The sequence below is a fragment of the Caloenas nicobarica genome, chromosome Z (genome assembly GCF_036013445.1).
Source record: "Caloenas nicobarica isolate bCalNic1 chromosome Z, bCalNic1.hap1, whole genome shotgun sequence".
Lineage (NCBI taxonomy): Eukaryota > Metazoa > Chordata > Aves > Columbiformes > Columbidae > Caloenas > Caloenas nicobarica.
Genome location: NC_088284.1, coordinates 2,604,050 through 2,891,220, shown reverse-complemented (window position 1 = coordinate 2,891,220; position 287,171 = coordinate 2,604,050). Strand labels below are relative to the sequence as shown.

At 48.8% G+C, this 287,171-nt stretch overlaps 2 protein-coding genes across 6 annotated transcripts; one reads left to right on the top strand and one right to left on the bottom strand.

The window, feature by feature from the left end:
- The first annotated feature begins 85,667 nt into the window (after positions 1–85,667).
- CTIF (cap binding complex dependent translation initiation factor) lies at positions 85,668–238,780 on the top strand. Of its 4 annotated transcripts, none has more exons than XM_065656595.1 (13): positions 85,668–85,816; positions 111,058–111,270; positions 116,395–116,478; positions 128,415–128,537; positions 132,708–132,781; positions 134,099–134,203; positions 137,675–137,750; positions 168,099–168,175; positions 192,394–192,835; positions 194,543–194,842; positions 216,289–216,444; positions 231,440–231,493; positions 233,777–238,780. In XM_065656595.1, exons 2-13 carry the CDS (start codon positions 111,091–111,093, stop codon positions 233,990–233,992), a joined length of 1,887 nt encoding a protein of 628 aa, XP_065512667.1. In that variant the 5' UTR covers positions 85,668–85,816; positions 111,058–111,090; the 3' UTR covers positions 233,993–238,780. The 4 variants fall into 4 exon arrangements, with proteins under 4 accessions (XP_065512667.1, XP_065512666.1, XP_065512668.1 ...); XM_065656594.1 differs by having other exon boundaries at positions 194,513–194,842; XM_065656596.1 differs by lacking the exon at positions 128,415–128,537 and having other exon boundaries at positions 194,513–194,842.
- Positions 238,781–258,842: 20,062 nt separating this feature from the next.
- Positions 258,843–286,797, bottom strand: SMAD7 (SMAD family member 7). Of its 2 annotated transcripts, none has more exons than XM_065655917.1 (4): positions 286,048–286,797; positions 284,878–284,931; positions 279,558–279,632; positions 258,843–260,689 (listed from the first exon to the last, which is right to left on the bottom strand). In XM_065655917.1, the coding sequence occupies exons 1-4, from the start codon at positions 286,559–286,561 to the stop codon at positions 260,151–260,153; spliced, it is 1,182 nt and encodes a 393-aa protein (XP_065511989.1). In that variant the 5' UTR covers positions 286,562–286,797; the 3' UTR covers positions 258,843–260,150. The 2 variants fall into 2 exon arrangements, with proteins under 2 accessions (XP_065511989.1, XP_065511990.1); XM_065655918.1 differs by having other exon boundaries at positions 279,558–279,629.
- Positions 286,798–287,171: the final 374 nt, after the last annotated feature.

Here is a 287,171-nt window from a genome sequence, read left to right as displayed (position 1 = left end):
TTTCCAGACACGATTGTTTCCAGTATGAGTAACAGAAAATGTGTTTCCCCACATATGGGCAACCATCTGAAAGCCCCGCTACACCAACACGTAGGCAGAACCAAGCAAATGTTTGGTGACATTTCCCTTTCGCCATTACGCTGTTAAATGACTTCAAAAAAAATATACATATTCCCTCTGTGTTAAGTCTGTTTTGAAAGCACAAAAATCTTCTGGAGCTCAGCAGCAAGTTGGGTCAAAGTAATGGGAGGGAAAAAAAAACCAAACAAATGAGTTTTGCCCCTCTCTTGCAGCAAAACAGCAACGCCTTGCTGTTAGCAATTAAAGAAACAAAAGCCACGGGGATGCTGCCATCACCCTGCGCATGGTTATTCCCAAACCTCAGCTTTGGATGACAGCTGCCAGACCCACGCTGTGCAAAATGTTCCTCCAGAGGTTTGCAAGCTCCATCCACACGTCGCGGCGTTGACAGCTCCCAGTCGGTGCTGGGATCCTCCGGCGGTTCCAGCGGGGTCGCTCGCCCCTTCCTGCGTCCCAGCCTCCTCTGACCGGCTTTGGGGATGCGTTTTGGAAGCTTTGACAGTTAATTAATTAAAGGAAGTCGACGTGTCCACTCTCCTCAGCTCCCCTGTTCGGGGATGCTGTCCTTGCAAAAACACTCCAGGATCTCGGCAAGCGCAGGCTTGGCTGGAGCAACTGATAACGCGACGGAGAATTGCAGCACAGACTGCCAAAGGATGGCTTAAAGAGGGGGAAAAAAGGGCGCAAAGAATTTAATGCTCCGGTTTGGAAATTCAAGCAGCATTTTCAGAGCCATTTCTGGCTAACCCTGCAATTTTTTTTTTTTTTTAAATTTCATCTGTTTCCTTCCCATTGAATATCACACAGTTTCCTCCAGAACCCAGAATAAAACTAGCAGCAGCTCACTCGGATGCAAAACTAGTGTTTTTTTCTTACCATTTCCTCTAACTGAGGGTGAAGACTATGGTAGAAAGGAGGTGAAAACAGGAACGAGCTGGGGGCTGATCCTGGAAGATCAAATAAGCCTCTTGCATCCCTCAATTTGCTGATGCTCCTCCCTGAGCTCCAGCAGGCAGCATGACGCATCTCCTGCCCAAACACTAAGGAAAGAGCAGTCGTTACTGCCTGCAAAGAGAGTGCGCCAAGACTGATGGCTTGTTGCAGTCAGCAGAGTGAGCAGGGCCACATTCCACAACTGGATGGGTGGTAACGAGGAGGTTACCAACAGGTAATCTCCATAGAATGAACCATAGAACCATAGAATAATTTTGGTTGGGAGATACTCTCAAGATCATCGAGTCCAGCCATTAACCCACCCCTGGCACTGACCCGTGTCCCTGAGAACCTCATCTCTGTGTATTTTCAACCCCTCCAGGGATGGTGACTCCAGCACTGCCCTGGGCAGCCTGTTCCAATGCCCCACAGCCCTTTGGGGAAGAAATTGTTCCCCAGATCCAACCTCAACCTCCCCTGGCGCAACCTGAGGCCGTTTCTTTGTGTCCCTGTCTCCCCTCAGCTCCTGTTCTCCAGCTGAACCCCCAGCTCCCTCAGCCGCTCCCATCACACTTGTGCTCCGGCCCCTTCCCAGAATCACAGAATGTCCTGAGTTAGAAGGGACCCAGCAGGATCCTCGAGTCCAACTCCTGTCCCTGCAATGACAACCCCACAGTTCACCCCGTGTGTCTGAGGACGTTGTCCAGTCTCTTCTTGAACACTGTCAGGTTGGGGCCGTGACACCTCCCTGGGGAGCCTGTGCCAGTGTCCAGCACCTCTGGGTGAAGAACCTTTTCCTCATGTCCGACTGTCCCTCCCCGGCACATCTTCTGCCATTCCCTGGGTTCTGTCACTGTCACAGAGAGAAGAGCTCAGCCCGGCCCCTCCTGCTCCCCTGGCGGGGAAGCTGCAGCCCCATGAGCTCTGCCCTCAGCCTCCCCTCAGTTTCCTCTTCTCCAGGCTGAACAAACCAAGTGACTTCAGCTGCTCCTCACATGGCTTCCCCTCCAAACCCTTCACCAACTTCGTAGCCTCTTCTGGACACTCTCTAGTAGCTTTATATCCTTTTTATCCTGTGGTTCCCAGAACTGCACGCAGTGCTCCAGGTGAGGTCTTCCCCAGCTCCGTTCCCTTCTCTCAACTCGCTCCAGCACCTCAAGGCCTTTCTTGGCGTGAGGGGCCCAAAACTGCCCCCAGGATTCGCGGTTTGGCCTCCCCAGTGCCCAGCACAGGCCGGTCACTGCCCTGGGCCTGCTGGCCACACCAGTGCTGGTACCGGCCGGGATGCTGGTGGCCTCTTGGCCACCTGGGCACACGCTGGCTCATCCTCACAGCCCTCCATGAAATCCTGTATTCAGGATCATCAGATGTTAAGGAGCTCTTCTACATATTTCTGTCTGGGTTTTCCATCAGTGTTTTTCATCATCTCCAAACCAGGGCTCTCCAGGAGCTGGAAGGGGATGAATAATGAATTTTTCAAATGCGGTGACATTTCCTATTTGTGCTAAAAGCAGGATGAAAATGGCTTGGGTCAACGAGAAACAGATTTGAGGGGAAGGGAAAGGGGTTCAGCGACATGAAAAAAAAAAAGTTTGCCAGCCCTCCACATTTTGTTTGAATCGAAACAAAATGTCTTCGTTCACTTCCAAGTTTAACCTTTCCTCCTTCTAACTGCAAACTGTCATTTCCAAACAAAAAGTTGAAAAGCTTCATTGAGAAGACGTCAAAAAAGAAATGTTTTGGCATTTCCAAAATGACACATTTCATTTTGACATTTCAAATAAAATGCCTGGACATTAAAAGTAAATTAACTCCCCCGGGGGATCTTGAACGTATCCAGCCGCCAAACTCAGCTTAAGCTTATGAAAGTCCAGGCTTTCCCAAATTCAACTTTTGAATTAATTTACACTGGAACAGTTCAGTTTTGATCTAGACAGTGATGTTGAGACCCTGAGATGCCCTTGTACATGATCCTCCTCTGTACATTCCCAAAAGTTGATCTCCGGCCAACATCTCCAGTCTAGAAATATTTACACCTTATGAAAATATTGTATATGAAGAGAATGTGCTAGCCTACGACCCGACAACAGTCTCTCAAATTATTTTAACAGGTGCTTCACTCCTAATATACTGGTGTCATTCACGGGGATTAATGTTTGTCATTAATCACCCCATTTGAAGGCACGGCAGAAAACCATCTCCTCATGCACAAGGCAAGAAGGAACATTATTTATTTGCTAGCGCTAACATATAATAAAAACAATTTCTCAGTAGATTTCTCCTCACATGCACAGACAACCATGTCGGGCCATGAGTGATGTGCAAGGCTTTGGAGGCTTGACAAAACCAGCTGGCAATGACAACCAAGGGTATTGTCTCACGACTCCTCTTCGGATGAGTAATACTCGTGCGGATAAGCACATCCATCAACCAAAAGCCTTGGTGAAGGGTTTTGGGGACACGAGGGTGGTCACATCCATGCTTGTTTTCGATTAGGTTGGTGGTGGGACTCAGTAGAGCCCCCAGGCCAGCTGCAATTCTCATCACGAACTTGGGTTGTCTGATGCGGTGGAGCTGCCCACAACCGTGTTTTCTAGAAGATGTCACGCTCAACAGTTCCAAGCTTGGACAGACAGTGGCTAAAGGGAAATTTGCACCATTAACCTTTAATCGGTCGCCGTTCTGGTGTGACCTCCCTGGGGTGACCGACGGAGAGAAGTACTGTTGTAGAATTATAGAATCATTTTGGTTGGAAGAGACCCTCAAGATCATTGAGTCAGTCAAGGCCAGGAGAACATGTCCCCAGGCATTACCAGCAAGGTACCAACTTTTTCCATTGGCAAAAAATTCCAATATAGAGTCTCCTGCCATTAGCAATATATTATCCCCATTTTGTGGCGGTAGCTCAGGGGGGTGTTTTTCCTGTTTTTCCTTTTCAATGCTGTAATTTGCTCAGACCGAAACCACTTAGCACCAAACACAAAGCTGAGAACAGGACAGACAACCAATCTGCCTAGGACAGACCACAAACCTCCACTCTCCTGGATTTCTAAAGGGTCTAAACCTCCATCAAGACCCCGAACAAAGCTACGGGAGGTCTGAAATATCGACTTCTCCTCCAGTTTTGCATCGAACCGCACGCGAAAGAATAACTCACATGTTTATACGCCTCGCTCGCGCAGCACGGTGCTTGTAGGAGGAAGGCTCAAGTTCCTCCTTTTGATTCACTCCTTGAGTGAGTCAAACTATTTATTTGAACTCAAAGCCACATGAGGTGCAGAACGGCTCAGGCTCCGGCTCAACGCCAGCTGCACTCCCATTGTCCACCAGATAAAAGCAGGTGTCACGGTCATAGAAGGTATGAAATACAGAAGACAAAACACTGCTTTTAGGAGACAGCTGCAGAAAAAGAATTAATGCAAGAGGAAAAAATGTAGATATATACTTCGCTTTTCTCTCCTGTTGTCCTTTCTCTGGAACCTTTTACCTCTTCTCTTTTTGTGGTGAGGGAGAGGAGAAAAACAAGCCTCTTCACATTCAGCCTTTTCTCCACTCTCCGCATATTTCTGTGTTTTATCCATTATTTTTAACTTCCCATTCCTGAAGCTCTGCCAGCATCCCTTATTAAATGAAGCTGGCTCTTCACCTGCTGAACCAGGAATGATAACAACGAAAAAAAATTAAAAAGCAACCTTATGGGAAATACAGAGCTCCTGGGAATACTCCTAAGGAGGCAGCTCCTTTTTCTCTGGGCTCCTAAACTGAAAACATCTTGGTATCAAGTTAGATCTGGGCTTTCCTTCGACATGAACCCCAAAATTGAAAACGGAGGCAGTGAAGGAAATACTCTTGAGTGCACCAGCATGTGTTAGTACCAGACAAACACACTAAGGTGGCATCTCAAAGACTTGCATTCAAAGGTTCCTTGACTCCCTTCCGCAAGAACAAGTCCCTGACCTTGTTGATTGGCACGATTAGTAATTTTGGTAACTATTTTGCTCACGTAGAAGTTCCCTGTCATTCCAGGTGAGTGAAGCGTCCTCTGCATCGTACCGCACGCGGTACTTTTTTCCCCACCGATACCACACTCAAAAACAACCTGTGCCCAGAGGAATAACACCAAGGAAGAGCTCCAGGCATTGGGAAAGGGGTTCCTGGACACACATTTTGGGATTTAAGGTATTATATAAATTATAAACAGTATGCGACGAGCTGTGTTCAAGATTACATCCAAAGAGCAGCAGTCCCCGGAGTATAATAGAGTATAAATGGGCTCTAATAGGGTATTTGGATGTTACATTAGTATTAATCTGCTCAGCAGCTAAATTGTAGGAAGCTCATGAAAACGCTCTCTTTTCCCCACTGTATCAGTGAAAGGTCTTCAGTAATTTGCATCCAAACAAATGCGCTTTGTGAATAACAGGAACTTGCATAGGAGTCTAATTTTATTACCTCATTCGAGTAATTTTAGCCAAATTGTGCTTCCTCTTTGAAGGGCTGCTACTGTCAAGGAGAGATTGTTCGGAATTGCACAAGCAACAAAAATTGAAGTTTTCGACTCCCACGAGACTTTTTTTTTTTGTCATTTATTTCCAAAATACCTGTTGTCTGTCAGAACGATGCTTCTCCTTTGTCAGAGCCTATAACCATCACTCAAAGCCCATGGGATCTCACAAGGGTTCAGCCGAAAATGAGAGGAAAAATCTCCCAGGGTAGATGCGTGAGGCTTTCCTTTCAGGAGAGGGAGTGGATTAAGTGAAAGAAAAATAAATAAGCCCTAAGGTCGCAGCTCACCACTGGTACGAGTGGGTGCAAATCCCAACACAGAGCCAAGGCCACATCCATGTCACATCTCCAAAGGCAGCAGGATTATTGTTGCAGGAAAATACTGAGCACATATTAGGATGCAGGGAAGAGTAATTTCACCACTAGAGTGACAAGGGGCAAAACAGCCACTAAAATTAAAGTGGGACAGCCCTGGAGCAGTTTGGTGAAGAAGAAAACCAAGAAACAGTTATCCTGGATCTACGTCCCGTGGCTTCCCCGGTTTTGTTCTATGTCTGCATCCATGTGCCTGTCTCATCTCATAAGGTGAGCTCTTCGGGATGCAAATTGCATTTTGCTCCTTCCACAGCATGTAATTCGCCAAGCCTGGAGTCTCAGCTACTACCAAGACGTATCTCCAAGCAAAGAGGTTGGCCTCCCATCTTCTGTCTCCTTCCCACCTCAAAATTTATCACCAGGTTTCCTCTGCTTCTGTGTCTCGAGTCATTCAACGCAATCGCGTTCTGCTGCTATCACAAACATCAGCATGACCCAAGCATAAAAAAGGAGAGAGACATGGAGACATGAAAAGAGAGATTCCCCTCCAGCATGTATCTGAGACAAGCACTATTTGTACACCTCCACACCAGCAGTATGATATAGAATCATGGAATCATTTCGGTTGGAAGAGACCCTCAAGGTCATCGAGTCCAACCACTAACCCAACCCTGGCACTAACCCAAGTCCCTGAGATATCTGCTAGTTGAAGAAGGGACACGCAAAATTACAGCACAACAGGCTTTTACAGGAAAAAAAAAGAGAGGAAAAACCATGGCCATGATACAAGCATCTACTTTGCAAGCTACTTAAGACCAATTAAAACATCAAGGCGGCTTCTTGGCTTCCCTCTGCCTGCAGTAAACCAGGACTAGACTTAAACAAGACCCTGGTTGCATTTGAGGTCTGATGCATTTAAGAAACATGCATGCTGTCCCTGAAAGACCTGGCCACCAGCACACACTGGCATGGAGACCCTTTGGCTCTCCTAGTTCCTGAATTTCCTAGAAAAATTAAGGAAAACTGCACCTCCCGGCAATAAAACCCTCCTAGGATGGCATCACTGGAGACCACACCCCTGCATTAATACAGAGGCTATCCATTACCTGTTAATTAGAGGACACTATTATGGAAATAAGGAAAATTAATTAAGTCCTCACTTATTAATCTAAACCAGTCTCTTCCTTGCTGTTCTCAAATACACCCCAGGCAAGTGGATATCATTTTTTTAATCATAAAAGTGACAAGCTATGAGCTGACACTTCTTTAAAGGATGTCGTTAATATCAAAATTAAAAAAAAAAAAAATAAAGTAAAGCAGACTTGTCTCCCAAGCAAGCCAGCAATAATGAGACATTAACCCAATCTCCCCCAGTCTGCTGAGTTCAGAGATGGGAGGTTTCTTTCCCAGAAACCCCATCCCTGGAGACATCCCAGGCCAGGCTGGACGGGGCTCTGAGCAACCTGAGCTGGTGCAGATGTCCCTGCTCGTGGCAGGGGGGCACTGGGGGAGCTGGGGAGGTCCCTTCCAACCCAACCATCCTATGATTCTATGATCCTTCTCCCAGGAGGCTCCTTCTCCCTGTCGGGCGTTTCTGGGCACCAACAGTCCTAGCCAGATGTTTCTCTGAGCAACCCATCACCATTGAGCCTAAGACTGCAGCACTTGCCTTGACCACAGTCCAGTGGGACAGCGGGACATGCCACAGGCTATTGGGAGGCTCCGACGTGACCTGGCTCTGCAGGCAGAACGCGGGAGGGTTCCTGGCTGGTGGTCTTCTTTTCTAAAGTCAAATATGACCCTGACCTGCCCACCATCCCAGATCTTAGTCACAGGGACATGCTCTGAACTTGGAGCCTCTCTCACACCAACTGAACGATTTAAATCTAATCCCCTTTACTCTCCTCACTGCACAATTCCAGCCAAAAGCAAGCAAAACCCTGATTTTAATGTGTCGCTGCAAAGTCATTGGGTTTTCACTGCCCAGTCTGTACCCTTACTCCTCTCCTCCTGGTTCCACCATCTCATTTCCCACTTGCGCAGCTAAAACTTCAAGCAACCACAGCTTAAAGGGTACAACATCCTCACAAGGCGATAGCACTCGTGAGGACCTGAGGGAATGGCAGGAAGATCCACCAAGGGAGGGTCAGGTTGGACATGAGGAAAAGGTTCTTCACCCAGGAAGACACTGGAACAGGCTCCCCAGGGAGGTGTCACGGCCCCAAGACCAACAGTGTTCAAGAAGAGACCGGACAACGTCCTCAGACACACGGTGTGAACTGTGGGGTTGTCATTGCAGGGACAGGAGTTGGACTCGAGGATCCTGCTGGGTCCCTTCCAACTCAGGACATTCTGTGATTCCATGAGCCATTCCATCTCCACGCACAGACCAGCTTCTGAGGGTGCACAGCTGCACAGAGGAGAGAGAATAATCGCATCCCTCTGCTTCCTCCTCTGACTGCCATATATCTGCCCCCCCTACCAGCAACACATCTTTGCGGGGAGCAGATGGCGCCTTCAAGGCAACCTCCTGAGATGTAGCATCTCCTCAGACTGCCAGGTGGCTTCTCTTGCTCGCCCACTTTTCACATTACGCCGCAGACCTGCAACATGACTCCGAGAGGATTTTTAAGAGCTGTACTTACTATCATTGCTGCAAATCGCCCTTTATCTCCTGTTTTTCCCAGTATTTCTCTCCCTTAGCAGCCAGGGTGCTGCGCACCTTGTTTTTCCCAGCCAGGGCATAGCACTCAGAGCTGGGTGGTCTCTACCCGGTTTCCCTGAATATAAGTCCTACCCCAAAAATAAGCCCTAGCATGATTTTTCAGGATTTTTGAGGATGCTCGAAATACAAGCCCTGCTCCAAAAATAAGCCCTAGTTACAGTTCATTAAAAACGTCAATTCAAATAGTGTCCAGGCAGCTACACATGTAAAAAAGTAAGATTAATTGGCAATAGAATGCAGCAGGACAGACAGGGTTTGTAGAGTTATGATGATGTTCCAGAAGATGATGACATGACTTTATTTGAGTAAATGCTGACTTTTGTACCTGAATATCGGTAAATGTAGATTGTTGTACATGGAAAAACAAAATAGAGTCACAAGAAATTCATGATGGAATTCAGGGTTTGGAGAGTTATGATGATGCTCCAGAACGTGATGACATGACTATATTTGAATAAATGTTGATTTTTTTGTTCAAGAATAAACGTAGATTGTTGTTCATGGAAAAATAAGGCATCCCCCCAAAATAAGCCCTAACGCATCTTTTGGAGCAAAAATTAATGTAAGACCCTGTCTTATTTTTGGGGAAACAGGGTACATCGCCGTTTGCCCTGACGATGACATCGGCCGCCAAAGTGAAGGACACACTTCAGACGCCTTGTTTTGCCGTTCTTGACATGACTCAGAACGGCCTGGGGATTACACTTGGAATAAGTGATTAAAAACACAGATTCCTCCACTACCACGCATGGGTGACACTCCCAGCTATACCCATGTAAATGAGAGCAAAATCAGAGCTGCTGCCTGCAGAGGATGACGGACACCAGAGCTGGGACCCCTCCGGACTGTCCTGTCTCAACCTGGGATAAACCCCGAGGGGGAGGAGATGGGAACAAGGGCTGGGAAAATCCATCGATTGGAGGAGGACCACTCCAGTTGCATTCAATCATAGAGTCATTTTGGTTGGAAGAGACCCTCAAGATCATCAAGTCCAACCATTACCCCACCCTGGCTCTAACCCCATGTCCCTGAGAACCTCATCTCTGTCTGTTCAACCCCTCCAAGGATGGTGACTCCACCACTGCCCTGGGCAGCCTGTTCCAATGCCCCACAGCCCTTTGGGGAAGAAATTGTTCCCAAGATCCAATCTCAGTCTCCCCTAATGATGTTCAGAACCCCACCACACAGTCACCTCCTACAAAAAACTCTTCTCTGAGATGTCAGCCTCCTCCAGGCCAATATTTGCAGGCAGTAGCTATTTAGAGAAACCTTCACAGGCACTGCAGGAATTTTGAAAAAGAGATGCCTGGACTCTTGATCATATTTTATATCTATCTCAAGCATTAAAATGTGCAGCTTGGATTTCCTTAGTAGGGAGGGGAATCCTGGTGGGAAGAAGAAAACAGGATTTCTGTGGAGGAAACAGAGAGCAGAGGAAGGATTTGAAGGCGATGGGAGGAGAGCTTTGAACTAAAAGCAGAAGTTATAGCAAAAACAACTTGCTCATACACTCCCCGGGGATTTGAGGCTCTGGAGTGTCAACGCGAAGCTGTCAGTCACTTTGCTGCATCAGAGCCCAGGCAGGAGCTTTGCACATCAACCCTCAGAAGATCCAGGGGGGGAGTCAACGACAGGGCTTTGGTTTCTCCCAGCAAGTGCCAGGCACAGATCTGAGCCCAACAGAGGCTGCTGCAGCCCTTAGGCTGGACATGAGGAATAATTTTTTTACGCTGAGGGTGGTGAGAGCCTGTCCCAGGTTGGGCAGAGAGGTGGTGGATGAACCATCCCTGGAGACATCCCAGGCCAGGCTGGACGGGGCTCTGAGCAACCTGAGCTGGTGCAGATGTCCCTGCTCATGGCAGGGGGGGCACTGGGGGAGCTGGGAAGGGCCCTTCAACCCAAACCATCCTGTGAGTCTGTCTTGGTCTAGAGTGACTTGGCCAAGGTCACACACCAAGCCTGAGCTGAACTCACACCATAGAAGCTACAGTAATTAATAAATTAATTGTGAAGATCTCATGGAGGTTTTAAAAGGGAGTATAACACCTCTCTCCCTCTCACATCTAAACCACTTCGCATTAATTCAAACCTGTTCTGCTCTAAAACATCAACCCACCCATCAAGCAGCTGGATCTCAAGCCTTGCAGAAAGAAGCATCAACACAAAATTCAGCTCGAGCCTCTGAGCAGATGCGGCTGAGCTCGTGGTGCCCAGTCCATACCCACATCCTCTCTTTCTGCCACCAGCTGGATCATGCAGGCTGATCCTACCATATCCTGGTGGGATGGACACTCCTTGGCTATAGTTTGAGTTAACTGGATGACCAGCAGTCTAAGGCTCCCCATCTCTTTCTCACTCCCAAAATTACCTCTTCCACTGACCTCTTTCCTTCCAGCTGATTATCCCACTCTTGCAAATTCATCACTGTCTTGTATAAAGTTTGTGAAGGTCAAAATAACAAACTTTGGGGTTCCTTGTATTTGAGAAAAAAGAGGAAAAACCAAGCCGTTATTTTGAACTTTCTTTGTATTTTGTGCAAGTTTTATGAGGCAATGATCTAAAAGGCTGGCCAGTTAGTTCAAATCAGGGCCATTTCACTGCAGACCTTCTGACTTCTCCCTCCTCAAGGAGGTGGAAGATCTGAAGAATTACAACAACTTGCAGGCTGTGGGCAAGTTGTATCATCACAATTCACTGTCCATATTACAGAGAAGTCCAGAGATCTAGCCAAGAGGGCCTATTGTCATGCTTGGCAAGTTACTCAGGTTTTACTTCCAACATCAAAGACAAGCCCTGCCCTGAAAAAGCAAAATGATGCTCCACAGACAAGGCAGCAGAAACACAAAACCTGCCGTGGTCAGCCAGGCAGGTAGTAGCCAAACCAGGAAGACACCCAGGTGTCCCTTCAGGGGTACCCAACCTCATGGGATGAATTCCCATCTTCAACATCAGCTTTTCGCAACCCAAATCACAGAATCATTTTGATTGGAAGAGACCCTCAAAATCATCGAGTCCAACCATTACCCCACCCCTGGCACTAACCCCATGTCCCTGAGAACCTCATCTACACATCTGTCCAACCCCTCCAGGGATGGTGACTCCACCACTGCCCTGGGCAGCCTGTTCCAATGCCCCACAGCCCTTTGGGGAAGAAATTGTTCCCCAGATCCAACCTCAACCTCCCCTGGTGCAACTTGAGTCCATTTCCTCTCATCCTCACCTTACTTCCTCCCTCAACTTGACCTGTAGGTAGATGGCTGCTCTGCGTCAAGTGTGGAGATGAGCAGAGGTTCCCAGCTGCAGACAAGAGCTGACCACCACAAGGATCCAGGAGGAATCATAGAATGGTTTGGGTCAGAAGGGACCAAGTCATCTCTTCAAAGACGACTTTGCATTCAGGCTTCTATTCTGCTTCTTTCCTTATACCCCTGCCTTCCTCAACTCTCCTTAGCTCCTGTCCTCAAAGGCCACTCTTCTGCCAGAAGAAAACCTTTACGAGGGTCAGTCATCATCGTCCCGTGCCAACCTGCCAATGCAAATATAGAATCATGGAACAGTTTGGCTTGGAAGGGACCTTCAAAGCTTCCCCAGTGCCCCCCCTGCCATGAGCAGGGACATCTGCACCAGCCCAGGTTGTTCAGAGCCCCGTCCAGCCTGGCCTGGGATGTTGCATGTGGAGCAACAGAGATCCCGTGGCCAAGTACCACTGGGCTTCCCATGCCAGGGACAGGGCAGAGCATCCAAGAGGGGCCCAGCCCCAGCTCCAAACCCACCATCAGAGTCCCTCCAGAGATGGAAGGCTCATGCTTGAGTAGAAGGGATGGAGAACACATCAACATCTTGTCTAGAGTCACCTACAAGCCAAGTTGACCTCAGCAAGCTCCAGCACAAGACAGAGGGGTGCAAAAAGGACTTCGCTCTGGGGTAATGGTCCAACATAAGAGTAAGATAACAAATACACGTGTGCTTGTGCATGCACGTGTGCAAGTGTGTGCCAAGTGTGTGCACGCACAGGGAGCTGGAAGGGCAGCCACCTTGCTGCCCATGTCCGCATGCTTTGGGGCAGCCCCGCATCAGATGTTACCACGCGATCCTGCCTACAAAGAGTTGTGATGACATCGTTTTGTCAGCATGTCATGTTAACATCAACATGACTTTATTTTCTCCCCTGCAGACTTGAACTAACACCGTTTGCCTCTCTGTTGTCATGCTGTGCAACCATCTCCTCCCAGACTCGTAGGGGAACCATTCCATCTCCTTCACCACCTCAATATCAAACCAACTCCCATGTCTTAATCGCCCCACTATGTTTTTCTGTCTTTACACTTAGGCACTACAAAATGGGCAATAGCCTTGAAATTACTGCTATAATTACAGTTGGGTGGGTCTTAGATGTAGTGGACAAAGACAGTCCTCTTCTTCATGATATTCCCAGTATGACATAACACAACAAGGGAGGTCTGTGGAGCTCGAGGTCTTTATTTTAAATGTGCCTATGATGCAGTTGCTCTGTGGTTACCACCTCCTGCCAAAAATTGGGCTGCTCACCAAGTTTGCATAGTTACCCAGGCACGAGTCCTCCAAAATCCACCTGCTCTTACGAATATTTCTGGCTTTCCACTAAAAGAGGGCTATGCTCTTTTCCTATTTCAGAAAAATAAAATAAAATAAAAATTAGAGAGTGGACGGGCAGTTAGGAATTTCTGAGGTTTCGCAGTCCGTAATCAGAGACGAACTCAACTGAAATAGAAGTTGTCCTTGCAGGAAACAAACCCCTGAACTGTCCTCCATTCATTTTTAGCAAGCACACCAGGTGAGCACAGCCAACTGCTACTTATCCTCTGAGTCACGGGAAACAGCACCCAAAACACAAGCCTTGGCCAAAGCTTAGGAGGACTAAAAAAAAATATATTTATATATATACATGCAAAGGATTTGAGGCAAGTCGTGAGGCTTGCAAATTCCCTGCGAAATGTGGGCTTTGGATAAGCAGGAGTTCCAGCACTGAGGTCAGGCTGCCGCTGAGCACCTGTGTTTAGTAACGCATTATTGACCGAATTCTGCCTGGGGCATCAAAGCCCTTCAGACATCACTGGTCGCACGGTCTGGCCCAGTAACCTGTAATTTCTCTGTAATCAGAAGCAGCAGGGTGAGAGTTTTACCAGCTATACATAATGCACGTCTTCTGGCATCGCTGGAGAAGTGGGAGATGAGCACCACAACCAGCAGGGCCAGCCACAACGCCAAAAAATTGGCCACCTGGATAACCAAGAAGAGCTCCAAGTGTCCCTGAAGGCAGTTGGGAGCATGTCCTCCCCTCTCTCCTCACTCCCCAACCATATCACAGATCTCTTCCGCATTGTCCGTGCAGCAACACATGGATGGTTTCATCGCCGTTGGTACCTACGTGCTGGTGGACACTCGCTGCTCCTCAGCATGGGCAAAGGGCTGAGCGTCTTGCTCGTGCACGTCCCTCTCTGTCATACAGGATGAAAAAAAGCTTATTAAGCAGTTCATCAGCTGTAAGGACAATTAAGTAGAATTACAGAAAGGTTTGGGTTGAAGGGACCTTCCAGCTCCCCCAGTGCCCCCCCTGCCATGAGCAGGGACATCTGCACCAGCTCAGGTTGCTCAGAGCCCCGTCCAGCCTGGCCTGGGATGTCTCCAGGGATGGTTCAGCCACCACCTCTCTGGCCAACCTGGGCCAGGCTCTCACCACCCTCAGGGCCAACAATTTCTTCCTCATGTCCAGCCTGAGTCTCCCCTCCTTTAGTTTCCTTCCCATTCACACTGCTGGTCCACTATCAATCTCCCCTTCCTCATCTCGGCGAGTTTCCTGCTCTCCAGCCTCCAATACACCCCTCCAGACATCAGATCTACTCCTCACCCCAGCTGTGACCCTCCCTCCTTTTCCCCACATGCAGGGAAATTGCTTTTATCCTTTTTTCCCTCTATTTTCCCTTGCATGTTCTTCCCCGGCCCACTCTGATCCCTTCCTTCCTGCATCCTTGGTCCTTCCCCTAAAAATCCCAATGAGTTTTGCACATTCCTAGAAAACCTTGCAAGCATCTCAGACCAAGTTTTCCACAAACCCATACACTCTTCTTCCTGAAACCCACAATAAACCCATTCCACTGTGGGCAATCACAACCTTTAGCATGGCTTTCAGGAAGAGAACATGCAAGGATGGGACAACCACGGGTGGGTTTCACACCAGGGCCAAGGCTCTGCTTTGTCACCTCCACAATCGCATCTCCACCAAACTCCTCCACCAGCACCGGAGCCAGACAGGGATCATGTGCAGAGGAGTCCCCGCTGCAATTTCTATCAAAAACATGCAGGATTTGGACCAGAAACCATCCTCTTGGCCAGGTCCAGCCTCCTCTCGCCTACCCAGGGCACCAACCACAATGCCATCACATTATGCTTTGCTCTCTTGGCCACATTGTGGTGAAGAAGATGCTGCTCCTTTAAAATGTTCCCTATTGTGTTAAACCAAGGATGGCTTTGGCAGCTCCAACCCAAGTAGCAGCTGGAACCACCTGCTGGAAAATGGCAGAGAAAAAGCCAAAAAAACTTCCCAAAAATGGGAAGTTTGCTGCCAGCAAAATATTGGTTATTTGCCTGGGAGAAAAACTCTGCAAACAGCATCCACCCGGTGTGGACCAGCGCGATCACATAAATATCAGCCCTGATCGAACAGCACAGGGCATGACATCTCCCACCAGGATGTAAATTTTGAATACATCTCTTGCAAGCGATGTAGCCACCACCGCTGAATGACGATCAGAATTAAGTCATGACACAGCTAACGAAAAACCCGGGAACACAAGATGTGGGGAGCACCAGGAGGTGCTTCCCAGCCTGACCACAAGTGAAGATTTATCAAGATTTATCATAGAATAGGTTGGAAGGGACCTTCAAAGCTCATCTAGTCCAACCCTCTGCCATGAGCCGGGACATCTTCACCCAGATCAGGTTGCTCAGAGCCCTGAGTTTGCTCAGCCAGAGCAGAGCAGGTGATTAACACTGAGCAACGTTTGCTATGGCAAATCCTGCAAATAAACTAAGCGAGAGCTCTCCTGACAAACCCCCCAGCTGTGAAGCCCAGCACATCTGGGGGAAGTTTGGCAGACGAGACAAGGAGACAAAAGGAGAGGAGACAAGGGCAGACAAAAGGCAAGCGGCAACCACAACATAAATTGAGACCCAGCAGAAAATGTCTGCAAGAATCAGTTTCCTACCAAAAACTGGATCTCCGACAACTGCCCACTCTACACAGAGAGCTTGCAATGCTGCTCAGGAGATCTGTTTTCAAAAATTTCAACTAAAGAGTGAGGTTTTCTGTTGGAGAGGAAAAATAATACATCTTGACCCTTGCTAAGAATACATCTATTCAGAGGATGAGACACCAGACCCTTCCCAGGTCACCAGCCAAGGACCTCCTCCTACGCTATGGGGCCACCAGAAGCTCTTCCCTTGCATGTTCCTCACCAGTCTCAAGACTGGAAAGGTTTATGGACATGAACATCTCCGGCCCCCCAGAAAATATGCGAGTTTTGGGAAGCGCGCCCCACAGCAAGGTGTCCAGAAGACTCGTGTCCTTCACCCTGCCCCATGTCCTGGGATACCCGCACCCAAGAAACACAAGATACAGCCTCAAGTTCAAAAACCACCCTTTTACCTAAACCCTCCACCCCACAAACACATTCAGGAGATCACACAGATCCCTTGTGCTGGTTTGACTTCAGAGTACATTTGGTGCCGGGTTACAGAGGGTTAAACTTTACAGCCTAAAAAAAATACACCAAAAAAAAAAAAAAAAACAAAAAACCACAAACAAAAAAATTTTAAACCCAAAAAAGGAGGCGGAGAGGAGGGATGATGTGCCATCCCCCAAGCCAAGCGCTCCTGTATTTGGGGATATTTCATCCAAAATTCTTACATAAACCAACCCAAGTCCCCAGGCACACCAAAAAAAATTTAAAACAAAAACTAAGAACATGAAAATCAAACCTAAGAAAATTAAAATCGAACCTAAGAAAACAATAAAATGAAAAACTACCTCCCGCAATCCGACAGCCCCTGGGTCAGTTCCTGTACGTCCTCGAGAGTTTTTGGGGGGGAAGCCTCCGCATGAGCAAATAATCGACCGTATCGAAGCGACTGCGCCCCATCTTCTGCCTGCAAACGCTCCGGCTGGTGGTTTTGTTGTGGGTTTTTTTTTTTCCCTACAGCGGTTTGACTCAGAGGTCTGGCCAGACTCGCAGCTCCCAAATTCGTTTAATAAATCATCTCCTCACCACGCCCAGAAGCGAAAGGCAAATCTGTGTCTCGCAGGCACCTGCTGATTGGACTAACGTGCCTCTCGCTAATTACCCCGCGAGGAAGAGGACGGCTCGAGCGACACGTTGATGAAGATAAATATTTTAACTTCGCAGTTCGCGCTGTAAACTCGTTCCAGCCGGAGAGTCTCTTAACTTGATTCTAGGAGAAAATGCCTCGATTTTTTTTTTTTTTTTTTAAAGGCTATAAAATACTAATTTTGGGGAAATACGTAGCGTGTCTTTCAGGTGCAATTAGCAGCTTATAGTGGAGGAAAAAAGGCAGCTGGTGAGGGCCAGGGAAGGGATGTGAGTGTTTTCTCCCCTCGGCAGAGGGAATGCAGCGCTCTGCCCTATCTAATCTCACTATAGCAACGGGAAGACCTTGGCAACCCTGATCTTTACGGTTATTAAGATGGGAGTGGGAAGAATTGGGAGCGCAGAGCTGAGGGACGCTCGACCGAGGAGCTGACCCGGTTCCTACCGAGGAAATAAAGCTCCTTGTTTTGCTCAGGGGTGCCAAAGGGGCTCTCGGGTGGGTGGTAATCCAAGGCGAGCTCCCCAAAACTTCCTGCTGGTGGCTTTTTTTGGGGGAGAGATATGCCCAAGAGGAGATGCGCATCTCCTCATCGCACCCTGGGGAAGGATCTCCAAGTCCTGGACTTGTTGGAGAGGGGCAGGGGAGCCCCAGAAATGACCCGAGGCTGGAACAGCTCTGCTGGGAGGACGGGCTGAGAGAGTTGGGGGGTTCAGCTGGAGAAGAGAAGCTCCGGGGAGACCTTATTGCACCTTTCCGTGCTTAAAAGGGGCCTGTGAGAAAGATGGGGACAGACTTTGGAGCAGGGCCTGTTGCGGTAGGACAAGGGGTGATGGTTTTACACTAAAGGAGGGAGATTCAGGCTGGACATGAGGAAGAAATTGTTGGCCCTGAGGGTGGTGAGAGCCTGTCCCAGGTTGGGCAGAGAGGTGGTGGCTGAACCATCCCTGGAGACATCCCAGGCCAGGCTGGACGGGGCTCTGAGCAACCTGAGCTGGTGCAGATGTCCCTGCTCGTGGCAGGGGGGGCACTGGGGGACCTGGGAAGGGCCCTTCAACCCAAACCATTCTCTGCTTCCACGATTCCTTAAAGTCCCAAGAAGAAGATGCTGGTCTCGGGCCAAGTCTGCAGGTGGCTACTTGCCCTCAGCCCCCAAGATCTCAGCCCCAGCTTCAGCCACGAGGACGTGCCCAGACGGGACAGGGACAAGGAGGTTCCCCAACAGCTGCCACCCGGCCTGGGGCTGCCAGCAACCCGCACCCCAGCGCCTCCGGAGATCCCCCGCTCGCTCTCGGCTCTCGCCAGGATGATTCACCCACAAATGCAAAGGCACGGAGCGCTCTGATCAGCTCGTTGCAAAACGTTACGTCTCGGTGACTGCTTGGCCCAGAGCCACTTTGGTCCTGGGCTCCTAGACAGTGGGGACAGCCCCAGGGCTAAACTGGCTGCCACCAACTCCTGGCCATAGCTTGGTCCCACCTGGACAAAACAGGATTTGCTGTAATACTTCTCCCCTGTCAAAAAGGGCCAGTTCACTGAGACCTCCTTAGCAGCCCTGCAGCACCCTAAAAAAAGGGAGCTGGAGCTGCTAGGATCTCCAAAACCAGACCCTACAGCTCGCAGACCAGCCCTGAACATCTCCCATCCGTTCTGCTCCACCATCTCACCATGGTGGCGATTCAACAGAACAAGCTACTGACTCAGAGAGGACCAGCAGGAGACCCTGCAAAGCTAAATCACTACTACTGCTCCTGTTCCAACTGCTAGTAGAATAATAATAATCTATACTAAACTTCCAGGGTAGCAAGAGTCCGTCTTTTTCGTGACTTTGTCTTTAGCACCGCTCTTCTTGGCACCTTGAAGTCCCAGGACCACATTCCTCCCACTGCTGACTCCACTGTCGTGATTTCCACCCAAACTCAGCTATCTCCTTCCAGCACCTGGGTTAACCCAAGAAAGTTTCTCCACCAACCTCCGAATCACCATCACACAACCTGGCCCTACCACAGGTGCATGTCCCCAAGTCATAGCGGCTGGGACAGCCCTTGCTGCTCCATGCGACCTTCTGCTCCCCACCAAAGCTTCTAAGAAAGATGGGGACAGCCTTTTGAGCAGGGCCTGTTGCGATAGGACAAGAGTGATGGTTTTAAACTAAAGGAGGGAGATTCAGGCTGGACATGAGGAAGGAATTGTTGGCCCTGAGGGTGGTGAGAGCCTGTCCCAGGTTGGGCAGAGAAGTGGTGGATGAACCATCCCTGGAGACATCCCAGGCCAGGCTGGACGGGGCTCTGAGCAACCTGAGCTGGTGCAGATGTCCCTGCTCATGGCAGGGGGGGCACTGGGGGAGCTGGGAAGGGCCCTTCAACCCAAACCTTCCTGTGATTCTGTACTCAGAGCACTGCTCGCTCTATTCGCAAAGTCCTTGGAGACGATTAAGCGATAGCACTGGAAACACGAATCCTTCAGCAGCTGAGAGTAAAGCTGCCGAGGACGTTTTGAAGGCCTGGTTGATTTGAACCATGGAAAACATAAGAGTAAACGGTGTTTAAATACCACTATGAATGGAGGAGCAGCAGCAAAAGAGGTTAGATCAGATAAAGCAATGGCAATATCACTCAAGAAGGGAGATGATGTAGAAAACCGAAATATATGATTCCCACCCCTCACCCAGCTCTTGGCGTATATTGGCCAAGCTCCAAAGAGTTCTCCTGATAACCACCCATCTGGATGGATCCAAGTCTCTAGGACAATTCTGAGTGTTTGTCAGCAGTTTTGCTTGCTTTTATTTTTATTTTTGACTGGGCTGGAAAGTACCTCAATAAAAAGGCACCGTGCCCTTTAGCGCACATTAAAACCAAGATTTATTGGAGACAAATGTCAAAATTTTAATTAACTGGCTAAAGCCTCATCTGGCCAAAACTGGCAACTTGTCACCCTCCCCATGTCACCTCTGTCCAGACAAGGTGCCAGCCCCAATGCTGCCTGTCCCAGCGGTGGGAATTTGGGGGGTGCCGCTGGGTAAGACATCGGTGATGAGTAAATCAAAATACAGCGAGACGGTGTGTCATTCGAACAGACCGTTTCAGCCCCAGACACCCCCCAGCGCTGGATACCAAGACGCTCTTTATCTTGTCACCGGTGACTAAGAGCATCCACAGCATGATGGTACCGCAAAAATACAGGGGACGGAAAATGGCCCTTTTCCAAGGAGGATGGATCTTTTATTATGTTCTGTTTATCTCCTATATTATTAAAGAGAAAGCCGTGAAGCATGCGATCCTTTTAGGTTCTCTGAATCCACTTAGATTTTATCTCCGGAGCCGGAGCTTTCCAGGAATGAAATAGCTGCAAGACACAACGTGGGTGAAACGAAATCAAATAGTGAGTCTCCAACATGAAAGGCAAACTAAAAGGATGACAGTGTTAGTTATACGGAGGGAGAAAATAAGGAGGAAAGGAAATTAAAAGCAATTAAAGGGAATTAATTAGAAGGTATGATGGAACTATGAAAGAGGAAAAACAGCTATGCAGAGTTCACTAAATACCCCAAACTTTTAATTGTTGCACTTGGAACTGCAAGCCCTGGAGGTTCAAAACCCCTCTGGCAGTTTCCAAAAAAAAGATTCCCATGGCTTAAACAAATTACTTCTTTGCCTCTAAGTCTGCATGGCGAACAAGTTTCTGAGCTTCTCCTCCAAACCATGAAAGCAGATGCATGTCCTGCTCTCCTCTACACTCCACCAGCCAAAGCGGACAACCCACACCAGCATCTGATGCCAAGAGTTGGGGCTTCAAGTAGAGCATTGATGCTGTTGTCCCAAGCATTGGGCTGAATTATTTGCACCTACCCAATGTCCCTGGTAGGTGCCAGGGCCCTGGAGGCGGTGGGGCCACCATCTGCTCTTGGAGTCACTAAGATGAGACCAGTCGCTGGGTTAGTTCCGGGGAAGATGGCCACCAGCTGGAGCATCGCGCCATTCATCACAATGTACCGCCTGCATTTCCCACTAAAATCCAACAGTCCTTTCCACAGGATCACAGAATTTTGGGGGTTGGAAGAGAACTTGAAGGTCATCTAGTCCAACCTCTGCCACGAGCAGGGACATCTGCACCAGCTCAGGTTGCTCAGAGCCCCGTTCAGCCTGGCCTGGGATGTCTCCAGGGATGGTTCAGCCACCACCTCTCTGGCCAACCCAGGCCAGGCTCTCACCACCCTCATGGTAAAGGACTTCTTCCTAATATCTCATCTAAATCCCTCCTTTTTTAGTTTAAAAGCTGCTCATCACAAGGCCCTAAATCAAAACATTGCCATGAAAAGGGGTGCAGAGAGCAGGAGCCCCTGGTCTCTCCAGGTCTTCCCTTTGCCAACCAAGTTGGCTTTAACCATGAGAAGTTGGGAAGTCCCCTACGGAGATCAAAACATTCCTTTATTAAGGGAATGGCATTGATGGCTGGGAGGAAGGACAAAAAGTCATAAAATAAGCAGGGACACACTGTTTGTCTTGGCCTCCTGGCTATGTATTATTTTCCTGGGATACAAGCTCCGGACTCGTGCCAAAAGCAAGGACGGACAAACTGGAGACGGGGCCGCCTTGCCAATGCCAGGTTTGTTTCGGAAGAAACTCTTCACCCAGCATTTCCATGACGGAAGGAGCCGGTGGGGCAGAAAAACCAGAGCTGCCAGATGGTGCTTGGAAAGATCCTTCAAGTTTGGGGTGCGTGCATGGGGTCCCTGCATCGCCCCCAAAAAAATCCATATGGGGAGATGGGCAAGGTCTAAACCTCCTTATGGTCTTTCCATCCATATAGATCATGCTCACCTCTACCAGCTACAAGGCAGGTCATGTATAGATATATAAGGGCTGTGCAAAAGGCTCCATCTCCATCCCCTGCCCATTGCTGGATGCTGCCATCTTCAGAGACCCACAAAGCTTTGATTGTGTTTAATTAAGTGACCACACACTGATTTACACAACAATAACCCTGTTTCCAAACAAGCAGCTCACCCCAGTGACAGAACCACACTGTTCCTATGAAAGGGAGAACTTCATTATCTGTTACCTATTACAATTCAGAATTAAAAAAAAAAAATCTTTTATGTCACATTAACTATGCCTTTAAAAAAAAACACTCATTTTCGACCCAAGCCTAGGGAGGATTTTTTTTTCGTTTTGTTTGAAAGACAGACGGCTTCATACTTTGAAGTTAATTATAACTATTTTGCTTTATACATCACTTGGTTAAGTTACAAGCCTTTTAGATCTCCCTGGTTTATGTGGCATCGAGGCAGACCAAGGTTTGAAAGTCACAGCTGTCACAAGTCCAGCTTCCATTAGGAAGATTAATCTTCCCAGAGATGCATCTATGGGAAGGTCTGAATCACAGAGTTGGATCCTGCTGTTGGTTACACAGAGTAAACAGAATTGCACAAAGGCGAGGAAAAGCAAATCTGGACCAGTGAGCATCAAACCTCCTGCTGTGGGACCAGACAGGAGCAAGACAGTAGGAAAACCAGCTCTTCGGGACATTTCAGCAGAATATTTATGCCCCGTGCAGGAAAGCAGAGCCCTGCTCTTGTGGCTGCCAAGCACTGGGGCAAGTCAATAACTGATTAATAGTAATAATGCGATTGGAAAAGTCACTGGGGCACCTACCAGTGGCCATGGTTATGAGGTAGGATGGGAAAGCTTCAGCTGCTGGTCCCCGGGGATAGAATCATAGAATCATTTTGGTTGGAAGAGACCCTCAAGATCATCGAGTCCAACCATTACCCCACCCCTGGCACTACCCCATGTCCTGAGAACCTCATCTCTGTGTATTTTCAACCCCTCTAGGGATGGTGGCTCCACCACTGCCCTGGGCAGCCTGTTCCAATGCCCCACAGCCCTTTGGGGAAGAAATTGTTCCCCAGATCCAACCTCAACCCGCAGCCTCCATCCCCAAATTAGGGGAAGCTCCCAGTTCCTCAGTGCTAAACAAACCCACACAACAAAGCCATGAAGGACCAGCCTGTCCCACCGCAAACACGTGGCACTGCCTGGACAAGCAGCTTGCGAACAAGTCTCTGCAAACAGCCTGCATCTCCTTTCCCCCCCTCCTCACTTGTCCTCCATCCGCAGGAGCAAAATAATTTCTCTTTGGGCTTCGATTAAAAGAGAAGCGTGTCTAACAAATCGAATCGGGGTCACGCCAGCCTTCCAGGGCGCCGCGTTGAGAACTCAGGCGGCACCTACATGGGAGAAAGACGTCGAAGCTGCCAGATCACAGGACGATTCAAAACAAACCCTGAAGAGCCACCAGGTTGTTCTTCGCTGCTCCTACACACGCAGACACCAAAGGGACAGAAGAAACTGCTCGACAGAGGAGGAGCTGGAACTGCTCTAAACGAAGGGCCGCACTCATGGTGGAGTCGGCACTAAGAGACATGAACATGTTAAACCTCCTGCCTGACTCCACTGCCTGTGACTTTCAGGCAAATATAACCAAGAATGGGTTTTCTGATGGTGCAGCATCGTAGGATCACCACAGAATCATTGAATTCCAGGTTGGAAGGGACCACAAGGATCATCTGGTCCAACCTTTCTTGACAAACCAAAGTCTAGACAAGATGGCACCAGCACCACTATCTGCTGGTGGGTTTTCTAGGTGCACCTCAAAGGCAGAGAGGACTTTGAGTGACGGCCAAGCTGAGAACCGGGGAGAGAGTCGTGCAGGGTGAGGTTCTGCCACAGGTTAGTGCAAGAAGAGCATCACCACTGCAACGTCTGGTCTTGAACCTCGTGTGGAAAGAGCTCGTGGTCTTCAACCAGCTGCAATGAGGCTTTTGGGGGACATAGAAACCTTTTTGGTTGGGATTTTCTGCTTCATAAATTAAGCTGCTTTGTTAATTAATTAGCCCATCTTCTCCAAGGACCCAGGTCAGGAGCCAACGAGTTACAACTCAGCTGCATCCCCAGTGAACACTGCTGAATTCAGAAGGTGCAGGAAGATATTGGCCTTTAATGAGAGGAACCTGCAATGGATTAACATCCCTTTTCCTTCAAAAAATCAGCAGAATCCAGCTTACAAATTAAAAGGCAGCAGCCGATAAGCGATTAGCATGCACTTCCCACACCACGAGGCCACCATCAACAAAATAACTATAAACCTTTTTATTTTATAAAGCGCAGTCTCCACAGAATTATTCTGCCTCCGGGCTCCATGGAGTTTGCAGTGCCCCTGTATTTGTTTCCCAGCCGAGACAATCGTGAGTTAAGTGTTCACTGGTGTTGTTGCTGCTACAGGGATTGTGCAGTTAAATAATTCAGGAGCCAATTACTGTTTAACGATATCACTCCCCGTCATTTGAGCAGCGATCCGGCATCCAAGCCAAGAGACTCCGGCGAGGAGGAGTCTGCAAGAAGCCTTTGTTTGATGCAAAAAACATCACTTTATGCATTTCTTCTGTGTAATATACAACTTATTGACTGAAATACGAGGTATACGGCGCATTTTATCACATGTTAAGTAAGAGCTGTAATTAATTACTACTTGCCTTTAGGTCGCTGGTTTGATTGCCACCTAAGCAAACTGGTGATGGCAAAAGGTCCTGCCCATGGGATGGTTCCTTGGTGATCAACTCAAGAAAGTTAGAAAGCACGACAGCATAATGCCGGTTTCTGTGCCCAGATCAGGAAATCTGGATTTCTCCCTCATCCCCAAAATATAAGAGACACCATCGTATTTGATGCTTTCACCACCAGGGCCAGCTCTCCGGCAAGTACAACCAGTGCTCTCCAGCTCCAATTCAACCCGCTCAGGACCTCTTTGCATGGATTTGGACCTAAAAAAATACTCTCATATTTTGAAGACTCATCAATACAGAGTATGAACGACCAGCTGCCCTCTTGGCTGTGAGACAGGAGTTTATTTAAGGGCTGAGCTTCACCTTCTCCATGTAGAGCATCACCAGAGCTCACCCAACTCCTCCCCATCACCATGGCTTAGCAGAGAGAAATGTCTGTTTTTTAAAGATATCCCTTGGTTCCTCGCTTGTGCGGCTTTAAATCTTTCTTCTGCACAGCTATAAAAGGGTGTGAGAAAACTTGGCAAGGAAGGCCTGGGTGGTACGGAGGACTGGAACAAGGAGGAATCTGTGCCCGGGGCAGGGGAGGGGGCGGCAGAGCCATGCGGTGCCAGGCTGAATTGCTGCCGGGGAGGAAATGACACACGGCACTATCCTGCTTTTGTCCAGGGGCGAGACCAAAATGCTCCAGAAGAAGGAAAAAAAGAATCAAAAAGGGGATTATTCTGGTTTGCATCACTCCCTCCTCTCCGGCTATGGGTGACCGCTCCTGGGGACCACAGGGCGTCACACCCGAGCGGCACCTGGGCTGGTTTAGCACCAGGTTTGTGCTTTTATGTTCCTCAGGTTTCCACCTGCTCGTTGCTTTTTAAAAAGCCAGCAAAATGCCACAGGCAGGGAGGAGCGGGCAGCGTCCTCCAGCCCTGCCCGTGTGCGAGGTGCCACCAAAGACACCAACGCGGTGGCCACGGTGGTGGTTCTCACCAAGCCCCATCACCCAAAAGGGCTGCAATTACAGCTGCGCTCACCCCAAAAATAAAGTCTTAAAAACTTTTCACCCTCATCATTCTGAAGAAAAGCTCAAAAATGTGGTGTCTTCCAATTCTCCACCACTGGCCATGAGGTCCACTCTTACCTCTGCTGTGTCCCATGCTTAGGGTTGTCCTCTCCTGCTCCCCATCTCAGCCACATCTCCAGCACATCAGCTTCATGCTTTGGGACTTCCCATCATCTCCCAAATGCCCAACCACCCTTTCAAGCACCACTCTGCAATATCAAACACTTTTTCTATATCTCTCTTTTTCTTATTGTTTCAGTATCTCACCCATTGTGTCCTCCCTCATAGAAGGACCAGAATTCACACTTTATTCCTCAGCCAAAACTATCTCCTTATCTTGGCCAGCTTTCAGTCCTCTCTTCAGGCATAATTAAAACAAGTAATGCACGAACACCATTTTCTCGTAAATTAAGAAGCCCACCCTGAAAGGAACCCAAAATCTCTCGTGTATACATACATATTGATGGTATATCTTATTAAAAACATAACCCCAGAGGAACTCCAACTCAACAACTGCCCATAGGCACAAGTTCTCCTCCTACATCCCACGATCACTTCGAAAGGGCTCAGGCAAAATTAAAGGAAAAGATGAGTGTGGGAATGAGGGAAGGGTGAATATTGTGGGACAGATTCACTCTGGTAGGACTTAAAAAAAGCTGATAACTTAAAACCAGCAGAAGCAACCGTATTTGATAGGAGGACAACCCCAGCTGATATTCCTCAGTACTACTGGAGGAGTTGGAGGGACAGTGAGGATTCGCCTGAACGGCAGCTGGGGACATCAGAGGGGACAAGACGGTTGCCAAAAGACGAGCAGGTTTCACTGAAATGAGTTGCCCAGAGAAGCGGTGGATGCCCCATCCCTGGAGACACCCCAGGCCAGGCTGGACGGGGCTCTGAGCAACCTGAGCTGGTGCAGATGTCCCTGCTCATGGCAGGGGGGGCACTGGGGGAGCTGGGAAGGGCCCTTCAACCCAAACTATTCCATGGTTCTATGATCGCAGCATCCCTTCAGGCCCATGCAGTGTTCAGCCCAGCTCAGGGGCCACTCTGCCTCTACAGACACTGATGATCCACTGCCCACCCCTGGACTGGCTGGGGCCCTCAGTGCTAAAAAAGAAAAAACGAAAAAATATCAATTGCAGCAGACACATCCAAGTCACATTTTTCTTTTCCTGCACGTCAGAGCTTGCCCCTCTTTAAGGCATTTTTAACTCAGCTCCTTGACACAGGATGGGGCTCTATCTCCATAGAATCACAGATGGTTTGGGCTGGAGGGACCTCCCTGGGTCCCCCAGTGCCCCCCTGCCACGAGCAGGGACATCTGCACCAGCTCAGGTTGCTCAGAGCCCCGTCCAGCCTGGCCTGGGATGTCTCCAGGGATGGTTCAGCCACCACCTCTCTGCCCAACCTGGGACAGGCTCTCACCACCCTCAGGGCCAACAATTCCTTCCTCATGTCCAGCCTGCACCATCTTGCAGACAAGAGAGACGGGGAGACCCCAGCACCTTCTCCATCCCACTGACCCACGTCTCCCCCGCATCCCACCCAGCCCCAGCTCTCAGACCCACCCAGGGGACTGCACAACTACACACAGTGGCAGCTCCCTCTTAACAGGAGTCCAGCTAATTTGGCTCCATCCGTGTGAGCCAGGACAACTGTGGCCGTGCTACATGCCAGCGAGCTGTCCTGGTCACAGCGGGTGCCGCAGGAGAGCAAGACACCCTTGCATGGGCTCCTCCGGACACCTGCTAAAATCCAAACCTCCCCCTTTTACTCCTCTTTCAAACAGGGATTTCTAAATTTTCATGTCAAAATAATAAAAAGCAAAGCCAGCTCTCCACCCCCGTCCTTAGTTTAACATAAACTGGAAGACCAGGGGCTTTGCAAAGCTGGGCAGTGAGCTGGGTGATGGAAATGCTCTGGTTTTTTTCCATTGCATCCATTTTTGGAGGATTAATGTGCAATCCAAACACTGTCCCTGTCTCCACCTGCACAGGACAGGGTGGGCTTGGAGCAAACATGTGGCTCAGGATTTGTTCATGTGCCTTTGTCAGGTCTGACCAAGTCTAAGTGAGCTACAGCCCTTTTGCAAATCCAAACTAGAGGCAGAAGAGGGTCAGAAATGGTGCAGACATCTCAGGTGACATCGCACCAGCCTCCTCCCGCCAGCATCCATCCCTCACCCATGGAGAAAAGCTGCTCCATGTGGATACACTAACTCTTTACACTCCTAATGAATTATTGCACCTCGAATCCTGGGGTCAGTTTTGGGGACCTCACGCCAAGAAAGGCCTTGGGGTGCTGGAGCGAGTTGAGAGAAGGGAACGGAGCTGGGGAAGGGGCTGGAGCACAAGTGTGATGGGAGCGGCTGAGGGAGCTGGGGGTTCAGCTGGAGAACAGGAGCTGAGGGGAGACCTTCTGATCTCTGACCTGCCTGAAAGGAGCTTGGAGCCAGGGGGGGTCGGGCTCTGCTCCCCAGGAACAAGCGCCAGGACCAGAGGAAACGGCCTCAAGTTGCGTCAGGGGAGGTTGAGGCTGGATCTGGGGAACAATTCCTCCATGGGAAGGGCTGTGGGGCATTGGAACAGGCTGCCCAGGGCAGTGCTGGAGTCACCATCCCTGCAGGGGTTGGAAATACACACAGATGAGGTTCTCAGGGACATGGGGCAGTGCCAGGGGTGGATTAATGGCTGGACTCGATGATCTTGAGGGTCTTTTCCAACCAAAGTGACCCTATGATTACTGATAACCTATAGGTGTAGCCGACCTGCCGCACCTGCAGCAGAGCATCCTCTTGCTCAGTTGTTGAAGGATCTGCCCTAAAAGTGGCTGATGATCAGCTCCAGCTGTAGGGAGGAAGGAGAAGAGCCCTTGGGAATATGGGGAGAAGATCACCCTGGTGATGGGCTCTGGGGAAGCCCCACAGCACAAGGCCAATGTGATGGAGATGTGCCTGAGACGGGGGAACAGCAACAGACATCCCCGAGCGTGGGGCACAGCAAAGGGAGAAGATTGAGCCCCCTGGGTCCCCCCAGTCACCTGGGTGTCCCCCCGGGGCCTGAGTCACCAGACGCCCATCAGCCACCCAAGGCACCAGCAGCCCCGGGGCCAGCGCGATGCGGGAGCCCCAGGGAAGCATCGAAAGGCTGCGTGGAGTCGGCTGATTGAGCTGTCTGAACGTTTGCATATTTGGAACCACATTAAACCAGCCCTTAATACTAAGAAAAATAGCTTAAGAGCAAAAGACAAGTGCAGCCGCAAACAATTTGGGGGTGCGCATCCCACAATGAACCCACCGTGGTGGTTGCCAAAACCTACAAAGATGTCCCTGTCCCCAGGAGCTCATGGTGGAGCGTGAGATGAGGCAGAACTTGCAAGGAAAAGCTGTTCAGCAGAAAAATGGTTTGTGTTTTTTCTCTAGAAGCCACACCTGCACATCATCCACCCATTCGTTCCCCTCCAGACTCATCCCAACACTCACGACTTGCAAGGCGCTTCACAAAAAGGATCAACTTTGCTAAGAAAATAACAGAGCCCTGGGTAAAATTAGCTTTTTGCATCCCAAACATATTGCAATTATCTCTTACAAAACTATTTAAGTCCATAATGCAGGAGAGGCAATATTAAGCTTTACTAAAATGGTGCCTTTAAAGTACGAATTGCTGCAACGTGTGAAAATAACACGAGGGATTTGCAGCTGTGGAAAACCGCTTTTTATTTTATAGTTTCCACGTGTATCAGGCCTCAATAGAGATGACCCTAAAAAAATCACAGTGACAGCTGTATTACATACAACACCTCATTTTTGGTTTATTTTAGAGGAGATGCAAGTGAACTGCTGAAGCTCTAAATACAACCTGGATTCCCAAAGTATAGCTGTAATACACATAAAACATAAACCAAACTGCAACATATACCTAATACATGGTGACGTGGTGTGGCTAAAAATGTTCTTGGCGTTTATTTCGGGTTGCCTATAGAAGAAAACCCCAATGCTCTTACCTATGTGGCAACCTGGGCATGATAAATGAACATCAAAACATTTTCCTTGCCCACCATCAATACACGGAGCTATTAAGGAGACAAGATGCAGACGGAGATTAGGAAACATTTTTTGGAGATCACTAAGCCAGCCTTTGGTAAAGGCAAAAGCTTCGGGATGGAATGAACCGAAAGGCAAAACAGAGACTCGAGATTTACATCCCAGATCAGGCTCCGGAGCGTGAAGCAATAACGGTGGTTCTGGACTAGCGCAGGCAGCAAAACTGAGACTAACGCAACTTCTTCAGACAGGCAAAGCAGGCACAGGGCTATGCAGATTCCAGCCCATGACACACTCGGCAGAGATTAAAAAGTCTAAGTGCTTTCTAAAGAACAAAAAGTCCCTTTGGTGATTAATTCATTAATTTTTATATGAAAAAAGAAAATAAGCAGCACCTCCCTGAACAGTTCCAGGGATTCTCCTGCACGTCTGCTCTTCCCTACAACCATCGAAAGATCCAAGCTGAAGGGGAAGCATTTTTCCAGGGACAGGGAAGCAACACAGCTCTGGAAATCCCATGGAAAAATGGATTTATTGTGTGACACCCTCAGCCTCTCCTGCCACCAGCATGTCCCCAGCCAGGACCACGCTGGCACAAAACCACCCCCATGTTTTGCAGGAAACGCTACACATAAACGCCTGCACCAAACGCATGTAAAATTATGCTGCTAATTTGCATGCGTAATTACTATGAATTAGTATGCAATTGGCCAATTAGATTCCCTTCTTGCATGCATGCTGTTTCTAAATTCCAGTCTCATCACAGAGCGATCTTCTGGTCTGATAAGCGGTCCAGCCGATGGGTTGTCTCCAAATCTCTAGATCATCCTCCACCTCCTTCGTGGGCTTCTGTCATAACCAGGGACTGAAAACAGTCACTCAACCCAAACACCTTTCAATAAATCCACAGGATTTTATCTATAAGGGCCCTCTGAGATATCCTAACCCCACCTCAACCCAAAGAGCAGAGCCTCATGAAGCCCACGTGTGATATTTGAGCTGAAGCACGTTTTTCAGGAAGACAACCTGAACTGAAGACGATGGAGAACCCACCCCATCCCTACTCAAGCATGTCAGCAGCCTGCCTGGAAGTTGATACAACAGTTGGAACATCCAGACGAAAGATGCAATGGAAACGCTTTTACTGCTCAACCACAGCACACATGCCCCAAGGACGGAGAGGGTATCGGGGGACCAGCCATCCCCACCAATTCGGAGGCACCAAGTTTCTCCAAACTCCTTTTTTACCACTAGACACAACCTGGCAGAGCCAGGAAGAAATAACGAAGGACAAAGTCTCCCAACAAGCCTGGTTTGAAGGCGTCTCTGTGGGACCAGGTGGGTTGCACAGATTTGGGGTAACAGAGACCAGGAGAAGGGGCTCGTCATTGCTCCTCAGCCTTCCCCAGGTCCTCTCCTGGGGCTGGAGACCCCAATGACAAGCAGCCACTCTCCCAGGCAGAGCTTCTTCATCTCTGGTGACCGCAGAGGTCTGGAGTTCTTCATGGAGAGAGGAGCCCAACAAGCTGCGAGACCATTTTGGGGAGCTCGAGGGGTGGCAGAAGAGGGTGGCCATGCTGGACACCATGGCTGTGCGGCATTTTCCCGTTCCTGGGGAGGAGAAGGAGAAGGAGAAGGAGAAGGAGAAGGAGAAGGAGAAGGAGAAGGAGAAGGAGAAGGAGAAGGAGAAGGAGAGGAGCACCAGGGAATGACTATGTCCCATCAACAGCATTGGGGTTGCCAACCATCGACGGCACCAGGGTTACCAAGCAACTAGGAGGCACCGACAATAGGGACCAGGGCCAAAATTGCAGCAGCTCCAAGACCACTGGGACGAGGTGGGCAAGAGGAGACGCAAAACCAGATGGTGTTCAACCCCCACGCACACACCGGTTGCTTCTCCACCCAAAATCAGGCTCCTGAGGTCCATCTCATGAGGGATGCTCGTGCAGCAGGACCACCTGTGAAGGTGAGGATGCCAAAACAGAGCAAACTCACTCAAAACTAGAAGGTGATTTTGATTTCCTCCTCTGATTTTTTTTTTTGGAGGTGGTCATAATTTCCTACTTCTTTTTAACATCTTCACCTGCCTTTGGGCTACACCTCTCAGAAGAAAAGCATCCCAATGGCTCATCTATGATGCCCAAAGGAGGCTCAGTGCTTGCCACAGCAGCATCTTTCCCAATTACCCAAGTTTCGAAATCAAAAGTGCCTTTCTTTTTCCTCTATTTCCCCCCAAAAAATAATCCAACCGATCCCACATTTCAGCTTGGCCACAGGACAAATAGTTCAAATATTGCGGTTTTTTTTCCCCAGCTCTGCAGCAAGTGCATCCCGGGGAATTTTCTACCTCCTGCTCTCAGCATGCTCAAAACAAGAACAAACAGGGATTTTACAAGGATGGCCGGGTATTTCTTTACAATTCAAAGCCCGATAAAGATAATGGGTTTAGAATAAGCCCACACGCACAGCACCGGAGAAGGTCTGCTCCTGAAATCAATGGACTAGCCAGGCAACCAAAATCACTCACACTTGGAAGTGCTGCGAGCTTGGTCCCTAATAAAAGACATTTTAAAAAAAGGCATCAAAAAATAACAGGAGTACGTATGCACACACGAAGCTGCTGAAGTGAAAGACTCAAGTTGCATCAACCTCACAAAAAATGAGATTAACACCCACTTTTTCATATTTTGAAGGGGAGTTATAAAATGCATTATTTGTAAAGTGGTGCTAAATTAATTTACAAGGTGTTTAATTTGCAAAGCCCATCATTATTATGGGTCGCTTTAAATTTACAACCTGGACCCAGTAAATTCCTGCATCGTCATATTAATTGCACATTATCAAAGGGCTCATTTATAGCCTTATCATTTTAAATGGTGATTGTTAAAGAAACCCTGCTGCTTGTTTCTCTCTTGTAATTTCACATGGCATCTCTGCGCTTCTCAACAGGCTGGCCAAGAAGTGTTTGTCTTCTTGGGAAAAAGAAAAAAAGACACTAAAACAGAATATCAGAGATTAATTTCATCAATCCAAGGCACCGACCAACACCAGATCCACACCAGCGCCTGGCGCTTTGGGTTGAAGAGAAGATCGAGGCCCCTAATACCAAAATCCAGCCTCAAAAAGAAACTCCGAGCTGCAAATATCAAAAAAAGGATGACTTTCAAAGGCAAGGCTGACAAAATGACTGCAAATGCCCGCTGAGCAACTCCAGCAACTATCATCAGTCATGTTGCTCATCTCCTCTATTTAATTGACAATCAGGATGCTTAAAAGCAACAATAAATACCCCAAATGTTTTCTCTCACATTGCCGTGGTTAACTGGTGAAACTTCATTCTCGAGCTGCAAAGAGTCGCCAATTTTGGCGGATCTTCCCAACTTCAACCTCAAGCTCATCGCTGACTGAGCTGAGGTCGCTGTTCTCCTGCCCACCCTTTTTTGGTTTGGCTTTGATGGTGTGTTCATCACAGAGCGAGGCAACCTAAAAATAAATCGCCCCGAGGGATTTCTGTTTCAAAAGTTGCCAACGGCCTCTTGTTCGTGTCCCTGTGCCAAGGTACAACACGCTCTGCAGAAGATCTCGTCTTCGTTACAGTCATGGAGCTCGTCACCTGCCAATTAGCTTGAGGGCCGCACATTCGCTAATTCGCTGATTTGGTTATTCCCATCAGATTTGCTCGGGCATGCAAATCTTCATCTCTTTACGCTAGACAAAGCCCGGAGAAAGGAGAAGGGCTGAGCAATAAATAGATAAAAATGTCGGTTTGGGATTAAACTGAAAGAAGAGGGCAAAATTAAAATTTTCTCCTCCCTCTCAACCTCCTCCTCTGCTGTATATTGTTAAATTTGACGCGATTAGAAGGTTCAGATAGTGTTGGAAAGGCTCCTTCCACCAGGGACAAAGCCAAGAGGTCCTACACAACCAAAGGACATCTTGTAGACTGGTGAATCTTATCTGCAAAAGACCCAAAATCTGCAAGCAGTAGCCTCAAGAGGTTGGGAGACACCACCTTTCCCAGCAAATCAGTCCCCAGAAAGGTTATTTAGGACTTTCTAGACCATCATTCACCCCACAACTCAAAAGGAGCCATGCCCCTCTTGGGGGTGCTTGGCTGACAGAGGTGACAATTTTTGGATAAGCCATAGAGCTGCTGGTTTTGCCCGCTGGAAGACAAAAAAAATTCCAAGTGGAGGCAATAATTCTGTATTTCAGGCCCGGAACCATCATGCAGTTTCGTTATTAAACAGTTGACGCCACCTTGAAGCCTGGGAGCAGCATTTTATGTGCACATGAGAGTTTATAGAACATTTGGGTGTCACTTCTGATGAAGGACCCTGCAGAAATGTTAGATCTCCGACCTGTTGCTCTCGCAAATGCTATTTTTTTATTATTTATTTATTTATTTGTAGTGGAGTGATTCATTCAGGTGCCAACCACGATGGAGACCATGCTACAATATGCACCAGCAAGAGATAGCACCGGTTCTACAGGTCACATAGCAGAAAAGGAAGAGTCACAGCTGGTGATGGTGGGGAATGGAGGTAAAAACAGATCATGTCCCCAAATCCCAAGGAAAAAGCCAGTAAAATGAACAGAAGGAAAAGCCCAGAGCACCCATCTAAGTGTCTAACCAGAAGAGGACCACAGAAGTCCCATGTCAGAAAGAACAAGGAGTCTCAGACAGACCTTTCATGTTGAGATGTGTGTCCCACCAAAACACCTCGGCCATGACATAGAGCCATAGAACTATTTTGGTTGGAAGGGAGTCTCAAGGCCATCAAGTCCAACCATTAACTCAACCCTGGCACTACCCCATGTCCCTGAGAACCTCATCTCTGTGTATTTTCAACCTCTCTAGGGATGGTGACTCCACCACTGCCCTGGGCAGCCTGTTCCAATGCCCCACAGCACTTTCTGGGAAGAAATTGTTCCCAAGATCCAACCTGGTGCAACTTGAGGCTGTTTCCTCTCACCCTAGATCCCTCACCACATCTATACATCATACTTGCGAGTCACCTTCGATGCTTCAAATATGTCCCTCACACAGGTGGCAATAAGAAGCTCTTCAGGAATAAATGGGACACTCCAGATTTTTTCCCGTTTATTGCAGAACAATAAACTCCTGGTCAAAGCATCCATTTGCACATCGGGATGTTGTCCATCTCCCATGGTTTCAGTGAGAGAAAGGGAAAACTGAGGCCACACAAGAACAAAAGTAAAGGTTTGGTGAGAGAAAGCAAAATGCAACATGAGCAACTAAAGCCCATGAGCTCACACCTCTGAAAAGCCAGACCTAGATCAAGCTCTCCTAGCTAGGACAGCCTCCCTGCCTGCCCCAGAGACCTGCTTCTCTCCAGGAACATTAAGCACAGCCAGCGCATGCTCTGGCGCTGGTCTGTATGGACCGGCAGGATGAGATGCTATCAGCCCATACCGCTCATCATCTCTGCATTCAGGTGCCCCGAGGCGGCGTGCGAGCCCTCCTGCTGCTGAGCAATGCAGAAGTGGTGGGTGGATTTGTAATATCCCAGCTCCGGTCTGGCAAGACACATCACGCTTGACCTTGAGGAAGCCAACAGGACAGCTAGAAGCAGGTTGACATGACCCAACAGCGCCTATGGGGATGTGGGCTAACCCCACAGCTGCAGCCAGGCCCCGTGTCACCTCCTCTGCTTGCGCCAGATGTTCGTCCCACTGCATGAATCATAGAATCGTTTGGTTGGAAGAGACCCTCAAGATCATCGAGTCCAACCACAACATAGCTCTAGCACTAACCCATATCCCTAAGAACCTCGTCTAAATGCCTTTTAAACCCCTGCAGGGATGGTGACTCCACCACTGCCCTGGGCAGCCTGTTCCAATGCCCGACAGCCCTTTCCGGGAAGAAATGGTTCCTAATATCCAATCTGAACCTTCTCTGGTGCAACTTGAGGTCGTTTCCTCTTGTCCTATCACTTGCTACTTGGGACAAGAGACCAACACTCTCCATGCCACAACCTCCTTTCAGATGAAGGACCACGCGTGGGGACAACCTCGAGCCACAACAGCCAAGGTGTCACCAGGATGGACTGGACCTCCCAGCCGTGGGTGTTCGCCAAGATCCTAGTCCTGATCCCTGGGAATTAGCACTTAGGGACATGGTTTAGAGGCGGACTTGGCAGTGTTGGCTTAACAGTTGGACTCGATGATCTTAAAGGTGTTTTCCAAGCAAAACAATTATCTGATTCTATGAATTGTACCACCATCTTCAAAAGAGGCACAGTTGGCACCTGGTTCTCCTTGCCACCAGTGTCGTCTCACCCTTTGATGTCCATCTTCTGAGCTTTGCCCTCGCAGTAATTCCCTTTGCTCCTGGAGGTCCACTGGAGAGGAAACCAGCAGCCTGGCCAGCCCCACCGCTCCCCAGCCTTCCTCCTTCTCCAAAAAATAAAAGAAATTCAAACCCTTTCAGACCAACCAGCTTAGGTACATAAGCCAAGACACCTCCTCCCAACAACGACAGCAGAGAACTAAGATCTGAATAAATAAATGAAACAGATTCATAAGAACGACAAGGGTTGTTTCTCCTTTGAGCTGGTCACGGTGAGATTAAAAGCAAAGCGAGACCCGGATTTTCACCAGAACGCCGTGAAAAAGTGGCACAGACCCAGCAGATCCCAAAATACACAGTGGGGCACACCCTTCCCTACAAACACACCTGCCACTTATTTTTCCCCTCCCCTTTTTCTCTCCCACATCCTCTCTGGAAAAGCCAAACTACATTCATTAGAGCACTGAACTATTTCCTTTTTTATTCTAATATTTCCTTTTTTTTTTTAATAGGTGACCATCTGGGAACTTAGAGGGGAAAGGAAGCCCTGGAGCTTTTCAGACACAATTAAAAAAAAAAAAAAAAAAGTATGATTAAAACCAAAAAGCATAAACAAACAAACCACGTTACCCAGAATAATGACTTCGGGGAAAAGCGCCAAAAACATTGTATAAGCTTCTGGAGCGTTGCTGGAGCGGGGAACGGAGAGTCCTTGTGCCGAGGAGAGCGTGTCGCTGCGGTGGGACAACAGGGATGCTCTGGGAAAGGAAGGAATGAAAAGGGTTTCACGGAGATTTAGATGCCTAAATATGTCTTCAGGCACCTGGTTCTGGCATTTGCAAAGCCACGGTTTAGGTAGACTCGGACTTTTTCAATATGGTGTAATTGTCCCTCTGCTCTGGCGAGACCCCCCTGCAGTGCTGGTCCAGCTCTGGGTCCTCAGCACAGGACACACATGGACCTGCTGGAGAGGGGCCAGAGGAGCCCCAGAAATGACCCGGGGCTGGAACAGCTCTGCTGGGAGGACAGGCTGAGAGAGCTGGGGGGTTCAGGTGGAGAAGAGAAGCTCCGGGGAGACCTTATTGCACCTTTCTGGACTTAAAAGGGGCCTGTGAGAAAGATGGGGACAGACTTTGGAGCAGGGCCTGTTGTGATAGGACAAGAGTGATGGTTTGAAAATAAAGGAGGGAGATTCAGGCTGGACATGAGGAAGGAATTGTTGGCCCTGAGGGTGGTGAGAGCCTGTCCCAGGTTGGGCAGAGAGGTGGTGGCTGAACCATCCCTGGAGACATCCCAGGCCAGGCTGGACGGGGCTCTGAGCAACCTGAGCTGGTGCAGATGTCCCTGCTCGTGGCAGGGGGGGCACTGGATCCACCTGTACTGATGCCAGGAGTTGCCCTGACCCAGGTGCAGGTCCTTGCACTTGGCCTTGTTGAACCTCATGAGGCTCACATGGGCCCACACCCCTCTGGATGGATCCCGTCCCTCAGACATGTCAGCTGCATCACTCAGCTTGGTGTCATTCGCAAATATAACCCCCTCTGAGCTAATCTTGTTTTATAGCTTCTCCCAAGGAACAAGCGCCAGGACCAGAGGAAACAGCCTCAAGCTGCGCCAGGGGAGGTTGAGGTTGGATCTGGGGAACAATTTCTTCCCCAAAGGGCTGTTGGGCATTGGAACAGGCTGCCCAGGGCAGTGGTGGAGTCACCATCCCTGGAGGGGTTGGACAGACAGAGATGAGGTTCTCAGGGACACGGGGTAGTGCCCGGGGTGATGATCCAGAGGGTCTCTTCCAAACAAATGATTCTACAATTTTCGGCAGCAGCATGCAATATTGTGTAGGATGGCAAGCGGCGGGGGCACGCAGGTCCGTCCGCATCACCCAGACCCGAGCTGCTGTTCCCCCAAAAGCCAAGGAGCACAACGGATGCACCTAAAGCTCCTCTCCTCAGAAGGAAGCATCTGGGGGGTGATGCTTTGCACCCAAGGGCTTCCACCCTAAAAATAACGGGGTGCAAGAGCCAAACGGATATTACAGGGAGGAGGAGGGTGACACCAGCACGGGCACACAAAGAGGACAAATGACCAGCCCCAGGCCACACAGCTGGGCAGTGTCTCCTCTACGTGACTTTCAGTCCCCGCTCTGGCACAGGACCACTAAGGGACCCCTCAAAAAAATGTTAATATTACCTTCAAAATCATGAGATTTATTTTACGCCCATACACACATACCCTTTTTCCCCAAATAAAGAACCAGACCTGCCCTGAAAATAAGCCCTACCATGATTTTTCATGATTTTTGAGGATGCTTGAAATATAAGCCCTGCTTGAAAAATAAGCCCTAGCTACAGTTCATAAAAATAGTCAATTTAAAAACTGTCCAGGCAGCTATACATGTAAAAAAGTAAAACTAATTGGCAACAGAATGCAGCAGAACAGACAGACCCTTCACCAAGAAAAGCAGACACCCCAAAAGAATCACACTCAAAAGACCCCACGAGACCCAAAATGTAGATTGTTGTACATGGAAAAAGGAAACAGAGTCACAACAAATTCATTATGGAATTCAGCATTTGGAGAGTTATTATGATGTTCCAGAATGTGATGACATGACTGCATTTGAATAGATGTTGATTTTTTTGTTCAGGAATAAACGTAGATTGTTGTTCACAGAAAAATAAGACATTCCCTGAAAATAAACCCTAACACATCTTTTGGAGCAAAAATTAATATAAGGCCCTGTCTTATTTTTGGGGAAACAGGGCACATAAATGTAGTTATTTTTTGCCTCCTTCTTTCTTATCTTTCCAGGGGCCACCTCAAAATCTCTCTGAATAACCAGAAAAAGTAAGAATTCTGTATTTCTCTGCTAAAAGAGAACTAGTAGGGGTTGACCTGACTGCAGGACCTGGGGCTTTGCAGGACACAAGATGCTGCCAGCGGTCCCACCTGCCAAATCAGCGCCTGTATTTACAACCGGGAAACACCACAAATATTTCCTAGAAGCTATAAAACCCACCCTGACGATTGTGACGGGAACGGGGATGAATTAGCTGAAGTTCTGTCACTTGGAGAAGTCACACCGGAGGAGATCCAGCCAGGTAATCCATCTTTCTGCCGCGTTGTACAATGACACGGTAACGGCCAGCCCGGAGGGATTTCCTTCAGTAAAACTCAACGGTTACCAAAATGGTAAGTTAATACCGAGCAAGAATTCAGCTGCCGTTAGACCGAGGGATGAGCGTGACAGGGAATAAAATATCACAGTCCCCATTCACATATTTTTATTTATAAGAGGAGAAATAAATAGACCTATCTGCAGGCTGCAAAGAGAGGAGGCTGGGATTAAAAGAAAAGAAAAAAAAAGCTGAATGTATCGATTCAGGTTTTTTTGCCATTTTTCCTAATAAATAGCCCGGCACGGCTGTGCCAATGGGTAGCCAGGGTGGAGGAGGGCACGCTGCCCAGCTCTCGTGGGGACATGGGACACAAATCTGAGCTCGGGCTCTGCTCTTTTGTGTAGATTAAAAAAAAAAAAAAAAAAAAGAAAGAAAGAAAAAGCAAGCCAGAAAAGTTATGTAGCTAATAAAGGGCTCTATTGTGCCATCAATTTTTTAAGCTTTAATGATTTCGGGAGGAAGTTCAGCTCAGCGATCGATAGCACAATACGGGCAGGAGGGCTCGGAGGAAATTCGGCGGCGAGGGGCGGCGGAAAGCGGGGTTCGGAGGAAGGGGGCTCCCCTTGCTCAGGGTACAGGGGGGCTCACGGGACCCCCACACAGGCTGGGGCTGTCCCCTGTCCTGCACTGCTCCCCGTCCTGTTCGGCCGGCGCTATGCGAGCTCCCCCTCCTGCCACACGGGGTGTGTGGACGGTGGGGACATCTGGGGATGCTGGGACTGCTGCCAGCAGCACGGGAGGGGCCAAAGCACCCACATCGGGCCGGGATGCTCGTCCCATGCTCCTCACACCCGGGCTGAGCACGTCCCAGGGATTCTCACCCCATGCTCAGCACATCCCGGGGATTCTCGCTTCATGCTCCCCGCATCGAGGCTGAGCATGTCCCAGGGATTCTCACCCCACACTGACCCATCCCAGGGATGCTCATCCCACTCTGACACATCCCAGGGATGCTCGCCCCATCCAGAGCCCATCCCAGGGATCGTCACCCTACGCTGGCTGACCCATCCCAGGGATGCTCACCCCACACTGAGCCTGTCCTAGGAATGCTCGCCCCATACTGACCCATCCCAGGGATTCTCATCCATGTTCCAGGGATTCTCACCCCACACTGATCCGTCCCAGGGATGCTCGCCCCATGCTGAGCCTGTCCCAAGGATTCTCACCCTACACTGACCCATCCCAGGGATGTTCACCCCACACTGACCCATGCCAGGGATGCTTGCCCCACACTGACCCATCCCAAGGGTGCTCACCCCACGCTGAGCATGTCCCAGGGATTCTCACCCCACATGTTCCAGGGATGCTCGCCCCACACTGACCCATCCCAGGGATGTTCACCCCACTCTGACACATCCCAGGGATGCTTGCCCCACACTGACCCGTCCCAGGGATGCTCACCCCATGCTGAGCATGTCCCAGGGATTCTCACCGCACGTGTTCCAGGGATGCTCGCCCCACACTGACCCTTCCCAGGGATTTCACCCCACACTGACCCACCCCAAGGATGCTCGTCCCACACTGACCCATCCCAGGGATGTTCGCCCCACACTGACCCATCCCAGGGATGCTCGCCCCACACTGACCCATCCCAGGGATGCTCGCCCCACACTGACCCATCCCAGGGATGCTCGCCCCACACTGACCCACGCCAGGGATGCTCGCCCCACACTGACCCATCCCAGGGATGCTCGCCCCACACTGACCCACGCCAGGGATGCTCGCCCCACACTGACCCATCCCAGGGATGCTCGCCCCACACTGACCCACGCCAGGGATGCTCGCCCCACACTGACCCATCCCAGGGATGCTCGCCCCACACTGACCCACGCCAGGGATGCTCGCCCCACACTGACCCATCCCAGGGATGCTCGCCCCACACTGACCCACGCCAGGGATGCTCGCCCCACACTGAGCACGTCTGAGGGATTCTCACCCCACACTCCGCACTGAGCCTGTCCCCAGGCTGCTCACCACCAAGCCCACCGGTCCCCGGCCACCACAGCCCCCCGTGTCCCCCTCTTCCAGGCAGACCACCCAGAGGGCAGGCAGTTCCGCATCGTTCGGTGCTGCTGCGGGGGAGGCAGGACACGGGGTTATTCACTGGGGGGGGGCCCTGCGCCAGGCAGACCTAAGTGACACGGTGACACAGCACGAAGCCCGTCAGCATCCGCGGGGACAACGCCTCGCCCAAGGTGCCACCTTAAACCCGTGCACAAGCCACGACCGCCTCCGAGTTCACACAGGCTCAGGCAGCAGCTGGATAAATAATCAGAATAAAAACCTACTGAGGACACCCCAGAACCGGGAGGGGACCCTGAGCCACCGGGTGCAAGGTGCGATGGGCTGTGTCAATCCCCCCCAAACACCCCGTCCTTAACAACAAGTCAAAGCTGAGCTTAAGTCGGCGTGAGCTCAGGATCGCGCCGGCTGCAGCGCGAGCAACCGCAGGCAGCCGGAACTCCGGCAAAAGTTTTACCCCAATATTAAAAAATAACATAATTTAATAATAATAATTAAGCAATAATGATAATTAATATTCGACAAAAATAAAATGGGAGTAGGAACAGCAGACCTGGAAGCCGGGGGTGCCGGGGACAGCGGCGCTGGCTCTGCGGTGCTGCCGCAGCTCGGGGACCCGCCGGTGCTGCGACCTCGCCGGGAGAACCGGGCACCTCCCCCGGTACCACCGGCACCTTCCCCCGGTACCACCGGCACCTTCCCCGGCACCTTCCCCCGGTACCACCGGCACCTTCCCCGGCACCACCGGCACCTTCCCCCGGTACCACCGGCACCTTCCCCGGCACCACCGGCACCTCCCCCGGTACCACCGGCACCTTCCCCGGCACCTCCCCCGGTACCACCGGCACCTTCCCCGGCACCACCGGCACCTTCCCCGGCACCGGGGAGGGAGGGACGGGGCGGGGGGGGTGAAGCTGCCGCTGCCTCTCCACGCAGGACGGTCCCCGCGGGGCGGGGGCCGCTGGGGATGGGGGGGACACGTCCCGTCGGTGCAGATGGGAGACCCTGAGTTCCGTGTTCCCCCCCCAACCCCGGCACGGGAATTGTGGTGGGGCCGGGCGGGGGGAATGGAGCATTAAAAGAAAGATGTATATATTAAAAACGACAAGAACTTACCGTCTAACACGCAATTCAAAGGGAGCCCCGGCGGAGCTGGGGGAGCATCGCCCCTGCCGGTGCGACGGGACAGCGGCGGCACCTCCGGGGAGAGCCGTGGGGGAGGCGGCCGTGGCTCCCTCGGTGTGTCGGGGGGGGGGACGCGGGCACGGACCCACCTGCACCGCCCGCCCCGTCCGGCGGCGCTGACCCGCGGCTGGCGGCGGCTCCCGGCGGCGAGCGAAGGGCCCGGATGTCAGTAGCCCCGCTCCCTCCGCCGCCGCAGCCCGGGGCGGCCCCACCCCCGCGGGGGGGGTCACCGGTGTCGGGGGGCCGGGGGGTGTGGAGGCCCCGCCGTCCCGCCCGCCCCGTCGGGGCGCCGGACGCTGCCACGTGGGAGCGGCGGGGGGGGGGTTTGGGGAGCGCGGCCGCCCCTCCCGCCCCCACCCCCGCGGCGGGCTTGACAGGTCCACGCGACCAAACAAACCGCGGCGGACGGGCGGGCGGCTCAGCCAATCAGGGAGGAGGGGCGGGGCTGGCGGCTGCCCGCGGGGAGCGCGGGGGCCGCGGGGTCCGAGCGCCGCCCGCTGCCCTGAGGAGCGGGGAGGCGGGAAGCGCCGCGGGCCGCAGGGTGGCAGGGTCGCGGTGGTGGGGAGAGCCCCTCAATGTCAAAAAGTCCGACCATTAACCCACCCCTGGCATTAGCACATGTCCACAAGAACCTCCAGGGATGGTGACTCCGTCCTGTGTCCCTGTCTCCCCTCAGCTCCTGTTCTCCAGCTGAACCCCCAGCTCCCTCAGCCGCTCCCATCACACTTGTGCTCCAGCCCCTCACCAGCTCCGTTCCCTTCTCTCAGCTCGCTCCAGCTCCTCTGAGGGGGAATTATGGCCCCCAGTACGAGTGGGGGCTGTCATAGAATCGTAGAAACATTTTGGTCAGAAAAGACCCTCAAGATCATCAAGTCCAACTATAACCCACCCCTGGCACTGACCCGTGTCCCTGAGAACCTCATCTCTGTGTCTGTCCAACCCCTCCAGGGATGGTGACTCCAGCACTGCCCTGGGCAGCCTGTTCCAATGCCCCACAGCCCTTTGGGGAAGAAATTGTTCCCCAGATCCAACCTCAACCTCCCCTGGCGCAACTTGAGGCCGTTTCTTTGTGTCCCTGTCTCCCCTCAGCTCCTGTTCTCCAGCTGAACCCCCAGCTCCCTCAGCCGCTCCCATCACACTTGTGCTCCAGCCCCTCACCAGCTCCGTTCCCTTCTCTCAACTCGCTCCAGCTCCTCTGAGGGGGAATTGCGGCCTCCAATACAACTGGGGGCTGTCATGGAGTCATAGAATCATTTTGGTTGGAAGAGACCCTCAAGATCATCGAGTCCAACTGCATCCCCCTCCCAATCGCCCTGTCCGTCTGTGCGCTACAGCGCGCTGGGTAAGGGGATATAAGATAAAAGTTTTTCTTCTGAGGAAATTAAAAAAAAAAAACCACTTCCTGAAAGGATCAGTTTCTGTGGATCACGAGCTTAGGGTGCCACCTGCCCCATGTTTTGTTAAACCAACATCGACCCCTAAAGCCAACCTGAGAAAACTGGGGGATGATCCCGTGTCACCCATCAGCCTCTAAAGGGTTGGGCTGTGGGGGAATAAAAAAACACTTGCGGAGAAAGCAGGCAAAGAACACAACCTGCTCACTCCATGAAATTAGGACAGCCAAAAGCTTCCTTTATATATTCAATCAACTTGGTCCCAAAACTTGTATTCCAGAGGAAGAAATATTGAGGTCCTGACAGCAGGTCTTTTTTTTTTTATGGTTGTTTTCTTTGGCAGGCTGTTGCTTTCAGGATTTGGGATATTCGATTTTTGGGGTTTTTTTAAGTCAGACCTAGCCAAAATCACATTTTGTTTTTATTTCATCTGGCAGCCTACCCCATTGTCAAGCTTCTGTGCTTTCCCACTAACACGATGCTGAGTCATGGGAGAATGCTGTCCGCTTAAACTCTTAGTATTCCAGTCTTCACCCTCAATATCAACTACTGGAGGGGGGGTTGTCCTTCCCATGTGTGTTTAGAGCATTCGCAACATTTTTGCATGCTATTTTCCAGGATTTCTGTGGTGGACGCAGCAAATTGGCATCAAATGTTCGCATTGAAGCACCATTTTAAGCTGTTTCTGTAAGGTGTGTTTTTCTGCAATCCATCTGTTTCAGGCGGAGAACCCCGGCGCAGCCGGAGATCTCTGCGCTAAGACCGAGTCTAACCATTGCTCACTGCTGATCCAGCCTGGGGTCTGACTCTGAATGCCTTCCTCAGCTAAAACTCTCTGATTTCAGTGGAAATCTTCAACTACTAGTGCATTTTTAGATTTAAAGGGAAGATTTAATTGAGAAAGGGTAGGAGCAGCTGCTGTGACTTTGCTGATGGAGGAAAGCAGAGGCAAGATTTGGGGATATCGCCCCAAAAAATGCCGAGAACTTTCGCATGATAAAACTACAAGTCCTCTGCACTGCATCACCTTCTCTTGAAGAGGAAGGATGGAAGGAGTGCGCAGCTGTGAAACACCAACAACCCTTTTCCATCCAGAGGAAGGATGCGGTCCATCTATAGAAGCTCTTCATAGGGGACAGGGGGGATTTTCCCCCAGGAAAATGTCCCAAGGAAGATCTCCCCTGTCACCTGTGGAAAACCTTCAACTTTTATCTTGTTCTCTACATCCAGACAATGTGATGCTACCTCCTGCCTTCAAAAATCCATAGGGATGATACCATCCTCCACTCAGCAGTCCAGAGGCTCCACTTAAGCTCAGATCTGGGCACCTTACCTGAGCTGACTTGTGGTAGCGCTTACTTTTAGTCCTGCCTGGAGTCCTGTCTTAGATCAGTGTCAGACCTACAGTGCAGCTTTGTTTCCAGTCCTATCCAACAAGGACAAGATCTGTGCCGTGGTCACCCTTGGAGCTTGGCGCACCTTCCCTTGGCAGGAAGGATCGCTGAACCTGAATGTCGGAGATTTCTGACATGTCAAGTTTGTCCCCTCCTCAGAGCAGTAACTCGGCTCTGTTAGAGCAGGCTCAACTCTGGGATTTGCTTTTCATGTGATTGAGAGTGTAGGAATTGGCAGGAGAGGAAGGGAGCTACCTCATCTTCATGCACATAATCAATAGCAAATCGTTACTTAAAAAGTAGAGTGGTTGATGGTGGTTTTGAAGGGCAGGACATGCCCTGAATTTTCAGTCTTTGATTCGTACTACTTAATATGCCATGAGTTGGAGCTGAGCAAGTGACTCACATTGTAAAAGCTCTTCGGTAACTCCTGGTGCTACTTCAGCAAGTGTGTCGTGGTTGCTTCAGCATGTCTGTGGCTGTTGTTCTCCATCCCAGCTCTGCAAACCATCGAGGCCCTGTTAGGGAAATCCTGGACCTTGGAGGGATGGCACCAAAGCTGGAAATGAGGAAGAAATTGTTGCCCCTGAGGGTGGTGAGAGCCTGTCCCAGGTTGGGCAGAGAGGTGGTGGCTGAACCATCCCTGGAGACATCCCAGGCCAGGCTGGACGGGGCTCTGAGCAACCTGAGCTGGTGCAGATGTCCCTGCTCATGGCAGGGGTGGCACTGGGGGAGCTGGAAAGTTCTCTTCAACTCAAACTACTCTGTGATTCTATATGTGGGGCTCTTGCCAAGATCCATGGTCTGGATTAGGTCCAGTGCTGCTCAGGGATTAATTACTGCCCCCAGCACCAACACCAGACCTTTTTCTAATCATATCTCCCACCAAGAGCCCCCCTTATCCTTAGGTTTATGCAGCCGTAACTACTGATCGCAACTACAGCTCTGCTCCCCTCACCATACCCTAGAATCATAGAATTATTTTGGTTGGAAGAGACCCTTAAGATCATTGATTCTGACCATAACCTAAATCTAGCACTACCCCATGTCCCTGAGAAGCTCATCTCTGTGTATTTTCAACCCCTCCAGGGATGGTGACTCCACCACTGCCCTGGGCAGCCTGTTCCAATGCCCGACAGCCCTTTCCAGGAAGAAAAGTTTCCTAATACCCAGCCTAGTGCATGGAAGTAAAAGCTGCTCGAGTGCCAGACTGTGTGCTCCATGGGGACAACGTTTTCACCCTGATTTCTAGCACTGGAGTATGTCTCACACAGTGGATGGGAGAACTGGGATAGTGAAACTGGTGGATCTAACACAGCTTAAGTCCATCAGGACACGCAAGTTCAAGGTACACAACCAGGTGATGTGTGCCTGGTGTGATGATTCTCTCAAGCTTATACTTAAAGATTTACTTCATGGCCAGCTGACCAAACATCTCTGCACCCAGCTTTCTCTCTCGAATGAGGTGGTAATCTTCTCTTCATAAAATTATAGAATCACAGAATGTTTTGGGCTGAAGGAACCTTCCAAGCTCACCCAGTGCCCCCCCTGCCACGAGCAGGGACATCTGCACCAGCTCAGGTTGCTCAGAGCCCCGTCCAGCCTGGCCTGGGATGTCTCCAGGGATGGGGCATCCACCACCTCTCTGGGCACGGATCTGCATTTTCCATGTGCTATTTGAAGGCGACGTTAATGTTGATGATAATAAAGTGTCCTTGAAGAAGCAGGAGGGCAGCCATGGGTGTAACACAGGCACCACCAAAGCCAGTGACAAATCTGACTTGAGTTCAATGCACCAACTGCTCTGATACATCATCTCAGCATCATGGGGCAGCGAGGCACCAAGCCTGGTATGTTCAGTGAAGGAACCAAACAGGAGAAACCCCAAAATCCTGCTTGTGAAGCTGCCTGGAAGCAGGAAAACCTTGAATCAGAGTGTGAGGAGCAGAAGGCACCTTCAGTGACAACGTGCCAGTTGAGCTTAAGAGGAATGTGAAGGTTTCCGGACACTCGTGTCGTGACAGACGGTCCCGGGCAAGGTTGAGCACGTCTTTGGGGGCCAGGCTGACCTGATGTAACTGGGAGCTGAAGCTGGAGCTGGATACTTCGCTTGAAATGGCCCCGGGACTGAACAGATGGCTCCTCTTTATTTGCATGCTACTTGGATTTGTGAGTCAAGCAGAAGAATAACTTAATTTTTGACATTTGCTTCTCCTCAGAGCCCGGCACAATTTATGTCACACTGGCATTTGCGTGAAGGATGTTGCTTTAGGCACAAAACCCACTGTGGCTTTAACCCTAAAAGGAGCCAAATAGGCAGGAACCATGTTCCTCCCCAGCTCTGCCAAGGGATATTGCACTTACACAATGACCAAAGAATCAGGAGAAAACAGTCATTTGGGGCTTGTGGAAGGAAGGGGCAGGGTCGGTGCTAAACCAGACTGGAAAATATCTCATTTGTAGGCCTGAAATGAGAGACTGTTTGTGGATGAGGTTTACCTCCTATTAAAAATACCCTCCAAGGCCTGTGCAGTTAGTCTTGAGCACAGGAGATAAATTTAGTCGAATCCTGTTCCTGCTGACACAAACTTAAGTGAAAAGAATATATACGGCCAGGGCGCAACATCTGCAAGCCAATTAAAAACCCGGCTGATTGCGCCCAAGATGACAACTGCCGTGACTAGTGTGTCTGTGTGCCACCCCTTCCAGAGGGAAAAAATCCTCCTGCTTGGCTGTGCAGCATCTTCCTACATCCACGACAGCTCATGGTAGTTATTTGATGGTTTGGGTCTGTCCTCCTCTCCCTACCGGCTGTGCCTGCCATCCCTGTGCGGTCGCATCTGTGATATTCATGGGTTTGACTGCAGGTCAGTCATAAAAGTCACAGGATAAGGGAATAAAAAGCACTTTCTGGCCTGACTCTAAGACGGGAGAGTGAACCTGGGTGAGGACGCGCGCGCTTTGGCCAATATCAGTGTGTGTATTTTTCAAAGGCTTTATTAGAAATACTTAGTACTGAGAGATGCTCGTGGTTTTCCAGCGGACGAAATGCACCAATGATTTTAAGCAAAGTATCGGGTATTATTAAGGAAACTGGTCTGTGAATGGGAGATAAATCAGACAGGGCAGTTTGACCCGCGTGCCATAGGTCTAGGGCTCCCGTGTGTTTCCCAGTTTTCAGCATTTCTCGGATTCACTGTGATCCCCCTCTTGTGGCTACTCCAGCACCTGCAAAATTTCCCTGCCTGTGCTCGTCAAGGCTCAGTGGCATTAATGTTCCTAAACCAAAGCAACCGAAATGTGGTGGATTCACAGGTCAGCTGCTGTGACCAGCCTGGTGTGTGCCAGAAGACAACCCAAAATCCGTCGGCTTGAACCTCTCCTGGTGACACTACCCCAGCAGCCAGAGTGAACAACCTGTCCTGGAGCTGCTGACCCAGCCTGAGCTCTTAATGTGCTCCGGTTGTGAAGTAAGACCTGTGGCTTAAACCGCATTCATGGCAAGTTCAGCTGAGACACTTTCCTCCACAGAACAGGAACGATTTAGCAGCCCAGATCATGGGCCACAACTTGTTATATGACAACAACCTGGTCGTATGTGACAGAGTTTTTCAGATTGGGCCTGAGCCCTGAGTGAATAAAACATGCCTGGAGCACACCGCGATTGTGGTGTCGCATGTGAAGAGGTCCCCTGCACAATCTTCTCTGCATCCTTTGTGGAACAAAAAGTCCTTTGCATCTCTGACCTCACTGAGCAGGTCACTTGGAAAATGAAACTTGAGCCCAATGTTCATCTGGAGGTACTTGGACTGGGAACATTGGCGTGGGGACAGGATTCCTCCGAGTGAGCCTGTCATCTTTCTAGTGTCTTTGGGGAGGCCAGGATCTGCAGATTGAATTATTAATTGGCCATCGAAGATCAGAACCTGCTCTTTTGCTTTGATGCTGCAAGGAGCTGAGACAGATACACGGTGCTCTGTGTCCTCTTGGGATCCATCCGCATGTTCAAATCTTGGGATCGTAGACTCATTTTGGTTGGAAGAGACCCTCAAGATCATTGAGTCAACCATAACCAAACTCTAGCACTAAACCATGTCCCTAAGATCCAGCACTGAGACTTCTTTGACTCTCCTGGTAACTTTTAACCTATTTTTTTCTTTCAGGAACAAAATGCCTGATGTTGGGACAGCCTGGCATGAGGCTGGGTGGTTTGTTTGACATGACACGAACGTACTGTGGTGCTTCATCGTTTTCTTCATAACGCTCACTGTATGAGTCTTGTTGCAGCACAGAGCCGGCTCTAGAACCCATCCACATGGTGAGAATAAGGATTTGCACTCCCTCTCATGGCTCTGCGCTCCCTCACCCTTTCCTAGAGCAGAAGACCCTAAAAACTTCATCATATTTACAGATCGTGTTCATGGCCAGTGCAAGTCCCCTGCATATCCAGAGTTACCAGCACAACACTAAAGGCGCTGGTAATTCGGCTTAAAGTTTCGTCAAACTGTAATTGTCTGGGTGAAGATTTTTCCATGCCAGATGTTTGCCTTAGGCTGCAGTTCTCTGGAAAGTTTCAGCCAAACTATTCTGACCATTTCCAAGAATGAGGGGAAAGCACAGTGTTTTGCCCAGATTTTCAAAATAAATAATTCCATGAAATTGCTGTAAGAGAGAAAAGCCACCATGTACTGAAGAAAGAGCATGAAATTCAGTCCTGCTGTCAAACAGTACCATTTGCCACTTCCAGGAAAGTCTGCTGAATTTTTAATTAGTTATAAGCTCTGCAAATCATGGTTTGCATGTTCTCAACAGATCCGGTCACAGATTAACAAATCTGTTCTCCGAGGACTCTCTGAGGCAGGCACGCTCCAGCCCAGGGCGGCAAAGGCTTTGGGATTAAATGGTGGATCCAGCACTGGAAATAAGAACTGAGGAGAACGGTGGGGTTCAGGGGTGAGTGTGGGAGGTGTTGGGATGGGGTCCAAAATGGGTAGGTGGTTTTGGGGACCTCTTTAGGAGTGGGATAGACTGAGGGTGGCCTACAAAGAATAATGATGAAGCTCCCGTGAGAAGTACAGGACAAGGCACCATCTCCCTGCTCCTGTAGAAACTCATCACTTTGGTGGGGGGGACATGGAGAGCAGGTGCCCTCAACATTGGTCATTGTTGGAGAGGGGCAGAGGAGCCACAGAAATGATCCGAGGTTGGAACAGCTCTGCTGGGAGGACAGGCTGAGAGAGTTGGGCTGTTCAGCTGGAGAAGAGAAGCTCTGGGGAGACCTTATTGCACCTTTCCGGACTTAAAAGGGGCCTGTGAGAAAGATGAGGACAGACTTTTGAGCAGGGCCTGTTGTGATAGGGCAAGGGTGATGGTTTGAACTAAAGGAGGGAGATTCAGGCTGGACATGAGGAAGGAATTGTTGGCCCTGAGGGTGGTGAGAGCCTGTCCCAGGTTGGGCAGAGAGGTGGTGGCTGAACCATCCCTGGAGACATCCCAGGCCAGGCTGGACGGGGCTCTGAGCAACCTGAGCTGGTGCAGATGTCCCTGCTCATGGCAGGGGGGCACTGGGGAAGCTGGGAAGGTCCCTGCCAACCCAAACTATGACTCTATGCCCTCCTGAGCAAAGCAACCTTCCTATGCAGGAAGAGTTTCTTAAGGCTGCCACAGGGGTGGCAGTAAAAGATGCCGAGTTTGGTTGCCGTGCCATCATCCCAGAGGCAATTTCTGGAGGAAAGCAGGGATGCCTGAGGAACACGTCTAGAGGACTTTTGGCTGGCGTGCGATGGAGATGCGCTGCCTGGTCCGGGCTACCCATGGGAGCGAAGCAGAGCAAGCCAGCTGGAGCTCTGGGCTCCCAGCACCTCTGTGTCTGCACCGGGTGTCTGGACACAGCCCCACAGCATGCCCTGTGGACTGGGGCGCAGATAACATCTGCCTCTCCCTTGTCCTGGCAAGGAGTTAATCTCCCTTTAGAACGCTGCGAACCAGATGCCAAAAAGGCGCTTTTGCCATCCAGTGGAGGGAAGGTTGTTACGAGCGGGGGCGTTGACACAAAGTGCCTTTGGGGGAAATGGCAGGGAGCTGCAGCCCTGGTTCAAGAGGCTGTCTGAGTTTAGCAATCGTCTCTTGTTCCCAGGCTCCGTGCCAGGGTAAATTGGCTGCAGTCTACTTTGGGAAGGAGGATTTTTGCCTCTGGGAGAAAAAGAGCTTAGCGGAGCTCTGCCCAGAGTCCCTCTAAAGCTCATCCATGCAAAGGGATGGGTGCCGGTTCCTCAGATGAGCTTGTTACCGGCTCTCCCTGGGTGTAGCAAAAGCTGCCATTAGTAGGTACAATCGACATACAGAAGGGAGTAGAGATGCAGGAGAGGCCCGTGAACTTAATTCTCAGATATGAAGTAGCTTGAGTTGGTTGAGTGGCACCTTCCTGATGGGGAGAAGACAGTAGGACGATGACTCTGTCCGTGCTCCGAGCTCTGCGAATGCGAGCCCGTGTTCCCCACTGTGCCAAGTATTTTAATGCATCACGCAGTATCTGGGAACAATTGGACTACAAAGAGCCTCAGCCCTACACTCTGCCCAGCCCCGACTGCCCTGGGTGCATCCCTGGCCCTGGGTCTGGGCGGTGGATGAGGCAGGAGCCAGGTCTGCTCTGACCTGGGAGGTCCTGGTGGGTTCTTCTGGTGGCTCCTTCCAGCTGCTTTGTCTGGGAGTCCTTCGGGCTTTGGGACTGCTTGCTCTGTGAGGGGAAGAGTGAACTTCTCCCAAGTAGCAAGTGATAGGACAAGAGGAAACAGCCCCAAGTTGGCCAGGGAAGGTTCAGATTGGATATCAGGAAAAAATTCTTCCTGGAAAGGGTTATTGGGCACTGGAACAGGCTGCCCAGGGCAGTAGTGGAGTCACCATTCCTGGAGAGGTTTAAAAGATGCATAGACAAGGTTCTTAGGGACATGGTTTAGTGCTGGAGTTATGTTACGGTTGGACTCGATGGCCTTGAGGGTCTCTTCCAACTGGAATGATTCTATGATTCTAACAGGAACAGGCACAGCAACTGGCGTCTCATGACCCATACGGTTCCCATACTGGAGAGGAGTGTGGCTGTAGCTCAAGCCCACATCCCTCTGGGTTGCCTAAATGAGGGTCTCCTATGTTAGCCGAGATGTTTGAGGTCATCCCTGGCCTCGCCTTCAGCCACCACTCCATGACACAGCTCCTGTGAGCCCTGTGTCATGCCCACCAGGCTCCATCTACAGAATCACAGGATGGCTGGGGCTGGAAGGAACCTCTAGAGATCATCCAGTCCAACCCAAACAGCATCTAGAGCATCTCACATCTCACTGGAAACCTACATTTAGGCAACTGAACATTCACCCTGCACACAGGTTGTCCCGAGACGTGCCATTGCTGCTGCTCGGCTCCACAGTAACTTTCTTGGGTTCTCTGTTCAGCACCATGAGGAGGTGTTGGGTATGTTCAACCATCACCTTCCCAGAGAGCTCCAGAGCTCGGCCAGGGCAGATGATGGCACCAAAACCCAGGTCACGGAGCAGAACAAGTCTCATTTTTCACCCTGGACTTTGACCTGCCCTGCACACAGATCAGACCTCCCTATTTCATGCCTGAGATGCACCAACCCAGCAGGATGGAGACCCAAAAACCCTCTTTTAATGGTTTTTACTTAAGCAGGTTCTTGAATTTAAATTACAGACACCTTCAAAAATCAACTATTACAATTTTTTGAAAGTCCTAAGGTTATTACACTCTATTAAATTTCCTTAATTACAAAATTTGCAGATGCTACCAGATCAGTTGAGCAGTCACAGTCAAGGTGAAGCACATGCAGCCCTGGTTTCTTGAGGAACTAACGAGCCTTTTGACAGAAGCCAACTTTTCCACAGATGCAAGGAGACTCTCTACTTCATTTCCATTTCTTTGCCTAACTCAGCTCAATGACTTCTTCATCCAGGACTCAGAAGAGAATTGGCTGTTGAAATGAGCAACAAAGTACTTTTTAATCCTGCAGGAATAAAAAAATGCGGTGTGAAGATCCACAAGTTCTAAAACCTTGTTTTCTGGTCACTGTGTACATCTGTCAAGTCAGGTCATCGACAACCGGACTTTCTTCGTTTAAGTTGTTCTTAAACAAACTGGCGTGTTTCTATTTATCCAACACATTTAGGCTTCATCCCTGTGTCCCTGCTCTTAGACTCCCTCATCCTTCAAAACAGGGTGGCCCTCCACAAACCACTTGCTGGGGCACAGGTCTCAGAATAAATCTGAGTAATCTCATTAATAATTCATTTTTTCCACTGCATTGTAGTTAAATTCCATTAAATTCTATTATTTGCTACAAATAAATACATATGCAGCATCCATTGTTCTATAATGTAAAACACTGAAGCGTTAAAACTCTGAAAAATTGTGTATTCATATTTATGGTGACCAAAATATTTGTTTCTGTCCTAAAGTCACAGCAAAATAGAGCCGGGAGGGACCTTGGCTGTTCAGCTTATCCATTCCCTACACTCAAGACAAGATTAGCTGTGATTTCTGGCCCAGTTTTCACCTCTTGTGTTATGATCTCCAGCGATGGATGTTCCACGATTTCCGCTTTGATCACATACCCACTTACTAACCAAAATCTAGCAAAATGTTTTATTTAGTTGGAAATCAGCATATTTTAATAGTTACTAGTAAAAATCCTAAGGGGAAAAAAAGAGAAAAAAAATAAAAAATTAAAAGTAATTCTCATTGCAAAACAAGATTAAAAATAATGTTTTCAAACATGACTCCCTTTGAAAATTTAGGTAATTTGATTGAAACTGTTCTCGGCACCAGATCCCACCCCAAAACTCCTCACTCTTTTTTTTTAACCCGGATCAGTTTGCTGATCTGCTTTAGCACCCAGGGTCTCCTCTTGCAAAAATCACAATGCAGCGTTTTGTTTTTCAAGCACTTGTCTAACCCCCCAGGAATAATTTGCGCAGGAATCCTGACTATGCTTGTCATTCCCTTCATTATCTTTATGATCCCATCCCTAACAACACTTAATGGTTAATAAACCTTAAGGAAATACAATCTCACAGGCAAATGTTTTGGCTGAGCATCTGCTTCGATACAGGGGAGGGCTGGTCTCTTGTCTCTTTAATTGCCTTTTTGACCTTTTCAGAAGACAGACTCTTACGTTAACCGCAGGACAGTTGCAGAGATTCGGTGACGTTGAACCCCTGGCTATGCATCCCCTACAGATGCTCTTGCTCTGCAGCTATTTTGACACTAACCTTTCTGCGGGTTCTGTTATTGCTCCCAAAAATGCTTTTCAAAAACCCCAAGGAGGTGTCCTGGCATTTCCAAAATGTCCTTTGGGAGGCCCACTGGCAGTTTGGAAGAAATTCTAGTTTTGCGATGCCAACTCTTCAGTCAAGATATGACTGCAGAGCCTCATTTAGATACATTAAAATGTTTTAGAAGAGAGCTCAGCGTTGCTGAACTGCATTTGTAGAAGACCTCAATCCCAAGTGAGATGGTCCGCATGAGCAAAGCTGGGCTTTACAGTTGGATTCAATGATCTTAAGGGTCTTTTCCAACCTAAATGATTCTGTGACTTCTGTGACTTCTACATCTACACCACAAGGTTCAGAGCTTCAAAGATCAGCCTAACATCAGCTTAGTCTTAGCTTGAGCATTTGCAGCAAAGACAGTGGGCAAATCTAATCCTGAGACTAGGTCTGGATGTGTGCTTAGCTGATCAGGCAGTCATGGAATAAGGGGCTGCTTGAGTGAGGTGTCTTAGCGGGCTAGGAGATGAGGAGACCATGGGGATGAGGAGACCGAGGGCAGGAAGGATGTGCAGTCTTCCTCCAAGGGGATCTGTTCTGGATCATTTCTTGCAGCTTAACCTACAAAATAATCCTTTCTTGCAGATTAGTGTACAAGCTAATCCTTTCTTGCAAAATATCATCACGAGGAAGCCGTGCCTTTTTACTCAATAACCCATGGGTTAGAGCACCCATCTGGAAGTGCTTGAGGAGACCTTGAAGACCCTTTCCCAGCTCTGAGAAGATGAGCCACCTGGCAAGTTATTCTGAAGTGGGGCTTGTTCATCTTCTTTCTCTGTTTTGTATAAAATAATTAAATGTGAGAGAGAGACAGAGACAACATGTGAGTTTACAGCTCATTGCCTAGGCATTTATCTAGAAGGGGAAGGCCTAGTCCATGATGTTAAGGCTGGTTTAAGTTAAACAGCAAACTGCGCATAACTCCACACACTGCCCAAGGACCTCCTTTGTACCCAAAGGAAACCAGAAAGTTAAACCAAGACTAATAAGGAGAGATGAGTGTGGAGTTCCCAGGTCAACAGTGGCCTCCTTAGCGTCACTGCCCAGAGATCTGTGAAGCCTGGAGACCACGTATCTCTATTGTGGACCTCGGGCCCTCAGTCTTTTCATGGGTTGAACATTGTCTACATGGCCATGTGTTCCAAAAGTACCCGCCACCTTGTCATCTAAATACAAGTGATAAAACTATGAAATACCCTCATTTTTGCCCAGTTCCTGTGGTTTTTAGTGTGAAAAGCCCTGGAGGAAAGGTTTATCCTTATTACAAACATGATTTAGCCGGAGCTGCCTCTAGGCCTTCCATCAATGATTTGTCATTGCAAGGGGAGCCCTTAGATAGCGGTGTGTTCAGAGAGCTTTTGTTCTCATGTTCAGTGAATTGATCTCCATCTGAGCGAGCATCACTCACTGACAGAACTCAAAAAAAAAAAAAAAAAAATAAAGAAGCATCCCGTGAAAAAGAAAAGGAGTGGCCTGACTTCAAAGGGCTGTGGTTCTTTTCTTGTGGCCTCTCCTAACCTGCCTGCAGCTGAAAAACTCGTTTGACCCAATTCACTTAAAGCCTCCTTCTTCCCCTCCGACAGACAAAGGTGCACAAACAATGAGCTCATTCAGGTGCAGAAGAGGGAGGGAAACCCCGAGACCCAGGCAAGGCTCCCGCCCCACACACCCTGTTCCCACAGATAAGCACAAAGCCAGAGGAGTGACAGGTTATCTTGGGCAGAACCAGCTACTGGCGAGGTCTCCTTGAAGACAGCGGTGTGTGTTGGAGAGATGATATCTTTTATGAGTCCAGCTGGTAGAGTCTGAAAAACTAGACAAGCTCTCAAACCTTCTTTAGGCCCGGGAAATATCTGGGCTACCTGAAGCCAGGAGGTGCATGAGATGTCCTAGGAGGGACAGAATGGGGTAGAAGGTGGGGAGAGGTAAGTAGTTGGCGAGGAGAACACTGAGGTGGGTTGGTTTGGCATAAAGACTCTAAAGAAGACTTTATAGCCACCTTCCAGTACTTAAAGGGGACCTACAAGAGAGTTGGAGAGGGACTTTCTATCAGAGGGTGTAGTGATAGGACAACGGGTAACGGTTTTAAACTCAAAGAGCGGAGATTTAGATGAGATATTAGGAGGAAATTCTTTACTGTGGGGGTGGTGAGATGCTGGAAGAGGTTGCCCAGAGAAGCTATGGATGCCCCATCCCTGGAAGTGTTCAAGGCCAGGTTGGGGGGGTTGGACTAGATAAGCTTTGAAGGTCCCTTCCAACCCAAACTATTCTACAATTCTATGATTCAACGAGGCTTTGAGCAACCTGGTCTAGTTGAAGATGTCCATGCTCATGGCAGGGGGCTTGGAACTAGGTGATCTTTAAGGTTTCTCCCAGCCCAAACCATTCTATGATCTATGATGTTTCAGTGATTCTTTTTTTTTTTTAGACCTGTTTAGCTCCTGACTCACTAAACGACATCTCGTCTCTGACTGGCGTATGACCAAGGGTGGGACTGCAGCAGCAACCGTTTCCATCAATTTAAGCTGCCGTGAAAAAGTTCTTCAAGGTGTTGACAGGGTACCTGGGCTGGCAGCTGTGACCTTGGAGGTTTCCCATGCTTGATAACATGCTCAGGAGAGTTATCTCTGCAGCAGAGGTACCAAACCACTCCTGCTGCAGTGGGCAGCCCTTTCTTCCTGCAGGAGCACAGCCTCATACAGACAAGATCTCTGAATATTTTTTTTTCCTATTTCTATTTTTAAACGTGCCTTGAGCTAAAATCCTCAGGAGCTTTTATTTTTTTCTTCTTCAGTGATGCGTGTGTCTTCATTTCCTTACTTCCTCATTCTTTCCTCCCTTCTCTTTTCCAAGAGAAGTGTCTTAACATTTGCAAAAAGGAACTATTGTTTTTGCACTTTAGAAATGTGAACATGTCACTATAGCAATTATCTCCCGAACTTAACTAAACAGGCTTAACTCTGTTAGCTTAATAGGAACTTTGTCACCTCTGAGCACTTTTCTCTTTATTAATGACTCATTGTAAAGTACATTATCACCGGTGTCACTTTCTCAGTCCTGCTTCACTGCAGTTGGATGTAAGGATCACTGCAGCACAAACAGCTCTGCAAGTTCTTTGTTGGATGTCAATTATAAGATGCAAGCAGAAGACCAGATAAAACCAGACAGTGGATCGTAGAATCACAGAATGGTTTGGGTTGAAGGGACCTTCCCAGCTCCCCCAGTGCCCCCCCTGCCATGAGCAGGGACATCTGCACCAGCTCAGGTTGCTCAGAGCCCCGTCCAGCCTGGCCTGGGATGTCTCCAGGGATGGTTCAGCCACCACCTCTCTGGCCAACCTCGGACAGGCTCTCACCACCCTCAGGGCCAACAATTCCTTCCTCATGTCCAGCCTGAATCTCCCCTCCTTTATTTTCAAACCATCACTCTTCGTCCTATCACAACAGGCCCTGCTCAAAAGTTTGTCTCCACCTTATAGGCCCTTTTTAAGTTCTGAAAGGCCACAACGAATATGAATAACAGGCTCTTGAGAGGGTTTGGTGGCTGGTTCAGCCGATCCATGAACAGACTAAGACCGCGTTACGTGGTTTAGGTTTAGAGATAATACTGCTGGGATAAGGCCGAGGCACAAAACCAACATGGAAACTGAACGCCTTGAGCTTTGAGGTGGTTCTTCAAAGCAAACACAGCAAATACAACTCCATGTAGCCTGGACAAGGATGGTACTTGTCGTCATCAATAATTTACCATGTACAAAAAGCCCTTTGCAAACCTACTTCATATGGACTAGAAATGAATTTGTCTCAGTCATCTCCAGTCACCCAGCTCTGACAGTGTTGGGTTAACAGTTGGACTGAATCGTCTTGAGGGTCTCTTCCATTCAAAATGATTCTACATGCAAGCTTAAAATCACTCAGGGTTTTGTCTCTGTCTCCTTGGAGAGCTTCACTGATGCCTGCAAAGAGCTCTACCTGTAGGCACTGGTGGTCTGATGACTTATGGACAAGCTTGGAGGCTGAACCCCCCGGGTCCCTCAGCCGCTCCCATCACACTTGTGCTCCAGCCCCTTCCCCAGCTCCGTTCCCTTCTCTCAACTCGCTCCAGCACCTCAAGGGCTTCCTTGTCCTGAGGAGCAGCCTCTCTCCCTGCTGTCTCAAATCATGCATCTCCTTCATTCCTCTCTCTTTTTGCTCCTCCTGGGTCTCCACCTCCCGTCCAGGGCTGCAATTAAAAGTCCGGGTCTCTTCCACTTTCCCATGGAGAGTCACAGAGAGTCACCCCTGCCAGAGGGGGGATTTCAAACCTTCATCTGTGATGTGTCTCACCTCCAGTCCTTGGCCTTGCCTAAACTTTCCCAGCCCTTTCTTGTGGCTAGGAAGAGAGCTCTCCTTAGGATGCATCATCAAGACACTTGGGTAAATCTGGAATGCGGGTGCCGTTTCCACCAGCGTGTGTTTCCCTGGAGCATTTGGCTGCTTCCTAATGGGAAAATTGTCTGCTAGGCTGAATCCAAGGGCCTAAAGCTTTGAGCTCTTTGAAAAACATTATGCCTGAATCTACCATCTGAGGCAGGTAAGTAACACAGTTTGGGTTTGTGGTGTTGGTTTTTTGTTGTGTTTTTTTTTTTTTTTACAGAAAAATAACCAGAGGTGCAAAGATCCTGAGCTACACAACATCCCCACAGGAAAATTTTAGATATGTCCCAAGCTTCTTGTTTCTGTCATCCTTTCGCATTTCTTTCTGTGGTGCTACAGAAACGCTGCATGCGGCTCAAATACGTGAAAAATGCTGCATATAATATCCTTGTGCTGCACACCAGCGCTTGCCAATGTGACCTTGGTTAAAATTGGAAGCCATCCCAGATCTTTCTCCTCCACTAATATATTTAGAAGCCTTTGCTGAGCCTGGCAGAGCAGCACTAACCTGCGCACTCGTAGGGTGTCAGAATAAATGTGCTGTGATATATCGCTTAGGAATCGCAAGGCTACAGGAGAGAAGCAGGCGTGGAATCGGACTGGGCGTGAGGATCCAAGAGTCATCTGGACCCTCAGTAAAGGCTCACTGAGAAAAAAAATGATGTATTTCTCATCCCAGAGGCTGCCCAGGGATGCGTACGCTGGGTTTGGGGGATTCTAATAAATTCTGCTGGTGGGAATGTCTCAAAGATGCCTTTCTGAGTTGTACATGCTGATGCTCTCGTTTTTGAAACCTTGCTGATATGAATGCCAGGATTTGCATCTCCAGTGCACTTCCCGAATCTCTTTGCCACTAGAGTGAAATATCCTGGCAGAAGATTATTTCTCTTTCAGGAGCATGAGAGCTGGCGGAGATCTTCCCACCCTGTCTGTGCTGGAAGTGCCTGGTGATAGGTCTGAGTTCTAACAATTCAGATTATCAGGACAGAAGGGAAACCTTTGGGTGACAGACACAAGGACTGTCACCACCTCCTACCAAGATGAACAAGTCAGTATGTCACCTTCTGAAGCCTTGCTCAGTGTAGACACCATGTCAAAAGAGGATGGCTTCTCTCATCTGGTTCTCCAGCCCCTTCTGGTGCAACCACCATGTAAAGAGGAACATATAGGTGTGGTATACTGATACACGCAGGGTAGCTGTGTTTAAAATAAGGAAGCTGAGAGCATGGGAATAGCTGAGTAGAGAAGCTTAATTTGTCCTACCACTGCAGAGTAGCTGTGACCATCCTCATGGGTGGTGGATCATCCTCATGGGTGGTGGATCATCCTCATGGGTGCTGGACACTGGAACAGGCTCCCCAGGGAGGTGTCACGGCCCCAACCTGACAGTGTTCAAGAAGAGAGTGGACAACATCCTCAGACACACGGTGTGAATTGTGGGGTTGTCCTGTGCAGGGACAGGGGTTGGACTCGAGGATCCTGCTGGGTCCCTTCCAACTCAGGACATTCTATGATTCTGTGGTCTAAGCCCACAAGAAGTGTCAGGTATTTCAACCTACTAATTACTCACTAACCAGAGAGATCTGGGTGTAGAGCATATATGTAGAAACCACAGCTCTGTCGGTCAATGGTAACTTGTGTATCTCAACATTCAACCCTTTTGACTATCAGAGAAAGGCCTTGAGGTGCTGGAGCGAGTTGAGAGAAGGGAACGGAGCTGGGGAAGGGGCTGGAGCACAAGTGTGATGGGAGCGGCTGAGGGAGCTGGGGGTTCAGCTGGAGAACAGGAGCTGAGGGGAGACAGGGACACAAAGAAACGGCCTCAAGTTGCGCCAGGGGAGGTTGAGGTTGGATCTGGGGAGCAATTTCTTCCCCAAAGGGCTGTGGGGCATTGGAACAGGCTGCCCAGGGCAGTGGTGGAGTCACCATCCCTGCAGGGGTTGAAAATACACGGAGATGAGGTTCTCAGGGACACGGGGTAGTGCCAGGGGTGGGTTAGTGGTTGGACTCGGTGGTCTTGAAGGTCTCTCCCAACCAAAATGATTCTATGATTCTGTGCTCTGGCTGAGGACAAGGCTCAGCAGAGACCCATTTATGAGCCTGGCCGAAAAGCAGAAGGAGATTATGTTCTTGGCGGCTTTCAGCGGGGTTTGGGAGCCCCTCAAGGCTGGGACAGCTTCCTCATTTCTGCAGCGTGGCAGTGGAGACCCCTGCGCTCTCCTCGAGAGCTAGAAAAGGGGGAAGAAGGAGCAGGTTGCTCTAAATTACTTATCCATTGTTAGAGGCTCAGTTCACCAAGAGCTGTGCCCTAGTCTCACTAAACCCTGGTAAACATGGGGTTGGAGAGGATGCTGGGAGTGTCCTGGTGCTCTGTAGCAATGTGTTTTCCCGTAATTAGTCATTTATGGTGAGGTGGAAGCTGAGGTAAAGGTTAAACCCTCTTCTACCCCTCTCCGCCTCTAAAGCTAGTAGTTATATTTCACGTTGGAAAAGGGTTGGGAGTCCCAAAGATGCACTTATGCCTTTGGTGGAAAAAAGGCTCTAGGTAGAAAAGAAAGACCTTTTCAGTGCCCCAGCAAGGGAAAAACTGTCAGGAGAGGTCTCTGAAGCATCAATAAGGCAGAAGAGCATCGTTGAAGTCCTTGGCCACAGGACGAACATCAGGCACAGTGAACCCAGCTTTGCCACGCTAATCTGGTTCTGTAAAGCCAGGCTTAGTCACTAATGTGCTTTGTCAGTAGAGCAAGCGATGTTGCGTCTACTTGCCTTTATTTTTAGCTGCCTCGGGTCAGGGAAACAACTCAGTAGTGTTAGACCTGCAGCTCCGGATCTAATCAGCTGGTTCTGAGCCATCCCATACGCAGATAACTCAGTAATTTCTCCTTTCTTCTCCCCAGGTCATCTTGGTCTCACTGGCTGGTGCCCCCATCTTCTCCTGATGGTCCCATGGTGGCTGTGGTACCCTGCCCCAACCTCACAGAGTGGAGATGTCCAAACCTGGCACTCAAAGTCCACTCTTGGCATCATCTTAGGCTTGGTCTAAGGCTTTGCAAGTGAGCTTAGTGCCTGAACATTGGGATGGAGGTGCTGATGGGGTGTGTGCATCTTGCTCCTGCGCTCCTGGAGATCCAGCACTTCTCTTCCTGCCATTGTGAAACCCTCAGGTTTTCCTCCATCACGTAAAAAAGTGAGTTGTTACTAATGCGCCACAAATTGGGCGGGGGACACAGAAACTTTCTGTGGATTTCTCCCCAAGCCAGACTGTGCGTGAAATAACTGCGTGGCCCTTGGAGCTGCTGCTGTGCTGGAAAACTGGTTGCTCATGTTCGGTACCAAAACCATATTCCAGCACACGGCTCTGGGTCCCCACCGCTGGCTGGGCAGGGATGTCAGAACCTTCACTCATCCTTCCACTCCATTCCTCAACAGAGCTTGAGAAATCAATGTCACAAGCCACAGCCAGAGCAGGGCTGGGCGCATTCTCCAAACTGAAGCACCATTTTAGTTTAAAAATTAAAATTTCCAGGATTTCATGGGCTGGATTCGAACAGAAATGCCACAGGCAGCACTGCCAACCCCAAACATTCAAATACCATGAGTCAGCCTCCCCCAACAACTCTTCCAAGTCTCTTTTCCTCCCTGGGCTTTTTTTTTATTGAACACTGAGGTTAAACTTGTTCAAATTTTCCAGGTTCCTCCACTTCTTTTCTCCTCCAGCTTTTAGGAGGGTTAGAAACATAACTGTTTTTTGGGGTGAGGGGGATTATTTCAAAAAGGAAGAGGAGATGCTACTCTCTAAATCCCTGGAGGAGTGCCCTAAGTAATGTCATTATGTGACTTATGATAAATTTGGGCAATTTGGCAGCACTTCAGTCTGGCTCCTGATTTAATTGCCTGCAGATCCTGCCTTGTCATTAACACAAGAGGTCAAGGTTCTGGCAGGAGTTCTGTGATTTGCGGATGCAAACTTCGCTTAGAAAAACACCCCTGTCTTTGCCTCGGAGCGAGCCCTCCATGTTCATCCAGCTGTTACAGCTGTGCTCCCCTCTCCAGAGCTCCTTCAGCCGACTCTGCTCTTCCTTGATTTGCGAGGTGCCTTTTGCGTTTGGCCAACTGCACACTTACTGCAGCAGCAACCGAGCATCCTAAAAGCTCCTGAAAATCGGTATATTTTAATAAATGCCATGCAGGAAATGTTTTCTTCCACAGACACTTTCAGGGGAAAGGAAGCAGAGAGGGAGAGACGCGAGTAGAGCCCAAGGAGCATCCAACACCTTTGAGCAAAGAAGGAGCATCCACCACCTCTCTGGCCAACCTGGGACAGGCTCTCACCACCCTCAGGGGCAACAATTTCTTCCTCATGTCCAGCCCGAATCTCCCTCCTTTAGTTTAAAACCATCACCCCTTGTCCTATCGCAACAGGCCCTGCTCAAAAGTCTGTCCCCATCTTTCTCGCAGGCCCCTTTTAAGTAATGTAGAGTTTGTGTCTTCCAGTTTGGCCCTCCGGGGAGAACTTATTGTGGCCTTTCAGTACTTAAAGGGGCCTGTAAGAAAGATGGGGACAGACTTTTGAGCAGGGCCTGTTGCGATAGGACAAGGGGTGATGGTTTTAAACTAAAGGAGGGAGATTCGGGCTGGACATGAGGAAGGAATTGTTGGCCCTGAGGGTGGTGAGAGCCTGTCCCAGGTTGGGCAGAGAGGTGGTGGCTGAACCATCCCTGGAGACATCCCAGGCCAGGCTGGACGGGGCTCTGAGCAACCTGAGCTGGTGCAGATGTCCCTGCTCATGGCAGGGGGGGCACTGGGGGAGCTGGGAAGGGCCCTTCAACCCAAACCATCCCGTGGTTCGTTGGTTACACAGACTTTAAAACCAGCTTCGTCCCAAGGACCGGTTAATTCTTTCATGGGACTTGAAAGAGATTTATAACAAAAAGGCAATAAATGTTTTGATCATGCTCAGGCCTCCCTGAAGATCAAGGTTTGGGAATGAGGATTTCCTCAGAACTAGAGGTTGCTCCTGATGACTTGGTTTGAGCACTTTATGAGTGTTTTTACCTGAAAACACTTACTACCTTCTGATAATACAACAAGAAAACATTACTCCAAAGTGACAGAACTTAGGTAGACAGCACTGAGCATTATTCTTTCCTTATCCCTGGATTATTGAAGGGATGACTTGCAACTACCATGAGCTGTGGTAGGGAATCCTCATACTCCCCGTCCTGCTCTGTGCTGACAACGGTCAGCAAGACTCACAGAGGACCATAACTGATGTTTTGAGCAGCGTTACGTGCTCTGCAGCCACATCTCGCAGGACACAAAGGCTCTGCAGAGCCCAGGATGCTGGACCGCATTCCTGAAAGGGCAATTTGCTGTGCCACAGTGGGTGCTGCTGTTTGTGATGGGTTTGGTGCCTGGCAGGGGATGGATGGCTGCAGACAGGCAGTCTCTGGCACCCCTGTGTGGCCACCTGCACAATCACAAGCATTTCTGAAGAATCGAGGGTGTCAAACTCGTTTTCACCGGGGGCCACATCAGCCTGGCGGTCGCCTTCAAAGGGCTGAATGTAATTTTAGGACTATTTATACAGTACTAAAATCACATTTATACAGTCCTTTTTTAAGAGCTCTATATAAACTAAATGAAATAGATTTAAGTCTTGCATTTTTCAATGCTAGATTTTGTTTTAATTAACAAAAGCGAATATTTGTAATAATCTACTAGAGGTGAAACTGGTTTTGAGAGCAACAGGGAAGTAAAAGGCTTTCAGAATAGAATCAGAAATGGTGTGCAGCTTCTTTCCACTCCATGGCAACTCGATAGCACCAGTTTCACCAGTTTCACTAGTGGAAACTCAATAGTTTGCACTCAACTGCAATTACATATTAACGTCCCGCCTGGACACCTTCCTGTGTAACCTCACCTGGGTGTTCCTGCTCCGGCGGGGGGTTGCACTGGATGAGTTTTCGAGGTCCCTTCTGATCCCTGACACTCTGTGATTTTGTGATTCTGTGAAAAAGGGGTAAAACATTCAGGTACCCTTATGCAGCCTTTAGCCTTTTCGGTACTTCTCTTTGACCCTCCTCATCCTCCAAACTGTTACAAATGAACACATCTTCTAATCAGAAAAAACCCAGAAATTACAGCATACTGCTCCTCCACACTTTGCTTGAGCACAGAATCACAGGATGTCAGGGGTTGGAAGGGACCTCAGAAGCTCATCCAGTGCAACCCCCCCGCCGGAGCAGGAACACCCAGGTGAGGTTACACAGAAGGTGTCCAGGCGGGCTGGAATGTCTGCAGAGAAGGGGACTCCACAACCTCCCTGGGCAGCCTGGGCCAGGCTCTGGCACCCTCACCGGGAACAAGTTTCTTCTCATATTTAAGTGGAACCTCCTGCGTTCCAGTTTGCACCCATTGCCCCTTGTCCTGTCACTGGTTGTCACCCAGAAGAGCCTGGCTCCATCCTCCTGACACTCCCCCTTTCCATATTGATCCCCATGAATGAGGTCACCCCTCAGTCTCCTCTTCTCCAGCTCCAGAGCCCCAGCTCCTCAGCCTTTCCTCACACGGGAGATGCTCCACTCCCTGCAGCATCTCCGTGGCTGCGCTGGACTCTCTCCAGCAGTTCCCTGTCCTGCTGGAACTGAGGGCCCAGAACTGGACACAATATTCCAGATGCGGCCTCACCAGGGCAGAGCAGAGGGGCAGGAGAACCTCTCTGACCTACTGACCACCCCCTTCTAATCCCCCCCAGGTCCCATTGCCCTTCCTGGCCACAAGGGCCAGTGCTGGCTCATGGTCACCCTGCTGTCCCCAGGACCCCCAGGTCCCTTTCCCCTGCACTGCTCTCCAACAGGTCATTCCCCAACTTATACTGGAACCTGGGGTTGTTCCTGCCCAGGTGCAAGACTCTACACTTGCCCTTGTTCTATTTCATTAATTTTTTCCCCGCCCAGCTCTCCAGCCTGTCCAGGTCTCTGGATGGCAGCACAGCCTCTGGCGTGTCAGCCACCCCTCCCAGCTTGGTGTCACCAGCAAACTTGCTGACAGTGCACTCTAGTCCCTCATCCAAGTCACTGATGAATATATTGAACAGTACTGGTCTCAGTACTGCCCCCTGAGGCACTCCACTAGATACAGGCCTCCAGCTGGACTCTGCCCCACTGACCACGACTCTCTGCCTTCTTTCCTTCAGCCAGTTTGCAGTCCACCTCACCATCTGATCGTCCACTTGAAATATCCCTGTTAGCACAAGCAGAAGAAGGAAACGCTGGCATCACATAATAATGCAACATACAGCTGGTAAAATTATAAACGCCTCAGAGGAAAACAGGCAGAACAAAGTTATTTTAAAAACTACGCTGTGCTCTGTTCCGCAAGGCCCATTTGTTCTGTGCACAGAGAACTCCCAAAAGATGTTTTCTCTCTGTGGTCTAGAGGGAAAATTAATCCTGCCTGTCAAGCCAGCAAGTCCCTAAGAAGGACGGGGCCCTCCTGCCCAGGTGTTTTGCTCCTCTGTGCAGGACCAGGAGTCCTTATGGACCTGGAGCAAAGTGTTAAGGAAGGGATCAGGCTTTGGGGTTTGGGTGCTTGGGCACAGCCAGGGTGCAACCCTCTCAACCACAGAGCAAGAAAATTAGTTATTTTAGTGCTGATTGACTTCGATCAGTGAATATTGAAACTGTATCCACACGGAGAGCTGATGCTGACAGCTGTCATCGGAGTTAAATAGCAGAGAGCTGGTGTTATAAGGCTCTGGATGGTGCAGCAGTGATGCTGTGAGCTGGGTTTAACCCTCTTGTCCATCCCCCCGAATTATTTCCTTGGAAAAACAGCTGGGAAATGAAGAATGACAATAAAGACAGTGCCCAGACCAGTACGGGGGAGCGCAGCTGGGTGCTGCGGGTGGGAAGCTCTGCAGAGCGCTGAGACCCCTGCTCGTATCCAAGGTCAGAGGGTCCCTGAGACCTCCCAGTCCCCTCCCAGTGTCCTCCCAGTCCACCCCATCAGCAGAATCCAGCAGGTGAGCGAGCCTGTTCCCGCAGTGCCTGGCTCGGAGGACATGGTGCCCCAAGTAACAGGGAGCTCCTTCCACCCTTGTTCGTCCGGCCGCCAGATCCTGCTGTTTCACCCCACCCTCTCACCACATTTGCTCCCCAAGCTGCTCCCCTAATTGAATTTCCATTCCCTGGAAACTCAGGAAAGGTGGATTTTGCCCAGTCACATTTCCTACCACTCTTCATGCCTCTTGGGTGCAGTGGGTGAGCACTCAGAGAGGGTAGACCCACCTCACAAAGCTGTTTGGGTTAGATGAAGGACGCAGATTTCTTGGCTCTGGACAAGTGCTGCCCACAGCCAGGGCACGGCCGGCACTTGCAGACTTCGGTCCCTCCTGGGACAGGTGCAGGGACATGGTGGGAACGTGACGTGTCCGGTTGTGTTCAGGTTTGGGCCCCTCACGCCAAGAAAGGGCTTGAGGTGCTGGAGCGAGTTGGGAGAAGGGAACGGAGCTGGGGAAGGGGCTGGAGCACAAGTGTGATGGGAGCGGCTGAGGGAGCTGGGGGTTCAGCTGGAGAACAGGAGCTGAGGGGAGACAGGGACACAGAGAAACGGCCTCAAGTTGCGCCAGGGGAGGTTGAGGTTGGATCTGGGGAACAATTTCTTCCCCAAAGGGCTGTGGGGTATTGGAACAGGCTGCCCAGGGCAGTGGTGGAGTCACCATCCCTGGAGGGGTTGAACAGACAGAGATGAGGTTCTCAGGGACACGGGTCAGTGCCAGGGGTGGGTTAGTGGTTGGACTCGATGACCTTGACGGTCTCTCCCAGCCAAAATTATCTATGATTCTATGATCTCTGCAGTGACCAGAGCACCCTCAGCAGGTGGCACGTCCAGCCCGGGTGACAAACAGTGTTTCTGGTGTCCCCATCCCTACCATCAGCCAGTACTTTTCCACCGCAGAGCATTTTCTTTCCAAAACTTTCTTCCCAAAGCGGAGCTGCCTGGTAAGGCTCTGAGCACAAAATCTTTATTCTTCATACATGAACCCTGCCAGGATGGTCTGGCACCAAGGTGGCTGTGGCAGTTGCACATTCCCGTGAGATCTGAAGCCTTCAGTGGGGCAGTCGATGGCTCTTTTAGCACCTTTTGTGCCCTGCTGTGCCTGTCCCCATGTACACACCAGGGTGGTACCAAGGTGCTGACAGTCACATCCTCCCCTGCCCCGGGCAGGGTGACTTCACCTCCACCAGCTGGTGGGACAGAGGGGTGGGACCCTCGGTCAATTGACAGGGTCTGTAAGGGAATCCTGAGTTAATTGACAGGGTCGTTAGCAGAGGAGGTGCCCAGAGTAGCTGCAAAGCTTCTGGACCATGTTGTAATGCCCACAGCCAGATCTGACCAGGCTATAAAACAGGGTCCCCACCGAAGGCCCCCTTGGAGTGGCCTTCTCGGAGCAGCGGGTCTGTGAACTGGAGCCCCCTCCTTACACTGGAAAGCCATCTAAGGAGACTTCCCGGGACTGAGAGCGCCTCAGCTCCTCGTTTGGGTGAGTGGTAATTTACTGCATGTATCCTTGAATGAGCCCTTGCCCAACCCAGGCAAGTGAGAGTCCTTGCCTAACCAGGCAAGCGTGAGTCCTCGCCTAACCCAGGCGAGTGATTATTTCTTGTGGGTACCCTGGAGTCAGAGGGCTCTGGTTTGTTTATTGTGAGCATGTGCATGCACGCTGTGGATCCTCATTATTCTTATTTTGCTGTACCCAAACAATCTCCTCAACTGATATCCAAACCTGTATTTTACATTGTCAGAGTGCTAACTAATTGTATAAACTCTGTTTCTGGTTGGTTTATTGGCTGCACTTTCCCAGCCAGAATAAAGTCCATTTTGGAACTTGTTGTCCACCTAAAGCTGACTTTGGGGTGCCTCCGTGACAGTGGCAAAGGGACCTGCTTGCTTGTTAACAGCCATGAAGCCCTGCGGTGGGTCCCTGGGGGAAGGGACATCCTCGGGACTGCCGGGAACGTGCTGTCCCTCCTCGCTGGCTGCAAGGTGCAAAGGAAAAACAAAAACTTCGTCCTGTGCAAGAGCGTGGGCAGGGAGGGACGGATGACCTGAAGAAAGAGCAGGTGTCACGCGTCTGGTTTGGGAGCAAGACAGGTGCTGAGCCTGAGGAACGGTGGGGGAATAAAATGCAATGAGACAACCTGGCCCAGATGGTCCCTGGTGGCAGCTCAGAGACAGCTGGGGCTGGAAGCAGAGCACGATGCTCCCGTTCTCCTCCTCCCGGGATGTGGCTGTTGGGGCTTCCTCGGTGCTTTGTGGGGTGCAGGAGATGCGGTGGGTGGGCTACGTGCACCACAGCAGCTGTTGGACGTGGTCCGTCCCCACAGAACCACCTGCTGAGGTCCCGTCCCATCACCCTCAGCATCCTTCCTGCATCCCTGCCCCTGGGATGCTCTAGAACGCTGCCGGGCCCCTCTGTGCCAGCTCCCATCGCGATGTAGGGCAACGTTGGAGATGACCTGTGTGGGTGGAGGTGCAGAGGGCACTCCATGTTGTAGAATCATAGAATATTTTGGGTTGAAGGGACCTTCCCAGGCCCCCCAGTGCCCCCCCTGCCATGAGCAGGGACATCTGCACCAGCTCAGGTTGCTCAGAGCCCCGTCCAGCCTGGCCTGGGATGTCTCCAGGGATGGTTCAGCCACCACCTCTCTGGCCAACCTGGGCCAGGCTCTCACCACCCTCAGGGCCAACAATTCCTTCCTCATGTCCAGCCTGAATCTCCCTCCTTTAGTTTAAAACCATCACCCCTTGTCCTATCGCAACAGGCCCTGCTCAGAAGTCTGTCCCCATCTTTCTTACAGGCCCCTTTTAAGTCCGGAAAGGTGCAGTAAGGTCTCCCCGGAGCTTCTCTTCTCCAGTGTCCTCTCACTGCAGTTGGGAGCTGTGGGGGTGCAGAGCGGGTGACAGGTAAGGACCCCCCCGGGTTCCACATGTCCTGTGTGAGGGGCAGGACGGGGGTGGGAGGAACAGTGGGGCTGGATGGCAGAGGGTGCAGGTAGGGGACTTGGTGGGTGCAGTCAGGGGTGCAGGCAGGGGTTCGGTGGGGGCAGGCAGGGGTTCAAGGGGTTCGGGGTGCAGGCAGGAGTTCAGGGGGCTCAGGGGGTTCAGGGGTGCAGGGGGTTCAGGGGTCCAGAGGTTCAGAGGGTTCAGGGGTTAAGGGGATTCAGGGGTTCAGGGGTGCAGAGGGTTCAGGGGATTCAGGGGTTCAAGGATTCAGGAAGTTCAGGGGGTTCAGAGGGTTCAGGGGCTCAGGGGGTCCAGGGGTTCAGAGGGTTCGGGGGTTCAGGGGTTCAGGGAGTTCAGGGGTTCAGGGGCGCAGGCAGAGGCGCTGCCCGCAGTCTGCACTGGTCGCCACCAGGGGGCGCCGCAGGATCACCGCCCGTCGCTGTTGGGGGGGGCGGTACTGCGATGTGGGGAGTGGGATGCAGGCACTGGGGTGGGAGCAGCAGGATGGGGTGCTGGGATGCAGGCACTGGGGTGGGAGCGCTGGGATGCAGGTACTGGGGTGGGAGCGCTGGGATGCAGGTACTGGGGTGGGAGCAGCAGGATGGGGTGCTGGGATGCAGGTACTGGGGTGGGAGCGCTGGGATGCAGGTACTGGGGTGGGAGCAGCAGGATGGGGTGCTGGGATGCAGGTACTGGGGTGGGAGCGCTGGGATGCAGGTACTGGGATGGGAGCAGCAGGATGGGGTGCTGGGATGCAGGTACTGGGGTGGGAGCGCTGGGATGCAGGTACTGGGGTGGGAGCAGCAGGATGGGGTGCTGGGATGCAGGCACTGGGGTGGGAGCAGCAGGATGGGGTGCTGGGATGCAGGTACTGGGGTGGGAGCAGCAGGATGGGGTGCTGGGATGCAGGTACTGGGGTGGGAGCAGCAGGATGGGGTGCTGGGATGCAGGTACTGGGGTGGGAGCAGCAGGATGGGGTGCTGGGATGCAGGTACTGGGGTGGGAGCAGCAGGATGGGGTGCTGGGATGCAGGTACTGGGGTGGGAGCAGCAGGATGGGGTGCTGGGATGCAGGTACTGGGGTGGGAGCAGCAGGATGGGGTGCTGGGATGCAGGTACTGGGGTGGGAGCAGCAGGATGGGGTGCTGGGATGCAGGTACTGGGGTGGGAGCAGCAGGATGGGGTGCTGGGATGCAGGTACTGGGGTGGAAGCAGCAGGATGGGGTGCTGGGATGCAGGTACTGGGGTGGGAGCAGCAGGATGGGGTGCTGGGATGCAGGTACTGGGGTGGGAGCAGCAGGATGGGGTGCTGGGATGCAGGTACTGGGGTGGGAGCAGCAGGATGGGGTGCTGGGATGCAGGTACTGGGGTGGGAGCAGCAGGATGGGGTGCTGGGACGCAGGTAATGGGGTGGGAGCGCTGGGATGCAGGTACTGGGGTGGGAGCGCTGGGATGCAGGTACTGGGGTGGGAGCAGCAGGATGGGGTGCTGGGATGCAGGTACTGGGGTGGGAGCACTGGGATGCAGGTACTGGAGTGGGAGCAGCAGGATGGGGTGCTGGGATGCAGGTACTGGGGTGGGAGCGCTGGGATGCAGGTACTGGGGTGGGAGCAGCAGGATGGGGTGCTGGGATGCAGGTACTGGGGTGGGAGCAGCAGGATGGGGTGCTGGGATGCAGGTACTGGGGTGGGAGCGCTGGGATGCAGGTACTGGGGTGGGAGCAGCAGGATGGGGTGCTGGGATGCAGGTACTGGGGTGGGAGCACTGGGATGCAGGTACTGGAGTGAGAGCGCTGGGATGCAGGTACTGGGGTGGGAGCAGCAGGATGGGGTGCTGGGATGCAGGTACTGGGGTGGGAGCGCTGGGATGCAGGTACTGGGGTGGGAGCAGCAGGATGGGGTGCTGGGATGCAGGTACTGGGGTGGGAGCAGCAGGATGGGGTGCTGGGATGCAGGTACTGGGGTGGGAGCAGCAGGATGGGGTGCTGGGATGCAGGTACTGGGGTGGGAGCAGCAGGATGGGGTGCTGGGATGCAGGTACTGGGGTGGGAGCAGCAGGATGGGGTGCTGGGATGCAGGTACTGGGGTGGGAGCAGCAGGATGGGGTGCTGGGATGCAGGTACTGGGGTGGGAGCAGCAGGATGGGGTGCTGGGATGCAGGTACTGGGCTGGGAGCAGCAGGATGGCGTGCTGGGATGCAGGCACTGGGGTGGGAGCAGCAGGATGGGGTGCTGGGATACAGGTACTGGGGTGGGAGCAGCAGGATGGGGTGCTGGGATGCAGGTACTGGGGTGGGAGCACTGGGATGCAGGTACTGGGGTGGGAGCGGTGGGATGCAGGTACTGGGGTGGGAGGAGCAGGATGGGGTGCTGGGATGTGGGTACTGGGATGGGGGGACTGAGATGCAGGTACTGGGATGAGGGCACTGGGATGCAGGTACTGGGATGGGAGCAGCAGGATGTGGGTACTGGGATGAGGGCACCAGGAGGGGAGGACTGGGATGGGGGTATCAGGATGGAGGTACTGGGGTGGGGGCACCAAGATGTGGGTCCTGGGATGAGAGCACTAGAATGGAGTTACCAGGATGTGGGTGCTGGGATGGGGGTACTGCAATGGGGATACTGGGATGGAAGCACAGGGATGGGGTTACTGGGATGGAAGCACTGGGATGGGAGCACCAGGATGGGGGCACTGTGATGGTGTAACCAAGATGGGGGGATACTGGGATGCGGGTACTGGGATGGAAGCACCAGGATGTGAGTACTGGGATGGGAGCACGGGGGTGGGGTGCTGGGTACTGGAATGGGGGCACCAGGAGGGGAGGACTGGGATGGGGGTATCAGGATGGAGGTACTGGGATGAGGGCACCAAGATGGGGGTGCTGGGATGGGGGTACTGGGATGGGAGCATCAGGATGGGAGTATAGGGATGGGGGTACTGGGCTGAAGAGCACCAGGATGTGGGCTATTGGGATGCAGGATAGCAGGATGGGGGAGGGAGGTACGGGGATGGGGACCAGCATGAGCTGGGTACCAGGATATGAGGAGATACTGGAGTGCAGCCTCGTTGGGATGCAGGAACGCTGGGACAGGCTGTACCAGGATGGGGAGCAGCAGGACAGGGGAAGGCAGGGGGATGCAAACACCTCTCCTCTTGGGGCTCGTTCAGGACCTGACTCAGGTTCCTCTGGGGCTTGGCTGCTGCTGGCAAAGGCTCGGATGTGGGAAAAGGGCTGGGAAGAGTAGGCTACTGGTATGCTGGTCACAGTGGTGAGAGCCTGTCCTCATCGTGGTCATGAGCATTCCTATAACTATTCCTATCACCTGTAACTGAAGGAGCTGGGTCTCTTTAGCTTGGAGAAGAGGAGACTGAGGGGTGAACTCATTCATGGTTATAAATATATAAAGGGTGAGTGTCAGGAGGATGGAGCCAGGCTCTTCTGGGTGACAACCAGTGACAGGACAAGGGGCAACGGGCACAAACTGGAACGCAGGAGGTTCCACTTAAATTTGAGAAGAAACTTCTTCCCGGTGAGGGTGCCAGAGCCTGGAACAGGCTGCCCAGGGGGGTTGTGGAGTCTCCTTCTCTGCAGACATTCCAACCCGCCTGGACACCTTCTGTGTAACCTCAGCTGGGTGTTCCTGCTCCGGCGGGGGGGTTGCACTGGATGAGCTTCCGAGGTCCCTTCCAGCCCCTGACACCCTGTGATTCTGTGATTCTATGAACTTGTACTCCATGTGAACAACGATCGCATGAAAGCAAACAAAATAACAGCTGCTGCAGCCAAGAGCTCAAAGGGCAGAAACCCAGCTCTGTTTAACTACACTTTATATCAACTTTGCTGCCGCTTTTCACCTGCCATGAACAGCGACAGGAGCCCAGGGCCGCGGTTTCAAAGGCTGACGGCACCTTTGTCTGCACCGGCATCCAGAGCTGGAGCTGCCGGTGGGTGTGGGGTGGGATGTGGTGCTGCTGGGGCTGCGGACGCAGCCAATTCCCGGCTCTTTGGAGCAGGGCCTGTTGCGACAGGACAAGGAGTGATGGTTTTAAACTACAGGAGGGAGATTCAGGCTGGACATGAGGAAGGAATTGTTGGCCCTGAGGGTGGTGAGAGCCTGTCCCAGGTTGGGCAGAGAGGTGGTGGCTGAACCATCCCTGGAGACATCCCAGGCCAGGCTGGACGGGGCTCTGAGCAACCTGAGCTGGTGCAGATGTCCCTGCTCGTGGCAGGGGGGGCACTGGGGGACCTGGGAAGGGCCCTTCAACCCAAACCATCCTGTGATTCTATGATTCTATGACATATTTGACATGGAACTAGTGAAGGAGTCCAGTGGGACCAAGGAGGAGCTCCTCAGTCTGGTCTTTGGTGGAGATATTGTTGCCTTCGTGACAGAAAGGACCTTTGCTGCTCTGAGATGTCCTCCCACAATTCCCATATTTTTGGGGAAAATACATAATCCCATATTATAGGGAATAACATGTTCCCACATATTATGTGGCTGTGGTTTGTCAAGACCTCTGACCTTATAGGAGCCGGGCAGCAGAAAGCAATGGCACGCACAGACAACAATTTAGTGCTGAAGATGGGAAATAGAAACCTCCTTATATATACATCAGAAGTATTTTAGCTACTTGGCACCATCAGATACATGATCTGATCTTCAGGCTCACAGCACTGTGAGGGATGTTGGTACTCCCAGCACCTGAGGTCTGGCTGATGGATAAATCCTTTGCAAAGAGACCATTTAATTAATACAAATCCGAATCTATTAAAAAAATTTGTCTCTCCAGATAGAATTATTTTCATTTGTGCGTTTTCTACCTTGCAGGGTGGTCACAGCCAGGGATGCCACAAGGTTTGACGCTTCCCTCTGCATCCGAGTGCACCCAGATCATTTATCCGGGATTTATGAGGCGATGTCTGTGTGTAGATATTTCCCAAGGTGAGCAGGAACAGACTTGCTGAGCTCAGGGCCAGGAGGGACGTTCTCCTCTGATGCCCAAAGCACCGCACCCAGTAATCCTCATACAATGTCACTCATTTATTTAAGCCCTAGCACGCTCTTTTAGAAGCCTCTATTAAATACATTCCAAAAAAAACCCCAAAAGGACAAAAAACCAAACCATTTTGATTAAAGACTCCAGCTGATGAGGAATCCAACCACAGACCTGGGTTCCACACCCTTAATTACCTTTGCTGTCAAATGCTTGCAAGTAAATTTGTCCGTCTTTCATGTCCTGCCATGAATCCCTGTATTTCTTGTATTGTAATTTCTCGTCCATTATAATCACTGTGTCCTGGAGAGAATGAACAGGAGATTTTAAAACACATGTAGATGAGGTTCCTAGGCATGTGGGTTAGTGACAGAGTTGGGCTAATTGTTGGATTAGATGACCTTGAGGGTCTCTTCCAACCAAAATGGTTCTGTGATTCTGTGATTTATTCAGGGCTGTCTTTGTAGCCGTAGCAGTTGAGCCCTTTCTGAAGCCAAATCCCTCCTAGGAGAACACATCATTTGGGAGAGGTAACCATGTTGGTTCTTTTTTTTCTTTAAAACCAGAGAAAATAACTTCCCATCATCTTGTTCTCCCATGATTTGTAGCATGACTCTGGCAAGATCTGATGCCTTCTCCAACAACTTGCTAGAATCCAGAAATGGATCAGATATACCATTAAGAAATTATTTTATCTGCTACAACTGCTACATGCTCCATCAATGCTCAGAACTGGAGCAAGAGAAAAGTTGTAGATCTCTTCCAACTAGATGTTTCTCTTCTAGATCCCAAAATCTCATGGTTTTCCAGAAGGTGCTGAAGATTTTGAGTTTCTTGGGTTTACGGCATTCTCCAAATGGCTGGAATTGCCTCCCAAACTTCATGAACATTCCGTCAATAAGATGCTAACCAAGGTTTGAGTCTACTGTACCTACAACTGTTGGCACTTCAGCCCCTGTGAATGAAGCCCAGCTGGGGAACATGAGTTTACTATGCAGAAATTAAACATTGTCTGCCTAGAAGTTATATTATCAGGAGTCCAAAAGCAGCTTTTTCATGGTTACTTTCCTTTCAAGAAAGAAGTTTCTCTCTGCGACGTGCACTTAATTGTGTTGCTAGCCCTTTTTAATTAGGATAATTTAGAAATTAAGCTGAATTAAACATTTTCTTCTGGCGGTCGAAGAAGAGGGCACACTGGGATAACTGCTGAGCCTGTTCATCCCTGGTCTACCTTCAAAGACCTGCTAATATTTATTAATTGGAGTGAAACTAAAGAGAGATTAATTCAGCATCTTCCCAGATTTTACCGTCACTTCTCAAACGAAGGGAACTCCTCACTCACTGTAGGGAGGGAACACAAGAAAACATCTCCTTGTGTCCCATCCTTGGAGAAAAAGGTTGTGTCCTGGTACCCAGGAAAGCCAAGGTGCTGAGGGACCATCCTTGCCCAGGTGTCCCCAGCCGGGTTAGAGACCCACAGTGGTGTAGCGACATATTAGAAAAGCATATTTATTTTACAGCCAAAGCTCTGGAAAATCTCACTTCTGCCTCATAGCATTTGGGTGGCTTTTCAGGAGAAAGCATGGTAATTTGGGAGCCTGTACCAACCCGGGTTGTGGCATTCGGTGCTCCCACCCATGAACACGTCTCCCCACAAGGGATGTTGTCAACGTTGATTTGCAGCTCTCTTATGTCCGTGGACCTTCGACTGTCTTTTTCTTGCAAGAAACCCAGAAAATGGGCAACTTGGAGGTGCTGGTTAGGGATGGAGAGGGAAGAAGGGATGAGTGCATTCTTGGACATGAATTTCAAGGATGACAAAGCCTTGGGGTTGAAGGATTTGCTGTTGGGCACCTGTAGCTCATCTGTTGACCTTGGCTGATGGGGAGAGAGATGAAGAAGAAGTAGCAGGAGATGAAGGCTCCTGGTGATCCTCGTGTTCCTGGGAAGTCCCAGTGTTCTGGAGACCATCCTCCAAGCACAGAGCTCCCTCCACCTCCTCCAGTCAGCACGATGGGATGGTTCGAAGAAATTCAGGTAAAACAACCTGATTTACCTAAAGCACGGTATGTTTATGAATTGCTCAGGCTCCAGGGCAAAACCTACCCACCACCCTGGAGAAGGAAGAAGCCCCAGGTACTTCTTGGGGGTTATTTGTGGCTGTTATAAATGCCTCGGTTTCCCTTCTGGGTGTTACTCATGGCGTGGGGTCAAATGAGGCCTTTGGAGGAAGGACCAGGCAAAATAAGAAAAGAAAGTGTTGGTTGGACCCAGGTGAAAAGATCTTTTGGGTTTTTTCTGTCATTTCAGACTTCATGCACTGCGGATTTTGTGGCAAATAAATAGAACTTCTACTCTCAAACGGCCAAATCTTTAACCAGTGCCTATCCCAGAGGGTCTGATGTACCCAAAGCATCGGGAACAGCATGGAGATCTTTGTGGAAAGCATGGCTTGTTCCTGGTGGTGTGGAATTCAGTAAGGACTGAACCAGAGTTCCTGATGTATTTTTTGCAAAGAAATCAGTGGTAGAGAAAAGATACAGCAAAAAGAGTAACTTGTGTTGTGTGGGTCAGCAGGTACCTTCCTGTCGTAGCTACAGCTTCCCATCCCATGTCTATGTGCTATCCCCTGTGTATATACAGAATCATAGAATTGTTTTGGTTGGGAGAGACCTTCAAGATCATCGAGTCCGACTATTTAACCTACACTGTCACTGCTCCATGTCCCTGAGAACCTCATCTCTGTGTATTTTCAACCCCTCCAGGGATGGTGACTCCAGCACTGCCCTGGGCAGCCTGTTCCAATGCCCCACAGCCCTTTGGGGAAGAAATTGCTCCCCAGATCCAACCTCAACCTCCCCTGGCGCAACTTGAGGCCGTTTCTTTGTGTCCCTGTCTCCCCTCAGCTCCTGTTCTCCAGCTGAACCCCCAGCTCCCTCAGCCGCTCCCATCACACTTGTGCTCCAGCCCCTTCCCCAGCTCCGTTCCCTTCTCTCAACTCGCTCCAGCACCTCAAGGCCTTTCTTGGCCTGAGGGGCCCAAAACTGCCCCCAGGATTCGCGGTTTGGCCTCCCCAGTGCCCAGCACAGGGACGGTCACTGCCCTGGGCCTGCTGGCCACACCAGTGCTGGTACCAGCCAGGATGCTGGTGGCCTCTTGGCCACCTGGGCACACGCTGGCTCATGTTCAGCCGCTGGCACCAACACCCCCAGGTCCAGCTTCTCTTCCCCAACCCTGCAGCGTTCGTGGGCTTGTTGTGACCCAAGTGCAGGACCCGGCACTTGTCCTTGTCGAACCTCACACAACTGGCCTCAGCCCATCGATCCAGCCGGTCCAGATCCCTCTGTAGAACCTTCCTACGCTATGAGGATATCTGCAGTGTGCATCTATTTCTGTCCCAGCGTGGTTAATACAAATCTGCCCTGCTGGTTCCTGAAGGCCACAGCACGATAAAATCCCTGCCGCACGCCCGGCATGTTTGTGGTTTGATATCGTTATCTCTTCTTTTCCCCTATCTAAAGCAGGTGCATGTCAAGCCCTTTTCTTCCAAAAGCTTTTGCAGCGTATGGGGAAGAAAAATGTTGCCCTTTCCTCCCCAGTCACCTTCCTGGGAACGCAAAGGGGTCTGAACTGGGGTACCGGGCCATGGCAGCTCCTGGGGAAGGGATGGGGGGTACTTTGGCCAAGCATATTTTTGCCAAAGCCAAGTGATAAAAAGCAAAGTCCACATGACGATAAGCTTGTTTATTTTATTAGCAGGCCAAGGATAAATCCTGGGATCTCGTCATTGCTCAGCCTGACCTGCTGGTATGTGGAAACCACAAGCCACCTTGTCCATAGAAGAGTTTTACTATGTGGTTGAGGACTATCATTTCGCAGCGTGGAGATGCCCAGTGGGAAAAGAAATGAAAGCCTCGGGTGCTCTGAGACATCACATCTCCTTGGTGGAGGTAGGTCTGTAAGTCCTTCCCCTTGTAGGAACCGAGTCTGAGAGACTCTGATGGTTTCTCTTTTGAGAGTAAAATAGAAATTGAACTTTTCTGCCAAAACCATACGTAATTTCCAAGCTCACCCATGCTTGATGGGTGCTGAAGTGACGTTTGCTGCCAAGTCTCCTTCCTGTTTGTGGTGGCTTTGCTGGATTTTGGGGGAAAGGGGGGATCTCCATACTAAGCAGGTGAGACAGGGCCAGGAAAGGCCCCATGAGATGAGTGGGAGACAACAGAGGCTGCAGGAAAGTGTCTGCAGAGGATATGGGCTCCCAGGAGCAGGAGAAGCAAGAAGTTGGGTTGGTGATGTGAGTAGGTGTGTGGTGAAAGCCTCCTTGGTGGGCTCCATGCTCTTCCCCACCAGATCCCACAGTAACCCAGGGTTGAGCAAGGAAGCTTCCACCACCCCGAAGGAGATGAGGCACAAGACTGTAACACCCTGAGATACTTCTCATTTTCCCAAAGAGAAAGATTTTCTCCTAGGACTTTGTCCTGAGGACAAAAGACGTACTGTAACACCCTGAGATACTTCTCATTTTCCCAAAGAGAAAGATTTTCTCCTAGGACTTTGTCCTGAGGACAAAAGACGTATGTTCAAAGTGTCCTTCTCAGTCCTTGCTAACCCAAGGCTGCTGGCAGCTCTACGAACATGGGTGGTGATTTATACCTGGTAGAACCTGAATCACAAAGTACTTCACCAACGTGGTAAGTAGACCTGTACTCATTTCAGGGGAGGGAAACTGAGGCTGAGAACAGAAGGCTTTCACCTATCATAACCAGTGGCAGAGCCAAGGTCATCCAAACCGAAGCCCATTGAGTTATGGGTGCTCTCCACCCATGTCTAGCCAAGGGTTGGGCTACCAGCCCCACAGCCGTACCTGCCCTGGGTCTTATAGAGCAGCCATCACAGCTTGGTGTGGTGCCTGGCCTGCTCTCTTCAGCCTTGTTTCTAAAGAAAAATGTTCCCAGGACTAGAATGCTAGCTCTCCAGCTTGCCGAAAGCATGGTTTTCCTCCAAAACCTCTTAATTTAGTCTCCTTCTTGGTACTACCTCTTCCCACGTAGTCTTTTGGGGCTGCAGTTTGCTTAAAAGTCAATGGTTTCAATAAATTGCCTGTATGGAATGTAATAGCAAGTGATGAAACAGCCAAGTTGTAGAATCACAGAAAGGTTTAGGTTGGAAGGGACCTTCCCAGCTCCCCCAGTGCCCCCCCTGCCATGAGCAGGGACATCTGCACCAGCTCAGGTTGCTCAGAGCCCTGTCCAGCCTGGCCTGGGATGTCTCCAGGGATGGTTCATCCACCACCTCTCTGGCCAACCTGGACCAGGCTCTCATCGCCCTCAGGGCCAACAATTCCTTCCTCATGTCCAGCCTGAATCTCCATCACCCCTTGTCCTATTGCAACAGGCTCTGCTTGAAAGTCTGTCCCCATCTTTTTTTAGGCCCCCTTTAATTATTGAAAGGCCACAATAAGGTCTTCCTAGAGAGTCAAACTGGAAGACTCAAACTTGCTGGTGTCCTCCATCCAGCTCCCTGGCTGGAGGGGATTGTCCAAATCCCTCACCCTAATGCCAGTGAAATTCTCCCACTTTTTCCTTCTTCTCCCACCCCAACGATTAGCAATTCCCTTCCACTCGACCCCTCTAAATGGCATCGCAATCCTCTGATGTAATTAGTATCCACAATAAGGGATATTTCCTGGCTGGCCGCGCCTTTGCATAACATGCTTGTTGATGGTTTATTTGAATTTGTTCTCCAGGAAACCCAGAGTTATCGATGTCCTTGTCAGAGATGATTTCTGTCACCCTGAGGAGGCATCTGACAAGATTCGCTTTGCCTGGTATGGAAGGACATCCTTCATCATCCATCCCAAACTCTTGTGATGCCTCTGCCAGCTCCTGTCTCAGCATCCTCAGCAGCTTGGCCTTTTCCTCGGGGCTGGAATAGTGGCAATCCTTCAAACTGGTGATTTGTTCTTACCTGGGTAATCATACTTTGTGCTTCTAAGGCCTCTTTAATCCAAAGATGTAGCTGTGAATTAAATTAGGGGAAGAAAGTAGTGAATTATGTCCAGGTAGCCTCATTATTCAGCTGATTTATGTGAAATACCGGAAATTAGGGATATTATTTTAAGCGACACGGCAGGTCAAGGAGAAAATCCAAATGTTCCAACTTGCATCTTCTTATCTGCAGTATGGAAAGCTGCGTCAGAGCTGGATTTCAACCTATCTTCAGCAAAGCCGTCTTCATCAGCCTGGCTCTCCAGGACCCGTCCTGTTTCAGAGCTCCATCGAATACCAGTGAATTTAGTCTTGACTTGAAAATAGCCTTGGCACCGCTGGATACAAATGCCCTTCTAAAAATAACTGAGAAATGGGGGAAGGAGCCTGTCCCAGCGCTTGACATTTCAAAACCAGGTTCTCCTCTTGCCACAGGAAAGCATTGCTTCACCCATTGGCACCCTGCTCTGAAATTCCGTTTATATACGTATCTAGGAGAGAGTTTTGACAGCTTTGTGCCATCTCGTTTGCTGTGAACATCCTGGCTGGCCACACTCACATCCCACCACCTCAGTTTCTCTCTGTTTTTGCAGCCAGGATGTCTCATCCTGTAAGATTTGAGTGGAGGAGGAACCTCTGGAGCCCCATGTCCAATGTTGGTCCCTCCAGACACGGACAGACGTCTCCACGCTCGAGAAAGAAGGAAGAGCCACTCGCTCAGGCCCTGTCGGGATGGGAATAAAGACCTTGTTTGTCTCCAGTACTTGCTTCCACAGTAGGTCTATTATTTAGATTTTAAAGGAGGTCTGTTTGCTTTCAACTCAACTGCAGCCCAGCCAGAATAATGATCTCTCCAACTCTGGCAGGAAAATTGTTGACCCAACTATTTCAAGGGTTTGTTTTCCTGCGGGAGTCTGATGGAGCATCTAAGCACTTGATGGTATTTTGATGGTCACTTCTTCAAAACCTACTAAGGGCATCACTGTGTCTCTGTCCCAGGAGACATCCCCACCGTTCCACCTATGCCAGAAGTATTTGGGGAAGAAGAAAGAAATAGTTTTCTTCTTTTATTTTTCAATACCTGTCTGTACGTATAACTGAGATTTCCACATAGGGGATGTATAATTTGAGCAGAACACAGTATACTGAATTTTGCCTTCAGGCTACACTCTCTGCAGCCAAGATTTGCTCCAAGCTAGCGAGGGAGCACCGAGCTGCTGGCACACCACAGCTCCGAGTGAGCTTTGTAAATAATCTATATTTCCCCTTTGTAGCAGCAGGTTCCCATCATTGCTAAGGCTTTTTAAAGGATATTGCCAGACCAAGAGCAGAGTTTGGCACGGCATCTTTTCGGTTGCAGTTTGTGCTCTCAAATATCTTCGCACTCCCCAGCTGCTCTTTCCATCTATCATGACTTTCCTGGGACAAAAATCTTGAGGTGGGAGCATTTCTCTCTGGCAGAGATTTACCAGGTCTCACTGAATGAGGCGAGAGCTTAGGAATCTGCCTCAATTCCCTCTGCTAAGGCGATGGAGGAACACCCCCCGATGCCTCACCACCTCCCCAAATCCACGCTTTTAATAAAGAGACAATTTAATTTCCCAAGTGCTGAGTCATCTCCTGTTATTACCTGGCGTGTGGTACCCAGAACAGCAGCCACAGCATCTTTTCCTTGGGAAAAAAAAAGGGATGTTTCCATCCTCTCCTCCACACCTGGCTTTTCACAACTCCTTTTTTTATTTTATTTTTTTTTCTTTTAATTGGAAAGCCTCTTCTTTCCCAGTTCCCTGCTTTCTAAGCTACGATGGGATTAAGCTGGGAAGGAGGGATAAAAGGAGGAGGTCAAGCAGGGTTGTGCCTCCATGGGGATGGTACCAGCAGCTCCACTTGGCTCTTTGGACCTAAAGCCATGCCGGCTCCTGGAGAAAAGTCCCCAATTAATCTAAAGATGCTCATTTTTCCCGCTGTGACAGGTTAATAACGAATGTCACGCCCAGCATGGCCATGGAGCTTGGTGGCATTTGACAGGACAAAGGGTGATGGTTTTAAACTAAAGGAGGGAGATTCAGGCTGGACATGAGGAAGAAATTGTTGGCCCTGAGGGTGGTGAGAGCCTGTCCCAGGTTGGGCAGAGAGGTGGTGGCTGAACCATCCCTGGAGACATCCCAGGCCAGGCTGGACGGGGCTCTGAGCAACCTGAGCTGGTGCAGATGTCCCTGCTCATGGCAGGGGGACACTGGGGGAGCTGGGAAGGGCCCTTCAACCCAAAATATTCTGTATTCTATATTCTATTATGTGATGTCGCCAGGTCAGGGATGCCTGGAGCAGGTCAGGGCAGGAGTAGGATGCTCAGAGAGGTCCCACCACGAGGGGCCAGGACACGACATGACCCTCCAGGATCAGGACTTTACACATTGACACCATTAATATCACTCCTACAGGCCAGCGTTATCCAAACAAGGGTGATTTGCTGTTAATTAGCAGCTGATATTAATTGTTATCAGGTTAAAGATGATTTCTTTATATCATATATATGATATAATATATAGTATCATATATCACATAATTTTTATGATATAATATCTATTTTTACATATGTATATATAAATTTATATATAATATATATTTTTTTATGTAATACGCATTTTATATATACGTGTTATATATAAAAATATATATAATATATTTAAATACATTTAAATAGATAAAAATATAAATTAATATATACTAATCTAAAAATATATAAAGATATAAAAATAAAGATATATAATAGATATATCATAAAAATGATATGATATATGATAATACATATTATATTATATCGTATATTTGATATCAATCCAAATCACACTAAAATTTTTAAAATGCACGTTAACACAAGAACAGATCATTTTGGTTTTTTGGGCTTTTTTCCCTCAATCCTGCTTTCCTACACCAGGAGCATCCCGGGGAAATCTTGGTCCTGGGGGGATGCAGGAGATGAGCCATCAGCTGGAGCGATGCTACGGGCACTCAGCTTAATAATTAATCTGTAGTATGACCATCGATACAAACACAAAAATCCAGGCAGTCCCCCTTGCTTAAAATATGACGAACTAATTTTTTTTTTTCTTTTTTAAATCTAGAGCTAAATTAACAATGTGCTCTCCCAATTATAGCCACCCTCCAGTGAATACAAGGTTGTCATGGCAACCTGCCCAGCAAATGACACGGCCAAAAATAAAGCACAGCAGGGAGAGAGATCTTTTGAATTCGCTTTTGCCGTCAACGTGGAATGAAGGTTTATCCAGAGGGCGGTTCTCCCGGTTAATTTACGGCTGCGGTTCTGCCGTCGGTGTTAATTAACACGATCCATTTGTCCGGGTGGATGCTCTGGTGGAACCAGAGGGAGACCAACAAAGAATCCATGGCTGGAAATAAAGTTACCTCTTGAATATAACCCAAACAAGAAAAAAGAGGAATTATTTGTGTGGGTTGGTGTTTTTGGGTGCCTGATGGGATCAGGAGAAGGTGGTTTAAGTCGCTCATAGGAACATTTCCAGTGGCTTTGAGCAGATTTGAAGGGGCTGAATGGACCCAGCTGGCTAGGAGGGTGTTTAAAAGGTGTTTAATTTCTGTGTTTTACATTTTTGGACTCGGAGTTTTGTGTATTGAGGTGGAAACGCTGATTTATATGGAAACACTTGCAGTTTTCTATTTTTAAGCTCAACTTAAAGCCCACCTCCGTAAAGCCCGGATGGACCCGGCTTGACCGTGGAGGAGAAGGGATGGGAAAGGACATGGTTTTGGGGCTGAATCCTGAAGGACGCAGCCTGCCTGGCTGGGTAGGGGTGGAAAAATGAGAATTAACAGCGTTCAATCTGGAGGAAAAAAACAACTGGGCAGGAACAAGCCCAGGTTCCAGTATAGGTTGGGGAATGACCTGTTGGAGAGCAGTGTAGGGGAAAGGGACCTGGGGGTCCTGGGGACAGCAGGGTGACCATGGGCCAGCACTGGCCCTTGTGGCCAGGAAGGGCAATGGGACCTGGGGGGGATTAGAAAGGGGGTGGTCAGTAGGTCAGAGAGGTTCTCCTGCCCCTCTGCTCTGCCCTGGGGAGGCCGCATCTGGAATATTGTGTCCAGTTGTGGGCCCCTCAGCTCCAGCAGGACAGGGAACTGCTGGAGAGAGTCCAGCGCAGCCACGGAGATGCTGCAGGGAGTGGAGCATCTCCCGTGTGAGGAAAGGCTGAGGAGCTGGGGCTCTGGAGCTGGAGAAGAGGAGACTGAGGGGGGACCTCATTCATGGGGATCAATATGGAAAGGGGGAGTGTCAGGAGGATGGAGCCAGGCTCTTCTGGGTGACAACCAGTGACAGGACAAGGGGCAATGGGCACAAACTGGAACACAGGAGGTTCCACTTAAATATGAGGAGAAACTTGTTCGCGGTGAGGGTGCCAAAGCCTGGCCCAGGCTGCCCAGGGGGGTTGTGGAGTCTCCTTCTCTGCAGACATTCCAACCCGCCTGGACACCTTCTGTGTAACCTCACCTGGGTGTTCCTGCTCCGGCGGGGGGGTTGCACTGGATGAGCTTCTGAGGCCCCTTCCAACCCCTGACACCCTGTGATTCTCTGATAAAAACACACCACCACAAAAGCTGTTTTGAAACCCGGGCGTTTTAACCGGCGGTGTCACCGGGGTGGCAGGGGGGGTGTTAGGGGGCCGTCCCCGAGTTTTGGGCGCCCTGCGCAGCTGCCCCCGGCCAGGCCGGGCGGCGGGGCGGAGGAACTACATCTCCCGGCAGGGCCGGCGGCGGAGGCGGCAGCGGCGGGGGCCGGTCCGGGCGGGGCAGCGGCGCCGCGTCACTGTGCGGCCGCCCCGGCGCGTCCCTCCGCCGGGTGTCTCCTCACGGGCGGGCAGCGCCGCGGCTGTCCCCGCTGTCCCCCCCGGCCCCTCCCCGCCTCACCCGGAGCCCATGAGCCTCCCCGAGGGGCTGTGACAGCGCCCGGCACCGCCGCACGGTAAGGCCGGGGAGGGGGGGGCGATGACACAGCAGCCGGTGCGGCGGCGGGCGGAGGGGGGGGGGGGGGGAGGCACGTCCCGCCTTTTGTTTCCCTCAGAATTAATTTAAAAAAAACCCAAAACAACCCACGCGTGGGTGCGCGCTGGGCTGCAGAGAGCGGGGCTGACTGGGCCGCCGTGGGGTTTGGGTTTTCGTGTGATTTTTTTTTTTTTTTTTTTCCCCTTGGGATGGGGGGGTTGGTTTGGCGTTGCGGGAGCGGCCTCGTCCCGCGGGGTTTTCCCGCCCGATGTGTCCCTCGGTGACCAGGACAGGCAGGTCTAGGGCTGGATGTGGGTCCGGCTCTCGGCCTCTGGAAGGTTCCCGGGCGCCCTAACGAAGGGCAGCACCGGCCTCTCCCTCCATCTCCTCCAGCGTGTCCCCCCCGCCAGGCAAAAATGACATGGAAACCATGGGGCGCAAGAGCTCCTGTAGCGATCAGCGTGGGTCATCGTTATCCCCGTTACGGGAGGATGAGGGTGGTGGCGGCGAGGACGGACAAAGGTGTCACCTGCTTTAACCCTCAGCGCCTTCACAAGGAGGGGGACACCCCTGATGGCGTGTCCTCTGCTGCGTGGTCCATCTCCCACCTCCCTGAGGTGCTTTCCTCACCCTTCACCCACGGCTGGGTTTGGGCATAGCGAGCGAGGGCTCAACCAGGGACTGGATTTTGTTGTTATTTTCTTATTATTGGTGGTTTTTTTCTTGCAGAGTCACTCTGGTCGCACGTAGTCTCAAGGACCTCGGGTGACAGTAGGGGATGACAGATGTTAGTGGCAGTGGAGCAGCCAGCGCTCGCGGGACATTTTTTTGCCACAGCTGCTCCCAGCAATGCCATAAATCTGGAAGCAACGTTGCTGGGCGTCCCTGGCATCCCAACGCTCCAAAACTCTATCCTTGGAGTAGGTTTTTTTTTCCATAAAATGAGACTAAGATTCATCTCCCTGTGTCAGGCTCCTCAGGAAGGGGTGACACCCCCGCCAGTCAGACCCCACACTGGATGAGGTTGCAGTCTCATTAGGTTGGAAAGAGGTAGATTTTGTTTCTTAGCAAGGCTGGAGTGCCCTGGGCCTTTCTGGAGATGTGGTGGCTCCTCTAAAATAGGCCATTTCCACATGTCCAACTGCGCCACCTGCGCTTCCGCTCCAGTGATCCATGCTACTCTTCCATCAGCATTCAGGTGGGTAGGGGATGAAGCTCAAAATCACAGATTTATTACCAAAAACAAAGGAGATGGGAGGAAGCAGGAGATACATTTAGCTTCCAGGTTGTTTCTCTCAACCCAAAGACACTAAAATAAGACCAGGTGATTTAATAGTCCCTCTTCTCCAAAATCTAGGAAGGCCTTTTGCTGGTGGACCATCCTCTGAGCATCCAGATGCTGGCAAGGGGATGCCCCGTGGTATAGAGAGGGAAACATCCCGCTCCGCTTACAGCTTCTGTGACCCTGACAAGCAAATATTCACACTTTGTCTCCAGCAAATGGAAAAAAACCCCAGCAACCCAACTTTTTATTGCGTCAGTCTATGTTCTTTTTCCCTGTAACGGCTTTGCTCTGCCCTTGCTCATCCTGAGGTCCAAGAGCAAAACCTTGCGCTGGATTTTATTCCCTCGAGCCTCGAGTAAAATTTGTAGGCTGTGGTTTCCCCGTGTTAAGCGTGTTATCTTTGGCAGCGAGACGAGCGTTGTCTGTTTTGGGAAGCTCAGGCTGTGCTTGGATGTGAAGCTCTTTCCCTCTGAGCTCTATCTGAATCCTCCTTGCAACGTGGTTTCTGCACTGGAGGCCTCTTTGAATTTAAGGTGTGGTAGTTAAAGCTCCGTGGGACTTGTCCAGCTCTTAGGAAGCATTTTTTTTTTTTAAATTAATTTATAAGATCTCATGTTACTTTTAAAGGAAAGCAGAGGAGCAGTGGTTGGATGCCGCAAATGAAGGTGATGTGGGGAAGCCCAGCACCCAGGAGCTCCCCAGCTGACAGGAGACTGGAGAAACCATTTGTGGAGATGAACTGGACACCAGTTCTGCCTTTGCGGGGGGTATTTGGGAGAGGATGGAGCTACCTGGAGACCTTTTTTCTCTTAACTGAGTCAGCCTGGTGTACAAATGGGGTGAGAATGGTCTACGGAGGGTTCCTGGGGGTCATGAAAAATAATGTGCAAAGCATGAAAACATACTTGATAGTTGTTAACCCTTGATCCAGACTGTGGAAGGGAAGATGACGAGGTGCTGAGCTTTATCTCCAAATGTCCCTCTTTCAGCAATCTGTCTTGGAAGAGTAAAACCCTCCTTTTTTTTGCTCTCTGAGCATTTTCACTTCAGGGTGAAGTGCTCTGTTGAGTTCACTCTACTGTGGTCTCCTGGTGAGGACAAATTTTGCTACACTAACTCTCTCCCTCCTCATTTTGGGTCTCTCTCTCTTGTTTCTCCTCGCAGCCATCTTTGCTGATGCTTCATATTTTCCCAGCAGGAACGGTGCGAAATTGCAGTAGTTATCGCTGGTTGAGTTTTTGCTCTGCACAGCAGCCAGAAAACCCTCCTGGACCTTATTTAATTTCATGTTCTTGCTGCCAAAGTGAGTCTTCGGGGTCCTGTGTATTTGTGAGGAGCTATTCCTAAAAGTATAGCTGGACCCTATGGCCTCTATGGAAGCTGGGGGCAGCAGAGGAGCTATTTCAGGAGGTGTTTGGGGCACATTTTGCATGTTGCCTATTTCTGCTAAAATACGGAGCAATTAGATGTTGCTAATGGTTTCATTGTTCTTCAGTATTACACATGCCATCGTTAAGTTTCAGAGTAAACAAACTGCTGCGCTGTTTGGGGTAGCTCATGCTCTTAGACTGGGGAAAGGACAATTTTTCTCTCTTGAAAATCAAGAGGTGTTGAGGCTTCTGGATGAGGAATCTCCATAAATGCTTTGGGATGTTCTGGTGAAACTCCTTGGAGAAGGTGCAGTTCTGCTGCCTGAGTGTAATTAGTGCATTAGTGAGTCATCTGAAATAAAGGGCTAGTGTAGCTCATCAATCATTTTCTGTTTGTGTAAGAGACTGACTATTTTATTTTATTTATATATATGTACATGCATTTTTGTATATATAGAGAGTAATTTACAACATAGACGCTGTGCTGGTCATCCAAAGAGAAGTATGTTTCCTGCTCAGTTCAGCCTGAAATGAGCATGACATTGAGTGTTTTCAAAACTTCTTGTGCATTTAGCCATCAACTTTCCCAATGAAAAAAGAGGTTTTGTTTCTTCCACGTCTTCCTTGGGCTGTGTCATGGTGGGTCTTGTCTTGCTGGACTCTGCATCATCACTGTCTGTCTTTTGCAATGTAAAGATCCTCCAAAAGTGGCCAGGAATGGGGGTGGCATCTCTCTAATGGACTTAAGATCTTTCCTTTTCAACCCTTGGCCTCCCATGTCCCTCAGGCACGTAGCAGTCATGGTGCAGGAGAAGAAAAACCTGTTTTCTCACGTGGCAGGAGAACCTGTGGTGACACAACTAAACTGCCTCTGCTATCTCAGCAGGACCAAATCCTGCCATGCCTGTCGGCCGGGAGCATTCTGTGCAAATATTTCATAACACTCAGCGATTTATCGAGGGCGTCTCCTCTTGTGACCACCAGCACCAGCTCTGCTTTGTCTTCTTCTCCAGCGTGGTTGTGTCCACCACGCCATGGAGTGGTGATCGATGTCACCTGCATCTCTGGGGCGACAGGATGGAAGGGGTTGTGGGTGGGATGACATGTCTGTGTCCCTGGAATGGGGAGTGGAGGTGAGCAGCTGTGTGGTGTGCTCCATCCCTTGCTGTCCTGTCATGTCCAGGTGATCTGAGGACGCACGTGGGTGCCTACAAGCTTCTCATTTCTCACCAGTGATTTTAATTTGCTTTAGTACAAAAAAACCCCCCACAACCCAACCAACCTTCCCTGTTCCTTTGGATCTGGGACTGATTTGTACAGCCTGTGCTGCCCTGGGAAGGGTTTGGCCCTGCACCGAAGCAGAAGCTACATGGGGGGGACACAGCTGCCACCAGCTTCCCCAGTTGCCTGTGATGAGGAACAGCTAACAGCGTTCATAATTAATTCTGAAAAACGCTTTTGAACTCATAAAATCCTGGAGGAGCTGTGTTGCTTGGCTTGTGTTCACCAGGACCTCAGGAGAAGTTGGTGTTGACAACCAGGTTGTCACCATTCCTCTGCTGCTGGTTGCATTGGGTGGTGGCTCCACAGGAGGCGAGTGGTTGGGTTTGCGTGGGAAGGGTGGCATGGGAGGCTGTGGCAGGACAGTGTGACATGCCACAGCGGTCAGTGGGGGACAGGCCAGGGGCAGAGATGTCACCTGGTCCGTCCCTAAGCTAGTGTTGACAAAAGACTTCTGCAAATAAGTACGTAGATCCTCAAGTGTTTTGTATCGTTTGATTAAATCTCACAAGTCTGATCTTTGGAAGCACAACGCTTTTGAGCTAGAACAGAAACGCATCGCAGATGTTTCATGGGCCTCGGCCGTCATGAGCATTGAGTGTCTCATTTGTGAAGTCTGAGCTTTGCCAGCCAGCATGGAACTGGTCGTGAGTGACGCAGCCTTGGGTGAGATTGGGGCCAGGCAGCGGCTTTGCAGAGCTGGACTCAGCCGTGGCTGCAAACTGCTCCTTCTACTTCATGGTCCATGGAGACCTTGTTTTGGGGCCACCAGCTTCTGCAGGTGGATTTAAGGGGTGTTCAGGTCTATGAAAACACATCTGAGTGTTTTCTAATAGGAGATCTTGCAGGAATAATTGTACGATAAATGATAAATAATCAAGGCCAGACTGGATGGGGCTTTGAGCAACCTGATCTGGGTGCGGGTGTCCCTGCTCATCCCTCATCATCTCATCCAGCCTGGCCTGGGATGTCTCCAGGGATGGTTCAGCCACCACCTCTCTGGCCAACCTGGGACACACTCTCACCACCCTCAGGGCCAACAATTTCTTCCTCATGTCCTCATCTCCTCTCCTTTAGTTTGAAACCATCACCCCTTGTCCTATCACGACAGGCCCTGCTCAAAAGTCTGTCCCCATCTTTTTTACAGGCCCTGTTTAAGTCTGGAAAGGTGCAATAAGTTCTCCCCATCCTGGGTGTCAGCGGAAAAGCAAGCAGGAAGTGTTGCGGTTGCCAGCTGGGCTTAATAACAGAGAAATGGTTTAAGTTTAAGGTGGCGTTTGCTTTGTGTGGTGAGAAGAGCCGGGGGTGGATGCCTGCACCCCCAGGAGCCATATTCCCTTAGACCGGGGTGTATCAGTTATCCGACAAAAGCCTCTTCCCAGCCAATGATGGGCTTGGAGGCATCTTTGATGACATTTTTTTCTGGCTTGGGAAGGCGGGCCAGCGGTCGTAAAACTCGCAGCAATAATTTCTGCAGCTGTAGGCTTTACAGCAGGAGGTAGAAGCTCAGGGTGCTTTTGGAAATGAGTTCTAGGAGAGGAAGTAAAGGGAGTTTTCAGGAGCTGTGAGGTCTCATTATGGCTACAGATGCCTCTAGAGGAAGAGGGGGCCACAGATGTGGATGAAGAGGCTGAAAAGCTGCAGGGACCAGCTATGATGAGGTGCTGGATGCCTTTCTCTCACGGCTTTTTTTTCCCCTTGTTTTGGGACCAGCAGTTTCTCGCATCCCGCCAGCAGCTCTGAAATAAAACACACACTTCTGGAAAGCTCTTCTGGTGACCAGCGAGGTTTCCATCCCTTCCTGCATCCCTGCTTTGTCCATCCCTGTGCTGGCCTGGCAAAAAGCAGCTTTTTTTTTTTTTCTGCCTGTGAGGATGCTTGGAACTGCAGCATCCTTCCCCCTCCGATGCTTTTAATGCAAAAATTCACCCCATGGTGCTGGTCCCTTTCCCTTCCTCATGGGTTTTGGAGCGCCTGTGGAACATACATCATCTTTCTCAGAATCAGCTCTGAGAAAGGATATTTGCACAGCTTTTCATATATTTTTTTTGCATATTTCCATTACATAAGGTGAAAGATTTATTTATTGACTGCAAATGGCCACTTCAAAGCTGCTTCTCTAGATTTCTGATTTGTTTGTTTGTTTGTTTTTGATTAACAGAAATGAGTCTTATGCACTACTAGCTGTCAATTGCTATTTCTCCAGAAGCTTTTTTAACCAGTCAAACTTGACAGAGGAGTGCAAGTCTCAAAAATAAGAACTTATAAGCTCTTGAAAAGAGGGTGGAAAAGGGAAATTCAGATTTCTTCTTGCCTATAAGGAGAGGCAACAGCAATCATGAGCTTAAATATTATCTGTCTGGGTGCAAGCAGGTCAGTTAGTTCAGAAGTGGCTTTAGTAATTAATCAAATTTTCTTTAAGGAAATAACCCAAATTGCCTTGAACGTGGAGAAGGAGGAGCCGGCTGTAAGGATGCTGCCTGGAAGGTGTGATGGGATGATGCTGCATGATCTTTAAGGTCCCTTCCAAGCCAAATTATTCAATTTTTTTACTGCCCCACTGTTGTCCCAGGACTTTGTGCTTCCACATGACCACTGAGCTTGCAGTGAAAAGCCCGTGGCTGATTTTTGTCCAGGTTCCCTTGTCTATACCAATATTTTGCAGTTTCAAAGGGTTTTCCAGCCTTGAACTTGGCCACTCCATGGACCTGCTGGGATGGATAATCGGGTATTAATTATACTGTTACTGCTCCTAATAGTGGCATTTATGGTTTAGTGCTAGTGTTGGGTTAACGGCTGGACTCCATCTTGAGGGTCTCTTTCAACCAAAATGCTTCTATGATTTCATGTGTTGCCACCTAGAAGCTCACGTAGCATGTTAGGACACTGGGGAGTGGATAAAATCTAAAAATCTTTCCCCGGAATCTTGGCCAGGCTCACTGCGCTTTCCCACTGAACCTGAGGTCACAGCCGAAAGCGTTGCCTGGAGGAGACGAGCCACCAGTGCGGTGGCTTTTCGGCATCATCGATGGTCTGTGAATTCGCCCTGGAGCTGGAGCTGCTGGTAAAAGTGACAAGGGAACCCCTGTTCCCAAAGGAGCCAGGGGTAACGCTTGGCCCCTTTCTGCTCCTGGCAGCTTTTCTTGTTACAACTGCAGCATGAGGCTGCTCTTCTATCCATTCCCCTTCTGTTGTCACTATATATGCTTTCATCCTTCTTTTTTTTTTTTTTTTTTAAACTGGGGATTCTCTTCCTTTTTTTGAATGATTTTCTTTACGCTCTTCTCTATTTTGGGCTCTGGGGGAGGAAGTGACTCAGCCTTTCCCCTGCCCTGGTTTGCACACTCGTCTCTTGCTGCCTTTGCTGAGGTTTTCCGTGAGCACCCCCAGTTACTCTCGCTTCATTCAGCCAGAGCCTGGCTGCCTCCTCACTGCACGTGTCGGTGGGGAAGGATGAACCGTCAACAGGAGCTTTCCCTGTGCCAGGAGGGTTGTAACGCGGTGAGGAGGACACGCTGCCAGCCCTGCAGCAGCTCCAGGTCTCCTACTCTGCTCCCCATCCCTGAGCATGAACATCTGCAGATGGGTCCAGCCCAATGAAATTTTAAGGGCTAGCCTAGTCATACTGTAAAAAAGATTGATTGAATTTGCTGGCACAGACTCACCAGGGAGAGGAGAGCAAGTTGAGAGAAGGGAACGGAGCTGGGGAAGGGGCTGGAGCACGAGTGTGATGGGAGCGGCTGAGGGAGCTGGGGGTTCAGCTGGAGAACAGGAGCTGAGGGGAGACCTTCTGATCTCTGACCTGCCTGAAAGGAGGTTGGAGCCAGGGGGAGTTGGGCTCTGCTCCCAAGGGACAAGTGCCAGGACCAGAGGAAACGGCCTCAAGTTGCACCAGGGAAGGTTGAGGTTGGATCTGGGGAACAATTTCTTCCCGGAAAGGGCTGTCGGGCATTGGAACAGGCTGCCCAGGGCAGTGGTGGAGTCACCATCCCTGGAGGGGTTGGACAGACGTGAAGATGAGGTTCTCAGGGACATGGGGTAGTGCCAGTGTAGGTTAAATAGTTGGACTCGATGATCTTAAAGGTCTTTTCCAAGCAAAATGAAGGATGATGAAGGGCGCCACGCTCACCCAGGCACTGATGGGAGCCGTCTGCGTGGATGACGAATGGATGCTGACGCTCGCTCCGTGCAGGACTGCTGCCAGCTTGCCTTTCACGGCAGAGCTGAACCGTTTGCTAAATGCCGGGGCGGAGGCATTGCTTGCTCTCCCCAGGGCTTTCAGACGCTGCTGCTCAGCGAGGGAGTCACTAAATCGTCTGCCACTCTAAGCGATACCAGGCATTTGGCCGGCTATATACTGTAGTAAAAATAAGTGCCTTACTTTCAGGTTAATTATTCTCTTCTGGAAGCCAGCACAGCAGGCTGCAACCTCTGCTTCTTTTTAAAGGGTGAAAGGGAAAATAAAAAGAAGAAAATCCCAAGCCTTCCCCCCAAACCCCTCCTCTCCTCCTTCAAAACCCAGAGACTCGAACCCTGAAAACAATTTTGATCCACTCAGGAAATTCCAACGTGAGCCACTTACTACGTTGTTTTATACAGTTGTTGGAGGAGGAATGATGTTTGTCTCAAATTATTATTCTCTGAAATTTTATCTTCTCTCAAATTATTACTCTTATGAGTAATAATGAATGAAAAGTGTTGTCCTTGCAGCACCTAGACTCAGGCCATATTATCTCTCTTCTGAGCATCTCTGTCTATTGATTAAAGCATTAGGAGGAACATCAGTTTGGAAGGAGTGCTTTTGATTAGCTAATTATTTTAACAAAAAAGTGGTTAACTTTGATTCAAAGTACATGATAAACTGTGGCTGCTGTTTTCTGATGTGCTGGACGGAGATTAGAGAAGGTAACCAAATGAGAATATTGCTTGGGAAGCTAATGAAGAAGAGTTTGTCGGCTGAACGTGAGCGTCATGCGTGAGGTCTTCTGCATGACCAAGGGACATGTCAAAATATTTGTATTTAAGAGGGGCTGATGGTTTTTGGCTGGTGAACTGTAGTGACTGTGGGAACTTCATGGTTGCATGAAGCATGCCCAGGACAGTTGAGTCTGTAGGATGCTCTTCTTGTGTGAAGATTTGGTTTGATATCAATCAAATGTCCTCAGACAGGCAGTGTGGATTTTGACGTTGTCCTGTGCAGGGACATGAGTTGGACTTGATCCTTGCGGGTCCCTTCCAGCTCGGGACATTCTCTGAATTAGTGAAGAAATCCAGGAGGCTGATGTGAGTTGTAGTGGCAAGTTAGAATATTGGGGAGGTGTTCACAAAGAAGCAGCTTAGAAAAAATTTTGGAGAGACCACAGAATCATGGAGTGGTTGGGGTTGGAAGGGACCTCTGCAGATCATGTAGTCCAACCCCCCTGCTAAAGCAGGTTCACCCAGAGTAGGTGAAGTATCTGCCTCCACTATTAACAAAAACGAGTTGTGTTTGGAAGGTGGGGGTTTGATTCAAGTCACCATCCAAAGGGAGAACCTGAAGACCAAGCAATAGGTGACTGGTTTCTTCTGGATTGGAGGCTGGGCCCCGGTATTGGATGACCAAATTGGAGACAGATGATGGCTCTCATGTGGTGCAGATGGAGAGGAAAAGAGAAGGAGGGGTCATGGTGGTGAGCACGTCCTCCTCTTTGATCTCCCTTTCCTGTTTTTTGATCTGGTGTCAAACATCTGGACATGATCTTGGTCCAGCTCCTGCTCTCGGGGCTCTTTCAAATCAGTCTGGACTTCCAGACCACTTGCAGCTGGGAAAAAATTTTCTTCTAGTTTGGATTAAGCTGAAGCTCAGACTTGGTGGCTTTGTCCTGGAAGTCTGGGCGAAGGGCAAGCCCACCTAGGCAAGATCCTGGAGTTAGTCTGGATTGAAGCGAGCTCTGGAGATCCTCTGGTCCAGCCCTCTGCTCAGCACAGCACCAGCTTCTCCATCAAACCTGGTTGCTCAGGGTGTCGTCCATGTGAGTCTTGATGTTCTTTCCAAGGATGGAGACCACACACCCCTCGATGTCACTCACACCGAAGGAATTTTTTCTTATATCCCATCAGAGTTTCCCGTGCTGCAGCTGCCGATCCTCAGACCTTCAGGTGGCTTGCTGGAGAAGACTTCTGGTCTTGTCCATGCCCCTGACATGTACCCGTTGGGCTTCTGAGCTCCTTAGGGACATCCCCACTTTCAGCCAGGCAGCAGCTGGTGTCTGCCCGTGTTCGCTGAGAAGGCTCAGCGCCAACTGACCTAATTATTGTAATCTCGCTCTTCCATACATAGCGCAGGTTTCCTTGGCTCTCAGGAGGCTTCCTTGGTTTCTCCAAGCTGCTCTTCGATTTCTCGTCTGCCTTTCACTAATGTTGTTCATTTGCTCAGGCTGGATAAGCCCAAGTTTAAGGTTTGTAGCCAGATATAGTGCAATATTTGTGAACTTCTTCTCCCGCTCTGATAGCCCTCCTGCTGGGTTTGATGGCCCCAGTCTTTTTTGTTCCCTATCTTTTTTTTTTTTTTGGCTCCCTATCCCATTTTTTCTGTTGTTCCCTATCCCACTTTTTTTGTTCCCTATCCCGATTTCTGGTGTTTCCTATCCCATTTATTTCTTCCCTCTACCAGACCTCCCTGGCCTCCCTGCCTTCCCTACCTGCTCCCTTTCTTTTCCATAAGGAGTTTATTTGGTTACAGATATAGATAGATCGGTTACCTTTTAAAGGTGCCGAATTATTTTCCTTTTTTTTTCCCAGCAAGACAGGGATTTACAGCACCTTAACAGGATTTAACAGCTACTTCAGCATAAACAAAGCCCAGGAGAGGAAAAAAAAAAAAGCCAAAACCCAACCCAACAACAAAACATTGAATGTTGGGGTGAGTTCCTTTACTTCTTTTTTTTTCCTGAAAATTGAGGTTGGGGAATTATCCCTGTGCTGTCTGAAAACCTTTGTGGTCCCTGTCGGGCAAAAAATAACCTGATATAACTTGGTGCCTCCTTAGCTTTACTGCTAAGCTCCCTAGTTAAACCACCTGATAGGATCAGCAGAGGTTGGCAGCACCACAGGGACGTGGCAACAGAGGCTTTGAAAAACAACAAATCAGCAGCATTATCCTCAAAACCTGTTTGGTTTTTTTTTTTGATTCACTTGTCATGTACAAGATCCAGTTTGACCTGAAAGGGAGCGGGAGAGGATGCATCCTCTGAGCATCAGTGAGGCCTTATCTGTGTTGGGGTTTTTGCAGCCCTGGGTTTTATCTTGTGCAATTCCAGATAATTTCTGGAGAGTAAATATTTTCTCCTGGGGCAGAAAATATTTCCCTCATCTTAAAAAAAAATAAATATATATATATGAGAACTTTACTGAGCTTCCTATGAGTTTCTAATAGATATGTGAATTACATCTGTCATGCTGCATCTTTTGGGTTGGTACCCCATATTATCCTTAGGTGTTCTAAGTACTCCTGAATATCAGCCCACGGAACAAATAGTGGATGGTAACTGTATTTTTTTATTTTTCAGTTAATTAGCCTTTAGCAAAATCGTGGTAGTTGTGGAGTATAGGAGGATTTTTAGCCGGGGTCAATGAGAATAGTTATTTTTCATAGAATCATAGCATCATTTTGGTGGGTAGAGACCCTCAAGGTCATCAAGTCACCTAAATCTAGCACTAAACCATGTCCCTGAAAATCTCATCTCTGCATCTTTTAAATCCCTCCAGGGATCGTGACTCTGCCACTTCCCTGGGCAGCCTGTTTTATTCGTTAGAAAAGGAAACAAAATAATGTCAAATCAAAGAGGCTTCGTTCAATCCAAAATGAAATCTGGTTTTAAGTATTTTACACTGTGATGGAGAGCTGTGGCAATTTAGTGTACGTCACCATGAAATAAAAGAAAAATCCTTTGTTTAAAAATACCAAACCCTAACAAAAAAAAAAAAAAAAAGACAAAAAACTTTTTCCGGCGTTTTCTTCCCAGTGTTTTGGCTGCAGTGACTTGACCAAAACTATTTCAAATTCACCAAGCCAAAGCCAGGCTGCTGGCAAAAAAGTGATTTTTTAAAAATTATTATTCTTATTCTTTGATGGGTTCAGCCTTTTGTTTCTGCAAAGGTGGATTCAGTTCCTCAAGTGCCTGATGTCCCTTGTCAGAGGAGGGGACACGTGGGGCTTGAGTGCCAGGTGTCACCTTTGCTTCCTGCTGCTGGAAGACGTTGAGCTTCTTCTGGATATGGAGGGATGCTCACCAGCAGTGAGGTGGCCCTGTGGACCAGACATCCTCAGCAACCACAAAGGTTCTTCAAGGTCCCTCCAGGAGGGAAAAGCCCTGAAAAAAGCTCTAGCAGGAGCAGGGAAAGCCTGTCCCAAGCCTTGGTTCTTTGTGGTCATGTTGGCATTCGTTGCATCTTCCTCTGAAGTCTCCAAGTGCTTGCAGTAACTCAGGGCTAGGCACATAGTTTATTTTTTTCATCATTCATATTGTGTAATTTATTCCAGAAGTGCCTTTTCCAGTCCCTCGTTCAGCTCAGCTACATAATTGGTGGGTCATAAAGAACCGTCAGATGCCCTCAGCTGACCTGGACAGGCCACCAAAAGCTGGCAACAATGGGCTTCCACCTGCAAGGCCTTTTCTTGTGAGATACTGGTATGGTTACACCATCTCTTGATTAACTAAATTCTCCCTTACCTCTTTTCTTGTCTTCTTTTCCCCCAAAACTAAATAGTTTGGGCTTTTAATTTGCGTCTTTGAGGTCAAAGGTATGTGAGTAGCAGGCATCCTGCTATGATGTTCGTGCTGAAACTGCTCATGCTGCTCCCTTAGAGTTCTCCCCCCGTGTTCTAATTATGATTAACTTTGGGGCTGTTGTTAATCCCCTGGGTCTAAGCAGAGGTTGGCTGGTGCAGGATGGGACATTCTTGGATGCTGATGTGGCTTAGAACGAGCTCCTTTGGTCCCTGCAGCTGCTTTCAGTGGGGTTGTGACACGCTGGAGGTCATCATGGGAAGATCTTCATAATGAACATAAAGGACCCTTCAACAAAAGAACAAAAAAAATAGCATAAAACTCATTCGTGGATGTGTTTCTGGGTTGTCCTCATGCCTGCAGGTCCCCCAGTAGCTGGGGGTTCAGTCCCGGGCATGGCTGGTGGGTTTTCCACTGCAAACGGGGTCTTGGGGTGGACACAGGTGTCCTGAAAGAAGGATCTTTATTTGCAGGTGGTCCTGGGTCCTCCAGTCATCACCCATCCCTGTAGGAACAGTGTTTCCTTTTGGATCAGGAGGCAAACTTAACAAAATAAGTATTTTCTGCCCTATCCCTTCCCAGGCTGTGTTTGTGGAGAAAAAGCTTCTCTTGATGCTTTCTTGTCCTGTTTTTCCTGAGCTGCTAGATATTTACTCAACGCAATCACCGCTTAGGCAGTCTGAAAACTAGGGCCAAACTTCTGATGTTCATCAAAGACCTTCTAGGTCCATGATGCCTTCCCTGCAGTAGCACCTGGAAGCTCCAAGACCTCTTTCCTCCTCCCCATGCCAGGAGAGCCAAGCATTTAAGATAAGTCCTAACAAGACTTGTTGTGTTTTACAAGAGAGGGAAGCAAGGCATGGTGGAGCAGCCAGCGGTACATCCCAACCACACGTGCAGCGCTTGGTCACTTGAGTCCGTGATGGCTGGCATATTTGGGTCCACGATGGGTGGAACACTTGGACACAAGGAGCAGCTCAAGGACATTTTGGGACCAACCCGAGGTTCTTGTTCCCAGTATTCCAGTAGCAATACTGGGGCTCCTCAAGACAGCCGAGACCTGGGTTTTGCAGAAGGGACTGGTGTCAAGGACACTGACAACAGGGCACGTGAGGATATGGAGTTGGTGGATTCCATGGCTGAACATCAGCTGTTTTGATCTGGGCCAGTTCATCTAGACTGTCGTTGCTGCTGGTGGAGGTAAATAAGACACTCCCCAAGCTCTCTTGATCTTGGGTTCATCTCAAAATAGGTCAGGTATCGTGTCGTGGAAGGACCTGTTTCTCAGTTTGCTTTGTATTAATGAAAACCTCCCTGTCATCCTCCTGCTTGCCAGGGCTCAGCTGACTGCAGCTGCTTCATTTACCTCTTACTAATCAAACCCCACGATCCCCTGGGTGACAAATGTAGCTGCGCAAACTCTTGCAGCATCTTTACCCTCCTGGGGTTTGTCAGGCTGGTTTTCTTCCCATCACTGGCTTCTTATCACCCCTCACTTGCTACGATTTAGAGAGGAATAACTGAATAGGGAGTGGGGTTGCCCAAGAAAGATTTCTGGGGAGATGTACAGCTGTGTTTGCTGCTGCAGAGCCTCCAGCAAGCAGAGTGATAGTCTGGGAGTGACTGCGAAAAAAATGCACTTCAAACCTCGAAAAGGAATCTGGTGCCTGGCTGGTAACTCCTGAAAATTCCTGTCTGGGGAGGCGCTTTGCTGGTTATTTGTGCGTCTGGTTCATGAAGGAAGGTTTTATCCTGGTGAATTGGTTCTAGCTGTCTTGTGAGTTGCTGGAAGGAGCTAAAAGCTGGGGATGGATTCGAGAGGAAGATTAAACTCATGGGCTTGGTCCATGGTGCTTGGGCAAAGTGAAGCTTGGGGAGGGTCTGATCCTCACCTGTCCAGAAAGGCCTTGAGGCGCTGGAGCGAGTTGAGAAAAGGGAACAGAGCTGGGGAAGGGGCTGGAGCACAAATGTGATGGGAGCGGCTGAGGGAGCTGGGGGTTCAGCTGGAGAACAGGAGCTGAGGGGAGACAGGGACACAAAGAAACGGCCTCAAGTTGCGCCAGGGGAGGTTGGATCTTGGGAACAATTTCTTCCCCAAAAGGCTGTGGGGCATTGGAACAGGCTGCCCAGGGCAGTGGTGGAGTCACCATCCTTGGAGGGGTTGAACAGACACAGAGATGAGGTTCTCAGGGACATGGGTTAGTGCCAGTGTTGAATTAACAGTTGGACTCGATGATCTTGAGGGTCTTTTCCAACCAAAGTAATTCTGTGATCCTATGTCCCTTCCCAGGGCAGCTACTGGGAGCCCAGTGCAAAACCTGGCTGGATATCGCATTTTCTGTCGTAATTTCTGTGGGAAGCCATGTAGGAGAACACGCAGGAGATCCTTGTAGGCTGAAAAATGGATTTAAAGTCTGCAAAGGCATCTTGCCAAGCTGTGAGAGCTGTCTTAGATGATGCCCTTTGCCCACAGCAGTCTCAGGGAGCCAGGTTTAATTCAAATGGTCCCTCTGTTTGGCGTGAGAATCACTTTTCCATAACACAATCACTTTGCTGGATGGAAACTGGGTCTGGACCACATCCAGTCCTCGGAGCAGGAGCTGAAGAGGACACCGTGTCCAGCCCCAGGTGAAGGGAATCTTTGGTAACCAACTCAGTCCTGGGTCAAAAGCCTGTCCTTAAATGTATGCAGGTTGGGTGCCTTGCTGGAGTGTGTGTTGGGCTCCATCCTTTCCGAAGCAGAAAGTTCAAAAAGTACGTAGGACATGGGGGATGATGCTTTTTCTGTGTCTTTGCAAGTGGCTGCAGCTCTTACATGGGTATATTTAAATCTGGAAGAAGCCAGTTTCCAAAATTCTTGTTCTTTTCCACTAGAATATTAGAAGATCTCATCAGTGGTGGTGCCGTGGCTGCTGCTTGTATGGGAACTGATAAGGTCCATGACTGATGCTCCTGGGGTGTCCGTGATGTATAATAAAAGCCAATCTGCTGCTTATTTTATAACTCAATCATTTGAATGTGGTGGAGGAGCTCAGGTCCAGGATTCAAGGGTAGGTTTCGGAAATTTTGTTTGTTTGTGGTTGTTGCTGAGTGGGGATATTTTAATTTTTGTGGGGGTTTTTTAGCACTGAAGGTAATTAAAGATTCAGCAAATCTCTGAATATGCTTAATCTGTGCATGGAGTCTTTCAGATGAGTTTAACTAGCTTGGAGAGGGGCATGGTAAGTTATTTTCCCTATCTTCTGCAAAGTAGCAAGAGGTTTATGGGATGATTTTTCTTTCCAGTTCAAGTTGAGCAGCTCACGTTAGGCAGAATTCAGAGATCATCTATGAGTGAACCAGCCTTGGGTTGGAGGGAATTATCTCTTCTTGAAATCTTCTTGCTTTGCTCATGTAACCCAAGCCCAAAACCACCAGATTTGTGGCTGGGAAGGATTGTTCTTCTTGGTTGGAGCAGCAGAAACGCAGGGATAATTTGCTTTTATCCACTCCTGATGGTACAGGAGATGGCTGATGCTGCAAAAAACATCTTGCTGCTTCATTCCCATTTCATCTTTCGAAGCCCTTGAACATGGGAGGCACCTGTGGATCTCATATCCCCAGCCTTGTTGCACAGAAGAGTTTCATTTCCAAAAAAGAGAAAAAGCGTGATGAAGGGAAGCGATCGGTGGGGCTGGAGGTGAGATTTCATGATGTGAACCTCGTGAGGTTCAACAAGGCCAAGTGCAAGGTCCTGCATCTGGGTTGGGGTGACCCCTGGTATCAGCACAGACTGGGGATGGAGGGATGGAGAGCAGCCTTGTGGAGAAGGACTTGGGGGTGCTGGGGGATGAGAGATGGGACACGAGCTGGCAATGTGTGCTTGCAGCCCAGAAACCAATTGTATCTTGGGCTGCATCACCAGGAGAATGGGCAGCAGGTTGAGGGAGGGGATTCTGCCCCTCTGCTCCACTCTGGTGAGACCCCCCTGCAGTGCTGGTCCAGCTCTGATTCCTCAGCACAGGACAGACATGGACCTGCTGGAGAGGGGCCAGAGGAGCCCCAGAAATGATCCGAGGCTGGAACAGCTCTGCTGGGAGGACAGGCTGAGAGAGTTGGGGTGTTCAGCTGGAGAAGAGAAGCTCCGGAGAGACCTTATTGCACCTTTCTGGACTTAAAAGGGGCCTGTGAGAAAGATGGGGACAGACTTTTGAGCAGGGCCTGTTGCGGTAGGACAAGGGGTGATGGTTTTAAACTAAAGGAGGGAGATTCAGGCTGAACATGAGGAAGAAATTGTTGGCCCTGAGGGTGGTGAGAGCCTGTCCCAGGTTGGGCAGAGAGGTGGTAGCTGAACCATCCCTGGAGACATCCCAGGCCAGGCTGGACGGGGCTCTGAGCAACCTGAGCTGGTGCAGATGTCCCTGCTCATGGCAGAGGTGGCACTGGGGGAGCTGGGAAGGGCCCTTCAACCCAAACCATTCTATGATTCTATGAAGAGAGGACCAGCTGGCTTGTCCTCACATAAAACCCTCTCCGTCCATCCATCCGGAGCTGCAGCTCCAGTGTTTTGGCCGGCAGCCCAGCTCTGTCCTCTGAACACTGCTAAAAGCCGACATACGGGTGCAAAAATGCTCTTTGCCAGCAAACCACAAGCATTATTTAAAAGGGATTAAGTACCCTGCGTGCCTGCCCTGCTGTTGACTGGGGGATGCTGCTCCCACCCCATCCCTCCTGACCTGCAGGATGAATTACTTCAGCGGGTTGACATCTCAACTCAAAGTTTGTTGTGTCTTTTAGGATTATGGGGCTTTTCACAGCCCAAGTGCCCATTATATTGCCTGGGTGCCCGGAAAGAAAAGATTTCCTTTCTGAGAATGGTTTTTCCCTTCGGTTATTTGCAAAAGGCAGAATGCGGCGGCATGAGCTTGCGGTCAAAACGTGTGTTTGCAAAGCGTGTGGGTCACCTCGTTATTCTAATGCTTTTATTGAGGATGTGAGCTGTTGCTTCCATGGGATCAGGGCTCATCCCCTGGGATTGCGGAGGAGCTGGGCAAAATCCACATGTTTTTTTCCTTAGGATTGCTACCCACTGCGTGCATCGAACCGAGGCACCTGTGTTTGCATGGTGTACATGTGCAAGTTCTTCTGGCAGGAGAACATCCTTAATTGTGGCTTTTAGCATAATTTTTGCAACTATCACATCCGACCTAGCCTACCAGTGCGATGCCATGTGCCCTTGGAGGGGAAACATTGCAGCTCCGAAGAGAAGATCGAGGAGCATGTGTGAAATCTGCATTTTAATTTCTTTTTTGCTATTTCTTCACATATTTTTATTTGGTGACATTTCAGAGAGGTGAAAAATCACGTGGATAAGATGTAATGTGGGCTCTCATGCCGTTAGCTTTTAGTAGAAGCAAGGGAATGTGAAAATGGATTCTGCTGACTGAAGTCACAGTTTGTAGTATCAGCTGCTGTATAAATAGGTTATAAAACCTGTTCTTGATTCAAGGTTTGATAGTTGGAGGATTTTTTATGATCGGTTTCAGGTTTTATTTCTAAAAATGATGATTTATTTCCATACATTGAATTTATATAAAAACCGGGGGTAGGGAGCGTGCCTGCTGTTGTTCTGCAGCCGGAGTGATGCTCCTTTGCCCTGGCATCCTGTGGGACTGATGTCCATCAGATAAGCCATAAACCCACCCCCGTGCACCTCCTGAAGTTGAGACAGTGGTTTTCTTAGTCGTATTCTCATTTTTCCTTTCTTTTTCTTGGCAACATGCATCACACACCAAAGGTAACATCTTCCCCCATGGCAAGGAAGCCCATCTGTTGGGAAACTGCTATGACCCCATGCATGGATTTGGCACACTGAAAGAATTTGTGTTTCTAAAGGTGATGAGGTTTTGGTTTTGTTGAAAAAGAAAAAAACCAAATCCACCTCCCAACTGCAAAAAAATCCTTATAGCAGTGAAGCAAGCTACGTAATAAATTATTGTCTGACTGATAACACGGGATTTCTGGCTTTCTGGTTATTTGTCTGCCTTCCTTGCTGGGTAAATGTGTCAAGGCAGCTGGCTTGGGTCTGATTCTGTGGCCTTTTGCACTGGGTTGTCTCCTGGCTCTTTCCTTTTTTTTTTCTTCCCTGATTTATTTTTGTTTTTATTTTAATGGCCCTGTTTTGATGCAGAGTGGCTTTTGCCTGCTCTGTGGCATGTCAGGCTCGCGGACGGCACCCGACGTGGCAGCTGTTGGCTTCCCGTCCTGTCACTTGGGCTTTTCTGCATCACCAGAAACCAGACCTGAGACTGGAAACGCGATGAAATATATAAAATGTTCAGCCAGCCATGGATGCATCAGTATCTGAAAAGCTTGAGGCTAAATCCAGCAGCGGTCACTTTTCGAAGGTGTTTACATTTTAATCAGAAAAGGATCAGATCCAGGATATAATAATTTACATTTCTGCACTTGGCATTGTTTGGAATCTGGAAAAATACCAGTTATAGAGCAGCAAATCCAAATGTAGACATGATGCTTCGTCTGTGCTCATGGTAATACCTGGATGGGGGGAGTCGTGGTTCATCTGGGTTGCTTTCATTTTTCTGTAGTTACTGTTCATACAGTTTTCTGGGTACAAAAGGCGGCCGCTGGCAATAAACTGCTCCTTTCATTCTCCGCTTTAGAAAGACACACGCTAATTACTTGTTGTTGGAAATGGGCTGGGCTAGGAGAGAGAAAATATTGCTGCTGCAGGAGCTCATTAAAAGGAGATGCACGGAAGCGGCCGCACTGATCAGCAGGAGTTCAAACCCCAAATGTAGACGGTCAAAGGTCCTTCTGCCTGTTCTGCTGCCAAAGTGTCACCTTGCAGACGGTTATTTGCAGAATTAAGACATGCAGAAGGTTTCGCCTGACCTGAAGGCGCTGAGAAACAGATGAGAAATAGGAGAGTTGTCCTACATCTGTGTGGTCAAAGCGTTCCTCACCTTTCAGGTGCAGGGCTGAAGGAACCTCCTTCCCCATGGCTTTGGAAAGGTGATGATGGAGGGTTTGACCAGGCTGCCCAGGGCAGTAGTGGAGTCACCATCCCTGGAGATGTCTAAGAGACATGGAGATGAGGTTCTTAAGGCCACGATTTAGTGCTAGAGTTGGGTTAATGGTTGAACTCGTGGATTCTGAGGGTCCATCCAACCAAAATGATTCTATGATTCTATGATTCTATGACCATGTTCTGTTCCTCTCTGCCCAGCCCCAGAAGGCACCAAGCAGAAGAAGGTGTCATCTCACTGGGACGTGATGTCCAACAGGTCTTCACTGGTGGGAGTGGAAAGCAATGGGGTGGGTTTTGGAGGCTGGGCAAGAGATGTGAAAATTGATGATGGTTCCTCATGGGACCAGGCTGGAGCCTCTCCTTGGGTCTCCTAGAGGTCTTTTCGGTTTGATTGATACTCCAGTAAAGCATTTGACACAGTCTCCCTCAGCATCCTCGCAGCTAAACTGAGGAAGTGTGGTCTGGACGATCAGATAGTGAGGTGGACTGTGAACTGGCTGAAGGAAAGAAGGCAGAGAGTCGTGGTCAGTGGGGCAGAGTCCAGCTGGAGGCCTGTATCTAGTGGAGTGCCTCAGGGGGCAGTACTGAGACCAGTACTGTTCAATATATTCATCAGTGACTTGGATGAGGGACTAGAGTGCACTGTCAGCAAGTTTGCTGGTGACACCAAGCTGGGAGGGGTGGCTGACACGCCAGAGGCTGTGCTGGCATCCAGAGACCTGGACAGGCTGGAGAGCTGGGCGGGGAAAAATTTAATGAAATATAATAAGGGCAAGTGTAGAGTCTTGCACCTGGGCAGGAATAAGCCCAGGTTCCAGTATAGGTTGGGAAATGAGCTGTTGGAGAGCAGTGTAGGGGAAAGGGACCTGGGGGTCCTGGGGACAGCAGGGTGACCACGAGCCAACACTGGCCCTTGTGGCCAAGAAGGCCAGTGGGACCTGGCGGGGATTAGAAAGGGGTGGTCAGTAGGTCAGAGAGGTTCTCCTGCCCCTCTGCTCTGCCCTGGTGAGACCTCATCTGGAATATTGTGTCCCGTTCTGGGCCCCTCAGTTCCAGCAGTACAGGGAACTGCTGGAGAGAGTCCAGCGCAGCCACGGAGATGCTGAAGGAAGTGGAGCATCTCCCGTGTGAGGAAAGGCTGAGGAGCTGGGGCTCTGGAGCTGGAGAAGAGGAGACTGAGGGGTGACCTCATTAATGGGGATCAATATGGAAAGGGGGAGTGTCAGGAGGATGGAGCCAGGCTCTTTTCGGTGACAACCAATGGTAAGACAAGGGGTAATGGGTGCAAACTGGAACACAGGAGATTCCACTTAAATATGAGGAGAAACTTCTTCCTGGTGAGGGTGCCAGAGCCTGGCCCAGGCTGCCCAGGGAGGTTGTGGAGTCTCCTTCTCTGCAGACATTCCAGCCCGCCTGGACACCTTCCTGTGTGACCTCATCTGGGTGTTCCTGCTCTGGCAAGGGGCTTGGACTAGATGAGCTTTCGAGGTCCCTTCCGATCCCTGACATTCTGTGATTCTGTGATTTTGCCATCATGCCATGCAGGCACAAATAAATAAATCTGTGGGCTGCTCAGATGCTTCTCAGTTTGTGTCCTGGGTGTCTCAGATCAGAAGGGACCTGCTGGATCACAGCAGTATTTAAAATTTATTTATTATCAATTCCCTGGGAAGAGTGAATGAGAGAGGGGCACTGGACAACCCACCACAGAAGGAGGTGGCCTCCTCAGTATGTGAAGAATTTGTGCTGTGGCTGCCTTTTATAGGAAGCATCTCTTGTTCTTAGCAAAACATGGGATCGTAAATCCCATATGGTGAGAAAAATGTTTACAAGGATCTGTCAGGGTAGCTCTGGAGCCCATCACAGCCTTTATTTCTGGGGAATAAATCTTCTGCAGAGAGAGGCTGCTCTGCGTTCCTCCTGTCCTACGTTGGAATTACGGGGGAATGCATGGGAGGATTGGCATGGTAACTTTTTCAGCGTTTATCTGGAGGATAAATAAGGAAGACATGCGGGTTTGCCAACCAGGATGCCTTAAGTGAGTCATTTAAACCCATATTTAAACGATGGAGGCCAAGCGGTTGGAAAGATTGGCTTGGGTGCTTGCCATTTATTGGAATTTGATGGGTGTTGGACCTTTCGATCACTGAATTTTTATATAGGTGCCTAAAACTGGAGAAGCCTGATGCTGAGCGCTGCATTTCTGCCTGAACTCTGTATTTTAGAGATCTTTTCCAATCATCTTACCTAGGTGTTATCATTGAGTGTTAGCTCCTGGCAATGTAGTTGTCAGTTAAATCCACTTCCAACTTTTGATATTCGGGTGGTTCTTCTGTCTTTGATGGTGACTTTGCACTTCTATCGGCTTTTTCTGCTGCTGATTCTTTGTTTTATGGTCATAGTAATGAGCATGGCGTGGGCTTCGTAGGAAAGGTTTGGAAGGTGATTTTCAGACCCCAGAGACTTACAGACTTCATGCTTTGGCAAAGCAAGGGGAGAAGGAGGGAACAGCAGAAAAAATATAAATTTGAGGTTGATCTCTATTAATTATCATTAAGGAATGTATCTGGGGTCTGGGAATCCTTGGTGGTAGATTCTGTGCCAACACAGATCCAAGGGTTAACCACTCCCTGAAGAGCTCTCAAGAACATGTATTTGCTCAGTTTAGGAAGACATTCAACCGCTTTGATGCTCAGTTTTGGGTTTTTCTTGGAAAACCTCTAGTTTGTAGATGTTTTGAGGGCGAGGTGAGATGGGAAACCTCCTCCAGGCATGAAGACACCACATGTGACACCAAGAAGAGCAGGAGACCATCCAGCCCATGCTACCTTCCCATCAGAGAGTGTTAATTTTGGAAAAAGAGAGAAGTTTTATCACTAGTGTGGAGAGTAAACCTTTGGTCTGGATCTAGGTGACTGCTTCCCTTTTTAAGATGGCTCCTGCCAAGGATGAAGGGCCACCAGTTGTGCTGCAAAACCTGCTCCTCTTGATGGACCAGCCTGCTTGAACCAGGAACCAGCTTGCGGGACCCAGCAAATGGGCCTCTGTAAACCTATCATGGTTTTGGTTGGTCAAGCACATGCGTCTCACACTTGGTAGAATTAGGTAGAGCCCAGAAATCAATGGGTAACAGCTAAAAATTTTGCCTCAAAAAAGCTTTTAGAGGACGGTGACCAAAACAACCCTCATCTGATCTTTGGGACATCTCTGGGCAGGCTGGTGGAATTGGAGAAGGCACTTGCATGATAATTGGGAGAGACTCATCTAAAATGAGTGAGGCTCCTCAGAAATAAGTACGGAAAGTCAACTGAGAGAGGAGAGGAGGATTTTTTTAAGCGATGAAGTGCTTGAACATCATCTCATGGAACCCTAAAACCATTCAGGTTGGAGAAGTCTTCCAACCACTTGCCCAAAGCAGCATCAACATCAAGTTTGGACATCACCTTGCTGCTGTAGCCATCAGGCACATATGGTCCTAACTGTGAGCCCCGATATCAAAAGGGAGCGTGGTCAGAAAGGGGAATTCAAAGGACAAATTCAGAAAACCTGGAGCTGGTCGCTACCAGGAGGTGCCCCAAAGTCAAGATGTTGCTTGTTGAGCCTCTTTCTTGATGCCCTGGCTTGGGTGACAGTGACATATTGGCAGTGACCCCTGCAAAGATGGGTTGTCCAGTCTCTGTGTCATTACATGATTCACACTGACAAAGCGTATAAAGAAGATTACAGACCATGACTTGTTCATTTTTTATCTTATTACGAGGGTTGGATGTCAACCAACTTGTTGTCCATGCTTGGGACATCTGCTCTAGAGATCATTGTGTCCAATGATGATGCTATCTCAGGTGGATGTGGTAACTCATCACCCTTAAAAATAGAGGTTTGGTTTCCTGTAGAGAGAGGTGAAGGTACTACAAGGTGACTTGGGTTTAGAATTTCCTACTAGAGATTCATAAATATCTCAAATAGATGGTTTGTGGTCATTCGGTGGACCTGTTGACTTCTGACAAACCCATTCCCTCCCAGTCCACCATCTGTCCTGTTGCTAATCATCAGATGCTCCTTGGGTGTAGGGTGAGCACCCCAAAAATTGCCCTGGCCTTGATTTCCTCTTTAAAAAAAAAAGGGGGGGCAAAAAAGACTTTACATTTGTGTCGTTTGGTCCCAAGGGATGGAGGATGCTTGAGATGCTTGATCCACCTGTATCAGTTGTCCCCTTCCTCACGTGGTCCAGGGCTTATTGCAACCACCTATTCTCCCAACTCTTTCTTTAGCACTTTTTGTTTAATAATTAGTGCTTTCCATTTGCTAATTGGCACTAATTAACAAAAAAGGGAAAAGCATGCCCTCCTCCAGGGCTCCATGCTCTCTGGGGCTCCTCTTTTTTATTTCTTCTCTGTGTTTTTTTTTCTCCTTTTTAATATGCCACAAGATTTTTTGTTCAGGAGCTAATGTGTGATATTGATCTAAATAATGAGCCTTTTTGACAGTCCGGGCACATTTGGGAATAAATCCTTGAGCAGATGAAATCCTGAGGCCAGAACTGCTCGTTCTTGGCAGTTTCCAAACGAAGCCACAATTGTTCAGAAGTGACAGATGAGAAATAGTTTGGGAGCTAGAAATTACAGGAGCTGGGAACAGATTTTTTTGTTTCTTTTTTCTCCTTCCCTTCAGAATTCGCTTGGTAATTTTATACTTGTCTCAAAACAGACTGTAAATACAATTTTCCTGGTGAAGGATGAAATCTTGGTGTCCTGCAACGTGGTGGGAGATCTCATGTCTTCTCCCACTGAAGTGCAGGGAAGGAGTAATATGAGTTTTACCACAAAACACTGAATCCAAAGCTTAATTCATGCTCAAACATATCCAGGTACAGGAGCTGATTGTTTATTTTCCTTAAGGTGTGATTGACACTCAACCATGGAGAAATAAGGAGGAGGAGAACATCATGAAGCCTCTAAATCTTCTGTAGAACCATTCTCCTGCAGAGAGAGAGGTTTTAAAAATAGATTTTCTGTTTCACCCCCATGTGCAGACCTTGCTGGGCCATTCACAGCTGCACCGTTGACTCATCATCATTTATTGCTGCCGTCCTAGAGAAGATTTTCAATTCTCGTCCTCTTCCTCACACCCTTGTCCATCATCCCAAGCTTATCACTCTTTACCCAGCCTTGGGATTTTTAAATTTAGCTTTTTAAATGTTTTTTTCTTGCGCATGTGTCTGGAGGTTTTCAGCAGTTTGGGTTTTAAGAAAGAAGATAAGCAAAATGTCTGGTGTTGTTGGAATATTAATGAAATGTGACTTTTTTTTTTTCTCCATGCATGGAAACTCTACATGTGACCACCTAGGTTTATTATAAATGTTACTAGATGTACAGCAAAAACATCCCACCTATGATAACCAATAGGCTTTGGCTACTGGTATTTTACCCTTTTTATAATTTCTGGGAAATAATTTCTTGCCTTTCTTTTAAAATTTTACTTTCTCAGGCCCTCTCTGTTCTCAGCGTCTCTCCTGAAGGGATGGAGAACTCGTCGGTGGCGTCAGCCTCCTCGGAGGCGGGGAGCAGCCGCTCTCAGGAGATCGAGGAGCTGGAGCGTTTCATCGACAGCTACGTCCTGGAGTACCAGGTCCAGGGGCTGCTGACAGATAAAACGGAGGGGGATGGAGAGAGCGAGAAGACGCAGTCCCACATCTCACAGGTGGGCGAAGGGACCAGCGCGGGGTGGGAAAAGGGCTCGATTGGGGATGCGCATCCAGCCGAAACAGCCTTTTGAGTGTTGGGTTGTAAAGCAGGACATACTAAAAGGGTGAATTTGGGGCAGCTTGCTTGTTCAACCAGGCATGAGGTTGGTAGAGGTTTCCTGCCAACTGGTTTTTGTTTTTTCGTGGTCTCCAGGGGCATGCCCTGAAGCTTTTTGAATTCTCCAAGGTTCCCATTTATGGAAGCACAAGTTGTATGAGGAGCAGCTGAGGGAACTGGGGCTCTTTAGCCTGGAGAAAAGGAGGCTGAAGGGAGACCTTATCACTCTCTACAACTACCTGAAAGGAGGTTGTAGCATGGAGGGTTTTGGTCTCTTCTCCCAAGTAGCAGGTGATAGGACAAGAGGAAACGGCCTCAAGTTGCACCAGGGAAGGTTCAGATTGGATATTAGGAAAATTTTCTTCATGGAGAGGGCTGTCAGGCATTGGAACAGGCTGCCCAGGGCAGTGGTGGAGTCACCATCCCTGGAGGGGTTGGACAGACACAGAGATGAGGTTCTCAGGGACATGGTTTAGTGCTAGAGTTAGGTTATGGTTGGATTTGATGACCTTGAGGGTCTCTTCCAAGCAAAATTATTTGTTCTATGGTTCTATACATGAATGACGTTTCATCTGTAAATAAAGTGTACCTCTCTCCATCCCAAGCAGCATGCTGCTTCTCCAGGGTGGAAAAATCCTGGAGGGATTGGGAAGAGCTGCAGTAGGGAGGTGCTGGGTAGTGAAATGTGTTCCCATCCATATGCACAGGCGTGTCCATGAAACAGCCAAGACCAGAAGGTCAATAAAACTCCCAAATTCTCCCCAAAAGTGTTTTTTGTGGGCATTTTAATACATGTGATAAACTGTTTGCCACGAAGGTTGTTCATGGCCTGAAGTTGTGGCAGGGGAGGTTGAGGTTGGATCTTGGGAACAGTTTCTTCCCGGAAAGGGTTGTTGGGCATTGGAACAGGCTGCCCAGGGCAGTGGTGGAATCACCATCCCTGCAGGGGTTGAACAGACATGGAGAAGAGGTTCTCAGGGACATGGGTTAGTGCCAGGGGTGGGTTAACGGTTGGACCCGATGATCTTAAGGTCTTTTCCAACCAAAATGATTCTATGATTTTATTCGTGCTGTATTTCAGAGGATGTGAACAACCAGCAAACAGAGGGATGGTTTATAAGGAGGATGTGGTTTGGTGCTGTCATTAAGAATGATATGGTCCTAGTTAGGTTTGTTCCTAAAAATGGACATTTTAGGTCCAACACAAGGAGAAACGTCATTGTTGCTCGGAGGGAAATGGTTTGTGTTCTGGTGCCGTGGTGTGCTGAAGATGTGAACTGTCAAAGGGATAAGGAGCCCATGGTTCAGGGAACAGGGAGCTCCGATCTGTGCTCTTGGGCTTGTAAGGCTGCTGTGATCTTCCATTTGTGACAGAGGTGCTTTCCTACCCCGCGGGGTTCCTAGTAGGGTAAAATATTTAGGTTACAGCCTTGTTACAAGGATACAATAAGAATAATAAGTGTATTAATTGCTTACAAATGAGGCCTTGCCTCCCTAAGGCTTTGCTTTTGCCTTTAAATTAGGAGGAGTGGTTGAAGTAGGATGACAGGGTACTCTCCTACTAGTTCCAGAGGTCCCCTGCCCTGTGCACCCCAGTGTGCAAAAGCCAACGTCCCTGAGTCCAGCAGAGCAGAGTTTGTTCTCCAACCTGAACCTCATGAAGCCCAACAAGGCCAAGTCCAAGGTCCTGGGGTGCATCAGGAAGAATGACCAGCAGGTTGAGGGAGGTTGTTCTTCCCACTCTGCTCTGCCCTGGTGAGACTGCATCTGATGTTGTGTGTCCAGTTCTGGGCTCCCCAGTTTAAGAAGGACAAGGAATTACTGGAGAAAGTCCAGCAGAAGGACACAAAGATGCTGAGGGGTCTGGAGCATCTTTCTGATGAGGAGAGATGGAGAGAGCTGAGCTGTTGAGTCTGAAGAAGAGAAGCTGAGAGGGATCTTATCAATGCTGATAAATATCTCCAGGGTGGGTGTCGAGAGGATGGACCAGACTCTGTTCAGTGGTGCCCAACAACAGGATGAGGGGCAACGGGCACAGACTGAAACACAGGAGGTTCCTTCTGAATATGAGGAGAAACTTCTTTATTTTGAGGTGCCAGAGCCTGGACCAGGCTGCCCAGAGAGGTTGTGGAGTCTCCTCGTCTGGAGATATTCAAACCCACTTGGACACGACCCTGTGTGATCTGCTCTGATGAACCTGCTTGAGCAGGTGGGTTGGACTGGATGATCTCCAGAGGTCCCTTCAACCCCAACCAGTCTGGGATTCTGTGATTCCTGCACCTGACTTGGGGCAGCCCCCAGTATCATCACAGACTGGGAGATGGATGAGTTCAGAGCAGCCTTGGAAAAAAGGGCTAGGGGACACTGGTGGGTGACAAATTGGATAAACATGGACCTGTTAGTCCAGAGGAGGTCACAAAAATGATCCCAGGCTGGAACAGCTCTGCTGGAAGGACAGGCTGAGAGAGTTGGGGTGTTCAGCCTGGAGAAGAGGAGCTCTGGAGAGACCTTATTGTGGCCTTTCGGGACTTAAAAGGGGCCTGTGAGAAAGACGGGTACAGACTTGAGCAGGGCCTGTTGTGATAGGGCAAGGGGTCATGGTTTTAAACTAAAGGAGGGAGATTCAGGCTGATCATGAGGAAGAAATTGTTGGCCCTGAAGGTGGTGAGAGCCTGTCCCAGGTTGGCCAGAGAGGTGGTGGATGAACCATCCCTGGAGACATCCCAGGCCAGGCTGGACGGGGCTCTGAGTAACCTGAGCTGGTGCAGATGACCCTGCAATAGAAATATTATTGAAATAGAAATAAATTAATAGTTCAGAGTTTCGCAACCGCTTGCAGCCTGTCCACACCTCTGCCCATCTTCAGGACAAAATCTGCTAATTCTCATGGTAGCCCGTGTACAATTTTTGCCTTAAGATCCTTGGTTGCAACAACCAAATTCATCTTCCACTTGTGGAAATGGGATTAACTTTCCTGGCTGGCCTACCCTGAAAAAAAGGAGCTGCTGCGTTTTTTATGTCAATTCTGCGGATGCTGCCTCTAGAGATGGTTAAGTTGTATTTTAAAAGAAAAAGGAATAATAATGAAAGATCTGAACATTGAAACCTCTTAGAGGCATCTCAAGATAAGCAGCTAAATGTGGTTGTACCACAGACCATAGATGTCTAAGTTTAATTAGGTTTTCTATGTGAAACTCCAACAAAATGCGATATTTTAGATTTTTAGGGCTGTATATGGGACAAGAAGTGAGGATGGACTTTTAGATAGGTCACCCACTTTTATCGAGCCGTGTCTTAAAGGATGAGTTAAGAAGAAATTATCTGTTGTCTCTCAAAGATATTACTTGTCCCACCTCGTTCCTCAAATTTGTAGAAGAAATAACGAGGAATTTTTATTTCTGGTTTTCTCTTCCTGATCACTTACCATCAAAGCCATAAACACGCATGTACCCTGCAGCTCACTAGAGTAACCCTGGTGGAAACAAGCCCAATCAGAGGTGGAATGTTCCCTTTTAATGAGAAATGAAAGAAAAAGGATGAGTTTATGGTGAAGGCACTAGGCTGAGACCAAGAAAATTGTTTTTAACTGTGAGGTTCTGCTGGCAACATATACTTTAACTTTGGCCAAGTTGCTTCGTTTCCTCGTGGCTGTAATAATGGGGTTTTTTTACCTGAATCCATCACCAGGCTAGAAAATCCCAAAGTGCAGGTGTCCCCATGGTGGGGGTGTCTCCAGCCTTGCTCCCACCAGAAAAAAAAAAATAGGGAAATTGCAATTTTCTTTGGCTGTGGATGTAAGAACAGGTGAGATTTACCTTGGGAAACCTTTCCAAGCACATGGTCTGCACTCAAAATTGTTAAAGGAGACATGCAAAGTTATAGCAGAAGGTTCTCAAGCATGATAGAGCCATAAGCTTGTCCAGGTAGGTCAGCAGAGGTGGCAGAAGAACAACGGACAGCTCGTTAAAGAGCTAATTAAAGGTGAGGCTGAAATTTCCCATCTGGTTGAGCTACGTAGAGATGGTGGACAGTTCTAGTGGTGACTCTTCCTCTTATTCTGTGGCCTCATCCTGCCAAGACGTTCTCAGGTAGTTGTTGTTTGTATGAAATTGACTTTTCATTCTCTCGAAACTTCAGTCTTGGTGGTGGAATCCAAACAGTGAGTGTCCATGGAGCAACCAAACACTTCCAGAGTGAAACACCTCAGCAATGGGGCTGGTCACCAAGGTTCTGGCTCAACTTTGTTGTGGGGGTGACAAAATGACTTTAGGATTAAGCAGTATCTTTCACATTTGTCTAGCGAAAATGGCTTTTTCTTATTTTTCTTTTTTCCCCCAGTATGATGCAGCCCTTCATTTCTTCGAGGGGGGAAATAAAACCCCAACAAACGACTCCAAATTGAATTTTTTTTCTGGAAGCACCTTGCTGTCAAACATTGGGGGAAGCTGACCGAAGCAGCTTGTGATCCCCCAAGTCTGGGAAGTCCCCCGATGTCCTTCACCGTGGGGTGACAGCAGAGCTGCCATCAGGCTGCACATCACAGCTGCGGCAATGGCCAAACCTGTAGCTTTGAGCTCTTTTTTCTGTTTTATTTAAAATAAAACCAGTTTTTTTGGCAGCTCAGGACTCCTGTGTGTCCCTGAAGTGAACAGAGGTGGGAAAAGAGAAAATTCCCAACTTTTCATGGAAAACTCCATGGAAGAGAGTAATCAATTTGAGCTGCCCTGGTGCCCACCATGTGCCTGAGATACCCAACGCCCTTGGAGTCTGTAAGGAAATACTGGAGATGTTTTTATTGCAAAGCATCATTTCAGCTGCCTTCCCCAAATTATTCCCTCTGCTCACCATTAGTGGCTGGAACATTTCCGAGACAAAGCCTTTGAGATCGTCATTAAAAAGGGGTGACCCGCACGCATACGCCGATGCCGGCGCCCAGCCGGTGTTTTCTGTGCGCTGTGGACTGACGCAGCAGTTTTCCCTGGCTCGGTTGTTATTTTAAACAGTCCTTTTTATCATTTTGCAGTGGACGGCGGATTGTAGCGAGCAGCTTGATGGCAGCTGTTCCCCGTCCCGAGGGAAGGGCTCATCGTCTCACGAACACAATCAGGTAAGGGTTGTTTTTAGCTCTTTCTCACCTAAAACTTTGCCTTTGCTCTTGTGTGGCCTCAGTTTTCCCTTTCCCTCTCCCACGAAAACTATGGGAGATGGACAACATCCCGATGTGCGGGTAGATGCTCTGACCAGGAGTTTGTTGCTCTGTGATAAAGAGGAAATAAATATGGTGCGTCCCGTTTATTCCTGAAGAGCTTCTTATTGCCACCTGCATGAGGGATGTCTTTGGAGCATCAAAACTGACTTGGAAGTATGATGTATAGATGGGGTGAGGGATCTAGGACAAGGGGAAATGGCCTCAAGTTGCACCAGGGGAGGTTGAGGTTGGATCTTGAGAACAATTTCTTCCCGGAAAGGGCTGTTGGGCGTTGGAACAGGCTGCCCAGGGCAATGGTGGAGTCACCATCCCTGGAGGGGTTGAACAGACGTATCAATGAGGTTCTCAGGGACGTGGGTTAGTGCCAGTGTAGAATTAACAGTTGGACTTGATGATCTTGAAGCTCTTTTCCAACCAAAATTATTCTGTGATCTTGTGTAGCCATGCTTCTTGGTTATGTGCTGCAGCACAAGGATGATGTTGGAGGGAAGAGGATTAAATGGGTGAGAGGGTGAACTGGGAGAAGAAGCCAAATTGCATGTACTGAGAGCCCGTGTTGGGTTTGCAATGACAGAAACCAGATGTGAGTTGGTTTTGGTGGTAGTACGTAGTGTGAATATCAGTGAAGAGTAGTTGAAGTCTCTGGAGGTGACTGTCCCTCTTCTGTGTGAGCACTGATATGGGAGAAGGTTGGCAGGGGTGAAAGCATGGGTTGGACTGTTGTCACCTGACCGAGGAGCTGCTGTGCAACCATGAGACCATCCGCCCTGTAACAGAAACATTTGTGCAAGCAGATACGAGACTGAGCCGGCTGCAGGAAAGGATGTAAAGTGACATTTACAGTTGCTGCGGCTGATGGACATCCCACCTGGAGAAGAAGCTTCAGGCTGGTGGTTTTGGTGCTCTTGCCCTGCTTGATGTCCTCCAGGCTTCAGTCCCACATGTGAGATCCATGAGAAGCAGCCTGGGAGCCCCTTGCAGGGTGGGACAAGAGTCCGTGCAAGTCTGAGTGGTGTGTATTGCAGCTCCCACATCCTGTTTTGGGCACGGCTTTGTGCTGGGAGCTGCTGGGCTGTGGGATGGGGACTCACATGTCCCCTCCCACCATGTGCCTGTCCATGCAGGCCCAGGGCAGTGACCGTCCCTGTTCTGGGCACTGCTGAGGCCAAACCTCGAATCCTGGGGGCAGTTTCGGGCCCCTCATGCCAAGGAAGCCCTTGAGGTGCCGGAGCGAGTTGAGAGAAGGGAACGGAGCTGGGGAAGGGGCTGGAGCACAAGTGTGATGGGAGCGGCTGAGGGAGCTGGGGGTTCAGCTGGAGAACAGGAGCTGAGGGGAGACAGGGACACAAAGAAACGGCCTCAAGTTGCGCCAGGGGAGGTTGAGGTTGGATCTGGGGAACAATTTCTTCCCCAAAGGGCTGTCAGGTATTGGAACAGGCTGCCCAGGGCAGTGGTGGAGTCACCATCCCTGCAGGGGTTGAAAATACACACAGATGAGGTTCTCAGGGACATGGGGTAGTGCCAGGGGTGGGTTATGGTTGGACTCAACGATCTTGCGGGTCTTTTCCAACCAAAGTGATACTGTGATTCTGCGCAAAGGTGCTGAGAGCATCTGTGCAAACACCTGCACACAATAAAGACAAGATCTTGTTGTGTAGCAAGGTTCATGCTGTACAGAGACGCTGCTTTAGATGGACTTCTGAAGGTACCAGATGAGTTTGGGGATTTAATTTCATCTAGTGTTGATCTTCTCTGAAATATTCAGCAGCAAAACCCCAACTGAGCTCCTTCCCACCATCCTAGCAGACTGCTTGAAATTCAGCTGGGCGGCTGGTTGTTCCCATCGAGCCTCCTTGGTTGGCTCGGTGTGTTTGCAGGACCTACCCTGGGGAAGAAAGTCCCTGGTTCTTCACCCAGGGGCTCAGCGGACGGGCCCGTCTCTGGTGGGTACCACAGGAGGATGCAGAAGTCACCCATGAGTGATACTTTCCTGGTTCCAGTCAATGCAGCCCTGACAGCTTCCACCTACCCTGTGCCGTGCTCTCCTTTGTTTCAACTTCTGGGGGGTTTATTTTTTATTTTTATTTTTAATTTTTTTTCTTCTTTTTCCCCTTTCCCCTTTCCCTTTTCTTTTTTCTTCTTTTTCCCCTTTCTTTTTTCTTCTTTTTCCCCTTTCCCCTTTCTTTTCTCTTCTTTTTCCCCTCTCCCCTTTTCCCTCCCCCTCTCCCCTTTTCCCTCTCCCTCTCCCCTTTTCCCTCTCCCCTTTTCCCTCTCCCCTTTTCCCTCTCCCCTTTTCCCTCTCCCCTTTTCCCTCTCCCCTTTTCCCTCTCCCCTTTTCCCTCTCCCCTTTTCCCTCTCCCCTTTTCCCTCTCCCCTTTTCCCTCTCCCCTTTTCCCTCTCCCCTTTTCCCTCTCCCCTTTTCCCTCTCCCCTTTTCCCTCTCCCCTTTTCCCTCTCCCCTTTTCCCTCTCCCCTTTTCCCTCTCCCCTTTTCCCTCTCCCCTTTTCCCTCTCCCCTTTTCCCTCTCCCCTTTTCCCTCTCCCCTTCTTCTTCTTCCTCCTCCTTTTTCTTCCTTTTCTTCCTCCTCCTCCTCTTCTTCCTTTTCTTTTTATTTTTATTTTCCCTTTTTTCTTTTTCTTTTCATTTTATTTTTACCTTTTTTAATTTTTATTTTATTTTTACTGTTTTATTTTTCTCTTTAAAAATTTTTATTAATTTTTAAATTTTTATTAATTTTTATTGTTCCTGCACATCAAACCCACTCGATCTCCTCCAGCACAGCACTTGTTTTCTCTACACAAACAACATTCGCCAATGCCCATTCTGTTTTCTCTGCATTTGTGCTCTCTCCCAGCCTGCAGCAGAGCTCAGAATTCTCTCTCTCCATGTTGGGCCTCCTTTAACAGTGAGTAACAATTTTTCCTTGGCACCCATACAGAGCTGCAAGCTATTGTTCTTCTATCTTGGCAAGCATTTCTCTTTCTGTCACTGATGTGCGAGTGAAACGCCGCTGGTGAGAATTAGCCTCAGTTTATTACCATTTCTGGGTATTGATTTTTCACTAGTAGCTTTAAAAATTTTTTAAAAAATCACTTACAAGGTGTTCGTCTTGAACATAAATTATAAGTCATTCTTCAAACCTGCTAAGGAAAAAACTGGCTAATTATTTCCCAAGGGATTTTGACAGGTTTTTCTTGTTGCAATTTTTTATGGATTTTGAGGGGTTTGGTTGGAAAATCGAATTCCTCTTTTTCCCATTTTATTTCTAGCTGAGATTTCCACCTTGCGCGTTGTGCGATACGCACTGGTCTTAGTTGAAAAATACTCAGATGTGAGATTTCTGCTGGAGTCAGCCACTGTGAAAATGTAAGTTACGTATTGATAACCCTGATATGCCTCACGCAGTTCTGACCTGACGATCAGAAAAATGGAAATCCAGGTTAGTCCTGCAAATATATTCAGTGTCTGATTCCCTTTCTGTGAAAGCAGAGTAGTCTAGGGCCACATTTTTAAAAATAATTGGCTTCCTAAAGGTTATAAAGGAGCCCGAGTGAAGCTGAAAATCCCTCTCTACATCCCTAAGTACCCGATGCCTCTGAAATTCTTCTCTTTAGGATCCAGTCACGTTAAAGCAAGTAAAAGAAATATTTTAATTTTTCTCTGTGTATCTCTATAGACATTTATATGTAATATGTGTGTATATAAGCATCCACGAGATGTTGTATAAGCATAGGGATGAGAATAATTCCTGGATAATTTGCAATTTAAGGGTAATAATAAGGTGTCTTGATGCAACCTGCAGTCCAGGATATTCCTAAATTGCTGTTTTTCCAATTTTGTTGGGTTTTTCTGGGAAAGACCCCCCCCATACTTGCCCTGTTCTTACACTCCTTGGTGAGATATCCACTATTAGCAGATGTGGGAGATAAATAGGGATCAGTGCCCATAGGTTGACACTTGTGCATCCCGTACAAAGCAGCGGCTTAAAAATGGAGAAAATTCCCCCTTTTACTCTGCTCTTTCCAGTTCTCCAGGCAGGTGGGTGTGAGAAAACACTTTGGTCATGGAAGATGTCATAACATGTATTTTGTGGACTCTTGGTGTGCTGAGAAAATCCCTGTTTCATGATTATATTTGGCTCATTTATAATTCTCTTTGTTTCCTGCTGTGAACATTTGAGTTTACTCCGTGCTCCACTAAACCCCGCGGCATTTCAGCAACACCCCCCAAAAGATCTTTTAGTACCACATGAACCTCAGGGGTGGAGAACACTCCATCGATATCCATGAGATACTCTCATATTGCCTCTATAAATGAGGAAAGTTAAGATAATAGAATAATTTTAAATCTTCTTCAGTTTGGATTTTTTTTTTCTAAAAACACCCGGTGGGAAGATTTTACATAATAATCTATTTGCATTCCCCTCGTGAGGCTGTTGCAAGTAGGAAGCTCTTTGATATATTTCTGAGAGCGATTCAGTAAGTAAAAGACTTTTGGTATGGTATTTATTTAGGGAGCTGGGGGAGCTCTTGGTACATGAAAAACAACAACAACAACAAAAACCAAAAACAAACAAACAAACAAAACCCAAACAAACAAAACCAAAATCCAGAGCAATTCTATGGGTTCGTCCCATTTCTCCAGGTGGTGGGAGAGAGAGCTGAAAATCCTCCTCCTTCCCAGCCAAGTCCATTCCTTCCTCCGTGGTGGCTGTCACCCATTGTCACCAAGCAGAAGACTGCACTGTTGGTTGGCAGCAGCTGAACATGAGCCAGCGTGTGCCCAGGTGGCCAAGAGGCCACCAGCATCCTGGCTGGTACAAGCACTGGTGTGGCCAGCAGGCTCAGGGCAGTGACCGTCCTGTGCTGGACACTGGGGAGGCCAAACCACGAATCCTGGGGGCAGTTTTGGGACCCTCACGCCAAGAAAGGCCTTGAGGTGCTGGAGCGAGTTGAGAGAAGGGAACGGAGCTGGGGAAGGGGCTGGAGCACAAGTGTGATGGGAGCGGCTGAGGGAGCTGGGGGTTCAGCTGGAGAACAGGAGCTGAGGGGAGACAGGGACACAAAGAAACGGCCTCAAGTTGCGCCAGGGGAAGTTGAGGTTGGATCTGGGGAGCAATTTCTTCCCCAAAGGGCTGTGGGGCATTGGAACAGGCTGCCCAGGGCAATGGTGGAGTCACCATCCCTGCAGGGGTTGAACAGACACAGAGATGAAGTTCTCAGGGACTTGGGTTACTGCCAGGTGTGGGTTAAATAGTTGGACTTGATGATCTTGAGGATCTTTTCCAATCAAAATGAATCTATGGTTCTAAATGGGACTTCAACTTATTTTACTGCTGATTTGCATGTGTACCCATATCCCACCTGGTGCAGAAGGAAATTGTTGCATGGTTGAGGGACATCAGAGGCTTCTCTGGTTGATGGTCCTTGTTGCTGTCATACTGATTAGAGAAGGACCTGGGAGTTCTGTGGACAACAGGGTGACCATGAGCCAGCAATGTGCCCTTGTGGCCCAGAGGCCAATGGTCCCTGGGGTGCATTAGGAAAAGTGCGACCAGCAGGTGGAGGGAGGTTGTTCCTTCCACTCTGCTCTGCCCAGGTGAGGCCACATCTGAGTTCTGTGTCCAGTTCTGGGCTCCCCAGTTTAAGAAGGACAAGAATTACCGGAGGGAGTCCAGTGGGGGGCTATAAAGATGGTAAGGAGTGTGCTTGCCAGCTTAAATCTGCTGCCATCAGCAGGCAGCATATAATAACCTAAATCCTTCACTAACCAGGTCGATGCTGTAGAGTGGGTGGGTGATGCTTGTGAAGAGGGTGGCAGGATCTACCCACCAAAGATGTAAGTAATTTCCCCATATCTGGCTTTAGTTGTCCATCCTTGGGTCCGATCTGAAGCATGGTGGTTTTCATTGAATCATAGAATCATTTTGGTTGCAAAAGACCATTAAGATCATCGAATCCAACCATTAACCCAACGTGGCCAAGTCCACCTCTAGACCATGTCTCTAAGAACTTCATCTGCGTGCCTTTTAAACACCTCCAGGGGTGGTGACTCCACCACTTTTCTTGCTCAGCAAAATGTAAAGGATGATCCTGGGGGCAATTTGGTGTTCTCCATCTCATCAGCCTGCTTGTGCCATAGCCCAGGGCCAGTCTGTACACTGAATTTGGTTGAGGTTGGCCACCACAATGAAGACCTGTTGGGACAAGCGGGTGCCGACGGATGCTGCAGTCGCCTTTGTCTCATTTCCAAAAGAAAAGAAGAAAGTGAAAAACAGACTTACTTTGAGGCCTTGCCAATGAATACAGGTTGGTGTAGTCCTGCCTGATGGAGGATGAAATTAAACCTTTTCAAGTGGGGTGACCTGCCCATGATCAAAGAGCAGCTCTGAGAAAACCAGTCACTTAATGGTTTTCTGCCTGTGACTGCTGGGTGTCATCCCCTCCTTTTCAATTATGGTTGGAGAGGACTGAGAAAGAAATCAAGTCCTTTAGAAAATACAGACGTTTAACTTTCTCTGGGACTTCTGTTTGGGATACATCTCATGAAGAACCACCACCTCTTGTGAAGCAGACACCAGCTTTGATGTCTGAAGATCTGGGAGTGAGATGCTTCACTGCTTTGCTGCCTGATTTAGGAGAACTGTTGCTGCTCACAGAGGATGGAGGAAGGTGTCTTCTAGGCCTGATGTCACTAGTGACTCACGTGGGAGGACATCTCGTCACCCTCAGTTTCTATTTGTGTAGAGTGGACAAGGAGATGCCGGTCTCCCATGCTCTAGTTTTGTGAAACTTGCAGTAGCCAAATTACCTTTTAGGTCTCCGTCCTTCTTTCTTTCAGATTTGGTTGAATAGGTCAACAAGTGCCGAAGCTCTTGGCAGAAAAGGGATGATGTGAACCATTCCAGGGCAGTGGTGGAGTCACCATCACTGGAGGTGTTTAAAATATGTATAGATGAGGCTCTCAGGGACATGGCTTAGTGCTAGATTTAGGTTATGGTTGGACTCGATGATCTTAAGGGTCTCTTCCAATGAAAATGATTATATGATTTCCTCCAAGGCTTGGGCAGGTGATCACTGCTGAGTTTCTATGGCACGTCTGAAGTTCTCGGTGCCGTTCTGGGTGCTCTCGGTGCCCCTTCTCATCTCCATCCATGTGCATAAATGAGGTATCTAACACACCCTTGGCTAACATGTCTCTTCTGAGGTTTTACGAAGGGAACACAACCACAAAGGCTGGACCTTTTTGTGTGGAGTCCAGAAGATCTTGTAGGCTTAATCTTCTGCACTTCCAAACCCATGAGGTCCTTTGGTCCTGTATCATCACACAGGTATGGGTAAGACCTTAATTCTCCTGATGGGAGAAGAGTTCCAATCATAGAATTACAGAATAATTTGGGTTGAAAGGGTTCTTCAAAGCTAATCTAGTCCAACTCCTGCCATGAGCAGGGACATCTTCACCCAGATCAAGTTGCTCAGAGCCCTGTTCGGTGTGTCTTCTGCTGTTCCTTTACCAAAGCAGTGAGGCGATACCGTCCCAGATTGGAGAGTGTTGGGGAAGGTGGACATGGACCTGGGGAGGGAAGGAACACAGCCAAAGTTGGTTTTCTGCATAATGTTTTTATAAGGATAAGTTTTCTGTTTTTCTTATAGCTCTATGCAATACATTGAGAAGAAAAGCTAGAATTACGCCCCTATGAAAATGTTTAGAATTTTTTTGGTAAAAGATACTTTAAAATCATTAAAATAATTGGTTTTATAGAAATCGTTCCATAGAAAATATGGAGTGGTTGTTCTAGAATAGACTGAATAGAGCAGGAAGAGTTTGCATCAAATACTTGGAGTCCAGTGTCAAAATTCTGCATAACTAGAAGATTTAGCTGCTGCATGAAGTGGGCGTGTGAAAACCACCTCTGCTGCAGAAAAACCTCTAAAAGGACTTTTTACATGGTAGCTGTCTTCTCTTCTGACCAGGATTAAGACTCGAATGTTGGGAGTCATTTGAAGGACACTCCAGGGAACTTCTTGTAGATGCTGTGGTGGGACAGTTGTTAATGTTGGGGGATATCTCAGAGGCTTTTGTGTCCTGAGAAATCCTCTAGATTTCTGTTGACTTTCCTTTTCCTCTGCCTATGAACACTGTACATTGAATACTGAGATTTTTTCTTCCATACAATCGAATGTGAATCCCATCAAGAATTCACTGACGTCTTCGTACCACTTAAAACTCGCGGTATAGCCAGGGTTGGTCTACACCTCTACCAACTTTCATCCATACTTATCATCACTGAGAGCAACCGCGTAGGTGGTCACCACGTTTCCATTTGTTGCCTGCGCATCGGGGAAGGCGATTTCCTTTTTCCGCAAATCATGTTTTTCAAACTCGCACTGAAGCAGCAGAACGTATTTTCTCCTGAGCTCGCGAAGGGAGTGGGATTAAGTAGTTCACACCTCAAAGAGCTGGTAGCCACGAAGGTGAAAATTGCAGTGTAAGTGAGACGGATGATTATTGCTAATTAAAATGCAAATGTGTGATTTGACAGTGAGTTTCCTAGTGTTAACGTGCACAAGCCTCGCTCTTCCCAAAAGGGTGAAGAGCTTGGCCAGGAGGATTGGCGTGGATGAGAGGAGCTGCTAGGAATCGATCTTTGGAGGGGGTGACATTTTCATCCCAGCCACAAAGGTCCCGTCTCCTGCTGGTGAGTGTAGACCATGGATGGTTGGTGGATGAACCTAAATAAGAGCTGGGAATAAGAGTTCAAGGGGTTTTTTTGGTGTGTTGGGGGAGACTGAGGGAGTATTGGTCTTTTGAGGACACGACAGAGTGCAGTGGGGCCAGATGGTGGGGCTTTTATGGTTTTTACGATGATCCTGGTGGAGGGTTTTTGTTGCTGGGTTGCAGTTTTTTAAGGAATGATCGTTACCTGTGTACTCTCGCTGACTCTTCCAGCATCATCTGCGGGGTTGGTGTGAGCTTCCCTGCCACAGGAGGTATGCAGAGAGGGGTCATTTTAGCACAAAGAGGGCTTTATTAGATGACACAAAGGTGTCACAACTACCTGGGAGAATTTCTGGTGAAGGTATTTCTATTCTAGAGACTTGGTAGCCATATAAAGTTGGTAATCTTTGGGAATTAGTCAGAAATTTAGGTAAAATATTGAGCTTGGCTGTGCTGGTGAGTCTGAAATGTGTGTATTTAGGTCATACTCAGTTGGACTGTTTTAGCTTCAACGGAAGTTTCAACAGTTCTTAGTTCAGCAATTTTATTTTAAAATAATTTAATTTTAAATACAAATATTAATAGGGTGTGATAAAGATAAGGAACATGATCAGAGAATGACACAAACCAATTTAATGAAAGTGGTAGCCCTGATTTTTATCTAACCGGTTCATGCCATACCCGTTGGCTTATCTCGTTGAGTTTGGATGTTGATGCATGGTGGTACCAATCTCCTTGTTTCTCACAATGGTTTTATTGTGGACAGCCGCGTTTCTGGAATTCGCATGGCCTCAGCTTGTCTGCAGGCAACTGCAACCAAAAGTTGAGTCAACCAAATATAACTGAATGGTGATACTTATTTTTAATTTCTTTTTTAAAGCAAAGGGTGCAGACACTGTCTTGGTCCCATGGTAGCATTTGCACAAAAATTTTGCATGCGTAGAAGAACAAGATGTTTGGTGTGTAGAACAGAGCAAACTGGTGATTATTATAATATTTTAAAACAACTGGGTGGTGAAGGTTCGATTCTCCCAACCACCTTTTCAGTTGAGGTGTGCCTTTTCCCACGTCAAGGATTATTTGCGCTTCTCGGGATGCCTGCAAGACTCGCTCCTCCCCAACGCCTCCTGAAACAACCACCTCCAGCAAGTGGCATCAATCAAGGTTTCTTCCACACCGATTTAAGAACTCCCTTAATCTTGTGCCACTTGGTATTTCTCATCAGAAGATTCAGGTCGCAGTGTGGCAAGGAGGGAAGAAGGTGCTTTCTGCTGTCGCCGTGTGGGAATAACCTCAACCCCTCAAATTTCATCGATATACAACTTGAAAACCAGTTGACCTCCTCTGTTGAAGTCAGTACTAATTTTAGGCTATAGGAGCCACAGAATACTTGACTTTACTTGAGACTTGCTAGGTTTGAGGATGGAAAATGTCAAGCTGGAGCAACGCAGAAAACCAGTACTGATGCATTTTGCTTCCAGTCCCTTGTGTTGGGTGAACACTTCCATGTTTCACATGTAGAATCATAAAATCATAGAACAGTTTGTGTTGAAGGGCCCTTCCCAGCTCCCCCAGTGCCCCCCCTGCCATGAGCAGGGACATCTGCACCAGCTCAGGTTGCTCAGAGCCCCATCCAGCCTGGCCTGGGATGTCTCCAGGGATGGTTCAGCCACCACCTCTCTGCCCAACCTGGGACAGGCTCTCACCACCCTCAGGGCCAACAATTTCTTCCTCACATCTCACCTGAATCTCCCTCCTTTAGTTTAAAACCATCACCCCATGTCCTATCACAACAGGCCCTGCTCAAAAGTCTGTCCCCATCTTTCTTACAGGCCCCTTTTAAGTATTGAAAGGCCACAATAAGGTCTCCCCGAGCCTTCTCTTCTCTAGTCTATGCATGGGGAAAAATAAAACTTACCTCCTCTATCTTCATGGGGATTAATTATGCATATTCAGCAAAGCTGCATCCTCTGAAACTGTTTGTCTATCCTTAATTCCCCTCCCAAGCCCAAACCAACTTCTCAGTCCGTTTTTCCCTCTGCGTAGTCCACTGTTCTCACGTACCTGAAAACAATTGGAGTTGGCCAAAAGACACGCTACACAAATAACTATTTTTGCCTATTACAGACCTGTTCCCAATTTTCTCCTTTATTCTCCTAACACTTGTTCTGCTGTCAAGCAACCTGCAGGTTTCTTGTTCAGCCGGCAGCCCTCAGAGCAAGGTGAGTCATGTGAAAACCAGAATAACTCACCAAACCAGCCCTATCTACCCAAACATCCCACAAAGTGCTCAGGGAGAACAGTGAATATTGTCAGGGTAATTGCTCCAAAAGCTTTGCTCAGATGCTTGGTAAAGACCTTTGAAGTGACCTAAGATGATTAAAAAAAACATGAAATCACAGGGCACAGAATATTCAACTCTTTCAAGTACTTTGAAAATCTGGGAAATACCAAGGGGAGCAAGGTTTCAGGACTGGCGTGAGAGCTGACGCTTCAAGAGGGTTTCTTGTGTCTCAGACATCCTTGTGGGACTACCCAGGTCTCTGTGGACACTGCCATGGGCTAAGACAAGGGCAGAACCACCTTGAACTTCAAGAGCCAAGTAGAACAAGGTGTGAACTCCTCTTTGCACACAACGACCAAGTCCAGGTCACTAATCCTGGGACGCAGACCAAGACCCAGCTCCACCGGTGCCACATGGGTTGGATGGGGCGGGGACACAGCTGCACAGCAGACATGAAGCCACCTAAGGTGGTGCTACCCAGTGGTCCAGCACAGACCTTAGCACATGTGGGAAGATTGAGCCAAGACATGAGGAAGAAATTTTTGACACACTAGATGGGCTTTGAAGGTCCCTTCCAACCCAAACCATTCTATGACTACAGCACTAGGGCCAAATCTTATCATCATTGAAGCCTCCCACAATGTTATCCCTTTGCCACGTGTAACTAGAACATGGCAAAGGACTCCAAGAAAGCCCTGTGGATGGACATGGTTTTGTAGGAACTTGCACATGTGGTTTGGGAGCTGGAGCTCTCCTGGCTCACCAGGTCGGTGGTTTTTGTGGGTGTGGGATGGCGTTACCCTTGACTAAAGCCACCTGTTTGTTGTTTCTAGGAAGAGTGGGATCACAGCAGCAGCGGGAGCGCAGGATCCCGGCCGGGCTCGGGCTCCAGACGTGGGTCTGGATCCAGGTCCGGCAATCGCGGGAGAAGCAGCCAGTTCAGGCAATCGAACAAGGTATATCTGGTAGCGACGTGCTGAAGTCGTGTCCTTTGCTTGCTGTTTATTGGAGGCATCCTCCGAATGATGTGTTCCGTGTGTGTGTCAACACGTAGGGTGTGAGTGCCCATCAGTTATGAAGGACACCTCAAAAACCTGCTTAATTCATGCGTAATTGGTAACGTGGTTGTAGTTGTCATTCAGCCTCAACAAGCCTCTTGAGATGTGCTGAGTGCCTTAATATTGGGAAAGAAGTCCCTAGTCAGCTGGTTTAGTGCAAAGGAAATTAGCTTTTTTTCTTCTTTTGAAGTCTTAGTATTTTAATTTTAGGAAATTAAGAGTTGTCTGTAATTGTTTTTTGGCAAGTCTTCATTAGAAGTCGATAAATGAGTGAGGTGGTGTTAAATGTTCACTTTGAGTCCAAGTGCTTTCTGTGGGAGCCATCAGCAGGGCTAGATGGGGAATTACCTTCACTCCCTGCAGAAGACTATCAGAATTTGGGTTTGATTTGGTTTTAGGTGCATTCCTTAAACTCAGACCAGGGACCTCTTTTTCTGCACACATGAGCGTTGGTTGGGTCACAAGTGGTGGACGCACTCTGAGAGATTTGGATCAAGTGGTCAAATTCCTGGTCCATTGGTCGTGAAGAAATAATTTGTCCTCCTGAGCAATGCTGTGGTGGGAGAGGACCCACAGAACTGTGTCATTGCTGAAAAGTGACCTTTTTTTCTGGTAGGAACGAGACTCAACGTATCTTGCTTTCTTTGAGCAGGGATAACACTGTTTTTCTCAAAACAGCTTTTTTTTTCTTACTAAAACTTGCCGTTTTCAACAAGAAAACCTTTAATCAGAGCCTTTTCAGACAGTTTGGTATCTATCCATCTGTTTTGTTTTCTACCAAAGTGCATCTGGGAGGTATAGGCAGCTGAGAAGGAGGAAAGTTGGCGGAATCTTCTCAAATGTAGAAGCAAAAAATGCTTAACAAGTAACACATGACACAGGATTATCCCTGAATTTATACCAGGGACTCAGCCAGCCTCTTGATGTTGTTCTGCATTAACACAAAGCGCCGTGACGAGCTAACGCTCCTCCGATCGTGCGACGAAGAGCACGATTTTATATTTGTAGCGGTTTGCCGGAGGGTGGTAATGAAGAGCGGCGAGAGGAGCGGGTGAGGCGCTGAGCTGGGCTTTGCAAAGCTGCAAATGCTGCCTTGGTGGGGAATTTGCTGAAGCTGCAGATGCGGGTGAACGGTCGGAGTCCCTGCAACCGGTGGCCTCGTCTGTCCCCCTGTTTGTGGGGGCAGCTCCAGGGGTTGGGTGACTTTCGATGGAGATGACGTGGTTGGAGGACAGAGGTTATGGATGTGAATTTAAACCATATTTGCGTGTAGGATCTGCTTTACCAAATCTCTGGTCTCTCCTACACCCAGACTATATGTTTTATTATACTATTTGTAATCAAGCCCAGAATAAATTCAATGTATTTCCCATCTTTCCTCAATGTAACCTTTTTCTAAGCGTGGTATTCTAAAATACTTTATATTCTCAGTATCTCCATAGTGACATAAAAAGTTGAGAGTGTCCTTTCTGTGCTGAAACATTTGCTATATGTATGGAAGAGTATAAAAAAGTTACACTTTCAGAAATGGAGGAGCGTTAGTATTTATTACCTTAGTTTCAACTGGAACGTACCTTCTGTAAGGCATTTACAAAAATTCATAATGTTATTGAAATTCATATATACCATGAAATTTATATTCCATAATGTTATCATAGCAAACTGATGTGTGACACAGTGCTGTGTTTTAATATTTTCAGTAAGTTCATTTAATGTAAGTAAATGATCCTTCCTAAGACATCTATAAAATAACCATTAATACTTAAACGAAAATGAAATGACCAGCTTAATATTTTAAACTCCTTGCTATAATAGCATAAAACATAAAACTGAACAAAAGCAAAACAAACTAAAACTAGATTTCTCTGAGTATTGCTGTTATTCTTGTCAGTGTGTCTCTTAATCTTCTTTTCTAGTGGCTTAATTAATTTTCAGCAGTACTAACCCCTCCATGGTGAAAATAATTATCTAAAGCTGAGAGTTGGGTCATTGTGAGCTTCACGTTAAAACTGCTGGTGGTTATAATTGTGGTCCTCGGGGAACAGAAACAAGTCAATGATTTTTTTTTTTTTTTTTTATCCCTGAACTTGAGAATTGGCTTTTTTAAAGTCTTATTATTAAGTTTTGGTACTGTGCTGTGAGCATTTTAGCGTACGCCCTGCGGCACAGGTTCGCTTGGGCAGCAAGTGTCCTTCTGCCTCAAGAGTTGAGACCAAAAGTGATTATAAAAACAGGTCATCAAAGACCAAAAAAATCTCAGAATGATCATAGTGACTCGCAACTTAATGACAAGGTGTGTTATCATTTGGTCCTGGTGCCGTCTTGATGGAGAAGTCCTGTAGGCAATGATTTTAGGATGCAACCTGATGCATTAAGAACCTACGTTAGCTTAAATTTTTGCTATTTAATATCTTTATTGCTGATTTGGCTTGTCTTCATTGCAACTGGTTACGTGTTCCCGGTCTTTCCTCCTGAACCCAAATACTTTATTCTTAGGAAATCCTATTTTAGCCAGCTCGTTGACAGGTACTTAAAATATCCCATATCCATAGGAAATAGAAAGAGAGATGGATTTGTCTGCAAGAAGAGGTATCTCTTTGTTGGATTATAGCTATGGAAACCTGCACATGTTATTTTCATTATAATACACGAGGATGCTTCTAAGGAGTTAGAAAACTAATTTCTCTCCTTGCTGGGAGAAAATTTTCCTTCCATTTGCCTCAAAGAAAAATCTCATCTTCCGTGACTGACCATGAGAATGTTAGATATTTCTGGTAGTTTGTTTCTGTGCAGAGACATGTTGACCTCAAAGATTAAGCTTGTAATCTGTAAACCCCTTGAAGGAGACAAAAAAGGATCGATGTGGTTGTGTTTGGAATATCTGGTGTCTAAATTTGTTGTTGTGTTGGGAATGGCTGCAAAGTGTGACCATCTGTAGGGTGCAGTGAGGATGTATGATACATCCTGCTCGTTGGGAAAATATTGCTCATTTTATGGGCAGATTGAGGTTTGGGACTTCAGTAAGAAATGGTCAAATTTCCAAGTTTTTAGTGTCTTGGTTACTATTAATAATATTTGAAAATGGCAGAAATTATAGGATGGGGAATATACAGAAGCCACTTTCTCCACCACGTGTTTCGTAAGAGTGGGACCTTTTGGGTAGAAACACTTAAATAATCTGAATATATGCAAGATTATGAATAATCTGAATATGTGTAAGAAATATTGGGGGAAAATTGGTAGTACAGGATTCCCTATTTGTAACGCATTTACGTGTCCATCCCATATAAGTCAAGTCTCCATGGGAAAATGCGAGGTGCTTTGCAGCTGGCTGAAAGCTTCTCAGAATTCCTACCTGATTATACCACGATGCTTTTGCTTCTCAGGGGAAGGAACCATCAGCTTCTTGTTGGTGGAACATGTATCGGAATAACCATGTGAGCTTATTTGCTAGTGTACATGGGCAAGGTGGCATGGTGTGGGGTTCTGATGTCTTCTGCCTTTTGTTAGAGCAAGAAGAAGTCATGCCACCATGACTCCTTGACGAAGTAGGATGGCTTTCCCCATCCTTTTAGGTGACAGCAGGCTCTGGGAGCTGCTGGTGAAGAGTATCTCCATCCCTGAAGATATTCAAAGCCATTTAGATGTGGTCTTGGGCACCTAGTTGGACCAGCCGAGCTCCAGAGGTCCCTTCCTACCTCAACTGGTGTGTGACTCTGAAGTTGGGTGTCTTTATGGTGGGGATGTCAACTTGCCCACTGGACCTTGGTGGGTTTTGGAGGTTGTGGACCGTGGGGTAGGAGGACGGGGATGGAATCAGAGCTGAGCCTACGTGTTGTCTGCTCTGTGTTGTCCACGGCTTTGTGTCCTCAAGGCTGAAACTGGGTCACCCTTTGCCTTCACGGAGCGTTTTTGCAGAGGGTGAGGGGACTTTGTGTTGCAGTGGGTGTGGATTAACCAGGAGGAGGAGAGCTGGACATCTCTGTGGCTGGCGGTGGGAGAGGCTGTGCCATGGTCTGGATCGTGCCACGTACCTTCCGCAAGTAACCACCTTTCCCTCCCTCCTAGAACGGCAACAAGGAGACCTCCCTCGACATGCTGGGCACGGACATCTGGGCTGCCAACACCTTTGACTCCTTCAGGTAAGCTGGGTTTAAAACGCAATCAATCTACTTCAAGCATCCGAGGTGCTTAGGATGAGTTTTTAATCCAGACGTCTGAAACCAATACCAATATTGATACCTAAAATCAGCAATTAGTAATAAAATAAGTCTATATGAATAAGGGTCATAGATTTTAGGCATTTACTAAGTTAATAAGAATAATGTTCAGAGCTGTTAGGTGTTAGGCACTTGCTAGGAGTTAAGTCACAAGGATGGTATTTGTTTAAGCAGGAGAAGGTTAGAAGACAATGCCCTTGCTCTCAGAAGACAAGGTGCAAGCAGACACCAGCGCGAGCAGGTTGCATGCTGAATAACAAAGGGATGTGATGCAGATGCAAAAGATTTATGGGAAATGTAATGAATATGTGTGATCTGTGTGGATATAACCTGTGTCTTGGAATAGTTAGGGGCCCCGACTAGGCAAAAATGATTCCCATGGAGCCGATGTGCCAATCAAGGATGCTTGCTTCTAAAATCATAAATTGATTTGGTTTTGGAAGGTTGTTTGGTTTTTTTTTTTTTTTTTAGTCAGCCGATTTACGGTATCAGTATGATTACTTGTAGCTGCCCAGGCAAGACTCGAGGCAAGGCTGGGTTGCGTGGGCCTTTGGGCAACCTGGTCTAGTGGAAAGTGTCCCTGACCATGGCAGGGGTGTTAGAACCAGATGATCTTTAAGGTCTCTTTCAACCCAAACCATTCCGTGATTTTACTCTTCCATTAATTGGCTGTGCGACCATGCGATGGCTTCTCAGCTGCTGGGAAGAGCTCTTCACCTGCTGCTCTGATGTGGGGAAAGTGGTGAAATACACTTTCTGTCCAGTTTTACACATCTCTCTGTGCCTGCAAGAGTCTACAGGAGTTGAGTTCCCACCTTGGAATTGCTCCAGGCCATTGGAGTGGGCAGGTTGTGCAGGACCAGAGAGAACATCTCCATGGCACGGACCAGACCTCTACCTGTTGCAATATCTGCTTGATACAGACAGCACGTAGAGCTTGCAAAGTGTGCGCTGCATGAGACATCAGAACTTGGGATTTAGTGCAAGCAGCAGGAGCTCAGCATCTCCAAAAAAAACCCCGGAAGAAACGAAAAGGAGCACCATGCAGCAGCATGAAGGTCGGAGGTCCACATCTGTGTGCTCTGCAGCAGGCAGTGGTGCTTCCAGAAGTACCAGCTTTCCTTGTCTGCAGGCTCCGATGTGCCCTCTGCTTTTCAGCTTGTTGCCATTTAATCACTAGTGGACTTTCTTGCTTTGTTTTTCCCTTTCCTTCTTTGTTTTTTTCCCTGTTTTTTCTAGTGGCGTGACATGGGACTCGCAGCCTGAAAAACTCGATTTCACCCAATTTCACAGGAAGCTGCGGAACACCTCCAAACACCCATTGCCTCACATAGACAGAGAAGGGTGAGTGTCGTGCGTGCGATACTGTGCTCTCCAGCAACATTTCTAACTTCTCCCTTCCTCTAGGAACACCAGCTTGGTCTCACAGCTCATGGAGGACATGGGCAAGAGGCTCTGGACCATTCTGGGGTTTGAGGATGCCACAATCAGTCTGTCTTGCTCTTCTGTCATCTGATTTTGGGCTGGAGCAGAGCTGCTCTCTGTATTTTGCATCGCGTGGTAGGGTTCAGTCTTTAAACCAGGTTTGCTCTAAGACTCCTGTATCTAAGTGTCTTAGATCCAAGTTTCCTGGATCCACATCTCCTAGATACAAGTCTCCTATATCAAAGTCTCTTTGATCTATATCTCCTAGATCCAAGTCTCTTAGATCCAAGTCCTCTAGATTTAAATATCTCTGAATATTGGAGGAAAGATTCTCGCGTTGTGCTGATCCCAGTTACAGTTCCCACAAGTTCTCTCCAGCAAGACTTCAGGGAAGGAGAGAACGTCAATGTGATCCATGTAGATTCAAGTTTTCAGTCCCTATCTGCTACCCTGAAAATTGTGAAAATATTAAACAGCTTCTTTTGGTGGTGACAGCTGGAGATTCCTCTTTGGTTGTTGCTTGGTCAAGCCAAGTAAATGCATATTGGGAGGAAGAGCTTCACCAGTGTGGCTTAGATGGACATCACCATTTCTCTGCAGATTGAGAATCAACCATAATACGCTTTTTTTCTTCTCTTTATTATTCAATCCTGGTGGTTAATGCGCTGGCAGCACCTGTTCAGGGCTGCAGGCAAGTATTACCTGTCCTGTTATCCCAAGTTATGAGGAGGCTTCAATTCGGTCCTGGTGTAACTCACTCCAAATCTCTGCTAAAAAACAGAGTAAGGACTTCATAACCGTATTTTACCCCATCAAATTTTTGTCATTTTTTTTCCTCGTCATTAATCATTTGCTGGCCGTGGAGGAAGGAAGAACAAATCAGAACATCTCTAAAAGATGAGGTTGAGAAGATTGCAGGTAACTTCTCATGCCATGTCGTATGTAGGGATGGAAATCCTCTCCCAGAGAAGTTTTTTCTGTTGGTAAGTTGTTTTTTTCCAAAGTGTCAGCATCTGCAGGAAGCTCCTGGACCACACAGGGACAGGCAGAGCCGCTCGACTGTATTAGGCTTTTTTTTTTCTCCACTATAAGTATTTACTGCAGGTACATAAACAGCAATTTTCAGGCTATTTGGAACAATGTAACGCTAAATTTCCAGGTCTCTTAAGCGCCTTAGTCATGTTGACTCGCATTTCTACTGATGATTTTGAAAAATGAGATGAAAGGCTGCCTGTAAAATAAGATATAATGTGCTCCATGGTTGGTGGCACTTGCCAGGTCATCCTACCAGCAACACCTGCTATGTATAGGGAGGATGCAGCAGGGTCTGCTTTATGTATAGATTGAATATTAGGAACAATTTCTTCCTGGAAAGGGCTGTTGGGCATTGGAACAGCCTGCCCGGGGCAGTGGTGGAGTCACCATCCCTGGAGGGGTTGAAAATACACAGAGATGAGGCTCTCAGGGACATTATAGTGACAGTGACGGTTGGATTCAATGATCTTGAGGGTCTTTTCCAACCAAAATGATTCTGTAATTCTGTGTTCTGCCTCTGGTTCTTGGGTACTATGAATGACCAGGGTGCAAACAGGTAGAAAAAGCAGGACAGAGAAGAGATACTTAATCACTCATAGATACTACATCTGCAAAAATCCAATAATAATTAGTGTATGCGCAGAAAAGTTAAATAGATGCCACAAGAACAAGCAACGCATCTTCCCAAATGCAGGTCATATAAGTAACTTACACTAGAATAGAGGGACCACAACCAAAATTTTTATTTTTTAACTTTTCAAGTTATCTCTGGTGTTTTTTAACATGCTAGCTATGCAAGGAAAAATCTAATAGGAAAAACAAAAAGGGAAGGATGCTGTTCAGAACATGTTTCTACCCTTTGAACACCAGAGACCATTTTGTTCCTGATCGTTTGCCCAAGGTTGGCCAGTAATTGCATCCAGTTGATTGACCTCAAGTGTCTTTTGCTGGGCTGAAGCATTTTCCTCCAGAAAATTGGCGGATTTTATTTACAGATACTGAGTTTGGTGCTATGAAGTGGTTAAGGAAAACAAGACAACTTTACCTCATTTCTGACCTGAATTTATCTGCCTTTCATTTCCAGCATTAGCTCTTGCTGTGGTTTACCTCTTCCAGTTCAAACCAGCTTTTGTAGCAGATATTTTTCTCTTAATTCCAGGTATCTCCCAAGCCCCGTTTATCACTTTAGTTTTTCCCCAAATTCTAAGATTAAATTTCTCAACCACCTCTTTTGAGTTCAGGCTCAGCTGTGCCTCCTCGTCCCTACCATAACATTTTTTTTTCTTTATATATGTACAGACATTTTTGCCTTTGCAAATCAAAGTCACTATTTCATCTGTGAGGGCAAGTCCACCGTTGAACACCTCTGATTTCCAGTAAATCAATTAGAGTACTAATTAAATTAAGCATTTCCATTCAGCTTGGTGGTTTTTCAAGCCTGGTACCTCAGCACATTCCATTTCTCTGCCTTTTTTGTTATTCCATTTGCTGTAATTCCACCAATATCTGTTGTCCTCTGACTTCAAGGCACTAATTACCTGGAAGTGCTGCTATCAAAGTTTCTGTCTAATAGATGTTATTTAATATGTCACTGATTGACTAAAAAATACATTCTCATTCTTGCATTGTAAAAATAGTTTATAAATGTAGAAGGATATTTATTGACTATTTTTTCTTCTGTATCATTACAAGTTCCCTGCATCCAGCTAGTAATTCTCTTTGGATTTTTTTTTTCCTTTCTTGTTACAAGACAGTCCTTCATCTACCAACTATGTGTTTATTCTGTCAGTGCTCAGCTTCTCACCCCTTTTTTTTTCACATTTCAAACTGTATGTATTTATATCGGTCGCTGTTTGCCGTCTGCGATGTACGTTTGTGCTTTTTTGCCGGCACCTTTCTCAGCAGGGGAACAGGAGCTCCCGTGGAGACCAACAAATGAGCAATTCTTCAAAGGAAACAGTTTTTATTACATTTTTGTATCCTCATTTGTTTTGTTGGTTTTTTCCAAACGGGTTGTGCTTTCAGTTTTACTTGGTCTGAGAATCAAATCCCCCAACACTTCTGCTCAGAACTGCCTTTGATTTTCTCACTGCTGCTATGACCCAAAGCATTTGAGTGCTGTGGTGGGTGGCGCAGGTGGAGAGGACTGGGAAAAACATTTAATTTTGTATTAATGGCTTTACACCTGCATGGGAGTGTTTTACAGACACAGCTCACTCGCTTCTCAGAGCTGCTTTGTTTTCATGAGGGTCCTTTGCAGGATGAACTGATCTTCCCCATGTGACATAATAGAAAATGAACTTTGCTTCCAGTGAGGTTTCACTCAGTTTTCTTTTTGTTTTCTTCCTGCCACAGGCTTGGTAAAGGGAAATATGAAGATGGCGACAGCATCAACTTGAACGACATAGAGAAAGTCCTTCCGGTGTGGCAGGTAGGTGACGAGGACATCTCCTTGCGATACGGTGGAGCTTTTCTGCCTTACTTTTCTTTAGGAAACCCTTCCCAGAAGTGGGAAACCATTCCCAGAAGTGGAAAAACCTTCCCCCAAAGTGGGAAACCCACCCAAAAAGTGGGAAAACCCGGGCTGGATGCTCTGAGCTGTGGTTCTTTGGGCTTTGTGATGGATAATTCTGCAGTGATTTCAGCAAGTGTTGCCATTGATTTTAGTGCTGGGCAAGAGGAGTTACTGCAGAGACTTCACTGAGAGGCAAAATGTTGAAGCCAGTATATATATACAGACAGATATACATATATTTATACCCGTACATGGACACAGCACTCATGTATTTTAGGAAAGGAGGTTCTGAAAAACATCAAGGCTCCTGAAAGCTCCAAAATAAATTGCAGCCGGGAAGCCAGCAGTGATGATGTGCTGATCCAGATGTTTCCCCTATGGGGTGTGCGTATGTTTATATGCCATCCTTGTCAACTTGTACATTTTCTCTATCCTGTTTCTTCTTCAAATCTGTCTCTACAACCCGATTTTAGTAATTCTGCTTAAATGACATTTGGTGCTTGAATGTTGGGAAATGACAGGGTGAGGCCTTCAGTTAAAAAGTCCTGTTGAATAGGTCAGTTTGTCAGAATCATACAATTTTTCGCTTTCCAGAACCCTAGTCCTCAAAGTAGCTGATGGGCAAGTTTCTGAGGCTGCTTGGCATGATTTTGCTGAATTCTCCGCTTTGTCTGCAGAGGGAAAGGACAGAGATGTCTCACATGCTGCGGCAGTGTCGCCCTTTTCTGCGCTGAGCAAAGAGCTTGCTGGGCTTCTTGCTCATGCACCATGTGAAGGAAGAGATTTGCTCATCATACAAACCATGTGATGATCCGCTTTACTGTTTCTTTTGGGTGAGGTAGCTGGCACTAAATACACAAACCAGTGGAAGGAGTGGAGAAGAGCTGCTGATTTTGGCAGCATCCTTGGTATGTCTGGACTTTAGGTCACAGGGAGAAAACATCAGTCAGCTGATACAGATCCCAGTAATTCTGCAAAATAAGGTTATTTTCCCTGAGGAATAATTGGAAATAGCCTCAAGTTGCGCCAGGGGAGGTTGAGGTTGGATCTGGGGAACAATTTCTTCCCCAAAGGGCTGTGGGGCATTGGAACAGGCTGCCCAGGGCAGTGGTGGAGTCACCATCCCTGCAGGGGTTGAAAATACACAGAGATGAGGTTCTCAGGGACATGGGTTAGCGCCAGTGTTGGTTTAACGGTTGGGCTCGGTGATCTTGTGGGTCTTTTCCTACCAAAATGATTCTGTGATTCTATAATTCTATGATTCTATGAAGTGAGGAGTCAAACCATCTTTGGTGTGAGAAGCTGACGTTCTCCTCTAGGGTTTATCTTTTATAATTGACAGCTACAAAATACGCCAGGTCCTCTTGGTCTGATTGTTTCCTCGTCCTGTTGTAACACCAGGTTGAGTCCATTGACTCCAGTGAATTAATTCCAAAATACACCTTCATATACAGCTTAATTCTTAGTGTGGCATCTCTAAGCTGGAAGACCTGGTGGGAATGCTGGATTTGGTGGTTCATTTGTGCTTATACTACATTATTTTGCATGTAGGAACGAGGAGCTGGGTAGTTCTGGGTGAGGATTTTTCTCGTTCGGCATTGACAAGTGAAATTCTTGCAGACAGCTGTTTTAATCCCGACGTATCATTGTTAACTGGATTTAAACACGATCGTGCGATGCTGACAGTGATTTTCGTGGTCTTTATCACTCATTTTAAATGTCTCTGCAGAGCACAGTGCGTGGGGGCATAAGGGAAAATATTTGTTTGAGCATACAGAAGAAAAAATCACTTTCCTTTGGGCTTTCCCACATTGCAGTTATGTTTGTGGCGTATCCCGGGGAAGAGGCTTTTTGGGTTCAGACCACCAAATTTGAGAGATTTAGTGAGTCTTACCTGCAGGCTGCTTTGGAAATATGGGTTCCTTTGATGGTGTGATGGACACAGGACCTGAATTTAGCACTGATTTCTGTGTGTGTATCTCTGCAGAGAGATACAGTGACCCCCCCTAATGGGTTAAGCAGAATATTCTGGATATTTGGATATTAATATATATGCTTGAGTTTTGCTGCTAGAATCTATCAATAGTATTTTAACAAAATATTGCAAGGAAAGCCTGTGACTATTTGACAGTGAAAAGGCTAAAAAAAAGAACAGAAACCAAAACGAACTTTCCCCAAATCCCTTTTTCTTTATAAATGACAGAAAAATGGTTGTTAACAGCCTTTTATTTTGAAATTGGAGAATGTGTGCATCACTCCGGAGATCCACGGCACGGCGTGTTCTGCCATCTCCTGGACACAGGCAGGAGAATCCGGCTCCACTTCAGCGCTGGACACAGTTCCTTTGGGACAACTGGTATTTTGAAGGTTCCTCCTGCCCCGTCTTTTCAAATCTCACCTGGGGTGCTTGTTTTTACTGGTAAATAGGCTTTTTTTGTTGAAATCTTCATGCCTTGGAGCTCATGAGGTCATTGCTTTGGCTCAGCTCGTGAGCCGTAACCTCTTCATCTCTTCTTTCTCATAGGAGTCTGTAGTTGGATTTGGACGCTAATTCACCTAAGTGCTGCCAAAAAAAGTGATTTTGGAAAAAAAAATAATCTTTTGAAGATAAGTATTCCCAATTTATAAGATCTGATTTATTGCACGCCAGGGAGGATCAGTGTATGCCATGTTAGAGAGACACAGCTCAGATGCAGAGCCTGTCTTCATCATCCTCACCTCAGCTGGGTTGTTGGAGACCACATAACCATGTTGGCGTCACGAAGACGTCACGGGGAGGGCTGAGCCAGTGCGTTTTGCTTTTGCTCCCTTTGGCAAATGCTTGGAAAGATTTTCAGGCTTGAATGTGTCACAGCCAAATACCCAGTATGGTCTTCAGACTACGAGCGCTTGGCAAACTCTCCTTACCAGAGACGACAACCCAAAGGTTGATGTCCTGCAAGATATCCACCATCCTCCCTGTGAAGCTGCTATAGCTCACAAAGGGCACAGGAGGCTGCATTTCACACTGTGAACGCTGCTCGACACCAGCGGAGAGTTTTGGGACACATCCCAAGTGGTTTCTGGGCTGACATTTTGCAGTTTTTGGCTTTCAGTTTGCTGGATTCGTGCCTTCAGGGTGAGTCCGTCCTCCTCCGAACGGTGTGGCCGTGACTTCGCTGGCCAACTGCTCCTTGTCTTGTGTTTTAGGAGACAGAAATTACATGGCACTTTTAAAAGGCATACTGGGCTTTACTGGTGCTGTGGGATAAACTTGGAAGACTGTATTGATATCATTTGGTTTGGCATCTTATAATTCACTGCTCATCTCCTTCCATTTCTGTACTCATTTTTGACCCTTTTTGTCATATACTCAGAGTTACAATAAAGCGCTTGTTTCTCTTCTGGCTACAGTTGTCATCCAGCTTCCTCGTTGGATGAGAAACAAGGGAGCAGCTCCTTAGGAGAAAGGCAGACTCTGTAAATCGTTTGTGTTCCTCTTAGCACCATTGTCCTTCCGACTTTGTCCAAACAGGCTTAGAAGCACCAGGATTCCTGACCGTGCTGGCATCCCAACCTGAATTTAGGCACCTAACAGGTGTACTTGCCCACTCTTTTTGTGACCTCTCCTCATTGACAAGTGCTTGCAAGCCAGACATTAAAAATCAGGGCAGAGATTGAGTAAAGGTGGGATCTGTATGTGGGCTGTTCACTTGGGGTTCCTGCTATAGGAGAGCTGTGAACACATTGGGTTGTTATTTGTTGCGTCTTGAGGTCTAGAGAAGGTCGAGTGATACCCATCTGAATCATTATTTCTCCTGCGCTGGGCACTGGGGAGGCCAAACCTTGAATCCTGGCGGCAGTTTTGGGCCCCTCATGCCAAGAAAGGCCTTGAGGTGCTGGAGCGAGTTGAGAGAAGGGAACGGAGCTGGGGAAGGGGCTGGAGCACAAGTGTGATGGGAGCGGCTGAGGGAGCTGGGGGTTCAGCTGGAGAACAGGAGCTGAGGGGAGACAGGGACACAAAGAAACGGCCTCAAGTTGCGCCAGGGGAGGTTGAGGTTGGATCTGGGGAACAACTTCTTCCCCAAAGGGCTGTGGGGCATTGGAACAGGCTGCCCAGGGCAGTGGTGGAGTCACCATCCTTGGAGGAGTTGGACAGACACAGAGATGAGGTTCTCAGGGACATGGGTTAGTGCCAGGTTTGGGTTAATGGTTGGACTTGATGATCTTCAGGGTCTTTTCCAACCAAAATGACTCTATGATTCTGTGAGGACACCCATGTCTTTTCCCTGTTGACTCTGCAAGGAGCCCAGAGGGGCCAGCTCACACGTGGGTTGTTCAGACATGGGAGGTGCCTAAAGAGAGATGAAATCAACCCAGGTGACCAGGAGGAGAAAGGTGGATTGCGGGTGAGCATCCCCTCTGCTGTCACTCTGCATGCAGGGAGAGGAGGTTGGTGTCCAGCGCTGATGTGAGGCCTGGATCCTACTGACCCTTCCAGAGTAGTGGTGGCAGGGGGACAGGTCTCTTTGGAGCTCAGAGACAGCTCTTTGGTGGGGTGGTGTTATTTACCATCATCGTACAGAGTCCCAATTGTCTCCACATCGTCTCTTGCCTTCTTCTTCTTCACTACAAGGTTGGATAGTTCTCGTTTTAGCCACCCCAGATCCCTCCTCTCTCACAGTGGCATCACAACCCCGACATCCTTTATGTGTCCACCAAACACTTCTGAACAAGTTGGGATGACTCCCAGGAGTCCCAAACTAGGAGGATTTCTTCTCCCCCCCGGCAGATCCTGCTGGATTCCATCCAGAGTGTGTAAGCATTGCTTTCAGAGAAGGTTTCTCATCTAACAAGCCAACTTCCCATATCCCAAGGGTCTTTCCAATCCTGCAACTGCTAAAACCACTGCGGAAAGTCCCTGTCGAAGAGCCAAGCTTTACTTGAGTATAGGTCACAAAGTATTGCGAGTCAGATCTCCACCGCTGAGTAAAAAGCTTTTGTTTTGCCATGACTTTCAGTAAAATATGGTCTTGCTGTGTACTGGTTTTTGTTGCATTTAACCCAACTGGCAATGACCTTGGGCTGAGAGGATGGGTTGCCGTGGTCACCTGTGAACCCTTTAGCATCGCTCCCATGTTAGAGTTAAGGCCACCATTGACCAAGGCAGATGGGACCATTCCTATCTCCAAAGCACTGGAGAGGAGAGAGAGGTCTGGACTAAGTCTGGCTTATCTTCCACGCAGGTTGCCAGCTCACAGGTTTTTATAAAGTCCAAGCCTGGGCTCTGGCAATAGAGCACAGTAGCTGTGAGCCCCAAACCAGGTTACAAACCCCATGGTTTTTATGAGACATGTAGAAAAGCAGAGATCTTCCAGTGTGTTTTCCAGATTATAATGGTCTTCCAGATCATAAGATAGACATCACTGCACAAAAGAAACACCAGGGAAATGGCAAAATGCTTTGACATTTCCACTATTATTATTATTATTGTTCGGAGCTGCTTTGTGATTGTAACAAATGAGACAGACTCTCCCTTCTCAGAGCTGGTTTTATTTTTCTGGCTGTCACCCAATTCAAGCAGACTTAGTGATGTTGGCTCGTAATTTATGGGGGTGTCTTCTCAACCCGTTGGGCACAGAGATGCCTTTTTAATTGTGGTTCCTGGAACTGGCACTGGTCAGCTGGGCAAGGTTAGGGCCGGGCTGCCCTGTTGTTTGGAGCGTAATGAGCTTCTGGCAGGATGGGAGGTGTCGGGGTTCTCTCACACCGCGGTTGGGTCAGCTGGGTTCAGAGACACAAGTTTGGGATGTCCAAGAAGGGTTGGTGGAAAGGACAAGGATGACTTAACATTGCAGCTCTGAAGGTTGGCTTGACGTTTGGTGACAGAGGGGACAGGGCTGGTGGCAGAGGGGACTCCAACAGCACTAGAGGGCACTGCGGCCTTGCTGCACAGCCCTGAAAACACGGCTCCATGCCGAGTGAAGCTTTTTCCAAAGGCTTTTTTCCAAGCAGAAACCTCGCTCAGCGGTGACTTCGTCTCACACCGCCCTTCACGCCGCTCTCTGTCCCGCTGTGCCCACCTCGGGGTGCACATCGAGTGTGGGAAATGTTTGGGCTTGTGAAGGGGGAAGGTGTTTCTCTGCACCCAGGGCTGAATTTATTTAGCACCGCGCTTTGTCATGAGCCTGAGAGCAGATGGAGACCCTGAGCAGAGCGGGGTTAAAACCGAAGGTGTCTGTGAAGCTCCCGTCGCCATCATCATCGTGTTGTCTGCACAACCCTGTGGGGAGCTGGTTCCTAGAGGTTGGACAAGCCCCACAGCCCAGGTCTTCCTTACATCCTGAAACCTCCCCAACTCCTCTTGGAAATCCCACTTTTGCACAATTAATCCTTAACTCTGCATCCTACGGGGTGCTCCAGCAGGGCTCAGGCTGAAGAGATGCTCCTCACACCAAGGAGTGCTGCCAGATGTACTATGGGGTCCTTCCTTTGTCTAGAAGATGCTGCTGCCCCATTCAAATGTAGGATGTTCCTCTGAACACCCACGTTTCCATTTGTCCATCTGTCCCCCATCTACCCCGTTGTCCCCACCCCATGTTGAAGGACACGCCAACCTCAGCAGGAGGGAGATGAAGACCATGGTGGTGTCCACCACTGGACCATCTCTGTTCCTTAGACCCCAGTTTGCCAGGAGCTGGTTTGTGCTACCAAAAAAAAAAAAAAAAGGATGAATAATGGTATTTTGGCTGCTTTGCAGCTTTTCCTTGAGCCAAGCTGATGGAGCAATGGACACAAAGCAGCTGACTGGCTGGACCAGGCTGGGCTTATCCTTAGGAGGTGGTTGGTTTTGGGTTTATGACCTAGGACCACAAGGAGATGAGACAAGAGGATGGGAGAGTGGGATGTGTAAGACGATTCCTGGAAGGATGATGAAGAGAGATCCTCTGTTTTGCTTTTAGGGAGTTCGCAAGTAGTTTTAGACTGGAGAACAGCAGTTTTCTGGAGAATTAACTGATTTGAGTATGGGTTATAAATAATGACTCTATAGGCATTTGAGTGTCAAAAATGTCACAGCATTGAGCTCTGGCTTAAACACACCGGAGAACACCACGGCCTTTTCTCAGCCTTATAATTGACTTCCCTTTGAAAAAAAAATTGCTTTTGTGTAGCTAAAACAAGTCTTGAAAGGTTTTGTTTTGTTTTGTTTTGTTTTCCTTGTCCTTTCTATAGACCGTAATGCACAGACACTCCGAATTCTGCCTGAATTTTAACTTCTGAATAGTGTTACATCCTTTTCTCCCTTGTTTTCCCAGAGGATTCATTAGAAATCTGAGAGGGCTTTTGCTGCGCTCCCTTGAATTTGTTGAATATTTTCCTGAAGCCGGTTGCGAGGTAATTATTAAGTTAAAAAAAAGTTATTAAAAGTAGCAGAGGAAAAAAAAAAATCCAGATTTCTAAAGATCCTGAATAAAAACTCAATGTCTCTTTGGTCAAGCAGCTATTTCTGCTGGCTTGGCTATTTCCACATCCTAATCCCCATCCCTGCTCTCCGTGAAAGACCTGAATTTTTAATAAAATCAGGGGAAGGAAGGAATTTTCTCTCTAAAAAAAAAATAGACATACCACAGGACCAGAGAAGAGAGACGTGCAAACGTCCTCGTTGGCGGAGGGACCTACACACATTGCTGTAAAAATCCTGTGAGTGGGGGTTGTCCTCATCCCTTGTCTGACAAAATATAAGGTTAATGTTTCCTGTCGCATTTAAAAATTTCTTTTTAAATAGAAGATGCTCCCCCCCTCCCTTTCTCCTGCCTTTCCTCTGATGTTATGGGAATAGAAACCGATACAATAAATGAGACCAGAAGTTCTTAAAATGCGAATTTCCTGCCTGGAGGCAGCAGGTAAGTCAATCCCATCCAGCCTGGGGAGATGTATATATAGCTATGGGTGTAAATATAGGTATTTAGTGGCGGGATAAGTGTTTATTGCAATCCAAGGTGGTTCGGTCAAAGATCGTCCTTTAAGTGGGAAATTTATTGCTGCATGTGACGCCTGGACGTCTCTTCCACAGGGAAAATAAAGGCTGTTTATGAAGGGAATTAAATGATGTTCTCATCTGCGGTAGCTCTGTTACCCAGAGATCCTTTCTAGTCCCACGTTCATATTGTCCCTCATTTTATGTTTTTTTTAAAAATACCTTTGGGGTTTGTTTGGGTTTTTTTGAAGATACTCCATGAACTTCTCCACCAGCTGTAAATATGGCAAGCACTCAGCTGTACACGTGCTGGTCAGTGAAAAAAAAGACCTCTGTGCCATCCACAAAATGCCTTTGCTGGATGGTGGGGTCGAAGGTTTTAATCGGGGTTAATAGAAATAGCGAGAGGAACGTGGTCTCCATGACTTCGGCCACACGATGCTGCCCTAGTGTCCATGTCTCCCAGGGTTATTCTGCCCTTCACCTGCTGCAAATTCCTCATTGTTGGCATGCTTTCTTTTTAATCTATAGGGTTTTTTGTGGTGTTTTTTGTTGGTTTTGTCTTTAATTCCTGTAACGTATGAACAGAGAACCCACTGGAGAATGATAAAGCTTCATTTCTTCCTGCTTTTGTGACCCGCTTGATTATTTTGTTTCTCATTGTATATTCTTTCGAGGCACCTTGTCTGAACGGAAAGAAAATACATATGCTTATAGGAGCCGCTTGTTTCCCTTTGCCTGGGCAAAATAAGATCCCTTGGCTGGCAAAATAAGCAGATATTTCATAAAATATAAATTGCTTGTGCGTGCTGGTCCTGGGAAGGGAATCACCAGCCCTTACATCACGCGCCCGTGAGCAACATTACTCCTTAAAGCTGCATATGCCATACTTTGTCCAGCTTTCCTCTTGGGTCTGTGAATAAATACAGCATAAAAATACGTATTCTTCAACTTCGGGTTGCTGTATGTTTACTAGATAAGAATGAAAAGGTTTGGGGTTGGTAGTTGCGTGGACATGGTTTGAAAAAGCAGCAGGAGAGACACCCTGGCCTGTTGTTTCATGGTTGCTCTGCGACAGTAATCTGGACCGATGCCAGTTTGTAAGACTCATATGTGAAGCACAGAGTTGTATTTGTCATCGTTTCAAAGAAAATGTGAGCCCAGGATGATCTCCAGGTACCAGCCTGATGGTACTAGCAGGTCCCATCGCTGCTGCTGGACCTTCTGGTCACACTGTGGCATGGTGGCGATGGCCGGTCTGCTCCAGCGGTTGGGTCTGTGGTCAATGAAAGCTTGGCTTTCCAAAAGCAGAGGGCTAGGCTGGGCTTTTTTAAAGCTTTCTTCTCGTTTGGGTTGTTTGTGTCCATACCACTGGGCCATGGAGTTTCTTCAGCCCTGCAGCTAAGATCTGTGGCGTAGACAGTGCTGGGAGACGTCAAGGATGGAGGAGTCGTAGAATCGTAGAATGTCCTGAGCTGGAAGGGACCCACAAGCATCCTCGAGTCCAACTCCTGTCCCTGCAATGACAACCCCACAGTTCACACCGTGTGTCTGAGGACGTTGTCCAGTCTCTTCTTGAACACTGTCAGGCTTGGGGCCGTGACACCTCCCTGGGGAGCCTGTGCCAGTGTTCAGCACCCTCTGGGTGAAGAACCTTTTCCTCATGTACAACCTAAACCTCCCCAGGCACAGGTTGGCCTGTGGTTGCACAACCAACTCAGCCCAAAGGCTGTGGAGAACCTGGGGTCAAGGTGGGTCACCATGGATCATGGTTTGACGAGTAGATGCAAGCGATGTGCTAAACAAATCATCTCTTTGCGTGCAGATTTTGATCTGGAAACCCAGTGATGGGTTCTGATACCTGGATTGTTGGGGAAGTGTTTCCACTTGGGCTTTATTTTGCTTTCAGTGCAAATCAGCCCCATGTACATTAAGGTTTCGGGAGCCGGTGTGGTCCCCATGCTCCCCATGGCATCGCTGTCTGGTGACAACAACATGCCCACAAAACAGGTCTCCACCCCAATAGGCAGGAAGGCGAGGGGTCGAACTCACACTAAAATGGTATTTCAGCCAGAAGGAGCGAAGGGGGTAAAAAAAATACCCTGAGCATTAGTGCGTGAGCGGCCACCTTGTCGTGCAATCACAACATCGTTTTTTCCATTTTATTTCTTTTTTTTTTTTTTCATGGTTAGCTTAACAACTAAAAGGCTACACTGCGCTTTGGTTTTTCCAGTCTGCTGCGTCGTGTGACCCCAGTGACTCTAAGTTAAGCCTCATTATATAATGGTGGGGTGTTTTTTTGGAAAACCTCCATTTAATCCTTTCAGAGCAGAATTCGCTGGTTTTGTTTTCTTTCATATCGTTGTTTTGTTCCCCCCCCCGCCTACCCCTTCCCCGGCGGGCGCATGCTGGAGGCGTCAGTCTGGGAGCGGGGTCCTGTCTTCCTTTCTATTTTTCTTTTCCAAATCTGCAGAGAAAGGAAAAAAAAAAAGGTTTATTTTTGTTTGCTTGGGTTACAGCGCCTTTCCCCACCGTCGAGGGGAAGGACTACGTGATGTGCAGCAGGTATTTTGTGAATGGAGCACAACCCTGTGACTCCCCGTTGCTTGACCAAAGGGGGAGGCAGGGGAAGGAGAAAGAAAAAAAATAATTAAGAAAAAAAATAGAAAAACCGCCACCCAGTGACTCCATCTGACTCGTTTTGGCTGGAAAACGTTTTCAGCGCCGTGGTTCTTAAGCCAGGAGGAAGCTTTCTTCTGGCCCAAGAACAATAAAGGGGTCAGCAGCCTGATCCTCCCTCCTACACCCTCTTCCTTCCATTGTGAGGGGTCTGTGCAAATATCCCAAGGCTGCTTCTGCTGGGGCCTGAGGGACCTGAGCCACACATGTGACGTTAAAGAGAGACTCTGCGAACTCAGGAATCCTGAGCTGCTGAAAGAAATGAAAAAAAAAAAGGAAAGAAAAAAGAAAATTAAGTCTCTAGGGTGCTCTGTTTCTGGTGTAGTGTTGCGCTTGGAGAATGTACCGATGGGTGTTTCTCATAGAATCACAGAATCATTTTGGTTGGAAAAGACCCTCAAGATCATAAGAGTCCAACCATTAATCCACCCCTAGCACTGACCCATGTCCCTGAGAACCTCATCTCCATCTGTTCAACCCCTCCAGGGATGGTTATTCAACCACTGCCCTGGGCAGCCTGTTCCAATGCCTGACAGCCCTTTCCATGAAGAAATTTTTCCAAATATTCAATCTAAACCATCATGAGGGGAAATCCGCCCCCTTATCATGCATAGGGGCTCCTCCATGATGCCACCACAGCATCTTCCCCAGCGCCTGCTCAACAAGTGGCCGAATCTCCACAGAGGGTTGGTGAGTCCTTGTCTCACCAGCCCTCGACCTCTTCCATTTCTCCGGTTGTCCAAGATGGGAGATTTCATAGTATCATAGAATAATACAGGTTGGAAGGGTCCTTCAAAGGTTATCTCCTGCTCTTGTAGTGCACATGCAAAGCCTGTGTGCTGGTGGGGTATGGTCTCCAGCAAGGATGGGGTTGAAGGATGCACGGCTGCTTGCCATGTCGTGTGTGCTCCAAGGATTGACCACTATCTGGCAGCACCCAGGTTTTCAAGCTGTCACCTTTAATGATGTCCCTCAGACTCTTTGGATGCATATCACAGACCATGAAGGTCTGAGCCAGCAATTCCTGGAGTAGAATGTCTGGGGAGCAGTTCTGTGGGGTCTGATCTACAGTGATTTGCCCCACCGGTCATGTCCAGGTTGGACATGGATCAGAGGGCTGCTGTGATTTCAGTGATATTTCTCGTGAATCTGATCACTAAACTTGCAGACCAGTCTGGCTTCTACTACCGTGAACGGTCACACTTTTTCCAGGTGTCAACTTGTCAGCCATGGCATTTGGATGTCTCCCAAAGGAGAAGGTAGGACCTGTGGCCTTCTATGAGAACGTGAGTTCAACGCAATAAACTGTATCATGCATTGAAGACCTGATTCATTTGGCAGAGGGAGAGTGGATGATGCTCATCAAATTGTAGGAACGCACCTCTTTTTTTTTTTTTTTTTTTTTGGACAATAACCAGCTAATAACATGTGTGGCCTCCCCTCGCTGTGTTCCAGCTTGTCGGACTTTGGCACCAAGCAGTCGCATGAATCACAATGGTGATTTTTGCCGTAAGGCAGTTCCTGTCGTTATTATCTCCTTGCTGTGTCGATAACGCTTTGGTGGCGATGGTCAGGATTTCCTCGCACTGCAGAGCTTTCCTGAAGATCAGCTCCGCGAGCGGTGGAGGAAGTCGCCGTTACGAGATTACTCCTGGATGCTTAGAACTGGGTGGCCAACTCAAACGTACGTGCGACCTGACATGATCCAAAGAGCGTGGGGGCGGCTCCTCTTTCCCTTGTCTGCTTTGTCGGCACAGGCGGACGTCTACGTGGACATTCACCTACACGCACAAGTATGGGAGCTCCTCTTCTTCTACCAATGCTTTGAGGGCTGAAGTAAAACCAAACCTGGGTATGGAAAACCGTCAAGAGGACCAGGACCCCAGAAAGGGAGGAGAAAGGAAGGGAGATTCAGGCTGGACATGAGGAAGAAATGTTTGCCCCTGAGGGTGGTGAGAGCCTGTCCCAGGTTGGCCAGAGAGGTGGTGGTTGAACCATCCCTGGAGACATCCCAGGCCAGGCTGGACGGGGCTCTGAGCAACCTGAGCTGGTGCAGATGTCCCTGCTCGTGGCGGAGGTGGCACTGGGTGAGCTTGGAAGGTCCCTGCAGCCCAAGCTGTTCTGTGATTCTAAGGGAGATGGAGGAGAACGGTCTCATGTCTTCCTTGAAATCCCAAGGACGTGCTGGGAACACTTGTGGCCAGGGAGAAGTTCAGGGTCTCACACCCACCCTTCTTGCAGTGCCACAGTGTTGTGATTACACACACTACGGGGTCCCTCCAACTAAAGGAAAACTATTCTTAGTTCAATTTATAAATGCTTAGGCAAACAGATCTGTTATTTAAACTTTTTTTTTTTTACAAATAACCTTGTTTGAAGATAAAAGCAAACAAGCTGCGTTCTTTCAGCCTTGGTATTATGCTGCTTTTCTCCTGCTATTGGAAGAGCTTTCAGGTCTTTGCATACAACATCTGGGTCCACGGTTTTGGTGGTGTTCCAAGCATTATAGCGACACAGGTAATAAATGATAATTACATGGGCTATGTTGAAGTTGGTTTAGTGCAAGAGACTTCCAAGATACAGCTCCTTGGCTGCTCTTCCTCATCTAGAAGAGGCCAGCGAGACCACAAAAATATATTACAAGGGCTTCCAAGAGTTGCAATTGTACACAAGGCTGGGAACCTGCTGTGTTCAAGGTAGAGTTCCTTCACTACTCGACCACCCTGCCATTCCTGTCGGAAGTGGAAGCAGATCGCCTTGGTTGGCTTCCTACTTGCCACATCTTTTCATGGTGGGATTTGCATAAAAGCCAGAACTCAAATTTATTCTGCCAGTGTTCATCTTCTGAGAGTCATTGGTTCAGGAGCTGATGGCCATGTCCTTCTTCTGGGAGGCCTAAGGTAGCTTTCCTGACATGAGGTTAGATCAAAATGGAAAACCGGTGACCTAGTGGTCTCCTAGAGTAGTTTGCAGTTTGGATGGAGGAATCCAGGCATCTTTTCCAAGCGGTTTTCCAAAGGTACTTGGTTATTTAGTGCCCTTGCTATGCTGCTCATGACCTGGTGAGAAGGACCAGTGGAGTTCATGGGCAGATAATCCAGCTCAGGATAGTTAGACACGAGTTAGATGCAGACAGGTGAGGGATGGGAGCAGGACTTGGTGACATTCCTTAAGTCCACTGTCAAGTCTGGGCAAGTTGCTGCTCCTTGATGAGAACAATCCTGTTTCGGGAGAAGTCAACAGCAAATCTTCATCTTCTGTGTTCGTGTTTCCCATCTTCTGCTCATCTCTTTTGTCCGTGTCTCCAAGCCTTGCCTGTGCTGCCTGTTTGGAGTGGTTGCCTCCTCATGCCAAGAGGAGTTTTGCTCTGCCAGACCTGCACACATGGCCACAGCCACCGAGGTCCTAGCATGGGTAGATGAAATTGGCATAAAGTGAAGTATGAAAGGGTATGGAAGGCAAAAAAAAAAAGAAGTCACAGAGGTGACCTCCAGCCCTTTAGAAGCTGTGTGGCCTTTTGGGTGATTCCCTGTTGGGTGCTGCGCTTTGCTACGGGGGAGAATGTGGAGGTTTCACAGATTTTGTGTTGCACGTGTCTCTTCTTCCCCTACATGTCCACCAAAAGGCTTTTCAGAGCTTAACACATGCAGAGAGCTGCATCCAGGAGCCACGTTCAAGGAGGCTTCCGCCCCGGGAGATGAGGACTATCACAGAATCAGAGTAGTTTGGGTTGGAAGGGACCTTTAAATCTCACCCAGTCCAACTCCTGCCATGAGCAGGGACATCTTCACCCAGATCAGGTTTCTCCTGGAGCTTTAAGGATTCTCTCCGGGTTGGGAGCCATGTACAGTAGGAGCAGTCATCAGCCTTGTCTTACGTGCGCCTCGTCTCACTGGTTAGGATCGTTTCCCTCCCCGTGGAAACCATCAGGAATTTCCGTTATTTCCTTTCCTGAGGCTTTGTTTGGGTGGGGATTTCTGGAAGGTATTTCACGGGCAGGTATAATTAAAGAAAGACATGCCTCTCCTGGAGGCTAGACAGGCTTCTTTAAAGCCAAGCCTTTCACGTGGTGGGGGCAAAACAGAAACCATTTGTTGCCTGGTCCGATGGAGACTGGGGAAAGGGGGGAGCTAATCAGCTGGGAATCATCCCATTTAAACGCCACACACTGGGGTTAAAGCCCTTATCCAGCAAATCCTTGAAATATGTGCTTAATTTTAAGTCCCCCTGACTTCAATCTGTTTACTCTTGTGCTTAACTTTAAGCATGTGCCTAAGTGCTCGGCTGGCCGGGGGCCAATGCAAATAGTAGACTTAGGAGTAGATTCCGCATAAAATGAATGCTTTAACAGCCTGGAGTCCCGTGGGATAGAGGATGCTCTGGCAGGTCTGGGATGATGGAAGGGGACGATGCTGCAAACCTCTGGCGTATCCCAGCTCCAAGAGGTGATTCAGTGTTGGGTACCACGGACCTTACGGGGAGCATCTTACCAGCATAGTCTCTAGAATTTCAGCATCTGTATAATATTTCACTGTTCTGAAGGTGTCAGACTCACTGGTAGCCTTGCTTATACCACCAGCATAGTATTGGAAAGAAAAAAATAATTTTTTTCCTCTTAATTGGGAGAGAGTGAAGTTTTAGCGGAGGAAAATAGCCTTGATGTTGTCATCAGAAGAGGAAGGGGAGCAGATTATATGAGCTGACTAATAAATCTTCATAGGAATTTGCGTGGCTGCATTAACACTTACAACAAAAAGGACTCCTGTCTTAGCAGAAGCTTTTGTAATGGCTTTATCTTCTTCTTTCCTGTTCCAAGCTAATTCCTGAAAGCTTGGAATTTAATTTAATTTAATCCCCCTTTTGCTCGTCCAGCCTGGACTCCTTAGAATGCCAAAGTTTGCATTTTTTTTTCTTTATTTTTTGCTTATGAATGACAACATTAAAAGCTAATAACCACAGCTGTGGCATGAAAATAAAAAGCCACCACCAGAAAACGAGATTTGTGGGTTGGGTTTTTTTTCGAAAACACCACTACCAGGGGTTAAGGGAAATGTGCAGCTGGAACAAATACAGTGCTCGTCTGACTTCCTCAATAACTCTGCTGGGGGAGCGGGCAGTTGCCAGACGAAGGAAGCGTGGTTAGCCATCGAGTCTTTGAATGCGGCTCCGTTTCCCCCTCAAAGCCATGGAATTTATATTAACCTCCAGCTTTTCTTAGCTGGTGGGAATTTTTTTTTTTTTTCTCTGCATGAGGAAGAGCTTCGCTTTTGTTGCTTCACTTTGTCGGGGGAGCAGAGGAGATGGTTCTGCTCCTCGCGCGGCTTTCTTGCTGGCGAATCGCCACGGGTGTTAGATGATTAATTTTTGACGTCGATAAGGGGAGAAAGGCTGAGGCTGCCAAGCACAGAGACACAGGCATCTGATGACTTGGTTTGGGAAGGGCAGATTTGAGCCATCCTGGCTCACCGGGTTGTCTCCGATCCCCCTGGACTGGGCACTGCTGAGGCCAAACCTCGAATCCTGGGGGCAGTTTTGGGCTCCTCATGCCAAGAAAGGCCTTGAGGTGCTGGAGCGAGTTGAGAGAAGGGAACGGAGCTGGGGAAGGGGCTGGAGCACAAGTGTGATGGGAGCGGCTGAGGGAGCTGGGGGTTCAGCTGGAGAACAGGAGCTGAGGGGAGACAGGGACACAAAGAAACGGCCTCAAGTTGCGCCAGGGGAGGTTGAGGTTGGATCTGGGGAACAATTTCTTCCCCAAAGGGCTGTGGGGCATTGGAACAGGCTGCCCAGGGCAGTGGTGGAGTCACCATCCCTGGAGGGGTTGGACAGACGGAGATGAGGTTCTCAGGGACATGGGGCAGTGCCAGGGGTGGGTTAATGGTTGGACTTGATGATCTTGCGGGTCTCTTCCAACCAAAATGATTCTATGATTCTATAATTCTGTGATTCTACATACAGTGGGCAAACAGCAATATGCCAGTAAGGATATCTCAAACCACTTTTGGTAAGGTACTTGGCCATGTAGTTCAACCTCTAGTTAGATCATTAGGAGGACTACGCGGGTGAGCATTGAGTGTAGCATGGGAGACCTCATTTAGTGTCCCAAGGCTGCTGGTATGATCCCTGTGTGACTTCAGAGCCACTTTGAAGGTGTCATTGTTGGCATTTAGTGTCTGAGTGAGGTTATGATTGGACTTGGTGATCCTGAGGGTGTCTTCCAACCAAAATGGTTCTGTGATTCTATGATCTATAGGATGCTTATGACTGCGGTACTGACAGCGGTGGGCAGGGATCCTGGACGGAGAAGAGAACCAGCTGAACGGACATGGGGATTGTGCTGGTTCACATAATTGCCGTTTCTCTTTGGTCGTGAGCAGTTTGACAGCCACTTCTGAGTTGCTCATAATACATTAATCATTAATCTGCGTTTTTTCCATCATGCCCCTTTCTTCTCATTGGTCATACCATGCTTGGTGACCACTTTCTTAGACCCTTCCCAGCTTCTGGAGCTGAGCCCATCACATGTTCACAACCCTGCCAGCAAGGAGGGCACCAAGGAAAGGAGAAAAGAGCTAAAAAAGCCCAAGCAAGGAGGGACAACGTGATTCGAGACATCCCAGTAAGTAAAGTCTTCGGTGCTGGTCGCTTGGCACATGAAAATATCCAGGAGTTGGGTTGTTTTGTTGAGTTTTGATGCTGGTTCTTCTTTGACCCTACTTGGTTTTGATGAAATACCTGAAGGTTCGTCCTCTTGGCCAATGCGAAATGAAGTTAAGGGGCTTCACCCAGCTCCTGGCAGTCAGCACAGAAGCAGCTTTAACACAAGATGTTTGAGTGATGTCTGGAGAACGTGCAGTTTCCTTCTGTCTTTGACGTTGTCATCGTTGATGTTTAGCATTTCCAAGGCACAGGAGAGCAGATATGGATGTCTTGCTGCCTGTCATGTGGCAAATTTTATATAAAAACCAGTTTCTCGGGATTTTCCTTTTTTTTTTTGGTGGAAATGCCAGATCCATTTCGAAATATCAGATTTGGAAACTGCTGTAAAGCAGCTACAAACTTGCTTTTCTTACTCGTCCTCATTTTACTGTTCAAAGTAGTCCACGGCTCCCCGAGGTCTGCAAAGCGCCCGTGAAAAACCACCAGCATAATGAATATATGGTGTGATATGTTTAATACTCTCTGGCAAGTGCGTAATATTTTCTGTGCTTGGCCCTGCTTTAAAACTCATCACAGCAGGAGGAGTTTTAGTCCTCAATGCATAAAAGGAAAATCCTGAGAGGGCGCAGACGGACACTCAAGAAACAGCTTCTTCCACCCAGGTGCCAGTAGCCTGGCAAGGAGAAAGTTGAGCCCTTGTGTTGCGCAGCCCACACTCCTGCAAAGGAATGGAACTTTTTGAAGGGAAGAATGAGGCTTTTATGGGATTTAATTGACATTTACACATCGGGGTATTTTCCAACCTGGGGTGGCTGTGACATGGGATCCTCGCTTGCTCTCTCTGGGCTGAGCTAGATGAAGCAGAGACTTCGGAAAGGAGAAGAACTATTTATTTGTGATACAGTCCTGGGGAAAATGTGTTGGCTGCATCTTCAGCCAACTGCAAACAGCAATATCTGTTGTGGGAAAGTGTTCCCAGCACAATATGAAGGGCTTGGAGAAGGAAAGGGTGGTGATATTCTGCACAGCTTGCTTTAGCCGTGAAGGTCTACGAGGAAGGTCTACCGGTGGACCAAGAGGGCCGGCCACCACCATGATGCCATTAAAGGTGATAGCAAAATTCCCTTGGACTTTGGTGACGCAATGTATGGATCACAATTGTAGGGATCACGGCAAAAAATGGTCATTGACTTAGAATCATAGAATAGAATCATAGAATAATTTCAGTTGGAAGAGACCCTCAGGATCATTGAGTCCAACCATAACCTAACTCTAGTACTAAACCACGTCCCTGAGAACCTCATCTAAACACTTTTTAAACCCCTCCAGGGATGGTGACTCCACCACTGCCCTGGGCAGCCTGTTCCAATGCCCGACAGCCCCTTCCAGGAAGAATTTTTTCCTGATATCCAATCTGAACCTCCCCTGACATAACTTGAGGCCATTTCCTCTTGTCCTATCACTTGCTACTTGGGAGAAGAGACCAACACCCTCCGGGCTACAGCCTTCTTTCGGGTAGTTGTAGACTTATTAACTATTGCCTGTGATCATAGGGTCTTGCAAAACTTTCTACACTTGAAAGGTCCCCAGTGGGAAGCGCCAAGGGCTGAGTGGTGAGAACGTTCTCCTAGTGCCTCTGGGTCTACCCACGTTGAAAGAAAGGAGGAGCCACCTCTTATCTGTAAGATTATAAATTTATCACTTGGCAAATAAGGCGTTTCATCGCTGCTGGACTGTCCCAGCTCCTATGGGCTGGAGCTCCTTTAGGCTGGAACTCTGGTCCACCCAAGAGGAGAAGATTTGTGGGGGCTTGTTTCTGGGGGATTGCACAAATGACCATGAAAAACATGAAATCTTTTATTAATAATAAGGGTGAAAAGAAAATGAACTTGGATACAGCCCTTACCTCATACTAAGAGTGATGTTGAGGTTCAAGGTGGGCACACCTGGCACGAGGAGGCTGCACCGACACTGGGGATTGCACAGAGGTTCAACAGACCCTCCAGCTTATAGGGTGACCTTGTCCAAAATTCCCTGATGTCCTATGGGGTCTGTTTATATGTCACCTTAAAAATTCATCAGGGAGGCCCCTGTTCTGCTTTCAGCTCGCTTTCTTGCAACACCGTCCACTACGATGGCAAGACGTGGTTCTCAGGGACATGGTTTAGAGGTGTGCTTGGCGGTGTTGGGTTAACAGTTGGACTCAATGATCTTAAAGGTCTTTTCTAACCTAAATTATTCTGTGATTCTATGACGGGGAGGTGTTGAGGGTGAATGATGAATGAAGGGTCCTCCTGCCATCTCATCTGCCCACGTCATCTCATCTGGAGGGACATGGTCAGATGGCACATGGAGATTCACAACTAGGGGCTGTTGGGCTTTGAAGGGTACAAGAGACAGGGAAAACGAGACTGGAGAATGTGAAAAATAAAGGGGAAAAGTATGCTTTAAAGAAATTTGAGGTCCCAGAGGGACTGAAATATCTCAAGTTACAAATATTCCCATAGCAACCTCATAACACTTGAAGTCCCAGCTAAAGCGATTCCTCCCGCACCCCCAAATTAGCACAGAGCCAAGAAAAATGTAGGAGAAGCTTTTCAGAGCAGCTCAGCCCTTTCTCAGGATCATCTCGGGCTACCTGGACAGACCACAAAAGAAATAACCGGTGTGGTACCTCCTGGTCGTGAGTGGTGCGGACGGTAATTTATTCCCAATATTACCTCAAAAAGGCTCCGTTTTCCAAGGGAAAGCAAACCTAGGTCACCAGCGCTGTTTATTTTAATGATTCTTTAAATATTCTCTATTTAAGGACTCCAAGCAATAGTATGATTATATCTATATTTGCTGGATAAATTAATTTATTTGTGGATGGGCTTCTCGACTGCTGACAGGTTTGTTTTTAAGCCTGACCGGGGTAGAGGAAACACATACAAATAAACAATAAACCTAAACAACACTAAAATAACATCAGTTAAAACAATTAGAGTTAACTTCCACTCATGAAGTATTGTTCCCATTTTGCTATAACATGGGAAAAAAACTCTGTTTCCTAAGTCAGCTCGTCACCGATTTTGGATTCGCGGATTCTTGTAACAAAAGGGGATTTCTTTTGTCTGTTATTTATACTCTTCCTATGGCACCGTGTGTCCGTGTCGCTGTGTCTGGAGGACCCTGTTTCAATGCAGCAGCATTTCCATCCCCCCTGTCCCCATCTCAGTGGCTTCGCCGGGGCTTGGTGGCACTGGTTGGGCTTTTCTTCTTGCCCATCCTTGTTGCGCTGATGTGCACACGTGTGTTTGCAGAGGTGGTTCCTCCTTGGAGACTTTGTCCTGGATTTTAAAGTTTTATTATCTCTGCATTATGTATAACTCAGGAGCTTGGGGGCCGAGAGTTAAAAATAGACCCTGGAAAACTCATTGTCAATATTCAGGAGGCATTGAGGAAGGTTCGGGGTACGTTTCTCTTGGGATGCTTTGTGTAATTATTTGAATGCTTTAATTGCATTTGCATCCTTCACCCTGCATGGGGAGTTTCTGCCATTCTCTGTGTCCTTTGTTTCATCCCAGAGGCTGCCGAGGGATGGGGTGAGACAGCTTAGCTGCCACCAAGTTTTTAATGCTACCGAGTATTTCATGTCATTTTAAATGCTGTCTTTCCTCTTGCTGGGTGTCCATTCTGCCAGGAGCTGATAGCAAACACCAAGGAAAGGCGGTTGGAACATAACGGTCTAAATGAAACTTCTTTGGGTCTGAGAATGCAAGTGCAGAGTCTGTAATTTCTTAATTCTCCCAGGCAGGGCTACAAGCTCAGGGAAGAGCGGCTGGAAAGCGGCCGGCGGAAAAGGACCTGGGGGTGTTGGTGACAGCGGCTGAACATGAGCCAGCGTGTGCCCAGGTGGCCAAGGTGGCCACCAGCATCCTGGCCGGTACCAGCACTGGTGTGGCCAGCAGGCCCAGGGCAGTGACCGGCCTGTGCTGGGCACTGGGGAGGCCAAACCACGAATCCTGGGGGCAGTTTTGGGCCCCTCATGCCAAGAAAGGCCTTGAGGTGCTGGAGCGAGTTGAGAGAAGGGAACGGAGCTGGGGAAGGGGCTGGAGCACAAGTGTGATGGGAGCGGCTGAGGGAGCTGGGGGTTCAGCTGGAGAACAGGAGCTGAGGGGAGACAGGGACACAAAGAAACGGCCTCAGGTTGCGCCAGGGGAGGTTGAGGTTGGATCTGGGGAACAATTTCTTCCCCAAAGGGCTGTCGGGCATTGGAACAGGCTGCCCAGGGCAGTGGTGGAGTCACCATCCCTGCAGGGGTTGAAAATACACAGAGATGAGGTTCTCAGGGACATGGAGTAGTGCCAGGGTGGGGTTAATAGTTGGACTCAATGATCTTGAGGATCTCTTCCAGCCATGATAATTCTATGATTCATTTCTATGGTTAAAACACCCACCATTTCGTGAGAGGGGATGTATAAACCAGCATTAATGCTCAACAAGTGAAAATCCAGGAGGCTGCGTCCTTGGGGCAACATGAGAGGGCAGAGGGATATTCCCTGTAGGGAAATGTTTTTAATGATAACTGAAGAGTGGTATTTAGCTGTGACAGTCCTGATCCCTGTCACAGACATCCCTCCTCTGTGCTCCCACCCTTTTTGTTGGGAAAAGAGTCTTCTCTGAGATGCTCATCACCGAGGCACGCGTGCTGCAGCTACACGTCCAGCCTTTGTTGCCCATCTACAATTTCTGGTGTGCTCCCCAAAGTTGCAGTTAATTGGGAAATCCTCTAAACCAGGACATTTCCCAAGAAACAGCTTCCCATGCCTCCAGTTTGAGGCTTGTGTTATGCCATGATTCATCATCAAGCACATCCTACCATCAGGGTCCCACAGAACATCTGCCGTGGGGCTTGTTGGATCGGCGCTGGCAAAGCCAAAGGAGTTTTGTTCCTTTTCCAGCTCCTGGGTGGCTGGAAACTAAGTCCTTCTTGCCAACCTTGTAGTTGAATTTAGCCATGACGCCGATTATTGAGGTCGAAGAAAGTATCTCCTTGGAGGTGGCCAGGACCTACATGTGCTTTGTTGTGGGTGAGGAGTGATGGGAGAGCCACAACCGTGAAGTGCTGTAAGGATTTACCTGCTTTTTATCTTGGGTAACAAGTATGTTTTAAAATCCTTGCACTTTCTATTCCATTAATATCGAGCACCAATTATTCCTTGTACAGAAGCAACTATTTTTATAAGCACCTTCCAGAAAAAGTGAAGAGCTCGCAACTTGAAGGAACAGATTTGTCATTCAAATTTTAACAGAGCGGAAATCATTTCCAGACGGTTTCCTGACATTGTTTGTTATTCTTCCATGGCTTCAAAGCAGGTCAAGGCTTTGGTTTGTGCTTCAGCCCTCTCCTTTCAAGAGGTGAAAAATTCCCCTCGTGTAAGAGAGGAGAAGTAGGTGGCAGGACAACACTGGGGGGGTTCCTGGAAGTGGAAGAGGCAACAGCAAGTGTCCTCCAAGGAGATGATTCTACAGGAAGTGCCTACAAGGTTTATGTGTGTCAATAAATCATAGAATCATGGAATAGTTTGGGTTGGAATGGACCTTCCCAGGTCCCCCAGTGCCCCCCCTGCCATGAGCAGGGACATCTGCACCAGCTCAGGTTGCTCAGAGCCCCGTCCAGCCTGGCCTGGGATGTCTCCAGGGATGGTTCAGCCACCACCTCTCTGCCCAACCTGGGACAGGCTCTCACCACCCTCAGGGCCAGCAATTCTTTCCTCATGTCCAGCCTGAATCTCCCTCCTTTAGTTTAAAACCATCACCCCTTGTCCTATCGCAACAGGCCCTGCTCAAAAGTCTGTCCCCATCTGTCTCACAGGCCCCTTTTAAGTCCAGAAAGGTGCAATAAGGTCTCCCCAGAGCTTCTCTTCTCCAGCTGAACAGCCCAACTCTCTCAGCCTGTCCTCCCAGCAGAGCTGTTCCAGCCTTGGATCATTTCTGTGACCCCTCTGGCCCCTCTCTAGCAGGTCCATGTGTGTCCTGTGCTGAGGACCCCAGAGCTGGACCAGCACTGCAGGGGGGTCTCACCAGAGCCAAGTAGAAGGACAAAATCATGTCCCTCGACCTGCTGGCCACACTCCTTTTGCTACAGCCCAAGATACAATTGGCCTTGGGTGGGTAGAGGTGGTGGGGATGGGGCTGGCAGGGAGGTAACAGCACCTTTGCTGCGTTTTTCGTGTGCAGTTGCACATTTCTGCTGAGCATTGGCACATTCAACCCTGTAGGCATCAGGTATGTGGGACCGGCACGATAAAAGTTAAATATATCTGCAGCTCTGTGCTGTCCCGGACTTTCCTGTCACAGATAGTCCATCCTATAGGGAGATGAAAGCCTTATAGCGGCATCTTGCAAGTCACTGGGTTCGTTTCTGTGGATCATTCATCAAACCACGATATACTTAATTTTTTACGCTCCCTCCAATCTCGGTATTTCTATTGTCACCTTTGCGCAGGCAAATGGGGCGTCTTCGGGGCTGCGGTGAACTCAGCCCCACCTCACCCTTCCCACCTCCCCAGAAAATAAATCCCGCCCTGAACTTTGTGTGCAATAAAACCGAGTGAAACTCCCAGTGCCTTCCGCAGGCCTAGTAACCTGTTTGTTCAGTTCGGGCCTTCTGCAACCATTTGTTTAAGATTAGCAAGGGCGGAGGTGTTTCTTGACGGTACAAAAGGTTCTTGAGATAGAGCCGGTGCGGACCGATCCTGTGATATGGCTGGATCGTTCCTTTTCCTTCTCTCATCACTGCAGCACTGGGTTTTTCCATCGGTCCAGTTGATTTTCTCAACCTTTTGTTCACTCTAAGGGTTTCAATGTTGCTGATTCTCGTTCAGACATCTTCTACTTGACTGTGATGGGCTGGGAATGTTTCTGTTACATGGGGAATGTCTATGGAAGAGGCTGGATGAGTGTTGAGTGAAGATGTCACTCTGTGGGCGGGGGTTTCACATCTGAAAGTCAGGCTGCATTAAGACGTCATGACCGTGGGGATGTAGCCATGAACCCAAACCTCTCATAGTTTCTCGAGTCTCTGTGAAACTCTCATGAATTTGGCAACCCCGTGCAACTTGAGAAGTGCAGAAATGGAGAAGAAGGAGAGAGGGTGCAGGCTGGTTCCAAATAGGCTCATCTTTTTACAAGGCAGTTATTGTCAGACGTGTTCAGGTTTGGGTCCCTCAGGCCAAGAAAGGGCTTGAGGTGCTGGAGCGAGTTGGGAGAAGGGAACGGAGCTGGGGAAGGGGCTGGAGCACAAGTGTGATGGGAGCGGCTGAGGGAGCTGGGGGTTCAGCTGGAGAACAGGAGCTGAGGGGAGACAGGGACACAAAGAAACGGCCTCAAGTTGTGCCAGGGGAGGTTGAGGTTGGATCTGGGGAACAATTTCTTCCCCAAAGGGCTGTGGGGCATTGGAGCAGGCTGCCGAGGGCAGTGGTGGAGTCACCATCCCTGGAGAGGTTGAATATACACAGAGATGAGGTTCTCAGGGACATCGTTTAGTGCTGGAGTTAGGTTAATGGTTGGACCTGACGATCTCTTCCAACCAAAATGATTCCATGCCAAAGTAGACCCTGGGGTTTGCTACCTAAGGGTGGTCACAGAAGGACCACCAGCAGCAACAAGTCCTGCCCCATTTCTGCTTATCTCCTTATGATTTACCATTGCCAATAAAAGGACCAAAGCTGGTGCGTCTTTCTTCATCTTCAGCTGATGCTGCTGCAGAGGAGGGATGAGAAAAATTATGGCAGACCTCCTGCTTGTAGCACGGTAGCTCTAATACAACTATGTCCCTCTTTCTTGTGTCCCTTCCAGGCCAGTATCCCTCGGGTTACTGGGCTGGGGTGGCTCAGAAGAAGGATGTTGCTGGGGAGGAGCAGGTATCGGTGGGGGGAGAAGCGGAGGCTCTTGCATTGCTGGGGTTTGCCAATGAGATCTTTAAAGCTTTTTACCTGTTCTTTCATTAAACTTTGACGTAAATGGTTCTGGGGCAGCAGAGTGGCAGCTTTCTGGATTCCCTGGGTAGGTGGACAGGGCTGAGTGTTGGACAGACACCTTCATTAAGAAGGGAAAGCACAAAAGTGTGCATGTGGGTGTCAAACCTGCTCCCATGTGCCATCTGTTTGCAGCAGTTTCAGTAGATGACAGATTTCCCTTGGCGTGTGCTAACTTGCTGTATGACAGTCACCTGAGCTTGTGAGATACCACCTTCCATTCTCCAAGAGCTGCTTTCCCCAAAACATCTAAAAATCATAGAATCGTAGAATCATTTTGGTTGGAAGAGACTCTCAAGATCATTGAGTCCAACCATTAACCCACCCCTGGCACTAACCCATGTCCCTGAGAACCTCATCTCTGTGTCTGTTCAACCCCTGCAGGGATGGTGACTCCACCACTGCCCTGGGCAGCCTGTTCCAATGCCCGACAGCCCTTTGGGGAAGAAATTGTTCCCAAGATCCAACCTCAGCCTCCCCCGGCACAACTTGAGACCATTTCTTCTTGTCCTATCACTTGCTACTTGGGAGAAGAAAGAATATGCCCATCACAACATAGCTGATCTTTAGGAGACCGGCCTGGAGAGCAGACCAGTCCTGAATGCTCCATCTCTTTCAGAGCTGTTGGCCTTTCTTGTTCCAGCACGCATGTTTATAATTGAAACTTGACATGTGTTAGAAGTCCCATGGGCTTCTCAGGTTCTGCTCCAAGCTTCCCACCATGTCAGCCGCAGAGTGTTTTGCTCCAAAACTGAAAATGACTCCTATTAATGGTCCTTCCTAAGACCACGGGCTCCTTGTTCTTTGCTTTTCTCACGTGCCTCACTTCCAGAACCAGCAGCACTGAAGTCTTGGTTCGTTACGTTTTTTCTCAAGCCACCTGTGAATAAATATAAAAATAAATCCAATATTGGGGAGACAGCAAATGAAATTTTGCTGCCCACCGAGAAGTTGTAAACCTCCATATGAAAACCATGCACACCTGGGCTTGATGTTGTCCTCTGACCCATGGAGGAGCAAAAACCAGCCCTCTTCTTGTAGACCCATAGCCAAGCATGGTCTTCTGCCTTGCGAGATATTTCCCTTTGGCTCTGTTCAGGGATTTCAGCTTCATAAAGAGTTTATCCACTGAATAATGGAAGAGCTGCGAAGAGCTGCCTTTCAGATCCAAATTGTCCTCAGCAAGCCACCTCTGTTTGACACTGTGGGTGGTGAGAGCCTGTCCCAGGCTGCCCAGAGAGGTGGTGGATGCCCCATCCCTGGAGACATCCCAGGCCAGGCTGGACGGGGCTCTGAGCAACCTGAGCTGGTGCAGATGTCCATGCTCATGGCAGGGGGGGCACTGGGGGAGCTGGGAAGGGCCCTTCAACCCAAACCATTGTAGGATTCTATAATATAGCCAATCTTTGACTAAGAAGGAGTAGTTTGGAAGCAGAGAAATCTGGCAACCTGCTCTCCAAGCACTTGTGATTGGGTTATCACCAAGTTAACCAAATTCAATCTGGGCTTCTTCTGCAGCCAAACTCCTCATGGTTAATTCTTTGTGGAATCTTTGGTGTCCAGTCGCTTAAAATCATGCTGAACCTTCTTCATTAGTTGAGGTTTGAACCTTCCTCATCTACTTGCTTGGTGAACGCGTAGCGGGAGCTTAATATTTGTGAGATCTCTGAAAATTTGCTTGAAATTGGCCAATGGCTACCAAAGAGAAAAGGGAGGGAGCAGATGCGCACACAACCCAATCACATCAACTGTGCTAGGTTAAGAAGTCAGGTTAAAAATAGTACAATACTCAGTGAGGTTGTTTCCAAATGTTATACGACCACAGCAGCCTAAAGCTCAGGGTATTTGTAAGAATTTAAGCTGCGTTGCAGACACAGGTGGAAATACAATTACCCAGGAGAAATGAAACTGCTTCTGCAGAACACAAAGACCTAAAGCACCGATTTCCTCAATGCAAAGCGTTCATTGAAGTCTCAGGAGCTGCCTCTTAGAATCATAGAATCATTCTGTTTGGAAGAGACTTTCAAGATCATCGAGTCCGACCATAACTTAACTCTGGCACTAACTCATGTCCCTGAGAACCTCATCTCCGTGTCTGTTCAACCCCTTCAGGGATGGTGACTCCACCAGCAGCATCGGGGTGAGAGATGATTTCATTACACATGAATAAGGTTCCTAATCCAAGGAGCACGACGGTGCCTGAACAGAGGAGAACTTGGTGTCCCCATTAGGAAAATCAAGCATCTCCCTTCTCCAGCTGAGCAGTTGACTTCCTTAGTTGTAGTCATGAGACAATGTTTTGGAAAAAAACAGTCACCAGTCCCTACTCTTGTGTGGGGTTTTTTTGATGCCTAAACAGCTAAATTTGGAAGGGAGAAAAGTCAACCTTTTTTTTTTTTTTTTTTGCACAGTAAGCTGATATAAAAGGAAATATCAGCAACTTGCAAGAAGGGTGGAGTGGCTGAAGAAGACCAAGGGTGCTGCGTAGTTGGAGACAGGCCAGAGTCCCAAGGGCACAGTGAACACCTTGATGACTCTTGGGTTTGTCTGGAGGCTGCTCCCCACCACGGGTCATGCAGGACGGCAATGGAAGTACCTTCAGTCATAGAATCCTAGAATAGTTTGGGTTGAAGGGACCTTCCAAGCTCATCCAGTGCCACCCCTGTTATGAGTGGCTCCTCTGGCCCCTCTCCAGCAGGTCCATTTGTGTCCTGTGCTGAGGACCCCGGAGCTGGACCAGCACTGCAGGGGGTTCCCACCAGAGCGAAAGGTCAAAATCATGTCCCTTGACCTGCTGGCCACACTTCTTTTGCTGCAGCCCAAGATACCATTGGCCTTTTCTCTAGAAGAGTTATAAGAGAAGAAAGTTAAAAGGGAAACTACCTTCTCAGAAAACACACTTGAAAACCACAGCCAAAGCAAGGTTCAAATGGGGATGTGCAGCAGGACTTACCTGGGGACTTCTTGAGTTCTTAGTTGCTTGACATCTTAAAGAGCGAAGGTCTTTGAAGTGGAAGGTTCCAGCTGCCATGGGAACTGTAGAGTTTCTGCAGTAACAGGTTCTCCAGACTCTTTGCAGATGGCCAAGGTGGATGGTCATAATCAACCAAATTTGTCTTGGGCTTGGGGATGCCTTCTCTGGGCTACAAGCCTAAATTCATTACCATCCCCAGCAACCTTTCTCCTCTGTTACATCTTCCACCAGAGAAGCTCCAAATACTATTATCTCAGTAACTGCTACTAAAATTAACTGTCATTTTTAAGGCTCTTCAAGCAGAGAGGGACTTTTTTTCTTTAAGCAGATGTTTCATGTTGTCATGCCAATGTGACAAAGCTGCTGCTCCATGAGATAGTTTCCCACCCAGCCCTTGGCCAGGCTGCTCCCTCGTGGCAAGTGGTGATTCACCAGCAGCGGCTGGAGCTCAGATGCTGAGCTAGATTGCGATGGAAATAAAAGGAGCAACTTTTACGGGGCTTTTATTGCCAGCCAGAGAAGTACAATACTGCATAAATAAAATTCATTGTGGTTATGGTAGCTCTGTAGTCCCTGGAAAATAAATAACACTTCACACTTATATAGTGCCTGTCATCCAGGAACCCAGGAGCTCTTTGCTGACATTAATGAAGCCTCATGGTGACCAGAGTAGGACGGTAAATACAGCATCTCCCTTATCAGATGAACATACCAAGTCAGAGTCGGCACCTTCAGTGGAGAGAGGACAAGGCAGCAGCTTGAGTTACATGCAGCTCTTCCACTGGTGTCACTGCTGCAAATTGTTTAATGTCCTGGTCATCGCAGTTATTTCCAACAGGTAGATGCCACCTGTCCCTTCCCCAGGGGTGTTACGGGTTGGTCAGTGTATAGAATCATAGAATCATTTTGGTTGGAAAAGACCCGCAAGATCATCGAGTCCAACCATTAACCCACCCCTGGCACTGACCCATGTCCCTGAGAACCTCATCTCCGTCTGTCCAACCCCTCCAGGGATGGTGACTCCAGCACTGCCCTGGGCAGCCTGTTCCAATGCCCCACAGCCCTTTGGGGAAGAAATTGTTCCCCAGATCCAACCTCAACCTCCCCTGGCGCAACTTGAGGCCGTTTCTCTGTGTCCCTGTCTCCCCTCAGCTCCTGTTCTCCAGCTGAACCCCCAGCTCCCTCAGCCGCTCCCATCACACTTGTGCTCCAGCCCCTTCCCCAGCTCCGTTCCCTTCTCTCAACTCGCTCCAGCACCTCAGTGGTTGACCAGCTCATGGTGGTCAAGCTCAGTGAGGTTTTAATGATGTGGTCATTGAGTTGCTAATGGCGTGGAGGCACAACCCCAACCCATCTGCCAGCAATGGCTTATGTTCCCTTACTTCAGTATGCTCAAAATCATAGAATCATGGAATAATTTGGGTTGAAGGGACCTTCCCAGCTCCCCCAGTGCCACTCCTGCCATGAGCAGGGACATCTGCACCAGCTCAGGTTGCTCAGAGCCCCGTCCTGCCTGGTCTGGGATGTCTCCAGGGATGGGGCGTCCATCACTTCTCTGGGCTGCTTACAGACATTTTTACAGCTGGGTTTTGCGTAAATAAATAAATATGAAGGAAACAACCCAATGAAAATGGATGGTTTCAGTGCAGCAGTGTGGTGTGTGATGTGGGTGAATTCCCTATAGATGGTCTATATTGGCATCCACCAATATTTGCCCCATGTGGCTTGTCCCATCCAGAAATCATGGATAAATCCATTGCCTGTGCATTGCACCAGCCTTGAGCAGGTACAACATGTCTGTGGATTTCCAGACCCATGTTGTTAAACCCTGAGGTGTTGTAAGGATGTTTGTATGGGAACTGTTTCTTTTCTCATGCTCACATGGAGGGTGTCCAGCTCTGTTTGTCTCTGACCACTTCCATATCCCTGTCTCCTGTATCTTGGAGTTGATCGCTGCTTTTCTCTCTGTTTTACAGGGTTACCATCCATTGCCTCATGAAGCTGAAATCGCACACACCAAAAAACTCTTCAGAAGGAGGAGAAACGACCGGAGGTAGGTGAAGCATCTTTAATGGTTTTGGTTTTTTAATCTTCTTCACTGCACATCTGCCCCCTACTGTCTCATGGAGTGTCTTTGCACAATACTGCTGTTTAGCAGCTGCCAGTATTGGGTTAATTAAAAACCCTTTATTTGAGCAGTAACATCCTGAAAATACAGAGTCTGTCCATCCCTTTCATTTGTCTTTTAAATCTGGGGTATGTCCTGTATTGCTCCAGGAGTATCTTAAGGACCTTCTCTTCCTCTTATACTTATTCCAGCATAGCCACATCCCCCATTTATATTAGAAGTGGCAGCTGGCAAGGTATTATCTGTAAAATCTTTGAGTCCTTGTGATTTGCTTCCTCTCTTTCTATCGAAAAGCAAAATTTGCTGACTTTCAGAGTGGCCTGCAAAGGGGGGATGGTTGAGAGGGGGTTGCAGCAAGCGTCAGATGCCTAAAAAGGCAGCTGAGTTCCTGTGATTTCAGTCCATTGGAGTTAATTGGATTGGGTCAATTGGATATTTAATTGTGTCAATTGCATATTTAATTATATGGGGGCATCTAGAGTCCTTGGTAGGAACCGTGACTATGGTTAAATGTGAAAATAAGAGGGGAATAAGAGAGCTTGGTTTCTGCCGGTGTGTTTTGCTGTGGCTGAGAAAACACAACCAGGGAAATAAAGCTTTACTAAAAGCAGGAGTTTGCAAGGACAATGTTACTGAACAAGAGAAAAAATGACCATTTTTTTCTCCTAGAGTGATCTGAAATCTGTGTCTGAGCTGTGATGCCTCAGGGTGGGGATTTTGGGGGAGTCCTACAGACACTTGTCATAGGAGTTGGAATGTCCTCAAATCTCTGCATCGCTTCTCAACTCGCGAACAGCTGTGACGCAGTTAACTCTCTGCTCGGTTTGGTTTTCCTAAATTTTACCAAGCAACGTAAAAACAGCTGCAAAAAGTTTGCTCAAGCATCCTAAGAACATTCTTCTGTGGGCAAGGTCTATGTCAGCAGTGAACTCTATTTTCTTTCTTCTTTGGGGCTCCCTCCTTTTTTCCCATGGACAATTTGGTAGGCAATTTCATCTTGTGATTTAGGCAAAAAGCCAGAAAAGATAGGGCCTGCTTCAGCTGAGTCTATCACCAAAACATGGTTAAAACCAAGCTGAAGTCTGCTTCACATCAGAATTCTGTATTTCTGTTTCTTTTTCTTTCTGGTCCCTTCAGATAAATCAGCAGCAGACAGAACATTCAGCCCCCCAGGGCACCCCTGTCTCCAACCAGGAGAGACAGCAAAAAAAAAAAACTTGCCTTGGGCTGGGCTTGGAAGATCGCAGGGTAAGATAAAGCCCAGATCAAGTAGCAATGGGATAATATCCCATGAGGAGAGACAGAAACCCTAAAACCCAGGGCAATGGCAGAAAGATGCCAGGGGAGGGTCGGGTTGGACATTAGGAGAAGGTTCTTTACCCAGAGGGTGGTGGAGCACTGGAACAGGATGGTTCTTGTGGGTCCCTTCCAACTCAGGACGTTCTATTGTTCTATGATTCTATAACCCAGTTGATACAGTATCATGTGGGAAGAGATGTGAAACTGTTCGATCCCTAAGGAGTTAGGAATTTAACAAAATAGAAAGAGCAGAGGGGATGCAGTTCTGCCCAAGTCCTCCACGGACACAGACATCCATGGTGGTGTCCACGCTTAGACAGAAAACATAATTATTTTAATTACAAAAACATAAGTCCAGTTTGAGGAAGCTGGAGTGAAACCGCAGTCTCTTAAGTAATTATTTAAGTGGAAAAAGCATGCTCCTATCCCCTTAACTTCATCTGGGGACCTCAGCACCCTACTTGTCCCTGTGCCATGTGGTTTGATGCTGGGGACTTTCAGGGTCCACTTGGCTCTGTGGTGGTTTGGGGACCAGGAGGGGAGTTTTAGTCCTTCTAGCACCGCTTGAGATGCCCTCAGGGAGCACTCGCTCCTTAAAATCGATTTCTAGCAGCAAGTGAGGTCTCAGAATAGTTATTTTATGAGAAAAACATGGTAGAAATACCGGGGAGGGGGGAAGGTAGAAATAGAGAGGGGAAAGCGAATAGGGGAAAAGAAAAGGGAATGGGGAAAAAAAAGGGAATAGGAAAAAAGGCCTCACAGTATTGGAGCACAAGCAGTTTACAAAGCTGTTCACGCTTAATTGCAGCACAGTTATCTTAATGTCCCAGGCGTCATTCCAGGGGAGAAAAGCTCCATTTCAGAGTTGGTGGAGCCACAAAGGTGGTATGGACATCCCTCAGGATGAGATTTTGTGGTCAGCAAAACCATTGGGAGTTACGGGCTTTTGGTTTTAAACCTCATCTGGATACGGAGAGAACCAAAATTGCAAGACCATGGATGGGGCATGGGAGAGAACAACACTTGGGAGACGCTGAACAGGGCTGTTTGGTGGTGCAGGGGTTGGGAGGGGTTTTGGGAAGAAATTCTGAATGCCCAAACCCAAGAGAAGAAGAGCTGGTTTCTTAGAAAGGAGTTGGCAGTGGCCGAGGGTGGGGCTAGGGTTGACATGCGATGGTTTTGCAAGAAACATAGAATCGTGGAATTGTGGAATGGTTTGGGTTGGAAGGGACCTTCCAAGCTCTCCCAGTGCCCCCCCCTGCCATGAGCAGGGACATCTGCACCAGCTCAGGTTGCTCAGAGCCCCGTCCAGCCTGGCCTGGGATGTCTCCAGGGATGGTTCAGCCACCACCTCTCTGCCCAACCTGGGACAGGCTCTCACCACCCTTGGTGTGAAAAATTTCTTCCTCGTGTCCAGCCTGAATCTCCCCTCCTTTAGTTTAAAACCATCACCCCTTGTCCTATCATAACAGGCCCTGCTCAAAAGTCTGTCCCCAACGATGCGTAGGTCCAGCTCTGGTCTTATAAACAATGCTGGTTCCCTCCCAGAGCACATGCGAACTCTGCTCCCCTCTCTGACGGTGGCATTCCAAAGCGGCCAGTGCAGCACCTCTTGTTTTTCATGCAAAACGACACCGATGTTCGGCCATGCTATAAATAGTGCCTGTCCCTGCTTCCTTCCCATCACCTTTCCTCGGGAAATGCTGTCACCGCGTTGTGGAAGAGCACGGCTCACCTACCCTGAGGTCCCCGCCATGCACCTTTCACTCCCGTGGGGAGAAGCAACCCTATAGACCTTCAACCATAGCTCTCTCCTTGCATATATGATACGTTTTTACGTTCCACAAGTCATTTTTCTATGGGATATGTGCTTCGTTGTTTGTGTAAGATAGAAATGAAGAGTGGATTAAAGATGTCATTAAAAGAGGCTTCAGCTTTCCCAGTTAAGGACCACCGTGTATCTGTTGGACACATTTTTGGTAATAACGCTCAACATCAAAGCCATATCCGGTGAAGGGTTTGGTTGCACAAATTGTTGTAAAAGCCTGCAGGAGGTGGTGAGGTCCTCACTGCAAAGAGCTTCCAACCAGGGCAGGAGACCGAGGAGAGGTGTCACCTTCCCTATGTCACCCGGCAGAAATCCCTGATGTGTTCTCTGCTGGTCTGGCCACACGAGGTGTAACTGCCACCTTCTGATGAAGGTGGTAGAGGACATCTTTGCTTGATGAGATCATTGAAGGAGAACAGCAAATGCAAGTTTTTTCATAGATGTCCATGTGAACCATAGAGGGTTTTGTTGTCCCAAATGCTAATCCGCTCTTTGCTGCCACACAAGACCCACCCTACCTAGATGTCACCAATGGTAACGTGGTTTGACCTCCCATAACTCCAGTGAAGGAGGGATTTTCCCCAGGTGGTAGCAGGACCTCTCCAGCCTTCATCTCAAGCAAGTAGTTGAGAGAAAATAAATACTCTGGACCCGCTTCTCAAGTCCTCTCCTTCTGCCCTTCCCAACATGCTGCCTCTCTGCTAGTGGAGCACGAGCTGTGCTGGGACATGGTCTCCCTGGGCAGGTGGACTCTGAGTTTGGCCCATTGTCTTTCACAAAGTTCCCAAAAATTCAGTTTCTTTAGTATCTATCAAAGCATCACAAGTCAGCCTGGTGCTGCACAGGGTTCCTTCAGTTCCTGTGGCATCATGGGATGACGTGATTTTGGATGGAGGGTCCAACCGGCCAAACCCCATGGCCTAGTGCTAAGTTCACAGAGGCCTTGTAGGAGTGATAAGAAATGTTGCCCAGTTTAGATAAGATCTACAAGGAATATATGGAGTTGGTGTGGGTTAAGACAGAGAGGTTTCTACCCATTTATTTGTCTTCTGGTTAATAGAGGACTGAAATTGTTCAGTGTCACCTAAGGAAGGGGACAGCTTTGGTGAGGAGTAAGGAAAGGTTGCTGGGGAAGTCTTAAAAAGTTTGTGCTCTTGTAATCACATGGGTTCAATGACATTTTGTTGGATTCAAAAGTCAAACCGGGCTGAACACCCAACCAAAAGGAAATCCTCATGTATGTGTAGGTGCTGGCTGGTATCTCACAGGGCTTTTGGTGGTCATTCTATGGGACAGCACAGGATTACAGAGGGAAGCACAGACCTGTGGCTTGGAGATGGAATAAAACCCTAAGAGTCCTGTCTTCCCAAATGGCATCAGAATTACTCTTTTCAGTAGAAAAGATGTGGATCCCTTGTGTGTCCTCCGTGCTGGTGGAACATCCATCCTTCATAAAGCCCTTGCGTGGAGATAAGGAGGTGGAGCAGAAGATCGCTTAGGTCCTCCTGGCTCGTACGTGGAGAGAATGGGTGGGAGCAAAGAATCTCATGTGCTCTCCTCACCTCCCCTCAGCGTGCCCCACATCCCCGTGGCTTTTGACAACAGGATTACAGAAATGTCCCCAAGTCTTCTCTTAGGTCGTCTCAATTTGCTTCCTACCGTTAACTTGGCTTTACACTTAAATGATCAGGAAAAAAAACAGTCTGGATTTTTTTTTTTTTAGTGTGTGTGTGTTGTTTTCTGGTTTTAATTAGACTCCGAGGCAGAAATATTGTCCTTCCCCGGCGAGCCGCGGGTGGCTGTCAGGGGCGGTTTCCTCTTCCTGAAGCAGGAGGGTTGTGTAAGCGCTGCTGACCCCTCCTGCTCACACCCGCACCGAAAACCAGGTTATCCGAGGTGAGCATCCCTGTCCTGCCTCCCTGCTCGGAGCCCAGATCATCCCAAGGGGCCACCACGTTGCTGAGGGACCTCCTGGGGCTCATCTCATCTGGTCCACGTGGCCCCAGCTGGGGTCTCGCATGGACATGGCCGTGGTCCTACATAGGGATGACCCAAAGGACGGTCACGGTGGCTCGGGGCCAGGCAGTGAACGTCCCAGATCCGCCGGTGGCTCCGCCAAGGAGCATAAGCAAGCTGTGATATATTTCTTTTCCCATTACATTTGATTTTACAGACCCTCGGGGACACTCAGCCACCTACAGTGATTAGTTGGACTGATTAAGCTGCTTTTCCTCTTGTGGCAAAGTCCTTTTGTGAAGGGTTTTTCAATAGCCACACTCCTTGGGACATTGTTCCTGTACAATTTCCTTTCAAAACACCATAAAGGGCACTCGACCACTTTACCCTGTCATAAAAACGTCACAGGAATCAGCTTTGCCCAGCTCGCTCCTCCAAGAGCAAGATCTCCTCATATGGGGTCAGGTGGGAGTTGCGGGACCACATGAGGCTGGAGCCAGGTGGAGCCTTTAGCAAAGTGGGGGGTTGAGATGAGATGAGAGGTAAAGCAAAAGTTTTCTACACTTTTTTTTTTTTTGCTGTTTGTTAATATGAGGATCCCAGGTCACCCAGGGAACTGAAGGACACAATAAACTTGAAAGCCCCGAGAAGGAAATGCCGCTTCACACTTCTGTTGGTTCAGCCTTGCCCAGCAGAGGCTGGCAGCGGATGCGGATGCTCTCGAGGTACCCGGGGATAAACAGCTTAGGGGGAGAAGGGCTGTTTCTGCTGAAGAAACGCGCTGCTGCAAACAGCAAGCAGATAAAATAGGTCATTTAATCAAGACTGGAAAGCAGAGGAAGGTCCGCTTTGATTGCCACCAAGGGAGCAACAGATGGAGGAGGTTGCAGTGGCACCAGGTCTTTCCTCCCCATGTTTGTAGTTACTCCCAAACCCTCCCTTGTGGCTATCGGGTAGGTCTGTATGAAGACTTGGTGTCCTTGGGACCTGGTTAGTCCATCAGCTGCTCTTTGGGCAAGGTGGTGACAGAACAGGACAGAGATGGGATCAGGAGGGGTCAAGCAGGAGCCCCTTTGACCCGCAGAGCCGTGCTGGCCAGACGCACTGGCATTGCCCAGCCCCACTGTCCTTCCTTCCAGGCGTCGAGGAGAAGGCTCTGCCAGGGGTCGTGGCGCTGGGACCCCACTCCCAGGAGGCGGTTGTTGAGAACAAAGCCTGTACCAGGCTCCATGTTGAAGGAGTGGTCCTTCAATGATCAAAAAGCCACCTCCTGATGACCTGTGGGCATCCGGCTGCGGGTGACTCAGCTGCGGGTGGAGCTGCTGGGCGGCATCACAGCTTCTCGTCAAGAGGAACCTCTTGGAGATGAGATCAGGAGGTGGTCTGGCTCCATCAAGACCATTCTGGGCTCAGTGGTTGGCCCAGAAGGCAAATCGTATCTTGGGCTGCAGCAAAAGGAGCGTGACCAGCAGGTTGAGGGAGGGGATTCCGCGCCTCTGCTCCACTCTGGTGAGACCCCCCTGCAGTGCTGGTCCAGCTCTGGTTCCTCAGCACAGGACACACATGGACCTGCTGGAGAGGGACGAGAGGAGCCCCAGAAATGATCCGAGGCTGGAACAGCTCTGCTGGAAGGACAGGCTGAGAGAGTTGGGGTGTTCAGCTGGAGAAGAGAAGCTCTGGGGAGACCTTATTGCACCTTTCTGGACTTAAAAAGGGCCTGTGAGAAAGATGGGACAGACTTTTGAGCAGGGCCTGTTGTGATAGGACAAGGGGTGATGGTTTTAAACTAAAGGAGGGAGATTCAGGCTGGACATGAGGAAGAAATGTTTGCCGCTGAGGGTGGTGAGAGCCTGTCCCAGGTTGGCCAGAGAGGTGGTGGTTGAACCATTCCTGGAGACATCCCAGGCCAGGCTGGACGGGGCTCTGAGCAACCTGAGCTGGTGCAGATGTCCCTGCTCATGGCGGAGGTGGCACTGGGTGAGCTTGGAAGGTCCCTGCAGCCCAAACTGTTCTGTGATTCTATGCCCATGTCACAGCATGGCATGGGGCTCTCATAGTCCCATACCACCCCTGTGCAGTAATCGCGGCCCCAGTACCTACAGGACACAGGTGATCAAATAGCTCTGCAGAAGCCATCTGAAGTTCAACCAGGTTTATATCTAACATTAGTCCCAGTCTGGCTCATCTAAGAGCCACTTGCCTGCCCCAGCATCATCCCCAGAGCAGCATACGTAGAGTCTTCCCAGTGGCATTACCGTGAGCAGTTGGTGTTTATTGTCCATTGGGGAGTTTTGTTTTGCCTGTCGCTTGTGTCTCAATCTGTGGCAGACTGAGCAGGGCTTTTCCACCCAGCTGCTCTAGTTTCTGCCATCGTGATCAGCGCTGAGCCCTTCTGCACGTGAGGGTGTCAGTGACAATATGCCCAGTCGTGAGTCACCCCGAAAGCAGATGGTGCAGCTGCAGTTCTGCTGGCTAAACACGCCACGGAAGGCGATGCCGTATTTACAGCTCCTTTCTCCAATGCTAGCAATGACTAAAAGGACTTTACATTTCATGCCATGCAAGGAAAACGTACTTCTGTAAACATCAGAGTGCTCTGTGGGCTTAAGACTAATGGAAAGAGAAAAATAAACCTTCGTGAGTCCAACAGGATACACTCCATGTGAGCAGGACTTCAGGAGATGTGTCTCCATTACCATTCTCCATATCTACTCCGTCCTCCTCGTGTGCCTAGCTAAAGGATGGTGCAGAAGGGTTAAAAGATACTCATCTAAGCAAATTTAATCCTTTCCTTTCATTGTTCCTTTTTTTTAATGCCAGGAGGCAGCGGCCGGAGAGCGGGGTGCATTTCCCAGCCGCAGGGTTGCCACCTCTCTATTGAGAGCGGCTTTGTCATTACATAAAATCTCTGCAACACAAGAGTTTTTACTATTTTTTTTTAATGATCTTGGCGACTGAAGTGACCCATGTCCTGCAGACTAAATTTAAACCTGAATTGCCAAGCTGCCAGTAGACTTTATGGCATCAGGAGGCTTTTGCAGGTTGTTTTTCTCCATCTCTGCAGCTGATTGAAAGACTTTATGTACCACCCGGCGAAACATTTCACTGTTATAAAACCTCAATAGAAATGTAATAGCCTGCTGGATAAGCTCAGGGTCTTATGATGTTACTTCACGGAAAGCAAAATAATTGCTTCAGCAAAAAAAAAAAAAAATCCAGAACTTCAGCATGTGGCTGGGGTGGAGAGACATCGGATTTCATCAAAATTCATTTTTTCTTAGGGATCTTGTTCCTATGTGGCAGCAGGGACTGGTCTGGAGGACAGTGAGTTCTTGATACCGACGGCTCTTCACTCCTTTTCTGCTGCTCCCTGTTCTTGTGAGTGTTAGGGAATGGGGAGCAGGAGCTCACAGTGGCTCTGCAACCATGGAGAAGGTTACAAAGCAGCCGCTCTTGTGTCCAAGGCCTTGGAGACGACATGGGAGACCTCATTTTTGTTGTCACCTTCATCAGAGACTTCTGGGCTTCACCTCCATCATCACAGGATGCCTTGGTATATCGTGAAATCCATGCAAGGAGCCAGCAGACACCAGACCTTGTGAAACCTGCACCAAAAATGGGGTGGGAGACAGACAAGACACCATAGAATCATAGAATAGTTTGGGTTGAAGGGCCCTTCCCAGCTCCCCCAGTGCTCCCCCTGCCATGAGCAGGGACATCTGCACCAGCTCAGGTTGCTCAGAGCCCCGTCCAGCCTGGCCTGGGATGTCTCCAGGGATGGTTCAGCCACCACCTCTCTGGCCAACCTGGGACACGCTCTCACCACCCTTGGTGTGAAAAATTTCTTCTTCATGTCCAGCCTGAATCTCCCTCCTTTAGTTTAAAACCATCACCCCTTGTCCTATTGGAACAGGTCCTGCTAAAAAGTCTGTCTCCATATTTCTTATGGAGACATAAGATTCTATGATTCTGGCACTTCAGCTTTGGACCTTTCTGCCCTTCAAAAATGGCTGCAATTATGTACAACCAATAAATCATAGAATCATTTTGGTTGGAAAAGAACTTCAAGACCATCAAGACCAACCATTAACCCAACACTGCCAAGTCTGACACTAACCATGTCCCTAAGAACCTCGTTTCTGCATCTGTTCAACCCCTCCAGGGATGGTGACTCCACCTCTTCCCTGGGCATCCTGGAGCGAAGATTCCCTGTCCACTGGGGCAAGGTGGAGGTTCCCAAAGGTGGCAATCACAGGTGCTTGGAGTGCCCTAGAAAGCTTCTCACCGAGATCTTCTGGCCCTCACATAAGAAAGATTAGTCTGGCCATCTGATGGGAACAGGTTTCCTTGCTTTATTTCACCTTCACATGTTGACCAGAACCAAGGAAGTCTGAAAAACAAAGAGCTGTGGGAGGAGTTGAGCCAAAGCTCTTCACGCTGGAGGAAGCGCTGGGACGGGGACTTGTTTCTGGGCTCTCTTCAACAAGAACAAAGACTTGGGACTGGGTTTCCCATTCTTTCCTGTCTCTTGTAGGGGAAATCTCTTCTCAGCCAAGGAAAGCAAGGTTTCCACCAGCACATTTTCACACTCACAGGGAGTTGCCTCCTTGACACTTCTTGAGAAGCTTTGGGGGCAGCAGTTTCCACTTCAGACCATGCTTGCCACAAGTATTTCTGGGATCTGAAGAAAATGTTCTTGTATCTGTATCTGGAAGATGCACACAGCCAATGAGATCCCTCACCCACCCCTTCTTGAGGCTGCTGGGCTTCACTGGCCAGAGCAAGCCCTCCTTACCCATCAATTGAGTAGGTAGAACCTCTGTGGGTCACCCATCAGTTGGGTAGGTAGAACCTACCTGGGCCACCCATTGGTTGGGTAGGTAGAACCTCTGTGGGTCACCCATCAGTTGGGTAGGTAGAACCTACCTGGGCCACCCATTGGTTGGGTAGGTAGAACCTCTGTGGGTCACCCATCAGTTGGGTAGGTACAACCTACCTGGGCCACCCATTGGTTGGGTAGGTAGAACCCCTGTGGCTCACCCATCAGTTGGGTAGGTAGAACCTACCTGGGTCAGCCATCGGTTGGGTAGGTAGAACCTACCTGGGTCACCCATCAGTTGGGTAGGTAGAACCGACCTAGGTCGATTAGGCATGTTGTCTTGGTGCTGCTCATGAGCAGGAGTTGACACCAGTCATCGGTGTTTCAGCAACCTGGGTGAAGTCAGTAGTTGACTTTTTTTGCCATTGTTTTTTCTTAAACAGGTGGCAACAGAACTGTTGTCATCACAGGTAGGAGGGTCTAGCCCTGAGCCCCTTCAAGGCATGGCCAACTCCTGCTACAACCCCTAACTCATTTTCACTTCAATTAACAATTTGCACCTTCTTCTAGAAGGCTTCTTCTAGATGGGAGGTGGTGGGTGGATGCCCAAGTTCATGGATCTGCTATGTCCCAAGGCAGGAGGTGGCTGAAACAGGGCATCTGAGGAGATGGTGACATCTCAGGATGTGTGTGGCAGCAATGCTTTTGTCACTTAACATTTCGAATGAAATGTGAGTTGGCCCAAGCCCTTGGGGTTGGGTGGGATTTGAGGAGTTGGTTGATGAGAGCTGTGGGGCCCTCAGCTCTGCTTAAGCTGTGTTGTGGATGTACATGTCTTCCCTTAGATTTCGTTCTAAATTTTCAGAGAAAATAAATATCTATGTCTAGGTGTGTCACGGGCACATGAATCATGGAATCATTTTGGTTGGAAGAGACCCTCAGGATCATTGAGTCCAACCGTAACGCAACTCTAGCACTAAACCATGTCCTTAAGAACCTTGTCTAAATGCCTGAAATCATGGGAGGGTGAGGAATGGACCCGGAAGCAGTGTGGCTTGTAGTCCTGCGTGTGGACGTGAAAGCTATTTTCTCTCTTGTATTTAAAGGACAATATTATTTTCTGTGAAAATCTGTTATTTTGCATTCATTATTATCTGATTGTGAGTTCTCAAGTATAATCCTCTTGTCCACTGTTTCATCTCTTATTAAAAAAAGGTTTTCCCTCTTGTTTACCCAACTTATGTTTCACTCTCTGCTTAAAGATCATAGAATCACAGAATAGTTTGGGTTGGAAGGGACCTTCCCGGGTCCCCCAGTGCCCCCCCTGCCATGAGCAGGGACATCTGCACCAGCTCAGGTTGCTCAGAGCCCCGTCCAGCCTGGCCTGGGATGTCTCCAGGGATGGTTCATCCACCACCTCTCTGCCCAACCTGGGACAGGCTCTCACCACCCTCAGCATAAACAATTTATTCCTTAAATCTAGTCTGAACCTCCCCTCCATTAGTTTAAACCATCACCCCTTGTCCTATTGCAACATGCCCTGCTGAAAAGTCCATCTCCATATGTATATATATACATTTATAACCAATATAAATACATATATAACCAAATTATCCCAGCATTTTGTCTTGAAAAATGTTTTTCTCAGTGGGACTTTACCGAAAGAAAACTCCACGCTTGTTCCCATGAGCATCGCGTGGGCAAGTCCAGAGCTTGGGACGGCAATGGCACGCGTCCTCTTCGGGCCAGGTAGTTTTTGTGCTGGAAGGATCACTAAGAAATCCCGACCATCAATCAGGAGCATGCTGTGCAAGGTATTGATTTGAAAACTCTTTACAATAAGCTGACAGCCCATATTCATGCAATTTTCACACTGTCTTGAAGGGTTGCACTGTTTCCAGAGCCGCTCCCATGCTGATCTACCCATTCACATCCAGCGCTGAGGCTCCTTTCACAAATAAAAATAGTCACAGCAATGGCCCTCGCCGTGGATTTTAAGATTGCAAGTTATTTTGGTTGAAGGTGAACATGTTTTACCACTGACATGAACGTGGCATTTTTAAGGCTGTGAAATTCTGGAAGAGCCTTGGAAATCTGTTCCCAAAGGTCACGGGGACAAACCTCTCCCGCTGGGTGAGTGAATAGAAATGAGTTCATAATTACAGAGTATAGTAGGGACACGTTTGCTTTTTCACTGTTTTAATTGAGGTTTTTCAGAAAGGAAGAGAACTTAAAACAATACAGAAATGTCTTTTGTTCTTCCAGGGTCATTTGCAGAGAGCTTTGCAGTGAGAGGAGAGGATGTTTATGAAAAAAAAGCAACAATATTGAGATGTTATTTTAGTGCCGAAGTGCCGTTCCGAATTGGAACAAAACTAAATGTTTCAGATGGCCTGGGTGCTTGCTGAAAACTAACACTGAGCTAAACGATTTGTGGTGCTTTTAGTGAACTCAATAAGTGGTTTTGAAACAGAAGAAAAAGAGAGGAAGGGAAGGAATTGAAACAGTTGAAACACTCTTTTCCTTCTCAGTAGGATTTCCAAGTCAAAATAATTTGATTTAACAGCACACGGGTCTGAAGCCCTGAAGCGGCATTTGGAAATCAGGTTTTCATCCTCCTCATGCTCCTGTCTCCTCCGTGCCCCCCTGGGAGCTGACAGGGGTGACTGGAGCCACTACGGAGACTCTTTTAGGGGGCACAGAGTGGGCATCCCAAAGCCACCGGGGATGTCACGGGTGTCCCCGCTGAGCAGGAGTCGAGCCAGCGTAACGGTGGCTGTGAAAAGCTGCTGTTCATGAGAGAGTTTTCTCTTGAGAAAACTCCTCAGGACCAAGATTATTTTTTTTTAAGGACAAAAGTCAGTCTCTGGTTGTGTCCTTGATGAGCGGCAATATGAGCATCTAGTTAAATCGTAGTGTAACGATGCAAAAAGCTCTTGAGGCAGCTGAAAGCACATAAGCAGAGATGCTGTTAAAATAATAGTCACTGTGTTTCTTCAGATTTAGAAACTTCAAGCCAGTGGTGGAGGACAGGCCACTTTTTCATGAACAACCACACTAAAGGTGCATCTCAGAAAGGAATCATAAAATATCTGGAGTTGGAAGGATCGCATAAGGATCGAGTCCAACTCCCTGCTCCTCGCAGGACTGCCTAAAACTAAAATGTAGGGCTAAGAAAGCTGTGCCAGCTCAAACCAAGCATCCCGGAGAACAAGGTGAAGAGCTCCTTGTTGGAGTGATGGTCCTTCACAAGGAGGTTCCTCAAGGATTAAGTGTTCAGATGCAGGAAAGTCCCGGATAAGCAGCATTTGCCCCTCCTGAGCAGACCCAGCAGACACCAACGAGCAGGACATCGGCCCAGGGGTTGGTTCCAGGCAATTTAGAGCGAGATCATTTTTTTCTTTCAGTTTGTCCACAATATCACTGGGAGTTATTACACTAAATTAATTCTCCGAACTGCAGGTCCCTGGAGGACAATATTGCCTCGGCGGTTTGTTCCTAAAAGGGCTCAGCTGAGTGATTGCGTTACTGCGGCTTAATGAATTACGGCACGTGAGCTGGGCGGTGGTAATTGCCTCTGCGTGCAAAGTGCCTTGCACTGCAACTCCTCCGCCCAGCTGGGAGATAACACGTCTTATCTTATGGTTGCTGTGCTGTCCTGCATCAGCAGAGAGGCAGGAGTTTTTCATTTGCAATTAAATGTGCTAGTGGTGTGCTGGAGATCATGGGGAGGTCAGGATGGGTCAATGGACACCAGAAGAGGCATGAGAAGAGCAAGGTGTGCGTGTAATGCTGCTTCCCAGCAGCAGTCTCATTGTCTTCGTGGCTGGACTCAATGATCTTAAGGCTCTTTTCCAACTGAAATGATTCTGTGATTCTCTAGGAATTTGGAGTCCTAAAACCATAGAATAATTTGGGTTGGAAGGGCCCTTCCCAGCTCCCCCAGTGCCCCCCTGCCATGAGCAGGGACATCTGCACCAGCTCAGGTTGCTCAGAGCCCCATCCAGCCTGGCCTGGGATGTCTCCAGGGATGGTTCAGCCACCACCTCTCTGGCCAACCTGGGACAGGCTCTCACCACCCTCAGGGCCAACAATTCCTTCCTCATGTTCAGCCTGAATCTCCCTCCTTTAGTGTAAAACCATCACCCCTTGTCCTATCGCAACAGGCCCTGCTCAAAAGTCTGTCCCCATCTTTCTCACAGGCCCCTTTTAAGTCCGGAAAGGTGCAATAAGGTCTCCCCAGAGCTTCTCTTCTCCAGCTGAACCCCCCAACTCTCTCAGCCTGTCTTCCCAGCAGAGCTGTTCCAGCCTCGGATCATTTCTGTGATACCCAAGGCACCTTGGTCGTCTTGGTTGTACTGGTGTTGCTTTGGTAGCTAAAGATGTGATTTATTGATTTTTAACCAACCTGGCAGGAAAGTCTGCATTGCATGGGTGAGCGTAGGGACTTTTGGGTCAATCAGCTGTAGGAAGAATCACGGGGAAGCAATGAAGAGCTGTCCCCAGGGAAGACAACCAGAGATGAAACAACACTGTGGGGTTTTGTTGTCCGTCAACCTCCAAGTGCTTTTTTGCAGACAGCTGCTCTCAGCATCTCCCTTTCTCTGCAAGGAAACTGAGGCAGAAAGGACAAGACGCTATGGCTGGACCTTCTCTCACTGCAGACCTTGCAGTGAACCTGTGGCCACCAGATCCTCGTATTTGCGAACCCCGTCACCCATGAGCCTGTCCCTCAAGGCTGCTCTTCTGGTGTCACAGAAAACGACCGTCTACGTGATGCTATTTCAGCCGGCCAGAATTGAGGGAAGGAAATCTAGCGGCAGGTTCCTCTGCACTAGGAAACCGATCTGTTATTGAAATGGTTTTCTTTTTGGTGGAGCATTTCCGTCTCGGCTCCTCAGTCCTGGAAATGGGTTTATCCATCTACAACATTGTTTTCCAGTGAGAGTTCATGGAGTTGTTGTCAGCAGCTCGTTGCTGGAGTGAATATAAAGTGAAATAACCTGGGTTTTTTCCTCCTGCTTTCAATCCTCAAATATAAATGTGCCGTTGCTGGTGATCACTTGGAACAAGCACCGAGGGCTTTTTGCCACCAGGTTGCTCTCCAGAGTTATCCGGAAGCCAAACTAGGAAGTAAGGGCAAGAAGTCGATGCCTTTCATGGGTAAAAAAAGGTTTTGTGGCATCCCCTGTGTCACACGAGGTCTTTCCATGAAACCTGGCCCATTCAAAGAAGCCCGGCAGCACTTCAACAATGTGGCTACGCCATTTCATGAGTGACTTCCAGTTTTTGCCAGCGGCAGGAGAGCGTTTACCACCCTCTCCTCTCTACAAGCCCAAGTTGGCGATATTGGCCCCAAAAACCTGGGAGGGAGCAACGTGCTGAAGCTCTGCAGGGCCTCCTGGCATGGTTAGTGTGCAAAGAACTTGCCAGCTCAAGTTGTTTGGGCTCTTGTTGCAGAAACAATATTTCTGTCTGACCCCTGTTAGCAACTGATGTTTGCAAAATAAAGAAGTCAAGGCACTGGAAATACTTTCCATTCCCTCTCTTGTCTCAGCCCAAAATATTAGTATTAAAAATATTGCATCTATTATACGCAGCTAATATCTCTGCTGGCATGTAAATCACCCAGGGATTTTTCATCTCCATATTAAAAAAAAAAATATAACTACGCTCTATTTTTGGACATTTGTTAACTGTTTTGTTTCCGTTTATTCCTTCTAAAGCCACAGCAGTCTGTCTCCAAGGGACCATCTGTGGGAAAGAAAGTCCCTGGATTGATTCAGAAGGTGCCGGGGTCATTAACAGGCATGAAGGCGCTGAGTATCTGCTCTTTCTCTGATAATGTCTTTATTTAGCGTGACAGCCTCCAGGGCATGAGTGGACAACAGGCTTCTTTATTTCACTTAAACTAACATTGCTCCAGCCGTTCCCAGCATTGTGCAGATGCTGCAGTTCATCCCAATTTCCAATTTAAAGCTGGGGCTGCTGGTCCCCAAAGAACAAGAACCAGGAGCTACGTGGAGATGCAGAAGGTGACCTGGCTCTGTGTCTGGGCAGCGTGTTCCTCTCCAAAGCGATGAGCAGAAAGCCTTCTGAGAGAAAGTAAATTTTTGGAGTGGATCAGACCCTGGCACAGCTCGGGTAGCGTGAAAGAGGAGGAATGAGGTCAAGAGAAGACAAGTCTTCTTTTGACAGTGGGTCAAGCTTAGGTAAAGATTTGGATTAGGATTGTCACTTGGGTTACAAGAAGTCAATGTCCAGGTTGATCCCAGCTCTACGCTAAATGCTATCCCGTCATTTTTCAAGAAGTTTATTTAATGTACTTGATAAAGGCTCCTGACACACATAAATCCAAAGCATCTCTGCTCCTTGAGTTGATGTTTTACCAGATCCTCACGTCGGAAGTCATTGTTTGTTGTGGATTTTGGGTCAAGCTTATGTGTCTGGACAGCTGTTAGGAGATCCTGTCAAATCTTGCCTTAGCATCGACAGGAAAAACATTTGTTTCTTCATTAGAAAGCACTGATATTAATAGGAGATGGAAAAAAAAAGCCTAGAATGTCTCCTCGCTCGCAGGTCAAAGAGTCACAGAGGTCTAAAGGAAGACAGCTGGACAAAAAGGCAGCAGGTGGGGGCTTGAACGTACTATTTAGGATGTGTCTTGAGGGACAAGGCCGTGGAGGGACGGTGGTGGGCTCTGTCTGCGCATCTTGGCACGGGTTTAAAGTTTATATCTCTCAGAGGATTATCAGATCGCGGAATAACTGGTCAGCCTCAGTGTATTTTTAAAGGAGGCAGGCTGGATTCTGCGATATAAGCTCTTTTATTGCAAAGTAGTAAGAAGATAAATCAATATTCATTCAGTGCACATTCTTACCAGTAGTCCAAGATCTGCGTGTTGTTGCGCTCAGCAGATTTTTGGGGAATATCGTGTACCGTGGGTGTGTCTTTCAGCTTTAAACTGTTTCGACTCAGTTCCTTCTCGCTGTATTTTCCTATGGTTTTCATGTAATTTTTGCAATTGTGTTTACAGTATGCAGAAAATCCAAAAACATCATTCCAAGCAAAGTCGTTTCTGAAGAGAACCAGTTCCAAGTGATTGCTACATGAAGTCACTGCAGTGAATTCTACACCAGTCTGGGCAACCGGCCTTGAAGTCCAGGGGGTGTCTTCTTAGCTGGTTGCCTGCTCTGTGCAACAAGGACCTCCATCTGGACATCCCTAATGATTTGTGGGAGATCCAGCGAAGCATTCAAATGTTGAGCTGTTTTGGAGCTATCTCACATGCCATCTGTACTTGGGATGTCTTTCCCAAGCTGGTGTTTCAAAACAGCTACTTAAATTTCTCCTGAAGCTTCATTTCCATGAAGCTTAGAAGAAAATTGCTGACTCAGGCAGCCTGTGCAGCCAAGCGTTGCAGAATGTGAGGACTTTTGGTGGACTTTAGCAGTAGAAAAGTTTGCTCTTCAATGCTTTGCTGAGTCTGCTCTGATGGACTTTGTGTCCTATCATAGAATCACAGAATGGTTTGGGTTGGAGGGACCTTCCCGGGTCCCCCAGTGCCCCCCTGCCATGAGCAGGGACATCTGCACCAGCTCAGGTTGCTCAGAGCCCCGTCCAGCCTGGCCTGGGATGTCTCCAGGGATGGTTCAGCCACCACCTCTCTGCCCAACCTGGGACAGGCTCTCACCACCCTTGACATAAAAATTAATGCTACTCTTTTAATTTATACTGCATCTAGTTATGTTGTAAAGGCCACACAAAATCATCTCTAGCAAACAAAGACAGACATGATGTCCAGGCCCAAGGGAGGGTTGTCTTCAGCAGCTGTACCCCAAGATCGAGGATGTGACAAGAGAAGTTCTTCCTGGCTCATTGGAAGGTTTCATAACGCTTTTCCCAGCAGCCAGATGCTGTGAACTCATCAAAAACATCTCTACCCCCATAGTGTTGCTTTTGTTGGCTGCGCTTGTCTTCTAGAGTTCATGGTATGTTTTGAAGGATGTGGATGTGTAAGACCTAAAGCATGTGTTACATCTCAACCGTTCAAAGGTGATTTTAGATCCTGATCCACCACCATTTTGACAGGTGGATTTTCTACACTTCCAAAATGTCATGTCCATCCAAATGCGCAGGCTGGGTCTAGGGATCAGGACAGACTTTAATCCTGGTGACAGAAAAGCATAAAAGAAGTGTGAATAATTTAATTTTTGTTTTCAGGAGTGAACATGACATTTTGTTCCCTTCTCATCTGAGAAAAATGCAAACAAAAATGAAACTGGAGCCAAACGAAACCAGTTTGAGAGAGAAAGCCAAAGGGAAAACACACAGGAGTCCTGTGTTCTTCATCCTTGGAGCTGGTGGTTGTTGCTTTCTGGGGGTTTTGAGGTTTTTGATTAAATTGTGTGGAACCGTTCATCTTATTTGAGTATTTCCCACTCTCAGTCATAGCAAGGATAGAAAAAAGCTGTGGCTGGGCTGTCATGCTCCCTACAAAACTGAGTTATCATCATACATGCACATAAGACATGAGAGTGTCTTTGATGGACGTGGGCTTGGTGAAGAACACTTTGAGGGGAAGTCAAGCCTCTAGAATAGAAATTCAGACCTTCCTCCTCCTTATATTATAACAGTATTCCCATTGACCCCTCGGGGCAGAATTAGACCTCTAGGACTAGTTTTAGACGCTATAAAATTCTACCAGCTCCTAACCGGGATCCTTCAGGCCCTCCAGTTCGGACCACCATGTCCCTTAGGTGCCCAAAGCCAGTGACAATGGGTGGTTTTGACTTTGAGCAGTGGGACTTTCAGCAACGTGGTGTAGTGGAAGGTGTCCATGCCCCTGGCAGTGGGGTTGGAACCAGATGATCTTCAAGGTCCCTTCCAACCCAAACCATTTGATGCCCAAACCCCTCCAGCAACATCAGATTGGGGGTGCCAGTCCAGTTATTTATGGAGTTGCATCACACCAGGTGAAGCAGCTGGTCTGGCTGGAATATTCTTAATTCAGAAAGGCCATGCCCGGAGAAATCGGTTTGTTCAGCAGATGTTTCAGAGGACTTGACTTCTTCTTGCCCTTTCCCTCTTCGTGCTGAGTATCCTGGGCAGCTTGCTAGCACAGCTGTGGAGAACCCAGTCGCTATCGATCTCCATGAACTTAACTCTTTCAGTAGTGACTCTGAAGAGTTTTATTTAATTTCTCTCCCTCTCGATGGAAAATTACTGTGGGATTTTCAAAAAGAAAGTGGGGAGGGGTGGCCCATAGATCCAGTCCCACCAGTCCTCTGTTGGCAGGTGCAGTTGTTTTGTCCCTTAGGGATGCTCTGGTCCTCCAGCTTTGAGGGTTGTAATGGAGAAGTGAGATCTGGGGTCTTTGTTGGGGGGAAGGTCCCACAGAGTCCATTCCTGCAACAGATCCTAATCTATCCCTTGTAACGGTAATTGCTAATTAATTGCAGTCATAGTAATAGCAAAGCTGGTTGTTAGATACTCCTGAGACTTAGCATCATATTCCTGGGCCTGATCCTGGCAAAGAGATAAGATCCTGCCTTGGCAGAAGAAACTTTCTGTCTGCAAAATGCAGTGAGAGGTGTTTTTGTTCAAGCACTTGAAGCATGAAGGAGATGCAGAAGGTTTGACCTTGGCCATGGCACTGCTCTTTGTTCTCAACATCTTGCCCAAGTGGCTGCGAGTCCATATTAGTTGCTCGTTGCTGGGTGGCCCTGACCATGTCCACCAGGTGTCACAAGTGTGATGGGAGCGGCTGAGGGAGCTGGGGGTTCAGCCTGGAGAACAGGAGCTGAGGGGAGACAGGGACACAAAGAAACGGCCTCAAGTTGCGCCAGGGGAGGTTGAGGTTGGATCTGGGGAACAATTTCTTCCCTAAAGGGCTGTCGGGCATTGGAACAGGCTGCCAAGGGCAGTGGTGGAGTCACCATCCCTGGAGGGGTTGAAAATATACACAGATGAGGTTTTTAGGAACATCGTTTAGTGCTGGAGTTAGATTAATGGTTGGACCTGTTGATCTCTTCCAACCAAAATGATTCCATGCCAAAGGATACCATGGGGTTTGCTACCTAAGGGTGGTCACAGAAGGACCACCAGCAGCCACAAGTCCTGCCTCGTTTCTGCTGATCTCCTTATGATTTACCATCGACAGTAAAAGGACCAAAGCTGGTGCGTCTTTCTTCATCTTCAGCTGATGCTGCTGCAGAGGAGGGATGAGAAAAATGATGGCAGACCTCCTGCTCGTAGCACGGTAGCTCTAAAACAACCATGCCCCTCCTCTCCCTCGTGTCCTTTCCAGGCCAGTATCCCTCAGGTTACTGGGCTGGGGTGGAGTCACCATCCCTGGAGGGGTTGAACAGATGCAGAGATGAGGTTCTCAGGGACATGGGTTAGTGCCAGGGGTGGGTTAATGGTTGGACTCAATGATCTTGAGAATCTCTTCCAACCAAAATGATTCTGTGATCCCTCCCTTGTGAAGAGCTTAGTGTTCCCCAGAGGGTTTGTCCCATGGAAGAGTTGCCCAGGATTGAGGACAAGCATGGTGTCCACCAGGTTCTTCAAAGGCAAGAGGCACAGGTGGGATCTCGATCCATTTGGGATCTCCATCTCCATCCATTTGGCAATATTGGGTGCTCTGCACCATCTCTGAGTGCCCTTAGAGATGTAGCTCCTCAACTCTCCGTATTTACAGAAATTGCCTGACCCAGTCTCCATGCAGCCACCAGAAGAATGTCACCCGCGTTCTCCTCCAGCTTTCCGCATGCCAGACAGACAGTGGGGGCTCTCCAAGGACTTGTCTCGGTCCGACGGGGGATACAAACAAGGCTGATGGGACGGAGCAACTGTGTTTTAGACCACAGCTGTCCACGTGTCTGGAGTTATTTTCCCCAGCCTTGTGCCTTCCAGCCCTTTTCCTTGGGAGCGATCGATGGAGTAAAAACCTGCAGGAATCCCGTATTTCTGAGCACGTAGGCTGGTAATCACCAAGACAGCTGAAGCCTTAGGTTTGTTTGTGTAGGCTCCTCTAGCAGAGCAGACATTTGTCAGATCTAAATTCTGTTGAAAGGTATCTCGTTCAGTTAATTAAATAAAAAAAAAAAGGGTGGAGAAACCGTAGCATGAGCGATACCATCTTATTTCCAGCTTGGCAACCCCAGCTGTCTCCCCTTGGATTTGAGTTCTTCTGCAGTTTCTTTGTCACATTGACCGATGGCCAAATCCCTGGTCCCACTGAACTCAGGGGGAGTTTTGAGCTGAAGCAGAAGTTGCCCTTTGAAATAAAAATAGTTATTTAGCGTTAAACAGAGACAAGACTTAAGAAACTGGTGTGTTCTCCAGATACTTGTAGCTGAAGCAGCATCCCCTGAAAGACACCATGTCCTTACAGAGAGGGACAGAAGAAGGATTTCCCAGTAGCAGCGGCATTTTGGGGGGCTGAATTCTTCCTTTTCCCGGAGATGTTGCCATGTGATTCCTCTCTTTGGCATCACAAACCTAGAACACTGGAACTGGGAAGAGCCTTTGGGTTCCTCCATGGTCTGGTTACCTCAGCTTAGGTCACCCCAAGCCAACATCTCAGTTCTCCTGCCCTTCAGCAAGCACAAGGTGATTTCCATGATCTCAACCTGCCTGTGATGGGGTGTCCTGGTCCCCATCTTGCCCTTCCTGGGACTCTCCATGTCCGCAACACCTCGATCACACCAGAGAGCAAGGACGGCTCATCCCAGCCTCCTGAGCTTTGCAGTCAAAAAAGTTTGAAGATATGGGCCTTGTTTTCCCTGCTTTGGCTCTTTTTTGCTGCGGAGTCCTATTTCTTCTTGGCTTTTTTTCTTCACGAGGGTGTTGGGAAGATAAAAGCACACAACGAGTCATTGCCTGAATGCTGGATGATCCCCTAGACTCCCTGCCTGCTGCCAAGTCATGGACCTTGCTTCTTGTTTGCCGTTCTCCTTCCTTTGCCTTTTATTTCTTCCAATTTAATTTTTGTTTCCCCTAACTTGTTTAACTCTGGTGTTTTCCATCCTGTGGTTAGTGACTGCAGACCTGCAGTTTGTGTTTGCTCTGCCCCTTGCCGTGGGGATCTTGCTTTTTAGTTTGTCCCGTAGGGGGACGGAGCTGCTCGTCCTCTCTCTGTCCTATTGCAAAAGCCTCAAACCGAACAATCTCCCACATTCCACATTGGCTTGAGTGGGTTTTTTTAAATCTTAAGCCTATTTTTTTTTCCTTTAACAGCCCTTAAACAGAAACGCTATGGTTTATAACATCATTATGTCTTTAGGAAAAGAATGTCCCTGCTTGCATTTCTTGCAGGAATTTACAGCAGAGGTTGGTTCCCAGCTCATTTCCACATGTTTTACCTCTGCTTAAATTAAAGCTGTGTCTGTGTCCAAATTTTGTCATTTCTGTGCAATATTTGCAACTTAAATACAGTAGCAGCCTGTCTGGCTTTTAACTCAAGACTGAAAGTGCACCCAAACAGTTAAATTCAGATATTTGAGAGGAGAGAAGAGCAAAACCACATAAAGCAAACGCTGAATTATGTCAGCAAAACCTCTTGCGCACTTCAACATGTGAGGACTTAGTACTAGATAAGGGTTTTAACTAACTTTTATTTTGACATTCCCCTTTTAATAAGCATTGCTCTTTACAAAGCGATTTATGAGAGGAAACAAAGAAATGCCAGGAAAACTTGATGTGGAGAATCTGTACTCATAAAATGCTTGTAAGCTCCAGCAAACAGGAAAGCTTCCCCCATCCTCTCCTTTTTTTTTAATTCCCTGCCATTCAGCTTGCAAAAAAAAAAAGAAAAAAAATACATGTTGAACGTCTCCGAAAACCGGATCTGGTGGTCTGAGAGTAAACACAAATTCCTTCCACTTCCCACCACGAACAAGCCTCTTCGTCCTGTGTTTGCCAAACACGAGCCTTCACTCTTTATGGTTGAGAGCCAGTTGGCCTCGGAAAATAGGTTTTTAACTCCGAGGGATGCCAAGGAATACAGATTTGGTGGGCAGATGGCTTTGGCAGGCAGGGCTGGAGACTGTTTAGCCGCTGACCATTGAAATGTATTCGTGAATGGCCACTTCCTTCGTCCAAACGTATTTAGCCGAGCCGTGCGGATGATGAAAATAAAATTAATTGCTATGCGGCGAGTTTAAAATAAACGCTGCTATTTATCGGGACGGAAGGAGGGGTTTGAGGTAAGGGATGAGGCTGAGCAGGGGTATTATAGTGAATGTGGACCATTACAGCCAGCGTTCAGGGGCCTGCTCACCCCTTCTGAGCTGCTGCAGTGCCTCGAGCAAACCATTTGTGGGCAATTCCTCCTCTTTGTGCCTGTTGAATTTCTGTGTTACCTGCCTGGAGCTGCATTTATCCAGCCTCCTGTCTGGAGATAATGGTCCTGCCTGCCTGTGCTGCTGGATCAAAGCATGGTTCTCAGCTTCTTCATAGATGAATAGAATCATTATGTTTGGAAGACACCCTTAAGATCATCGAGTCCAACCATAACCTAAATCTAGCACTAACCCATGTCCCTAAGAACCTCATCTATACATCTTTTAAACCCCTTCAGGGATGGTGATTCCACCACTTCGTTCATCCACGTGTCCTCTTCATGAGGGACATGCATGAAGAAAGGCCAAACAAAACCATTTTGTGTGGGCATCTCTTTTACTCAGTAATTTGCTTTTTAGTTTTGGTTTTTTTTTCCACTTACAAATTCTTGATACACTTAAAATGTTGCATGGCAAACCAACGCAGCAGCGCGCCATGTTGGGACAGCAGAGGTGGCAAACAAGAGGAGCAAGCGATGCTGCAGGCCAAGTGTATCAGGACCTCCTTAGTTCTTCAGAAAAAAATGTCTCCTGATACTTCCTGCCTGCCTGACTTCTTGCTGCTGAGCTGGGACTAACCAGGTCTTCCCTGGTTTAGTGCGGAAGCAACGCAGAAAACACAGAAATCTGGGAGAGGTTTTCCTGGGAAACAAAGGCATGGTGTCTAACTGTTCATGAAAACTTTCAGCTGAAACATGAAATAGTGAAAGAGATTTAGAGGCATGAGTTGGTACCAGGTTGTGTTAGATCCCAAGAAATTGTCCCCTCTTTTGTGGCAGGGACACCCACAGAGCTCACCCACCAAGGGCCAAGCTGTTTGGTGGGATAGAAGATGTGTTGACCAAGCAGGACGATGAAGGAAAGGGTGTACTAACGCCTTCCTTTGTCTTTCCAGGAGACAGCAGAGACTTCCCAGTGGGAACAAACCTCAGCAACACGCAGATCATCAACAAGGTGGCACCAAACACAACAGGGACCACCAGAAACTCTACCAAGGAGGCCAGGCCCCTCACTCCTCGGGCAGGACGGGCCACCACGGCTACAGCCAGAACCGGAGATGGCACCACAACCAGAAGCACTCACCCAACGACAAAGAAACGCACAGAAACGCCAAAGAGACTGAGAATTTGAAAATCGAAGACGCCTCTGTCTGCACGGTGCACATTCCTGTGGAGACGCACCGAGGCCCGGAGGCCGTGGAGAAGCAGTCTCAGCAGTTCGTCCAGGAGTCGGAAACCAAGCGGAAAGACAGTGTTCATGAGCGCATTGGGGAAAGACCCAAAATCAATTTGCTTCAGTCTTCCAAAGACAGGCTGCGGAGGAGGCTAAAAGAAAAGGTATTAATTCTTAGGGAAATGTTGAGTTTCCCATTTTCCAAGAGTCTGGCTGTTGGCAATTCTCCATACAAAGGGTGGGGCGGGCTCAAGGGACATTTCCATGAATGCACGCAACTTATCTTAATCTCTCACTGTCAACACTTCTCTTGAAGTCTCTTTGTGCTTCTTCAGGAAGCCTTTTATTGACATGGTGCTTAGGCTCTTAGCTTGAACTCTTGGTTGAGGTTGCTACCAGCTTGAGTTCTCCAAGAAGGACCAGGTGCTCCTCCCCTGAGTACCTCTTGGTCTGCAGAGCTCATCCACTTTGCAAAGAGGTCTGAAAAGGGCGATTTGTCTCTCTGCAATCACAGAGCTAAATCCCAAGCTTCAACTTTTGAGTGCTGAATAGCTGGAGTCAGCTACTTAAAAGTTGATATCGATTTATCTTGGCGATGAATTGTAACGTCCTTATCTTTCCCCCTTCCTTCCAACAACCCAACAATAACAAAACTATTGCACGCAAGTGCCAGAGAAGAAATCTTTTTTGGAAACAATATTCAGCCTCGGATTTTTGAGGAATTCGGAGGTGATACCTCCATTTTGCCCCCTGTGAAACTCAGATTGTTTCTTTTGTCAGACTAGAAAATGCATCCAAGGGGGTATCTCCAATGAGATTTCCAAAATGTGTAGTAAAAATAACCTGAACATATACAATTCCATGGAGGTGCGTGTTGGAAATGTATACCTTTGGCTGCATGTGCATTTACTATTTATGTATTGGGCATGAGGGGGAGGAAGAGATTTTGTTAGTTATTTTTATGGTATTTATAACAACGGGAGTACAGCAGAGACTTTCAGAGTATTAGTTTTAATGCTCTCCATGTGACTTTAAAGTCTTGTAAGAGAAGACAAATCACATAAGCACCCACTCTTAGATGGTGTAGTCAACACAACTGGGTCTCATGGTGGGAGTTTTGGACACCTCCAACTACCAGTTGAGGTTGTCCAAAAAATTGCTGCAGGTTTGTCTTGTGTAGCACATTTTGAGATTGAACTGGAGAAGAAGGGAGCAGAGCATCGCAAGCAGGATGCATGTCTTACGCTGGGGAAAAAGGATAAATGTGTAATTAAATGTCGAAAAGAAGCAATAAACTCTATGGCAATGACATGAAGAAGGAAGTGTAATGGTCAAGAGATGGAAAAACTAAGATTTTGTCTAACGCTGGGATCATGCGACATCTTTGATCTCAATTCGGATCATTAAATATAAATTAAAAAGTAGATTTTTTGTCGGATTGTTGTCTGAGCATTTTGCAAACATCAATGGACTTTCAAAATAGAGGCAAAATAAGAAATTCGTTATCACCGTGTCGCAGACACCCCCAGAAACTAAGATGGCCAGGATGCAGAAGACGGTCAGGGGTGGTCAGACCTTGGCATCCTGGCTCAGGGCCTTGGAGAACATCATCTCCCTGAGCCCAGGGGGAGGGCTTTGGGATTGTGTGCTGTGGGAAGTGGAGAAAAAGAACATTTCTGGGGCAGAACTTGTGGTTTTCAATACTGACATGACACCATTGTGCTTCTAAAAGATGCTTTGTTTTTTCTATGTCTGTTTATATGTTTCCCCAACCCCCTTTCCCCCTCTGCTGTTTGTGGAAGGACAAGGGCTGATATATCTGTTTTTTCCTTGTGTAACAGACGCCTTGTCTTTCCCTTTTCACGGACCAGGACGAAGTCACGGTGGAAACCACCAATCCCGAAAAGAACAAGATGGACAAATTAATTGAAATCCTCAACAGCATGAGGAACAACAGCAGCGACGTTGACTCCAAGCTCACCACCTTCATGGAGGAAGCCCAGAACTCTACCAACTCTGAGGAGATGCTGGGGGAGATAGTCAAGACCATCTACCAGAAGGCAGTGACGGACCGCAGCTTTGCATCCACAGCAGCCAAGCTCTGTGACAAAATGGCCCTTTTCATGGTGGAAGGAACCAAATTCCGGAGCCTGCTCCTCAACATGTTGCAGGTAATGAGATAAAATTAGTTGGTTAGATGCCTGCAGCTTCACCACTCGTGGTCTTACCATGTGTTTGGCCAGGAGCTTGAGCTGTTACCAAGTTCCTTTTGAACCCCATTGATGAGAGGAGGACAGAAGCGTACTTGCAGTTTTGTCTTTGATGGTTACCGTAGGGAACGTGGCGCTGAGGGCATTGTCAAGTTGCTCTTCATTCCCATTTTATGAGCTTTATGTGGAGTTATAGAATCATAGAATCATTTTGGTTGGAAGAGAACCTCAAGGTCATCAAGTCCAACCATTAGCCCAACACTGGCTCTAAACCAGGTCCCTGAGAACCTCTTCTGTGCACCTTTTAAACCACTCCAGTGATGGTGACTCCACTGCCTCCCTGGGCAGCCTGTTCCTCTGCTTCACAACCCATTCCATGAAGAATTTTTTCCTGGTTATGGTATTTTTTTCCTAATTATGGTATTTCACAGCAGGGCCTGTCTGTGAAATGAGCAGTTTGCTTGCGGCAGCATCCGCGTGGCATGAAGAGAAGTGAATTTGGAGGGTCTTACAGTGGAGGGTCATACAGTGGAGGGTCTTTGCCACTCTTCTTCTTTTGAAGACCATCTCAGCACCAGAGATACCAAGTCATGGTCCTTGAGTGGGCTGCTGGTTGCCTCACCTGGCTGATGGGCTCATTCCTGGTTTTGATAATTTGTGTATTTGCTGATTCTTTTGGGTGACTTGTTTGTTGGTATATGCAGTGCTGGTTGATTGTTGTGCTCCAAAACCATCAGTGACAGCAAAATGGGCAGGGCACATGTCGTTGGTGGTGTGTACAAAGCGCATGATTCATTTCTCTGTTCTCCGCACACATTCGGTGCCCAGCATCACTCCAGTTTGTAACACATCCTGTCCTTCTTGCTCTTGTTGAAGATCATCCCTTGGATGCTGAGCTTGGCTGCCTGTACCTTGTGCAGGCTGAGTTGGCTTTTGAGCAACACAGGAAGCAGGGAAATAACGAGCAAATTAAAATAACGAAAATCAATATTTAATGTAACCTAAGGTAATCCTGCAAAGTCACTGCTCTGGTTTTGCTTCTCCCATCACTCCAGGCACATAGCAAACCCAACATCTCTCCCTGGAAAGCCCTTGGGTGCAACACACATCTGCCCGTTGCGTGTACCAGGCAGTGATTTTTTCCTGATTGGTTGATTTATTTATTTCCAAAGCTGTTCTAAAGCAGGAGGGGATAAATCGTGGTCAACATCAGTCGCAGACTTAGCAGCAAAGGGCTGGATGAGGCTCCTACCCATCTGAGCATCCCACTCCTCCCATGCCAGGTCACTCTTGTGTCTTCCGTCATTGGACTGAGCGACACTAAGAAATTAAAAATAAAGTCCAGGAGCAATGGGAGCAAAAAAAAATCAAAAAATTGCAGATGATGACAGTCCTTCTGGGTTAGGAACGACTCTTCCAACTTGTCTTGTCCCAGCATTTCCATCCCTACCAACAGACCCAGATTTATACTAAAATGTCAGCAGTAATAACTGGCTTCATATTCAGCTCTTCACAGCATGAATGTAGGATAAATATTAACAATATATCTCCGATCTCCAGAGAGTCCCAAAGTGCTTCCCAGGAACATGTACCGTGACGTGTATTGTGAAAAATTGGGAAAAAATTGAATGTAAAGGGTGAGTGGGGTGTGTGGGTGACATTTCATCTGCAAGAGCATCGAAAAATATGGAAAAAGGGATTTACTCAGCCTCAAACGTGGCTCGATGGGGAGAAAGGTGGCAGATCACTACAGGTCAAAAGCCAAGTGCTATGTGAAATTAAATAATTTAACATTTCCTTTCTGATAGTAGAGGATTTTGTCTTTCTCCAAGCACGGTTTCGTTTTCCAGACACAGTAATTGAATGCAGGCACGCAGATTCGTAAAATACTTAAATCAGCCCAAAACTGAGATTTTTTTGGTGGTGCTTTTAGGCTCGATAGCCCTGGCTGGGGAGAGACCCCGGTCAGAAGCACAAGGACTCATTGCAGCTGCCTTGATGTGAAATAAGGGGGTTGATGGTATCAATATATTATCAATATCAATAGGATATGTTGGATAATATATGGATATTATGGAATCATACAGATATCATATTAATATCATTATAACATATTGATATATTATCAATATCAATGTAATATATTGGATAATATATGGATATTATGGAATAATACAGGTATCATATTAATATGATAACATATTGATATATTATAATTATCAATGTGATATATTGGATAATAAATGGATATTATGGAATAATACCGCTATCATATTAGTATCATGATAACATATTAATACATGATCAATATCAATGTAATATATTGGATAATGTGTGGATATTATGAAATAATATCACTATCATATTAATATCATATCAAATCGATATATTAATATATCAGTATGGTTGGTGATACAATGTTGATACAGCAATATCGATACGATATATTGGTATATATACCAATATCAATATAATGTATCGATACATAGTTGATGGTATAACATTACCCAGTACTGGCCCCTCCACAATCAGATGTTTTCCATCAACCATCTCCAGATAATTTACTATTAATTAAACAAAAAAAAATTTTTTAAATATTTAAAATTCATTTAAATTAAATTTTAAAACAAAAAATAAAAATGATTTTTAAAAACCCCTTTGATAAAACGCTTACTCTGGAACTGGATTTATGTCCCTCTAGCACCTTTCAGACTAATCCGATCCCCGGACATAAGGAGCTCGACTCGCCGGGCACCGGCGAGCTGGGGAATTACTCTGCCGGGGTGTGATAAATCGGGATCAACGTGATCCCCCCCCAAACTGCTGGCGCCTGGGGCCACATCGCTCCCCCCCATCTGCTCCCGGCAGATGCTTCTGTTTTGTAGGGGCTTGTTTGTCCCTTTCTCCCAGGACTGCGATGACAACAGCTCAGCCCCACCGGAGCATCTCATAAATTAATATTTTTTATTATTATTACTGAGCTGCCCTCCCAGCATCCTGGTCTCTATAACCAGCATCCCTGTGCCCCGCTGGGCCTTAAAACAAGCAGAAAGGTGGATTTCTGTCCCACAAAACAGGCAATAAACTTAATAAATTGATATTTTAACCTGGCCCTTCTTATATTTTCAGCTGTTGACAAGGTGCTCAGGGGCTGCGTATGTTCACGGCTTATCTCAGGGGACTTGTTTTGATCCCAAAACCAGATGCCGACGCTGCAGGAATGCTGTCATCTCTGTCCTCTAAAGAGCATCCCCCCGACAGCCACCGCACCATTTTGGGGCTCTAAGGGGGATCCATCGGGAAAACTCTGGTTTGAATTTATCCCTCACTCTGTGTTTTGATCCCAAATCTTGGCTGAGTCTTTAATTTGAGTACCACAAACCTTTGGGGATGCAGGAAGGGGAGATGCTGCCGTCTGGGGGCTCAGTGCTGGTGGGGTGGAAATTTGCTTTGATTTTTTGCTCATTGAATTCGATATAAGGAGCGATTTTGGGCTGCATGAGCCCTTGGTGGACACATATGGTTGCTTCATCCCTCTAGAAATACCTTATTAATTAATAAATTGAAAGCAAGTCTCCTCTGAGAGGTTTTTGCTTCTCATAGTTTCACTCCCTGGCATGTCCAGGCTGTGGTGCTTTATTTTACTATTTTTTTTCAGCGGGGGCTTGTTAAGCAACATGCCCCAAACCCTTCGCATGTAATATAAGTTGGCGTATTCCTCCGTTGAAATGACCGTGCTCTTTATAGCCGGGCTGTGTCTGCATCTGAGCTATGCAGCGCCAGGGGTATTATTAGCGTGGACATCACCGGAGCTGTAACCGTACCCTGCTCCCCTTGGCAACCGCGGCCAACAACACATCAAACAGAAGGCTGATACCTTCTTTTAATAAAAAACAACTAAAAAAGATACACGCGGTGAAATGCAGAGCTGGGCGCAGGGCAGCAGAGCCCGCTGCAGGGCGCCCGCCGGCATGCGGCATAGCCTATGGCACACCCTGAGGCTGATCTGTGGTATATCCTATGGTATACCCTATCATATACCTTATCACATACCCTATGGTATATCCTGTGGCATACCCTATGGTATACTCTATCATAAAGCCCCTGGCACACCCTAATGCATACCCTGTGCTATACCCTATGGCACACCCTGTGGCATACCCTATGGTATACCCTATGGTATACCCTATCATATACCTTATCACATACCCTATAGTATATCCTGTGGCGTACCCTATGGTATACCCTCTCATATAGCTCATGGCACACCCTGATGCATATCCTACGCTATACCCTGTGCTATACCCTGTGCTATACCCTATGGCATACCTTATGGCACACCCTATGGAATACCCTATGGCATATCCTATGGCACACACTGTGGCATACCGTGTGGTATACCCTGTGGTATACCCTATAGCACACCCTGTGGCATACCCTATGGTATACCCTATGGCACACCCTAATGCGTAACCTGTAGTACATCCTATGGTATACCCTATGGCACACCCTGTGGCACACCCTACAGCATGCCCTATGGCACACCCTGATGCATACTCTATGGTATACCCTATCATATACCCTATGGCACATCCTAATGCGTATCCTATGGTATACCTTAGGTATACCCTATGGCACACCCTAATGCATGCCTTATGGTATACCCGATGGCACACCCTAATGCATATCTTGCAGTATACCCTATGGTAAATCCTATGGTATACCCTATCATATACCCTATGGTATATACCCTATGGCATATTGTGTGACATACCCTGTGGTATATCCTATCATATACACTATGGTACATCCTAATGCGTATCCTATGGAATACCCTACAGTTTACCCTATGGGATACTCTCTGGCACACCCTAATGCATATCCTATGGTATACCCCTGTTGCATAACCTATTACATACCTTAATGCTTTCCTTGTCGCATCACCTATTACATACCGTATTGCATGACATAGTGTATACCCTATTGCATACCCTGTGGTATACCCTATTACATACTCTATTACATGCCTTAATGTATACCCTATTGCATTCCCTAGTGCATTCTCTATTGTATACCCTATTGCATTCTCTATTGCATACCCTATAGCACACCCTAATGCATATCCTAATGCATACTCTATCACATACCCACGCAAGGTTTCTTCAGCATCTCAGTTTAATCTCTCGATGCCTCAGAAATGGCCCTTCCTTGACTCGGTGCTCCAGTTCACTCTGGTTGTAGAAACTGGGGTCGAATCCACTGGTTTCCGGCACAGGTTGCACTTGCCTGGGTTTGAGATGGTCCATATGGCCACTTCTGGAGGGGCCCAACCAGGAAGGTGGCCGAAAATCTATTGTCAGCCCAGGTGGAGGATGGAAGAGGAAAATTTAGGTTGGATCCTTTCTTGGGATGTAGATATTCTGGCATTAGGTACTGGAGAATTGATTTATTCCCTTCGGTAAATCAGGGTGCAAAGGGAAGGGTTTACCATGCTGGGCAAGAGGATTTGGGTTGGAAGGGACCTTAAAGATCATCCAGTCCAACTTCTGCCATGAGCAGGGACATCTTCACCAGCTCAGGTTGCTCAGAGCCCCGTCCAGCCTGGCCTGGGATGTCTCCAGGGATGGTTCAGCCACCACCTCTCTGGCCAACCTCTTTCGGTGCCTCAACACCCTCATGGGGAAGAATTTCTTCCTTTTATCTAATGATGAAGGTTTGGGTCTTTGTCAGGGAACGGTTTGTAGTTTGACAGAGTTAGAGGTGGGAGGATATGAACACGGCCGGAGAGCGTCTGACCCGTGCACCATGGGCAACATTGACTGCAAAACCCATCAGCCCTCGTTCCATGGCTGGTTTTAATTTAATTTAATTACAGGTGGTCTAATTCGTGCACAGAAAATACAGTGGTAGCATTTATCTTGGAAAAGGCAGGGTCCAGGAGACACCAGAGGGGTTGCTACATTAAAAAATAGGGGGAAAAGAAGATGCCGAGGTGATGATTCCATGGGGAAAGCTGCTCCCCACCGCTCTTCTTGGGTGACTAAGGACATCTCGGTGGTGACCCCCAGAACTGATGTGTGCCTGGGCTCTCCCAGCCCTGCAAATGATGCTACCCTTGACTAAATAGCTTCATTTGGGGGGTTTTGCAGCAACTTGCAGAGCTTGGAAACCTTTTTCCTTACATTTCTGCGCCGACATTGACAGCGCTGTCCTGGTTTCGGAAACCACTGTGGGACTCGCCAGCAAAACCTGCCTTGTGGATAGGATTTATTTTCTTTATGCCCACAGAATTCAAATGCAATTCTGAATGCATGCACACACATATACAGATATTATATATATGGGCTTAGCAGGGGAACAAGGAGGTGGATCTGAGGAGCATCCCTGGCCGGTGCATCCTCCTGCTCTCAAGGAGTGGGAAAGAAACACATTCCCTCCCATTTGCCCCAAATTGTGTCTCAGAAGATGCTCTGCAATTCTGTAACAAGGTGCTTATTATTTTATTTTTACTACTATTTATTATTTTAGAATCCTCTATTTATACTATTTTCTTATTTATTGTTTTAGTGTTGTAATAATCGTATTTTTTTTTTAGTTATTTTGCATAGTCATCCGGGGCCCAACGTAACCGGTGCAAGCATCGGCAGCGGGCAGGAGAGGGAGCCAGGGGAGCGGGCTGGCACCCTGCCCGCACCGGCAGGCAAAAGGCAGAGCTGGGCGTCAATTAGAGCTGGTTCCATCGTTACCTGTGAGTCCGGCCAAGCCATCGCCGCCTGCCCGTAGTGACAACACCTGCTCAGCTTCACCGTCTGGGTTATGGGAGCCGCTGGCAGATGGGTCCCATGCGGGTCTGAGAGTTATGGGAGAGCCCTGGATTAAATATCGAGCTCCGCGCTTTCAGCTTGCTGCTTTTCCCAAGCGGAGCGATGGCTGGAGGAGCCGTCTGGTTCTTTTGCAGCTTTTCCGTGGCGAGGGAAGGTGGCAAGGGGCGAGGGAACGCCGGGTATCGCCTCCTTGGAGGATGATGGTGAGATGAAGGACGGGTTAATGGAGCACAAAAAGGGGTTTGACCCAAGATCCGGCGGTTTCATGGAGTGCAAAAAGGGTGTGCCTGAAATCTGGGGTTTTCATGGAGTGCGAAAAGGGGTTTAACCCAAAATCTGGGATTCTCATAGAGTCCAAAAAGGGGTCTAACTCGATATCTGGGGTTTTCATGGGGTTTAATCCAAAATTGGGGGTTTTCATGGAGTGCAAAAAGGGTTTAACCGAAATCCAGGGTTTTCATGAAGTGCAAAAAGGGTTTAACCCAAGATCTGGGGTTTTCATGAAGTGCAAAAAGGGGTTTAACCCAAAATCTGGGGTTTTAATGAAGCGCGAAAAGGATTTAACCCAAAATCTGGGGTTCTCATGGAGTCCAGAAAAGGGTCTAACCAAACGTCTGGGGTTTTCATGGGGTTTAATCCAAAATTGGGGGTTTTCATGGAGTGCAAAAAGGGTTTAACCCAAGATCTGGGGTTTTCATGGAGTGCAAAAAGTGTTTTAACCCAAAATCTGGTGTTTCCAAGTAATGCAAAAAAGGGTTTAACCCAAATTCTGGGGTTTTCATGGAGCACAGAAAGGGGTTTAACCCAAGATCTGGGAACTTAATGGAGTGAGGAAAAAAAAAAGGCATCAGTTTCCCACTGATAAGAAGGAGGGGGTGGGAACAGAGGAGGTGTGCCCCAAAAGCCCTAAGAGACCTCCAAGCTGGAAATAGTTGAGACGAACCCCAAATTAAATAGGTTTTGGAGTTGCACTGCACATAGGTCCTCAGCCTAAGCCCAGGGGTGGGTTTTGGGGCTCACAGCCCCTCGAGATGTTGAGTCACAGCCAGAGGTGGCTGTAGGGCCACCAGTGTCCTGGTGGGCTTCACAGGAGATGCTAAGGGCTTGTCCCCAGGTAGCTGGGGGCTGGAGTCCACCCGTCACTCATGGCTCTGCGCAGAGAAGGGGTTTAGTTTGAGTAGCAGAGCATCCTGTGGTTGATGGGAAGCAGTTCAAAGCTGAAAAAAAAAAAGAAAAAAATAAAGCCTTAGCATTTAAAGAATGGCATATTTGACTGAATTCAGTATTCTGCTAAGGTTTTGTATTGCAGCGCTCATGTGTGTCATCAAAAATGGCCATAGTTTGGGTTGAAGGGCCCTCCCCAGCTCCCCCAGTGCCCCCCCTGCCATGAGCAGGGACATCTGCACCAGCTCAGGTTGCTCAGAGCCCCATCCAGCCTGGCCTGGGATGTCTCCAGGGATGGTTCAGCCACCACCTCTCTGGCCAACCCGGGACAGGCTCTCACCACCCTCAGGGATGGTTCTTGGTGTCCCATCATCTCTGCTGACCACCGAATGTCCCTATCTGGGCATCTCCCAGCAGTGGTGGGACTCAGCAGAGGTTCCTCGTGGTCCCGCTGGCTGGTGGTGAGCGATGGCAGGAGCACCCCTGGCTGAGCTGCTGCCCGTTCCTGCTGTCTGCATCTCCTGCCTGCATCTCCTGCCTGCTAAAAGCCCAACCAAGTTCAGACCAACAGACTATGGCTGGTAGGACCTGTGCACACCCTGTGCTTGAGCTGCAGCGTGGAGGCAACGCAGAGCAGAGGTTCTGCCAGGCTCTAGGTGGAGACTGCAGCCTGCATCCTGCCTGCATCCTGCCTGCACCCTGCCTGCACCCTGCCTGCACCCTGCCTGCAGCTCTGGGCCACATCCCGGCAGCGGGTTACCGGTGGGGTGGGCTCCCGGCTGCTCCCAGCTATTGCCGGTGGGTCACGCTGCTCGGGACCATGCAGGGTCCCCCTTGGGCTTTGGTAGGAGGGGCAGCAAAAAAAAAAAAAGCCTTTAAAATCCATTTATGCATTGCCTGAGAGGTGAGGAAATGCCTGAGGAGTCCCCGTCATCCACTGTGCTCAGTGCAGGAGGGGCACCTCAGCATTGAGATGCCCTCAAACCTGCTGGACTGGCAGCAGCTCCGTCTCTCTGTTTCCTCCTGAAAAGCTCTAATTTAACCCCAGGGTGCGGGAGCACGTTCCTGCCTGCCCAAGGACTCAGCCGGGCTAAGGCGCCCTCCTGCCAGACCATCTGTTCCAGCAGAAATCCGGCTCAGGCTGCCCCAAGGTGGGGATTTCAGGATGCTGCGGGGTTAGGACATTCCTGCTGCCGGTACCCGCAGCCATCCCAACATCTCCAGCCCTGCCCTGGGCTGATTCCATTCGCCTCACCTGGGGATGGGATTTTCAGAGGATTTTTGGGACCCTGTGGTGTGTCACCCTGCCTGGGATCCATCCTGCACACCCCAGTCGCTTTGCTGAGGGATGAAGCATCCTTCTATCAGAGGAAGAAATTTTTTGCCCCTGAGGGTGGTGAGAGCCTGTCCCAGGTTGGCCAGAGAGGTGGTGGCTGAACCATCCCTGGAGACATCCCAGGCCAGGCTGGACGGGGCTCTGAGCAACCTGAGCTGGTGCAGATGTCCCTGCTCATGGCAGGGGGGGCACTGGGGGAGCTGGGAAGGTCCTTCCAACCCGAACTGTTCTGTGATTCTACGATTCCATGGGGGAGCAGGTGCTGGGAACATCACTTCCTCAGCCAAGGCCAGAGCAGACGCAGGTGCCAGCGTCAGCCTGGAGCTGGGCTTTGGGTAGAAGGACATTGAAGAGGGCAGAACCTCTGGGGTTTTTTTCCTGGGAAGAAGAGAAAATGGGATAACTTGTGCTTTGCCCATCCCTGGCATCGCTCGACTGCTGGCAGGAGGGATACAGGGGATGCTCTTGTGCCCACCATCCAGGCTCCTGCAGGAAATCTCTTTTTACTTTTTCTAAAGTATTTCTAGCTAACCTGCAAGAATTTGTACCCAATTTCATTTCCAACTGAATGGGCTTGATTGATGTGCTCAAGCACGAGTGGTATTTGACTGGTCTTTACAGAGGGATCGTCCCATGGGACCTGCAGCATGGATGTCATGGCACAGCCACCCTCAGCATCCCCTAGCCAGGCTTAGGCTCAGTTTTAATCCCCATTGGATGTTTTTGTGTTGTACCTACCTGTCAAAATCTGGATTTGGAGAATCAATACTGGAGTCCCCATCCATTTGCCTCCCTGGCAGGTATCACTTTGCACAACCTCATCTTTTCCTGCTTGCTGGAAAAACAAAACCTTTCCGTTTCTGTTTCGTTAATAAGAATAGGTTGTGTTTCCTTGAGTCTCTAATTTTCCAGCTCATGCTGTCCAGTGGTGTGACACAGTGCTGGTCACAGTCCGCTGCTCTGCCAATATCCTGCAAATTATGCCATGAGCATCCCTTCAGAGGTAGAAGGTTTGGAGGGATCAAAGGGGGTTTGCAGGTTAATGTTGTTTTCTGCAGCTCTTTTCTGTAAATTCAATTATTCCAGCACAGATTGGCAGCTTTGGAGATGTTGCAGAGTGCTCCATACCTCTGTGCTTCAGGGGATGAGCAGAAAAATGCACCTTTTACATCCATTAAAAAAAAAAAATACCCGAATACAACACTTGCTACAGCAGAAACTCCTTGTCTTCATAGGATTTGTAAATATTACCCCCCGAGAAAGATTTTCTGAGCTCTTTTGTGTAAATAATATTTTTTAGCTGGCTGATACTTCACCTCCAAGTCGTGTCTTTCAGTGGTTGCTCGTCCCCTGTCGCAGGGAGCCTGGAGCTGCATTTCCAGCACTGGCACCCGGTTCCCGTTGGATGCTTGGCCGCGGTAGTGGGAGAGCGGGGTGAGGAGCAGGCGGAGGAGATGAGAGGGTTGTCAGCCCCTTCGCTTTCCAGCATGTTTGCTCAGCGACGTCGAGTGCTGGGCCAGAGCCACCACCTCCCTGCAGACTAAACAGTTCCGATGTTTTCTCCCATGACCGAAAGAATTTCGAAAAGGGTCCCGGTATGAAACTTTACACAAACTCTGGGTGCCGTGAATATCTCTGGATGGGAGGCTGTTAACTCCCTCCTGGCCCATGAGGTTGAGTCTCTTGGAAGATGAAGGGAAAACCTAGCCCATGATGGGTTTTCTTTCTTTTAAAGGAGAAAGCCAAGATCTCTGGCTGTAATAGAACTCTGGTGGTGTCAGCACAGGACACACGTGGACCTGCTGGAGAGGCGCCAGGGAAGCCCCAGAAATGATGCGAGGCTGGAACAGCTCTGCTGGGAGGACAGGCTAAGAGAGTTGGGCAGTTCAGCTGGAGAAGAGAAGCTCCAGGGAGACCTTATTGCACCTTTCTGGACTTAAAAGGGGCCTGTGAGAAAGATGGGGACAGACTTTTGAGCAGGGCCTGTTGCGATAGGACAAGGGGTGATGGTTTTAAACTAAAGGAGGGAGATTCAGGCTGGACATGAGGAAGGAATTGTTGTCCCTGAGGGTGGTGAGAGCCTGTCCCAGGTTGGGCAGAGAGGTGGTGGCTGAACCATCCCTGGAGACATCCCAGGCCAGGCTGGACGGGGCTCTGAGCAACCTGAGCTGGTGCAGATGTCCCTGCTCATGGCAGGGGGGGCACTGGGGGAGCTGGGAAGATCCTTTCCAAACTAAAGCATTCAATGATTCTATAATGCCCCATGCACTTTGGACCTCTTTGTGGCCATCTGTGTCCACTGAGATCCATACAACAGGAAACAAAGAAACGGCCTCAAGTTGTGCCAGGGGAGGTTGAGGTTGGATCTGGGGAACAATTTCTTCCCCAAAGGGCTTTCGGGCATTGGAACAGGCTGCCCAGGGCAGTGGTAGAGTCACCATCCCTGGAGGGATTGAAAATACACAGAGATGAGGTTCTCAGGGACATGGGGTAGTGCCAGGGGTGGGGGAACGGTTGGACTCTATGATCTTGAGGGTCTTTTCCAACCAAAATGAGTCTATGATTCTATGATCCCTCATGGAGAGCATCCAGGGCACCCAGGAAAATCTGTCCTACGACTGAGCAGGTCTAAACCAGGAGCACTGGGGAAAAAAAGCTCCCGATGGCAAACGAGATTAGCTGCCTGCTTTTTTTCCCTGCCTGGTTTCATTCATCCACAGGCACGCTGATGTTTCAATGTGCGCAGCTTCATTTCAAATGCAAGTGGAATTTGACCAGCTGCGGTACCCTGAATGAAGCTGCACCTTCCTCCATGGCTGCTTTTCCTCCTTTTATATCCCTCTTTGCTAAGTTGGCCCTGTAGAGCTCTTGGCACCTTTGCTTATAAAGAGAACATAGTGCATGTGAAGAGCTTGAAATAAGAAGGAAACCTCCTGATAAAATTGTAGAATCATTTTGGCTGGAAGAGGCCCTCAGGATCATCAAGTCCAATCATAACCTAACTCTAGCACTAACCCATGTCCCTAAGAACCTTGTCTAAACTCTTTTTAAACACCTCCAGGTGGTCCCTGGTCCATCCACCTGAGATACAAGGTTGGGCACCTCCAGCTATGGCATTTGCGAGGAGGATCCGTCCATCAGCCTCCAGCGAGGTTCCAGTTGGCACTGGGGCTGGGATGGGCATTTTTTCAGGTGCAGAAGTGTCCTCTGAGCAGATGCTGGGGGTGGTGTTGGGACTCAGACCTTGCCCTCAGGTGAGGAAGTGCTTGAGAACTGCCCATCAAACCACCCTCACCCATATTAAACAGCTCCCATACACCGGTTTGGGAGATTTCTTCAAACTAGCATGGTTTTATGCTGAGCTCATGCTTTGGGAATGCAGTTCAGGGTGTTTTTATTAATTTTTTTTTCCATGAAGGGCTACTGCGGATACTGGGATGGGCAGGGATCTGCTGTGCTTGATCCCATCTCTTCCTACCACCTCCACGTAGAATCACAGGATAATTTGTGTTGAAGGGACCTTCCCAGATCCCCCAGTGCCCCCCCTGCCATGAGCAGGGACATCTGCACCAGCTCAGGTTGCTCAGAGCCCCGTCCAGCCTGGCCTGGGATGTCTCCAGGGATGCTTCATCCACCACCTCTCTGGGTGTCGCAGGGAGGGGATGGTGGGCGGGATGCCCTTGGGGACATGGATGCTTTGTCCCCACCTTGGGGAATGCCTGCCCAGGAGAGGACTCTTGGTGTCTCCCAACATCCAAAGGTAACCCCAGGTTTTCTCATGCACAATCATGAAAACAAAGGGCACGTCGCTGCCTCAGCATTCCCACAGCACCGAGACTTAAGCGAATATAACAAGGATCTTCTGCAACAACCCGGAGGAGCAAGGCTGCTGAGCGGGAGCTGCCGTGTGTCCTTCTGTCTGTCCATGTCCCATTATCCAGCTGAGCTGACACCCTGACACGTGTTTGGAAATCCAGGAAGGTGCTAGGAAGGAAGGGTGGCAATAAAAATGAAGTAACGAGGAAGACAACTTTGTCTTTTCAGCATGGCTGAAGGAGGTGCTGGCGAACATCCTCCGGTGAAGCAACCGGAGCCCCCGGAGCATCCCGCTCTCTTTTCCAGAGTGTTCCTGCTCTGTGCATTGTCCTACTTGAAAATTATTTGGAGAAATATTCCTGTTAGAACATGGTATAAGCCTTGGTGACTCATTGGAGATGCTAATGTGTTCTGGAAGAAATGAGAATTGCTCTGGTTTAGCTCTGCTGACCTGTGGGACATGGTGTCTTCCCAGGATGTGGCCACATCTCAGTTCTCATGTTTTTTCCTCCACGAGAGAAAAGATAGACAGAGGTAACAGGAGACATGGGGATTTCCTTCACGCTGCCCCTTCTCCTCATTTTGCTTTCTCTGGGTCATTAAAGAAGATTTTTACACCAGGAAAAAATGGTGTTTGCTCATTGTGGTGTGCAGGCCATGCTACTTCACTTTCCTTGGTCATCTCAGAGCTTCTACTGAGACAGTGCTCCAAGATCTCTAGAAACTTCTAGATTAACAGCAACACTTTTCTGTTTGCACATCCATCATTATACTCCCACCTGGGTGCTTTAAACCTTAATTAAATCAGTAATTAACAGCTTACACTTCTGCAGCCCCCGAGGACCTCGGAGGCATCACTGGCTCAAGCCGTCAGACGCCCACGTCAGGTGGGTAATTGCTGTTGATCCCAGATTTGGAGCCAGACGGAGAGGTTATGGCAAGACCAGGGGGCAGGAGGTTCAAGTGACCATCACTTGGTCACCTTGGGGTGTTTGGAGACATAGGAAGTACCCACAGCTCCTGTTGGCTCCACTTATCAACTACCTCAGTTACCCAAACCTGAGGGGTTTAAAATTCATGGATGTTCCTGATCGTGGGAGTTTGCTCAGCAGCTCCTTTAGAAGAACCAGGAGTTTTCTGACCTTATTTTCCTCTTCCCCCCACTTTTTCAGAGGAATAAGCACTATTTGTGTCTGTCCAATGGCTGTAGGATCTTCGGCGAGTTGTTCTTGTAGAATTGGTCAGTGGCATATAATGCAAGTTATATATTGTCTGTTGGTCAACCGATGGGTGATAGGTGCCTGCGGGGTGGTGGTCACCATCCTGGTAACCTGAACCATCAACACATGGTGCTTTTTGGAGGTCTCTGTGATTAGAAACATATGCAGGGCTGTGGCCATCATTAAAGCAGGTCCATGCTGAAGGCCACCCATGGGTAATGCTGCTCTTCCCAAAGTGAATGAAAGAATCAGAGGAAACGGCCTCAAGTTGCGCCAGGGGAGGTTGAGGTTGGATCTGGGGAACAATTTCTTCCCCAAAGGGCTGTCGGGCATTGGAACAGGCTGCCCAGGGCAGTGGTGGAGCCACCATCCCTGGAGGGGTTGAAAATACACAGAGATGAGGTTCTCAGGGACATGGGGTAGTGCCAGGGGTGGGTTAACAGTTAGACTTGATGATCTTGAGTGTCTCTTCCAACCAAATGATTCTGTGGTTCTATGAAACACCCCGAGAAGAAGCACGTTAATCTGGTGTAGATCCAGCTCAGAGGAAACCAAGTGATGAAAGTCTGTGGGAGTGAAATGCCTCATGGCTGGGTGAAGCCGGGACCTTTGCAAGGCCGGGCACGGGGTGTCATCCGTAATTTAAAAGCCTTATCTGCTTTAAATGTCAATAGCTCCTTTGTTGGAGTAATAATAATTGCCAGGATTTGCATGTCTCAGTCACATGCCCCAAAGCTCTTTGCAGAGGAAGATGAGTAAATTGTTCCTGTTTGCCAGCTGGGAAATCGGGGTGCGGAGGTGATGGGAGCCCATGCAGGACTGGAAATAATAAATTTCAGTCTCTTGTGCTGTGGTTGCTCAGCTCTGCATGGAAGCTGTTGGCTCAAAGCAGGTTTTCTGCCGTGGTTTTACTCTGCTTTGTCTTATTATAGAATCATAGAATTATTGGAAAAGACCCTCAAGATCATTGAGTCCAACCGTTCCCCCACCCCTGGCACTACCCCATGTCCCTGAGAACCTCATCTCTGTGTATTTTCAACCCCTCCAGGGATGGTGGCTCCAGCACTGCCCTGGGCAGCCTGTTCCAATGCCCGACAGCCCTTTGGGGAAGAAATTGTTCCCCAGATCCAACCTCAGCCTCCCCTGGCGCAACTTGAGGCTGTTTCCTCTCATCCTGTCACTTTTTACTTGGGAGAAGAGGCCAACATCCTCCGTGCTATGGGCAGTAGCACAGGCAGGGATGATTTGATGGCATCTCAGTATGGTTGAGTCCTCAAGGAGTGTCAGCAGAGTGCTGGCAGATTGGCCAGGAGTGTTGCTGCGGGTGGCTGGAGAAAGAGCAGAGCCCATGGAAGAAATTCCACCTCGTGTCCCACCATCTCTTGTGGTTTAGCACAACGAAGGAGCTTGTATGGTGGTGTCCATCTGGAGTGAGATGTTCCCGATGATGCTGTGGGTGATAGCTCTGTTTTGGAGGTTCTCAGTGAGACCCTGAGCATCCACGGGTGGAGGCGTTCAATCAATCTTTGGTGCTGCCACAGGTTTCTACAGCACCTTCTGAGCTTCTTCTGCACATCAGTGCCATAAATTACTCATCTCACTGGGTTGTGCTCCCTAGAAAGCAAAGCTACACCCCTCCTCCAAGCCAGGACTTTAATACAAGTATTATTTAAATTATAAACAGGGAATAATGTGCAAAATGTCATTTATTGAAGCCCTTTCGGGGAGGGTTTGAGAAGGGACCAGGCAGAGGGTGTGTGACACGGGATGGACACTGTCCCAACCTCTTCCCACCAGCTCCCTCCTCCAACCCTGTTGTATTTGTCTCAGGCCCTTTCCAAAGAGCCATTTAAGGCTCAAACCTTTTGTAGCACATTGCCATCAAGACCAAGTATTTAGCACAGCCTCTCTCCGCTTTTTATATCATGCCTACCGCTGATATCTAAGCGTTATATATTTCTTTTTATGCAGTATTTCTGACTCAGTATTTCCTGCCTCCTTGACAATGACCAAGTAAACAGCTGAGCTGCCGGAGGAAGAGCCCAGTGTTTACAGAGCAACAAGCCCAAATGTGTCTTTTTTTATTATTATTTTCCATCAGAAGGTGGCAATGCTTAAATTAACCCCCATTTTTAGCCCATGCTAAAGTTCTGCCCTCTTTGCTGCTGACAGAGTGGGTGGGCCCAGATGTGGGGAAAAGTTATTTGGGACTCATGTTAAAAATGTGGTGAACTCCCAAGGGATGAATTTTGGGCTGCAGCTGTTGGGGCTGGAGCGAAGGCTTGGACCCAATGGCAAAATTCTGCTTCTCATCCCGCTTGACTCTACTGCCCCACCAAACGTGGTAGAGGATAGATTTTCCTCCTCTCTCATGGACTGGCCAAGTCTTCTTGGCTCTTCTAGCTTGCTCCTGGTCTTGGAGAGGTCTCACCTCTGGGCCAAGAAAGGACAGCGTTGCATGAGCTGCATCTACACTGACATGAAGAGTAAGCTTTCACTTGGGTGCAAGGTTGGAGAGCCCAAAAATAAAGACATTTTTTCTGTTTCTGTTGCTGGCAGGAGCTTCAGCCAAGGGTAGAAAGTGTCCAGTGGGGGATGTCAGCAGGTGGGCTGAGCCATGGCTCATCTCTATCGTAGAATCATAGAATAGTTTGGGTTGGAAGGGACTCTCAAAGGTCATCTAGGCCAACCCGCCGCCATGAGCAGGGACATCTTCAACTATCATGAACACAGGCCACCCCTGACCCACCACACATGGTGAGACCCAATGTGATGAACGTGCTTAACCTCCAGTTGTGCCCCAAACTTAGAATCATAGAATGTCCTGAGCTGGAAGGGACCCACAAGGATCATCAAGTCCAACATGTCCCATATGAGACCTCTTCGGAGGTCCCCTTGGCATCCCCCCAATTGCCGCGTGGTTTCCCAATAAACTCCTCTCCCAAACCAGGCAGAGAATGGAGGTCAACCCTGCTACCTGGTATAAATACATTTTATTTTAAACTAGAGGCACTGAGGGAAGGTCATCCAGTCAACATGCCCAGATTATCTCCAGGCCAGGGCACCCCCAAATTAGTAATACAATTCCTGTTTAAAAATACAGCCAAACTGATGAAAGATAATTTGCTCTCTGCCCTGACATCATCACCTAAGCATGGGGCAAGCCAATCCACGGGTTATTTTTATATAACTCCATGAGGCATTTCCAGAGCAAATAAAGTTCACTGGGCAGGGCAGTGACCTCGCCGCCTGGTTTCAGGGCTCTTCAGCCTCCTCAAGGCTTCTCCTTGGTGAGGTGGAGGTCTGTGGGTCAGGCCATGGCTCCATCAGATGTGCCCTGAGCGTGTGGGACATGGATTTTGTCCTCTGCTGCTCTTCACAGCTGGCCGAATCTTCATCCCTCTCATGCTGTTGGTCTGGCTCATCCGTTTTGGTTGCACACCCTTTGGAAAAACCACTGAGTTGTTCTCCGTGTTCTCCATGCCCAGCATGATATGTCGCGGGTCCTGCTGGGGGCACGGTTGACATGCAGCCAGGTGAATCACACTCATAACTCCATTAACCGAATTACTTAGATCATAGAATAGAATCCAGAATAGTTTGGGTTGAAGGGACCTCCCAAGCTCCCCCAGTGCCCCCCCTGCCATGAGCAGGGACATCTGCACCAGCTCAGGTTGCTCAGAGCCCCGTCCAGCCTGGCCTGGGATGTCTCCAGGGATGGTTCATCCACCACCTCTCTGGGCAATCAGAAATGAGAGTAGTGACCTCCACAAACATGGACACCTCGAGGGAGGTGGGACATCTCTGCGTGGGAGATGTTCATGTTGGCTTGTTGTGCGTGTTGTGATTCTGGTCAAACCTGCTGTCCGAAGGCCAAATTCAAGGCCAAAGCTGCCTGGGCCACCTTCCTTGTGTGTGCGGTGACACTGGTGTCCTGTCACCTTGTGGGGCTGAAGCAGTTGGTATCTCAGGGTGCTTCAGGAGAGCCCTGGCACTGCCAGCACTTCCATGGAGGTTGAGCTCCTGGTGAGCCCAACTCTTGCCTGTAGGCAAGAATGGTCCAAAAAACATAAGCCTACCTCTGGGAAGGTGCTTTTCCTGCTTTGTCAAAGGAATCGGTATCACCCTCCTCTTTGCAGAAGACTTGCAGATGATCTACTTGTATGAAATTTGGCCCAACCTGAGGCAGCAAATGGAGTAAAATTATTGTTGCTGCGGTATCACATTCTGGATGAAAACATTTGTGGTGACCTCTGCATCCATCTCACGTTCTGTTCCCCTCTCTCGTCCTTCATGAGCATCACTCAAAGTCTGCACAAGCTTTTAGGTGACTTGAGAGGGTTGGGAGAGGAGCCCAGTCCCTTTTCTTTTGCAAGAGTCTTCTTCAGATGCAAAGTTGGGCTCAGAATGTTCATTGATGTCTCTGCTGGGTGTCATTACCCACCGAGTGCCGTAGGATGAAAAGAAGAGGGTGCTGGGTGGTGGCATCTCTTCCTGCCCGGCTCCCATCCTATGCATGATGAGTTTGGTTCTGTGGTTGTTTTATGGAAATTTATTGTTCGGTTTTTTGTTTTTTCAGAAAATATTTTTTTTAAGAGAAAATTTCGAAGAGTCAGTTTTCTCTCTTGCAAAGCTGCAAAGCGGGATGATGTGTCTGAAGCAGGAACGAGAAGGAGGAGAGTTTCCTGCGGTGGTTTTTATTCTTTCCCAGCAATCCGGGACTGCACAGCCCATGTGGTTATCCCGAGCTGCCGGGAATTTCCCAGCAGGCCCCAGGGATCCCAAAATATATCCCAGCTCCCCAGGAACATCCGTGTAGACCCTCCCAGGCAGGAGAAGGGAGATGCTGGTGGGCATCCAGTGTAGGAGGAGCATGATGGCTTAGGGACTGGAGAAATGCGTGAGATGCAGGAGACATCTCAGTGCCAGGGGATGGAGAAGTCTTGGGGCATCAAGGAAGAGCTCCAGGGTTCAAAAGGTGCTTTTTGTCCCAGGGCAGAGGTTGGTGACCCTATGGTTGGATGAGGCTGGAGGTCCCTCGTGCAAACGAGGGGTGTGGGGTACTCTCATATAATTTTTTTTAATTGCTCAAGAGTCAGGAGGACATTTAGATGACATCATCATCATCATCATCATCATCATCATCATCATCATCATCATCATTATTATTATTATTATTATTATTATTATTATTATTATTATTATTTTACAAGTGAAATCCCCAGAACAAGTAATTTGGTAACCCTGAGGTGATAACCTGGGCTGACAAATCACTGTCTCCTCCATCACCAGGTGGATAACGAAAGGACAAACTCCACAAACTCCCCCAGGAGAGTCTGTAAAGACCCGACAGGATTTGGCTGCAAGGTTGACTTAGTAGTCACAGACACAGTTGGGCAATTGTCTTACAGAAATGGGTGCAGAGAGTAATTAGTCATCACTGTTTGGTTAATAAGTGCCTTGGTTATTTTACAAGTCTTTTTCCTGCATATGCAAATGTATTTTTTTTTCCTTTTGTAATGAAACATATAAGTAGCTCCTGTCTTGGATCCTGTATGGTTGTGTCAGGAAAATAAGCTTTGTGCTTTGGCCTGGATTTCTTTAGCAGCTGCTTTACTTACCTTTTTGTTTTCAAAAGAAAAATCTCCCGTGTGTTGTCCGGGGCCATGAGAACGAATTCTGGTGCGGTGGCTTCTGTATCTCCCTGGCTCTGCAAAGTGCAGCCGCGGGTCAGAGCGTTCGCAGCAGCAAAAGCCCTTTGTCTCGGGCAACAGGAATAAACCGAGATGAACAAGATACAGAAGATAATTGATTTAGTCGGTGGGTTTCAATGTTGTGCAACCTGCACCGGGAACACACGGTGTTGAAAACAAACTTGTCCTGTTCTTTCATTTTCCCCTACTTAGTGTCTGCTAATTTTTAATACAGAGGAAAGGTCACTATGGAGACAGACAAGCAAAGTCGCATGGGACATCTTGCAAGAAGCTCCGCGGCATTGCTAAGAGCCCAGGGAAACCCTTTGGGCTCTGAGTACAATTCACTCTCTCATGCCACCCTCTAGAAAGGTTTTTATTTGCTTTTCATCTCCTCCCTTGAGGCAAACCCCTTTTTTTTCTCCCCAGCTGGTGGACTGATGGGGAGGTGGTTATCTCCCTTCACACTTCCTCCTGATGTTGCTCCATAAATCACGTCATTCGGATAATCCTTGGTCATGGCAACCACCAGCTGAGGAGCAGGGTGACCTTTTAATGCCAGGCCTGGGCTGCCCTGATCTTCAGGTCGGGCAGCAAGCCAGGCTCTGCCGTAATTTCGTGAAACCCCAGGGAGCAACCAGACCATTAGGATACCCCCAGACAGACACAGAATCGTGGAATCATTGAGCGGTTTGGGTGGGAAGGGACCTTGCCAGCTCCCCCAGTGCCCCCCCTGCCATGAGCAGGGACATCTGCACCAGCTCAGGTTGCTCAGAGCCCCATCCAGCCTGGCCTGGGATGTCTCCAGGGATGGTTCAGCCACCACCTCTCTGGCCAACCTGGGACAGGCTCTCACCACCCTCAGTGTAAAAAAATATACTGGATATATATTGAATATACTGGGGTGAATGATCTGGACAGGTCCGCCTGGACCACCAAGCCCAACACGGCCACCAGCGTTCTTTGCATTCCTTCTGCGCTTCATTTGACTTCTTTTTTGTTGTTTTTATTCCATCTTGGCTGTGCAGATGGAAGAGAGTCCCCGCGTCCGTCCGAGGGGGAGGGCCGGGCATGGGGGACACCATCTCTAGCGCAAGCTGTGACAGTTATTGCAAGGGCTTGGTGATATTTCTACAGTACCTGCTTTCTGGTGGCTTTCCTGTGTTGAAATTCAGCCGCTCAGCATGCGTTGAGTAATCTCCCCATTGTTACTAAAGAGTCAGTCTGTCTGTCTGCCTCTCCCCCCCACCCTCAGTTTCAATTTCCTCCTAATTCTTTCTCTAGATGGCCGTTGCCTCTCCCATGGCCACGCGGTTTTGCTGATGCAGCCTCTTGTCTCTCGTCCCTCTTGCAGAAGGATTTCACCATGCGGGAGGAGTTGCAGCAGCGGGACGTGGAACGTTGGCTGGGTTTCATCACCTTCCTCTGCGAAGTCTTCGGCACCATGAGGAGCAGCACCGGAGAACCTTTCCGAGTCCTCGTCTGTCCCATTTATACCTGCCTCAGGGAGGTAAATGCCCTTTGGAGTTTGTCCTTCTGCACCTTGCAGGTGAAGCGTTTGTGTTGCGGTGCTGAGATGCCCACGATTCGTAGATGTTTGCTTGATGATTCCTAGAGGTTTCCTTTGCCAGCATCACCACTTTTCACCCCAAAAGTACCGACGTCTGCGGGAAAGCTTGACTTTTTCTGCATATTATGTTTCTGCTCATTAAAAGGATGTGCTTCGAGCAGGACCCCGTTGTCCAAGGCTTTGCAAAGCCCCACAGCTGGGATTGTAAAGCCAATGCTTGAGTTTGCAAATCCTAACATAGCAAAAATTCCCACTGAAGAGGCTTAAAAAGCTTCTTAAAAGCAGGCGAAGCCACCCGAATGGATGAGACAGACTGAGGGGAGGAAAAAGGGAGAGAGGTGAGGTCCCGTATGTCCTTAGTCCCCACTTAGTGCAGCAGAAACCCAGCCCTGCCACCAGGACTGGAGACATTTCAGAACCTGAGCTCCCCATGGTTCAGGGTGGTGGCAAAAACCTTGGTGAGGACAAACAGAAAAAGCAACTCAAGCGTTAATGTTCAAAAGAGCAGGAGAAGGCTTTGCCCCATCCTGCTTTAAAGATGGTTTTGTCTCCTGCTGCTGTCTGTAGAAGACTTCCCCTGAAAAATCTGCATCGTTGCTCAGGGTTGGAGCTGCGAATCTCACATTGTCAGTGGTGCTTCTGTCAGGCCATGAATAGCTCACTGTAAAATCAGTTTTCTCTGCTAGACCTTGGGCAAGTGAAGGGTAAAGAAACAGCCAGCGATTACTTTTTTACATGCATGGGAAGTTTTCTCTGAACACAAACACATCATAAACGTTTATTTTAATATTGTGGGGAGGGTTTGCAGACAGTGACTGTAGCGATGAGAAGGAGTCCGGCGTTGTGACGAGGCACACAGATCCAGAGGAGGAGGTGGATGAGGGATGCTAAGAATAGCCTAAACTTCCCCAAAATCTCAGCCCACAGTGGTATGTGTCACCTTCTGGGGAAGATCTTGGCATCTGGCAAAGTCCCCATTCCCCTCCGCTTCCCATCACAGTTGTGGCACAGCCCAGCCCTGATTCTGCCGGGATTTTTCCCTGCCCACTCCTGTCTGCCCTCGCCGTGTCATCACGGTCCTTCTTGTCACCTTGCCAGTGTATGGTACACGGTGGCGATCTAGAGGTGCACGAAAATATATTAATTTCACGCATTGGGGATATATTTTGCTACAGGGCAGCTCCATAAAAAGCTTTTACTAATTATATCAAGACATCATGCATAAATTGGCTCCTTAGCAGGACCGCTCTGTCCCCGGGCTGTCCTTTGTCAGAGAAGAAGACTCTTAGCTTGGCTGACATGGGCGAGCCTGAGTCTTCCAGATCTCCTGCCCCGAAGAGGTTGACCCTGACTCACGCCGTTCCTCTTCCATGGTTCTGGGATGGGTTTTCACCTTGCTGACATTTTATGCCGCCGTCAGTTAATCCTGACGCACAGGGCCAACCCAGGAGAACAAAACCTCCTGTTTATCATCAGTGATGGGTTCCAGGCTCTGAGATCGTTGGTAGAGCCAAAGCCAGGCTGGAGATGCAGCTGAGAAGGTGGTGGTGAGCTCTTCCATCCATACCTCGGAGAGGACAGGGCTCATTGCAGGGAGTTGGACTAGATGACCTTTAAAGGTCCATTCCAACCCAAACTATGAGTCGATGAGTTTGCTCAGGGTGCTCCATGAGATGGGGGAAACTTTCCATTACTAGCAGGTGCTCATCCCTTGGTGAACTTCATGAAACACGTGGTGGCCCAGGGCAGGAGAGGACATCCCCATGGCCCAGATGGTTTGGAACCAGCCAGCAGCCACGGGAATTCTTCCTCTTGCCTCAGGATGGGTTTTGCAGAGTGTAGTAGCACTCATCATGGTTTCTTCTCCTTTCTGCTAATCAACACTTACGTCCCCGTGTACAATCTCAGCCTCTCACTCCTTCCTTGGACAGATCCCCTCCTCACACTCCCTCTGCCCCATCCACCCGTTGTTTAATGATAAATCATTACCAGAGGTGAGAGAATATCTCTCCCTCTGCCTGTCCTTTCAGCTCCTCTTGCTCTTTAGTTTCTCTGTCTCTTTTTTTTTTTCTTTTTTCCCTTTTCCTTTAGAACTCTGGCAGACTCAGCCAAAGGTCAGTGAGGGAGTGAGCAAGAGGAAGGGGAAAGTTGCTAGATGACGGGGGCAGGAACGTCTCTTCCCTTCCCCCTGTAAAGCTTCCTCCCTCCAGCTCCCTTCCTTTCCTCTACCCCTTCAGTAAATGCTTATTAACACTTATTATCATTAATTGTGGAGCTGGGCAGAGTGTGAGGGAGCAGTGAGGACATCAGTGCAGGAGGTGGCCCGGTGAGGAGGAGCTGGGGACGTTGCTGGAGCATCCAGTGATGACACCGGTGTTATTAATTGAGTGGTGTGGATGGGTTGGTTTTGTGGGCTGGGGAAAAAAAAAAAAAAGAAAAAAAACAAAAGAGAAGTTCATTTCAGGCGAGGCTGGAGTGATAAATGCTGAGGTTTGCTGGTTAATCGAACTGGTGTTCATCACCATCCTCAGGGACGCGAGCAGAAACCGCTGCGTTTTGATGTCAGCCATGGCAATGGGTGTTTAATCACGGGGAAGGAAATTTGGGTCAGAGCTGCCACCTCACCTGGGCAGTGTCTTGGGAGCCAAGGGGATGGCTGTGCCTCTTGGCACAAATATGGTCCACGCTGAGCCCCCATCCAAGGGGGATCTGCTCTGTCCTCCTTTGCACCCATCGCCTGAGTGTCCTGCTGGAAAACAGGGTGTGGGGAGAAGGAAGGTTCTACCACCACAGCTGACATGGTGACTGCCTCTCCCAGGAGCTGGATCCCCAAAGAATCAGAAAGTTTAATTTCCAAAACCATTCCGAGGGCTTGGGGTGAGATTCGTGCAGGCAGAGAGTGTCTTCACAACAAGGTCTGGTGGGGTCAGTGTTGGGATTTTAGGCAAAGAGGTGGTTCGCCAAGAGAAGTAAAAGGTGGGTCCAGCTGTTGTTAAAATGGTTTGGTGGAACACAGTGAGTTTGGGTGGTGATTGAGGTGGAAACACGTTTTTTTCTGCTTGGAATAGTGCAGGGTTGAAGTTGGAGAAGGGAAATGAGATGTCTAAGCCCAGCCCAAAGATCAACATTGAAGATGGTCTCACTATCTTCTCCCAGTCCTACAGCCCATGTGCACTCAACTCCGGCCTCACTTTATTTCACAAAACCACACCAAAATTGACCCTGTACATCTTCTGCCCCTCCAGTATGATGGGGGGTGAACGTGTTGCCTTCATTCCTGCCACAAAGCCCATGCCCAAACACCAAGAACCACATTCAGCCCCGCTCCAACAATATTTCATGCTGCACAGCCCCACAAACCAACTTAAACCAGGAGAACAACCAAGGAACTTTGGTTCTTGCAGCCTGGCCATATTTCTTCTTTTCTGTGGCCTTCGGCAGAGTCAGCAAGATATGAAAAATGGGATAAGGCCAAGGACCAGCAAATGTCAGTTGAACCATCAGTGGGGCAGGAGCACTCCAGAGCCTGGTGCAACAAGTGCCCTGTGGCTACTGAAGACGTTGAGATAATAAATAATATTATTTCCCACCTATTTTTCACTGACTATCACCACTTTTGCTTTTTCTAGCTCTTTCCTAAGCATGGTTGGAGCTGGCTGGTCTTCATCCAGGTCTGTGCTGCCCATGGCCGCATATGTGTCAATGGGGTTGGCATGGGCCAACCCAGCTTCATCCCCTGGTGCTTCTGGGATGGAGAAGCATTATCAGGTGTTGGAACAGGCTGCCCAGGGCAGTGGTGGAGTCACCATCCCTGGAGCGGTTGAACAGAGGTGGAGATGAGGTTCTTAGAGACACAGTTTAGTGCCAGTGTTGGGTTAATGGTTGGACTCGAAGATCTTGAGAGTCTCCTCCAACCAAAATGATTCTATGATTATATGATTCACTTAGGACTGAGTCCTGAGGGACCTGGCCCACCTCTTGATGATTCTTGAGGTCTGCAGGGAAGGAAGGATCGTAGCCAATTTGGAGCCGTGGTCATGCTCTACAGAACCCAGGACATATGAGTGGTGTGGGGGGCTTTGGCTCCTCATGTGTCTCGATCTCATCCTCATCAGATGCTGTTGGGACACCAACCCAGGAGGTGCCTCTGGGCCTGGGAGCTGCCGCCTTCCTGACATCCCTCTGCCAGGAGGAGCCACTTTCAGCCAAGGTGGTTGGTGTCGAGTGGTGCTTTGGATGCATTTATTTGTTTTTATGACGCCATTCAGCCGTCAGACTCGGCTTTACAGCCAGGTAACCTGAGCAGTTGCCTGCAGCAGCAGAGCGAGGAGGTGGAAAAACTGGCTTGCGGGACCTAAATCTCGAGAAGATGCCAGGTAGTGATGTCACTGTGGTCTCCTCAAGGCACCTTGCTGATTGGGGTCCCACAAGGGCAACCCCATTGAGTGGTCCTCCCAACTTGATGTCATCTGCAGACATCTCAAGAGCATGCTCCTCACCTTCTCCAGGTCATGGATAAAGATGCAGGTCCCAAGACAGAGACGTCAGTTCTCCTCACCACTGACCTCCCAGTGGAGTTTGGTTGTAACCCAATAGCTACAACTCTCTGAGCCCAATCATCCAACCAGTCTTTTTACCCATCTGGTTGTCCACTTCATGATGTCCTAGCATGGATACAAGGTGACTGGATTCCAGAGGTGACAGGGAGCAGCCTTGCTGTGGCACCATCCCACTCTCAGCACCCATGGCTGCATCGCACAGGGCTGTTAGGGCAGGTTCAGAGCAAACCTCAAGAAGCAGCTCATCAGAGAGACTAATTAAGCTACAGAATTCCTTCGTGCAGGAGGCTGTGGCTGCAGGACCAATTCACGGAGGTCGCAGAATCATAGACTCATTTTGGTTGGAAAAGACCCTCAAGATCATCAAGTCCAACCATTACCCCACCCCTGGCGCTACCGCATGTCCCTGAGAACCTCATCTCTGTGTATTTTCAACCCCTGCAGGGATGGTGACTCCACCACTGCCCTGGGCAGCCTGTTCCAATGTCCCACAGCCCTTTGGGGAAGAAATTGTTCCCCAGATCCAACCTCAACCTCCCCTGGCGCAACTTGAGGCCGTTTCTTTGTGTCCCTGTCTCCCCTCAGCTCCTGTTCTCCAGGCTGAACCCCCCAGGTCCCTCAGCTGCTCCTCAGAAGGTCCCTCCAGTTTGGGGGGGTTATTGCTGCTGAGGCTGCCCCGGGGTTATCACTCTGAGCATCTTGAGGGTCTCTTTCCAACCAGAATGATTCTATGATATGTGGACATTGACCTGACCCAAGACAGATGTTTTTATGGTCCTTTTACCAACCGTGTGGACAGACGGCAGCGCCCGGGAGCGGTGAACCAGCTCTGCCAGCAGAGAGGACAGTTGTTCTTCTTGCAGGAATTGTCTCCTTACCTCCAGTCTGGTTGGCAGAGACGGTCCCATTTCAGCATCGTTTAAAATCTTGGCACATTCCCACGGCTTCCCTGCCCGCTGCAAAGCCTCAGGGCAGTGGAGGATAAATACTCCCCATCTAATTGCCTTTCCCCCATGTCTGAGTCTGGGGTGCAGTGCGTAGATGGGTATCCACTCCCCTCCCTTCTCTTAGCGCCTGTTATCTCCTGGGGCCATGCTGTGTAATTTAGCAAAACTATTCAAGGCAGGGTAATTAACGTCTGAACTTCAAGAGGGCACTGCCTTTTTACTGTCTCCTTCGGAGGAAGAGGGAGGAAAAACCGTCCCAGCTGCACTCAGAGGAGCAGGGAGGGTGGTGCTGTTTGGAAAGGAAAATTGTATCTTCTAACGTGGGTTTTGCTTTTTTTAAATCACTCTCACTTTTTAAAAAGCTTCAGGCTTTTTGAGTCAAAAAAGGGTCTTTGACAGTATAATGAGACACTAGGATTTTTAAGATTATTCTCCTAATTCTTCCAGAATTTTTCCTTTGTCGAATGAGCAACAGGGCCAGATCATAGGATCATAAAATCATTCAGTGGTTTGTGTTGAAGGGCCCTCCCCAGCTCCCCCAGTGCCCCCCTGCCATGAGCAGGGACATCTGCACCAGCTCAGGTTGCTCAGAGCCCCGTCCAGCCTGGCCTGGGATGTCTCCAGGGATGGTTCAGCCACCACCTCTCTGGCCAAACTGGGACAGGTTCTCACCACCCAAATCCTGATCCTGATCCCACACCACCCTTCCATCCAGGTAGCTTTGTGAGGCCAGATCTGACCATAGAAAACAAGTCCTTTATGAAGAAAGGGATTTATTTCCTCATAAAAGTCCCCTTCTGGTCTCCCTATCTCATTCTGCAAAAAGTAAATCAGTGGTTTGGTTTGGCGAGACTGGGACAAACTGTGAAGTGGTTTGTAGCAGGGAAAGGATGGAGGAGGGATGAGGGATGCAGGGTTGGGAGGGAAGGGATGTCAGGGAAGGAGGTAGAAAGAGGAGATTGAGGGACATGGGAAGGAAGGAGAAATGGGGAGAACAAACAAGTGGGGAAATGGGGTGGGAATCCAAAAGAGGAGGATCGAAGACATGGAAGAGCGAGGATAAGATAAGACCCCCTGTAGCTGCGCTGGCAAAATCCCTCTTGTGAATGCAGCTCGTATGGGGGAAAAAAATCCCTTTAATCAGCATCGTTTTGGTCAAAGGACAGGTTTAAGGTGAAGGAAACGGCGTTTTATTTGGGAGCAGATGAGGAGAGACCAAAAAAAGGAGGGTCGCGCAATGCCTTTGAGCCCAGAAGCTCTGTTGAGTGTTTTATGTGCAAGAACACATATTCTTGGAAAGCTACGGGACTCGTTTAGCCCAGGCATTAAAAGCGGAATGGCATATTTTAAATAAGGGAAGGGAAATGCCACCCTCGTTTCTCAGGGACCCGTGGAGAAGGCAGCGGAAATAATTAGGGCAGATGAAGAAACGAAGCTTAGATACCATCTCACAGGATGGTCCCTCCTCCTCGCGTGGCTTTGTTTTTCTCCTTCACCCTCCCTACCAGGCATTGTTAGTTCCCAAAAACTCTTTTCAATGGGATGTAAACACAACTATTTGCGTCTCCCAGCCGTTGCCTTCTCTCCCTCCGCTGAGCCAGGAAAGCCCGGGAGCGTCCGGCGAGCCAGGGTGGAGCCCGTCGCAATCAAGCGCGATGGTCTCGCCGCTGGTTCTTTCCATCTTTTGTCTTTTCCTCGGGACCCTTGGGATGAGATCACATCCTCCTCTCTCTCCCAGAGTTATTATGGCTTCGGCCAGGCAGGATGAGGCCACCGTCTGGGTGGCTCAGTCACCCTGTGAGCACAGACTGGGTGGCTCTGTCTGTCTGTCTCACCCACCTTCAGGTCCTGAAGGTCCACCTCCAGCCAGCGGTTGTATAACTACCAAGCTACTGTTGGATTGCAGCGTCTGAGTTGACGAGTGACCAGATTTTCTTCATCATTGTCTCCAGTAATTGCCTCTTAATGGTTTCCATCTTCGCAGGAATCCCTTCTGCTGTTCCAAATCTGGGGAGAGGGAGTCGTGTTTCATGGTTTCCCTTCTCTACAGTGGAAAGGAGTGGGAGGAGTTTCCCACAACTGGGTACGAGGTTTTGTTCCTCTGGCCTTAATTCCATTTGCTGTTAAATATCTCTGAGTTCCTCAGGAGCCTGACGAGGAGGATAACCAACGTTTTGGTTTATTCAATGCTATAAACAATCTAATCTCTTCCTACCATCCTCTCAGGGAGTCCCGGTTGGGTAATAGGAGAATAGAAATCTCCTCCTCAGCTGAGAGCAGCACGTCACTGCAAAAGGAGTAGCTTCTACCAAACAAACTCCTTCACGTTCTCCAAAATATATTGGAGAGCTCCTTCCCGTCTTGTGCCACCTCCATGTGGGACCAGCAGTGACCCATGTTGGTGGCTTCTTCCTAATTGAGCAGCGCGAGTTGCTGTCATCATAGAATCATTTCAGTTGGAAAAGACCCTCAAGATCATTGAGCCCAACCATGAACCCAACGCTGTCACTAAACCAAGTCGCTAACCAGGCCACCCCAGTCAGATGACTGGGAAGAGGGTCCCCTCCATGAGATGCATGGGTTGGTGGCACCTTGTGCATCCTCAATGGGCTTGAAGTCTTCACCAGATCTCCAGAGAGGTGTGAGAAGAAGGCGATGTGGAGAGAAGCACCATTGCTGGTGTTGCGGCTCAATGTAACCTGCCTCTCCCAGCTCAGTTGGGTTTTCAGAGCTCCAAAAATAATGTTTTGGAGCATGGTAGAGCCTGTTCCTTGCGCAAAGATCAGCACAGGCAGCTCCATAAGGGAATGGTTTTCCCCAAAACTTTGTGTCTGGTCAATCTCAGCATCAAATGGGTGAGTGAAGGAGATATCTGTGAACTTCTGAAGGGCTTCTGTTTCCAAGTGCTCATTTGTGTCTTCTGTAGGAGAAGGTCTCACCTGATTTCCCTGGTTCCCAGGGTATGTCCAGACTTTGTACCCCTTTAGAGAGGATAGCACTGGCCCAGGTTGCCGGTGAGTGCAGGATTGGCCCAACTAACCTTCTCATGTCCTGGGTTGAGGAGCTGATACCTCTGCAGACTGCAGAAATCCTGCAACTGGCCTTGCCGATGGAGTGTTTGGTAATTATCCCCCACACCCTTGTTTGTACTTCACATTTTCCTCAGTCTTGGGTGTTTTCACCACCCAGTGCCTTGTGATAGTAAGAAAAGTGGAGTTGTAGCAATTGCTTGGAGCTCTAAGAAGTGCGTGACTCTCCCCATGCCGAGCAGCCTCATGGATCTTATCTCTGGCATCTCCTTTGAACACTTGTGGCAGGAGGTTGATAAGGGGCCACTGGAAAAGCAGAAAATTGCTATTTATGTATTTCTGCAGAGAGCCTGTGAAGTGCAGAACTGGCTTGTGCTCCCAGGAGGATGACCAGAGAACCTTAGAATCAGAGAATGGTTCGGGTTGAAGGGCCCTTCCCAGCTCCCCCAGTGCCGCCCCTGCCATGAGCAGGGACATCTGCACCAGCTCAGGTTGCTCAGAGCCCCGTCCAGCCTGGCCTGGGATGTCTCCAGGGATGGTTCAGCCACCACCTCTCTGGCCAACCTGGGACAGGCTCTCACCACCCTCAGGGCCAACAATTTCTTCCTTATGTCTAATCTGAATGTACCTTCTTCTAGTTTAAAACCATCACCCCTTGTCCTATCACAACAGGCCCTGCTCAAAAGTGTCCCCATCTTTCTTCAAAGCCCCTTTATAAGGAGCTCTCCATGACAACGCAGATTGCAGAGCTGGGCCATATCCATCTTTTTGAGGACAAAGCCCACCATGGCCCTTCCCAAGGGCTCCTATGGGACTGGGAAGTACCATCTCTCCTGCACCCTTTCAAGCTCAAGTTCATTCTGCTTAAGCTCGAAGTGGCTCAAGTAGCTGGGTTTTTTTTCCTTCTTCCTAATCAAAATGTGTCTCCGCTTTCACCCGTTGCCTTGTTTCACACCAGTGAGCTGGTTGCTACACCGGGATGCTGTGTTTGCAGCACGTTGGTTCCCCTGCAGTTGTGGTCCACTCTCCCCAGCGTGAATACCGACGGGCACCACCTTGTGACCTACACATCAGGTGAAGAGCAGACCTGTGAGCAGGGACCGCAGGGCGGTTGCGAGGCTGGAGCTTCACACCTGAGGCTGTTTAGATGTCCACGCATGTTGCTACCTGGATGGATCAACCTGAGATGCCTGTCGGGGAGTCGGGGCAAGCGGCACATGGACTATTGCCGGTCCAGCTTTTGCTGGGTCCCAGACAATCCCAACCACTCCATGGGTGGACATTTTCAAGCTTTCTGTGCTTTCACACCGGAGTCATCACCCAAACATCAGAAGACACTGCATGCAAAGAGGTAGTTCGTGGCAAGCGTGGCTTATGTGTCATTTTGCAAGCGATATCTTACACAATAATTAGTCCTGTGCCTTGCAGGAGAAATATCATTGCAGCTGGAAAGGGTAATGTGCGCGTTGGGCTGCTCCCACTCCATCTCCCAGGGAGAATTCTAAGAACACAATTAAACCTGCATGGTTTGGTGATAAGGGATGGTGGGGCAGGTTCTTCGGTCCTGCTCATGGTGTGGGCAGCCCTGAGAGTACCACGTAAGCACTCAAGCTTCTCAGCAGCCCAGGTGATCTCCGAAAGCAGATAATAAACCCAAATATTCGTGGGTATGTGAATCCTATCTCTCTGTTTTGCTTCTGGTGGTCTGCACCACATGCATCTTCATCCATTGTTGTTCAGGAGGACCAGGCTGGTTCTTTCCGTGATGAAGCACCGCTGCAGTTTTGGGGCTTCTTTGCCCTCTCAACCACCGTTGCGTGCCCACCCCGTGGGGTTTATGATGCTCTAAAAAGATTTAAAGAGCAGTTTTTGGGGCCATGGAAGCCAGTGGAGACTGGTCCCAGTAGCATCCCATGGAAACCTGTTGCACTCCAGAGCCACCCTGCCAGGCACTTGCAGCTCCCCCACTTCTAGAAGCAGGCTACAAATTATTTTGTATTTCTTACAAAAATATTAAGCCCCCAGAGCCCCCCCCAGGCATGCTGACTTCACAGAGGACCTCGCCCAGCACTCCTATCTCCCAGGAGAACACAGAAATTTAGAAGAGGAGGAGCCCAATATATCCCACCGGTCTGCGAAGCTGCTATTCCAGCCCCAGAAACAAAAGCGAGAAGCCCTTTCGCAACCGCGGTTGGGTATTTTATGAGTGGCCGGGCAGATTCTGGCGTGCAGCTGCCTCTCTTAGGAAACAGAGCAGACTCTTTGTCTGCTTTCCAGCAGGAACTGCTGCTTTCCTCGCCTGCCTTCGCCCAATACGGGGGAAAGCGGCTAGAGAGCAAAGGGAAGAAGGTTTTTTTGTTTTCTCTCAGACAACCCCAGCCTCCGGGGGATGATTACGGGTTAAACCAAAAAGCATGTGAGGCTCAGCTCACCTTTGTCTGCCTCACGCTTCTTTTTTTTTCCACTCCCTCATCCACGTTCAGCAGCCAGTTTGAAGTGTGTGGGAACCTGGTGGAGAGGGATGGGATGGTGCCCACGGTGGGATTTGGGGCAGATGCACGTAGCAGGGAGGAGTGGTTATAAATAGTTAAATAAATAATAATTCCAAGGTGGGAGTGGTAATTTAATGAGTATAGCGTGTTTGCATTAAAATATTTTACGTAAATATGAATTAGACTGCAAACGATAAACACGATCAGTTGCGTTTGGGTTTATGGTCACGCAAGTCGCTTCGTGGTTGTGACTTCCCTGGAGGTCTTGAAGCGTTTGCACTGTTTTTTCTTGCAGGGCTGACATGGGGGGGATCAAGGCGCTATGGGAAACGCTGTGCTCCTGCTAAAGCACCCACCCTTGGGTGCTTGGGTGGGTTGGTTGAGGACAAAGCACCCTTTGAGAAATGGGTGCAAGATTTTATCAGTGGTCAAGGACACGGATGGCAGGACCCTGGGCAGCACGGTCCTTGCAAATGCCACCTTTGCTGTCTGCCTTCAGCAGCCCATGCCGTGCTAGGGAGAGCAAACTGGGCTTCTTGATGTCCTCCAGCAGCAGATCTCTGGTGCCTACAGCCCAAGGAAGCTCCAGAGGCCCCCTCCAGCATGCTAGAAATGTAGTTATGACCAAAAAGATGCAGAGAAACAGTGACATCTTCCTGATCCTCCTGGATTCAGACCACTGCACTGATGCAGGTGGCTGACGATCATCTGTGAGCATGGACTGGTTCACAGAGCACCAGCAGATCCACATGCTGGGCCCCAGACTGCTACTCAGGGCTGTGCCTGGCTTTGGTGGGCAGGTTGTGAGCTTCCTCAACCCACGTATCACAGGCAGAGGTTGGACTGTGGCCTTTGGGACTGGTATCTCTTGGTGCCTCAATGGAGCAGTGGAGCACGTGATGCCTGGACAGACAAGGTGGAGCACGTGGTGCTTGGATGGATGAGATGGAGCACATGATGTCCTAATGAAGCAGTGGAGCACATGGCACTTGGATGGCTGAGGTGGAGCACATGGTGTCCTAATGAAGCAGTGGAGCACATGGCACTTGGATGGCTGAGGTGGAGCACATGGTGTCTTGATGAAGCAGTGGAGCACGTGGCACTTGTATGGATGAGGTGGAGCACATGGTGCCTCAGTGGAACACGTGGTGGTTGGATGGAAAAGGTGAAGCACTTGGTGCCTCAGTGGACCAGTGGAGCATGTGGTGCTTGGATGGAAGAGGTGAAGCACATGCTGCCTGGATGGACAAGGAGAAGCACATGGTGTCTCAGTGGACACGTTGGAGCATATGGTGCCTGGATGGATGTGGGGAAGCACATGGTGGCTCGATGGAGCAGTGGAGCACGTGGCACTTGGATAGATGAGGTGGAGCACATGGTGTCTTGATGAAGCAGTGGAGCACGTGCTACTTGGGTGGATGAGGTAGAACACATTCTGCCTCAATGGACGAGGTGAAGTACATGGTGTCTTGATGAAGCAGTGGAGCACGTGATGCTTGGATGGACGAGGTGGGGCACATCATGTCTGGATGGACGAGGTGGAGCACATGGTGCCTCAGTGGAGCATGTGGTGCCTGGATGGATGAGGTGGAGCACATGGTGTCTCAATGGAGCACGTGGTGCTTGGATGGACGATGTGGAACATGTTGTGCTTTAGTGGATGAGGTGGAGCACATGGTGCCCTGTTGGACAGAATGTAGCCCATGCATTCTCCTCATTCAGCCAAGTCACATGGGATGAGCTCCAGGAGAGCACCATGAAGGTAGAAGGTGCCTGCCCAAGAACTGGGGTAGGATGTAGTCTCTGTTTCATCATAGATAAGACTATTGCTCATTAGCCAAATATCCAAACACTTGACAGTGACATATTCATCCTCACAACCAGCTTTCAAGGTAGGGAAGCGTGTCCCAACTCTGCAGGTGGGAAAGGCTGGAACTGGGCCACCATTGGTCCCTCCTCATCAGTCCTAACTCCACTTTTCTTTCATTTCTATGTTATATTCATTACTAAAGAATCAGAAATATGAATATATATTTAATTTGCAGCCCTGCTTCATGCCATGCTCATGAGCTAGATACCCCAGGAGTGAATTTTTGGACTACTGCCTGTTTATATTTGTCCCTAATTTATATTTTTTTTTCCTTGTTGTTTGGTTTAAAATAATCTCATGGGGGTTTTTTTGCAAAGAATCTGCAAACTGTTTGTGATAACTTATCTCAGACCACGCGGCTTGGGCTTAACTAACGTTTTCCAAACAACTCAGCAGAAAGATAAACTGGGGGGGGTGGTGGTGAAACTGTTGCACATCTCCAAAACCCTGGCTGAACCTTTGGCTAATGCGAGATAAAAAACGATGGACCACAAGCTCCTCGAGATGCTGTAAACATCATTTTCAACGCAAACAAACTGCTGGCTGCTGAAAACAGGAGAAGGTGAAGACAAAACTTTGAGGGGAATGATAATTCTATTTTTTTTCTAGCTATTTTTCCAGCAGTTGTGGAGCTGGCAAACAAATAAGGTGTTTATTTATAAAGGACACATGAAAAAAAAAGAGAGTGAGACAGAGAGATGATAAGGCTGAGAATCAGAATTGAGATTTTAACTAAAGGACGTGACTTTGGAGCACACTTAGTTACGCTGAGCAATTTTTAGATGGGCAGCTTTAATTAGTCCAACCGCTTTCCCAAAGTTTTCCTTCCCCTGATGAATTTCAGATACTAATGAAGCCACTTTTTCCTAATTTTTCTCCTTTTTTCTCAGTGTTTAGTGCATTCGCTCAGCTCCGCTGTGCGTGCAGGGATTAGCTCAGGGCTCGTACAACCCAAGCTGATGGAGTGGAGGCGGCTGTAGCTTCAAGTGTTGCCGGCACTTGTAATTTTATCAGCCCCCTCACGGTACAGTGTTTTTCGTAATGCTCCCGCTCACTTTCTTGGCTGATTGAGAACCTCAGTATTTTTATCTACTTGAAAAAAACAACTAGAACAACCATGCTTTTTCTTGGCAGTTACCCGAAACGGTGCCTTTGTGTGCGTGACAAAGTCATGAAGATGAAAACAAAGAAAAATGTGAATTTTTGATCCATTTTCAAGGGTCTTTGCCTGTGGTTTTTGGGAGCAAGACATGCTGAGCTCCTACACTTTGCCATCATCAGGTAGAGCTGTTGACTCTCACGGCATGTCCTGAGTCTGAACCAAGAGGGACGAGCATCTTCCTTCTCCATCACAGCAACATTTTGGGTCTCTCGTGGAAATTCCTCGTGCTTCCAAGCTCATGTTTGGGATGCAAAGTTCATGGAGAGCAGAGCGACGTTGGAGTCGGTGCACCTCAGACATCGTAGTTTCGCTGCAACCCATTGCATTTGCACCATTATATAATCAGTCTAGAAGGAGCCATATTAATTACGGTGTCTTGGCTGTAACGCTTCCCCATCAGGTAATTTTGTGGCTGGTCAAAGTGTCCCCATGGGGATGGAGAAGTTCAGTGGTGGGTGGCTGCCTCTTGGGCAGAGCCCTTCCCTTCCAAACAGCCGCTCCAATGTTGTCATTTGATGGTTGTATTAATATTTAGTCGCATTTTCTCATTGTCTGCCATGGGATTTAAAAGGGAAAAAAAAAGCAGTGTCACCCAAGTAAAATTATTTTGAAAGTTGTTAATCTAAATTCTCTTATTTTCTGCCCAGCTTGCTTGCTCCCAGCAGTGGATACGCTGGTGATAGCCTTTACCCTGCATTTTGTCCCTGTTTATCTTAATTTTTTGTGTTGGTAATCACTTTCCCACCCTCTCTCTTACTTTCTGTCCTTCTCTCCTGGAAGTGGCAAAAGCCAAGCTGGGTATAGAGATGGAAGGAAGGTCACACGGGAGGCGGAGGTGACGCGTTTCTCACTGCTTCTCTCTTCTCTCTTTTGCAGTTGTTGCAATCTCAGGATGTGAAGGAGGACGCTGTGCTCTGCTGCTCCATGGAGGTAGGAGAGCACCTGCACCACCCATCCCGGTCCTCATGGCTTTGTCCCTTCTGTCCTTGGCTACACACATCTCAAGCAGCTCTTAGATGTTTCCAAACCCAATCAGCCTTGTTGCCTCTTTGCCTTGTGGAATCATAGAATAGTTTGGCTTGAAGGGCCCTTCAAAGCTCCCCCAGTGCCCCCCCTGCCATGAGCGGGGACATCTGCACCAGCTCAGGTTGCTCAGAGCCCCGTCCAGCCTGGCCTGGGATGTCTCCAGGGATGGTTCATCCACCACCTCTCTGCCCAACCTGGGACAGGCTCTCACCACCCTCAGGGCCAACAATTCCTTCCTCATGTCCAGCCTGAACCTCCCTCCTTTAGTTTAAAACCATCACCCCTTGTTCCATCACAACAGGCCCTGCAGAGTAGATAAATGGCATTCACCATGAGATAAGAGATGTCCCTTGAGACTCTGTTACTGGACTTTTGATGCATGTAGATGGATGCAAAAAGTTTGGTAGCTGGGGTCCCATCCCAAAATTATATCATCCTGGTTCCTTCAAATCTCACTGTGTATTTGTTTTTTAAGCACAAAAAACCCCTGTATTGGAGCAAAAACTGCCCCTTGGCTGGCAGGGAGAGGTTTGCTGTGCCCAGCAGCAGCTTTGCAGAGAAATGCTGCTGCAAATAGAGCGGAGTTTCATTAGTTTCGCTTTTGGGAAGCGATTGGCCTATGGGGATGGATGCCTTCCTGACAGAGAGTGGTTGAAATCACAGCCTGAACAGTTAAAATTCAGCAAAGTGACAGGCAACTGAGGAGGAGAGGTTGAATTTTAAAAGTTAGGCCTTCGGGGAGCTCAACGTTCAGGCCCTGTGAGCTTCTGTGATGATGGACTCACTGCTATCCCCTCCAAGCTCGGGCTTTATCCTCTGTGGGACCACCCAGGCCTTGTGCTGTTCCATGGAGACTCTCCAAGGAGTAATCGTATTAAAAACACCCTTGGCTGTCCTCAGAGAAGTGGCACGATGGGTGTAAATGCAGATCTCGGCAGGGCACGATTTGTTATGCATACAAGAGGCCTCTGCTGATTGCAATTAATGACGGGGAGTCACTGACAGTGGTGAATCAGCGCGTAAATGAAGGGCCAGGTAGAAGGCAGCAATACCACATCACAGCCTGCACTTTGTTTTGACAATAACATGATTTTTTTAGGTGGGTTTTTTGTTTTGGTTTTTTTTTCAAAATCAATCCAGTGTTGCCGCCTTTGAAGTCAGTGGGAGCTGAACCATTCACTCCTCCAGCAGCCCGGCACGGATGCTTTTGAAAACCTCGCCCTTCATCTTCAGCTCTTGGAGTCTGCTGCTGGGTGGTTTTGGTTTTCAAAAGCCACGATGCTTTTACCCTCGTGTGTTCACCTCGCCGCACCAAGCAGCGAGAGTCAGAGGGATGGAATTGTAGAATCATAGAATAGATTGGGTTGAAGGGACCTTCCCAGCTCCCCCAGTGCCCCCCCTGCCATGAGCAGGGACATCTGCACCAGCTCAGGTTGCTCAGAGCCCCGTCCAGCCTGGCCTGGGATGTCTCCAGGGATGGTTCAGCCACCACCTCTCTGCCCAACCTGGGACAGGCTCTCACCACCCTCAACGTCAAAAATCTCTTCCTCATGTCCAGCCTGAATCTCCCCTCTTTTAGTGTGGCAGAATCCCCTCCATCCACCTGCTGCCCACGCTCCTGGTGATGCAGCCCAAGATACAGTTGGTTTCTGGGCTGCAAGCACACATTGCCGGCTCGTGTCCCATCTCTCATCCCCCAGCACCCCCAAGTCCTTCTCCTGGGGGCTGCTCTCCATCCCTCCATCCCCAGTCTGTGCTGATACCAGGGGTCACCCCAACCCAGGTGCAGGTCCTTGCACTTGGCCTTGTTGAACTTCATGAGGTTCACATGGTCCCACTTTTCGAGCTTGTCCAGGTCCCTCTGGATGGATCCCGTCCCTCAGGCGTGTCACCTGCACCACTTAGCTTGGAGTCATCCACAAACTTGCTGAGAGTGCACTCATCCCTATGTCTATGTCATTGATGAAGATAATAATTTGTACTGGTCCCAGTATGGACCCCTGAGGGACACCGCTTGTCACCAGTGTCCATCCAGCCATTGAGCCATTGACCACTACCCTTGGGATGCATTTGGAGGGCACCTGTAAAAGCCAGCGGGGTGTTTTAGTATCATAAAATGATAGAATCAAGTTGGAAGGGACCTGTAAGGATCACTATGCCATGGTTGACTCAGTCTTCTCCTGACAGCTGCAGAGCACCGGCCGGCTGCTGGAGGAGCAGCTGCCCGAGATGATGACGGAGCTGCTGGCGATAGCCCGCGACAAGATGCTGTGTCCCTCCGAGTCCATGCTGACGCGCTCCCTGCTGCTGGAGGTCATCGAGCTGCACGCCAACAACTGGAACCCCCTGACGCCCACCATCACGCAGTACTACAACAAAACCATCCAAAAACTGACAGCTTGAGGGGCAGGGCAAGGTGGGGTGGGAAGGGCTGAGGAGAAGACACGCACTTTGATGGGGATCCAGCAAGAGCTTTTCCCATTTCAATCCCCCCAGCAAGACCAAACCCCAGCATGCTCGAGAATCTGTTTGTGGGGTGGGGAGGGAGAAGCATGTTTCTTTTTTTCAGCCACGTCGCCAAGTGCCACCCCTCCTCTTCCCCACCATGGTTTTTGTTCTAGGGGGTGTTTGTTTTTTTTTTATCTGAACTCATTGCTCAAGCAGCAGCGGCGCATCCTGCCGGGTTATTGTTAAGAAGATGGAGAATTTGGGGGAGAAAAAAAAAAAAATAATCCAAGTAGGGGCTGGTATTGTTTTCACGCCGTCCTCCTGCCTTGCCCCGGCCAACTGGCAGGAGACAGCAGGCAGCAGATGTCTCGGGAGGACAAAGCCAGACACACATGACACCAGATGCTCATAATTGATGGCTTTTGTCGAGCAGGGGCTTGCGTTAGGTTTTCTCCCCCTTCTCAGCCTTTCCTCTTGTCTTCGACTTTCTGTGTGTCCCTCCCCTCCTCACCAGCCCTTCAGCAGCAGACGGGAGAGTGGGGATGACTTTCTGATTTGCACTGGGTTTTCTTTTTTTCTCGGGCGTTTGTATTTTCTTCTTGTTTTGTTGTTCTTGTGGAACGGACAGTTGCGAGCAGCTCGGAGAGGGGGAAGGAAACACCTTCCCGCGAGCTGATAACCATTTACATGAAGATGCTGAAGCAGGAGGAGTATTTTCCAGGAGTCCAAAAGCCACTTGTAGAAGTAACGTCGCCACCGTCGTCTTGCTAGTGACCTCCTCGATGGACTGAGGAACGTGTCCTCTGAGCTGGGAGCTCTAAAAACCAGGGGATTCTACAGCTCTTGCTGTTAAAGTCACCATTATCCCTCAGCCACTATAGCCCATTTCATAATGTTATTTTTTTTATTTGTTTCCATTGAAGGAGTGCTTTATTGTAATTACTGTCCTGGTTGTAATAATACATTTAAATCCAGGCCTGTTAGAGTGGGGCCTAGTGATGTACAGGGCGAGGGAGAAATGAAGGTTTGATGTTCTTTGGAGACTGGGAAATACAAGGTGTGAATAGCGGAAAAAAAAGGAGGAAAAAGTACGAGGAAAAAATAGGAAAAGCCAAAATAGAGGTTTTTGAGCCTGGCTTTGAAATAGGTGAATTTGCTCGCCGGCATTTCTGGGTGTGTGGTGTACAGGAGTGGATCTGCCCCGTGGTCGGTTTAAGTGTCGCTGTGTCCTGGAGGGATGGGCGATGTGTTCGGAGGAGGAGAGTTTGCCCGGGGATCCCCAGGTTGCTCCGTGCTGGAGCATCCCGAGGCAGAGGGCGGCTGCGGGGGATGGCGGTGAGATGCCACCTGGGTGAGGAGATGCCCAAAGGACAAGGACGCTGGAACGGAGGGACACACCGCACCACTGCATCACTCCCCGGATCATGAACAAGGCTTGGTGTTCTCCTTATTTGCTTGTCTAGCGATGCTTTGACTTATTAAACCATATCAGGTGCTTATATCAGTGAAGCCTCATGGGGATTTGAGCTGCCCCATCCCACTTGCGCAGTGGAAGAGTAGCCAAGGAAAGGACGATTGCTGGCAGCCCATCCTGTTTTCTTCCCAGTATTCAATTTATTTTCCTTTCCTGGTGTAAGAAGATAACTCACACCGTGGTGCCAGCACACACAGACCCCGGACCAGGCAGGCTGGGTCTGAACTCAGCAGCTCAAACCCATTTTTTCCAAGCAAAACATTGAATTTCTGGTGGATGGTAGAGAAGCGAGATTTCACCCTGACTTCTTTGGATGTGCAGTATGTTCTCGGGTGCCTTATGAATGTGTTGGTCTGTCTGCGATGGGGAGGAAGCTTTTGTTGCAAAATTTAAAAGGACAGAAATTTTCAGCAGAAAATACCTTGCATAAGGTGAGAGTTCTGATATCACAGTTCAACATTATTTGAATTTTCATCTGTTTTCTAATCTGCACGTGGAGCAAAAAGCGAGAGCTGGAAGCAGGAGCTTGAATTTTCCTGTCTGCCTAGCAAGCGGCAAAATTATTGCTGGATGCATTGGAAAAACTTAATTTCTGCTTCGTGGAGCCCGGGAGCTTCACGTGGTGACGGCGCCTTGTGCTGGGTCAGCTTCATTAGCAGCAATGGGGTTTGAAAGTATTAATGAGCAGCTGAACTTAATTAAGGCAGCAAAGCCCATCAGTGTTATAAGGCTCAGGGTTGTGCCTGTTGCTCTTGGCTTTCCCTGATTTCTTGGGGAGCAGAGGAGAAGGGGATTTAACACACATCACAGTGCACCCAGGTGCAGCATCAGTCTTCTGGGAGAAGACCTGAAAACCAGTTTTGTCTTGAATTTTATTTTTTAAAATGAAGAACAGAAAAGTCCTGTAAGGGGAGCAGAGACAGATGGGTGCCAGGGCTCCCATCGGCCACTTCTCTCTTCCCCTTCCTCCAGAATTTGCTCTTGGGATGTAGTGAAAGAAGAAGAAAAGAAAAAAAAAAAGAGAGAGAAATCCAGAGAAGTTGAGATTTTTTTTCCTTCTAAAAAATGTGGATTTTTCACCCATCAGTGCATCAGGAGGTGTTCAGAGGCAAAGGGTAAGCCCCGTGGCAGTATTTCTGCTTAAGCATTTCCCTATTCCTACCAACCATGAGGGTTTATTCAATTTTCCCCCCGGCTGGGCTTGGCCCATGACTTTCCCCCCAACATCTGGGATTTCTCCCACCGATGAACTTTTATGTGAAACCCGTCGTTTTTTAACATCTCACCATTTGTCTCTGCTATTAACGTACATTCATCCAGCCATTAACCACTTTGGTATGTCAGTCACTCCGTCGATAATGTGAAAAAATCAAAATGTTGACCAAAAATGGATTTTTTTTTTTTCCCAAAAATTACATGCTGCCAATGGTATCTTTCTGAAGCCCATCAGTGGGAAGCCAGTGAGCATGTGGCATCATTAGCCGAGGTACCATCTTGGGAAAACAGGTACCATGAGGTTGGTTGATGGGGAGCAGTGCCAGGAAGTTTTTGGGATTCATTGAGTGTTTTCTTCTCCTTTTGTTTTTGACTTCTATTTTTTTTTTTCAACTTTCTTTAGAAACAGTCGCCAAAGAGTGTAATTCTACACCATGCGTTTTTGAAGGTGCAAAGCCACCAGCTACATCTCCCCAAATTAGCTAGATTTGATCTTTGCCGTTCCATAAAAGTATCTGTTTGGGGGTTTAATATATTTTAATGTATTTTCCTTATCAGCAAAGGGGGAAAATTACCTCTGTGGGCCAAATATGTGTGGGGCCAAACCTGGGGGTGGTGTAAAGGCTGAAGCATCCGCAGGGGAGTGATGCTCCACGCCCGTCCCCCTCGGATGCAGAGCGTTTAATTCACCCCATTCCCAGCAAAATTATTTCCAAACTGAAGATTTTTTGCTACTCACAAAGTAGCTTGCTCAGTTTCCCCATGAGGGTTTTCACCCCTGTTTGGAAAAGTCTCATATATGGAGGTGAAATGAAAATGGGGGGGGGGGAAAAAAGGAAAAGTAAGTGATTTACTTTGTTCCCTTCTTCCCCCAAAGGAGATTAATTAGTATCTATTCTTGGCATGATTGATGGCTTTGAAGGAAAACTTGTCAGAATAACTTACGATTTATTTTCATGCTTATTTTTATAACATCCCTCATTTGGAAGTCTCTCAAAATCTTAAATAGGATCTTTTTTTTTTTTTTTTTCCCCACTGGTTATTTTATGGCTTTACACTAATTATGCTCTTCTTGGTGTTTGCTATTAGCCAGTCCCAGTGATACTTGCAGTATTTTTTCAGGAAAAAATGACACTAAGGATTGCGAAGTCCACTGTCGATAGCCAAGGGAGCTGCGGTGTCCTGCAGAACACGGAGTTGAATGCTAGCAATTCATTATTATTTTTTTTAATGTATTTATTTACATTTGAAAAAAAAAAGCGACATTTTTAATTTAATCATGTTTGTTAAACTAAGTGCTTTAAAAAAAAATTTAAAAAATATTTTAAAAAAAAGGGAAAAGGTTTTGGGGAGAATAAAGACTAGATATTCATACTAGAGGAAACACAAATTCATTGTTTTCAGCATTTCAGAGACTGTTAAAACAAGGGAGCTAATAACTCTTTGTGGCAATTCAGTCTTTGTTTATAGAACATCCAGACCCACTGTATGCTGTAAAATGCATCATCTGAGTAATAAATGTTTAAAGCTTGACGTTTTCCCATCTCTTCATGGGTACATGTGCTGGTCTGCGAGAGACCTTGTGCCGGATGAAAGAAAATATATAAAGGGGGAAAAAAAAAACCATCCATAATGGTGTTTGCTTGGAAACGTGGCTGCGGGACTGATCTTTCCCTCTGCTCCTGGCACTGGGTCGGATCCCAGCCCAAGCCAATTAATTTTTGGCTAATTGGAGCACGTGCATTGGCCCGGGAAACTACGCGGGTCACCGGGGTTGAGTGGTTTGTGTCATCGGGCTCCGGCCAGAAAATTGGAAGTGAACCGGTTCCTGCTTTTGAAGAAATGTTCTTGCGAAATGCCCTACGTGACCGTGCGCTCGCTGCAACGCAGCCGAGCTGCAAAATAAATATTTTAAAAGGAGATGGAAGAAGGTGGGACTGTGGCAGAGGGATCCATGCTGGGAGCTCAAGCCATGAATAAATAGATGTTAAAATGAGGTACAAGTCACCCCATGTTCCATGCAACCCTATGTCTGTTTCAGGAAAGAGCCTTGGGTTCCTTAAATCCTTCTTGACTTGTGCTGTTGGCTTTCATGATCATCTCCTCCTGCATCTCCCAGAAGGCAGACATCAACCTGGAAGTCCATGCAAAGCATTTTATGAGAGTTTAACTCAATTTGCCAAAAAACCTCACTTTTTTCTGCTCTTCTGCCTGCAAGTCAAGGTCTCGGCCATCAGGAGAAACACCCACGCTGGTAAATTAGACATGGCCAAGGTCAAGTGGTGGAGAGTGGCCCATGTCCTTAATGGAACTGAGTTGATCCATGAGGCTTGCTTTCCTAACTCCTTACGGGCTTTTTGCCTCCAAAAGCCCATTTCTGCAGTGGCTCCCCAGCACAGCACACCCGGGCCGGGTCCCCTGCCCAGGGGACAACGGTGTCCCCACACCTCATCTTTTCTGTACTGACACTGAAGGTTGATGACACAACCCGCCAGGCAGCGTTACTTGTGACATGGGACATCACCTGGTCCATCCTTCTGTCCCAAAGCAGGACCAACCGCACCAGCAGCTTTCCTGGGGGTTTGTCCAACGCGTCCTGGTGACGGAGGGCAAATTGCCCATTGCCTCCACAAAATGTCTTGTGATGGACAACAGGGTCATTCCAGGATGTTTGCACAGGGCTATAAGTTAGAAATACATCATACAAACCTCCTGTTTAGTCCTTTAGACAATCACCAGATGTTATTTTGGGTCATTTTGATGATAGCACAGGGAAAAACAATAAACTGGTTCATGGCATCTGCCACTGAAAAGCGGACCCAGTAGGTTTTGTCCTTTTACTGGTTTTGTCCTGTTACTTCTAATTACTCCTGGGTCCTTCCCATAATTTCTGTTGCTTCGTCAACTGGGTGGGAGAAAGTTGTGCAGCGAGACAAATCACTGCTGGTAGATGAAGGATGAAACTGTCCAAATCTCTCCTCCAAAGTCACCTTTTCCAAGGATCCATCCCTAAATGTCCCCATCAGCTGCCCCAACCTACAGCTCCAGGGTGTGCTGGAGCTGGAGTTTGTACTTGTTCCACCAAATCAAGGTTGTGAGCATCCGGACCAGCTCCAGAAAGAGTTATCAGCACTGGAGTTGGGCTGGGAGCAGCCGAGCCAAGAGTGAAGATGATCCCTTGGACCACCGAGATACAGTAAATGAGAAAATAACCTGCAATAAATAGAAGATGTTGGAGCAGATGGATGGGCATTGCTGCAGATCTGAAGCTTTTCAAGATGCAGGGATATTTCTGGGAATTCCTCATGGCTGCCAAAAACTCAACAGCAAGTAAAGAAACACCACAAATTGGAGTAAGTTCGCTTGGCTTTCCTAAAACACGGCAAACCTGCAAATAGCCAGGCTGTTTGTCTCTCCCAGCAACTCCACTTCTAATACTGCATAATAAACAGAGTTTTTAAATGCTCTTGCTGGTGGCAAAACAGATGACAAAGATAAATCCTAAGTGATAAAGCACGTTCACACTTAATGTCACAGCATTGCTGCCATGTGTGCAAGCTGAAGTGTAGCTTAAATGGTTATTGCTGGGGGTGCAACAAGAACCATGATATTAAAACAATAATGCACAGGACTATATGGCCTCTTCCTTTTAGGTCCTACATTGTGATCGCTAATTATAAAGCTGGAGACTTGTGCAGCTACATAAATGTGACTTCTGAGCCAAGCTTTATGTCTGTCCCACTCCTCAGGACTTCTTTGAATTAATTTCTGCAAAAAATAATCCTGTTCTTGGGCTATAATGTAATGATTTAAACATTTCCAGGAATGCAGACTCCTGGAGGGTTGATCTGGTTCTCCTTGCTGTTAAAGACGACCGTGAGGTCTCAAGGATGGATGGTCCCAGGTCAGGCCACCAAAATGGAGATTTTTTAGGTAGGTTTGGCTTCCTCTACCCCGTGCAAAGGCATCGCTCCCCTTGGAGCTGCAGCGTCGCAATGGGGAAAGCCTTGGTGGGTTGGATGCCAAGTTGATGCTTCATCCCGTGCCGGATCAAAGCTGGGTAACCAGTTCCCACCAGTCCTAGCTGTGCCATGGAATTAACGGGGAAAAAATGCAAAATCCCTCTCAAGAGAAATGCCGAGATTTTGAAATTCCATTCTGCCCTAGATCGCCCGAGTTTTTCACCAAACGAAGCGTTTCATTTCGATGTATGTTATGTTGCTGTAGCAATAACATTTAAACAAAGCATTTGGCCTTTATTAGCACAGACTTTTTCAATAACTTCCCCTCGAGCTTTCCCGTGAAAAGTTTCCACTTTGGGAAAAGCGATGCCAGGAGGTGGTGAAGGTCTGATGGAAGCAATGACCTGGTCCACCGTGCATCGCGTGGTCCTGGGCTTGCTTCAGCCTCCACGCCTCCTCTCCGAGATGTGCCAGAGGGAAACGCATCAACGTTTAATGTCTGTCCCCACACGTGTCGTTCTGTGACATTTAAATACATGACATGAACGTGCCAAGATGGGGAGGGAGCTGGACAGACCCCTCTGGTGACCCCATGGTAGTCATTGGTGATGGAGCTGTGAGGAGAAACCAGGTTCTGGAGCAGGTCAGTGCCTTTGCAACAGGTGAAGATGCGGTGGCTACAGCCAACTGAGGAACTGGAGTGTCTGCACGTGCATGAGAGATGGAGAAAGCGCTCCATGGGATTCCCCAGCATCGAGGACCTGGGCAAAGTCCAAATGGCTGGTTACGGAGACCATTTCCACCCTTCTGCAGGAAGAACCGAGCCTGGGTTTTACTTGAGGGATACCCAGAGGTACCGGTGGGTTCTCCTGGTCCGAGAGACAAATCCCATTGGCTTTTGCTTCCTGCACCAGAGAGATGTTCCTTCTGGTGTCCTGTGTGTGGAGACAGGGAATGAGCAGCTCTCTCTTAGCTTTAAGAACCATAATCATGAGCTTCGCATGAGCCTGGGCTTTCTTAGCAGATCCAGCATCAGATGTGCAACCCCCTGAGCAGGAGCCAGAGCCAGGATGCCGGGCACAGGCGGGTCATGAGCAGCATCAGCCCGACATGCAATGGCCAGACATCATTTGAGCTGAGGGCTCTCCAGGTCCCATGTGTCAACCACAGCCAAATGTGACAGTCATTGGCACAGTTTTGTCCGTGGGACAAACTCAAAATCCTGATCAACATTTAATACTACCTAGTAGTAGAAGGAGAACCCAGTGGTTCTCCTATAGGTTAGACATGTCGCGGGCAGGCAGAAATCCTCCTGTGTGCTGTCCAGCCATGGCCCAGAGCTGCAGATAGAATGACAGAATCATAAAATCGTTTTGCTGGAAAAGACCCTCAAGATCATCGAGTCCAACCATTACCCCACCCCTGGCACTGACCCGTGTCCCTGAGAACCTCATCTCTGTGTCTGTCCAACCCCTGCAGGGATGGTGGCTCCACCACTGCCCTGGGCAGCCTGTTCCAATGCCCAACAGCCCTTTGGGGAAGAAATTGTTCCCCAGATCCAACCTCAACCTCCCCTGGCGCAACCTGAGGCCGTTTCTTTGTGTCCCTGTCTCCCCTCAGCTCCTGTTCTCCAGCTGAACCCCCAGCTCCCTCAGCCGCTCCCATCACACTTGTGCTCCAGCCCCTTCCCCAGCTCCGTTCCCTTCTCTCAACTCGCTCCAGCACCTCAAGGCCTTTCTTGGCATGAGGGGCCCAAAACTGCCCCCAGGATTTGCGGTTTGGCCTCCCCAGTGCCCAGCACAGGCCGGTCACTGCCCTGGGCCCGCTGGCCACACCAGTGCTGGTACCAGCCAGGATGCTGGTGGCCTTCCCTACTATCTCCTCTCCAAAATCTCCTGGGTAATCAGGGCCCATAGTTGAGGCCTGACCCTCCCAAAAGCTCCCAACCCAACCCTTGATCCTACAGAAACCTCCAGGCATTCCTTCTCATCCATCAGCCCCATGGATAGAGAAACGACACCACATCTCCCAGTAGTTAAAGCCAGCGGAACGCTGGGGCGGGAGAAGCGCCTTTCAAGCTCAGAGATCAATTTTGAAAATACAGTTTTTGCTATTTTTAAATTTTGATCTCCAAAAGAGCTCAAATTCACCTTTCAAGGCAAGTCTAGAAAAGGCCCAATTTGGTAAATCAGCAGCTGTGGAGCACGAGGGCGAGAGGAAAAACTGCGCCAGGAGATGGGTTCCCAAATACCTGTCTGGTGATAATTGCACACGTCGTCTGATGAAAAACTGGTTTGAGGGCAAATACTGTAAAATATTGCTCTGGGGAAAGAAAGACGACAAAGGTTGTGAAATCCAGTTTGCGTATTGTTTTACAGCTCAGGTAACTTCTATCCCCGGGGCTGGATTTTACAACCCGTGCGAGAAATCAAACCCTCGCTCTCAGGGCTGCGTTGCTCTTCTTTTAAAGCACAGAAAATGTGGCGTATTTGTTCAAAAACAAGTTTTTGTCCTGATTTCCTAAAGATAAATGTGGTCTTATTTTTTTCAGAGTGATGAAGCATTTGGGAGAGGGATTGTGTCGCATGTGGAGGTTGCAAGTGCTCATCTCCCTGGTGTTTCTTATGATCGTTGCATGGACACATATCCCTGTATATATTCTTTCTAGAATATTACACTTCTGTTGCTTCTATGAGCACTTTTCAAAGCAGTGCTCAGGGTCTCACTGCTCTCCTGAGTGTGGTCTAAGCCCAAATGACCCAGCTTAGGTTCTGGTTTTGAGCCAACTGACCCATTTTTTCCCCATTGGCTCTCTGTCCTGTAATTAAAATTTCCCTTTGCTCCCTCCATGTTTGCTCCTTCCCCTCTCCAGCTCCGTGCTGTCACGTTTGTCAACCTCTGCTCCCTTTCCACAGCCGAGGATGTCTCCTCCTTGGAGATGATGAGTTGTCCTTGTGCCAGTCCCCATCTGCACTCACATTTCTGGGGACAAGCGACCATCCCTGGTCCCTAAATTTCCAATTTAGACCCTCAGCACCTTGTAAAAGGGTTTTCTCCCTTTTTAATACTTTTCGACTGCTACGAACACCACACCTGGGTCATGCCAGCTTTGCATCCCACTGGCAAGAGCCGCTGCCTGTGTGTGGTGGTGTCACCTGTGGAAATGCTGCGAGGAGGTTGCAGGGACTCTACAATCATAGAATCATAGAACAGTTTGGGTTGAAGGGCCCTTCCCAGGTCCCCCAGTGCCCCCCTGCCATGAGCAGGGACATCTGCACCAGCTCAGGTTGCTCAGAGCCCCGTCCAGCCTGGCCTGGGATGTCTCCAGGGATGGTTCAGCCACCACCTCTGGCCAACCTGGGACAGGCTCTCACCACCCTCAGTCTAAAAAAATCTACGGGATATATACTGAATATACCGGAGTGAATGGGCTGGGCAGGTCCACCTGGGCCACCATGGACGTGGCAGCTGGTGGGCAGGAAGTTCTGGGGACACCCGGGGGGCTGGCGAAGGGGTGAGGGTCAGGACTGACTTACCCCCACGGCATCGTGCCGAAGCCTATTTTCTGGTGGGAACCGTCGGGATAAAATTAGAAGTAGGTTGAACTTTATCTGTGACTTGAACTGAGGCTGAACCCAGCTCTGTTTTGCTTTGGTTTTTTCCAAGTTCAAAAAAGTTCATGGGGAGGGAGGCCAGACTGGGGGGGCACTGGATTTTTTTTTTTTTCACTTGTTCTTTCTGTGATTTCGTTGGAGTTTGACTTCTTCATCTGCTTGGAAAGGCTCTTCTCGCAGTATTTCCAGTGACATAGCGGACAAAATACTGACACGGTCATTTATTTCATGTCAGGTATTTTGGGTCACAGGGCTGACCAAACTTTCCCTGTGCTGCCCTAAGCTCAGCCCAGGGTCCGGCCCAGCCCAGGACGGGGAAGGCAAATGGGGAAACCAAAATGGATTTGGTGGGTACCACACTGGGGATGCTTCAAGGGCTTTTTGGCACAGTTTTGTCCCGTGCCAACTAGCTGGGCCTCCAGGCAACATTCCAGCATCACCAAGGAGCTCAGATGGACCCAACGCTGCCCTTAATCCTCAGTTTTCACGTGGCTACGCCATTGTGGAGATTAATTTGCTCGCCTGGACACGCACCAGGGGAGATGGGAGCCAGAGCCGTGCTCCACGTCCCTGACCCTGACTTGTGCAAGGTGCTGGCATTCATGGGACGGTGTGTGGGCGCTGCAGAGAGCACGTAGTGGGCTGTGCACCTCACTCGGGGGGTGACGGTCTCCTCCGGGCTCAAGGACGTGGTCATGAAGGTATCACATCAAAACCCTGGAAGAATGTAAAGGCACAAGCGGCATCACTCCTGGATAAGCTGTTTTCCAACGAGGTCCATCATCTCTTCCCAGAAGAGACGCAAGACTTTCACCACGTGGTTATTTCACCTCCTAAATTACTCAAGAGTTAGTAGAAACTTTACCAAAATGGACCTTCTAATTTTAACAAAGATGCCTCCCTAGATCACTGACAAATTTAGGGAATGCACAGGGCAGACTCATTTCCTGGAATAGGAGCTACTGGAGAAAAAGTCCCTCCAGGCTGGCTCCTAACTATGACACATTTGATAGCCATTCAAGGACTACTGGGAAACATGTGTCATTTGTCTCCACGAAGCTTCAGACAGTGTTTCATCATCAAGTCTGACTGCTCCGTGAAATAAAACCATTTAATATCTACGAGCAGCGATATAACCTCCGGTGTTTACGTAGGTTGTGTCACAAGGGTGATTTTTTTTTTTTTTAATTATTGTTTATTTTTTCCCAAGGTGCAAAGTGGTTTTATCCCCATTGCACCTAGTTTTCTTTCCTCCTCTCTGGGTGACCTGCATCGTCCCACGAAGGGTGGCACCAGCCTGTGGGTGTGCCCGAGCTGCCAGGACCGTCAATGAACTTTGGCACCTTAAACCATGGAAAACCCGACATGCCGGAGGGAGGGATAGGTGCTCGGCGTCCCGGAGATCGGATTGCCCCGGGGGATTTGCTGGGAGTCCCATGACGAACCTGGACGGGAGCCCAGACCGCAGGGCACCGTGGCGCTTTCCACCCAGGGCGTTCAGCCGGGGTCTCCGGAGGACAAGCGGTGGCCTCTGTCCCTTGCTGTCACCCTCGGGTGTGCAAACCCCAACCCTGCATCAGCCCAAGGTCTCACCCAGGGGTGATTTGCACCCTACCGCATGGGATGAGGACATGCGGTGATGGGATGTCCTGGTGCAAATCCCTCCCGTGTTGGCACCGCTGGTCCCGAGGGACTGTCCCTGTGCTGGCCTTCGAGGGCTATTTACCACGTCTTGACTCACATTGCTCACCCCACGGGCCTCAGAGTGTGTTTTAGGCTCTCCAGCCATGACCTTCTTTGGTTGCATGAGATGCCCCATTCACTCCCAGTTCACAGGAGCCACAGCCTTGGCCACCAGCGTCATCCATCCTCCTCAGCCTCCCAGGGTCCTCCCAGGTCCTCAGGTCTTTGTTTTCCCCCCAGGGTGTCAGACAGGACCTCAGCACCAGCTGTTTTGCAGGCAGATGAAGAATCCAGCGCTGCAGAATAGTTTGGGTTTTTTTTTTCTCTAATCTCACCCATCCCAGCTTCATCGCGAGCTGCTTCTAGGAGTCCTTGCCCAAGCGCTCGGTCTCCAGGAAACACCGTTATCAGCCACCCTCATCAGCTGCTCCATTTCGGCCTCGCTCCTGGGGCGCCCGTTCCCGATCCCATTTCTACTCGAAGCAGATAAGGCGGAGGAAGGAGATAAGGGCCGGCCAGCAGCCTGGTCACCCTGCTGCTGTCCCCCCGTGGCTCACAGAGCACAGATGTCAGCGTGGAGGGGACACGGGGACACCCCGCGGCTGGCGGGTGGGCGCAGCACAGCTGACCCGCGGTCCCCAGCCCTTTGGGACAGTGAGGTGACACCGGGACCAAAGCGTTTGGGCGAGACCGGAGTGATGCATTCACCCTCCTTCCTGGGTGTGCGCAGCCGAAATTTGCTATTTGGGATAATATACAGGGAGAGGGTTCAAGTTTAGGCTGGACTAAAGGGGCTTTTACATCGCTCAGTTTTTCATCCCCGCGCAAGGGTTTTCCTTGCTTTTCTCACCCCTCTTTTCCTAAATAACCCCCTTTGCACCCATCTCCTCCCCTCCTCTGCAACAGCAAAAAACATCCAGATTAGTGAAAAAAAGATTTAAAAAATAGGTGGACATGATGGTTATGGACCACCCGTTCAGTCTCCCAGCTGGCCGCTGACAGCTGACTGCTGAATGCCTTTAATTAAAACGAAATGGTTAATGGGAGGCTGAGCAAAGGTCTCCTGCTTGGCTCCGGCCCCAGGTGCCAATGGAAATCGTGCCGAGGGCTGAAACGCTCGGTGTCGTAAGAGCCAGACTCTGCCGTGTCCCTTTGCCAGGCCACTAACGTCACCGCGAAATCTGGCTCCCAAACCCTGCTGCCCCCATACAGATTAACCTACGACGTGAAGTGGGACATCCCTCCATCCATGGACCCCTTCCCAAAGGGATCTCTCGTCCCCAGCCTACAGTTTTCGTAGAAAATCTTTTTTTTTGTAAGCCTGGGTAAAGTTACATTTTGACTGTTGTCCATTTGTGGACAAAATTAAAAAAAAAAAAAAAAAAAAAGTAATTACCCAATACAGAGCAGTTTCCCAAGGTTGGGAAGCACGAGGAATGGAAGTAATAATTAATCAGCAGCGGTTGGCAGGGGCTTTGCTCACCTAAAACGACCTGGTCTAAGGGTCACTCCGCAAAGGTGCCTGGAACTTAGAAAAGATCTTGTCCTGGCCTGAGGGAGGGAGAAAGTAGGGAAAAAATAAAATGCACTGTGTTGTTTCAAAGTCTCTCTTTGTATCCAAAACATCCTTGGCAGATTTGCAGTGCACGCACAACAATTTGCTGCTTTGTTGTACAGATCCCAGGCCAGGTCTTCAACTGGAAAAATATATTTCTAGCTGCGTGTGTTTGGGTAGGGCTGGACGTTTTTGTTCTAGCGGGGGGTCTGACATTCTCCGTCTGAAATGGAAACCCGCTGTGCACTGATGGCTGTTGCTTATCTCACTGGTGATGCTGTTTCTGCAGTTCCAGGGTCCTTATCTTCAGCAGACTCAACTCTGGACCCAGAGCTAATTGCAACAAACACGAAATACCTTTTTTTTCTTCTCAAAATGTCTTTGTGGAGAAAAACATCATTTGAAAATGGATAAAAAGTGGTCTTCTTGTCCCTGCTTTCATTTAACACCCTGTGCTCCTCCCTGCCCGGCACAAATCTGGGGACTTCACCTTGATTTTCCATGGGAACCTGCCCAGGGGTTCCCCAAACCCATGTAGACCTCAGAGGAACCACAAATTTCTGGTGGGTGTTCCACATCCTTTTGGGAACAGGGTCCTCAAGCACATGCGAGCGATGGTTGGGAAGTCCGGGAACCACAGAGCATCTCATTGAAATCCCCCAAGCTCCCTACATCCTATTGCAATTCCGTGCTGAGAATAACTCCTCCTAATGCACCCGTCCATCACCTCTACAAAGACATAAAGAACTGGCAGATGGCTGGACAACAGCTATTATATTCTATCATAATGAGAAGAATAAAGATATTATAATAAATAGCATTTACCTGAATAAGTAATGTCTAATGAATGCTAGATAATGAGTTAGTAATAAAGGTGGTGACTAGTAATAGAGGGAGTCTGGAAGAGAGTGTATAAAGTGCTCAGAAAATTAAAAGACATCCCAAAAACAAAGCCTGAAGAACCTGGGGTTGTTTAGTCTAGAGAAGAAAAAACAGTGACGGGACGTAGCAAAATACAGCTACTGGGAGAAAGGAAATAAACTCTTGATAATCACAGGGGAAGGGCGAAGGAGTAATGGACTTCAACAGCAGAAAGGCAGATGCAGCCGGGGTGACAGCAAGCAGCTTGCCAGTGGCAGGGATAATTTAGACCTGGAAAAATCACCTGAAAATATAGTAGAATTGCATTTGAGATTCTTAAGAACAGGTTGGAAAAATCCCCATCACGGGGGGTTTAGGGACAGTCAAATTGCCCTTGGGTCTAGGGGTGGGTAAATGGATTTTCAGTGGTCACTTCCAGCCTCATTTCCTATTATTCCATTTATTTTTCTTCCTTGATTGGGGTGCATTTTGAAATTTAAGGAAATGTCTCACTTTAATGTTTTTTCACCTTGTCCACAGACCAGTTTTCCTGCAGGGCAGACGTCTTCTCCTCCAGCAAGGCCAACAAATGTCCGAAGGACACACACCCCACACACACAGGGGGCTAAAAAACCCAGAGTAGAGATTAATAAGAGCAAATCCCAGGGATTTAATAGACATTATTCCAGATATTTACAGTCCAATATTGAACAGATGGGAGCTCAGTTTCTAAAATGTCATATTTCGGAGAGACATACATGGTGTATGCGGGAGACGAAGACTTGTTTCCGTGAGATGTTATGTATCTGTCAATAGGTCAGACTCTTGCATTCCTGGCACAGATAAAGACCAGCCTGTGATAAATCCTTTTGATGTTCCCCAAGCTTAAGCTCCAAGGACAGACAAAATGATAGAAAGATGGTGATGAAGAAAAAGCAGACGGTGCTTTACATCTCAGAGGGGTTTATGGAGGGAGGCACATGGTACGGAGGAAAACTCCGAATAAAGCTGGGTCTGGAGAGTCTTGGCTTGGGAAAGTCCAAAAAATGAATGAGGTTTTAAGGAGGGGTTACAAGACAAGGGTGAGCAGGGAGCGGTTAGGAGGAATTTTAATTAACATCAGCATTTGTGATGCTATTAAATAAGGTCCAAAAAAAACCTCTGAGAGCAATGGAAGCTGAAACTGGAGTTTTCAGAGCAAAGAAAGGCAAGTGTGGGGCTGGGTTGGCTTCCTGGGAGATGCGGAGCATCTGAAGAGGTGGGAGTTCCTGGGAAGAGAAAAAGCTCAGGTTTTGGGGGAATTGTTGTCCCCGAGGGTGGTGAGAGCCTGTCCCAGGTTGGGCAGAGAGGTGGTGGCTGAACCATCCCTGGAGACATCCCAGGCCAGGCTGGACGGGGCTCTGAGCAACCTGAGCTGGTGCAGATGTCCCTGCTCATGGCAGGGGGGGCACTGGGGGAGCTGGGAAGGGCCCTTCCAACCCAAACCATCCTGTGATTCTATAGATGGACACCCAGATTTGTGGCACAAGGATGGGGACAATGTGAGTGGTGGAGGGGGACGATGGCCACGCATCACCTGAGTCCATCACACCTCCCACGAGAAGCTTTGCCCCCCAGGACCCTGGCACAAGTTTTGGCACCACTGGAGAGGACACCATGGACTGTGGTGGAGTTTGCCAACCTGAATAACCCTGGTGGTAAGAGCAGGAGACAGGGCCAGGCTGGGCCGTTCACAACATGCAGCACACCAGCCTCGACCATTCTGGCTCTCCCCACGCCCAAACTTGTCGATGGGGTTGTTCAGAGCCATGACATAATTACATTTTCAATAACAGATTAATAAGAAGTGGTTTTTTTCTAGCAAACTCTTGAGGCGTGCCTGAACTAGAAGAGCATTTCACCTCCTTGCTGCCTGGGAGCTGAGGGTGCCGTACCCTCTCTGATGTCTCCTGGCATGGAGGTTTCACAAACATCGGTGGTGGTGGCACTGATGTTCCTGCTGCAACTAACCTTCCCATGGCACATTGTCCTTCAGGAAGCCACGCAGGTTTCATCTCCAGCGCTTAGTTGGGCAATGGGTGTATAAAGATATTGGGGAGAAGCTATCACCAGACTTCTAAATAAACAACTTCTTCTGGTGGAGGAAAGTCATCGCAGATGCCATCAAAGGCACAGGAGCTGGTAAGTGGGAAGAAGGGGAAACTGAGGCAGAAGTAGCTTGTCCAAGGTCACTCAGAGCATTTTTGTGATATGACAAGCTTAGAGATGCATCCAAAATGCTGCAGCAGCAGGGGGAACTGTCAGAGTGAAGCCACCATGGACCACTGCATAACCATGAGATGCAAGGGAGAGATCCCATCCATGGGCCAGATTCCAAAAGCTAAGCTTAAAGTCCAGCCTTTAGGGTTCTGGGGCAGACCCTGAGATTTCGATATAACCACATAAAGCAAAACCACAGAGGGGCAGGAATGTGTTTCTTCAGGAGACAATAGATATGGAAGGATATATCCATATCCAGTGTGACTTCTTGTCTCTACATAAGATCTCCCAAGCCCTGCAAACGCAAACACTTAAAAAAAAATCACCCAGATGCTCAGGCTGACTTAAAAGTCAGGTTAGCTCCTAAAAAACCTTTTTTTTTTTTCCTCATCCATCCAGCCTCTCGGTGTTCAGCCTGCACTTTTCCAATTTCTCCTGCAGTTGAAGGACTGGAGAGTTGTGTTGCTTTCAGCTTTTTCTTGGCCACACATCTGGAGCTCTCAGATGCTCGTGAGCCTCTGGTAAGACACTGAGGAACCATCAAGCAGAGCCCACAGGTGGGAACTCTGCACAGAGCTTAAAAAAAGCCGCTGAGGCTTTAGGGCAGAAAAGTACAACCAAGATCCGCCATTCCTTGTGGTTTCCTGCTCTTCATGTCGACCATCTCCACTTTGAGGGCCATTTTAGACATTGCCCAGATTCTGCTTTATCATGATACTGTGCCCCTTATTTTACTGGACTGTCCATCTTCACTGGAAGGACGTCAATGTATTTGAAGCTTCTGAGCTCTGAATCCCAAAGTCACCCTGTTTCTCTCTTCCTGGGGTTTCCCAAGATATGAGCGGGTCTGTATCTGGCAATCGGTTTCCCGGAACAAAGCAGGTCTCTATCCAGAGATCTGTTTTCCTGCAAGAAAAATAGGCCTCAGGTGAGAAATTTGCCTCCTGAACTCAGTGCAACCTCCAAGAGCTGAAAGGCTTTGAATTAGGAGCATCAGGGTTATCTGGGCTGAAAATCAATCGAACCACAGAGCTGCACTGCCAAGGGTGGTGATGCATCCCTGCAAAAGACCTCAAAAGTCCCAATAAATGTTATTTTTATAGCATAACCACTAAAATCTCAGTGTCTGGTAGTGGTCCAGCACCAGACCTTCTCTCAGGCCAGAGGTCTCCAGAGGTGGGTTGGGGCCCCACTGTCCCTCTCTCCATGGGCAGTAGGCGTAGCTGGCAGTGCCTCCAACTAGCGATGCTGCTACATAGGCCTAGTGCTCCACCAACTGCAGCCTCGTGTCCAAAAAAAAATTTTAAAAAACTAAAAAACAAGCCTGATGGGTTAAAGTAACAATGAAAGTTTTACAAGCCCAGGCTCCAGATGTTCCAGGCAGGAAGATGAAAGCAATCCCCTCTGCCTGGTTGTGGAGGCACTAAGCCCTTAATAGTCCGCCCTGCAGAGGCAATGCCCTGCTTTAAGCCCCGCTCAACTTCTTCTCACCGCTGGAAGCAGTTCGGCCAGGGAGCCCGCAGGCAGCAAGTCGCTGCACGAAGCCTTTCTGTCCCACTGCTCGGTCTTGATCAATTATTAAAACCAGAAAAATTCTCCAACCATGAAATTCATCCCAGCTTCCCCATGGCATGCTGAGCTGGAAAAATCCAACCGCAGGGCCTGTGTTTCCAGGGGAAGGAGTAAATACCACTTCCAGTGGGGGGTTTTGGGGTGCTGGGGTGTCTCCAGAGGTTTGGTTTTGTTGGCACCAACTTTTCCTTGGCCACCTTGGCTGAGCACCCTTCCCACCCACTGCTGTGTAGGGTCCCATCACCCTCCATCTGCCCCAGCTCCTGTTGAGGTCAAGAAGGTTGGTTGCTCTTCCATCACCTTCATCAGGCTCAAGCAAATGCCTTGACACCTGGTTTCTCCTTTCTTTCACTAGACCCGTTTTACAAGGGCTTTATTTTCTGTTTTCCTCCTCTTGCGAGCTCTCAGTCTGGCTTGTTTTGCTGATAGGAGGGAAAACTTGTTTTCTGACCTGTTTGCCACTGGAGGTTGGCTCTGAACTGAGCTAACTGACTTCAGTAGGTGTGATACTGGGGGCCAGTTCTGTCCCTCTGCTGGCTGAATGATGGGTCCCCCAGCTGTCCTACTCCTTTCTTTGCAGAGTGCCTTGTTCAAAACAGATATTTTGGGGGTTAGAATGTCAATTTTCCTAATTTTAAGCATATTCAGACTGGCATTCTTGTCTGGGTAGCTGTAGGGAATAACAGAGGACCCCCTTGGGTCTCACACAACAGCTCCATCGAGGTCTCTTCTGGCCCAGCTCCAGCTCCGGGCATGCACATGCCTCAATAACTTACATATTTTCTACAGGACAGAGGATATAAATACCTCCATGGTAATGCCAGTCCTAAGTATTACCACCACAGCAAAATGAAGAGTTAGTACCTTGCAATATATGAGATTTTTTTTTTCTCTCCTTTTTCCCATGTGTGTTGTAACCCTGGTAACCAACACCATCTATATTGTCACCTGACTTACCCTGCTTTGTTCCCATCTGATATGGAAAAACCCTGTAAATGTTTTGCCCCCACTGAAAGCTCGTGAAATGAAGTGCTGGAGCGAGTTGAGAGAAGGGAACGGAGCTGGGGAAGGGGCTGGAGCACAAGTGTGATGGGAGCGGCTGAGGGAGCTGGGGGTTCAGCTGGAGAACAGGAGCTGAGGGGAGACAGGGACACAAAGAAACTGCCTCAAGTTGCGCCAGGGGAGGTTGAGGTTGGATCTGGGGAACAATTTCTTCCCCAAAGGGCTGTGGGGCATTGGAACAGGCTGCCCAGGGCGGTGGTGGAGTCACCATCCCTGCAGGGGTTGAACAGACAGAGATGAGGTTCTCAGGGACATGGGGCAGTGCCAGGGGTGGGTTAACAGTTGGACTCGATGATCTTGAGGGTCTCTTCCAAGCAAATGATTCTATGAAACCAGTCAGATTTTACTCTCAGAGCTGCTCTAACACCCAACAGGCCTAAACCTCCCTTCCTTTGGCCCTAACTCTGCACAGACACAAGACTGCAAGTGATGGAGCCAAGAGATTTGAACATCTCCCCACAACATTGGGCTCAACTGGGCTCTTGGCTGAAGGATCTCCAGAGACTTCTCTCTCCAGGCTGAACAACTCTAACTCTGTCAGCCTGTGTATGGTACTAGGCACACACCAGAGCTGAGACGGGGACACCGACGTGCCTTTGCACAGGGTGTCTTAACCACTAAACTAGAGTCTTGCTTTTGCTTAGTCTTGCTGTTCCCTGCTCCTCAATCCAATAAGCACCTCAAAAGTCTGGCCACCAAAGGTCCACTGCCCCAGCCCAGATGGTAAAGCACACCCTTGTTCTCAGCAAGAGGTCCTTCAAGAAAGACAAGTCATGGCGTAGCTTGACTTGCTCCTGCTACAGGACAGTTGCTAATTTAGTTCTTCTACTTCCACGCAACCTTTTTCATTTCTGGCATTGGAGCTGAATTCCCCTCCAGATTTACATCACACTTTCAGATCTGATGGTGTTGTCCCAAGGTGTAGGAGTTACTTGGTGTGCAGCTGACAGCTAGACGGACATGTAAGCATTGGAGAACCTTGGCTTTCAGAAACCAGAGTGGTTGAAAAAAACAAAAAAAAAGGATGATCAGATTCATTACCAGTAGTAATTTGGTTAATGACGCTGGTCCAGACAGCATGACAAAGAGAAAACGTCCCAGGGTTTTCCACCAAAGCTGACAACACGGACCCTGGCTGGTAAATATGTCACAGCGGTGACTTCCCTGTTAACCACAAGAGCTACCTGAGCCTCTCAAGTGTTTCAGTTTTTGTTTCATTTCATCTTTAAGCCACCAAAAGAGCTGCACAATGACTCAGTGGAGTCCCCAGGGATGTCCCCTTGACTCCCTTGTGCAAATGTGCGAAGGCTGGGCAGGGACGTCCTCCTCTCAAAGCCCGGTGGCACAGGGGGGTCACAGGGGTTAGGCTTGTCCCACCATGGACTGGAGGGTTGGATCTGATCCTAGCTTTGCTGTCATTCCCAGTACAACACCTCCCATTGCCGCTCATGCATTGGCTGCTTGGGACAAGGTCTTTCTCTTTATAATGCCTGGCCCAAAAAGGCTCAGGACCCCATGTGAGTCCCTGTGACCATACAAACAAATGTCACAGGAGTAGCTCCATCCATCACTTCTTGCTGGGAATGCCCCCAGTCATTTGTCCCAGCCCACGGTCATCTCGTCCCTTAAACCAGCAGAGATCCATCCCCACCATGACATCTTGTTCCCAGTAAACCAGAACATATTTTTGAACACATGTAGACAACACAAAGAAAATGCTGTTTCCCTCTACGGGTGTTTCTTTTAATTCATCTTAAGACAGTTCTTCACAACTTGGCCTCTAGAAGCCCTTGCAGACCAGGACATGCACATACAGAGCCAACTGAGCTACTGGTTGCAGACTGAGTTAAGCTCAACTTTACACTGGCAAATACCAAGACCAAAGTACAACCAGCATAAAGCAAATACTTTTCCAAGGACTCACTCTTTGAATTGTGTGTAGTCACCAACCCACAACCACCACATTGTCCTGCATGGACAGAAGGGTCCATTCACCTAATGGGCTGCAAGACAAGAGCACAGAGATGCCTTGGAGTAGGTGGGGGACGAGTCAGATGATGGACATCACCTAGATGAGACTGGGATCATGGCTCTGCACAATGATTGCAGTGGAAATCCATTTGCAAATGGTTTTTCCATGTGGAAGCCCATGATATTGAGATGGTGGAGTTTTAATTCCTTCCCTTGCAGTACATCAACCTTTATAGACATGATATTTTAGCAGCAGTTGACAGAACATATTTCACATATGATTTAGCAGCAAAAGCTTACACCATTTGACACTTCTTTATTGCACTCTTCAATTACTGCTCAGCAATATTGGTGAAAAAAGACGCAACCATGATGTAATTTACTGTGTCGCAGTATTTCAGGAGAAAATTTAGCACTGATTATCCTGGAGTCGTGGTCCAAAGCAACAGTACAGTCAACTAGAACAGACTTGAGATCAGACATCCCAAATTTCCAGAGAAAGTGTAGAATCATTTCAGTTGGAAGAGACCCTCAAGATCATCGAGTCCAGTTCTTTTATAAGGAAGGGAGACACGTCCCACCGTCTACTGGGAAATCAGGATTTCAGACCGTCTCAACCAGACAACATCTGAGCCTCTTAACTGAATAAGCTTTCTGTAAGGTGATTTCCAAGGAGGGAAGAGTGGAAACCACAGCTAGGGCGTATAGAGCACGATGACACAGGAGGTCCCAAGGCTACCACTGCTCTGTTGGAAGATGTCCATGGAGCTGAAGGTTCCCAAACCTGGGGAAGTGCCTGAATTTAGGTGCTGTGGGCATGGAGCAAGAAGGAGAAATCACTTTGCTGGCCAGGAGTGACCTGGAGGCTGGACATCAGCACGTTCTTTTGGGAAGGAGCTGGCTCTGCCCTCGCCCACAGCTCCTCCATCCAAGGGCAGGTCAGGACTGTGGTTCTGCTCCTTAATCCGGTCATTATTGGATCATCCAAATTTGACCAGATCGAGAGCAGCCACAAAACTGCATTTCTGACAAGTTACCTCCAGCACTCGGGGTTTATGTAAGCACATGTGTTTAAGCCTGGCTTAGCACCAGCTGCAGAGGTACTTGGCATACAGTGAGAGTGGTACAAGCAGATGAAGCCTCCAGCTGGACGGCACAACACCAGCAGGACCACATCAGATCGGATTTGTACCAGGTCAGCACTTGGCTTTAGGTGGCTGCAGCTTCTGAGCCTTATAGATGGATTTACAGCATCGCCAGACCCCAGCGCAGGGGAAATTCTTCCTGGCTTTAACCTCCAATCTCTGTTTTAACCTTCGGAATATCTCCCGCCCTGCATCTACCAGCCCTAGAGCTGAACAAGCTCTGGGTGATTGGGAACACGCATGAACTGGTGCTCAGTATCCTTCTGTCGTGTTCTTTTTTCTTTTTTTTGCTTTGAATGAGGTCTAAAACTAGCTCAGCAGGAGGTAAAGACTGGAACATTTTAGCTAAAGCTGCCATAGTATTGGAAAGCCTTAGTTTTGCTGATTATTTCCAACCTTTCTTTTATTTTGACAAATTAATTTAAGTAAAGATCACACAAAATAAAGTCCTCCATGAGGAGTTTCAGCTCATTCTCCAGACGAGCTCTGTAACATTTGACCTGGAAAACCACGTCCAGATGAAGGTCCAGCCAAGCTCAACATATGTCCAGCCATGGCCAGAGGTAGTCACATAGGACATGGTATAAAATGGGGTGTGAGGAGGATATCTCAGGCTTAGCAGAACCAAGCCCACCAGCACCCATCATGGGGACACATTCACAGCCGTCGTCTGGGCTCTGCTGGATCATTTTTCCTCTTTGAATCATCGCAGAATCACAGGATGGTTTGTGTTGAAGGGACCTTCAAATCCCACCCAGTGCCCCCCCTGCCACGAGCAGGGACATCTGCACCAGCTCAGGTTGCTCAGAGCCCCGTCCAGCCTGGCCTGGGATGTCTCCAGGGGTGGTTCAGCCACCACCTCTCTGGCCAACCTGGGCCAGGCTCTCACCACCCTCAGGGCAACAATTCCTTCCCCATGTCCAGCCTGAATCTCCCTCCTTTAGTTTAAAACCATCACCCCTTGTCCTATCACAACAGGCCCTGCTCAAAAGTCTGTCCCCATCTTTCTCACAGGTCCCTTTTAAGTCCAGAAAGGTGCATTAAGGTCTCTCCGGAGCTTCTCTTCTCCAGCTGAACCCCCCAACTCTCTCAGCCTGTCCTCCCAGCAGAGCTGTTCCAGCCTCGCATCATTTCTGTGGCCCTTATGTATTTTGGAAAGCTGCTGTGAAGAGTGTTCATTTCGGGGTACTGTATTTCCATCCTCTGCTCTCAGCTCTCAGCAGGAGCTGTGGTTTGTAGCCTCTGTTTGTCACACGAGGCAATCCTGAGAAATAACCAAGTTAAACGACTTGGTCACACCTTACGAACCAATGAACAGGGACAAGAACCCAAATCTCAATTCAAGGGACAACATCACCTATGCTACAATTTGGCTTCAGGGCTTTAAGCACCAGGATATGGTACATACCTCATGGAACACGGACCTGAAGCTCAGAGGAGTCAAAAGTTGGTTTTTCAATGAAATCTCCTGCTTTATGCTGCTGGGCCTTTGGTGGTGCGCTGCCTGGGTGGATGTAGAGGACACATGTGGGAACGCTCTTCATCGAGATTCTGGTGGAAGCCATCAACGCCAGCTTGGCCGCTGGACCACGGAGAAGGTATGATGTGACTATTGGATATTTCAAGTTTGCTGGTGTAGAATGGAAAGAAGCCAAATTGTTGTGCAGATGACTGTCCCAACATCTGCCCTTCAGGTGCAGGTCAATCGAGACAGGGTGGATGCATCCATCATGCCCTCAGCCTTCGATGCCAACTCCCACTGGAAGGACGAAGAGGCCAGACCCTGGAAATCGAAACTCCTATGCAAACCTCACACATGAGCAAAAGCCATTTTGAAGTCAGTTCACGGGCTCAGTGACATGAATCCAACCGAAGCTACAGTCAAAGCAGAGCAAACCAGATGCCGTTGTCTCAAGAAATCCCTCTGGATTGGGCACATCTCCGTTGAATAGTAGGGTACGACTTCGAGCCAGTTGGTCCAGATGCTGAAAAAGGTTGATCTACTGCTATGGACGTCAACCACGTGAAGGACAGCAGAGGCTGGAAGTCACATTCCAGGTGCTACGGCAAGGAGGGAGCTTAACAAACCCACCCAGACCTTCTACTTCTCCACATCTTTCGGTCTCCGGGACTCTGATGGTTTCCACTCAAAGTTCCTAAGAACCAGCCACAGGGACCTTCTCCCTGGCAGAAGACACGTGCAAGTGGGATGTGACACGTGAACACTTGAAGGCAGGGTGAAAGGGGCAAAAGGGAAAAAAAACAACCTTTATTTCCAGGGACATGGGAGATTAAGGACAGGACAAAGTCTGGCTACCCACGCCAGAGTGGTCCCACCACCTACCTGCCTCATCCCCACCACTAAAAAAGCCACTCGGCACAGCCTGGGATCAAGTGTACATTTTTATTTTTTGAATGGAACATAAACTCCTTTAGAAAAAACATTCATCTGGATGATAACACCCATAGAAAAAAACACCAATCTCGTGTTCTTTTTTCTTTTTTTTTTTAATTTGGCATTTGTTATTTGCATTTATATTAAAGCAAAGTGCATCTTTCTTATTTTTTTCTCGTTTATACACATTGCACAATACATAAATAATGATGCTTATAAAACGTCTTTATATTTACAAGTAATAATATATTTATATATAACATAAAATACATTTTTTTCTTTAATAAATCTCAGGGGTTTTTTTAAGGAGTCCTTTTTTGTGTGTGTATTTCCAAAGCACTACAATGCTAAAGTTCCGATGAGAATGCTCTCTTGTTCATTTAAACCTTTATATTTAGAAAAATAGCTTATGTTAAGGTCTAAACATGCTCATTGAGCTAAGAACAGTGTAAAAGTATCATACTCGTGTATGAATTCAAGAAGAAATGAAAGCACAACTGCATTTCCAGATAGGATGGTACTGGGATAACCTGAGCTAAGCAGGTTACAACAGACCAACTATCGTGAACACTTTTTTTATTTTGTTTTCCCATTTGTTTTTCATTTGTTTCGCTTTGTTTTTTTAGGCTTAAGCTTCTGTCACTTCGCATCTCAGCTCAAATTATAAAGCACGGGCCGTGCGCGAGGTTTCTCCGCCGTTGTTTTCCCCCCTTGCATCAACCCACGACCGTAACAAAACAAAAAAAAAAAAGAAAAAGTAGTGGAAGGATGAACACAGTGACAAGACGTGAACCCAGAAACAAGAAAAAAATAAAATTAAATTAAAAGGGGGGTAAAGACCTGATTGGGAAGGTTTTGCACCATCCTTCGGCGGCAACGTGGGGATAGCACCGCTGGGGAAAGGGTCTCGCTGTCACCGTCACCGGGGACGGCTGGCGGCAAGGGGACAGTGGTGCATAAAAAATACAGGTATCTTGTTGTTCTATCCAAGAGAAGGAGCTGTAATATACAGCGAGTGGCTTCTGAATCCACTGATCGCATAGGATAATCCTTTCAGAGGCGCGAAATAATTATCACGTGCAATCCATCCCCCTCGCTCCCTTCTCTCACCCTTCTGAGTTATTGGTCATTCACACTTTTGAAAAAATAGAGATATTTATCAAAATACCCAAGGCAAAAAAAAAAACAACTTTCCATAAGCTATTTCTCAAAACAGGGGGGTGGGGAAAGCAAACAAACAAACAAAACAAAACAAAAAACAAAAAGTTTGCATGACAAGCAAGCACTCAGAAGGAAATAATAGCAGCAAAGTAGTATAAATGTCATGAGTCCACTCTGTCTCGAGTCATCGGTTATTAAAAATAACCTCCAACCAGCACGGGCAACTGCTGATAAACTGTCTCGTGTAGCACTGGCCCCAGCCTTTCACAAAGCTGATCTGAACAGTAAATCCAGTCCATGGTTGCTGCATGAACTCATGGTCGTTGGGTCTCTGCAAGCTGTACGCCTTCTCGTAGTCAAAAGCCTTGATGGAAAAACCTGGGAACACTTTGTGAACCAGCAACGTCCTGGAATCGGGGTTGTCCAGTGTGGCCGACTTGATGAAGATGGGGTAACTGCTGCGGTTGTACACCCACACGCCGTCCACTTCCTTGGTGAGCTGGATGCCGTAGCCGATCTTGCTACGGACCTTCTGCACCAGTTGGCTTTTGTTGTCCGAGTTGAGCTGTCCGAGGCAGAAACCATTCCCCTGAGGTAGATCATAGAAGATATCCAGGGAGGGCTCTTGGACAGAGTACAGCCGACCCACGCGCGTCTTCTCTTCCCAGTATGCCACCACGCACCAGTGTGACCGATCCCCCGGCTCCTGAAGAACTTGGGAATCTACAGAACGGGAGAAAAAAGGAGAAATTGAGCACCGAGAAAGGGTAACACGACCCAAAAGTGACGCAATGCTTCACGTTGCTCTCCATGCACACACCAATGCCCACAGCACATCCACCTTTTCCAAAAGCCAGGTGTTAAAATAAAGGCCACCACGAACACCACTTAACTTGACCCTAGTTTGGGGGATTCTTGTGCTGCTTCAGCTCTGGTTGAAGTTACGGGTCCTAAATCACCAGGTCCACCTTCAGAAGTGGCTTCAGACCCACCAAACCCCAAACCATCACTAGAACCACCTTCAGTGCCAAGAGGAGAACCAAGATGCTCCAGCCAACTGCATCCAGCAAGACCAAACACCCTAAATCCCCTTATTTGCACCCACCGGACGACGGATCCATTCCATAAATAATTATCTACTGTGTGCAGATGCCGAAAAAAACCAATGAGGTGCTGCTAAGAAAAGCACATTGAAGGTCACCCATGGGACCGGAGGGGACAAGGACTCGTCAACTCTAGTCCATGGGGGTCTTCCCTGCGCGATGGAGACGTCGGATGAAGCCCCGACCTGCAGGAAGCACCGTCAGATGGTGGCAGAGTGGGGACCAGGAATGTCTCACTCGTTAACAAAAACGGCCTAAAAAAACCCCAATAATTTGTCCCGCAGCCCTTCTTTCAACTCCCCGGCCCATAGCTACCCCGTGTGAGCAGCGAGGGTACGACGTAGGAGGAAGAAGCAAAGGGGGAGGCTGAGGAATGTGAAAAAGCCCCTTTTCCTGACGGACGATCCCCGCGCTGCTCAGCGGGTAATTCCTTCCAGCCTCTGTAGGCATGTTAAGACCTGGGAACTATTCATCCCTATAATTGTATTTTTAAAAAAATAATAATATATTTAAAAAAAAGAAAAAAAAAAGCTGGGAATGCGCATTAGTGAGAGCTACCGAAATAATTCCCTGCACCATGGGAGTAGCTATGGGATGGGGGACAGTGGGTGACCCAGCACCCCAAAACTCTCCTCAGCAGTCCCCTAAACCCCCACCAACATAAGCAATGGCAGCAGCATGCCCCGTTTTCTATTTTTTTTTGCTATTAAGAAGCCAGTTTCCCCAGAGCAGGCATTTTTTTTCTCCCATCTCCGAGTTCTGTTTCAAGCCCTGCACTGTGCTCTTAAAAATAAAATTAAAAAAAAAAAAAAAGAACCCGGCCACACACTTTTCATTTCCTCATTTCTATGCCAGCAAGGAAAATATTTTCTCCAGTTTCTGGAGGCAGCTACTAAAAATGGGCCTGACTGCGTCTGCCCCAAAAACAGGGACCCTCACTTCTGGTTGAAACTGGGGATGGGGGTCCCGGTGGCTGGGGTGTGGGGTGCATCAGGATATGTCCCAGTTTATCCTTCCACTTTCCTTTTTTGGTGCTTTTTTTTGTGGATAATTTTATATCCTGCTGAGATCTGGCACCGTGCGAGGGACCAAGGAGGGGGCTCAACTTGAGCCGCCCCTCCCTCAACCCAAATGAGGTGCCCCCCACCCAAGGGTGCACCCAACAGGGCAAGAAACACCCCTGGGATGGTGTTTCTCCCACCCATCCATGAGACAGAGGAATTTGTGGGGGGATGCCTGGGACATAAGAGGAATTTCGGGGGGATGCTCCTGGATCCATCCCCATCTCGCACACTCCTCGTCGATCACCCGCCAGTGACAGTCAGAGCTTCTCGCGTTTTGTTTCACAGCAATTAAGGGAATTTTGGAGCGAGGTCCATTGAACCCTGCTGAAATTCCTATAGGTTTTTATTTATTTTAAAGCAAAAGCCCCCGCTTTTAGCAGGAGGGAAAAAGAAAGACTTTTTCACCTGATTTTTGCTCTTGCATTAGTGAAGACCACGTAACAAGCAGCTCATTGCCGCTTACAAAGAGTTATTTAATTGCCAGCGCATTATAAAAAAAAAAAAGAAAACTGCCTTGGCTATGAATGAACAGACCTTTATAGAGGGCTGAAAGTTCATGAATGAATCCCACTAGGTTTTTCAATGACATGGGGTGACCAGACCTCAAGGACAAGTCTTAGGTAATGCAGGATATATTTTTTTTTTAAGGACCCAACGCCAGCACACAGTATAAATATGCCAGAGCCTCTTCAGTTCCCGGGATTCAGATGTTGAGTGGATGTCTAGTCAAAAAGCCATGAGAATACCAGGGGCTGAGCTTGGGTAACAGCATCGGGTCTCCACACCAGCCGCCACCAAAGCCGCTTTTCACAGTTTTGGGACCCCAAGGTCCCACCTGCATCCCTGATTTCGGCATCGGCCGGGAAAAGCCAGTGGCATCACTGGGGACAGAAGGAAAAAACGACACAGAGATGCTTCCTACAGTCATGGAGGCTTTTTTTCCTCAAAAGGCTTTTTTTTTTTTGTTTTGGTGGGCAAATGAAGCAAATAAGTGGATTTCGCCCCCAAAACACTCAGCCGGGTTCATCCAGACCCACCATCCCACTCCCCTCTCCGCAAACCCACACAAAAAACCCCCCAGATCCCGGGAAATTTGCAACCGCATCACCCGCAGCGTGTCCTCGTGTGCGACAGCCCAGGAGAACACTGTGGGATTCTTGTTTTTAGTTAAAAAAGCCTCGTTTTTACGAGCTCCTCCGAGCAAACACATCCCTTTCTAAATGCCTGGAAAACTCCCAGCAAACTGGGAGCGTTCCCATATTCCAGCAAACAATTATAATGTTCAATGCTATAAACATCCGCGCTATTATTTCGTTATTAAGCATCCCTCCATTTGTTGCTATCACTGATTTATTAGTATTTTCCATGGTTTGCATTACAGGCCGCCTAGGGGCTCAGTCAGGCTCCCCCCAGTGCGTTGTGCAAGCCTATTGTGAAAAAAATATATATAAATAACTGAAAATAAAGCAAGTCTGCCCTCAGGAATTTAGAGAATTAGTCATATTGATCACTTATAGTTGGGGCTACGGAGAAAGGCCATTGAAAGCAGAGCACATTTCTGCATTAAGTGGAGAAATTAAGGCAAGATTTTGAAACCCCCTAAGTCTTTGGGGTAACATTTTTTTTTTAAACTTGGTGCTGATACTTCATCACCAGCAACGTCCCAGAATAACCACATTATTCAGTGTCATATGCCCAGTGGAAAACCGATTTTTTTCCATATTTTTTACACTTTCCTGAATTTTACTGAGGCTTTTACTGGCGCACCCCTCAAAAGCATCATCCCGAAAACTGCCCAACACACCAACCAGCATCGGAGACCGTCAGGTTTCCCACCGCCTGCCTTGGCCTTCCCAAATATCGACTCCTGCCCAAAATTGTTCAATAAAAGACCACAAAAGCCAGGATTTCTCTATCTTTGGGTGTGCACGTGGTACCCAAGGGCTCAGGGCATCATCCCACGCTGGGGACAGATGCTAAAGAAAATGCTACATCCACACAGAAATTCTGGAGGATGCGAAACCGGAGCAATGACCCCCCAAAATTAAAAGCTTCTGAAACCAAGGAGGTCCGGATATAGGTGGATATGGGATATTCACACCACAAGAAACACCCAAATTTATCAATAACGTCCCCATACCCAAGCTGTGGTAGGAGGACTCACATCCCACATCGCTTCGAAGTGGCGGAAAATTTCTGGTGTGGCTTTTCTCCTCGACACATGAACACTTTTAGGATGATGAAACCATGTCATCTGTGCTTTTTCTTTCTGAGCTCCGGCAGTTTTATTGGGAGCTTGGGATGAAAAAGGAAGAATCGACACATTCTGGCAAAACTGAATTTAAGAAACAAAAATAAAAATTAAAAAAACCAACGCAGCTCCCGGCTGGATTTTGGATCTCAGCCTTGTGCCGGTGCCAAGTTCATGAACGTCGAGGGGAGGTGGGCTGGGAATCTTTTGTTTTTCTTTGTTTTGTTTTGACACAGCTAAAGGTTTTCCTGTAATCAACGGACCTCTAAAGAAAACAGCAAGTTTAGCACACACGGAGCGATCTCACCCGCCGGGACTACTCCCATCTGATCGAGTCAAGAGCTATCGAAATCGTCACCGATATCTGCAATAGTAACAACTCCTCGCTGAAAATGGGAGTACAGCTGCCTCCCCGACCAGGTTTTTAAATGCCTGCGACTGGATCTTTCTTCAATTATATTAGGATTAGATGTAAATTAAGTTATCCAGCTGTAGAAGTGTTTCAAACGATGTATTTTTGTTTGGTTTTATATATATATTTATTTTTTTAAGATTAGTGTTGACACAAGGCATCTTCTCATGCTCTTCCTAAACTTCTCCCTCCTCTTCCTCATTCCTCTGCGATCCCTGAGGCTGGGCTTCCCACCAAACATCAACCTTGATGCAATATTCACCATGGCATCATCTACCCTGAACCGCTAACAAGGGTCTCCTCGTTTTCACAGAATGGTTTAGGTTGGAAGAGACCTTTAAAAGTCATCTAGTCCAACCCCCCTGCCACGAGCAGGAACATCTTCACCCAGATCAGGTTGCTCAGGTTTTGTGGTACCTTCATCCAGCCCTCCTGTGGAGGCAGACGCGTTGCACACACAACCGATAACCCAACACAAATGGGTAAAGGCAACAGATAAATGCATGTAGATGTCCACCAAGAAATCACAGCACCAAAAGGAGATTGGTCTTATGGACCTTTCCTAGAAGGACCAGGACCCATGAGCTCCTGGGGCAGCAAAGGAGACCCGGAGGGATGGTGAGATCCCTGCCCAGCTTCTCAGGAGGCAGCTTTCTACTGGAAAACAAGCGATGTGGGCACCGCCGACGAGCAGATGAACTCAGGGTCCTTCCTCCTTTATCCACCAGCACATGTGGAGGGCATCTGTGCTTAAAAAAAAAAAAAAAAATAATTGGCTGGCCTGGTGTCAGCACAACGTGTCGTCTGGCCGGGGCCAAGGCTGAGACCAAGCTCAGCGCGTCTCGCACCCAGTAATCTCTCCTGGCTGACCTTAAGCGGCATTTGCGAGCCCGGGGCAGAGCCAAGCCCCTCATCTTCTCCTGCTCGTTGAGACGGAAGAGATGGAGACACAAACCCCAGAGGTTTCTATGGGGTTTTGCATGCTCTTCTGGAGGGTCCTCGGGGCACTCCAGTTGCAATTTCGCCCCTCATGTTAACTGGTGCTGTTTTTGCAGGATCTCGGGAAAAAGACATCCCCCCAAATAGAGAACACCGAGCGTGATGTGCAACCACACAGCTCATCCAAGCAAAGAAAAACAGGCACCAAAAAGGGAAATTATATTTCCTTTCTAGTCTCTCAGATAATTTACAAGCTACTTGGGCGAGGGAACAAACAAACAAACAAACAAAACCCAAGAAAAATCATTCAAGGCCAGATTTCCAGGTATGTTTTGCAAAAGCTAAGTTAAAAAAAAAAAAATCCCAATTAAAGGATATATCCTGCTGCAGAAAAGGGTCTTTGTGCCTTTAGCGGAGTTTGTGGGCAGGCTGGAGACACCACCCACGGCAATGTTTGCCCCAAACCTTTTATATCTCCTTGCACACAAGGGCTAGACAGCTTCGGCTTCCTCACCCACCCCTGCTTTTGATGGCTGGGATGATTTCTGAAAGGCTAATTTAGAAGATGGTCATGTGTTAAAGATCCTGCTGTTTGCAGAGAAAATAAGCCCTGACCTACTGCAGGGATGCCACCACCCAAGGTGGCCCCTGGGGTCCCTCCACCGCGCCAACACAAGAGCCTCCAAAGAGCTGGGACAGTCGGTCACGTCAACACATACTTAGGGAGCCCTTAATCTGTGGATTATTGACACGATAGACCATCACATCTCTTTAGGAGCCATTACAGCCCATCGTGTCAGTAGGTACTTACAGAGTCCTTAATCCGCAGATTGACAGGCTAGACCATAAATTTGTGTCTGTGCCTAATTAGGCAGCTCTTATTACTCAACATATACAGTAGTCATGCAGGCTAAAGAGTCTTAAGATTATTTCTTTAATTTATTAACAAGTTGCCCACCCAATCGTTTGAACGGCTCCTTGCTCCCAGCAAAGTAAGTCAACCCTGCATGAAAATAAATCTCCGTCTGAGTTTTCCCCCAAGACTTCAGTTCTAAGGGCTGGTAACGAGAAGCCAAGATGTTGCCAAGAGACTTGAAACCTTGTGAGTCTGATGGGGGCACAAAAGATAAAATTCGGCAGAAGTCATCAGGGGAAGGAGTCTGGGGTTTCCCGATATTTGTAACTACGGCTTCAGTTCGGACTCATTTTAGAGGTGACCTACAAGCTTGGGAATGTTCTGCTCAGTCCCCTGATGACCCAACCAAGGACTTCCATGACCTTCACCAGGGCTGGGAAACCCTCTTGTGAAATCAGGACAAAAACGAAGTTGGGTGGGCAGTGGGTAGAGATGACTGATATCTGAGGAAATCCCCTGAGGTTCCCACCCCAGCTTGGTGGCACCTTGAGTCAACCTTCTCCCAACCTGGAACCCAGGCCTGACCACTGAGGGTTAATTCAGGGATGGGACACAAAAGCACGAAAAAACAGGAAAGGGTCTCTGCAAGCATGTTGTTACAGACCGAAAAAGCCTCAAGAGTGGGCACCAGTATGGCAAACACCAAGGCTGGCCCAGGAGACATGTTCAAGCTTGAAAAATATAGGGTGATCAATATATAGGTATGAAGGGAAGTCCAGCTCCCCCATGTCCCCTGCATCAAAAGATGGCAAAGAAAGAACCAAAGTGAAACTGCTGAGTTCATGGAGTCCACCAAACCAGAAATTTGATTCATAAACATCCTATTAGTCACTGCTACCGTCTAATTACGGTGATTAATCAATTACCACGGCTAAAAACGACTCGAGAAGAGAACAACCCTTTTTTTTGTGCCCATTTTCTTTAAAAGCCAAGCAAAGCTGCAGCTACAAGGGGGAAGGAAAAAAAAAACCATGCAGGCGCACACCAAAAATGCCTGTCTGCCTGTCTGCAGCGGTTAGAGAGGAGCCAGCTGACTCCAGTTTCCTCCGTACCAGGCTTCGGGCCTCATCAGCCATGCAAATTATAGAGTACCGTGCTGTCTGAAGGCCGAATTTCGACTCAGCTCAAGAGAAAAAGCCTTAGAGGAAGGGTGGGGATGCGAAGAAGCCAGCCAAATCCATTCATAATATTTACAGTAAATGGGGCCTCTTTGCTGTTGTTTAGTATACAGTCAGTCTAATTATTTTTTGAAGTTTTAATTTAAAGAACCTTCTTTATCTGCCTCTCCTGCTGCACCCCTCAAAGGTGTGGGAAAACTTTTTCCCTTGTTTCAAAAAAGCGGTAGGACAGGAATCCCTTCCCCAAGCTGCAACCCAGCACAGGGTGGGACACAGAGATGGCTCCAGAGGGGAGACCCTTCCAGAGGGTGCTGCCAGCACCCATGGGGATTTTAAGACCCCCCAGGCCACCCAGACAGGCATGAGGACATGCAGACCCATGTGGAAAACCCCCAGAAATTTTGGCTCCTATGTTCCCGTTGTTGTTCTTCTGTGCGGCCTTTCAGCGCTTAGAAGGGGCCTGTGAGGAAGATGGGGACAGACTTTTGAGCAGGGCCTGTTGCGATAGGACAAGGGGTGATGGTTTTAAACTAAAGGAGGGAGATTCAGGCTGAACATGAGGAAGGAATTGCTGGCCCTGAGGGTGGTGAGAGCCTGTCCCAGGTTGGGCAGAGAGGTGGTGGCTGAACCATCCCTGGAGACATCCCAGGCCAGGCTGGACGGGGCTCTGAGCAACCTGAGCTGGTGCAGATGTCCCTGCTCATGGCAGGGGGGGCACTGGGGGACCTGGAAGGTCCCTTCAACCCAAACTATTCCGTGATTCTATACCCTGGAAGGACTTGCTTGAGGTGCTGCAGGATGCTCCACAGCCCCGTGAACCCTCCAATCTCCTCCCCTACCTTGATAGCAATCCAAAATAATCGCATTTTTATTACAATCAGCCAAGAGGCTCCTCTGGAAAACACAAGAACCCCAAGCCAGAGTTCATGATATGCTGCCATGAGACCACCTAGTGACTTGGGGTCGGTACCAGCCGACCGATGAAGCTCCGTGCTTCACCCTCTGCAACTACCAAGACACACCTCTTCTCCACCCATACCCAACCCAGATCTCCACCAGAAACCTTCTGAGAAGGAGAAACCAGCACACAAAAGGTTCCTGACTTAAAAACCATGCAAATCAGACCTGAGGATGAGCTTGCCAAAATATCTCTCCCGGCTTGGGTTGTGCTGGAGGCTCCCACGACAGCATCCTTGCCCATCACCCTTCCAGCCCAGGGATAAGCCACCGACACAGACGCTGAAGCCACCAGAGGCCACGCCAACCCCAGGGTCACAGCCCCTTCTCAACACAGCCGCGGAGCTCGGTTTTAGAGGATGAAGACCTTAAAACGCTTTTGCAATTAAAAATAAAGCTCCGGCGTTGCAAGGAGGCGGGGGGGTCACCTGGTACCCAGCGATGCCCCGGGGAGGGCAGGCCCCCAGGAAAGCCGCAGCTCTCCGCTGACAACATGTTAAAAACCTTGTAAAGACCTTAATAAAAAGTGAGGCAGAGCAGTCTAGGATTTCCAAACGGATACCTAATACCCAGATGTGTGTTAGGGTTCTTTTTCTCCCCCCCACAACTGCATTCCACGCACACACACAGCATCGCTGCCGCTCTCATCTCAATAACGAAAGCAGCACACCGACCTAGAATTCTCCCCAAAGACTGAAAACAGACGTAAATATGTGTTTCCCACCCCCCAAAAAGAAAAAAAAAAAAAAAAAAGGCAATCCCCCAGCTCCCTTTCCCAGAGCAGCATCCCTCGCAGGGATGCAAACCCATGGAAAAAGCAGGGTTGGAACAAAAGTCCTTTTCACGCCCATCGTGCCCTGCTCCGTAACAATTATGAAAACTGTTTAGCTGGGCTGGCATTTGGAGCATTTACTGCATTCCTGCCAATAAATTCCAGCCCCGGATCCAATGGAAAAGGCTCCCCCCCTCCCTCTCTTTCCCCTCCCTCCCTTGCCTTCATTCCTCCTGGCTTTCTTTACAACCTAATACCCTGTCGACGCGGGGCCAGGGCCTACTTAGGGGGAAAAAAAAACACCCAGCGCCAGACTGGAGACAGCATGCAGACTGAAAAAGTTAATCATTACTTCTGTCTGCCTTCATAATCTAATCACGCCTATTCCTAAGAGCGGGCGGCGAAAAGCGCTCACGTACAAGGCAGGGTCGCCGCCCAGGGACGGACAGACCGACGGACAGACTGACGGACAGACAGCGTCAGCCCTTCCCCGGGCAGGGGGGCAAGCGAGGGACGGACAGATGGACGGCGTTCGGATGGAGTTCACAAGCCCGGCCATGCAGACGCCCCTCCCCTCCTCGCCTCTCACTTTGCTCTGGATTAATAACGCTTCGCAATTATAGAGAATATTACGTTCATTAAGTAATTAACCCTCCCGGCGCTCTGGCGGAATTGGCACCCCACTTTCACAGAGGCTGGCAGAGGTTTGCCCCGGGCTACAAAACGGGGCAGATCGGCAGCACTCGGATTTAAAAAAAAAAAAAAAAAAAAAAAAAAATTAAAAAAAACACTAAAAAAAAGCAGCTCCTTATGCTCATCCCACCCCACTTTCGGTGGCAGCAGCAGACAGGGCCACAGTCAGGGTGGCATCACCGTGACCCAGCAGCACGCCCCATGGTGCAAAATCCAGATTTGGGCATCGCCAAGACCCAGCAACACCCTCCCGTGGGGGCAGAACCCACATCTGCGCATCGCCGAGGGGATGTGGGGCTCAGCACCCATACTCTAGAAAATAACCTTGGTGGAACATCTCAGGTGTGTCAAGACTTCGTGCTCTTGATGCCCAAGATATATTTTCCATGCTCGGCTGTGACAAAGAACAGGAAAACTACGGGCCTCGGCGCATGAAGATTTATGGGTTTGTTCCTTATAATGAGCTAAAAAGTCTCAGCTCGGATTCCAAAGAAAATGAATTCATCAGTTCAAACGTAGTGATGTAACTTCAGGCTCCCGACTCCTTTTCCAAATAAAACTGCTGCTATTTGATTCCTGCTCGAAAGATGATTTTATGGAGTTATTTACTCCATCCATTCTGCCCTGGAAGGTGCTGCCGGAGCCCAGCCATTGGGTCATCGGCAGCTGTCCCATGTGGGAGGACTCTTTTGCTGTTTTCCCTGCTTTTCCACTCAAAACCTCACCTGGCACCCAACATGCAAAAAGCCACACAACCCCTCCGGTACTATTTTGCATCACCCGCCGTGGTGGGAGTTCCTCCCCCGTGGTGATGCCCAGCAATATTTAGCATCTATAAATTCAACCCATCAGTTTCCATCACCAAAAATCACCGAATACGGCGCCAACTTGTAAAAGCAAAGGATGTTTGAACTTTCCCCACCTTCCCAACACCCGAGTTTCTCCGATGCAGAGCCAGCTCTTATTGATACAGCACTGGTAGCTCTACAAACAAAATCTATTCAACCTATACGTATGTGGGGTTTTTATTAACCTACATATATACGTTGAATACACTCAACATTCATTATATATTCATCATATCGAATACATCAAATATAATGTATAATGACTATGTTGAATGCATTCAACCTACATATACAATACATAATTCAATATATATGCAACCTATATGTAATCTATATATATTCAACCTAAATACATATATATAAAACAGTTCATAGCCTCACTTATTGCAGCCACATATAGGTACATATTTGCAACAATGCTCTGGAGGCTGAGCAGTTCTGAGTTGTTCATTTAATGGAGAAATCTGCTTCGCCACCTGCCCAGGTATTCAGGGAAAAGGTGGGAAAGCCCACGGGAGCCAGGACTTCAGCCCAAAGACGGTTCACCAAAACCCAGCAGCACACCAGGCATCTTACTTCATCCCTGAGGGAGGATGAGGAAGGAGCACAGAGGCAGGTTCCCACCATCGTACAGGGAGGAACATCAACAGGACCGCCTGCAACCACCCCACCTGGCATCTTCATCCTCAACAGAGGATGAGGAAGAATGACAGAGCCAGGTATCTGCCATTACACAAGGAAAAGCATCACCAAGACCTCCTGCAACCACCCCACCAGTTATCTTCATCCTCAACGGAGGATGAAGAATCACAGAGCCAGGAGCCCAGCACCAAACTTGGAGGAGCATCACCAAGACCTCCTGCAATCACCCCACCGGGCATCTTCATCCTCAACAGAGGATAAGGAAGGACCACAGAGCCAGGTGCCCACCACTGCACATGGAGGAACATCACCAGGACCTCCTGCAACCATTCCACCAGGCATCTTACTTCATCCCCATGGGAGGATGAGGAAGGACCACAGAGGAAGGTGCCCACCATTACACAGGGAAAAACATTACCAAGACCTCCTGCAACCACCCCACCTGGCACCTTCACCCTCAACAGAGGATGAGGAAGGACCACAGAGCCAGGTACCCACCATCACACAGGCTGGAGCACCATCAAGACCTCCTGCAACCACCCCACCTGGCATCTTCATCCTCAACAGACGATGAAGAAGGACCACAAAGCCAGGTACTCGCCATTATCCAGGGAAGAGCATCACCAAGACCTCCTGCAACCACCCCACCTGGCATCTTCATCCTCAGCAGAGGCAGAGGAAGGACCACAGAGCCAGGTGCCCACCACTGCACATGGAGGAACATCACCGAGACCACCACCAGAACCTCCTGCAGCCTCCTCTGTTGCTTCGGCGTTGCCGGCACAACCCAACCAGGGAGCTGAAGCCAGGAGGTTTTTCATGCAGCGAGGTTAAAAGGGTACCGAAGGGCTGAGCCAGCTCTTACAGGGTGTTTCTTTCTTTTTTTTTTTTTTTTTCTTTCTTTTCCCCTTGCAAGTTAAAACCAAGATAATGACACTGGGTGGGGACCAATTTGAAGGGCTGAGCAGCCAAACCAAAATTAGTCTCCCGGCCAAGAGCTTCCTAGGCCTCACAGTTTGGGGAAGGAAGCTGAGAAAAGGCATGAAAAAAAAAAAAAAAGATTCCTCGGGAAGCCCAAGCGTCGCACTCAAGCAAAGGTGACCCTGCTAGTCAAATATTTTTCGACATAATAAAAATAAAAATACTGGAGTAGCCTCCCTCAGAAAAGCGGGGCCCATGGGATGGGGTTTTTCCTCCTTTTTTTTCCTTTTCTTTCTCCTCCTCCCTTGGCACTTTCTTTCCTTTCACTAATAACTATGTTTTCTTGTAGGTTTTTTTTTTCTTGGCTCTTTCCTCATAAAAAGACTGATGTAATTTCCTGTCTTGTCCCAATGTTTCCTGTTAATTAACAGGGTGAAAGTTATCATCACGTATTTAAATGGCTACCCGAGAGAGGGGAGGGGAAAAAAAACAGGGGAAAAAGAAAAAAAAAGAAAATAAAAAAGGGGAGAAAAGGGCTGCCTGTTAGCAACCCCCAATAGCACAAAACCCCCCAGTAAAAGCTTTTTGGCCCCAAAGGCTCGAGCCCATCAGCCAAGACCCCCCCAGGGGTGGCTCCTACAGCAGGTCCGTGCATGGGGGATGCAAGCCCCCACCCTTCCCTGGACGGGGATGGAAAATCCCTGCAATGCTTGCCCAGAAAAGCTCTTTTCTTGTGTTAGAAAAAGTAAAAGAAAATAAAGAAAATAAGAGGAGAGAGAAGAGGAAGAGAGGAGAGAAAAGGCAAGAAGAAGGAGAAGGTGAAGGAGAAGGTGAAGGAGAAGGTGAAGGAGAAGGTGAAGGAGAAGGTGAAGGAGAAGGTGAAGGAGAAGGAGAAGGAGAAAGGAGAGAAGAAGAGGACAAAGAAGAAGAGGACGAAGAAGAAGAGGACGAAGAAGAAGAGGAGAGGAGAGGAAGAGGAGAGGAAGAGGAGAGGAAGAGGAGAGGAAGAGGAGAGGAAGAGGAGAGGAAGAGGAGAGGAAGAGGAGAGAGGAGAGAAAGAGGAGAGAAAGAGGAGAGAAAGAGGAGAGAAAGAGAAGGAGAAGAGAAAAAACCCAATAATATAAATAACTAAAATAAAATAAAATAAATAAACTGCAAAAGAAGAGGCAGCCGGCAACACCCAAGATGACGCTTTTATCAAAAGATGATTAGAAATGAATACATTAATTAATAAATTAAGAAATACATAACAAAAAAGGGGCTAATCCAGCGCCAGCGGGCGGAAATCCTGCGAGACACCGAGCTCCTTCCCCTCCCCGCCCCCAGCCCCGCGCAGCACCGGGCCCCTCGTGCCCTCCCGGTTCCTCAGCAGCATCCGCGACGCGGCCGGTACCCCCGGCCGGTACCCCCGGCGGCACCGGAGCCAAACCGGCGGCCTCGCGGGTGAAAACAAAGCGATTTAGGCGAAAGAAAAAAAAAAAAAAAAAAAAAAATCCGAGGTGGTTACAAGGAGAGCCCGTGCCTGAGTGGTTAATAATATCTCGGCGCTGAAAATAAACTGGAAAGGAAGCTCCTTTGTGACAGTCGGCAGGCGGCCAGGCCACGGCCTGGGTCATTCACGCCGGCTGGGGACGGCGGCGTAGACGGCACCCCCGTCCGCCCACCCCACCACCCCGATAAAACACCCGCTTAGAGCCAAAGCCTCCGCACACCCTACTTTTTCCCCCTGCACACCCTAAAATGGGGTGTACCCCCCTCCCCGTTTTAACCCAGCGCGGAGGTTTACGGCATCGGCGTTGGCCATGGGCATCCCCCCCCGGCCGGCGGCGGGGAAACGCGTGTGGTTAATGTTACTGGTCAACGTTACTGGTTCCTCTGGCGTAAGCAATACCCGCTGGCAAGACGGCGGGGATGGAAACGATGCGACCCGCATCCCTGCCAGCCCGCGGCTGCTCCGCTACGAGTGTTTGTGTCCCGGCGAGTTTTAAATGTCTCCGACGATCAAGTTGCCGGCACTCGTCGGGACATCTTTTTGGCCAGTGGAGCGCGGCTCGAATTCACGCCGAACTTCCAAAATTCACCTTTTTGTCCTCATCCCACCCTAAAAAGCGGGATAAAACCCATGCGATACCTGTCATGGTCCCCCACCATGAAGGACTTGCTGGTTATGGGGTCGCCTTCTGCATTTTATTGCCAACTGCTCTCAAGGCACCGTTTGGTTGGGAAAATCTGGCGGCACCCAGAAAAAATGAATTTAATGGACCTGGACAGGGATGGATTGGAACATTTAATGGGGGGAGCATCTCTGCCATCATTTTTTTTTTTTTTTAAAAACTCATCCTAGAAGAGTAACTTGCAAAGGCTCTAGATCACTTACGAATAATGATTAAACAGGTCTTATTTGCTTTGAGGGGGATTTTAATCAGCTAAAAGCCAGGAGCTGGGGGGAGGATGCCCCAGCAGCATGGGGGTTTATCCCTGAGGAGGGGTCCATCCCCGAGGAGGGGTCCCCACAGGTCGAGATCTCCCTTAAAAAAAAAAAAATAAAAATAAAAATAAAAAAATTAAAAAAATAAAAAACAACCCCACGGGGCCAAAGGAACCGGAGCGGGTGGCCAAGCCAAGAGCCCCGGGGTCGGTGCCAAGCGCCGGCTCCCTCCTCCCGCCGGCCACGGTCAGATGATGTGCGAGCCGAGCCGGGAGGCTCCTAGTCTGGCAGGCAGCCTGCTCTGCTCCAGAGGCTCCAGTGCTGTCATCCTGGCGTTAACCCCTGATAACCTTGTCCTTTCCAGGAGGGGACAGCGTTTTTTTAGCAAGGGGGGTAAAGGCGGGGGGCGGACGGGGTGGTGGCATCTGCAATGAGGTTGGGAAGGAACGGGTGCAAGGCCGTGCGGTGCTCAAAGTAATTAAAATATATATATATATTAAAAGGACATATGCTCAAAAATAAACCAAGAGTAAGTGACTGTAAAAAAAAAAAAAAAAAATCCCAAGCAATTGTTTATCCCTGGGACAAATATACAATCCTAGTTCCACAGGAAGATGTCTCAATTTCAGATTATAATAGGATGCCAATTTGTAAATAAAGGCATTTCACAGGAGGTTATAAACTCTGTATGAGAGGGAGGTGGAAAGAGCCGGCAGGGGGGAATGGGAAAACACAGGGAGGACTTTGCCGGAGAAACCATGCGGGATCCTGTTTACATGGGGGGGAGCCGCTTTGGGGGCCAGCGGCTCCGGATTTGGACAAGGTGCTGCTTCCCCGGCGAGCAGATACCAGCGGGGATCAGAGACATAGTGAAACATTCCCGGCCTGCCCGCGATTTCAGAATGAATTGTCACTCGGCCAAGAGGTCCCTTAAACCAGACAAGGTCCCACCGCTGGGGCAGGGAGCAACGCTGATGCTTCTCCAGCTTCTAGAGGTCTCTTCCCATATTTTTGGTACAGAGAGGTTGGGAGGGGGAAACTGAGGCTGCACTTGCTCCCGAAGAGCCTTTTGGGTCTGTCTCCCAGCTTCAACTCTTGGTCAAGCACCCACCACGCACCATCACTCAACATTCACTTGCTCCAGGAGACCCTGGGGTGGTTCCAAAGTCGGGGCAAGCCAACAAGATCGGGTTGAAATCTGGGTAAACTCCCAGGTTTGGCATTTTATGAAAAACTAAAAAAGCAGCAGAGGTGGCGAGGACACAAGCCAGCGTATCTCCCTTTCCTCTGTGATGGCCAGCTCTGGGCTTCTTGGAGAGCTTGACTTTGCCAGAAGGTCCACCACAGTTCACCTGTCCTGCAGGAGAGTCACCTTCTCGCCCACCATGGGCACCACAACCTTCCACATCAGCCGAGAGCCACCAGCCCCATGTCAAGAGAGAGATGTCCAGGGCTGGGTGGAGAACATCCCATGGAGACCCAGCACCGACACCATCAAGCGCCATCTGCTCACTCTTACCCACAGAGCACAGTCATACCCACCAGCTGCCACCCATCAGATGCCACCGGACCACAAGCTGGCCACCTCCAGGCTCCCCAAGCGTGGCTTTGCTTGCTTGAAAGGAGAGTCACAACCGAACACATCTGCTGGGAACGAGCCAGCTCAAAATACAGGAAAAACCACCCTCTGTCTCCTATTTACGGAGATTATTTTTATTTCCAATGGGATATTTTTGCTTTCTTCTTCAACCACATCGAGGACACAAAGGATCTGGACTGGTAATACCTGAGCACAACCATCACCGTGAGCAAGGAGGCCTGACCTACCCGCAGAGTAACCATCGATAAAGAAAATAAATAAAGGCAAGAATATGGAACCGAGAGCCAACACCTCGAGGGGAGCGAGAGGTGCATCAGCTGGGGAGAGATGAGGACACCAGCACGTCAAGGACTACCCAATATTTCATTCCTGAGCCAGGAACAGGAACAGAAACCTTCATCTTCTCAACCCCCCCCATGCAGTTTTCCTGCCAGAATGGCTGTGAAACCCCAGGTTGGCCCCGTTCCCAAATTCTCGGTGTCAAGAGCGATCTGCTGCACTAAATCCTGCCCTTCCAGCTTCCAGACATTAGCGCGGGTCTACTGGCTTTGACCACCACTACACCAGCATCCACCGGTGGCCAAAGCCCATGGTGCTACAGGAACCCACCACCACCATCCATGATGTCTTCTTCCCCAGCCTCCGTTTCTGAATCTACCCAAATTAGGGGTTTTTTTTCGCTTTTCTTAAAGCCACCCTTTCATCAAGGAGCAGCAAATCCAGCCTGCACTGGAGGTGATGATGGAATCTCCACCCAGCATCACCCATCCCCATCTTCCCAAACTTAGGTAAGACCAAGCCGAAGCTCTCCCCAATGTACCCTGCCAATAACTCATTAAAACCACCTTCCAATACGCTCTTCTGCTAAATACGCAAGGAGGGCGGAAAAAAGGGAGAAAGCTTTGGAGGAGTGCTGCAAAGTGCGTTTATTTTCCTTTCTCAACTGGGTCTCTCCAGTTGGGAATTTTCAGGGCTGCACTTCTGCGCGCGGAAGGGAGATGCCAGTAAATCAGAGCAAATTCAAAACAAATGCTCTTTCATGTGGAGGCATTCGGCTTTGTTTCAGGGCTTGGGTAGCTAACCATATCCCCTTCATGAGTCAACTCTCCTATCAGCTCCTCATTAAACTAAATGGCTACAATTACATTTGGGGAGGAAAAAAAAAAAGAGTGGTTAATGATTGTAAAAAGGTTCTGTTTCCAGGCTTGGTGGGGGGGGAAGCTTTGATAATGATGACCCAGGAAAAAAAAACAACATCTCATGAAATAATACAAATATAATAAAATAGGAAAAAAATGGAATTTTCAAGGGGGAATGTGCTTTTTTGGGGGGAGGAGGCTCTACGGGGAGCTGGGGCTCCCCTTCCCGCAGCCCTTCGGGAGGCACCGGGAACGAGCCGTGTTATTTCCTGCAGTTCGAGCCCCCACCTCCCGCCCTCCCTTCCCTTCGGGAGCGGAGCAGCCAGACAAGATGTTATCAATACTGAAACCTTACAGAAAATCCCCCTTTTAAAAAGCGAGTACTTCCTCTGCTTATTTCATGTGGTATCCTGTGGAACTGAACTCTCTCCTCCCCTCCACAACGGGTGCGTTTCAGTAGGAAAAAAAAAAAAAAAAAAAGACCTAACAACATCCTTATTGTGTTGTTTTGCTCTTGTCTTTTTTCTACTTTACAGTCTTTTTTCTTCCCTAAAGCTATAGCAAAAAAAAAAAAAAAAACAACAAACCCAAAAGTCTTCTGCATTCAGAAAGGCAGCGACAAGTTTCTCTTTTCCCTCTCCCCCTTTCGTTTGATTAATTCTCATTATGGCCTTTGAACAAACAATATGCTCCCCTCTCAAATAACAGACAGGGTATATATTACACCCAAAGAAAAACAAACAAGGCTCACTTAAAGACATCCACACCAAACGCAATTCCTGGAGAGACGCAGGGGCAGACGCACGCGCGCGCCGACCTATTTCTGAAATTCCAGTTTCAGGGCGATGAATAAATCATAAATCAAGGAGACATCTCCACAAAGGAAAGCACCTTCAAACATCGGCAAGTACATGCAGGTACATGGTTTCAGACACTTTAATCCTGGTAGAGACAGAGCCCAGCCACAGAGTTGGCCGGTCCGGGATAGGAGATGAGGTGTTGGAGACATCACGCCTTGGAAAACGTGTTGGGAGTTGGACTAGATGACCTTTAAAGGTCTCTTCCAAACCAAAACATTCTATGATTCTATGAAAAACCCAACAGGGGTGGGGAGACCACCCTCTGAACCCCCATCCCATAACGGCACCTGGAGGCTGGAGGAGATGGCAAACGGGCAAACAAGGGAAGTCGTGGAGTATCTATCTCCAGTTGGAAGGGACCCGTAAGGATCATCAAAACCAACTGCCTCAGCAAAATCTTCTGCAAAACACAGGGTCACCTTTCATCCCTGGGCACCACGAGTTTCACACATGAGATGTGGGATGTTGGTTACCCTACCAGGACCAAAGCCCAAGCATGGCTCTCGTCCCAGAGACAAGAGATGCCACCACCACCAAGTCAAGGAGAACTTGACACTGAACACTTCTACAAAGCACGACCGCACCTGCTCCAATCATCCATGTATCCAAACGAAGGGGTGGCCAAGAGCACCTCGCCTTCCCCAACACGCCTCTTCCTGCCTCGCTCCAAAAATTAATGGAGCGTAAAGCTGGAATCTAAAGGAAATACGGGCTTTTGGGGATGGAGAACCTCGCCTGGGATTTCAACACATCCTCTCTGCACAACAGGAACGCGGCTGCTACCGAAATGAAACCTAATTCCCCCTTCGAGCACGACTCTCTCAACCGCTCGCATCCCCAAAGCTCCCCAGCATCACTTCGCCGTCCGTCAGGACCCCCCGTCAACGCAACCCGCGGCCAAAATCAAGGGCAACGAGAAATGTCTTACCTGAAAGCCCCCCAGGGGCTAGACAATTAGTTCCCCCTGTTTCAGTGGAGGAAGGCACAGAGTCTGGACAATCTGCTGGAGAGAAGAAAAAGAAAAAAAATCAGTATATAGGCAACGCTTCGCAGGCTCCCAGCTTTGCCGTGAGCGGAACACACATTCCAAAGGGTTTAGCAGGAAGCGATTACTAATTGTCCGCGCAGAGACGGTAGTTCATCAAGAAGCATCCGCCCTAACTCGCCGCCTCGATCAAGGCTGCGCATTGTGCTTCATCACCAGCCAAGGCTGATTATAGACCAGCAAAAATTACAGACTGGCTGTCACCTCTCTGGCCAAGCCACCGAGTAACGAGATCAAGGTTCTCGTCGTTCTGATGTAAGCGAGCTCCCAAAAATGCTTAAATCGTGGCTTTACGCACCCGATTTAGTCAACACCTGTAAGTCACCGAAATGGGAACCGAAAGGGAAGTGTCTCATCGCCGCCCTTTTGCGGCAAACGGTCTACACTTGCGTTCCTCGGCTCAATTTTTGTCACCACCAGCTGCTGGCAGATCTTACACCCCGCTGTCACCTCCAGGGACAGGCTGGCAACTGGATCTACTCCTCCATCCACCACCAAAGGGCAAGGGCAGGGTAGGATGGGCTGCTCCGTCAGAGGGTTCTCGTGATGCGTGGAGATGTTCCAGCTCAAGGTTTGGACCATCCCATCCCAAATTTGCTCCTCCAGATGACAACAGCCAGGAGCCATCACCCATCCCCACGTCCTACAGGCAAACTCCAGCTTTTTGGTCACTACCACGGGGGGAAGAAAGCTCAAGGACACTCCATGCCTGAGAAGATCCATGAAGCTCACACAAACCTTCTGGTCCTCAGCAGGTTCTTGGGGACTTGGGGTTTCATCAGATTTGGGCTCCCTAATGACACCATGCTGTATCTCAAAGCAAGGGCCACCACCAGGAGAGCAGAGGTAATTTTCTCCCTACTGATAAAGCCATTTTCCCAGATTTCATCCCCTGAAATCCCAGTGAAAAAGAAATTCCTGGCTGCATAGCCTCATTTTATCAGAGTAAACTAGAAGCCCTAACAGGAATATACAGTTTAACAGGATATACTTAATCAAACCAAAAACAATAGGGGAGACGGGAAATGGACTTACTTGTGAAATACTGTATACGATACACTCTCTAAACGCCTTGTCGTGCTTTCTGTGTTTTAAAGAAATGCGCTTTTTCACTTTTTTTAACCCTTTCTAACCCAGACAGAAGATTCCTCATGCCCTTTCCCTGAGACGGCTTCAGCTGCTTGGGCTACAGACGCTTTTTGAACGCAAGCTGGACCACCCTGCCATGTGCTGGGCTGCATCCACTCCCCGTTACAGCACCCTGACGAGCCCCTGTGGAATCAAGGACATAATTTGCCCTTTCCATGTTGGGATCATCCATGACCAGGTCCTCTGCTGGCACATCAGTGGGAGAAAATCCCATCCCGACTTAAAATGCGCCACCCTAGCAGTGGGTCTTAGAGCAACGCTGCTCCAGTTTGACTCTGAATCCATTTGGCATTTCTGCACTGAGGCTGAGAACAAGGAGATCTGGAGCCTCCCTGAACACCTAGACTGCTCCCTGATCCGCACTGTCCACCAAAGAAAAGCCCTTCAAAACCATCAGCTCCATTCCCATGTCCCATCATCCAACAGCCAGTTCCCTTCATCAATTAATTACCCTCCAACATGTCTTTAGAGGACACAGAGCCGATGCACCTCGACTCTAGACCAAGCATGATGGTCAGGTATGGGACAGACACAAAAGTGGGACCTTCCTGGGCTCTCTGCCTTATACTGGTTTCATCCTCGCACTCTTCCCATGGGCCAGAGATCTCTCACTAGTAGACAGTACCTGGGTTCATTTTATCTTCAGCAATGGAAAGGTTGTAGGATCGGAGGTCTACCCAAGCCTTCTGCATGTAAGTCCCCTCCCAAAACTGCCTTCTCACACCATAAAACCATCGCAGAGACATACAGTTATTACAGTTACAGCCCAACCTTGCAAGGTACCGAGTAAGTTCCTGGAAGCTGCCCAACCTCCAACTCCCTTGAAAGTCAAAGCCACAGGAGGGCATTTAGCTCTGCAGCGACATCTCAGTGGGTTTCTCGCACTATTCATACTCTTGTCCCAGGTTGGGCAGAGAGGTGGTGGCTGAACCATCCCTGGAGACATCCCAGGCCAGGCTGGACGGGGCTCTGAGCAACCTGAGCTGGTGCAGATGTCCCTGCTCATGGCAGGGGGGGCACTGGGGGAGCCGGGAAGGTCCCTTCAACCCAAACCATTCTATGACTCCAGCACACCACAACCAGCCACCCAGAAGCACAATGGATACAATCATCCGCAGCCCCTTGTCCCACTTAACCATGGGTCAAAATATCTGCTTGGATTATTTGGGGACACCACTGTCCATCTCGCTTCCAACAAAGCCACAAGCAGCAGCTCCTGCAGGGACAGTGGGGATGCTGAGCACCCACACGGCTCCAGAACAGCAGGGTGAGCCCGGCCCCATCAAAGCCACGGTCACCCATCCCCACAAATGTCCCATCTAAAAAGGAAAGTCCTCTCATGATGAACGAGCAACCCAGCCTGGACCTACAGCCTTCCTGCAGGAAACCCTGCTATCGAAGGCAGACCTTCGCACTCTATGGCGAGCGCACAAATACCAGATTTATTCTATCAACACACAATCTGATGTGGCATGTGACGGTCTGCAGCAAACCCCCAGCTCCATGTCCATCCCTGCGTTCCTCCAGCCAGCGACACAGCCTGTCCCAACCCCCATCATCTCCAAAAAAACATGTAAACCCCATCGTAACCGTCTTAAACTACAAGAGGGGAGATTCAGGCTGGACATGAGGAAGGAATTGTTGGCCCTGAGGGTGGTGAGAGCCTGTCCCAGGTTGGGCAGAGAGGTGGTGGCTGAACCATCCCTGGAGACATCCCAGGCCAGGCTGGACGGGGCTCTGAGCAACCTGAGCTGGTGCAGATGTCCCTGCTCATGGCAGGGGGGGCACTGGGGGACCTGGGAACGTCCCTTCAACACAAACCTTTCTATGATGATGGGCACCGGCGACCACTGCCAGACCCCACGCTGGTCCAGGTATTCCTGTCCATTCGACCCTACGAAGCACTTACAAGACGTTGCACTAAATGCGTCAATATTTTTATGACCACTATCACGCTTGATGGAAAAGCAGAAGTTTGCTGCTGGACCCACACTCCCAGCGCCATTGGCAGACGCAGTTGCCCAAGGCTAAATGGAGGGACCATTCCCACGCAAAGTGTCAGAGGAGAAGACAGGTCATGTACATCAACCAGGTAAAACGCTTCACACCTTCCCACCATCACCTACTGTCCCTCTTCCATCCATGGCGAGCAATCCTCAACACGGGGCTCGGCAAATGCCGCAGGAGATGGCACCGATGCTGGGATGGAAAATCCTCGGTCCCTCCGCAGAGGAAACGCCGAGAAACCCTGAGCTTGCAAAATCCACCTGCAACAACAGACTTACAGGCTCCGCTGGTGCCTGTCGCGGCCCCGTTAGTCAGAGCTCAGCTGCCAAATGGATTTTTCTTTTAAAAAGGAGGACTTTTTGGTGAGTAACCCCGTTGTTTCTGCGTTTCCGATGGGCAGCATTAATCACTTCCTATTGGCCGATAGGAATAACTTTTCCTTTCGAAATGGCACATTCATGTTCTGTGGCTTTTCTGTTTACACACATTTTGCTACCTTATGTCAACACTTGCTAATGAATAAATATATCACTCGGCTAACTGAAAATGAGGTCCTGGCAGAGGCAGATTGGATGTTTAAACCCTGCTAATAGATTTATCCTAACATCCTTACAGGAAACCAAAGGCAAGCATTAACCCTTCCCTCCTGCAGCTCCGACTCCCTTTGTATCACATGCCAGGAACATCACTGGGTGGAAGCAAAGGCAAAAAACACAAATATAAACTTTTGGGGGAGCACTGCAGGGATGCAGTCAAAATGATGCCAATCTCATCCAAACCCATTAAACTTTGCGACGCAGCAAACCCTCAGAATCTAATATGGAACAGCCCTTCTGCATCCCAGCACGTGCTGGTGATGCTGAACCTCCTCCCCATGTTCCTCTTTCATTCATGAGCCTTTATCTCCTGTTTTTCAATGCTGAGGCAAAATATTTCATGCTTTGTTTGTTAAACAGCATTGCTTATTTCCACAAGGCATAAAAAGGACTTATTAGTGTTTCTTAGTGGGGAAAAACAACAGTCCAGCCTCAGAGGGAGTAGTGGGCAGGATGGCACCCCATGTGTCCAAAGCGACCACAAGTTCGGGGTTTCTTCCAGTCCCAAGAAAGTGAATAGCAACAATTTTATAGAAACTACTCTTCTGGCAAAAAAAAAAAAAAAAAAAAAAAAAAAAAAGAAAGATCTGATATTAGTCTTCGGGAATACATCTATCTTTACCTTCCTGTACCACCATGCCCCTCCTGCCCGCTGTGACCAAGGGACACGACCACAGCGACCACCGTCCCCCAGCCAGCGCTCCAGATGCACTAATCCTGGGGGAGCCAGGAGCTGCTCGTCCCCGAGCTCCCCCCGCTTCCGATTCTCCCCACCTCGCCTCCTTCCTCCAGCCCAATTTATCTCCCAGCCGGCCAGCTCGCTGCCAACCAGGAGTTTATGCAGACAACCGCAAAAGAGCCGGTGCCAGCCTCAAATGGGCTTCTCCTCTGGCACCCTGACATTCAATTACAAGCAACAGGCATGCAGAACGGTACTAAAGAAAAAAAAAAAACAGAAGAAAAACAAATTTTCAACCCCCTTCCCTATTTTTTTCAACCTGACAAGGCAGGATTATAGGCTCCCTTAAAAGACACAAAGATTTAGACCAGCTCCATTTGTCAAGTCTTGCTAGGATGCCCAACCATCAGGGAGATGCTGGCCAGAGCTGTGCCGCATCCCAACCTAAATCCCTGCAAATTCACCCAAGGGCAGGGGTGCTGTGCCATTTACAACCAGAGCCCACGTTTTTTCCCTGACTTTGAGCAGCAAAGGCCTGTGCTGCATTGCAATCCCTCCTACCAGAGTTTTAAAATAATACTTTGTGCAGAGAATGTCCGAGATAAATTATATGTTAATTGTTCCAGGGGTATCAGAAGGCACAGAAGCATGCAGGCAGCCCAAAAGCAAAATGCATCACAGCATGACAAAGGCAGGAGACGTTTCGCCTGAGAAAGGGGCTGTTTTCCCCCCCCTTTTTTTTTTTTAGTCTGCATTGAAAAAGTCCACTTACCAGTTGGTTTGAGAAAATCCATTGGATATCTGGAGTAGGGTGGAGGGGGAGACTCTGGAATTAGAAAAGCACAGAGAAAATAAAGGCAGAGCCATGAGAAAGAAAAAAAAAAAAAAAGAAAAAAGATAGGAACTTATGATAACAGTGGCATTCTTTTAGCAAAACTGTTTGTCTTAGCTCTGGGGGTTGGAGGCAGGGCAGCGAGGCGGTGATTGCCTTGATATTTAGCTGTCAGATAAACAAAAGGGGCCGTCTGGCGCCAGTCTCCCTGCTATCTGCCGCTCGGGCTGTCTGATCGGGGCCTCCTTGGCTCGCCGGAGCCGCGGCAGCGCCGGGGCCGGCAGCGCCAGGCGGCCCCTAATCCCCGGTACGGCTGGGGACGGCGGGGAGGCAGCGCCGGAGCCCCCGGGGGCGGGGGGGGAGAGGGGTGGGCGGTCTAACCCCCTCCCCTAAATAAAAAAAATTTTAAAAAATTAAAAATCGGAAAACACTGTAATTAAAAGGGGGTTTTTTGGCTGTTTATTGGGGGTTTTTGCCCCTCTGGGAAAAATAAATCATAAAGTCGACTGCGCACGGAGCGGAGTGGCATCCCCAAGCACTGCAACCCCTGCCCCTGCATCCCCACCTCCTGCGTCCTCATCCCCTGCACCCCCAGCCCCGGCATCCCATCCCCTGCACCCCCATAGCGTGTATCCCCATCCCTTGCACCCCCAGCCCCTGCGCCCCCAGCCCCTGCGCCCCCATCCCCTGCATCCCCATCCCTTGCATCCCCATCCCTTGCACCCCCAGCCCTGCATCCCCATGCCCCGCGCCCCCATCCCCTGCACCCCCAGCCCCTGCACCCCCATTCCCTGCACCCCCAGCCCTGCATCCCCATCCCTTGCATCCCCATCCCTTGCATCTCCAGCCCCTGCACCCCTATCCCCTGCACCCCCAGCCCCTGCACCCCCATCCCCTGCACCCCCAGCCCCTGCACCCCCAGCCCCTGCACCCCTATCCCCTCCACCCCCAGCCCCTGCACCCCCAGCCCCTGCACCCCTATCCCCTCCACCCCCATCCCTTGCACCCCCATCCCCTGCACCCCCAGCCCTGCATCCCCATCCCTTGCACCCCCATCCCCTGCACCCCCATGCCCCGCACCCCCATGCCCTGCACCCCAAACCGCCCTACCTAGCTCGCAGAGCCGGCTGAGGTGGTGCGGGTTGCAGCAGACGAGCTCGGGGTGAGCCTTGCCGTAGGATTCACAGCAACATAAGCGCTTCACTTCGGAGCAGTGTCGGAGGTCGGGCCAGCGGAACACCTTGCAGAGCAGCACCGGCAGCGGGTACCAGTGCTGGCCCAAGCGGGAGTCGGCCTTGGCGGGCAGCAGCAGGCAGGGGGTCCGCGCCCCACCGCGGGACTCCACGGCGTGCAACAAGCCTTCCAGCTGCCGCTCCTTCAACCGCTTCAACACGGCGTGGGTCAGCGCCTTCAGTTCCGCCTCCGCGCCCGCGGACGCCCGGCCGCCGCGGTTCGCTTTGCCCGGGCAACACCCGCGCCCCCCGCCGCAAACATGAGCCCGGGCCTCGGCCGCCGCCGCCCCGCCGCCGGGCTCCCCCGCCGCCGCCTCCTCCTCCTCCTCGCCGCCGGGCGCACGGTTCCTCCAGAGCCGCCGAACGAGCACCGAGCGTTTGGTCCTGAACATGCGGGACGAGAGGAGGGGCCCCCGGCTACAAAACGGGCATGTCGTCCGCCGCGCATGAAGGGGCCGGGAGCCGGGACGGGGCGGCGGGCAGCGGCGGGCGGCGGGCGGCGGGGGGAAGGCGGCGGCGGGGCCGAGGCGCGCTGTGGCATGCGCCAGTCTCCGCGCTGGGGGGCCGCGGGTCCCGCCGCCTCCCGCGGGGGGCTGCGCCGGCCCGCGCCTCTGCCCGCTGCGAAGAACAAACAAGAAAAAAAAAAAAAAAAATTGGGGGGGGGTGGGGGGGAGGAAAAAAGGGGGGGGGGGGAGGGAAAAATAAAGCGGGGGGAGGCAGCCGCTGCTCGCTCTGGTTTTGCCCAAAAAAGAAAAAAAAAAAAAAAAATCAAAAGGGTGGGTATAGTGCGAGGCGCATCGCGCTGGGGGAGGCGGGTGGAGGTGGCCGGCGCCGCGCCGCCCTGCGCGGCTGCGGAGCGCTGCTGGAGCCGCGGGGGATCCTCGGCCTCCCCCGGGCAGCAGCTCCCATCAACCCGCCAGTGCTGGGGAGGGGGGGTGTGGGGAGGGTTGGGGGGGAGAGACGGGATTGATGCGCCGCAGGGCAGAATCAAAAGACAAAAAG

Bases quoted from the DNA above. Each gene is read 5' to 3' on its own strand.
- SMAD7 (XM_065655917.1), bottom strand. From the start codon at position 286,561: ATGTTCAGGACCAAACGCTCGGTGCTCGTTCGGCGGCTCTGGAGGAAC. The intron at 284,932-286,047 runs GTAGGGCGGTTT...TTCTAATTCCAG, and splicing joins CAGCCGGCTCTGCGAGCTAG to AGTCTCCCCCTCCACCCTAC. The intron at 260,690-279,557 runs GTAAGACATTTC...CCCGTTCTGTAG, and splicing joins AGCCCCTGGGGGGCTTTCAG to ATTCCCAAGTTCTTCAGGAG.
- CTIF (XM_065656594.1), top strand. From the start codon at position 111,091: ATGGAGAACTCGTCGGTGGCGTCAGCCTCCTCGGAGGCGGGGAGCAGC. The intron at 132,782-134,098 runs GTAAGCTGGGTT...TGTTTTTTCTAG, and splicing joins AACACCTTTGACTCCTTCAG to TGGCGTGACATGGGACTCGC. The intron at 216,445-231,439 runs GTAAATGCCCTT...TCTCTTTTGCAG, and splicing joins TTTATACCTGCCTCAGGGAG to TTGTTGCAATCTCAGGATGT.